The sequence below is a fragment of the Hyperolius riggenbachi genome, chromosome 5 (assembly GCF_040937935.1).
Source record: "Hyperolius riggenbachi isolate aHypRig1 chromosome 5, aHypRig1.pri, whole genome shotgun sequence".
Taxonomy (NCBI): Eukaryota; Metazoa; Chordata; class Amphibia; order Anura; family Hyperoliidae; genus Hyperolius; species Hyperolius riggenbachi.
Window position 1 is genome coordinate 135,041,050 of NC_090650.1, and position 288,358 is coordinate 135,329,407.

General features: G+C 44.4%; 1 long non-coding RNA gene across 1 annotated transcript; it reads right to left on the bottom strand.

Moving 5' to 3' along the window:
* Window positions 1–48,085: 48,085 nt before the first annotated feature.
* On the bottom strand, window positions 48,086–183,721 carry LOC137517512 (uncharacterized). The gene is made up of 3 exons (XR_011020553.1): window positions 183,472–183,721; window positions 147,688–147,772; window positions 48,086–48,129 (listed from the first exon to the last, which is right to left on the bottom strand). It is a non-coding gene; the product is annotated as an uncharacterized lncRNA (long non-coding RNA).
* Window positions 183,722–288,358: the final 104,637 nt, after the last annotated feature.

Sequence of the window (288,358 nt, forward strand, 5' to 3'; positions counted from 1 at the left end):
CAACAGCAAAGCCATGAACATGTAAATTGCATTGCCGGGTTTTTGCTAGTGCAATTGGTATTTTCCAGAATTACCATTGTCGGCCTGCATCTTTTTTTTGTTTTGTTTGCGCTTCTGTGCTTTGTAACTTTTTGGTGAGGATTGGTATGGCTGCGAGGAGGAGGAGGCCATATTTAGAACTTGGGGGTATATTTAAATCATTTAAAATATGCTCCTGAGTTCTACACTGCAGGTTGTAACAATTTGTAATCACCAATCAAATTCTCTCAAGGGCCAGTTCACACTTGGTGTGCTTTTGGTGGGGAGTGTTTCTGCTCTTTGCTGATAGCCAGTATTCAGCAAAGCACTGTGGTAAATCCTTGCAGTGCCTGAAGTGTGCTTATATCGCAAAGGTGCATTGCGTGCAACATTTCAGTGGCAGTTAGAGTGCCGTTCTCATTCTGTGGAATGAGACTGAAAAAACGTAATCACTGCAACATGGAGCCACAATTGCTTGGTAAAAATGCAATCACACTCCATAGGCGATTGCGATTTGCCTTTTGTGATCACAATGTTGAACCAGGCCTAAAGGGAACCAGATGGATCCCAATTATTTATCAGGTGGTCATCGTGTTTCCAGACTTTTCACTTGGGGGTGTAAGAGTGGTACCCATGATGACCACCTATCCCCCTTATCCCTCTTCAAAACCACCATCCCCAATACCTCTCACACTCCCTTCCCCCAACCTGCCCTAAGAGTCTACCTTGCCATGGTGGGCCGGCTTATAAACCTATTGGCCAAAATGTGATTTACTTTTAGCCAATTGGATTAGCCAAAGTACTCTGCCAAAAAAGAATATAATAAACTATCATAGAGGGAGATCAACTAATTAGGGACCTCTTGTATTAGGCATGTTTATATTCAAAAAGTGTATCGTGCACATTTTGCCAATAGCAACAACAAGGCCATGAACATGTAAATTTCATTGCCGGGTTTTTTTCTAGTGCAATTGGTATATTACGATTGTCGGCCTGCATCTTTTTTGTTTTGTTTGCGCTTCTGTGCTTTGTAACTTTTTGGTGAGGATTGGTATGGCTGTGGGGAGGAGGAGGCCATATTTAGAACTTGGGGGTATATTTAAATCATTTTAAATATGCTCCTTAGTTCTACACTGCAGGTTGCAACAATTTGTAATCACCAATCAAATTCTCTCAAGGGCAAGTTCACACTTGGTGTGCTTTTGGTGGGGAGCGTTTCTGCTCTTTGCTGATAGCCAGTATTTAGCAAAGCACTGTGGTAAATCCTTGCAGTGCCTGAAGTGTGCTTATATCGCAAAGGTGCATTGCGTGCAACATTTCAGTGGCAGTTAGAGTGCCGTTCTCATTCTGTGGAATGAGACTGAAAAAACGTAATCACTGCAACATGGAGCCACAATTGCTTGGTAAAAATGCAATCACACTCCATAGGCGATTGCGATTTGCCTTTTGTGATCACAATGTTGAACCAGGCCTAAAGGGAACCAGATGGATTCCAATTATTTATCAGGTGGTCATCGTGTTTCCAGCCTTTTCACTTGGGGGTTTCAGAGTGGTACCCATGATGACCACCTATCCCACTTATTCCTCTTCAAAACCGCCATCCCCAATACCTCTCACACTCCCTTCCCCCAACCTGCCCTAAGAGTCTACCTTGCCATGGTGGGCCGGCTTATAATCCTATTGGCAAAAATGTGATTTACTTTTAGCCAATTGGATTAGCCAAAGTACTCTGCCAAAAAAGAATATGATAAACTATCTTAGAGGGAGATCAACTAATTAGGGACCTCTTGTATTAGGCATGTTTATATTCAAAAAGTGTATCGTGCCCATTTTGCCAATAGCAACCGCAAGGCCATGAACATGTAAATTGCATTGCCGGGTATTTGCTAGTGCAATTGGTATTTTCCAGAATCACGATTTTGTCGGCATGCATCTTTTTTGTTTTGTTTGCGCTTCTGTGCTTTGTAACTTTTTGGAGAGGATTGGTATGGCTGTGGGGAGGAGGAGGCCATATTTAGAACTTGGGGGTATATTTAAATCATTTTAAATATGCTCCTGAGTTCTACACTGCAGGTTGCAACAATTTGTAATCACCAATCAAATTCTCTCAAGGGCCAGTTCACACTTGGTGTGCTTTTGGTGGGGAGCGTTTCTGCTCTTTGCTGATAGCCGGTATTCAGCAAAGCACTGTGGTAAATCCTTGCAGTGCCTGAAATGTGCTTATATCGTAAAGGTGCATTGCGTGCAACATTTCAGTGGCAGTTACAGTGCCATTCTCATTCTGCGGAATGAGACTCGAAAAACGTAATCACTGCAACATGGAGCCACAATTGCTTGGTAAAAATGCAATCACACTCCATAGGCGATTGCGATTTGCATTTTGCAATCCCAATGTTGAACCAGGCCTAAAGGGAACCAGATGGATCCCAATTATTTATCAGGTGGTCATCGTGTTTCCAGACTTTTTACTTAGGGGTGTAAGAGTGGTACCCATGATGACCAGCTATCCCTTTTATCTCTCTTCAAAACCGTCATCCCCAATACCTCTCACACTCTCTTCCCCCAACCCGCCCTAAGAGTCTACCTTGCCATGGTGCGCCGGCTTACAGTCCTATTGGTCAAAATGTGATTTACTTTTAGCCAGTTGGATTAGCCAAAGTATTCTGCCAAAAAATAATATAATAAACTATCTTGGAGGGAGATCAACTAATTAGGGACCTCTTGTATTAGGCATGTTTATATTCAAAAAGTGTATCGTGCACATTTTGCCAATAGCAACAACAAGGCCATGAACATGTAAATTTCATTGCCGGGTTTTTGCTAGTGCAATTGGTAAATTACGATTGTCGGCATGCATCTTTTTTGTTTTGTTTGCACTTCTGTGCTTTGTAACTTTTTGGTGAGGATTGGTATGGCTGTGGGGAGGAGGAGGCCATATTTAGAACTTGGGGGTATATTTAAATCATTTTAAATATGCTCCTGAGTTCTACACTGCAGGTTGCAACAATTTGTAATCACCAATCAAATTCTCTCAAGGGCAAGTTCACACTTGGTGTGCTTTTGGTGGGGAGCGTTTCTGCTCTTTGCTGATAGCCAGTATTCAGCAAAGCACTGTGGTAAATCCTTGCAGTGCCTGAAGTGTGCTTATATCGCAAAGGTGCATTGCGTGCAACATTTCAGTGTCAGTTAGAGTGCCGTTCTCATTCTGTGGAATGAGACTGAAAAAACGTAATCACTGCAACATGGAGCCACAATTGCTTGGTAAAAATGCAATCACACTCCATAGGCGATTGCGATTTGCCTTTTGTGATCACAATGTTGAACCAGGCCTAAAGGGAGACAGATGGATCCCAATTATTTATCAGGTGGTCATCGTGTTTCCAGACTTTTCACTTGGGGGTTTAAGAGTGGTACCCATGATGACCACCTATCCCCCTTATCCCTCTTCAAAACCGCCATCCCCAATACCTCTCACACTCCCTTCCCCCAACCTGCCCTAAGAGTCTACCTTGCCATGGTGGCCGGCTTATAATCCTATTGGCCAAAATGTGATTTACTTTTAGCCAATTGAATTAGCCAAAGTATTCTGCCAAAAAATAATATAATAAACTATCTTGGAGGGAGATCAACTAATTAGGGACCTCTTGTATTAGGCATGTTTATATTCAAAAAGTGTATCGTGCACATTTTGCCAATAGCAACAGCAAGGCCATGAACAAGTAAATTGCATTGCCAGGTTTTTGCTAGTGCAATTGGTATTTTCCAGAATTACGATTGTCGGCCTGCATCTTTCTTGTTTTGTTTGCGCTTCTGTGCTTTGTAACTTTTTGGTGAGGATTGGTATGGCTGTGGGGAGGAGGAGGCCATATTTAGAACTTGGGGGTATATTTAAATCATTTTAAATATGCTCCTGAGTTCTACACTGCAGGTTGCAACAATTTGTAATCACCAATCAAATTCTCTCAAGGGCCAGTTCACACTTGGTGTGCTTTTGGTGGGGAGCGTTTCTGCTCTTTGCTGATAGCCAGTATTCAGCAAAGCACTGTGGTAAATCCTTGCAGTGCCTGAAGTGTGCTTATATCGCAAAGGTGCATTGCGTGCAACATTTCAGTGGCAGTTAGAGTGCCGTTCTCATTCTGTGGAATGAGACTGAAAAAACGTAATCACTGCAACATGGAGCCACAATTGCTTGGTAAAAATGCAATTACACTCCATAGGCGATTGCGATTTGCCTTTTGTGATCACAATGTTGAACCAGGCCTAAAGGGAACCAGATGGATCCCAATTATTTATCAGGTGGTCATCGTGTTTCCTGACTTTTCACTTGGGGGTGTAAGAGTGGTACCCATGATGACAACCTATCCCCCTTATCCCTCTTCAAAACCGCCATCCCCAATACCTCTCACACTCCCTTCCCCCAACCTGCCCTAAGAGTCTACCTTGCCATGGTGGCCGGCTTATAATCCTATTGGCCAAAATGTGATTTACTTTTAGCCAATTGAATTAGCCAAAGTATTCTGCCAAAAAATAATATAATAAACTATCTTGGAGGGAGATCAACTAATTAGGGACCTCTTGTATTAGGCATGTTTATATTAAAAAAGTGTATTGTGCACATTTTGCCAATAGCAACAGCAAAGCCATGAACATGTAAATTGCATTGCCGGGTTTTTGCTAGTGGAATTGGTATTTTCCAGAATTACCATTGTCGGCCTGCATCTTTTTTTGTTTTGTTTGCGCTTCTGTGCTTTGTAACTTTTTGGTGAGGATTGGTATGGCTGTGGGGAGGAGGAGGCCATATTTAGAACTTGGGGGTATATTTAAATCATTTTAAATATGCTCCTGAGTTCTACACTGCAGGTTGTAACAATTTGTAATCACCAATCAAATTCTCTCAAGGGCCAGTTCACACTTGGTGTGCTTTTGGTGGGGAGCGTTTCTGCTCTTTGCTGATAGCCAGTATTCAGCAAATCACTGTGGTAAATCCTTGCAGTGCCTGAAGTGTGCTTATATCGCAAAGGTGCATTGCGTGCAACATTTCAGTGGCAGTTAGAGTGCCGTTCTCATTCTGTGGAATGAGACTGAAAAAACATAATCACTGCAACATGGAGCCACAATTGCTTGGTAAAAATGCAATCACACTCCATAAGCGATTGCGATTTACCTTTTGTGATCACAATGTTGAACCAGGCCTAAAGGGAACCAGATGGATCCCAATTATTTATCAGGTGGTCATCGTGTTTCCAGACTTTTTACTTAGGGGTGTAAGAGTGGTACCCATGATGACCAGCTATCCATTTTATCTCTCTTCAAAACCGCCATCCCCAATTCCTCTCACACTCTCTTCCCCCAACCCGCCCTAAGAGTCTACTTTGCCATGGTGGGCCGGCTTACAATCCTATTGGCCAAAATGTGATTTACTTTTAGCCAATTGGATTAGCCAAAGTATTCTGCCAAAAAATAATATAATAAACTATCTTGGAGGGAGATCAACTAATTAGGGACCTCTTGTATTAGGCATGTTTATATTCAAAAAGTGTATCGTGCCCATTTTGCCAATAGCAACAGCAAGGCCATGAACATGTAAATTGCATTGCCGGGTATTTGCTAGTGCAATTGGTATTTTCCAGAATCACGATTTTGTCGGCCTGCATCTTTTTTGTTTTGTTTGCGCTTCTGTGCTTTGTAACTTTTTGGTGAGGATTGGTATGGCTGTGGGGAGGAGGAGGCCATATTTAGAACTCGGGGGTATATTTAAATCATTTTAAATATGCTCCTGAGTTCTACACTGCAGGTTGTAACAATTTGTAATCACCAATCAAATTCTCTTAAGGGCCAGTTCACACTTGGTGTGCTTTTGGTGGGGAGCGTTTCTGCTCTTTTCTGATAGCCAGTATTCAGCAAAGCACTGTGGTAAATCCTTGCAGTGCCTGAAGTGTGCTTATATCGCAAAGGTGCATTGCGTGCAACGTTTCAGTGGCAGTTAGAGTGCCGTTCTTATTCTGTGGAATGAGACTGAAAAAACGTAATCACTGCAACATGGAGCCACAATTGCTTGGTAAAAATGCAATCACACTCCATAGGCGATTGCGATTTGCCTTTTGTGATCACAATGTTGAACCAGGCCTAAAGGGAACCAGATGGATCCCAATTATTTATCAGGTGGTCATCGTGTTTCCAGACTTTTCACTTGGGGGTGTAAGAGTGGTACCCATGATGACCACCTATCCCCCTTATCCCTCTTCAAAACCGCCATCCCCAATACCTCCCACACTCCCTTCCCCCAACCTGCCCTAAGAGTCTACCTTGCCAGGGTGGGCCGGCTGATAATCCTATTGGCCAAAATGTGATTTACTTTTAGCCAATTGGATTAGCCAAAGTACTCTGCCAAAAAAGAATATAATAAACTATCATAGAGGGAGATAAACTAATTAGGGACCTCTTGTATTAGGCATGTTTATATTCAAAAAGTGTATCGTGCCCATTTTGCCAATAGCAACAGCAAGGCCATGAACATGTAAATTGCATTGCCGGGTATTTGCTAGTGCAATTGGTATTTTCCAGAATCACGATTTTGTCGGCCTGCATCTTTTTTGTTTTGTTTGCGCTTCTGTGCTTTGTAACTTTTTGGTGAGGATTGGTATGGCTGTGGGGTGGAGGAGGCCATATTTAGAACTTGGGGGTATATATAAATCATTTTAAATATGCTCCTGAGTTCTACACTGCAGGTTGCAACAATTTGTAATCACCAATCAAATTCTCTCAAGGGCCAGTTCACACTTGGTGTGCTTTTGGTGGGGAGCGTTTCTGCTCTTTGCTGATAGCCAGTATTCAGCAAAGCACTGTGGTAAATCCTTGCAGTGCCTGAAGTGTGCTTATATCGCAAAGGTGCATTGCTTGCAACATTTCAGTGGCAGTGAGAGTGCCGTTCTCATTCTGTGGAATGAGACTGAAAAAACGTAATCACTGCAACATGGAGCCACAATTGCTTGGTAAAAATGCAATCACACTCCATAGGCGATTGCGATTTGCCTTTTGTGATCGCAATGTTGAACCAGCCCTAAAGGGAACCAGATGGATCCCAATTATTTATCAGGTGGTCATCGTGTTTCCAGACTTTTCACTTGGGGGTGTAAGAGTGGTACCCATGATGACCACCTATCCCCCTTATCCCTCTTCAAAACCGCCATCCCCAATACCTCTCACACTCTCTTCCCCCAACCCGCCCTAAGAGTCTACCTTGCCATGGTGGGCCGGCTTACAATCCTATTGGCCAAAATGTGATTTACTTTTAGCCAATTGGATTAGCCAAAGTATTCTGCCAAAAAATATAATAAACTATCTTAAAGAGGAGCTGTTAGGTATAAGGTCTCAGAGAAAATAAACACATATATCAGTAGCTAAAGATTGGCTGTACTTACATTACATATGCATTTCACTGTCCACGTTTGGATTTCACAGAATTTGTATATAGTATATGCAGAGATAGATGCTCCTGACAGCTCATGGCAGGCTCCATGTTTTTCTGTCAAATGTGTCGTCATGTCCTGCCTGCTTCCTGATCACAGAAAAGCTGGTACTAAATAACACAGTGTGCAGTGAATATTAATGAGCCATGTGGCTAGGAACAATAGCTGACTCCTGCAGTGTACTCTGCCCGAGATTTATCAGTGCTACGCGCTGGACTGATTACACAAGCTGCTGTAACGTCTCATTAGCAGCCGAGGGGAGGGCCCCAGAATGCTTTGCAGTTTAGTATGCGGCTTGCGTCCTTATGGGTCTATAACAGCCTTTAAGATAAGCACACATCAAAGGTAACTGAGATTTTTATCTTCACTAATTGCTTTTGGGCTTCCTTCTAAACTGTTTAACACAGGAGAATAGAGGTTTAAATTAGCTTCTGCAGCCTGACAGTTACTCTTTAACCACCCTGGCGTTCTGATTAAATCGCCAGGGTGGCTGCGGGAGGGTTTTTTTTAAATAAAAAAAAAACTATTTCATGCAGCCAACTGAAAGTTGGCTGCATGAAAGCCCACTAGAGGGCGCTCCGGAGGCGATCTTCCGATCGCCTCCGGCGCCCAGAATAAACAAGGAAGGCCGCAATGAGCGGCCTTCCTTGTTTTGCTTATATCGTCGCCATAGCGACGAGCGGAGTGACGTCATCGACGTCAGCCGACGTCCTGACGTCAGCCGCCTCCGATCCAGCCCTTAGCGCTGGCCGGAACTTTTTGTTCCGGCTACGCTGGGCTCAGGCGGCTGGGGGGACCCTCTTTCGCCGCTGCTTGCGGCGAATCGCCGCAGAGCGGCGGCGATCAGGCAGCACACGCGGCTGGCAAAGTGCCGGCTGCGTGTGCTTCTTTTTATTTCATTAAAATCGGCCCAGCAGGGCCTGAGCGGCAGCCGCTGGCGGTGTTGGACGAGCTGAGCTCGTCCAGACCGCTCAGCTGGTTAAGGTGCCCACTAATGATCCAATATTTTTTGTCCAATCTTACCATTTCTATGTAATATAAGGGGCTGCCTAAAGTATTCATTCAACATCTTCACTCAATTTACCCTTATACTACATAGATTTGGTAAAATTGGACAAAAGGATTGGATCATTAGTGGCCACCATAAGGAATAGTTAGTGTTAGCTTTACTCTAAAGGTGGCCACTAATGATCCAATCTTTTCCATCCAATTTTACCAAATCTATGTAGTAAAAGGGTAAATTGAGTGAATGTATTAAATGGATACTATAGGCAATTCTCTTATATTACATAGAAATGGTAAGATTGGATGAAAAAGATTGGATCGTTAGTGACCACCTTTAGAGGGAGATCAACTAATTAGGGACCTCTTGTATTAGGCATGTTTATATTCAAAAAGTGTATCGTGCACATTTTGCCAATAGCAACAGCAAGGCCATGAACATGTAAATTGCATTGCCCAGTTTTTGCTAGTGCAATTGGTATTTTCCAGAATTACGATTGTCGGCCTGCATCTTTCTTGTTTTGTTTGCGCTTCTGTGCTTTGTAACTTTTTGGTGAGGATTGGTATGGCTGTGGGGAGGAGGAGGCCATATTTAGAACTTGGGGGTATATTTAAATCATTTTAAATATGCTCCTGAGTTCTACACTGCAGGTTGCAACAATTTGTAATCACCAATCAAATTCTCTCAAGGGCCAGTTCACACTTGGTGTGGTTTTGGTGGGGAGCGTTTCTGCTCTTTGCTGATAGCCGATATTCAGCAAAGCACTGTGGTAAATCCTTGCAGTGCCTGAAATGTGCTTATATCGCAAAGGTGCATTGCGTTCAACATTTCAGTGGCAGTTAGAGTGCCGTTCTCATTCTGTGGAATGAGACTGAAAAAACGTAATCACTGCAACATGGAGCCACAATTGCTTGGTAAAAATGCAATCACACTCCATAGGCGATTGCGATTTGCCTTTTGCGATCCCAATGTTGAACCAGGCCTAAGGGAACCAGATGGATCCCAATTATTTATCAGGTGGTCATCGTGTTTCCAGACTTTTTGCTTAGGGGTGTAAGAGTGGTACCCATGATGACCACCTGAAATGTGCTTATATCGTAAAGGTGCACTGCGTGCAACATTTCAGTGGCAGTTACAGTGCCTTTCTCATTCTGTGGAATGAGACTCGAAAAACGTAATCACTGCAACATGGAGCCACAATTGCTTGGTAAAAATGCAATCACACTCCATAGGCGATTGCGATTTGCCTTTTGCGATCCCAATGTTGAACCAGGCCTAAGGGAACCAGATGGATCCCAATTATTTATCAGGTGGTCATCGTGTTTCCAGACTTTTTACTTAGGGGTTTAAGAGTGGTACCCATGATGACCAGCTATCCCTTTTATCTCTCTTCAAAACCGCCATCCCCAATACCTCTCACACTCTCTTCCCCCAACCCGCCCTAAGAGTCTACCTTGCCATGGTGGGCCGGCTTACAATCCTATTGACCAAAATGTGATTTACTTTTAGCCAATTGGATTAGCCAAAGTATTCTGCCAAAAAATAATATAATAAACTATCTTGGAGGGAGATCAACTAATTAGGGACCTCTTGTATTAGGCATGTTTATATTCAAAAAGTGTATCGTGCCCATTTTGCCAATACCAACAGCAAGGCCATAAACATGTAAATTGCATTGCCGGGTTTTTGCTAGTGCAATTGGTATTTTCCAGAATTACCATTGTCGGCCTGCATCTTTTTTTGTTTTGTTTGCGCTTCTGTGCTTTGTAACTTTTTGGTGAGGATTGGTATGGCTGTGGGGTGGAGGAGGCCATATTTAGAACTTGGGGGTATATATAAATCATTTTAAATATGCTCCTGAGCTCTACACTGCAGGTTGCAACAATTTGTAATCACCAATCGAATTCTCTCAAGGGCCACTTCACACTTTGTGTGCTTTTGGTGGGGAGCGTTTCTGCTCTTTGCTGATAGCCGGTATTCAGCAAAGCACTGGTAAATCCTTGCAGTGCCTGAAATGTGCTTATATCGTAAAGGTGCACTGCGTGCAACATTTCAGTGGCAGTTACAGTGCCGTTCTCATTCTGTGGAATGAGACTCGAAAAACGTAATCACTGCAACATGGAGCCACAATTGCTTGGTAAAAATGCAATCACACTCCATAGGCGATTGCGATTTGCCTTTTGCAATCCCAATGTTGAACCAGGCCTAAAGGGAACCAGATGGATTCCAATTATTTATCAGGTGGTCGTCGTGTTTCCAGACTTTTTACTTAGGGGTGTAAGAGTGGTACCCATGATGACCACCTATCCCCCTTATCCCTCTTCAAAACCGCCATCCCCAATACCTCTCACACTCTTTTCCCCCAACCCGCCCTAAGAGTCTACCTTGCCATGGTGGGCCGGCTTACAATCCTATTGGCCAAAATGTGATTTACTTTTAGCCAATTGGATTAGCCAAAGTATTCTGCCAAAAAATAATATAATAAACTATCTTGGAGGGAGATCAACTAATTAGGGACCTCTTGTATTAGGCATGTTTATATTAAAAAAGTGTATCGTGCACATTTTGCCAATAGCAACAGCAAGTCCATAAACATGTAAATTGCATTGCCGGGTTTTTGCTAGTGCAATTGGTATTTTCCAGAATTACGATTGTCGGCCTGCATCTTTTTTGTTTTGTTTGCGCTTCTGTGCTTTGTAACTTTTTGGTGAGGATTGGTATGGCTGTGGGGAGGAGGAGGCCATATTGAGAACTTGGGGGTATATTTAAATCATTTTAAATATGCTCCTGAGTTCTACACTGCAGGTTGCAACAATTTGTAATCACCAATCAAATTCTCTCAAGGGCCAGTTCACACTTGGTGTGCTTTTAGTGGGGAGCGTTTCTGCTCTTTGCTGATAGCCAGTATTCAGCAAAGCACTGTGGTAAATCCTTGCAGTGCCTGAAGTGTGCTTATATCGCAAAGGTGCATTGCGTGCAACATTTCAGTGGCAGTTAGAGTGCCGTTCTCATTCTGTGGATTGAGACTGAAAAAACGTAATCACTGCAACATGGAGCCACAATTGCTTGGTAAAAATGCAATCACACTCCATAGGCGATTGCGATTTGCCTTTTGTGATCACAATGTTGAACCAGGCCTAAAGGGAACCAGATGGATCCCAATTATTTATCAGGTGGTCATCGTATTTCCAGACTTTTTACTTAGGGGTTTAAGAGTGGTACCCATGATGACCAGCTATCCCTTTTATCTCTCTTCAAAACCGCCATCCCGAATACCTCTCACACTCTCTTCCCCCAACCCGCCCTAAGAGTCTACCTTGCCATGGTGGGCCGGCTTACAATCCTATTGGCCAAAATGTGATTTACTTTTAGCCAATTGGATTAGCCAAAGTATTCTGCCAAAAAATATAATAAACTATCTTAGACGGAGATCAACTAATTAGGGACCTCTTGTATTAGGCATGTTTATATTCAAAAAGTGTATCGTGCACATTTTGCCAATAGCAACAGCAAGGCCATGAACATGTAAATTGCATTTCCGGGTTTTTGCTAGTGCAATTGGTATTTTCCAGAATTACGATTGTCGGCCTGCATCTTTCTTGTATTGTTTGCTCTTCTGTGCTTTGTAACTTTTTGGTGAGGATTGGTATGGCTGTGGGGAGGAGGAGGCCATATTTAGAACTTGAGGGTATATTTAAATCATTTTAAATATGCTCCTGAGTTCTACACTGCAGGTTGCAACAATTTGTAATCACCAATCAAATTCTCTCAAGGGCCAGTTCACACTTGTTGTGCTTTTGGTGGGGAGCGTTTCTGCTCTTTGCTGATAGCCAGTATTCAGCAAAGCACTGTGGTAAATCCTTGCAGTGCCTGAAGTGTGCTTATATCGCAAAGGTGCATTGCGTGCAACATTTCAGTGGCAGTTAGCGTGCCGTTCTCATTCTGTGGAATGAGACTGAAAAAAACGTAATCACTGCAACATGGAGCCACAATTGCTTGGTAAAAATGCAATCACACTCCATAGGCGATTGCGATTTGCCTTTTGCGATCCCAATGTTGAACCAGGCCTAAGGGAACCAGATGGATCCCAATTATTTATCAGGTGGTCATCGTGTTTCCAGACTATTTGCTTAGGGGTGTAAGAGTGGTACCCATGATGACCACCTGAAATGTGCTTATATCGTAAAGGTGCACTGCGTGCAACATTTCAGTGGCAGTTACAGTGCCTTTCTCATTCTGTGGAATGAGACTCGAAAAACGTAATCACTGCAACATGGAGCCACAATTGCTTGGTAAAAATGCAATCACACTCCATAGGCGATTGCGATTTGCCTTTTGCGATCCCAATGTTGAACCAGGCCTAAGGGAACCAGATGGATCCCAATTATTTATCAGGTGGTCATCGTGTTTCCAGACTTTTTACTTAGGGGTGTAAGAGTGGTACCCATGATGACCAGCTATCCCTTTTATCTCTCTTCAAAACCGCCATCCCCAATACCTCTCACACTCTCTTCCCCCAACCCGCCCTAAGAGTCTACCTTGCCATGGTGGGCCGGCTTACAATCCTATTGACCAAAATGTGATTTACTTTTAGCCAATTGGATTAGCCAAAGTATTCTGCCAAAAAATAATATAATAAACTATCTTGGAGGGAGATCAACTAATTAGGGACCTCTTGTATTAGGCATGTTTATATTCAAAAAGTGTATCGTGCCCATTTTGCCAATACCAACAGCAAGGCCATAAACATGTAAATTGCATTGCCGGGTTTTTGCTAGTGCAATTGGTATTTTCCAGAATTACCATTGTCGGCCTGCATCTTTTTTTGTTTTGTTTGCGCTTCTGTGCTTTGTAACTTTTTGGTGAGGATTGGTATGGCTGTGGGGTGGAGGAGGCCATATTTAGAACTTGGGGGTATATATAAATCATTTTAAATATGCTCCTGAGCTCTACACTGCAGGTTGCAACAATTTGTAATCACCAATCGAATTCTCTCAAGGGCCACTTCACACTTTGTGTGCTTTTGGTGGGGAGCGTTTCTGCTCTTTGCTGATAGCCGGTATTCAGCAAAGCACTGGTAAATCCTTGCAGTGCCTGAAATGTGCTTATATCGTAAAGGTGCACTGCGTGCAACATTTCAGTGGCAGTTACAGTGCCGTTCTCATTCTGTGGAATGAGACTCGAAAAACGTAATCACTGCAACATGGAGCCACAATTGCTTGGTAAAAATGCAATCACACTCCATAGGCGATTGCGATTTGCCTTTTGCAATCCCAATGTTGAACCAGGCCTAAAGGGAACCAGATGGATCCCAATTATTTATCAGGTGGTCGTCGTGTTTCCAGACTTTTTACTTAGGGGTGTAAGAGTGGTACCCATGATGATCACCTATCCCCCTTATCCCTCTTCAAAACCGCCATCCCCAATACCTCTCACACTCTTTTCCCCCAACCCGCCCCAAGAGTCTACCTTGCCATGGTGGGCCGGCTTACAATCCTATTGGCCAAAATGTGATTTACTTTTAGCCAATTGGATTAGCCAAAGTATTCTGCCAAAAAATAATATAATAAACTATCTTGGAGGGAGATCAACTAATTAGGGACCTCTTGTATTAGGCATGTTTATATTAAAAAAGTGTATCGTGCACATTTTGCCAATAGCAACAGCAAGTCCATAAACATGTAAATTGCATTGCCGGGTTTTTGCTAGTGCAATTGGTATTTTCCAGAATTACGATTGTCGGCCTGCATCTTTTTTGTTTTGTTTGCGCTTCTGTGCTTTGTAACTTTTTGGTGAGGATTGGTATGGCTGTGGGGAGGAGGAGGCCATATTGAGAACTTGGGGGTATATTTAAATCATTTTAAATATGCTCCTGAGTTCTACACTGCAGGTTGCAACAATTTGTAATCACCAATCAAATTCTCTCAAGGGCCAGTTCACACTTGGTGTGCTTTTAGTGGGGAGCGTTTCTGCTCTTTGCTGATAGCCAGTATTCAGCAAAGCACTGTGGTAAATCCTTGCAGTGCCTGAAGTGTGCTTATATCGCAAAGGTGCATTGCGTGCAACATTTCAGTGGCAGTTAGAGTGCCGTTCTCATTCTGTGGATTGAGACTGAAAAAACGTAATCACTGCAACATGGAGCCACAATTGCTTGGTAAAAATGCAATCACACTCCATAGGCGATTGCGATTTGCCTTTTGTGATCACAATGTTGAACCAGGCCTAAAGGGAACCAGATGGATCCCAATTATTTATCAGGTGGTCATCGTATTTCCAGACTTTTTACTTAGGGGTTTAAGAGTGGTACCCATGATGACCAGCTATCCCTTTTATCTCTCTTCAAAACCGCCATCCCGAATACCTCTCACACTCTCTTCCCCCAACCCGCCCTAAGAGTCTACCTTGCCATGGTGGGCCGGCTTACAATCCTATTGGCCAAAATGTGATTTACTTTTAGCCAATTGGATTAGCCAAAGTATTCTGCCAAAAAATATAATAAACTATCTTAGACGGAGATCAACTAATTAGGGACCTCTTGTATTAGGCATGTTTATATTCAAAAAGTGTATCGTGCACATTTTGCCAATAGCAACAGCAAGGCCATGAACATGTAAATTGCATTTCCGGGTTTTTGCTAGTGCAATTGGTATTTTCCAGAATTACGATTGTCGGCCTGCATCTTTCTTGTATTGTTTGCTCTTCTGTGCTTTGTAACTTTTTGGTGAGGATTGGTATGGCTGTGGGGAGGAGGAGGCCATATTTAGAACTTGAGGGTATATTTAAATCATTTTAAATATGCTCCTGAGTTCTACACTGCAGGTTGCAACAATTTGTAATCACCAATCAAATTCTCTCAAGGGCCAGTTCACACTTGTTGTGCTTTTGGTGGGGAGCGTTTCTGCTCTTTGCTGATAGCCAGTATTCAGCAAAGCACTGTGGTAAATCCTTGCAGTGCCTGAAGTGTGCTTATATCGCAAAGGTGCATTGCGTGCAACATTTCAGTGGCAGTTAGCGTGCCGTTCTCATTCTGTGGAATGAGACTGAAAAAAACGTAATCACTGCAACATGGAGCCACAATTGCTTGGTAAAAATGCAATCACACTCCATAGGCAATTGCGATTTGCCTTTTGTGATCACAATGTTGAACCAGGCCTAAAGAGAACCAGATGGATCCCAATTATTTATCAGGTGGTCATCGTGTTTCCAGACTTTTCACTTGGGGGTGTAAGAGTGGTACCCATGATGACCACCTATCCCCCTTATCCCTCTTCAAAACCGCCATCCCCAATACCTCTCACACTCCCTTCCCCCAACCTGCCCTAAGAGTCTACCTTGCCATGGTGGCCGGCTTATAATCCTATTGGCCAAAATGTGATTTACTTTTAGCCAATTGGATTAGCCAAAGTATTCTGCCAAAACATAATAATATACTAAACTATCTTGGAGGGAGATCAACTAATTAGGGACCTCTTGTATTAGGCATGTTTATATTCAAAAAGTGTATTGTGCACATTTTTCCAATAGCAACAGCAAGGCCATGAACATGTAAATTGCATTGCCGGGTATTTGCTAGTGCAATTGGTATTTTCCAGAATCACGATTTTGTCGGCCTGCATCTTTTTTGTTTTGTTTGCGCTTCTGTGCTTTGTAACTTTTTGGTGAGGATTGGTATGGCTGTGGGGAGGAGGAGGCCATATTTAGAACTTGGGGGTATATTTAAATCATTTTAAATATGCTCCTGAGTTCTACACTGCAGGTTGCAACAATTTGTAATCACCAATCAAATTCTCTCAAGGGCCAGTTCACACTTGGTGTGCTTTTGGTGGGGAGCGTTTCTGCTCTTTGCTGATAGCCGATATTCAGCAAAGAACTGTGGTAAATCTTTGCAGTGCCTGAAGTGTGCTTATATCGCAAAGGTGCATTACGTGCAACATTTCAGTGGCAGTTAGAGTGCCGTTCTCATTCTGTGGATTGAGACTGAAAAAACGTAATCACTGCAACATGGAGCCACAATTGCTTGGTAAAATTGCAATCACACTCCATAGGCGATTGCAATTTGCCTTTTGTGATCACAATGTTGAACCAGGCCTAAAGGGAACAAGATGGATCCCAATTATTTATCAGGTGGTCATCGTGTTTCCAGACTTTTCACTTGGGAGTGTAAGAGTGGTACCCATGATGACCACCTGAAATGTGCTTATATCGTAAAGGTGCACTGCGTGCAACATTTCAGTGGCAGTTACAGTGCCGTTCTCATTCTGTGGAATGAGACTCGAAAAACGTAATCACTGCAACATGGAGCCACAATTGCTTGGTTAAAATGCAATCACACTCCATAGGCGATTGCGATTTGCCTTTTGCGATCCCAATGTTGAACCAGGCCTAAAGGGAACCAGATGGATCCCAATTATTTATCAGGTGGTCATCGTGTTTCCAGACTTTTTACTTAGGGGTGTAAGAGTGGTACCCATGATGACCAGCTATCCCTTTTATCTCTCTTCAAAACTGCCATCCCCAATACCTCTCACACTCTCTTCCCCCAACCCGCCCTAAGAGTCTACCTTGCCATGGTGGGCCGGCTTACAATCCTATTGGCGAAAATGTCATTTACTTTTTGCCAATTGGATTAGCCAAAGTATTCTGCCAAAAAATAATATAATAAACTATCTTGGAGGGAGATCAACTAATTAGGGACCTCTTGTATTAGGCATGTTTATATTCAAAAAGTGTATCGTGCACATTTTGCCAATAGCCACAGCAAGGCCATGAACATGTAAATTGCATTGCCGGGTTTTTGCTAGTGCAATTGGTATTTTCCAGAATTACCATTGTCGGCCTGCATCTTTTTTTGTTTTGTTTGCGCTTCTGTGCTTTGTAACTTTTTGGTGAGGATTGGTATGGCTGTGGGGAGGAGGAGGCCATAGTTAGAACTTGGGGGTATATTTAAATCATTTTAAATATGCTCCTGAGTTCTACACTGCAGGTTGCAACAATTTGTAATCACCAATCAAATTCTCTCAAGGGCCAGTTCACACTTGGTGTGCTTTTGGTGGGGAGCGTTTCTGCTCTTTGCTGATAGCCAGTATTCAGCAAAGCACTGTGGTAAATCCTTGCAGTGCCTGAAGTGTGCTTATATCGCAAAGGTGCATTGCGTGCAACATTTCAGTGGCAGTTAGAGTGCCGTTCTCATTCTGTGGATTGAGACTGAAAAAACGTAATCACTGCAACATGGAGCCACAATTGCTTGGTAAAAATGCAATCACACTCCATAGGCGATTGCAATTTGCCTTTTGTGATCACAATGTTGAACCAGGCCTAAAGGGAACCAGATGGATCCCAATTATTTATCAGGTGGTCATCGTGTTTCCAGACTTTTCACTTGGGGGTGTAAGAGTGGTACCCATGATGACCACCTGAAATGTGCTTATATCGTAAAGCTGCACTGCGTGCAACATTTCAGTGGCAGTTACAGTGCCGTTCTCATTCTGTGGAATGAGACTCGAAAAACGTAATCACTGCAACATGGAGCCACAATTGCTTGGTTAAAATGCAATCACACTCCATAGGCGATTGCGATTTGCCTTTTGCGATCCCAATGTTGAACCAGGCCTAAAGGGAACCAGATGGATCCCAATTATTTATCAGGTGGTCATCGTGTTTCCAGACTTTTTACTTAGGGGTGTAAGAGTGGTACCCATGATGACCAGCTATCCCTTTTATCGCTCTTCAAAACCGCCATCCCCAATACCTCTCACACTCTCTTCCCCCAACCCGCCCTAAGAGTCTACCTTGCCATGGTGGGCCGGCTTACAATCCTATTGGCGAAAATGTCATTTACTTTTTGCCAATTGGATTAGCGAAAGTATTCTGCCAAAAAATAATATACTAAACTATCTTGGAGGGAGATCAACTAATTAGGGACCTCTTGTATTAGGCATGTTTATATTCAAAAAGTGTATCGTGCACATTTTGCCAATAGCCACAGCAAGGCCATGAACATGTAAATTGCATTGCCGGGTTTTTGCTAGTGCAATTGGTATTTTCCAGAATTACCATTGTCGGCCTGCATCTTTTTTTGTTTTGTTTGCGCTTCTGTGCTTTGTAACTTTTTGGTGAGGATTGGTATGGCTGTGGGGAGGAGGAGGCCATATTTAGAACTTGGGGGTATATTTAAATCATTTTAAATATGCTCCTGAGTTCTACACTGCAGGTTGCAACAATTTGTAATCACCAATCAAATTCTCTCAAGGGCCAGTTCACACTTGGTGTGCTTTTGGTGGGGAGCGTTTCTGCTCTTTGCTGATAGCCGATATTCAGCAAAGAACTGTGGTAAATCCTTGCAGTGCCTGAAGTGTGCTTATATCTCAAAGGTGCATTACGTGCAACATTTCAGTGGCAGTTAGAGTGCCGTTCTCATTCTGTGGAATGAGACTGAAAAAACGTAATCACTGCAACATGGAGCCACAATTGCTTGGTAAAAATGCAATCACACTCCATAGGCGATTGCGATTTGCCTTTTGCGATCCCAATGTTGAACCAGGCCTAAAGGGAACCAGATGGATCCCAATTATTTATCAGGTGGTCATCGTGTTTCCAGACTTTTTACTTAGGGGTGTAAGAGTGGTACCCATAATGACCAGCTATCCCTTTTATCTCTCTTCAAAACCGCCATCCCCAATACCTCTCACACTCTCTTCCCCCAACCCGCCCTAAGAGTCTACCTTGCCATGGTGGGCCGGCTTACAATCCTATTGGCCAAAATGTGATTTACTTTTAGCCAATTGGATTAGCCAAAGTATTCTGCCAAAAAATAATATAATAAACTATCTTGGAGGGAGATCAACTAATTAGGGACCTCTTGTATTAGGCATGTTTATATTCAAAAAGTGTATCGTGCACATTTTGCCAATAGCAACAGCAAGGCCATGAACATGTAAATTGCATTGCTGGGTTTTTGCTAGTGCAATTGGTATTTTCCAGAATTACGATTGTCGGCCTGCATCTTTTTTGTTTTGTTTGCGCTTCTGTGCTTTGTAACTTTTTGGTGAGGATTGGTATGGCTGTGGGGAGGAGGAGGCCATATTTAGAACTTGGGGGTATATTTAAATCATTTTAAATATGCTCCTGAGTTCTACAATGCAGGTTGCAACAATTTGTAATCACCAATCAAATTCTCTCAAGGGCCAGTTCACACTTGGTGTGCTTTTGGTGGGGAGCGTTTCTGCTCTTTGCTGATAGCCAGTATTCAGCAAAGCACTGTGGTAAATCCTTGCAGTGCCTGAAGTGTGCTTATATCGCAAAGGTGCATTGCGTGCAACATTTCAGTGGCAGTTAGAGTGCCGTTCTCATTCTGTGCAATGAGACTGAAAAAACGTAATCACTGCAACATGGAGCCACAATTGCTTGGTAAAAATGCAATCACACTCCATAGGCGATTGCGATTTGCCTTTTGTGATCACAATGTTGAACCAGGCCTAAAGGGAACCAGATGGATCCCAATTATTTATCAGGTGGTCATCGTGTTTCCAGACTTTTCACTTGGGGGTGTAAGAGTGATACCCATGATGACCACCTATCCCCCTTATCCCTCTTCAAAACCGCCATCCCCAATACCTCTCACACTCCCTTTTCCCAACCTGCCCTAAGAGTCTACCTTGCCATGGTGGCCAGCTTATAATCCTATTGGCCAAAATGTGATTTACTTAATCCAATTGGATTAGCCAAAGTATTCTGCCAAAAAATAATATAATAAACTATCTTGGAGAGAGATCAACTAATTAGGGACCTCTTGTATTAGGCATGTTTATATTCAAAAAGTGTATTGTGCACATTTTGCCAATAGCAAAAGCAAGGCCATGAACATGTAAATTGCATTGCCGGGTATATGCTAGTGCAATTGGTATTTTCCAGAATCACGATTTTGTCGGCCTGCATCTTTTTTGTTTTGTTTGCGCTTCTGTGCTTTGTAACTTTTTGGTAAAGATTGGTATGGCTGTGGGGAGGAGGAGGCCATATTTAGAACTTGGGGGTATATTTAAATCATTTTAAATATGCTCCTGAGTTCTACACTGCAGGTTGCAACAATTTGTAATCACCAATCAAATTCTCTCAAGGGCCACTTCACACTACGTGTGCTTTTGGTGGGGAGCGTTTCTGCTCTTTGCTGATAGCCGGTATTCAGCAAAGCACTGTGGTAAATCCTTGCAGTGCCTGAAATGTGCTTATATCGTAAAGGTGCACTTCGTGCATCATTTCAGTGGCAGTTACAGTGCCGTTCTCCTTCTGTGGAATGAGACTCGAAAAACGTAATCACTGCAACATGGAGCCACAATTGCTTGGTAAAAATGCAATCACACTCCATAGGCGATTGCGATTTGCCTCTTGCAATCCCAATGTTGAACCAGGCCTAAAGGGAACCAGATGGATCCCATTTATTTATCAGGTGGTCATCGTGTTTCCAGACTTTTTACTTAGGGGTGTAAGAGTGGTACCCATGATGACCAGCTATCCCTTTTATCTCTCTTCAAAACCGCCATCCCCAATACCTCTCACACTCTCTTCCCCCAACCCGCCCTAAGAGTCTACCTTGCCATGGTGGGCCGGCTTACAATCCTATTGGCCAAAATGTAATTTACTTTTAGCCAATTGGATTAGCCAAAGTATTCTGCCAAAAAATATAATAAACTATCTTAGAGGGAGATCAACTAATTAGGGACCTCTTGTATTAGGCATGTTTATATTCAAAAAGTGTATCGTGCACATTTTGCCAATAGCAACAACAAGGCCATGAACATGTAAATTGCATTTCCGGGTTTTTGCTAGTGCAATTGGTATTTTCCAGAATTACGATTGTCGGCCTGCATCTTTCTTGTTTTGTTTGCTCTTCTGTGCTTTGTAACTTTTTGGTGAGGATTGGTATGGCTGTGGGGAGGAGGAGGCCATATTTAGAACTTGAGGGTATATTTAAATCATTTTAAATATGCTCCTGAGTTCTACACTGCAGGTTGCAACAATTTGTAATCACCAATCAAATTCTCTCAAGGGCCAGTTCACACTTGGTGTGCTTTTGGTGGGGAGCGTTTCTGCTCTTTGCTGATAGCCAGTATTCAGCAAAGCACTGTGGTAAATCCTTGCAGTGCCTGAAGTGTGCTTATATCGCAAAGGTGCATTGCGTGCAACATTTCAGTGGCAGTTAGCGTGCCGTTCTCATTCTGTGGAATGAGACTGAAAAAACGTAATCACTGCAACATGGAGCCACAATTGCTTGGTAAAAATGCAATCACACTCCATAGGCAATTGCGATTTGCCTTTTGTGATCACAATGTTGAACCAGGCCTAAAGAGAACCAGATGGATCCCAATTATTTATCAGGTGGTCATCGTGTTTCCAGACTTTTCACTTGGGGGTGTAAGAGTGGTACCCATGATGACCACCTATCCCCCTTATCCCTCTTCAAAACCGCCATCCCCAATACCTCTCACACTCCCTTCCCCCAACCTGCCCTAAGAGTCTACCTTGCCATGGTGGCCGGCTTATAATCCTATTGGCCAAAATGTGATTTACTTTTAGCCAATTGGATTAGCCAAAGTATTCTGCCAAAACATAATAATATAATAAACTATCTTGGAGGGAGATCAACTAATTAGGGACCTCTTGTATTAGGCATGTTTATATTCAAAAAGTGTATTGTGCACATTTTGCCAATAGCAACAGCAAGGCCATGAACATGTAAATTGCATTGCCGGGTATTTGCTAGTGCAATTGGTATTTTCCAGAATCACGATTTTGTCGGCCTGCATCTTTTTTGTTTTGTTTGCGCTTCTGTGCTTTGTAACTTTTTGGTGAGGATTGGTATGGCTGTGGGGAGGAGGAGGCCATATTTAGAACTTGGGGGTATATTTAAATCATTTTACATATGCTCCTGAGTTCTACACTGCAGGTTGCAACAATTTGTAATCACCAATCAAATTCTCTCAAGGGCCAGTTCACACTTGGTGTGCTTTTGGTGGGGAGCGTTTCTGCTCTTTGCTGATAGCCGATATTCAGCAAAGAACTGTGGTAAATCCTTGCAGTGCCTGAAGTGTGCGTATATCGCAAAGGTGCATTGCGTGCAACATTTCAGTGGCAGTTAGCGTGCCGTTCTCATTCTGTGGAATGAGACTGAAAAAACGTAATCACTGCAACATGGAGCCACAATTGCTTGGTAAAAATGCAATCACACTCCATAGGCGATTGCGATTTGCCTTTTGTGATCCCAATGTTGAACCAGGCCTAAAGGGAACCAGATGGATCCCAATTATTTATCAGGTGGTCATCGTGTTTCCAAACTTTGTACTTAGGGGTATAAGAGTGGTACCCATGATGACCAGCTATCCCTTTTATCTCTCTTCAAAACCGCCATCCCCAATACCTCTCACACTCTCTTCCCCCAACCCGCCCTAAGAGTCTACCTTGCCATGGTGGGCCGGCTTACAATCCTATTGGCCAAAATGTGATTTACTTTTAGCCAATTGGATTAGCCAAAGTATTCTGCCAAAAAATAATATAATAAACTATCTTGGAGGGAGATCAACTAATTAGGGACCTCTTGTATTAGGCATGTTTATATTCAAAAAGTGTATTGTGCACATTTTGCCAATAGCAACAGCAAGGCCATGAACATGTAAATTGCATTGCCGGGTTTTCGCTAGTGCAATTGGTATTTTCCAGAATCACGATTTTGTCGGCCTGCATCTTTTTTGTTTTGTTTGCGCTTCTGTGCTTTGTAACTTTTTGGTGAGGATTGGTATGGCTGTGGGGAGGAGGAGGCCATATTTAGAACTTGGGGGTATATTTAAATCATTTTAAATATGCTCCTGAGTTCTACACTGCAGGTTGCAACAATTTGTAATCACCAATGAAATTCTCTCAAGGGCCAGTTCACACTTGGTGTGCTTTTGGTGGGGAGCGTTTCTGCTCTTTGCTGATAGCCGATATTCAGCAAAGAACTGTGGTAAATCCTTGCAGTGCCTGAAGTGTGCTTATATCGCAAAGGTGCATTACGTGCAACATTTCAGTGGCAGTTAGAGTGCCGTTCTCATTCTGTGGATTGAGACTGAAAAAACGTAATCACTGCAACATGGAGCCACAATTGCTTGGTAAAATTGCAATCACACTCCATAGGCGATTGCAATTTGCCTTTTGTGATCACAATGTTGAACCAGGCCTAAAGGGAACAAGATGGATCCCAATTATTTATCAGGTGGTCATCGTGTTTCCAGACTTTTCACTTGGGAGTGTAAGAGTGGTACCCATGATGACCACCTGAAATGTGCTTATATCGTAAAGGTGCACTGCGTGCAACATTTCAGTGGCAGTTACAGTGCCGTTCTCATTCTGTGGAATGAGACTCGAAAAACGTAATCACTGCAACATGGAGCCACAATTGCTTGGTTAAAATGCAATCACACTCCATAGGCGATTGCGATTTGCCTTTTGCGATCCCAATGTTGAACCAGGCCTAAAGGGAACCAGATGGATCCCAATTATTTATCAGGTGGTCATCGTGTTTCCAGACTTTTTACTTAGGGGTGTAAGAGTGGTACCCATGATGACCAGCTATCCCTTTTATCTCTCTTCAAAACTGCCATCCCCAATACCTCTCACACTCTCTTCCCCCAACCCGCCCTAAGAGTCTACCTTGCCATGGTGGGCCGGCTTACAATCCTATTGGCGAAAATGTCATTTACTTTTTGCCAATTGGATTAGCCAAAGTATTCTGCCAAAAAAATAATATAATAAACTATCTTGGAGGGAGATCAACTAATTAGGGACCTCTTGTATTAGGCATGTTTATATTCAAAAAGTGTATCGTGCACATTTTGCCAATAGCCACAGCAAGGCCATGAACATGTAAATTGCATTGCCGGGTTTTTGCTAGTGCAATTGGTATTTTCCAGAATTACCATTGTCGGCCTGCATCTTTTTTTGTTTTGTTTGCGCTTCTGTGCTTTGTAACTTTTTGGTGAGGATTGGTATGGCTGTGGGAAAGGAGGAGTACATATTTAGAACTTGGGGGTATATTTAAATCATTTTAAATATGCTCCTGAGTTCTACACTGCAGGTTGCAACAATTTGTAATCACCAATCAAATTCTCTCAAGGGCCAGTTCACACTTGGTGTGCTTTTGGTGGGGAGCGTTTCTGCTCTTTGCTGATAGCCAGTATTCAGCAAAGCACTGTGGTAAATCCTTGCAGTGCCTGAAGTGTGCTTATATCGCAAAGGTGCATTGCGTGCAACATTTCAGTGGCAGTTAGAGTGCCGTTCTCATTCTGTGGATTGAGACTGAAAAAACGTAATCACTGCAACATGGAGCCACAATTGCTTGGTAAAAATGCAATCACACTCCATAGGCGATTGCAATTTGCCTTTTGTGATCACAATGTTGAACCAGGCCTAAAGGGAACCAGATGGATCCCAATTATTTATCAGGTGGTCATCGTGTTTCCAGACTTTTCACTTGGGGGTGTAAGAGTGGTACCCATGATGACCACCTGAAATGTGCTTATATCGTAAAGCTGCACTGCGTGCAACATTTCAGTGGCAGTTACAGTGCCGTTCTCATTCTGTGGAATGAGACTCGAAAAACGTAATCACTGCAACAGGAAGCCACAATTGCTTGGTTAAAATGCAATCACACTCCATAGGCGATTGCGATTTGCCTTTTGCGATCCCAATGTTGAACCAGGCCTAAAGGGAACCAGATGGATCCCAATTATTTATCAGGTGGTCATCGTGTTTCCAGACTTTTTACTTAGGGGTGTAAGAGTGGTACCCATGATGACCAGCTATCCCTTTTATCTCTCTTCAAAACCGCCATCCCCAATACCTCTCACACTCTCTTCCCCCAACCCGCCCTAAGAGTCTACCTTGCCATGGTGGGCCGGCTTACAATCCTATTGGCGAAAATGTCATTTACTTTTTGCCAATTGGATTAGCCAAAGTATTCTGCCAAAAAATAATATACTAAACTATCTTGGAGGGAGATCAACTAATTAGGGACCTCTTGTATTAGGCATGTTTATATTCAAAAAGTGTATCGTGCACATTTTGCCAATAGCCACAGCAAGGCCATGAACATGTAAATTGCATTGCCGGGTTTTTGCTAGTGCAATTGGTATTTTCCAGAATTACCATTGTCGGCCTGCATCTTTTTTTGTTTTGTTTGCGCTTCTGTGCTTTGTAACTTTTTGGTGAGGATTGGTATGGCTGTGGGGAGGAGGAGGCCATATTTAGAACTTGGGGGTATATTTAAATCATTTTAAATATGCTCCTGAGTTCTACACTGCAGGTTGCAACAATTTGTAATCACCAATCAAATTCTCTCAAGGGCCAGTTCACACTTGGTGTGCTTTTGGTGGGGAGCGTTTCTCCTCTTTGCTGATAGCCGATATTCAGCAAAGAACTGTGGTAAATCCTTGCAGTGCCTGAAGTGTGCTTATATCTCAAAGGTGCATTACGTGCAACATTTCAGTGGCAGTTAGAGTGCCGTTCTCATTCTGTGGAATGAGACTGAAAAAACGTAATCACTGCAACATGGAGCCACAATTGCTTGGTAAAAATGCAATCACACTCCATAGGCGATTGCGATTTGCCTTTTGCGATCCCAATGTTGAACCAGGCCTAAAGGGAACCAGATGGATCCCAATTATTTATCAGGTGGTCATCGTGTTTCCAGACTTTTTACTTAGGGGTGTAAGAGTGGTACCCATAATGACCAGCTATCCCTTTTATCTCTCTTCAAAACCGCCATCCCCAATACCTCTCACACTCTCTTCCCCCAACCCGCCCTAAGAGTCTACCTTGCCATGGTGGGCCGGCTTACAATCCTATTGGCCAAAATGTGATTTACTTTTAGCCAATTGGATTAGCCAAAGTATTCTGCCAAAAAATAATATAATAAACTATCTTGGAGGGAGATCAACTAATTAGGGACCTCTTGTATTAGGCATGTTTATATTCAAAAAGTGTATCGTGCACATTTTGCCAATAGCAACAGCAAGGCCATGAACATGTAAATTGCATTGCTGGGTTTTTGCTAGTGCAATTGGTATTTTCCAGAATTACGATTGTCGGCCTGCATCTTTTTTGTTTTGTTTGCGCTTCTGTGCTTTGTAACTTTTTGGTGAGGATTGGTATGGCTGTGGGGAGGAGGAGGCCATATTTAGAACTTGAGGGTATATTTAAATCATTTTAAATATGCTCCTGAGTTCTACACTGCAGGTTGCAACAATTTGTAATCACCAATCAAATTCTCTCAAGGGCCAGTTCACACTTGGTGTGCTTTTGGTGGGGAGCGTTTCTGCTCTTTGCTGATAGCCAGTATTCAGCAAAGCACTGTGGTAAATCCTTGCAGTGCCTGAAGTGTGCTTATATCGCAAAGGTGCATTGCGTGCAACATTTCAGTGGCAGTTAGCGTGCCGTTCTCATTCTGTGGAATGAGACTGAAAAAAACGTAATCACTGCAACATGGAGCCACAATTGCTTGGTAAAAATGCAATCACACTCCATAGGCAATTGCGATTTGCCTTTTGTGATCACAATGTTGAACCAGGCCTAAAGAGAACCAGATGGATCCCAATTATTTATCAGGTGGTCATCGTGTTTCCAGACTTTTCACTTGGGGGTGTAAGAGTGGTACCCATGATGACCACCTATCCCCCTTATCCCTCTTCAAAACCGCCATCCCCAATACCTCTCACACTCCCTTCCCCCAACCTGCCCTAAGAGTCTACCTTGCCATGGTGGCCGGCTTATAATCCTATTGGCCAAAATGTGATTTACTTTTAGCCAATTGGATTAGCCAAAGTATTCTGCCAAAACATAATAATATAATAAACTATCTTGGAGGGAGATCAACTAATTAGGGACCTCTTGTATTAGGCATGTTTATATTCAAAAAGTGTATTGTGCACATTTTGCCAATAGCAACAGCAAGGCCATGAACATGTAAATTGCATTGCCGGGTTTTCGCTAGTGCAATTGGTATTTTCCAGAATCACGATTTTGTCGGCCTGCATCTTTTTTGTTTTGTTTGCGCTTCTGTGCTTTGTAACTTTTTGGTGAGGATTGGTATGGCTGTGGGGAGGAGGAGGCCATATTTAGAACTTGGGGGTATATTTAAATCATTTTAAATATGCTCCTGAGTTCTACACTGCAGGTTGCAACAATTTGTAATCACCAATCAAATTCTCTCAAGGGCCAGTTCACACTTGGTGTGCTTTTGGTGGGGAGCGTTTCTGCTCTTTGCTGATAGCCGATATTCAGCAAAGAACTATGGTAAATCCTTGCAGTGCCTGAAGTGTGCTTATATCGCAAAGGTGCATTACGTGCAACATTTCAGTGGCAGTTAGAGTGCCGTTCTCATTCTGTGGATTGAGACTGAAAAAACGTAATCACTGCAACATGGAGCCACAATTGCTTGGTAAAATTGCAATCACACTCCATAGGCGATTGCAATTTGCCTTTTGTGATCACAATGTTGAACCAGGCCTAAAGGGAACAAGATGGATCCCAATTATTTATCAGGTGGTCATCGTGTTTCCAGACTTTTCACTTGGGAGTGTAAGAGTGGTACCCATGATGACCACCTGAAATGTGCTTATATCGTAAAGGTGCACTGCGTGCAACATTTCAGTGGCAGTTACAGTGCCGTTCTCATTCTGTGGAATGAGACTCGAAAAACGTAATCACTGCAACATGGAGCCACAATTGCTTGGTTAAAATGCAATCACACTCCATAGGCGATTGCGATTTGCCTTTTGCGATCCCAATGTTGAACCAGGCCTAAAGGGAACCAGATGGATCCCAATTATTTATCAGGTGGTCATCGTGTTTCCAGACTTTTTACTTAGGGGTGTAAGAGTGGTACCCCTGATGACCAGCTATCCCTTTTATCTCTCTTCAAAACTGCCATCCCCAATACCTCTCACACTCTCTTCCCCCAACCCGCCCTAAGAGTCTACCTTGCCATGGTGGGCCGGCTTACAATCCTATTGGCGAAAATGTCATTTACTTTTTGCCAATTGGATTAGCCAAAGTATTCTGCCAAAAAATAATATAATAAACTATCTTGGAGGGAGATCAACTAATTAGGGACCTCTTGTATTAGGCATGTTTATATTCAAAAAGTGTATCGTGCACATTTTGCCAATAGCCACAGCAAGGCCATGAACATGTAAATTGCATTGCCGGGTTTTTGCTAGTGCAATTGGTATTTTCCAGAATTACAATTGTCGGCCTGCATCTTTTTTTGTTTTGTTTGCGCTTCTGTGCTTTGTAACTTTTTGGTGAGGATTGGTATGGCTGTGGGAAAGGAGGAGTACATATTTAGAACTTGGGGGTATATTTAAATCATTTTAAATATGCTCCTGAGTTCTACACTGCAGGTTGCAACAATTTGTAATCACCAATCAAATTCTCTCAAGGGCCAGTTCACACTTGGTGTGCTTTTGGTGGGGAGCGTTTCTGCTCTTTGCTGATAGCCAGTATTCAGCAAAGCACTGTGGTAAATCCTTGCAGTGCCTGAAGTGTGCTTATATCGCAAAGGTGCATTGCGTGCAACATTTCAGTGGCAGTTAGCGTGCCGTTCTCATTCTGTGGATTGAGACTGAAAAAACGTAATCACTGCAACATGGAGCCACAATTGCTTGGTAAAAATGCAATCACACTCCATAGGCGATTGCAATTTGCCTTTTGTGATCACAATGTTGAACCAGGCCTAAAGGGAACCAGATGGATCCCAATTATTTATCAGGTGGTCATCGTGTTTCCAGACTTTTCACTTGGGGGTGTAAGAGTGGTACCCATGATGACCACCTGAAATGTGCTTATATCGTAAAGGTGCACTGCGTGCAACATTTCAGTGGCAGTTACAGTGCCGTTCTCATTCTGTGGAATGAGACTCGAAAAACGTAATCACTGCAACAGGAAGCCACAATTGCTTGGTTAAAATGCAATCACACTCCATAGGCGATTGCGATTTGCCTTTTGCGATCCCAATGTTGAACCAGGCCTAAAGGGAACCAGATGGATCCCAATTATTTATCAGGTGGTCATCGTGTTTCCAGACTTTTTACTTAGGGGTGTAAGAGTGGTACCCATGATGACCAGCTATCCCTTTTATCTCTCTTCAAAACTGCCATCCCCAATACCTCTCACACTCTCTTCCCCCAACCCGCCCTAAGAGTCTACCTTGCCATGGTGGGCCGGCTTACAATCCTATTGGCGAAAATGTCATTTACTTTTTGCCAATTGGATTAGCCAAAGTATTCTGCCAAAAAATAATATACTAAACTATCTTGGAGGGAGATCAACTAATTAGGGACCTCTTGTATTAGGCATGTTTATATTCAAAAAGTGTATCGTGCACATTTTGCCAATAGCCACAGCAAGGCCATGAACATGTAAATTGCATTGCCGGGTTTTTGCTAGTGCAATTGGTATTTTCCAGAATTACCATTGTCGGCCTGCATCTTTTTTTGTTTTGTTTGCGCTTCTGTGCTTTGTAACTTTTTGGTGAGGATTGGTATGGCTGTGGGGAGGAGGAGGCCATATTTAGAACTTGGGGGTATATTTAAATCATTTTAAATATGCTCCTGAGTTCTACACTGCAGGTTGCAACAATTTGTAATCACCAATCAAATTCTCTCAAGGGCCAGTTCACACTTGGTGTGCTTTTGGTGGGGAGCGTTTCTGCTCTTTGCTGATAGCCGATATTCAGCAAAGAACTGTGGTAAATCCTTGCAGTGCCTGAAGTGTGCTTATATCTCAAAGGTGCATTACGTGCAACATTTCAGTGGCAGTTAGAGTGCCGTTCTCATTCTGTGGAATGAGACTGAAAAAACGTAATCACTGCAACATGGAGCCACAATTGCTTGGTAAAAATGCAATCACACTCCATAGGCGATTGCGATTTGCCTTTTGCGATCCCAATGTTGAACCAGGCCTAAAGGGAACCAGATGGATCCCAATTATTTATCAGGTGGTCATCGTGTTTCCAGACTTTTTACTTAGGGGTGTAAGAGTGGTACCCATAATGACCAGCTATCCCTTTTATCTCTCTTCAAAACCGCCATCCCCAATACCTCTCACACTCTCTTCCCCCAACCCGCCCTAAGAGTCTACCTTGCCATGGTGGGCCGGCTTACAATCCTATTGGCCAAAATGTGATTTACTTTTAACCAATTGGATTAGCCAAAGTATTCTGCCAAAAAATAATATAATAAACTATCTTGGAGGGAGATCAACTAATTAGGGACCTCTTGTATTAGGCATGTTTATATTCAAAAAGTGTATTGTGCACATTTTGCCAATAGCAACAGCAAGGCCATGAACATGTAAATTGCATTGCTGGGTTTTTGCTAGTGCAATTGGTATTTTCCAGAATTACTATTGTCGGCCTGCATCTTTTTTTGTTTTGTTTGCGCTTCTGTGCTTTGTAACTTTTTGGTGAGGATTGGTATGGCTGTGGGGAGGAGGAGGCCATATTTAGAACTTGGGGGTATATTTAAATCATTTAAAATATGCTCCTGAGTTCTACAATGCAGGTTGCAACAATTTGTAATCACCAATCAAATTCTCTCAAGGGCCAGTTCACACTTGGTGTGCTTTTGGTGGGGAGCGTTTCTGCTCTTTGCTGATAGCCAGTATTCAGCAAAGCACTGTGGTAAATCCTTGCAGTGCCTGAAGTGTGCTTATATTGCAAAGGTGCATTGCGTGCAACATTTCAGTGGCAGTTAGAGTGCCGTTCTCATTCTGTGGAATGAGACTGAAAAAACGTAATCACTGCAACATGGAGCCACAATTACTTGGTAAAAATGCAATCACACTCCATAGGCGATTGCGATTTGCCTTTTGTGATCACAATGTTGAACCAGGCCTAAAGGGAACCAGATGGATCCCAATTATTTATCAGGTGGTCATCGTGTTTCCAGACTTTTCACTTGGGGGTGTAAGAGTGGTACCCATGATGACCAGCTATCCCTTTTATCTCTCTTCAAAACCGCCATCCCCAATACCTCTCACACTCCCTTCCCCCAACCTGCCCTAAGAGTCTACCTTGCCATGGTGGCCATCTTATAATCCTATTGGCCAAAATGTGATTTACTTTTAGCCAATTGGATTAGCCAAAGTATTCTGCCAAAAAATAATATAATAAACTATCTTGGAGGGAGATCAACTATTTAGGGACCTCTTGTATTTGGCATGTTTATATTCAAAAAGTGTATTGTGCACATTTCGCCAATAGCAACAGCAAAGCCATGAACATGTAAATTGCATTGCCGGGATTTCGCTAGTGCAATTGGTATTTTCCAGAATTACCATTGTCGGCCTGCATCTTTTTTTGTTTTGTTTGCGCTTCTGTGCTTTGTAACTTTTTGGTGAGGATTGGTATGGCTGTGGGGAGGAGGAGGCCATATTTAGAACTTGGGGGTATATTTAAATCATTTAAAATATGCTCCTGAGTTCTACAATGCAGGTTGCAACAATTTGTAATCACCAATCAAATTCTCTCAAGGGCCAGTTCACACTTGGTGTGCTTTTGGTGGGGAGCGTTTCTGCTCTTTGCTGATAGCCAGTATTCAGCAAAGCACTGTGGTAAATCCTTGCAGTGCCTGAAGTGTGCTTATATTGCAAAGGTGCATTGCGTGCAACATTTCAGTGGCAGTTAGAGTGCTGTTCTCATTCTGTGGAATGAGACTGAAAAAACGTAATCACTGCAACATGGAGCCACAATTACTTGGTAAAAATGCAATCACACTCCATAGGCGATTGCGATTTGCCTTTTGTGATCACAATGTTGAACCAGGCCTAAAGGGTACCAGATGGATCCCAATTATTTATCAGGTGGTCATCGTGTTTCCAGACTTTTCACTTGGGGGTGTAAGAGTGGTACCCATGATGACCACCTGAAATGTGCTTATATCGTAAAGGTGCACTGCGTGCAACATTTCAGTGGCAGTTAAAGTGCCGTTCTCATTCTGTGGAATGAGACTCGAAAAACGTAATCACTGCAACATGGAGCCACAATTGCTTGGTAAAAATGCAATCACACTCCATAGGCGATTGCGATTTGCCTTTTGCAATCCCAATGTTGAACCAGGCCTAAAGGGAACCAGATGGATCCCAATTATTTATCAGGTGGTCATCGTGTTTCCAGACTTTTTACTTAGGGGTGTAAGAGTGGTACCCATAATGACCAGCTATCCCTTTTATCTCTCTTCAAAACCGCCATCCCCAATACCTCTCACGCTCTCTTCCCCCAACCCGCCCTAAGAGTCTACCTTGCCATGGTGGGCCGGCTTACAATCCTATTGGCCAAAATGTGATTTACTTTTAGCCAATTGGATTAGCCAAAGTATTCTGCCAAAAAATAATATAATAAACTATCTTGGAGGGAGATCAACTAATTAGGGACCTCTTGTATTAGGCATGTTTATATTCAAAAAGTGTATCGTGCACATTTTGCCAATAGCAACAGCAAGGCCATGAACATGTAAATTGCATTGCCGGGTTTTTGCTAGTGCAATTGGTATTTTCCAGAATTACGATTGTCGGCCTGCATCTTTTTTGTTTTGTTTGCGCTTCTGTGCTTTGTAACTTTTTGGTGAGGATTGGTATGGCTGTGGGGAGGAGGAGGCCATATTTAGAACTTGGGGGTATATTTAAATCATTTTAAATATGCTCCTGAGTTCTACAATGCAGGTTGCAACAATTTGTAATCACCAATCAAATTCTCTCAAGGGCCAGTTCACACTTGGTGTGCTTTTGGTGGGGAGCGTTTCTGCTCTTTGCTGATAGCCAGTATTCAGCAAAGCACTGTGGTAAATCCTTGCAGTGCCTGAAGTGTGCTTATATTGCAAAGGTGCATTGCGTGCAACATTTCAGTGGCAGTTAGAGTGCCGTTCTCATTCTGTGGAATGAGACTGAAAAAACGTAATCTTTGCAACATGGAGCCACAATTACTTGGTAAAAATGCAATCACACTCCATAGGTGATTGCGATTTGCCTTTTGTGATCACAATGTTGAACCAGGCCTAAAGGGAACCAGATGGATCCCAATTATTTATCAGGTGGTCATCGTGTTTCCAGACTCTTCACTTGGGGGTGTAAGAGTGGTACCCATGATGACCAGCTATCCCTTTTATCTCTCTTCAAAACCGCCATCCCCAATACCTCTCACACTCCCTTCCCCCAACCTGCCCTAAGAGTCTACCTTGCCATGGTGGCCATCTTATAATCCTATTGGCCAAAATGTGATTTACTTTTAGCCAATTGGATTAGCCAAAGTATTCTGCCAAAAAATAATATAATAAACTATCTTGGAGGGAGATCAACTATTTAGGGACCTCTTGTATTTGGCATGTTTATATTCAAAAAGTGTATTGTGCACATTTCGCCAATAGCAACAGCAAAGCCATGAACATGTAAATTGCATTGCCGGGTTTTCGCTAGTGCAATTGGTATTTTCCAGAATTACCATTGTCGGCCTGCATCTTTTTTTGTTTTGTTTGCACTTCTGTGCTTTGTAACTTTTTGGTGAGGATTGGTATGGCTGTGGGGAGGAGGAGGCCATATTTAGAACTTGGGGGTATATTTAAATCATTTTAAATATGCTCCTGAGTTCTACAATGCAGGTTGCAACAATTTGTAATCACCAATCAAATTCTCTCAAGGGCCAGTTCACACTTGGTGTGCTTTTGGTGGGAAGCGTTTCTGCTCTTTGCTGATAGCCAGTATTCAGCAAAGCACTGTGGTAAATCCTTGCAGTGCCTGAAGTGTGCTTATATCGCAAAGGTGCATTGCGTGCAACATTTCAGTGGCAGTTAGAGTGCCGTTCTCATTCTGTGGAATGAGACTGAAAAAAACGTAATCACTGCAACATGGAGCCACAATTGCTTGGTAAAAATGCAATCACACTCCATAGGCGATTGCGATTTGCCTTTTGTGATCACAATGTTGAACCAGGCCTAAAGGGTACCAGATGGATCCCAATTATTTATCAGGTGGTCATCGTGTTTCCAGACTTTTCACTTGGGGGTGTAAGAGTGGTACCCATGATGACCACCTGAAATGTGCTTATATCGTAAAGGTGCACTGCGTGCAACATTTCAGTGGCAGTTAAAGTGCCGTTCTCATTCTGTGGAATGAGACTCGAAAAACGTAATCACTGCAACATGGAGCCACAATTGCTTGGTAAAAATGCAATCACACTCCATAGGCGATTGCGATTTGCCTTTTGCAATCCCAATGTTGAACCAGGCCTAAAGGGAACCAGATGGATCCCAATTATTTATCAGGTGGTCATCGTGTTTCCAGACTTTTTACTTAGGGGTGTAAGAGTGGTACCCATAATGACCAGCTATCCCTTTTATCTCTCTTCAAAACCGCCATCCCCAATACCTCTCACGCTCTCTTCCCCCAACCCGCCCTAAGAGTCTACCTTGCCATGGTGGGCCGGCTTACAATCCTATTGGCCAAAATGTGATTTACTTTTAGCCAATTGGATTAGCCAAAGTATTCTGCCAAAAAATAATATAATAAACTATCTTGGAGGGAGATCAACTAATTAGGGACCTCTTGTATTAGGCATGTTTATATTCAAAAAGTGTATCGTGCACATTTTGCCAATAGCAACAGCAAGGCCATGAACATGTAAATTGCATTGCCGGGTTTTTGCTAGTGCAATTGGTATTTTCCAGAATTACGATTGTCGGCCTGCATCTTTTTTGTTTTGTTTGCGCTTCTGTGCTTTGTAACTTTTTGGTGAGGATTGGTATGGCTGTGGGGAGGAGGAGGCCATATTTAGAACTTGGGGGTATATTTAAATCATTTTAAATATGCTCCTGAGTTCTACAATGCAGGTTGCAACAATTTGTAATCACCAATCAAATTCTCTCAAGGGCCAGTTCACACTTGGTGTGCTTTTGGTGGGGAGCGTTTCTGCTCTTTGCTGATAGCCAGTATTCAGCAAAGCACTGTGGTAAATCCTTGCAGTGCCTGAAGTGTGCTTATATTGCAAAGGTGCATTGCGTGCAACATTTCAGTGGCAGTTAGAGTGCCGTTCTCATTCTGTGGAATGAGACTGAAAAAACGTAATCACTGCAACATGGAGCCACAATTACTTGGTAAAAATGCAATCACACTCCATAGGCGATTGCGATTTGCCTTTTGTGATCACAATGTTGAACCAGGCCTAAAGGGAACCAGATGGATCCCAATTATTTATCAGGTGGTCATCGTGTTTCCAGACTTTTCACTTGGGGGTGTAAGAGTGGTACCCATGATGACCACCTATCCCCCTTATCCCTCTTCAAAACCGCCATCCCCAATACCTCTCACACTCCCTTCCCCCAACCTGCCCTAAGAGTCTACCTTGCCATGGTGGCCAGCTTATAATCCTATTGGCCAAAATGTGATTTACTTTTAGCCAATTGGATTAGCCAAAGTATTCTGCCAAAAAATAATATAATAAACTATCTTGGAGAGAGATCAACTAATTAGGGACCTCTTGTATTAGGCATGTTTATATTCAAAAAGTGTATTGTGCACATTTTGCCAATAGCAACAGCAAGGCCATGAACATGTAAATTGCATTGCCGGGTTTTTGCTAGTGCAATTGGTATTTTCCAGAATTACGATTGTCGGCCTGCATCTTTTTTGTTTTGTTTGCGCTTCTGTGCTTTGTAACTTTTTGGTGAGGATTGGTATGGCTGTGGGGAGGAGGAGGCCATATTTAGAACTTGGGGGTATATTTAAATCATTTTAAATATGCTCCTGAGTTCTACAATGCAGGTTGCAACAATTTGTAATCACCAATCAAATTCTCTCAAGGGCCAGTTCACACTTGGTGTGCTTTTGGTGGGAAGCGTTTCTGCTCTTTGCTGATAGCCAGTATTCAGCAAAGCACTGTGGTAAATCCTTGCAGTGCCTGAAGTGTGCTTATATCGCAAAGGTGCATTGCGTGCAACATTTCAGTGGCAGTTAGAGTGCCGTTCTCATTCTGTGGAATGAGACTGAAAAAACGTAATCACTGCAACATGGAGCCACAATTGCTTGGTAAAAATGCAATCACACTCCATAGGCGATTGCGATTTGCCTTTTGTGATCACAATGTTGAACCAGGCCTAAAGGCAACCAGATGGATCCCAATTATTTATCAGGTGGTCATCGTGTTTCCAGACTTTTCACTTGGGGGTGTAAGAGTGGTACCCATGATGACCACCTATCCCCTTTATCCCTCTTCAAAACCGCCATCCCCAATACCTCTCACACTCCCTTCCCCCAACCAGCCCTAAGAGTCTACCTTGCCATGGTGGGCCGGCTTATAATCCTATTGGCCAAAATGTGATTTACTTTTAGCCAATTGGATTAGCCAAAGTACTCTGCCAAAAAAGAATATAATAAACTATCATAGAGGGAGATAAACTAATTAGGGACCTCTTGTATTAGGCATGTTTATATTCAAAAAGTGTATCGTGCCCATTTTGCCAATAGCAAAAGCAAGGCCATGAACATGTAAATTGCATTGCCGGGTATTTGCTAGTGCAATTGGTATTTTCCAGAATCACGATTTTGTCGGCCTGCATCTTTTTTGTTTTGTTTGCGCTTCTGTGCTTTGTAACTTTTTGGTGAGGATTGGTATGGCTGTGGGGAGGAGGAGGCCATATTTAGAACTTGGGGGTATATATAAATAATTTTAAATATGCTCCTGAGCTCTACACTGCAGGTTGCAACAATTTGTAATCACCAATCAAATTCTCTCAAGGGCCACTTCACACTTCGTGTGCTTTTGGTGGGGAGCGTTTCTGCTCTTTGCTGATAGCCGGTATTCAGCAAAGCACTGTGGTAAATCCTTGCAGTGCCTAAAATGTGCTTATATCGTAAAGGTGCACTGCGTGCAACATTTCAGTGGCAGTTACAGTGCCGTTCTCATTCTGTGGAATGAGACTCGAAAAACGTAATCACTGCAACATGGAGCCACAATTGCTTGGTAAAAATGCAATCACACTCCATAGGCGATTGCGATTTGCCTCTTGCAATCCCAATGTTGAACCAGGCCTAAAGGGAACCAGATGGATCCCATTTATTTATCAGGTGGTCATCGTGTTTCCAGACTTTTTACTTAGGGGTGTAAGAGTGGTACCCATGATGACCAGCTATCCCTTTTATCTCTCTTCAAAACCGCCATCCCCAATACCTCTCACACTCTCTTCCCCCAACCCGCCCTAAGAGTCTACCTTGCCATGGTGGGCTGGCTTACAATCCTATTGGCCAAAATGTGATTTACTTTTAGCCAATTGGATTAGCCAAAGTATTCTGCCAAAAAATATAATAAACTATCTTAGAGGGAGATCAACTAATTAGGGACCTCTTGTATTAGGCATGTTTATATTCAAAAAGTGTATCGTGCCCATTTTGCCAATAGCAACAGCAAGGCCATGAACATGTAAATTGCATTGCCGGGTATTTGCTAGTGCAATTGGTATTTTCCAGAATTACGATTGTCGGCCTGCATCTTTTTTGTTTTGTTTGCGCTTCTGTGCTTTGTAACTTTTTGGTGAGGATTGGTATGGCTGTGGGGAGGAGGAGGCCATATTTAGAACTTGGGGGTATATTTAAATCATTTTAAATATGCTCCTGAGTTCTACACTGCAGGTTGCAACAATTTGTAATCACCAATCAAATTCTCTCAAGGGCCAGTTCACACTTGGTGTGCTTTTGGTGGGGAGCGTTTCTGCTCTTTGCTGATAGCCGATATTCAGCAAAGAACTGTGGTAAATCCTTGCAGTGCCTGAAGTGTGCTTATATCGCAAAGGTGCATTACGTGCAACATTTCAGTGGCAGTTACAGTGCCGTTCTCATTCTGTGGAATGAGACTGAAAAACCGTAATCACTGCAACATGGAGCCACAATTGCTTGGTAAAAATGCAATCACACTCCATAGGCGATTGCGATTTGCCTTTTGTGATCCCAATGTTGAACCAGGCCTAAAGGGAACCAGATGGATCCCAATTATTTATCAGGTGGTCATCGTGTTTCCAAACTTTTTAATTAGGGGTATAAGAGTGGTACCCATGATGACCAGCTATCCCTTTTATCTCTCTTCAAAACCGCCATCCCCAATACCTCTCACACTCTCTTCCCCCAACCCGCCCTAAGAGTCTACCTTGCCATGGTGGGCCGGCTTACAATCCTATTGGCCAAAATGTGATTTACTTTTAGCCAATTGGATTAGCCAAAGTATTCTGCCAATAAATAATATAATAAACTATCTTGGAGGGAGATCAACTAATTAGGGACCTCTTGTATTAGGCATGTTTATATTCAAAAAGTGTATTGTGCACATTTTGCCAATAGCAACAGCAAGGCCATGAACATGTAAATTGCATTGCCGGGTTTTTGCTAGTGCAATTGGTATTTTCCAGAATTACCATTGTCGGCCTGCATCTTTTTTTGTTTTGTTTGCGCTTCTGTGCTATGTAACTTTTTGGTGAGGATTGGTATGGCTGTGGGGAGGAGGAGGCCATATTCAGAACTTGGGGGTATATTTAAATCATTTTAAATATGCTCCTGAGTTCTACAATGCAGGTTGCAACAATTTGTAATCACCAATCAAATTCTCTCAAGGGCCAGTTCACACTTGGTGTGCTTTTGGTGGGGAGCGTTTCTGCTCTTTGCTGATAGCCAGTATTCAGCAAAGCACTGTGGTAAATCCTTGCAGTGCCTGAAGTGTGCTTATATCGCAAAGGTGCATTGCGTGCAACATTTCAGTGGCAGTTAGAGTGCCGTTCTCATTCTGTGGAATGAGACTGAAAAAACGTAATCACTGCAACATGGAGCCACAATTGCTTGGTAAAAATGCAATCACACTCCATAGGCGATTGCGATTTGCCTTTTGTGATCACAATGTTGAACCAGGCCTAAAGGGAACCAGATAGATCCCAATTATTTATCAGGTGGTCATCGTGTTTCCAGACTTTTCACTTGGGGGTGTAAGAGTGGTACCCATGATGAACACCTATCCCCCTTATACCTCTTCAAAACCGCCATCCCCAATACCTCTCACACTCCCTTCCCCCAACCTGCCCTAAGAGTCTACCTTGCCATGGTGGCCGGCTTATAATCCTATTGGCCAAAATGTGATTTACTTTTAGCCAATTGGATTAGCCAAAGTATTCTGCCAAAAAATAATATAATAAACTATCTTGGAGGGAGATCAACTAATTAGGGACCTCTTGTATTAGGCATGTTTATATTCAAAAAGTGTATCGTGCACATTTTGCCAATAGCAACAACAAGGCCATGAACATGTAAATTGCATTGCCGGGTTTTTGCTAGTGCAATTGGTATTTTCCAGAATTACGATTGTCGGCCTGCATCTTTTTTGTTTTGTTTGCGCTTCTGTGCTTTGTAACTTTTTGGTGAGGATTGGTATGGCTGTGGGGAGGAGGAGGCCATATTTAGAACTTGGGGGTATATTTAAATCATTTTAAATATGCTCCTGAGTTCTACACTGCAGGTTGCAACAATTTGTAATCACCAATCAAATTCTCTCAAGGGCCAGTTCACACTTGGTGTGCTTTTGGTGGGGAGCGTTTCTGCTCTTTGCTGATAGCCAGTATTCAGCAAAGCACTGTGGTAAATCCTTGCAGTGCCTGAAGTGTGCTTATATCGCAAAGGTGCATTGCGAGCAACATTTCAGTGGCAGTTAGAGTGCCGTTCTCATTCTGTGGAATGAGACTGAAAAACGTAATCACTGCAACATGGAGCCACAATTGCTTGGTAAAAATGCAATCACACTCCATAGGCGATTGCGATTTGCCTTTTGTGATCACAATGTTGAACCAGGCCTAAAGGGAACCAGATGGATCCCAATTATTTATCAGGTGGTCATCGTGTTTCCAGACTTTTCACTTGGGGGTGTAAGAGTGGTATTCATGATGACCACCTGAAATGTGCTTATATCGTAAAGGTGCACTGCGTGCAACATTTCAGTGGCAGTTACAGTGCCGTTCTCATTCTGTGGAATGAGACTCGAAAAACGTAATCACTGCAACATGGAGCCACAATTGCTTGGTAAAAATGCAATCACACTCCATAGGCGATTGCGATTTGCCTTTTGCGATCCCAATGTTGAACCAGGCCTAAAGGGAACCAGATGGATCCCAATTATTTATCAGGTGGTCATCGTGTTTCCAGACTTTTTACTTAGGGGTGTAAGAGTGGTACCCATGATGACCAGCTATCCCTTTTACCTCTCTTCAAAACCGCCATCCCCCATACCTCTCACACTCTCTTCCCTCACCCTGCCCTAAGAGTCTACCTTGCCATGGTGGGCCGGCTTACAATCCTATTGGCCAAAATGTGATTTACTTTTAGCCAATTGGATTAGCCAAAGTATTCTGCCAAAAAATAATATAATAAACTATCTTGGAGGGAGATCAACTAATTAGGGACCTCTTGTATTAGGCATGTTTATATTCAAAAAGTGTATCGTGCACATTTTGCCAATAGCAACAGCAAAGCCATAAACATGTAAATTGCATTGCCGGGTTTTTGCTAGTGCAATTGGTATTTTGCAGGATTACGATTGTCGGCCTGCATCTTTTTTTTGTTTTGTTTGCGCTTCTGTGCTGTGTAACTTTTTGGTGAGGTTTGGTATGGCTGTGGGGAGGAGGAGGCCATAAGTAGAACTTGGGGGTATATTTAAATCATTTTAAATATGCCCCTGAGTTCTACACTGCAGGTTGCAACAATTTGTTATCACCAATTAAATTCTCTCAAGGGCCAGTTCACACTTGGTGTGCTTTTGGTGGGGAGCGTTTCTGTTCTTTGCTGATAGCCGGTATTCAGCAGAGCACTGTGGTAAATCCTTGCTGTGCCTGAAGTTTGCTTATATCGCAAAGGTGCACTGCGTGAAACATTTCAGTGGCAGTTAGAGTGCCGTTCTCATTCTGTGGAATGAGACTCGAAAAACGTAATCACTGCAACATGGAGCCACAATTGCTTGGTAAAAATGCAATCACACTCCATAGGTGATTGCGATTTGCCTTTTGCGATCCCAATGTTGAACCAGGCCTAAAGGGAACCAGATGGATCTCAATTATTTATCAGGTGGTCATCGTGTTTCCAGACTTTTCACTTGGGGGTGTAAGATTGGTACCCATGATGACCACCTATCCCCCTTATCCCTCTTCAAAACTGCTATCCCCAATACCTCTCACACTCCCTTCCCCCAACCCGCCCTAAGAGTCTACCTTGCCATGGTGGGCCAGCTTATAATCCTATTGGCAAAAATGTGATTTACTTTTAGCCAATTGGATTAGCCAAAGTACTCTGCCAAAAAAGAATATAATTAACTATCTTAGAGGGAGATCAACTAATTAGGGACCTCTTGTGTTAGGCATGTGTATATTCAAAAAGTGTATCGTGCACATTTTGCCAATAGCAACAGCAAGGCCATGAACATGTAAATTGCATTGCCGGGTTTTTGCTAGTGCAATTGGTATTTTGCAGAATTACGATTGTCGCCCTGCATCTTTTTTTTGTTTTGTTTTGCGCTTCTGTGCTGTGTAACTTTTTGGTGAGGTTTGGTATGGCTGTGGGGAGGAGGAGGCCATAAGTAGAACTTTGGGGTATATTTAAATCATTTTAAATATGCCCCTGAGTTCTACACTGCAGGTTGCAACAATTTGTAATCACCAATCAAATTCTCTCAAGGGCCAGTTCACACTTGGTGTGCTTTTGGTGGGGAGCGTTTCTGTTTTTTGCTGATAGCCGGTATTCAGCAGAGCACTGTGGTAAATCCTTGCTGTGCCTGAAGTGTGCTTATATCGCAAAGATGCACTGCGTCCAATATTTCAGTGGCAGTTAGAGTGCCGTTCTTATTCTGTGGAATGAGAATCGAAAAACGTAATCACTGCAACATGGAGCCACAATTGCTTGGTAAAAATGCAATCACACTCCATAGGCGATTGCGATTTGACTTTTGCGATCCCAATGTTGAACCAGGCCTAAAGGGAACTAGCTAGATCCCAATTATTTATCAGGTGGTCATCGTGATTCCAGACTTTTCACTTGGGGGTGTGAGAGTGGTACCCATGATGACCACCTTTTTATTTTTTCCCTCACCAAAACCGCCATCCCCAATACCTCTCACACCCCCTTCCCCCAACCCGTCCTAAGAGTCTACCTTGCCATGGTGGGCCGGCTTACAATCCTATTGGCCAAAATGGGATTTACTTTTAGCCAATTGGATTAGCCAAAGTACTCTGCCAAAAAAGAATATAATAAACTATCTTAGAGGGAGATCAACTAATTAGGGGCCTCTTGTATTAGGCACCAATCAAATTCTCTCAAGGGCCAGTTCACACTTGGTGTGCTTTTGGTGGGGAGCATTTCTGCTCTTTGCTGATAGCCGGTATTAAGCAAAGCACTGTGGTAAATCCTTGCAGTGCCTGAAGTGTGCTTATATCGCAAAGGTGCACTGCGTGCAACATTTCAGTGGCAGTTAGAGTGCCGTTCTTATTCTGTGGAATGAGACTCGAAAAACGTAATCACTGCAACATGGAGCCACAATTGTTTGGTAAAAATGCAATCACACTCCATAGGCGATTGCGATTTGCCTTTTGCGATCCCAATGTTGAACCAGGCCTAAAGGGAACTAGCTGGATCCCAATTATTTATCAGGTGGTCATCGTGATTCCAGACGATCGTGATTTTCCCTCACCAAAACCATCATCCCCAATACCTCTCACACTCCCTTCCCCCAACCCGCCCTAAGAGTCTACCTTGCCATGGTGGGCCGGCTTACAATCCTATTGGCCAATATGTGATTTACTTTTAGCCAATTGGATTAGCCAAAGTACTCTGCCAAATAGAATATAATAAACTGTCTTAGAGGGTAGAAACAAAGGTTTGGCAGGCACCAATGCTGTAAGTTAAGGCTTCTTTATTGGTCACATCAGACAAGGCAGAGAGTACAACGACAGACCGCTGTTTCGAGCATCTGAGCTCTTTATCAAGTTGTTCAAGACTGCATAAAAACATCATACAAATCATGTGCTTATATAAGACTAAAAACCAATCAGGATGCAGCACTGGTCTCATCCAATTACCAGACACAATGTCATCAGAGGACCTGATGGGGAACTTCAGTGTATCAGAAAAAAACTCCCCTTTTACCAAAAAAGTCCTTATGAGGCTCTATATAGCTTAGATATTACCTCCAAAATATGCACACCATAAAGCGCTACCCATGCTCCAGCATGTAATCGACTCCCCGCCAGATCCGCTGTGGCTATCAAGAAAAATATACAAAAAATAAACTTGGCCAATCGGCATCTAGTACCGCCGCAGGAGCCTCCCAGAAGGCAAACCACACAGATAGGGCGGATGCTCAAAGCTCCACCCTCCTGTCCGGCCGCCGACCACTCAAATGGCCGCAAAATTATGACGCGCAGTCGTGACGCATGCGTACCTACGTACGCATCAAACGTCACGGCGTAAGCGCAAAAAAAGAAATGCCCGCTAAACGCGCATAAACGCATATAAGCACGCATGCAACGTGAAGACGTCCATGACGTGAGCGTAAGAAACTCCCGCTAAACACGCATAAACGCATGTAAACACGCATGCAACGTATAAACGTCCATGCGTACCAAGTGGGCGCGTCCCTTGGTACATGGGAACCACGCCCACCAGGAAAGTAAACATGCGCTCGCTAGATCGTTATGGTAACCATAGCCACAGAACATAGATCTAGCGGTGTTCAATCACCGCATAGCAGAATAGGTAACCATATCAAAAGGGGGGAAAAAAAGAGACATAAAGGACTAGGAGAATCTATTTGTAGTCAACATTTATGGACAATTCCTTAAAAAAGGTGACTTCTTTACCTTAGTTCAAGATTGGATATAGACCAGCACCGCACCCATATCTAAAAAATAAATAAAAACAATGAACATTACTACAGGAGAACCTGCACTCAACCCACAGAAAATGATAAATCATAATCTAAATTGAGACCCCCAATACCTAACGCCCCCAATTTGCGAATCCAAAATGCTTCTCGTCTAGAGAGTTCCCTTTCCCTATCATGCCCCTCCCCCCATCCCAAGGGTACCCCATCAATCACCTGTACTCTAAGTTGCGACAGACTATGTCCCATCTCAGTAAAATGCCTTGCCACCACATGTGAAGTGTCCCGGGTCCTAATAGTCGATTTATGGGCCAAAAGGCGTACCTTAAGGGGTTTTGTAGTCTTACCTATATATGCCAGACCACACGGGCACTTCAACATGTAAATGACAAAGCTAGAATTACAATCAAAATGTTCCTTGATGTGAAAGGCTGTTCCCCTAGAGGGATGTCTAAAGACATCACCCTTAGTGATGAAGTTACAGAGATGACAACTAAGGCATGGATATGTCCCTTTCCTACCCTCTCTGAGTCTACCCATAGGGGGTCTAGTATGGACCAACTTGTCCCTAATAGTGGGAGCTTTCTTAAATGAGAAAAGAGGGGGATAGCGGAATTCAGGAACACGTGGAAATGCTTTCCTTAAAAGATGCCAGTGCTTTTGAATAATCCTACCTATCTGTGGGCTACAGGTGTTGAAGGTGGAGACAAAGGGAAGTTGAGGACCACCACTAGTGGTTCTCCCCGTCCTCCCCCTCTCACATAGCGTGTAGGTCGGGTAGCCTCTAGATCTAAATTTTTTCTTCATATTAATTAATTGGTGATGCTGTTGTTGTTCATCTGAGACAATCCTGGTAATCCTTTAAAATTGGCTAGTTGGTATTGCATTCTTAGTCTGTGGTGGGTGAAAGCTTGAATAATGTAGGACAGAATTCCTGTCAGTGGATTTTACAAAAAGGTTTGTCCCCAACTTCCTCCCATCTTTATATACCATGGTATCCAAGAAGGAGACTCTGTCACTATCTACATGGGCCGTTAATTTAATAGTGGGGAATCGTTCCATCACATCAGAGAGGAACTGGTCTAGGGTCGAACGGGGCCCCGCCCATAAACAAAAAATATCATCAATATAACGCCACCAGCACTTTGCGTGCTGGCGGAAAAGATCATTCAAATAAATAAAAGTTTCCTCAAACAAACCCATAAAAAGGTTTGCATAGGAGGGGGCCACGTTCGACCCCATCGCAGTTCCCCTCTGTTGCACATAGAAGCTCTCTTTAAATCTAAAGTAATTACAATGCAATACAATCTCCAACAGACCAATCAAGAACCCACGTTGCTCTTTCGTGAGATCAAGATGTGTCATCATGTACCAATCCACAGCCTCTACACCTCCATCATGTGGGATGGAGGTGTAGAGGCTCTCAACATCCAAAGTAACCAGCAAAATTTCTTCACCCAGATCATCAATCCTAGATAATTTCTCCAAAAAATTGGACGTGTCTTTTATATAAGAATCTAGCTGAACCACTAAGGGCTGCAATATTCTATCCAGATACTGTGCCAGGGGAACAAATATTGAGTCTACGCCGGACACAATTGGTCTACCCGGCGGGAACTCAAGACTTTTGTGTATCTTGGGCAAAGTATAGAAACTCGGGGTCACCGGATGATCCTTAATCAAAAATTTCGATAACTTTTCATCAATGATACCACTCTCAAATGCTGCTAGAACCAGTGTTTTAATACGTGCCTGTATTGTACAAAGTGGATCACCCTCCACCCTCCTATATACATCTTTTTGACCCAATTGTCCAAGAATCTCCCCCCGTTAATAATCTGCATCCAACACAACTACTGCCCCGCCTTTGTCTGTGGGGCGGATAACAATATCAGTTCTGGATTGAAGATCATGCAAAGCTTTAAGCTCCCTTTTCGTGAGATTAAATCTGACACTATTTGGTGTAAAGTTACTTTCGATGACCTTGATGTCTTTCTCCACATTAGAAATGAACAAGTCCACCACTGCATTATTGGGGGGTGTAAAAGTACTCCTCAGTCGTAAACCTGTGGAAGACAAAGTTAATTTGTCTACACTATCGGAGGATTCCTCCTGCTTGGATATCGGCAATGAGCTGAAAAAATCTTTCAACTTGATGTTTCTGTAGAACCTAAAGAGTTCTTGTTCAAGTAAGAAAAAATTTGGACAATTTGTAGGGCTAAAGGACAGTCCATAATTCAAGACCTGTTCTTCCAACTTTGAAAGATTATATCCAGAGATATTCACCACTAGCTTTTTGGTAAAGTATCCTTCCTCTGGCGTAGGGTCATCTGACTTCAAATTGCGGTGACCTCTTTTGTTGGAGCCTCTGTTGCTGGCGGCGGTACCGTTTGCCGCCCCTACGCCTCCATTTTCTGATGGGAGGGATCCCTCGACCCCGGTAAAAAAATCACTCTCAGAGGAATTAGGGCCCGAATTTCCCGAGCCAGGTTTACCACCCCTTGGCCCTCTTGGTCGTCCCCTGAATCGTCTAGAATTCGCAGGAACCATCCTCTGCCATGAATAAACATATCCAGTCTGATAGTCAGAGACATCACGATTATACTTAGATTGTTTAATTTCCTCCACAGATTTAGTATACTGTTCCATTTTACTCTCCAGAATTTCAGTATAATTTTTATATTCATCCTCAGGTAAAAGAGGTCTCAATTTACCCAGTGTTTCAAAGATCTTTACATCAATAGCTGGAAGTTCATGATGGATCTTATTAATCGTATGTAACATCGCGTCAAAGGAAGCTTTATTGAAAATGCGTTCCCATATGGAACAAAAGTTAGTGTCCTTTGTAAATAATTGTGGGGCCACTTGAGCTCTAATAGAGCGAGGGATCCTTCTGTTGCGACAATATTCGGTCAATGTGCGAGCATGAAGATCCAAATCAATTCTATGTCTTTTCAAGTTTTCCAGTTCCCTTTTTAAAGGTTTCACATCTGGAGTCTGCAGAAATACCATTTCTCCATCGGTAAGTGCAAGTATCCTTGTAGCCTGCTCATCTGTGAACGAGAAGACATCAGAAACGGTGTCTGATCTGCTCTCTCCCATGGTGCTCCAGTCCCGTTGTGGTGTACGTCACTGTAATCCAAGAAATGTGGATGGGACAGCACCCATGTATAGGAGATATTGTGCCCAAGCAATCGGTCTTCCACACCACTGGAACCGTCAAGTGTAGAAACAAAGGTTTGGCAGGCACCAATGCTGTAAGTTAAGGCTTCTTTATTGGTCACATCAGACAAGGCAGAGAGTACAACGACAGACTGCTGTTTCGAGCATCTGAGCTCTTTATCAAGTTGTTCAAGACTGCATAAAAACATCATACAAATCATGTGCTTATATAAGACTAAAAACCAATCAGGATGCAGCACTGGTCTCATCTAATCACCAGACACAATGTCATCAGAGGACCTGATGGGGAACTTCAGTGTATCAGAAAAAACCTCCCCTTTTACCAAAAAAGTCCTTATGAGGCTCTATATAGCTTAGATATTACCTCCAAAATATGCACACCATAAAGGACTAGGAGAATCTATTTGTAGTCAACATTTATGGACAATTCCTTAAAAAAGGTGACTTCTTTACCTTAGTTCAAGATTGGATATAGACCAGCACCGCACCCATATCTAAAAAATAAATAAAAACAATGAACATTACTACAGGAGAACCTGCACTCAACCCACAGAAAATGATAAATCATAATCTAAATTGAGACCCCCAATACCTAACGCCCCCAATTTGCGAATCCAAAATGCTTCTCGTCTAGAGAGTTCCCTTTCCCTATCACGCCCCTCCCCCCATCCCAAGGGTACCCCATCAATCACCTGTACTCTAAGTTGCGACAGACTATGTCCCATCTCAGTAAAATGCCTTGCCACCACATGTGAAGTGTCCCGGGTCCTAATAGTCGATTTATGGGCCGAAAGGCGTACCTTAAGGGGTTTTGTACGCTTACGCCGTGACGTTTGATGCGTACGTAGGTACGCATGCGTCACGACTGCGCGTCATAATTTTGCGGCCATTTGAGTGGTCGGCGGCCGGACAGGAGGGTGGAGCTTTGAGTATCCGCCCTATCTGTGTGGTTTGCCTTCTGGGAGGCTCCTGCGGCGGTACTAGATGCCGATTGGCCAAGTTTATTTTTTGTATATTTTTCTTGATAGCCACAGCGGATCTGGCGGGGAGTCGATTACATGCTGGAGCATGGGTAGCGCTTTATGGTGTGCATATTTTGGAGGTAATATCTAAGCTATATAGAGCATCATAAGGACTTTTTTGGTAAAAGGGGAGGTTTTTTCTGATGACATTGTGTCTGGTGATTGGATGAGACCAGTGCTGCATCCTGATTGGTTTTTAGTCTTATATAAGCACATGATTTGTATGATGTTTTTATGCAGTCTTGAACAACTTGATAAAGAGCTCAGATGCTCGAAACAGCGGTCTGTCGTTGTACTCTCTGCCTTGTCTGATGTGACCAATAAAGAAGCCTTAACTTACAGCATTGGTGCCTGCCAAACCTTTGTTTTTACACTTGACGGTTCCAGTGGTGTGGAAGACCGATTGCTTGGGCACAATATCTCCTATACATGGGTGCTGTCCCATCCACATTTCTTGGATTACACTATCTTAGAGGGAGATCAACTAATTAGGGGCCTCTTGTATTAGGCACCAATCAAATTCTCTCAAGGGCCAGTTCACACTTGGTGTGCTTTTGGTGGGAAGCGTTTCTGCTCTTTGCTGATAGCCGGTATTCAGCAAAGCACTGTGGTAAATCCTTGCAGTGCCTGAAGTGTGCTTATATCGCAAAGGTGCACTGCGTGCAACATTTCAGTGGCAGTTAGAGTGCTGTTCTTATTCTGTGGAATGAGACTCGAAAAACTTAATCACTGCAACATGGAGCCACATTTGCTTGGTAAAAATGCAATCACACTCCATAGGTGATTGCGATTTGCCTTCTCCGATCCCAATGTTGAACCAGGCCTAAAGGGAACCAGATGGATCCCAATTATTTATCAGGTGGTCATCGTGTTTCCAGACTTTTCATTTGGGAGTGTAAGAGTGGTACCCATGATGACCACCTATCCCCCTTATCCCTCTTCAAAACCGCCATCCCCAATACCTCTCACACTCCCTTCCCCAAACCCGCCCTAAGAGTCTACCTTGCCATGGTGGGCCAGCTTACAATCCTATTGGCCAAAATGTGATTTACTTTTAGCCAATTGGATTAGCCAAAGTACTCTGCCAAAAAAGAATATAATAAACTATCTTAGAGGGAGATCAACTAATTAGGGGCCTCTTGTATTAGGCACCAATAAAATTCTCTCAAGGGCCTCTTCACACTTGGTGTGCTTTTGGTGGGGAGCGTTTCTGCTCTTTGCTGATAGCCAGTATTCAGCAAAGCACTGTGGTAAATCCTTGCAGTGCCTGAAATGTGCTTATATCGCAAAGGTGCACTGCGTCCAACATTTCAGTGGCAGTTAGAGTGCCGTTCTCATTCTGTGGAATGAGACTCGAAAAACGTAATCACTGCAACATGGAGCCACAATTGCTTGGTAAAAATGCAAGCACACTCCATAGGCGATTGCGATTTGCCTTCTGCGATCCCAATGTTAACCCAGGCCTAAAGGAAACCAGATGGATCCCAATTATTAGGTGGTCATCGTGTTTCCAGACTTTTCACTTGGGGGTTTAAGAGTGGTACCCATGATGACCACCTATCCCCCTTATCTCTCTTCAAAACCGCCATCCCCAATACCTCTCACACTCCTTTCCCCCAACCCACCCTAAGAGTCTACCTTGCCATGGTGGGCCGGCTTACAATCCTATTGGCCAAAATGTGATTTACTTTTAGCCAATTGGATTAGCCAAAGTACTCTGCCAAAAAAGAATATAATAAACTATCTTAGAGGGAGATCAACTAAATAGGGACCTCTTGTATTAGGCACCAATCAAATTCTCTCAAGGGCCAGTTCACACTTGGTGTGCTATTGGTGGAGAGCATTTCTGCTCTCTGCTGATAGCCGGTATTCAGCAAAGCACTGTGGTAAATTCTTGCAGTGCCTGAAGTGTGCTTATATCGCAAAGGTGCACTGCGTGCAACATTTCAGTGGCAGTTAGAGTGCCGTTCTCATTCTGTGGAATGAAACTCGAAAAACGTAATCACTGCAACATTGAGTCACAATTGCTTGGTAAAAATGCAATCACAGTGCATAGGCGATTGCGATTTACCTTCTGCGATCCCGATGTTGAACCAGGCCTAAAGGGAACCAGATGGATCCCAATTATTTATCAGGTGGTCATCGTGTTTCCAGATTTTTGATTTGGGAGTGTAAGAGTGGTACCCATGATGACCACCTATCCCCCTTATCCCTCTTCAAAACCGCCATCCCCAATACCTCTCACACTCCCTTCCCCAAACCCGCCCTAAGAGTCTACCTTGCCATGGTGGGCCAGCTTACAATCCTATTGGCCAAAATGTGATTTACTTTTAGCCAATTGGATTAGCCAAAGTACTCTGCCAAAAAAGAATATAATAAACTATCTTAGAGGGAGATCAACTAATTAGGGGCCTCTTGTATTAGGCACCAATAAAATTCTCTCAAGGGCCTCTTCACACTTGGTGTGCTTTTGGTGGGGAGCGTTTCTGCTCTTTGCTGATAGCCAGTATTCAGCAAAGCACTGTGGTAAATCCTTGCAGTGCCTGAAATGTGCTTATATCGCAAAGGTGCACTGCGTCCAACATTTCAGTGGCAGTTAGAGTGCCGTTCTCATTCTGTGGAATGAGACTCGAAAAACGTAATCACTGCAACATGGAGCCACAATTGCTTGGTAAAAATGCAAGCACACTCCATAGGCGATTGCGATTTGCCTTCTGCGATCCCAATGTTAACCCAGGCCTAAAGGAAACCAGATGGATCCCAATTATTAGGTGGTCATCGTGTTTCCAGACTTTTCACTTGGGGGTTCAAGAGTGGTACCCATGATGACCACCTATCCCCCTTATCTCTCTTCAAAACCGCCATCCCCAATACCTCTCACACTCCTTTCCCCCAACCCACCCTAAGAGTCTACCTTGCCATGGTGGGCCGGCTTACAATCCTATTGGCCAAAATGTGATTTACTTTTAGCCAATTGGATTAGCCAAAGTACTCTGCCAAAAAAGAATATAATAAACTATCTTAGAGGGAGATCAACTAAATAGGGACCTCTTGTATTAGGCACCAATCAAATTCTCTCAAGGGCCAGTTCACACTTGGTGTGCTATTGGTGGAGAGCATTTCTGCTCTCTGCTGATAGCCGGTATTCAGCAAAGCACTGTGGTAAATTCTTGCAGTGCCTGAAGTGTGCTTATATCGCAAAGGTGCACTGCGTGCAACATTTCAGTGGCAGTTAGAGTGCCGTTCTCATTCTGTGGAATGAAACTCGAAAAACGTAATCACTGCAACATTGAGTCACAATTGCTTGGTAAAAATGCAATCACAGTGCATAGGCGATTGCGATTTACCTTCTGCGATCCCGATGTTGAACCAGGCCTAAAGGGAACCAGATGGATCCCAATTATTTATCAGGTGGTCATCGTGTTTCCAGATTTTTCACTTGGGGGTTTAAGAGTGGTACCCATGATGACCACCAATCCCCCTTATCCCTCCTCAAAACCGCCATCCCCAATACCTCTCACACTCCCTTCCCCCAACCCGCCCTAAGAGTCTACCTTGCCATGGTGGGCCGGCTTACAATCCTATTGGCCAAAATGTGATTTACTTTTAGCCAATTGGATTAGCCAAAGTACTCTGACAAAAAAGAATATAATAAACTATCTTAGAGGGAGATCAACTAATTCGGGGCCTCTTGTATTAGGCACCAATCAAGTTCTCTCAAGGGCCAGTTCACACTTGGTGTGCTATTGGTGGAGAGCATTTCTGCTCTCTGCTGATAGCCGGTATTCAGCAAAGCACTGTGGTAAATTCTTGCAGTGCCTGAAGTGTGCTTATATCGCAAAGGTGCACTGCGTCTAACATTTCAGTGGCAGTTAGAGTGCCGTTCTCATTCTGTGGAATGAGACTCGAAAAACGTAATCACTGCAACATGGAGCCACACTTGCTTGGTAAAAATGCAATCACACTCCATAGGCTATTGCGATTTGCCTTCTGCGATCCCAATGTTGAACCAGGCCTAAAAGAAACCAGATGGATCCCAATTATTACGTGGTCATCGTGTTTCCAGACTTTTCACTTGGGGGTTTAAGAGTGGTACCCATGATGACCACCTATCCCCCTTATCCCTCTTCTAAACCGTCAACCCCAATACCTCTCACACTCCCTTCCCCCAACCCGCCCTAAGAGTCTACCTTGCCATGGTGGGCCGGCTTACAATCCTATTGGCCAAAATGTGATTTACTTTTAGCCAATTGGATTAGCCAAAGTACTTTGACAAAAAAGAATATAATAAACTATCTTAGAGGGAGATCAACTAATTAGGGACCTCTTGTATTAGGAATGTTTATATTCAAAAAGTCTATCGTGCCCATTTTGCCAATAGCAACAGCAAGGCCATGAACATGTAAATTGCATTGCCGGGTTTTTGCTAGTGCAATTGGTATTTTCCAGAATTACGATTGTCGACCTGCATCTGTTTTGTTTTGTTTGCGCTTCTGTGCTTTGTAACTTTTTGGTGAGGATTGGTATGGCTGTGGGCAGGAGGAGGCCATAAGTAGAACTTGGGGGTATATTTAAGTCATTTTAAATAAGCCCCTGAGTTCTACACTGCAGGTTGCAACAATTTGTAATCACCAATCAAATTCTCTCAAGGGCCAGTTCACACTTGGTGTGCTTTTGGTGGGGAGCGTTTCTGCTCTTTGCTGATAGCTGGTATTCAGCAAAGCACTGTGGTAAATCCTTGCAGTGCCTGAAGTGTGCTTATATCGCAAATGTGCACTGCGTACAACATTTCAGTGGCAGTTAGAGTGCCGTTCTCATTCTGTGGAATGAGACTCGAAAAACGTAATCACTGCAACATGGAGCCACAATTGCTTGGTAAAAATGCAATCACACTCCATAGGCGATTGTGATTTGTCTTTTGCGATCCCAATGTTGGATCAGGCCTAAAGGGAACTGGCTGGATCCCAATTATTTATCAGGTGGTCATCGTGATTCCAGACTTTTCACTTGGGGGTGTAAGAGTGGTACCCATGATGACCACCTATCCCCCTTATCCCTCTTCAAAACCGCCATCCCCAATACCTCTCACACTCCCTTCCCCCAACCCGCCCTAAGAGTCTACCTTGCCATGGTGGGCCGGCTTACAATCCTCTTGGCCAAAATGTGATTTACTTTTAGCCAATTGGATTAGCCAAAGTACTCTGCCAAAAAAGAATATAATAAACTATCTTAGAGGGGGGTCAACTAATTAGGGACCTCTTGTATTAGGCACCAATCAAATTCTCTCAAGGGCCAGTTCACACTTGGTGTGCTTTTGGTGGGGAGCGTTTCTGCGCTTTGCTGATAGCCGGTATTCAGCAACGCACTGTGGTAAATCCTTGCAGTGCCTGAAGTGTGCTTATATCGCAAAGGTGCACTGCGTGCAACATTTCAGTGGCAGTTAGAGTGCGGTTCTCATTCTGTGGAATGAGACTCGATTAATGTAATCACTGCAACATGGAGCCACAATTGCTTGGTAAAAATGCAATCACACTCTATAGGCGATTGCGATTTGCCTTTTGCGATCCCAATGTTGAACCAGGCCTAAACGGAACTAGCTGGATCCCAATTATTTATCAGGTGGTTATCGTGTTTCCAGACTTTTCACTTGGGGGTGTGAGAGTGGTACCCATGATGACCACCTATTTATTTTTCCCTCACCAACCTTTGTTTTTACACTTGACGGTTCCAGTGGTGTGGAAGACCGATTGCTTGGGCACAATATCTCCTATATATGGGTGCTGTCCCATCCACATTTCTTGGATTACACTATCTTAGAGGGAGATCAACTAATTAGGGGCCTCTTGTATTAGGCACCAATCAAATTCTCTCAAGGGCCAGTTCACACTTGGTGTGCTTTTGGTGGGAAGCGTTTCTGCTCTTTGCTGATAGCCGGTATTCAGCAAAGCACTGTGGTAAATCCTTGCAGTGCCTGAAGTGTGCTTATATCGCAAAGGTGCACTGCGTGCAACATTTCAGTGGCAGTTAGAGTGCTGTTCTTATTCTGTGGAATGAGACTCGAAAAACTTAATCACTGCAACATGGAGCCACATTTGCTTGGTAAAAATGCAATCACACTCCATAGGTGATTGCGATTTGCCTTCTCCGATCCCAATGTTGAACCAGGCCTAAAGGGAACCAGATGGATCCCAATTATTTATCAGGTGGTCATCGTGTTTCCAGACTTTTCATTTGGGAGTGTAAGAGTGGTACCCATGATGACCACCTATCCCCCTTATCCCTCTTCAAAACCGCCATCCCCAATACCTCTCACACTCCCTTCCCCCAACCCGCCCTAAGAGTCTACCTTGCCATGGTGGGCCAGCTTACAATCCTATTGGCCAAAATGTGATTTACTTTTAGCCAATTGGATTAGCCAAAGTACTCTGCCAAAAAAGAATATAATAAACTATCTTAGAGGGAGATCAACTAATTAGGGGCCTCTTGTATTAGGCACCAATAAAATTCTCTCAAGGGCCTCTTCACACTTGGTGTGCTTTTGGTGGGGAGCGTTTCTGCTCTTTGCTGATAGCCAGTATTCAGCAAAGCACTGTGGTAAATCCTTGCAGTGCCTGAAATGTGCTTATATCGCAAAGGTGCACTGCGTCCAACATTTCAGTGGCAGTTAGAGTGCCGTTCTCATTCTGTGGAATGAGACTCGAAAAACGTAATCACTGCAACATGGAGCCACAATTGCTTGGTAAAAATGCAAGCACACTCCATAGGCGATTGCGATTTGCCTTCTGCGATCCCAATGTTAACCCAGGCCTAAAGGAAACCAGATGGATCCCAATTATTAGGTGGTCATCGTGTTTCCAGACTTTTCACTTGGGGGTTTAAGAGTGGTACCCATGATGACCACCTATCCCCCTTATCTCTCTTCAAAACCGCCATCCCCAATACCTCTCACACTCCTTTCCCCCAACCCACCCTAAGAGTCTACCTTGCCATGGTGGGCCGGCTTACAATCCTATTGGCCAAAATGTGATTTACTTTTAGCCAATTGGATTAGCCAAAGTACTCTGCCAAAAAAGAATATAATAAACTATCTTAGAGGGAGATCAACTAAATAGGGACCTCTTGTATTAGGCACCAATCAAATTCTCTCAAGGGCCAGTTCACACTTGGTGTGCTATTGGTGGAGAGCATTTCTGCTCTCTGCTGATAGCCGGTATTCAGCAAAGCACTGTGGTAAATTCTTGCAGTGCCTGAAGTGTGCTTATATCGCAAAGGTGCACTGCGTGCAACATTTCAGTGGCAGTTAGAGTGCCGTTCTCATTCTGTGGAATGAAACTCGAAAAACGTAATCACTGCAACATTGAGTCACAATTGCTTGGTAAAAATGCAATCACAGTGCATAGGCGATTGCGATTTACCTTCTGCGATCCCGATGTTGAACCAGGCCTAAAGGGAACCAGATGGATCCCAATTATTTATCAGGTGGTCATCGTGTTTCCAGATTTTTCACTTGGGGGTTTAAGAGTGGTACCCATGATGACCACCAATCCCCCTTATCCCTCCTCAAAACCGCCATCCCCAATACCTCTCACACTCCCTTCCCCCAACCCGCCCTAAGAGTCTAAGAGTGATTTACTTTTAGCCAATTGGATTAGCCAAAGTACTCTGCCAAAAAAGAATATAATAAACTATCTGAGGGCTGGTGCACACCGAGTGGCTTTTTCAGCGTTTCTGCAGCCGCTTGCGGATGCGGATATGCTTGGTCAATGTATCTGAATGGGGTGGTTCACACCAGAGCGGGAGGCGTTTTGCAGAAACGCATACTCCCGGGGTGAGGCATATTTTGGATTGTGGGTGCGTTTCTGCCTCCATGTTAAGTATAGGTAAAACGCAACCCGCTCTGAAAAACGCCAGTTCAGAGCGGTTTTGCAGGCGTTTTTGTTACAGAAGCTGTTCAGTAACAGCTTTACTGTAACAATATCTGAAATCTACTACACCAAAAACGCTTCACAAAACCGCAAAATGCTAGCTGAAACGCTACAGAAAAATAACAAAAAGCATTTCAAAATCTGCTAGCATTTTGCGGATCTGCTAGCGGGTTTTGGTGTGCACCAGGCCTTAGAGGGAGATCAACTAATTATGGACTTCTTGTATTTGACACCAATCAAATTTTCTCAAGGGCCAGTTCACACTTGGTTTGCTTTTGGTGGGGAGCGTTTCTGCTCTTTGCTGATAGCCGGTATTCAGCAAAGCACTGTGGTAAATTCTTGCAGTGCCTGAAGTGTGCTTATATCGCAAAGGTGCACTGTGTGCAACATTTCAGTGGCAGTTAGAGTGCCGTTCTCATTCTGTGGAATGATACTCGAAAAACGTAATTACTGCAACATGGAGCCACAATTGCTTGGTAAAAATGCAATCACACTCCATAGGCGATAGCGATTTGCCTTTTGCGATCCCAATGTTGAACCAGGCCTAAAGGGAACCAGATGGATCCCAATTATTTATCAGGTGGTCATCGTGTTTCCAGACTTTTCACTTGGGGGTGTAAGAGTGGTACCCATGATGACCACCTATTTATTTTTTCCCTCACCAAAACCGCCATCCCCAATACCTCTCACACTCCCTTCCCCCAACCCGCCCTAAGAGTCTAAGAGTGATTTACTTTTAGCCAATTGGATTAGCCAAAGTACTCTGCCAAAAAAGAATATAATAAACTATCTGAGGGCTGGTGCACACCGAGCGGCTTTTTCAGCGTTTCTGCAGCCGCTTACGGATGCGGATATGCTTGGTCAATGTATCTGAATGGGGTGGTTCACACCAGAGCGGGAGGCGTTTTGCAGAAACGCATACTCCCGGGGTGAGGCATATTTTGGATTGTGGGTGCGTTTCTGCCTCCATGTTAAGTATAGGTAAAACGCAACCCGCTCTGAAAAACGCCAGTTCAGAGCGGTTTTGCAGGCGTTTTTGTTACAGAAGCTGTTCAGTAACAGCTTTACTGTAACAATATCTGAAATCTACTACACCAAAAACGCTTCACAAAACCGCAAAATTCTAGCTGAAACGCTACAGAAAAATAACAAAAAGCATTTCAAAATCTGCTAGCATTTTGCGGATCTGCTAGCGGGTTTTGGTGTGCACCAGGCCTTAGAGGGAGATCAACTAATTATGGACTTCTTGTATTTGACACCAATCAAATTTTCTCAAGGGCCAGTTCACACTTGGTTTGCTTTTGGTGGGGAGCGTTTCTGCTCTTTGCTGATAGCCGGTATTCAGCAAAGCACTGTGGTAAATTCTTGCAGTGCCTGAAGTGTGCTTATATCGCAAAGGTGCACTGTGTGCAACATTTCAGTGGCAGTTAGAGTGCCGTTCTCATTCTGTGGAATGATACTCGAAAAACGTAATTACTGCAACATGGAGCCACAATTGCTTGGTAAAAATGCAATCACACTCCATAGGCGATAGCGATTTGCCTTTTGCGATCCCAATGTTGAACCAGGCCTAAAGGGAACCAGATGGATCCCAATTATTTATCAGGTGGTCATCGTGTTTCCAGACTTTTCACTTGGGGGTGTAAGAGTGGTACCCATGATGACCACCTATTTATTTTTTCCCTCACCAAAACCGCCATCCCCAATACCTCTTACACTCCCTTCCCCCAACCCGCCCTAAGAGTCTACCTTGCCATGGTGGGCCGGCTTACAATCCTATTTGCCAAAATGTGATTTACTTTTAGCCAATTGGATTAGCCAAAGTACTCTGCCAAAAAAGAATATAAGAAACTATCTTAGAGGGAGAGCAACTAATTAGGGACCTCTTGTATTAGGCACCAATTAAATTCTCTCAAAGGCCAGTTCACATTTGGTGTGCTTGTGGTGGGGAGCGTTTCTGCTCTTTGCTGATAGCCGGTATTCAGCAAAGCACTGTGGTAAATCCTTGCAGTGCCTAAAGTGTGCTTATATCGCAAAGGCGCACTGCGTGCAACATTTCAGTGGCAGTTAGAGTGCCGTTCTCATTCTATGGAATGAGACTCGAAAAACGTAATCACTGCAACATGGAGCCAGAATTGCTTGGTAAAAGTTCAATCACACTCCTTAGGCGATTGCGATTTGCCTTTTACGATCCTAATGTTGAACCAGGCCTAAAGGGAACCAGATGGATCCCAATTATTTATCAGGTGGTCATCGTGTTTCCAGACTTTTCACTTGGGGGTGTAAGAGTGGTACCCATGTTGACCACCTATCCCCCTTATCCCTCTTCAAAACCGCCATCCCCAATACCTCTCACACTCCCTTCCCCCAACCCACCCTAAGAGTCTACCTTGCCATGGCAAAGACTGAAGGGTGCCCACAGGAGCCTGTCTGGATGGCTTATTCCTGGCACAAACTGTACAGTTTAAGACAAACTCTCTACAATCTAGGACCAGTGATGGCCACCACACACACCTAGACAATAGATCCTGCGTTCTGGCCACCCCAGGATGCCCTGCATTTTTATGTGCATGAAACAACTGTAAAATTGTAGACGAAAATGAAGTGGCACAAATAGAACTCCGTAAGGTTTCCCCTCGGGAATATCCTGCTGATAGCGCCCCAAAGCAAGCGTCCAGTCCTCCCAGGACTCGGTGGCTGCAACGACAACTTTTTCGGGCAGTATGTTTTCGGGAGTTGGCGGCTGTACTGTCTCGAGCTCAAAACATCTAGACAAGGCATCTGTCTTAACATTTTTACTCCCTGGCTTATACGTGATGATAAATCTGAATCTCGAAAAGAATAATGACCAGCGGGCCTGTCGAGGACTAAGCCTTTTGGCCCCTTCGATATATTCCAAATTTTTGTGGTCAGTATAGACTGTAATCATATGTTCTGCCCCCTCGAGCCAATGACGCCATTCCTCAAACGCGAGTTTAATGGCCAACAGCTCTCGGTTACCGATATCGTAATTTCTCTCTGCGGGAGAGAATTTACGCGAGAAGAAGGCACATGGATGCAATCTGCCCTGGAAACCCGAGTGTTGAGACAGCACAGCCCCGACCCCAATCTCTGATGCATCCACCTCAACTATAAAGGGACAAGTGACATCGACATGTCGCAAAATAGGGGCGGAGCAAAACAAGTTCTTTAAAGATGAAAAAGCAGAATGTGCTTCAGGTGACCAATTATAAGTGTCAGCTCCTTTTTTGGTGAGGTTAGTGAGAGGTGATACTACAGAAGAAAATCCCTTGATAAACTTTCTATAATAATTGGCAAAACCAAGAAATCTTTAGAGTGCCTTCAGCCCCATGGGCTGTGGCCACTCCAAAATGGCAGATACTTTTTTGGGGTCCATGGAGAGTCCTGAGGTTGAAATGATATACCCCAAGAAAGGAACTTCCGACACCTCAAAAAGACATTTCTCAATTTTTGCATATAAAGAATTCTGTCTCAGCTTTTTCAGGACAAACTTCACATGTTCCCTGTATTTAGCTAGACTGGGTGAGAAAATCAGTATGTCGTCCAGATATACCGAGACGAATTGTCCCAGGACCTCTCGGAAAATGTCATTGACCAACTCCTGGAAGACGGCAGGAGCGTTCCACAACCCGAAAGGCGTAACAAGGTACTCGTAGTGCCCGTCAGGTGTGTTAAATGCCGTCTTCCATTCGTCACCCTCCCTTATGCGTACCAGGTTGTATGCCCCTCTTAGATCGAGTTTAGAAAAGACACATGCATCGGTAACCTGGGAGAACAAGTCGTCAATTAACGGGAGTGGGTAACGATTCTTTATGGTAATTTTATTCAGTTCTCGATTATGCAGGGGCGAAGCCCACCGTCCTTTTTCTGCACAAAAAAGAACCCTGCTCCGGCTGGAGACTTAGAAGGACGGATAAAACCTTTGGCAAGGTTTTCTTTAATGTAGTCCTGCATAGCGAGTTTTTCAGGAGCGGACAGATTATACAAATGACCTCTTGGAGGCATACAACCAGGCCTTTATTCAATGGGGCAGTCAAAACTTCTGTGTGGATGAAGTTTTTCCGCCGACTTAGGACAAAAAACATCAGCAAATTCTGCATATTGTGCAGGTAACCCTTCCACCTGAATCCTGGTGGTGCAAACAGCAACTTTCTCCATACAATGATGATGGCAAAAGGAGGACCAGCTAAGCAACTGGCCGGAGCTCCAATCTATCTGAGGAGAATGCTTTTGCAGCCACGGCATCCTAAGGATTACAGTGGAAGTGACCATTTTAAGCACAAAAAATTGTATTTGTTCTCTTTGCAATACCCCCACATGACATAATAAACCCGGCGTTTGAGACAGAGGCTGACTCCCTTGAAGTGGAGAGTCATCCACTGCAGTGAGAACAATCTGTCTGTCTAAGGGGAGAAGTGGAATCCCCAATTTGTTAACAAAATCGCAATCTATAAAATTGGCAGCTGACCCCAAATCTATAAATGCCTGGGTAGACCGGACTTGATCTTCCCAGGAAATAGAACAAGGGAGTAGTAACCGATTATCAAGTAGAGGTAACACTGGCTCGCCTAGGGTAGTACCTCTAGCTACTCCTAGGCGGCAGAGTTTTCCGCCTTCTTAGGACAGTTCTGTACTATATGGCCTTTTTCTGTGCAATATAGACAGAGCCCCTCTGACCGTCTCCGATTTTTCTCGACCTCTGACAATTTCGAATGTCCAATCTGGAACAACTCATCCTGAGGAAGAGAAGGGGTAGAAGAGGTGACGGAAACAGACCTCACCGAGTGTCTACCACGAGCTTGCCTTTGATAACGAATACGGCGATCTATTCTTGCTGCTAGTGAGATTTCAAGGGTGTTTATTGAAAGTTCACAAGTAAAATATAACAATAAAATTAAACAGTGTTCCTCACATATGAGGATATTCACATGAAAAAGAAAAACAAGTAAATTTAACAAACTGTTGGAAAAAGTTGACCGTATAATACAGTATAATCATGGAAATTAAGGGGGGGAAAAAACCCCATGAATTAGTCAAAATTATTTTTTTAGTCTTTTACAAAATTAAAATGGAAAGGTGATAATAGGATAGAAATGGAATGGAAAGGAATTTGGATAGGGAAAAAGGAAATAGGATACTATAGGAAGTGCCATGAGTGGAATATCCACAACATGCCAATGGCAAATCCAATAATAGATGGGGAAAGGGAAAAAAAATAAGTGGATATTAAGTAGAATAAAAAGAAAAGAACAAAAAGAGATGGTTAAACTATTTAGATGGATCAATAAACAATTTAGATTCAAGATAAGTACATAACATCAGCACATGAAGGCATAAGGCTAAAAATATTCAGAAAGAATGTAAAACATATGACAATCCTTGATTGGACTGCCACTTAATCCATGGATCCTCAACCTTGAAAAAGTATCCATATTGTTCCAAATTTTTGCCTTAATATGCTCTGAAGTCATGGTTTTATTCAATTTATAAAATACCATGTTAACTGAAAGAAAAGACTGCTTCCATTGAGACGCTAGATAACATTTGGCTTGAGAAACAATAAATTGGAGAAGTTTGTGCTTAGCATATGGAAGATTTTGAGGTCTATTACCCAAAATAATAACTGTGGGGTCTAAAACTAATTGTAAATTAACCACTTGAGGACCTAGGGCTTTCTACCCCTTAAAGGGAACCAGAGAGGAACGGGCTGAAAAAAAAAGAACAAGCTTTTATACATACCGGGGGCTTCTTCCAGCCCCATAAGCCTGGATCGCTCCCACGCCGCCATCCTCCGCTTCCTGGAACCGCCGTTACCGGGCCCGTCACTTCCGGCGGACGCGGCCAATTGTCCGCATCACAGGGGCTCCCTCCATACATGTACGCATGCGGCTGCACAGCAGGCAGCCACATGCGTACTTGTATAGAAGGAGCTCCGTGTGATGCGGCGAATCGGCCGCGTCCGCCGGCCGACTGGCCGACTAGCGGCAATGACGGGACCCGGTACCGGCGGATCCAGGCAGCAGAGAACGGCGGCGTGGGAGCGATCCGTGCCTATGGGGCTGGAGGAAGCCCCAGGTATGTATTAAAGCTTCCCCCCAACCTCTCTGGTTCCCTTTATGGACCGGCCACTTTTTTTCCATTCAGACCACTGCAGCTTTCACGGTTTATTGCTCGCTCATACAACCTACCACCTAAATGAATTTTGGCTCCTTTTCTTTTCACTAATAAAGCTTTCTTTTGGTGCTATTTGATTGCTCCTGCGATTTTTACTTTTTATTATATTCATCAAAAAAGACATGAATTTTGGCAAAAAAATGATTTTTTTAACTTTCTGTGCTGACATTTTTCAAATAAAGTAAAATTTCTGTATACATGCAGCGCGAAAAATGTGGACAAACATGTTTTTGATAAAAAAAAACCCATTCAGTGTATATTTATTGGTTTGGGTAAAAGTTATAGCGTTTACAAACTATGGTGCAAAAAGTGAATTTTCCCATTTTCAAGCATCTCTGACTTTTCTGACCCCCTGTCATGTTTCATGAGGGGCTAGAATTCCAGGATAGTATAAATACCCCCCAAATGACCCCATTTTGGAAAGAAGACATCCCAAAGTATTCACTGAGAGGCATAGTGAGTTCATAGAAGATATTATTTTTTGTCACAAGTAAGCGGAAAATGACACTTTGTGAGAAAAAAAAAATTTCCATTTTTTCTAACTTGCGACAAAAAAAAATGAAATCTGCCACGGACTCACCATGCCCCTCTCTGAATACCTTGAAGGGTCTACTTTCCAAAATGGGGTCATTTGTGGGGTGTGTTTACTGTCCTGACATTTTGGGGGGTGCTAAATTGTAAGCACCCCTGTAAAGCCTAAAGGTGCTCATTGGACTTTGGACCCCTTAGCGCAGTTAGGCTGCAAAAAAGTGCCACACATGTGGTATTGCCGTACTCAGGAGAAGTAGTATAATGTGTTTTGGGGTGTATTTTTACACATACCCATGCTGGGTGGGAGAAATATCTCTGTAAATGACAATTTGTTAATTTTTTTTACACACAATTGTCCATTTACAGAGATATTTCTCCCACTCAGCATGGGTATGTGTAAAAATACACCACAAAACACATTATACTACTTCTCCTGAGTACGGCGATACCACATGTGTGGCACTTTTTTGCACCCTAACTGCGCTAAAGGGCCCAAAGTCCAATGAGTACCTTTAGGATTTCAGAGGTCATTTTGAGAAATTTCGTTTCAAGACTACTCCTCACGGTTTAGGGCCCCTAAAATGCCAGGGCAGTATAGGAACCCCACAAATGACCCTATTTTAGAAAGAAGACACCCCAAGGTATTCCGTTAGGAGTATGGTGAGTTCATAGAAGATTTTATTTTTTGTCAAAAGTTAGCGGAAAATGACACTTTGTGAAAAAACACAATTAAAATCAATTTCCGCTAACTTTTGACAAAAAATAAAATCTTCTATGAACTCACCATACTCCTAACGCAATACCTTGGGGTGTCTTCTTTCTAAAATGGGGTCATTTGTGGGGTTCCTATACTGCCCTGGCATTTTAGGGGCCCTAAACCGTGAGGAGTAGTCTTGAAACGAAATTTCTCAAAATGACCTGTGAAATCCTAAAGGTACTCATTGGACTTTGGGCCCTTTAGCGCAGTTAGGGTGCAAAAATGTGCCACACATGTGGTATCGCCATACTCGGGAGAAGTAGTACAATGTGTTTTGGGGTGTATTTTTACACATACCCATGCTGGGTGGGAGAAATACCTCTGTAAATGGACAATTGTGTGTAAAAAAATCAAAAGATTGTCATTTTGTTTCAAGAGTACTCCTCACGGTTTAGGGCCCCTAAAATGCCAGGGCAGTATAGGAACCCCACAAATGACCCCATTTTAGAAAGAAGACACCCCAAGGTATTCCGTTAGGAGTATGGTGAGTTCATAGAAGTTTTTATTTTTTTGTCACAAGTTAGCGGAAATTGATTTTAATAGTTTTTTTTCACAAAGTGTCATTTTCCGCTAACTTGTGACAAAAAATAAAATCTTCTAGGAACTCACCATACTCCGTACGGAATACCTTTGGGTGTCTTCTTTCTAGAATGGGGTCATTTGTGGGGTTCCTATACTGCCCTGGCATTTTAGGGGCCCTAAACCGTGAGGAGTAGTCTTGAAACCAAATGTCGCAAAATGACCTGTGAAATCCTAAAGGTACTCATTGGACTTTGGGCCCCTTAGCGTACTTAGGGTGTAAAAAAGTGCCACACATGTGGTACCGCCGTACTCAGGAGAAGTAGTATAATGCGTTTTGGGGTGTATTTTTACACATACCCATGCTAAGTGGGAGAAATATCTCTGTAAATGACAATTGTTTGATTTTTTTTACACACAATTGTCCATTTACATAGAAATTTCTCCCACCCAGCATGGGTATGTGTAAAAATACACCCCAAAACACATTATACTACTTTTCCTGAGTACGGCGGTACCACATGTGTGACACTTTTTTGCAGCCTAGGTGCGCTAAGGGGCCCAACGTCCTATTCACAGGTCATTTTGAAGCATTTGTTTTCTAGACTACTCCTCACGGTTTAGGGCCCCTAAAATGCCAGGGCAGTATAGGAACCCCACAAGTGACCCCATTTTAGAAAGAAGACACCCCAAGGTATTCCGTTAGGTGTATGGCGAGTTCATAGAAGATTTTATTTTTTGTCACAAGTTAGTGAAAAATGACACTTTGTGAAAAAAAACCAATAAAAAGTAATTTCCGCTAACTTTTGACAAAAAATAAAATCTTCTATGAACTCGTCATACACCTAACAGAATACCTTGGGGTGTCTTTTTTTCTAAAATGGGGTCACTTGTGGGGTTCCTATACCGCCCTGGCATTTTACAGGCCCAAAACCGTGAGTAGTCTGGAAACCAAATGTCTCAAAATGACTGTTCAGGGGTATAAGCATCTGCAAATTTTGATGACAGGTGGTCTATGAGGGGGCGAATTTTGTGGAACCGGTCATAAGCAGGGTGGCCTTTTAGATGACAGGTTGTATTGGGCCTGATCTGATGGATAGGAGTGCTAGGGGGGTGACAGGAGGTGATTGATGGGTGTCTCAGGGGGTGGTTAGAGGGGAAAATAGATGCAATCAATGCACTGGGGAGGTGATCGGAAGGGGGTCTGAGGGGGATCTGAGGGTTTGGCCGAGTGATCAGGAGCCCACACGGGGCAAATTGGGGCCTGATCTGATGGGTAGGTGTGCTAGGGGGTGACAGGAGGTGATTGATGGGTGTCTCAAGGTGTGATTAGAGGGGGGAATAGATGCAAGCAATGCACTGGCGAGGTGATCAGGGCTGGGGTCTGAGGGCATTCTGAGGGTGTGGGCGGGTGATTGAGTGCCCTAGGGGCAGATAGGGGTCTAATCTGATAGGTAGCAGTGACAGGGGGTGATTGATGGGTAATTAGTGGGTGTTTAGGGTAGAGAATAGATGGAAACACTGCGCTTGGGTGGTGATCTGATGTCGGATCTGCGGGCGATCTATTGGTGTGGGTGGGTGATCAGTTTGCCCTCAAGGGGCAGGTTAGGGGCTGATTGATGGGTGGCAGTGACAGCGGGTGATTGATGGGTGGCAGTGACAGGGGGTGATTGATGGGTGGCAGTGACAGGGGGTGATTGATGGGTGATTGATAGGTGATTGACAGGTAATCAGTGGGTTATTACAGGGGAGAACAGATGTAAATATTGCACTGGCGAATTGATAAGGGGGGGGTCTGAGGGCAATCTGAGCATGTAGGCGGTCGATTGGGTGCCCGCAAGGGGCAGATTAGGGTCTGATCTGATGGGTAACAGTGACAGGTGGTGATAGGGGGTGATTGATGGGTGATTGATGGGTAATTAGTGGGTGTTTAGAGGAGAGAATAGATGGAAACACTGCGCTTGGGTGGTGATCTGATGTCGGATCTGCGGGCGATCTATTGGTGTGGGTGGGTGATCAGTTTGCCCGCAAGGGGCAGGTTAGGGGCTGATTGTTGGGTGGCAGTGACAGGGGGTGATTGATGGGTGATAGGTGATTGGCAGGTGATTGACAGGTGATCAGTGGGTTATTACAGGGAAGGACAGATGTAATTAATGCACTGGCGAATTGATAAGGGGGGGGGGTCTGAGGGCAATCTGAGCGTGTGGGCGGGTGATTGGGTGCCCGCAAGGGGCAGATTAGGGTCTGATCTGATAGGTAACAGTGACAGGTGGTGATAGGGGGTGATTGATGGGTGATTGATGGGTAATTAGTGGGTGTTTAGAGAAGATAACAGATGTAAACGATACATTTGGGAGGTAATCTGACGGCGGGTTTGCGGGCGATCTAATGGTGTGGGTGGGTGATCAGATTGCCCGCAAGGGGCAGGTTAGGGGCTGATTGATGGGTGGCAGTGACAGGGGGTGACAGGGGGTGATTGATGGGTGATAGGTGATTGGCAGGTGATTGACAGGTGATCAGTGGGTTATTACAGGGAAGAACAGATGTAATTAATGCACTGGTGAATTGATAAGGGGGGTCAGAGGGCAATCTGAGCGTGTGGGCGGGTGATTGGGTGCCCGCAAGGGGCAGATTAGGGTCTGATCTGATAGGTAAAAGTGACAGGTGGTGATAGGGGGTGATTGAGGGGTAATTAGTGGGTGTTTAGAGGAGAGAATAGATGTAAACAATGGATTTGGGAGGTGATCTGATGTCGGATCTGCGGGCGATCTATTGGTGTGGGGGGGGTGATCAGATTGCCCGCAAGGGGCAGGTTAGGGGCTGATTGATGGGTGGCAGTGACAGGGGGTGATTGATGGGTGGCAGTGACAGGGGGTGATTGATGGGTGATTGACGGGTGATTGACGGGTGATTGACAGGTGATTGACAGGTGATTGACAGGTGATCAGGGGGATAGATGCATACAGTAAACAGGGGGGGGTGGTCTGGGGGGGGGGGTATGGGGAGAATCTGAGGGGTGGGGGGTGATCAGGAGGGGGCAGGGAGCAGGGGGGGGATAAAAAAAAATAGCGTTGACAGATAGTGACAGGGAGTGATTGATGGGTGATTAGGGGGGTGATTGGGTGCAAACAGGGGTCTGGGGGGTGGGCAGGGGGGGGTCTGATGGGTGCTGTGGGCGATCTGGGGCAGGGGGGGGAGAAATCAGTGTGCTTGGGTGCAGACTAGAGTGGCTGCAGCCTGCCCTGGTGGTCCCTCGGACACTGGGACCACCAGGGCAGGAGGCAGCCTGTATAATACACTTTGTAAACATTACAAAGTGTATTATACACTTTGTATGCGGCGATCGCGGGATTAACATCCCGCCGGCGCTTCCGTATAGCCGGCGGGATGTTGCGGCGGGCGAGCGGTGACAGTAGCTGGCGGAGGATCGCGTCACGGATGACGCGATCGCTCCGCCCATGCCCTTAGAAGGACCGCCGCCTCTGTGGGTGAGCCGGTCCTTCAGGGCTCCACTTCCCGGCCGCCTCTGTGCGTTAGGCGGTCGGGAAGTGGTTAAGAATAAGCTTAATTTTATTCCAAATTGCTTTCCAAAATGATTGTGCTAATGGACATGTCCACCAAATATGCCATATATCTCCAATTTGAGCACAATTTCTAAAGCAAAATTTAGAATTTGAAGGATTAATTAGATGTAGTTTAGCTGGAGTAAAGTACGTTCTATGAAGTAGCTTAATAGACGTCTCAATGGAAGAATAAAATGACGAACCTCTAGTTAATGTGGTACAGCAATGTGCCCATTTACTTACAGAGATAGAGGTATTGCAGTCTCGTTCCCAGTCCAATTGTGACTTCAATTTGCTAATTAATTAATTTTGGTTCAGCATGACATATAATTCAGAAATAAAACCTTTTTCGTTTGGACTATTTTTGCACCTAATCTCAAACGGAGAATACGTTAAAATAGCTTTCTGTGGTACTATTGATTTTTAAAAGGCAAATATTTGTTGAATTCTAGATTTTTCTTCTACTGGCACTCTATTATTTATAAAAAATTGACTAGGAGTAGATAGTTTAAATGTGTGAGGAAACGCGGAAAAGCCGCCGCGTGTACTCAGAACACAGAATCAGATTCTGTGTTATATCTCTGTTATACTTCAGACTAGTTCCAGGGTGTTGATGATCTCGGACCTCACACCCAGATTAGGGACTTGTGTTATATCTCTGTTATACTTCAGACTAGTTCCAGGGTGTTGATGATCACGGACCTCACACCCAGATTAGGGACTTGTGTTATATCTCTGTTATACTTCAGACTAGTTCCAGGGTGTTAATGATCACGGACCTCACACCCAGATTAGGGACTTGTGTTATATCTCTGTTATACTTCAGACTAGTTCCAGGGTGTTGATGATCAAGGAGCTCACACCCAGATTAGGGACTTGTGTTGCCAACCTGTTATACATCAGACTAGTTCCAGGGTGTTGATGATCACGGAGCTCACACCGAGACTAGGCATTGTATATTATCTGTTATGACCTTCTGCTTTCCTGACCATCCCTCTGCTTTCTGATTCGGTACCACGCAAATCTGATATCACGTTGCCAAACCCTGCCTGTCTTGGATACCGAATCAGCCTTTTGTATTTGTACCATATCTGTCTGTCTGTTGCCGACCTGGCTAGTCCGACCTCGAGAACTATCTCCTCTGTTTAGAGATAGTTCACAGATCTGTCAGTGACACCCCACCCTTGGTGTCACTCACACACTGGTCCTTCCTTCACTCAGCCTGACTCCCCCCCTTTGGGAGCCTCAGGTCGAGGAAGGAGCCTGTCCTTCAGGCAGTATCCCATACTGCCTTGTATCTCCTTTACGGGGACCCTCCTCAAAGTATTACTGTTGCACCAAACACTCATATTACTCAGGTGTCCAGAGGTTAGAGATATATCTGATTATCGGTGATACTGCAGATCATCAATAATCGGGTATATATCTGTATTCTCGGTGATACTGCAGATCACCGGTAATCAGATCCTCTCTGTGTTACACCGATCGTTACAAAATGCAACTAAAAATTTGCCTGTGATGATCGCTGCTGCAGCAGCTGTTGCTGGAAGTAGTAGTGCTGCAGCTCAGGCAGTTCTGATCTATTTCCATGCAAGCTGCATAGCTTTGTCTGTCTTTCCCTGCTGTCAGCTTGTGACTGATTATCATTCACCTGTGTGGGAATCTGCATGTCTGCTCCCATTGGATGACCTCAGTATAAAGATCTGCTTCCTGCAGGGTTTCCTTGGGTTTTCATAGCTTCAGCTTAAGCCTGCCTTGCTGTCGCTTTAGCCCCCGATCGTGTTTCTTGTTATAAAGATACTTTGCTGGTCTTTGCATCATATATTGGTTCATTGCCAATATATATGCATACCAGCACGTTTATTATTTTCCTTGTATTTGTGTTACGTTGATACATCAGTGTCGCTGATGTATACGTACACGAACTGTTTATATCCTGTGTGCAGTTAATCAGCTTTCCAGCACGTTTTGGTAGGTTGCGCGTACCGTGACCACCCGTGCTGAGGTAGTTACCCTGCTCCTGGTTCTGTTTGTGGATTGCGTTCATCTCTGCGAAGAGATAACGAATCCTTCTGAATCCTGTTCTGTTACTGTTTGTGGATTGCGTTCATCTCTGCGAAGAGATAACAAATCCTTCTGAATCCTGTTCTGTTACTGGTTGTGGATTGCGTTCATCTCTGCGAAGAGATAACGAATCCTTCTGAGTCCTGTTCTGTTGCCGTTTGTGGATTGCGTTCATCTCTGCGAAGAGATAGCGAATCCTTCTGAGTCCTGTTCCCTGTGTTACTCCATTCCTAGTCAGCGTTCCTGCTTATGTCATATATCGGTTCATTGCCGATATATACATATGTTAGTCAGACGTTACAAATAGTTTCATTGATAGCTGTAATTGTAATACGCTAGGAAAACATACTTATTGTATATTTATCTGTGTTACGTTCATCTATCTTAATCCTGCTATTTTCTGACTATCCTGTCCTGTCTTTGTGAGGCACGCCATCGCCGCATCGCATTGGCTGCCTCATTCCAGTCTGTCTGGTTTTGGACGCTTGCTGTCGCTAAGTAGCCGCTAGCTAGCAAGCGTTCATTCTGTCTACCTGTCCTGATCTCCTCAGTTCTGGTTTATGCGCTCAGCGCTACTTTGCGCTGAGACGTTATAACGAAAGCATTGTTTGTGGCTGTCAGATCTGCACCGGCTCTGTGCGCCACAATCTCCTATTGGAGTCAGTCCTCCCCTCCACTATACTAGGGATAGCCTGTTTCCTTGTGCTAGTGTGTGTACCTTCTCCACGCCAGCTCATGCGTTGCATGCTGACTGTGGAGAATACACCACCAAGCCTTACATTATGAAAACCCCATTACCAATCCCCATTGTGGGGGGGATTCCCAGAAAGTATGACACTGTTAATTATGGTTCCTGTTCCTTTAAGAAATTTGAAGAACTTAGCTCTGAAACAGAAAATGAGTTTTTCTCTGAATGTGCCAGGTTCCTGACCAATCCTGATCTCCAAGCGACTCCTGTTTCAACCTGGGCACTCCAACTAAGTTATATTTTGTTTAAAGGGGAATTATTCCAGTGGGCATTTGATGTTCTCAATCATTCCGATTTGAAAGAGAGACCGCTGGAATTTCTAGCGTTTGTGATCCATAACTGGTTGCGCATAGATCCATTGCCTTTTCCTCTTAATGAACTCCTGTCAGCAGGTCAATCAGCTACTCCTTCAATTGCTTGCAAAAATGTTCAGCAAGCAGAAAGTGTTACTGATAATTTCCCTGCAGCCTTGAATAAATCACCAAGAACAGCAGGGAAAACAGCAGGGTCTAAGGCCAAACGCAAACGTTCTAAGAAACGTGTCCGATCTGCAGAGTCGTTATCCTTAGCGACTGAGACCTATAATGAGATTCTGCCATTAACTGATAATGAAATGCAATTGTCTTTCAGGGGAGTTAAATGGACTTATGAAACTACTAATGAACTTTCCTCCCTGGCTAGGGAAAATAAAGATTTTTGTTTAAAAGAATTATCTGAGTATGATTATGAGGAGATATTACAGAGTATTGAACAAATCAACTTATTTGTGAAGCAAGGAAAGTTTGCATACACTACAGTTCAACACTTGCTACAGGTATTGGAGATTCTTAAGAATAAGGAATCTGCCAATCACCTGCTAATTAACCCTATACATGTGCCTGCCACAATCATATCTGCAGACTGTGATCAGCCTAAATGTTTCGCTGTTAAGTATGCATGGGATCCTCCATTCGAGAGGGGAGAGATGGAAGCCCTGGTCTGTGAATGGAAGAATGATTCAAGTTCATTTTGTCAATTTTACAGTGCAAAAAGTGAAATGGTATTGAACGCATGCATTAAGTCAGCCTATAACCTAATAGAGGCTGGTGTGTGTAGGTATGACTGTGTGGCTCCTTTGATTGATGTGTGGGAACTGATTTTGGATGATTTTTATGTGACTCCGAATTCGCAAATTTGGCGTTCTGACCCGCCTACTTCAGCACCTTTGGCTGATTCAGCAGGTGATTCGGAGCTCTTTTTGTGTGAAATTGAAGTTCCTGCAATTCCACCCTGTACCATGGATAACTCAGTGTTACTTCCCAGTAAAACAGAAGCCACTGATACATTCTTAACCTTGCCCTGCGCAAATTTCTCAGCAGAGAATCCAGAGGTCCTGCTGACTTCCGAGTCCAGCCTAGCCAGTACTCATGACTCTTTGTTTAGTGAAACAGACACCAGAAAAATCTTGCCTGTCTCTGCAAATACTTCTGCAGAAATTACCTGTGTTAATAAAGTTCAACTCCTGTCTGATCCAGCAGATGCCAATAGATGCACTACATCAGTTTCCGAGTCCCAGCAATCCTGTCTAGTAACCTCAGAACCCCAGCATCTGAATTTTCCAATTTTACAAATGAATGGTGATTCAGATGCGCAAACATTGTGTCTTGATTTTCCTGTTTCTACACGTCGCTCTAGGTTCGTGAATAGCTCAGAGCATCTGCTCTGTGAACCTGAAATCGCAGAATTATTACCTTGTTCAGAAAATGTTCCAATAAATTTGCCCTGTACCATGAATTGTGCAGTAGATCTCTCCAATGAAACTCAGGTCACAGAATCATTATGCTGTCCAGCAGGTGCTTCCATGGTTTTGCCCTGCAATATGGACTGTTCAGTGATCCTGTTCAGTGAAGCTGTGGTCGCAGAGTCTTATGCTTCACCCAGTACTTTGGATATTTCAAACCCTCTAGCAGAAGGGTCTGAGGCACTGCTTACCTCAGTTGGTGTTGCAGTAATATTCACTTGTCTAGCAGCTGTTTTGGAATTACAGTCTGCTCTAATAAAACTTGATGAATTTCTGCCCAGCAAAGCAGAAGCCATTGAAATATTGTCCTCGTCAGCAAGTGTGTCAGATACCTTGCCCTGTACACAGTCTGATTTAACCAATGTTGTTGAGTCCCTCTCCAGTGTTGTAACAGCCGAGGAACTCCAGCCCTGTCCTCTGCATGTTTCAGAAGTCTTGCCCTGTAACATGGATAATTCTGATTCTCTGGTCAAAATAACAGAAGTCTCAGAATTTCAGTCTGATTTAGTAAGCATTCCTGAAACCCTGCCTTGTATCCTGAAAGATTCTGGTTCTCTGGCCGCTGTGGCAGAGGTTCCAGAGTCCCCTTCCTGTCCAGGGAATTCCTCAGTTTTGCCTAGTCCAGTGGGGGCTGCTGCAATACTGACTTGTTCTGCAGCGCCTCATGAGCTCCAATCCAGTGTATTAAATGAGTCTCTGTCCAGTCCAGAGGTAGTTGTGGAGTCCCTATCTGGTTCAGTGCATACATCAGAAGATTTGTCCTGTCTTGTTAGTGCCCCTGAATCTGATTTGTTACTGACTTTGCTGGAATCAGCGACATCTAAGTCTGATCCTGCATTCTCGTGTAAAAATCCAGTAGTTGCGAAGTCTAGTCATGATGATTTTTTTTTGGCCGGTCCTGGTTTTGGTCCCGTCTTGGCTGACCCTGAGGCTCACAGTTCCTTGACGTGCCCAGAGGTTTCTCTTGTGCCAGTGTGCCCAGATGTTCTTTGTGTGCCAGAATGCCCAAGTGTGTCTAAGGTGTTAGCGTGCTCTGATGCTTCCTTAGTGGGAACATGTTCTGATGTTGCCAGTCTGCCTGCATGCCCAGAGATGGTTCTGGTCCCTGAAAGCCCTGATATTGATGTTTGTCCTTGTGGCCCTGACTCGGGAATTGCCCTAGGTTCCATAGGGGTTCTTGATGGTTCTCCATGTGAGCCTAAGGGGCATTCTGACCTATGGGGATCTCTTTGGAGCTTCAAGGTGTTCTGGGAGGTCTCTGAGAAAACTTGTCCTGGTGCCTTGGACTGGTTCAACAGTGGGTTTTGTGTTGGTAAAGACAGTACCGGTGGGCATTGCAAAGGCTTTGGCGTTTCTGAACGGTTCCTGGAAGGCGGTGGGTATCGCTCAGGGAGTTTCGGAGGGCTTTCTTCTGGAAATCATGGTTCTGATGGGTGTCACACTGGGGCTTGTAGTACTGATGGGCATGGTTCTGTAGGTTCTGGTTCTGATGGGTCCAGTCTTGTGGGGACTGATTCTGGAATTCGGTCTTGCCGGGCTGTCCCGGTCATCATGAATTATCAGTCAGACTGTTTTGTTGGGAATTTCAGTTTTGAAAAGCGTCTGGAATCCGCTTTTAAGGGCGGGGGTACTGTGATGATCGCTGCTGCAGCAGCTGTTGCTGGAAGTAGTAGTGCTGCAGCTCAGGCAGTTCTGATCTATTTCCATGCAAGCTGCATAGCTTTGTCTGTCTTTCCCTGCTGTCAGCTTGTGACTGATTATCATTCACCTGTGTGGGAATCTGCATGTCTGCTCCCATTGGATGACCTCAGTATAAAGATCTGCTTCCTGCAGGGTTTCCTTGGGTTTTCATAGCTTCAGCTTAAGCCTGCCTTGCTGTCGCTTTAGCCCCCGATCGTGTTTCTTGTTATAAAGATACTTTGCTGGTCTTTGCATCATATATTGGTTCATTGCCAATATATATGCATACCAGCACGTTTATTATTTTCCTTGTATTTGTGTTACGTTGATACATCAGTGTCGCTGATGTATACGTACACGAACTGTTTATATCCTGTGTGCAGTTAATCAGCTTTCCAGCACGTTTTGGTAGGTTGCGCGTACCGTGACCACCCGTGCTGAGGTAGTTACCCTGCTCCTGGTTCTGTTTGTGGATTGCGTTCATCTCTGCGAAGAGATAACGAATCCTTCTGAATCCTGTTCTGTTACTGTTTGTGGATTGCGTTCATCTCTGCGAAGAGATAACAAATCCTTCTGAATCCTGTTCTGTTACTGGTTGTGGATTGCGTTCATCTCTGCGAAGAGATAACGAATCCTTCTGAGTCCTGTTCTGTTGCCGTTTGTGGATTGCGTTCATCTCTGCGAAGAGATAGCGAATCCTTCTGAGTCCTGTTCCCTGTGTTACTCCATTCCTAGTCAGCGTTCCTGCTTATGTCATATATCGGTTCATTGCCGATATATACATATGTTAGTCAGACGTTACAAATAGTTTTATTGATAGCTGTAATTGTAATACGCTAGGAAAACATACTTATTGTATATTTATCTGTGTTACGTTCATCTATCTTAATCCTGCTATTTTCTGACTATCCTGTCCTGTCTTTGTGAGGCACGCCATCGCCGCATCGCATTGGCTGCCTCATTCCAGTCTGTCTGGTTTTGGACGCTTGCTGTCGCTAAGTAGCCGCTAGCTAGCAAGCGTTCATTCTGTCTACCTGTCCTGATCTCCTCAGTTCTGGTTTATGCGCTCAGCGCTACTTTGCGCTGAGACGTTATAACGAAAGCATTGTTTGTGGCTGTCAGATCTGCACCGGCTCTGTGCGCCACAATCTCCTATTGGAGTCAGTCCTCCCCTCCACTATACTAGGGATAGCCTGTTTCCTTGTGCTAGTGTGTGTACCTTCTCCACGCCAGCTCATGCGTTGCATGCTGACTGTGGAGAATACACCACCAAGCCTTACATTGCCTAAGTAAATAAAATTATTCTCAATCCTCCAACTAAAAGAATGTAAATTATAACCAGCTGGAAAATCTGGATTATTGAGAATAGAAGTCATACATGAAGGATTGGATTTGAAATTAAAAAGAAAACGAGATTTGGACCACAAATTCAGAGCAAAAGCAGAAACTGGAGATTTTTTTTTATTTTATTTATAGGAATCTTTAGAGCCCACATTGCTCCAGATAAAGAAAGTGGAGATATTAATTGAGACTCAATTTCAACCCAAATAGGAACAATTTGAGGATTGGCATTTACAACTGCTAATTGGGAGAGCCTGGCTGCCTTGTAATAATTAAAAAGTACAGGAGCATTAACCCTCCTGGCGGTCTAATTAATTTCGCCAGGAGGGAGCGCAGCAGGTTTTTTTTTTTTGTTAAATCATGTAGCGAGCCCAGGGCTCGCTACATGATAGCTGCTGCTCAGCGGCATTCCCCCGCCCGCTTCGACCGCCTTTGGCGATCTCCGATCAGGAAATCCCGTTCAAAGAACGGGATTTCCTGAAGGGCTTCCCTCGTCGCCATGGCGACTGGGCGGGATGACATCAGCGACGTCGTGACGTCATTGGGAGTCCCGATCCACCCCTCAGCGCTGCCTGGCACTGATTGGCCAGGCAGTGCACGGGGTCTAAGGGGGGGGGTGCGCGGTGTGACGGATAGCGGCGATCGAGCGCGGGGCGGCGGCGATCGGTGTGCTAGCTGCGTGCAGCAAAAAAAAGTAAGTAAATCGGCCCAGCAGGGCCTGAGAAAAACCTCCTGCGCGGCTTACCCCGAACTACGTTCGGGGTTACCGCCAGGAAGGTTAAAGGGAACCTTAAGGCTGATAAAAAAATGACTTTTACTCACCCGAGGCTCCCCTCAGCCTCCTGCAGCTGAACGGTGCCATCGCCGTGTCCCTCCGATACACCTGGACTCGCCGGCGGCCACTTCCGGTTTGGCCGTCACCGGCCGACAGGCTGGGAACGCGGCTAATTATCCGCGTTCCCGGCCGCAATAGCATTATAGAGGGCGCTATTGCGGCCGGGGACGCGGATAATCAGCAGTGGTCTAGCCAGTGTAGTGTATTTTATGCGAGCCTTCCTCTTTCTCCATATACATTTCTGGATTAATGTTTGAAGATGCTGAATTGGGCCTTTTTTAATCTGAATTGGCAAGGTTCTAAATAAGTTAAGGAGTCTTAGGAGCCAGGTCATTCTCACTGAAGATGTTCTTCCAAGCATAGAGATAGGGAAATCATTCCAGGTTTCAAGGTCTTTTGCCAATTTAGTGAGCATTGAAGGGTAATTGAAATCAAAAAGCTTATTGGGATCCAGTGTTAGATTTATACCTAAATATTTAATAAATTTAGGCTGGAATTGAAGACCAAGTGAGGTTGCTAAATTTGAACTCTGAGCAGTAGATAAGTGAGTGACCATCATTTCCGATTTATCTAGGTTCAATTTAAAGCCTGAAAGAGGTGAAAAATGTTTAATTACATCTAGAAGTTTCGGAATTGAAGTTTGTGAAGAAGTCAATGTTAGCAAAATGTTGTCAGCAAAGAGCGACATTTTATTTTCTTTATCGGCAATTTGTACACCTTTTATTTCTGGGGTATTACGTATTTTTTCTGCAAGGGTTTCTATAACCAGGGCAAATATAGCTGGAGAAAGAAGGCAGCCCTGTCTTGTGCCTCTTTGAATTTTGAAAAATTTAGAGTGAGTGGCAGCATTTTTAAAGAAGCAGATGGATTAGAATAAAGAGCTTCAATAGCATGAAGATAATTACCGTTAAACATCAAACACGTATGGCCATTTTATCAGATCAAATGCCTTTTCCATATCCAATGACAATATGGCCATACATGTATCTTTGTTTCTACAATAATATTGGACATTAACAATTTTTCTGATGTTGTCAGGTGCTTGTCTGAAAAGGATGAACCCCACTTGGTCTTAATGTATAAGTGCAGGCAATATTCTATTCAACCTATTTGCTAAAATGGCTGTAAACAATTTATAATCTACTCCTAACAATGAAATGGGACGATACTTTTTAGTTATTAGTGGATCCCTATCTGGTTTAGGAATTACTACTATTGAGGATAAAAGAAACTCAGGAGGAGGAGAATTACCTTTCATTATACGGTTCAAAAATTTAAGAAGATAAGGGGCAAGAAAGGATTGGTATTTTTTATAATAAAGGGCCGTGAGACTGTCAGGACCTGGGGCCTTAGCTCTTTTAGTTTGCTTTATTACTTGATGAAGCTCATCAAGAGATATATCAGCATTAAGTTGTTTCACTGAATCATTTGTTAAGACTTTTTTGACATTTTGTGTAAGGAATTCTATTCTATCCAATGAATTTTGATTTGGATTGTCATCACTATAAAGGGACTTATAAAAGGCAGAAAAAATATCATAAATTTTATTAGGGTCAGAAGTAATTTGTCCATTATGATCTTTAATTCTAATAATTCTGTTTATTGTTTGTTGAGCACGTAATTTTTTAGCAAGCCATTTTTTAGGCTTATTAATTTGGTCATAATAATGAGCTGACATCCATCTTAAGGCTTTTTTCACTATCTGCATTCAAAATGGTATCCACTTGAAGTTGGAGGTCTTTAATTTGTTTCAATAAGAAACAATTTGGCTGATTTTGGTTAGCTACTGTATGTGAAGCATACTAATTTTATGTTCTAAATTTGAGATGATTAAACCTTTTTCACGTTTATGCTTAGAGGAGATTTTAATCAATTCGCCTCTGATAACTGCTTTGTGTGCCAACCACAAAGTAGATGGAGATATTTCAGGTGTATTATTGTTTGTAAAGTAGTCTAAAAGGGATTTTTCAATTTTTTCATTCTTATCAGAATTATATAACAAAGATTAGTTTAATCGCCAAGGCCCCTTTTGAGTTTTGTACACAAGTGAAGAAAAAGAAGATACCACTGGGTCATGATCTGACCAGGGGCATGATAAAATTCTAGAGTAGATTTATGAAGCAAGCAAATTTGCAGAATTTAAAACCAAATCAATTCTTGAGTAAGAATTATGGGAGGCTGAATGAAAAGTTAAGCCCTTCTTACCTCCATTATACTCCCTCCAGGAATCTACCAGAAAATGAGACTTAAGAATGGAATAAAAAAGAAGTTTATCCTTTTTAAAATCAGACGGTCGAAGGGGATGAGTTCTATCTAAGGTATTATTAGAGGTTAAATTAAAGTCACCTAGCCATAATAGAGAGTCATGTTTATAGTTGATCAAAATGTCAGAGATTTTGGTGATAACTTTATGAGCAATATCAGGAGCATGCATATATTTACTATGCATAAAGTCTTATTTTGGTAATTACCCAATAAAATGTTATAAGTACCATCAGAGTCAGATAATTGTTGTGTAAGTTCAAAAGAGAAAGAGTTGGAAAGTAAAGTAATAACACCTCTTTGTTTTTTAGTAAAATTTGAAAGGAAAGCCCTTCTGTAATTTTTATGAAAAAACTTAGGACAGGATTTATCTGTAAAATGGGTTCCCTGTAAACAAACAATGTCAGGGGAATGTTTAACATATTCTCTTAATGCTTTATTGCATTTCTGAGGTGAATTTAGTCCCCTGACATTGTGCGACAGGATATTAAATGGTTTAGTAGCCATAATGTTAAAGAGGAACTGTAACAACAAAACGTCCCCTGGGGGGTACTTACCTCGGGTGGGGGAAGCCTCCGGATCCTAATCAGGCTTCCCACGCCGTCCTCCATCCGTCAGGGGTCTCGCTGCAGCCCTCCGTGCAGCGGTGACGTAATATTTACCTTCCTGGCTCCTGCGCAGGCGCTCTGACGGCGGTCGGCTCCGAAGTAGGCGGAAATACCCGATCGCCGTCGGGTCTGCTCTACTGCGCAGGCGCAAGTTTCTGGCGCCTGCGCAGTAGAGCGGACCCGACGGAGATCGGGTATTTCCATCTATTTCCGTGCCGAAAGCCGCCACAGCGCCCCCGCTGGAGCCAGCAAAGGTAAATATTGAAGCTACAGTCGGCTCTGTCGCCGGCTGTTCGGAGGGCTGCAGCAAGACCCCCGTGGGACAGAGGACGGTGTGGGAAGCCTCATTAGGATCCGGAGGCTTCCCCCACCCGAGGTGAGTACCCCCCAGGGGAGGTTTTTGTTGTTACAGAGTCTCTTTAATTGATGGCATTAACAGAAGCTATAATGAAAAATTTAAGTGAAGATAGCAAATATATGACAACATGTGCAACAGAGTAAATTAAATATCTTGAATCAAATAGTGAAAAAAGCACGTCTCTTAAAAAGGGGGAATATAAAATAAACACTAAATAAACTAGTAAAGGGAAGGAAGCACAAAAGTGCAATAATAATGTATGGATGTGAACCTACACAAAAAGTATGAAGTCACAGCCAAACATCATGAGGATGGGAGGCAACATTAGGAGCAACCTGAAAATCCCAAATATTAAACAGAGAAATATTAATCTTATGTATTTGTGAGAAAGCATAGAGGAGCCGCCGCCATGAGCCAGCGGCAGGCGGCTCCTTCCGCGCATAGTGAGCCTGCACACGGAGAGGCAGCCGCCTCCTCTCGGTATGAGGCGGCTGTCTCCGTGCAGGGCTCAGCGGAGCGCGGAGAAACCGCCGCGTTGGACGCGGCGGTTAGCGCGCATACCCCCGCTGCGGAGACGCCGCAGAGCGGGGCTGCTGTGGCTGGGACTCGTAGTCCCTCTAGTGTTAGAGTGACGCGCGCGCGCACTCAGGCAGGGATTTTATGGCAGCCAGAAAGAAGTCAGCTGACCAGGCTGGTCAGCTGACTCTGGCTCCACTCATCATTGGCCCAGCACTTAGGGAGGTGCTGGGGGGATACCTGTGTATATATACCACAGGTTGTTCACTTGCCTATTGTCTGGCGTTGCGATCACATATGTGGGATCATCCAGATCCGTAGTCAGATACGCAAGTGTGCCGGGACCAGCTGGAGCTGTAATCCTACACTTAGCTAGATTCTGTTGATAGCTAAAGTACTAGTTTGATTGTGATTATCTGTTATGACTTTTTGCCTGCCTGACTATCCTCCTGAACTCTGACCTTGTACCTCGATATTTCTGATACTCTGTTGCCAAACCCCGGCTCGTCCTTAGACTCTGTTTCTGCCTCCTGATCTTGTACCTCGATATTTCTGATACCCTGTTGCCAAACCCTGCCTGTACCTAGACTCCGCCTCTGCCTTCTGAATCTGTACTTCATCTGTCCGTGTGTGTACGACCTGGCTTGTCCGACCTCGAGAACCGACCTTACCCTTGGAGGCGGTTCCTCGTCCTGTCAGTGACATCTCCTCCTGAGTGTCACTTTCAGACAATCCTTCCTACTGTCAGTCTGACTCCTCCCGTCTTGGAGAGCTCAGGTCTTCGGAAGGAATCTGTGCAGTACTCCTTGCTGCACTGAGGCCTAGGCCTCTAAGTGTTACTGTTACACTAAACACTACACTCTACTCAGGTGAACAGAGGTTAGCTAGTATATCGGATTATCGGTGATACTGCAGATCACTTATAATCTGGTATACATCTGTTTTCCCAGTGATACTGCAGATCACCGGTAATCAGATCCTCTCTGCGCTTCACCGATCGTTACAGTATTATATTAGAACCAGGCATAGTGTAGAATAGACTTTGAACTATATAATCTAAAATGTTTGATATAGAACAAAAATCATAAAAATGAACTGAGTATCAAATAAAAAATGTATAAGCAAAACAGATAAGAAGCTGTAACTTAGCAGTTATCATAAAAATAAGTTCCGAAGGAAAAAAATTAAATAATAATAATAATAATTAAAAAATACATATACCATTAGAACCAACATCATAAAGGGATCCAATGGAATATTTTTATTAAACAGGAAACTATTGCAGAATGATAATGCAAGCTCTGCAAAGTTTAGAGCTTATAAAAAAAGTAGATAAAGTTATCTTCAATATTTAAATTTCAGGTATTCTGAGAAGTGCTCATATCCACAGTTTTTTGACGAGCTTTCGATCCGCGGGTAGTGTACCATCTTCTAGCAGGTCGAGGTTGTCGAGGAGGCTTAAAAGTTTGATGGTCTTGTGACGATAGTACAATTAAGATGTTTGCTTCTGATAAGGCAGATGCTGTTTCTTCTGGAAGACTAAATTGTAGAACTTATTACCAATCTTGAAAGATAATGCAAAGGGGAATCCCCACTTGTAACGTACTCCAGCTTTCTGGAGAGCCTGCGTGTATGGACGCATCTCTCTGCATTTGACAATCGTGATCGGTGATAAATCTGCATAAAGGTGAACAGAGGTGGGAGCTCCAGGTAAAGATGACAAGTCTCTGGCAGCAAATAGAATTTTGTCCCTTAGATCTTCAGACACAAGTTTGGCAAGTTTTGATTGCGGGGCTTATTCAATGCGTGATGTATACGCACAATCTTTAACACAGGAGGTTGTATTTGAGGAATAAGTGCACTGAACAAGTTAATTGCCACAGAATCTAAATCTTAAAATGACTCAGGCAGACCACGTATGCGAATGTTAGCACGGCGGCTCCTATTCTCAAGGTCCTCTAATTTTTCCTCAACGGTATCTAAACGTGTATCATGTTCATCAATTTGGGCTCTATCTTCATTAATGGCAACAGTTAAATCATCAGCCTGAGTCTCAAGTGTATTTACACGTTGTCCTACCGTATGTCCGCAATCTGCTGTGAAAGCTCAGATACAGCATCGCGCAATTCTGCACGGAATATCTGCTTCATGGTGGATAATAAATCCTCTGCGGACATACCTGTCAGGACTGCTGTCTGTTGTGATGAAGAGTTTTGTGAAGATGTACCCGGTTGGGAAGAATCTAAATCTAATCTAATCTTACTGCTAGTGAGATCGCATCATCAACCGTCTTTGGTTCTGGATGACTTAGCATTACATTTACAATAGGGTCGGATAATCCTGATAAGAAACTATCTAATAAGGCAAACTGTCCCCACCTAGCTGATACTGCCCACCGTCTAAACTCTGCAGCATAGGTCTCAGCGGTGTTATGTCCTTGCCTGAGAATTTTAAGTTTCCTCTCAGCAGTGACTGCGATATCTGGATCATCGTATATGATATCCATTGATTTGAAAAAATTCTGAACAGAAGTTAATGCCTCATAACCACTAGGAAGACTGTAAGCTCATGTCTGTGAATCCCCTGATAAAAGTGTTTTAATAAAGGTTACCCTCTGACTCTCAGTCCCTGATGAAGCCGGTCTCATCTCAAAGTAAGAAAGGCAGCGGTTTCTGAAATTCTGAAAATCAGATGTGTGCCCTGAAAACTTTCCCGGCATGGGCATTCTAGGCTCTATAACTGGAGGGGACTGCACTGGTATGGTTGCAGTCTGGAGGGTGCGGACCACCCCAGACAGCTGGGTGATCTGAGTCTGTTGGGTATTGACCAATACGGTTAAATTGTCCACCGCTGTGGTCAAGGCCCCAACCTGGTTACACAGTGCGTCCATAGACATTTTGGTCTGCTGTTCTGTAACGATTTGTGTCAGCAAGGAACAGAATTCTGATTATTAGGTGATCTGCAGTATCACCTCTAATGCAGAGATATACCTGATTATATGGTGATCTGCAGAATCATCTATAATACTGGTATATCAGAAGCTGATGTGACAACAAATAGCAATGAGTGATTTGTGCAACAGTAGTACTGATAGGTTTGGCAATACCTCACCAGAGGAGCTGGTGGGTACTAACAGTACAGTGCCTCTCACCAGAGTCAAGGGCCCTCTGGTGAGAGTAGAGTGGTTTGTGCAACAGTAGTACTGATAGGTTTGACAATACCTCACCAGAGGAGCTGGTGGGTACTAACAGTACAGTGACTCTCACCAGAGTCAAGGGCCCTCTGGTGAGAGTAGAATGGTCAGACAGATCCGGTTGGCAACAGACAGACAGATGCAGTACAAAATCGGAAGGCAGAGAGTCGAGACAGAAAGGTATAAACAGGCAGAGTTGGCAGCAAGATCAGATGGGCAGCGGTATACAGTCACTGAGCAGCAGAGTAGTCAGAACGAGCCAGAGTCATACACAGATAATAACACAGTAATGAATAATCTTTAAGGCTATCAAACAATTCCTATCTTGTGTGAAATTCCTGGTTTCCTCCCGGATCAAAGCACACCGGAACTATCTAAGGGTCTGAGCGCTAACACCAAGTATTCGCAGCAGACGACAAGTTGCGAGTGATTCAGCTAGGCTTATGAAGCAGAGGAGACCCCTCTGGCACGCCCCCTCCTATCAGCCAATGAGGAGCGGCGAGCGTCTCCTCTGACGTCAGCCGACCGGCCGGTCAGCTGCTGCACCTCCTCCCCGCATAAAGGTCCTGTCTGTGCTAGACGCCTGAGGCACGGATATATTGCTAGACAGGGAGCTGGAGGCAGCCGCGGAGGTAGCGCTGTTCACCGCGGCTGCCTCTTCCATGTTTGTTACACTTTGCTTATTAGTAGGAAGGCTTTTCGGGCTCTTTTATCCCCCTATACATTCCTAGTGGTTTGGGTCACCCTGAGCTGCTTGGTTACTCTGTTCTCAGTTTTACTAATTCCAGTTTAAAATAAAAAGTGCTACTGTAGATAAAAAGCATAACTGCCCCTCAGAGGATTCACAATCTAATCCCTACCATAGTCATGTGTCTATGTATGTATCGTGTACTCCATGTATCATAGTCTACAGCCAATTTAGGGAGAAGCCAATTAACTTATCTGTATGTTTTTGGGATATGTAGGGAAACCGGAGTGTCAGGAGGAAACCAATGCAGACAGCGGGAGAACATACAAACATACAGATGGTGCTCTGACTAGGATTCGAACCAGGGACCCAGAACTGCAAGAGCACTAATCACTAAGCCATTGTGCTTGTGAGTGTCTTTAAAGTGGACCTGAACTCAGAACTCCTATCTGCTCTAAAAGATACACAACAGCATAATAACCTTTAAACAAAAAGCATGCTTTTGTTACAGCTGATCCTAAAATAAATCCTAAAATAAATCTGCACAGTTTATACTTCCTGATTCATGGAAGCAGACATATTGTTTACAGCCTGTACTTTCAAATGGGCTGTGACACAGGGGGGGGGGGGGAGAGATCAGATTATAACTAGTGATTAGACACAAATGAGGGGGAATTGCACAGGCTAAATGCATTTCTGTTATGTTTTCCTTGTGTCCTGTGCAAGAGTTATGGTCCACTTTAAAGGACAACTGTAGCATAAGGTGTGTGGATGATGCCATATTTATTTCCTTTTAAGCAATACCAGTTGCCTGGCTGAAAGTATTAGAGGCAGAAGATCAGCTAGGCAACTGGTATTGTTTAACCATTTCAGCCCGCTGGGATTTTTCACCTTATGCACCAGAGCAATTTTCATTCGCTAATAACTTTATCACTACTTAACACAATTTATTGATCTATATCTTGTTTTTTCCGCCACTAATTAGGCTTTTTTTCCGCCACTAATTAGGCTTTCTTTGGGTGGTACATTTTGCTAAGAATTATTTTTTTATAAATGCAATTTAACAGGATTAATAAGAAAAAATGGAACAAATTCATTATTTCTCAGTTTTCGTCCATTATAGCTTTAAACTAATCCACACTACCATAATTTAAACCTATGTATTTTATTTGCCCATTTGTCTCGGTTATGATACCATTTACATTTTGTCCCTATCACAATGTATGGCACCAATATTTTATTTGGAAATAAAAGTGCATTTTTTCCGTTTTGCGTCCATCACTATTTACAAGCTTATAATTTAAAAAATGTTCGTAGTATACCCCCTTCAAATGCATATTTAAAAAGTTCAGACCCTTAGTGTAACGAACGGTGGAGCACAGAGAGGATCTGATTACCGGTGATCTGCAGTATCACTCGGAATACAGATGTATACCAGATTATAAGTGATCTGCAGTATCACCGATAATCCGATATACCAGCTAACCTCTGTACTAGAGTAGAGTGTAGTGTTTGGTGTAACAGTAACACTAAGAGGACTAAGCCTCAGTGCAGTGGTGAGTACTGCACGGCTTCCTTCCGAAGACCTGAACTCTCCAAGGCGGGAGGAGTCAGGCTGCGAGTAGGAAGGTAAGTCTGAGAGTGAGACTCAGGAGAAAGTGTCACTAACAGGACAGGGAACCGCCTCCAATAGTGAGGTTGGTTCTCGAGGTCAGACAAGCCAGGTCGTAACACACGGACAGATAAAGTACAGATTCAGAAGGCAGAGGCGGAGTCTAGGTACAGGCAGAGTGCGGCAACAGGGTATCAGAAATATCGAGGTACAAGATCAAGAGGCAGAAGCAGAGTCTAAGGACGAGCCGGGGTTCGGCAACAGAGTATCAGAATAGCAAGGTACAAGATCAGAATACAAGAGGATGGTCAGGCAGGCAGAAGGTCATAACAGATAATCATAATCAAGCTAGTACTTTAAACTATCAACAGAATCTAGCTAAGTGTAGGATTACAGCTCCAGCTGGTCCCGGCACACTTAAGGATCTGACTACGGGTCTGAGTGCTCCCACGTATGTGTTCGCAACGCCAGACAAAGAGCAAGTGAACAGCCAGCAGTATATATACACAAGGACCTCTCCAGGACCTCCCTAATTGCTGGACCAGCCACACCAGTACTGTTTTGCAATGTATCCAGTGAACCGAGTGCGGGAGCCGCCTCCAATGCGGATTCCGCCGTTACCAATGCGGATTCCGCCGTTCTGCCTATGCGGCATGCGGCGTCTTTTCCGCGTTGTGACACCATGCTGGACGCGGAAACAGCCGCCTCACCTTGAGAGGCAGCGGCTTTTCCGCGTTTCATCACAGTACCCCCCCCCCCCCCCCGAGGAGTGGACTCCGGACAACTCCTACCAGGTTTCTCGGGGTGTAAGGCATGAAACTCTTTCCTCAATTCATCCGCATGCATGCGAGTCCCCGGTACCCATTGTCTCTCCTCAATGCCATACCTCTTCCAGTGTACCAGATACTGTACTGAGTTCTGGACAATGCGTGAGTCCAAAATTTTCTCTATTTCGAACTCAGGTTGACAATCTACCAGGACAGGAGGAGGAGGAGTAGGGCCCATATGGACTGCAGGTTTGAGCAGGGATACGTGAAGTGACCTTACCCCACGCATGCTGGTGGAAAGATCAACGGTATAGGTAACGTTGTTAATCTTTTTCACTATCGGAAACGGACCGACAAACTTGGGGCCCAATTTGTCTGAGGGCTGTTTCAGGGTCAAATGACGTGTGGATACCCACACCAAGTCTCCTGGCTGGAAGCTCCACTCTACCGAACGTCTTTTATCAGCTTGACCCTTCTGATTCAAAAACGCCTTTTGCAAACTGTCTCTCACCGTGCGCCAAATGTTTTTAAAAGACTTTTGCCAGGCCTCCAGTGCTGGAAACGGGGTGGAGGCCACTGGCAATGGTGAGAATTTGGGCAATCTTCCAGACACTACCTGGAACGGAGAAAATCCGGTGGAAGAGCTTCTCAAATTATTTTGCGCGAACTCCGCGAAAGGCAGAAATATGACCCAGTCGTTCTGCGCCTCTGCAACGTAGCACCTCAAAAATTGCTCTAAAGACTGATTGGTTCTCTCCATTTGACCATTGGTCTGTGGGTGGTAGCCCGATGAAAACGACAGCTTCATGCCCATTTGTTGGCAAAATGCCCTCCAAAATCTAGCTCACCTACAAAATCCATGGACAAGTGAGTCCATGGTTCACTCGGGGTGGGCAAAGGCTGCAGGGTACCCACAGGTGCCAGCCGGGAGGGTTTACTTTTTGCGCATACAGCACACTCCCTAACGAACTCCCTGCAGTCTGCTGCCAGAGAAGGCCACCAAGCACACCTGGATACCAGATCCTGAGTTCTGGCTGCCCCCGGGTGTCCTGCATTCTTGTGGGAATGAAACATCTGTAAAATGCGGAGACGAAAGGGTAAGGGCACAAACATAACCCCTTCCGGTTTCCCCTCAGGGACATCCTGCTGGAAGGGACTCAGGGTCTCTGTCCAGTCCTCCCAAGTCTCAGTTGCCGCTAGCACTAACCTCTGTGGGATAATGGATTCTGGGTCAGAGGGCTGGGCTGTCTCCAGCTCAAAACATCTGGACAGGGCATCTGCCTTGATGTTCTTGCTGCCCGGGGTGTACGTAATATTGAACCTGAACCTCGAAAAGAACAATGACCATCGAACCTGTCAGGGACTTAACCTCTTAGCCCCCTCGATGTACTCCAGGTTCTTGTGATCAGTGTACACTGTAATGGTATGCTCTGCTCCTTCCAGCCAGTGACGCCATTCTTCAAAGGAAAGTTTAATGGCCAGGAGCTCTCTGTTGCCGATATCGTAGTTTCTCTCCGCCGGGGAGAACCTACGAGAGAAATAAGCACAAGGATGTAATCTTCCCTGTAACCCTGACCGCTGAGACAGCACAGCCCCCACCCCGACCTCCGAGGCGTCCACCTCGACAATAAAGGGGTAAGAGGTGTCGACATGCCTCAGGATGGGTGCTGAACAAAACAAGGTTTTCAGGGTAGAGAACGCTTGTAGGGCTTCTGGGGTCCAGTGGTTAGTATCTGCCCCCTTTTTTGTGAGACTAGTGAGGGGTGAGATAACAGTGGAGTACCCCTTTATGAACCTCCGATAGTAGTAAGCAAAGCCTAAGAATCTCTGCAAAGACTTTAACCCCACGGGTTGGGGCCACTCTATCACAGCAGAGACCTTGGCAGGATCCATTGACAGACCCGAAGTGGAAATAATGTGCCCCAAAAAAGAAACAGATGTCACCTCGAAAATACATTTTTCCAACTTTGCATAAAGCGAGTTCTGCCTCAGTTTGTCCAGTACAATTCGGACATGTGTTCTGTGCTCAGAGAGGTTGTTGGAAAAGATAAGTATATCGTCCAGGTATACTAACACGAACCTGCCCAACACCTCTCTGAATACCTCATTAATCAATTCCTTAAAGACAGCCGGGGCGTTACACAACCCGAAGGGCATCACCAAGTACTCATAGTGCCCGTCGGGTATGTTAAAGGCCGTCTTCCATTCATCGCCCTTTCTGATCCTCACCAGGTTGTATGCGCCCCGCAAGTCTAATTTTGAAAAGACTTTAGCGTTGGTAACTTGAGTGAAAAGGTCATCTATTAGGGGCAAGGGGTAACGATTTTTTATCGTTATTTTATTCAGGCCCCGGTAATCTATGCACGGTCGCAGACTCCCGTCTTTTTTCTTAACAAAGAAAAACCCTGCACCTGCGGGCGACCGGGATGGTCGAATGAACCCCTTAGCTAAATTCTCACGAATATACTCTTGCATGGCCAGTTTCTCTGGCCCGGACAAATTGTAAAGATGACCCCTAGGGGGCATACAACCAGTTTGGAGATCAATGGGGCAATCAAATGGGCGATGCGGCGGTAACTTATCAGCGGCCTTAGGACAGAACACATCGGCATACTCAGAATACTGTACTGGAACCCCTTCCAACTGAACCCTGGTCTGGCCCAATGTCACCTTCCCTAAACACTGCTGGCGACAATGATCGGACCAGCTGGTTACCTGACCCGTAGCCCAGTCTATTTGTGGTGAATGGACTTGTAACCACGGCATGCCTAGGATGATAGTGGAGGTTGACATATGTAATACGAAAAACTGTAGTTGTTCCCCATGTAGTACCCCTATTGTGACCTTCACCTCCGGGGTCTGTGACAGGGAATGATTCCGTTGCAGAGGGGAATCTACTGCCGTGACCTGAATGGGGGGTCTCACTGGAGTGAGAGGAATACCCATCTCCTGAGCAAATTCAAAGTTCATAAAATTAGCCGCTGAGCCAGAATCAATAAAAGCCTCAGTGGCTACAGACGTATTATCCCATGTAATCGTACAAGGGAGAAGCAATTTTTTCTCTTTATGGGGTGAGAATTGTGTGCCTAGGGTGTCACCCCCCACTACTCCTAGGCAGACTCGTTTCCCGGCTTGTTAGGGCAGTTTCGCAGTCTATGCCCTGCTTCTGCACAGTACAGGCACAGTTGTTTAGTCATTCTCCGCCTTCGTTCCACCTGGGTCAGTTTTGATCGACCAATCTGCATTGGCTCGGGTGGAGGCAAGGCCGGAGAGGGTGAGATAGGCGGAGATGGCGTTACTAGGGGTGCAGCGGAAGGTGCCGCGTAAGATGCCACCCTGACACGGTGACTGCCCCTAGTCTGTCTCTGATGGCGTAGCCTACGGTCGACTCGAATGGCCGATGAGATGGCCTCATCCACTGTTTTGGGCTCGGGCAAACTTAACATTAGATCGGAGACCTCCTCCGACAACCCAGACAGGAAGTAATCCATCAGGGCATAGGTGTCAGATTTGGCGGTAACGGACCACCTACGAAATTCGGCCGCGTACTCTTCGACTGGACCCTTGCCTTGCCGTAAAAGCTTGAGCTTCCGCTCAGAGGTCGCAGCAAGATCTGGGTCGTCGTAAATTACGGCCATGGCCTTAAAGAATTCCTCTACTGAGGTCAGAGCTGTGTCTCTAGGGGACAGGTTATATGCCCAGGTCTGAGAATCACCGACCAGTAGAGTTTTGATAAATGTGACTCTCTGGGCCTCAGTACCAGAGGAACGGGGTCTTAATTCAAAATATGATAACACTCTACTCCTAAAATTGCGGAAGTCAGATCTGTGGCCAGAGAACCGTTCTGGAACGGGCATGCGTATGTCTGCGCTAGAAGGGGATCACACTTCATCCACTGACGTCTGGAGGGTTTGGACGGACCCTGTCAGGGCCTCAATCAATGCTTTGTGTTCACCCAGCACTCGATTGACATTATCCACTGAGGTGGCAAGTTCACCCAGAGGACCAGTGCGTGCGTCCATTTTGTCTTTGGTCTGGCGTTCTGTAACGAACGGTGGAGCACAGAGAGGATCTGATTACCGGTGATCTGCAGTATCACTGGAAATACAGATGTATACCAGATTATAAGTGATCTGCAGTATCACCGATAATCCGATATACCAGCTAACCTCTGTACTAGAGTAGAGTGTAGTGTTTGGTGTAACAGTAACACTAAGAGGACTAAGCCTCAGTGCAGTGGTGAGTACTGCACGGCTTCCTTCCGAAGACCTGAACTCTCCAAGGCGGGAGGAGTCAGGCTGCGAGTAGGAAGGTAAGTCTGAGAGTGAGACTCAGGAGAAAGTGTCACTAACAGGACGGGGAACCGCCTCCAATAGTGAGGTTGGTTCTCGAGGTCAGACAAGCCAGGTCGTAACACACGGACAGATAAAGTACAGATTCAGAAGGCAGAGGCGGAGTCTAGGTACAGGCAGAGTGCGGCAACAGGGTATCAGAAATATCGAGGTACAAGATCAAGAGGCAGAAGCAGAGTCTAAGGACGAGCCGGGGTTCGGCAACAGAGTATCAGAATAGCAAGGTACAAGATCAGAATACAAGAGGATGGTCAGGCAGGCAGAAGGTCATAACAGATAATCATAATCAAGCTAGTACTTTAAACTATCAACAGAATCTAGCTAAGTGTAGGATTACAGCTCCAGCTGGTCCCGGCACACTTGTAGATCTGACTACGGGTCTGAGTGCTCCCACGTATGTGTTCGCAATGCCAGACAAAGAGCAAGTGAACAGCCAGCAGTATATATACACAAGGACCTCTCCAGGACCTCCCTAATTGCTGGACCAATGAGAGTAGTGGAAAATGTCAGCTGACCGGCCTGGTCAGCTGACTCCCTTCTGGCTGTTATTTAAGCTCTGCTTCTGTGCGCGCGCGCGTGTCACTCTGAATCTAGGGGGACTATCAGTCCCAGCCACACCAGTACTGTTTTGCAATGTATCCAGTGAACCGAGTGCGGGAGCCGCCTCCAATGCGGATTCCGCCGTTACCAATGCGGATTCCGGCGTTCTGCCTATGCGGCATGCGGCGTCTTTTCCGCGTTGTGACGCCATGCTGGACGCGGAAACAGCCGCCTCACCTTGAGAGGCAGCGGCTTTTCCGCGTTTCATCACACTTAGGTAACTATTTATGTTGTTTCTTTTTTTTTTCTTGAATTGTAATTTTTCTTTCTTTCCATTAAAAATTTTATTTGGGTAATATTTTTGGTGTGCGAAATAAACAGTTAATTTTTAATGTTATTATATGTGTAAATTGTAATGTAAAAAATATATAGATATAGTTTTACTATTTGGCCACAAGATGGCCACCTTGAGTTTATTTTTTTCTCCTTGGGCTTCTCGATCACCGGAAGCACAAGGTGGAAGGGGAAACTTTTTTTTTTTTGCAGAAAGACTGAAGCCTCTAGTTAGAGCTCTTCAGTTCTTCTGCTGGGGATACGGATCGGTGATCGGGAACCATGTTCCCGTTCACTGATCCCAGGGCTACCAGGGAAAAGCACGGGGCGCACCCGCAATTGCGCGCCGAAGCGCGGCACCGCAGCAGAGCAGCCGCCTGGACGTGAGGATCACATCCGGGTGGCAGAAATGGTTAAAAGGAAATAAATATGACAGCAATTTTTCATCTTTTATTTAGAATAACTTTTCAGCAATTTGCTATTGAAAAAGTACCAAAAAGTAGGTGGAAAGGTGTTATCAAAACTATTTTAAGTATTTCCTTGCTTGCTGGTGATTTAAAATGCATTATATTGACAAGTTTGAAATGATCACTTAGGAGAAAACTCAGGAGAAAAAAGTTAATTGCATATTGGCCCAGGTACGCTGTATAGGGGAGGGAGGGGGGAACCACTAGAAACCAGGTACGCTGTATGGGGGAGGGAGGATCACTAGACCACCAGAAAAATGATATGGAGATAGGAATGTTAAAAGTAGCAGTTTGTGTTTCTACTATAGGTTTATACTTGGGTAGGTCAGATGACAGTTTACAAATCATTAACCTCTTGAGGACCACAGCCCCCCCAATGACCAGGCTATTTTTTACAATTCAGTGCTCTGCAGCTTTAAAAGCTTGCTACAGAGCATTACAATTTAGCACACAAATGATTCCCTTCCCCCTTTTCTTCCCCCCCTCCCCCCTTTACAGAAAGCTCTGTTGATGGGCTCTGATCGCTACTGCAGGGCTTTGTTTATTTTTTATTAATGTATTTATTTCAATAAATGTTGCAATTTTTTAAAATTATTTTTATAAATCCCCTCCTTCCCTCCCAGCCAATCACCAGCCTATGAGCCGATCGCTCTGTGACCCTCTCCAGGGGACAGCCGAGTGTCAGGCTGTCCCCAGTACAGCGCTGCTATAGATCGCAGTGCTGTACAATGCAAATAGACGGCGGTTTTGCCATCTAACAATCTTATAGCGATGGGGGCGCGGCTAGCCATGAGAGAGTGAGGACGCATCTGAGGGCAGCACCGCCGGCCTAACCCGAAACCAGAGGCACCCACCGGATGAATTTTTTGCAGCTAACCTGCAGCAGCCTTTCGCTGACATTCCTCCCTACCAGCCCATACAAAAAAACGGGACCGACAGAGCTGACGTCGCTCCGTCCCAGCAATCTGAGACAACAGCCAAGGATCACAGGTCCTGTTCGCCGGTTTCTGATACTGACACAGAAGAGGATCTCATAAGCACCCGCACAAGAAGAGGGCAAACTGTAAGTAAGAACACTGGTCCTAAAGCACAGCGGGCAGATCGAAGCAAAGGAAGGGGAAACACACACAGACAACAAACATGGAGGAATCTGACAAAGAGGAAGGGGAACCCACTCGTGCAGATTTACTAGAGGCCATCAAGTCCTTACAAGCCAGCTTAACATCTAGATTAGACACTGTGCAATCAGACTTATCTCTGGTCAAAGCTGCGTGATAGGGCAGCAGAATCTGACAAACGCATTAGTGAGCTGGAGGACACAGTCAAACCTTTGCAGAAAGCACAGACAATAACTTTAAGCCACAGAGCAGAATACCTTAAAACTGGATGATCTTGAGAACAGATCCAGACCTTCCAATCTAAGATTTGTTAGTTTCCCGGAGAAATCAGAAAGTAACTCACCTGAATGCTTTTTGGAAACGTGGCTGAAACAAGCAATACCTAATATGGAACTTTCACACACCTTCTCTATAGAACGTGCACATCACATTCCTGGAGGTCCTTCAAAGCCAGGCAGAGCTCCCAGTAGTTGCAAAACTACTGAACTATAGAGACAAGGTGGAAATTCTGCTGAAAGCCACTTGAATTCACTGGGGCCAAAATATCCTTATATCAGGACTTTTCTTTAGAAGTTCAAAAACAATATATCTCATTTATAGCAGTTAAAGCTGGCCTCAGAGCCAGATTCCGTATACTATGATGTTTCCAGCAAAGCTACAAGTACAATTCCAGGATGAAGTGATGTTTTTTGCAACTCCTGGTGAGGCAGTAGGGTATTCATATCCCTGTACTGCAAGACACACGGAAGAAACAAATACCTCAATAGCACCACTTATGCTACCACATGTCTGACAGAACTGTCTTTTTCCCCCCTATAATATGTTCTTTATAAGCTGATTGCATACTGGAACTACTTAATGGAAATATTTCTCGTGCAAGATGACTCTGACTACCTATACATATATCTATGCCAACAAGCTTTACTTATGCATCTTAGCTGTTGCATCATCAACAACTTTTCCGCTCTCATTCTCACAGGTTATGGTTATTGATGAACATCATAATCTCTACCTATCCTGGTTATGATCATGATTCCCCTGAACTCGGAATAGCTTAACCCTTAGTGGCAGAATCCACTACATAGTATAATTTGCAAGCAAGGTTATATGTCTCCGAGCACTGACATTGTAAATCTCACCCTCCTTTTTTTCTGCAGGTGTTATTACTATGTTTAACTTAGGTTACTATTGTTTGTGCCTTGCTTTAACCGATGGTTATGAAGATGCCTGTGTACCCCTACATACATGATCAGTGTTATTTGCTTAGTACTTGGTTGCTCAGGGATGCACTATTTTTTGCTTTCACTGTACACAGCTAAACACCACCTAAAGGGTGAAAAATTATATCATGTCGGGCAAGATGACGTTTAGTGGATTTTGTCAGACTCAGTATCACTACAAGATTATACTGGCATACTGTGCCAACAGCTTATTTAACTATTCTAAGATGACAGCCTGTTTAGACATTCAATGTTATTACTATTTTCAACTTAGGTTACTATTGTTTGTGCCTTCCTTTAACCGATGGTTATGAAGATGCCTGTGTACCGCTACATACATGACCAGTGTTATTTGCTTAGTACTTGGTTGCTCAGGGATGCACTATTTTTTGCTTTCACTGTACACAGCTAAACACCACACAAAGGGTGAAAAATGATATCATGTCGGACATGGCGACCAAATTTAGTCTCCTTTCTAAGCATTAAAGTTTAGGGTACAAGACTCTCTGTAGTTGTAAACGGGGTAGGGTGGGCAGGAACTGATTGGGTTTTTTAAGTTTTATGTTTGTTTCTTTCATTTTTTTTTATTGTTCTGTCTGGAAAACTGACCATTTTATTGCAAACCTTGAGCAGAGGAATAGTGAGCAGATCTGGCTATATAGTCCTACAAAATTAATATTAACATGACCATAATTAAACTTTTGTCCTGGAATGCCCGTGGAATGAACAATGTAATTAAAAGGAAGCTAGTATTTGAGCATATCCGCAAGCTATCACCACAAATCGTATGCCTACGAGAAACGCATCTGTTGGGAGCTAAAGGGTTGACCTTAAAGAAACGCTGGATTGCGAATTACTATCTAGCCCACTATTCCTCTTTCTCCGGAGGCACAGCAATTTTAATTGCCAAGTCATTTAAAGGAACAGTTACAGATATCAGGGTGGATAGTAAATGGAACTATGTCAGTAAGATGGGAAACCATTAATTGTTGTGTCTGTAAATGTTCCCCCAGGGGCGTAGCTATGGAGCTATGGGCCCTGGTGCAAGTTTTACATTGCCCCCCCCCCCCCCCCCAGCACTCTATATGTAACACAGCGCAACAAAACCTGCCAAGGTTATCCACAATATTAGAGGAGCAAGAAGGGGATGGGGAACAGTTTGTTATTGATTTCTACTATTCAAAGCATCTATAGAAGTGATTATTACCATCACAGGACCAATAAACAGCTAATACTTTGGTTGAGGAAGGGCCCCATGGGGCCCCTCTTGCCCAAGGGCCCGATGCGGCCGCTACCTCTGCAACCCCTATTGCTATGCCACTGTGTGCCCCCCCCATTAATGTGAATGTACTGATTGATCTCATGGGAAAGCTACACCCGCTGTTAGACGGTCCCCTGATAATAATGGGAGATTTCAATGCTATACTTGATACGACATTAGAAAGACTTAAATTGGGAGGGAGAACCTACCCAGCTTTTCTCTACTGGAGGGACAGGTATGCTTTACAGGACATATGGAGGTGGACATTACCTACCACAAAAATATTCTCATGTTTTTCTGACTCCTATAGGACTATGTCCAGAATAGATATGTGTTTTGGTTCAGCAGATTTACTGCCTTTGGTAGACGCTGTTGGATATCTCTCGCATGGAATCTCTGATCAGGGCCCCACTAATATGTCAGTTGCACCTCCCTAGTGTCACCTCATCTGCCTTGTGGCGTATGAACCCCTGCTGGCTTGAGGATGAAGTAGTTCTCAAAGAATGCCAGAAAAGTGTGGCACAATACTGGTCAATAAATTAAGGTGCTACCGGGCGACGTGTGTTGGGATGCAGGCAAGGAATTCACCAAAGGCTCTTTTAGAGCTGCCTTATCTATTATAAGACAAAATGAGGTAGCATCACAAGCGTACCATGAGAAGGAAACTGCAGAGGCTCAAGCCCAATTACTTTCACAACCCTCTGATGCCCACTATGCTGTGTGGCAAACAGCACGCCGCAAAATTAGAACTTAAAATATTGGAAAGAACTAAAAGAAAAGACATTATCCAATCTCAAAGATTCTTTGAGTATGAAAATAAATGCAGTAAACTACTCACATATTTGTTAAACTCTTCTTCTGGCTCCTCTACCATCCCACATATTGTGTCGCCCTCTAAAGCTACCTGCCACACCTCACCTGAAATGGCCAATGCCTTTACAGAATTCTATACAGAACTATACTCTACTAAATTAGGCCCAGTAGATGACAAAATCACAGACTTTCATAAGGACCTGGATCTGCTGATACTGTCACCAGAGGAAATTGCTGAACTAGATGCCCCAATCACTGCACATGAAATAATAAATGCGATAACTACTCTCAAACGCAACAAAGCCCCGGGACCTGATGGTATGCCCATTGAGTGGTATATAAAAAATAAATCATTAATTGTCCCTCATCTGGTTACCCTATTCAATCATATATTTCAAACTAAATCACTCCCTGAATCCATGTATGAAGCTCTCATAACTCTTATATTAAAACCTAACAAAGACCCTTCCTCTTGTGATTCATATCACCCAATATCTCTCATTAACACAGACGCCAAAATACTTACCAAAATTCTTGCTTCCCGGCTTAACGAACATATCACTTCTATAGTACACCCTGATCAGACAGGTTTTATTCCTGGGCGGGCGCTCTACCAGGCTTAATGTCAGGAGATTATACTCAAATCTACAATAACCACACAAAAATGCTGGAACGAGAGTTATATTGTCACTTGATGCGAACAAGGCATTTGATTCAACTGAATGGCCTTATGTGGCAACAGTCCTGAAACACTCCGGTTTTGTAGAATCCTTCTAGCGATGGTTCTACCGGCGTACCTACCGGGGATGTGACCCCCTCAGCCACAGGGGTGCCCGGGGCTGCTCTGGGGCCCACTCACTGTGCGCGGGGGGAGCGCTGCTATGGACCCCCCAGCAAGGTGCTCAACTGGCCCCAGCGTCTGATAGACGCTGCGCCAGTTCATTCCCCGCAGCCCCGCTCCAGCAGCCTGCATAGTCTCCGGCAGGCAGAGCAGGGCTACGGCAAGATGGCCGCCGAAGCCCTGTACCGGAGACTATTTGTGTCTCCAGTACAGGGCTTCGGCAGCCATCTTGCCGTAGCCCTGCACAGTGCCTGTCAGCGCTGGAGATGTGCTGCAGTGCACAGGAGGATCGTCAGGGAGCTGAGAGGCCTGGAGAGACTCCTGACAGGTAAGGAATGTTTTTTTACAGGGGCATTTTTTTTCTGGTGTCTGCTGCCCACATTACGATATTCTGGTGACTGACTGCTGCCCACATTAGGATTTTCTGGTGTCTGCTGCCCACATTAGGGTTTTCTGGTGACTGCTGCCCACATTACGATTTTCTGGTGTCTGCTGCCCACATTACGATTTTCTGGTGTCTGCTGCCCACATTACGATTTTCTGGTGTCTGCTGCCCACATTACGATATTCTGGTGACTGACTGCCCACATTGCGATTTTCTGGTGACTGCTGCCCACATTGCGATTTTCTGGTGACTGCTGCCCACATTACGATCTTCTGGTGACTGACTGCCCACATTGTGATTTTCTGGTGACTGCTGCCCACATTGCGATTTTCTGGTGACTGCTGCCCACATTAGGATTTTCTGGTGACTGCTGCCCACATTAGGATTTTCTGGTGTCTGCTGCCCACATTACGATATTCTGGTGACTGACTGCTGCCCACATTAGGATTTTCTGGTGACTGCTGCCCACATTACGATATTCTGGTGACTGCTGCCCACATTAGGATTTTCTGGTGACTGCTGCCCACATGGCGATTTTCTGGTGAACTCTGCCCACATTACGATTTTCTGGCCCACATTACGATTTTCTGGTGAACACTGCCCACGTTACGATTGTCTGGTGAATGCTGTCCACGTTACGATTTTCTGGTGAACGCTGCCCACATTACGATTTTCTGGCCCACATTACGATTTTCTGGTGAACACTGCCCACATTACGATTGTCTGGTGAATGCTGTCCACGTTACGATTTTCTGGTGAACTCTGTCCACATTACGATTTTCTGGCCCACATTATGATATTCTGGTGAACGCAGTGCCCACATTACGATTGTCTGGTGAATGCTGTCCACGTTACAATTTTCTGGTGACTGGTGTCCACGTTACAATTATCTGGTGACTGCTGCCCACGTTACAATTTTCTGGTGACTGCTGCCCACGTTACAATTTTCTGGTAACTGCTGCCCACATTACGATTTTCTGGTGAACTCTGCCCACATTATGATTTTCTGGCCCACATTACGATTTTCTGGTGAACTCTGCCCACATTATGATTTTCTGGCCCACATTACGATTTTCTGGTGAACTCTGCCCACATTACGATTGTCTGGTAAAATGCTGCCCACTTTACAATTAATTTACAGTGAAACGCTGCCCCATTACGATTATTTGGCACCTATGGGGGGGGGGCCCATCCAAATATTCGCAGGGGGGCCCAGTGATTTCTAGTTACGCCCCTGGATGGTTCCAAATATTATATTTGATAAATCCAGAGCTAAACTTAGAATTTATTCCCTGATTTCATCCACTTGCCCAAGCTATCTGCCTTGACCCTGACATATAAGGACTTGAAACAAATAGTATAGAAGCGCGCATATCACTTTACGCGGATGATATGTTGATTTTCCTGGCAGACCTGGGTCCTTCAGATCTATGATACTTTCCATAAAATATCTGAATCATCTATAAATTGGTCTAAATTAGTTCTTCTCCCACTAGACTCTTTTTACAATCAACTCATAACTAAAAAATCAAAATTACAAATTGTTGATAACTATAAATACCTGGGAATAAAAATTACCCATCCCATGACATCTTTTATATACAGTAAAGTTATCCCAACTATTGAAGCAGTGGAAACAAAACTAAAGAAATAGATCACTCTCCCTTTCAATGTGGTAGGGTATGTATTATAAAAATGGTAATTGCCCCCAAACTGTTATATTTACTGCAGATGTCCCCAGACTGGATTCCTCGCTTCATATTCAAACATATAGGGCTTGATTCACAAAGCGGTGCAAACTGTTTAGTACGGGTGTGCTAAACAGTTAGCACGTGAAGTGCCGTTCGCGGAGTTTTGTGCTCACAAAGTGCCGTGATTCGCGCGATCGCGGACTTTTGCGTGCGCAATTTGCCACGAATAGCGGCAAATTGCGCGATTAAAAGTCTGCGATCGTGCGAATCGCGGCACTTTGCGCGCGCAAAAGTCCGCGAACGGTACTTCACGTGCTAACTGTTTAGCACACCCGTACTAAACAGTTTGCACCGCTTTGTGAATCAGGCCCATAGTGTCAATGTTAATCTCATTTATTTGGTCAGGTTCAACACATAGTTACATAGTTATTTTGGTTGAAAAAAGACATACGTCCATCAAGTTCAATCAGTACACAGTACAACTCCAGCCTGCTCCCTCACATATCCCTGTTGGTCCAGAGGAAGGCGAAAAAACCCTTACAAGGCATGGTCCAATTAGCCCCAAAAGGGAAAAATTCCTTCCCGACTCCAGATGGCAATCAGATAAAATCCCTGGATCAACATCATTAGGCATTACTTAGTAATTGTAGCCATGGATGTCTTTCAACGCAAGGAAAGCATCTAAGCCCCCTTTAAATGCAGGTATAGAGTTTGCCATAACGACTTCCTGTGGCAATGCATTCCACATCTTAATCATTCTTACTGTAAAGAACCCTTTCCTAAATAAATGGCTAAAATGTTTTTCCTCCATGCGCAGATCATGTCCTCTAGTCCTTTGAGAAGGCCTAGGGACAAAAAGCTCATCCGCCAAGCTATTATATTGCCCTCTGATGTATTTATACATGTTAATTAGATCTCCTCTAAGGCGTCTTTTCTCTAGACTAAATAAACCCAGTTTATCTAACCTTTCTTGGTAAGCGAGACCTTCCATCCCACGTATCAATTTTGTTGCTCGTCTCTGCACCTGCTCTAAAACTGCAATATCTTTTTTGTAATGTGGTGCCCAGAACTGAATTCCATATTCCAGATGTGGCCTTACTAGAGAGTTAAACAGTTAACAGTAAGATGCTAGCAATATTATGCTAGCATCTCGAGTTTTTATTTCCCTTTTAATGCATCCCAAAATTTTGTTAGCTTTAGCTGCAGCGGCATGGCATTGAGTAAGATTATTTAACTTGTTGTCGATGAGTACTCCTAAGTCCTTCTCCAAGTTTGATGTCCCCAACTGTATCCCATTTATTTTGTATGGTGCTAGACCATTGGTACGACCAAAATGCATGACTTTACATTTTTCAACATTGAATTTCATCTGCCATTTATGTGCCCATATAGCCATCCTATCCAGATCCTGTTGCAATAAGACACTATCTTATGAGAGTTGATGATTCTGCACAATTTTGTATCATCTGCAAAAATAGCAACATTGCTCACAACTGCATCTACTAGGTCATTAATAAATAAATTGAAGAGCACTGGACCCAGTACAGACCCCTGTGGGACCCCACTGCTAACAGTCTCCCATTTTGAGTATGATCCATTGACCACACCTCTTTGTTTTCCGTCCATTAGCCAGTTACCTATCCATGCACTCAGACTCTTCCCCAGTCCTTTTGCACCAGACTTTTGTGGGGAACAGTGTCGAAGGCCTTAGCAAAGTCCAAGTATATCACATCTACAGCATTCCCAATATCCATATTAGTATTCACTACCTCATAAAAGCTGAGCATGTTAGTCAAACAGGACCTGTCTTTAGTAAACCCATGTGATGCTGAGAAATAAGATTATTTTCTACTATGAAGTCATGTATAGTATCTCTTAGTAACCCCTCATATAGTTTGCATACAAGTGATGTTAAGCTTACAGGTCTATAATTTCCTGGCTCTGATTTTTTTGCCCTTCTTAAATAATGGGAAAACGTGGGCTGTACGCCAATCCACTGGGACTCTGCCAGTTGAAAGAGAGTCACAAAAGATAAGATAAAAGGGTTTATCTATAACTGAACTCAATTCCCCTAGGACCCGAGGATGCATGCCATCCGGGCCAGGTGCCTTGTCTATTTTTAATTTATTTAGTCTTGCCTTCACTTCTTCCTGCGTTAAGTATTTAATATTACAGTTAGAAGATTGAGACTCTTCTGCCTCTGTAATTTGCAACAGTGCTGTTTCCTTTGTGAAGACAGAAGCAAAGAAAGCATTTAATAACTCTGCCTTACCTTGGTCATCCACCATTGAGTTCCCACCCTCATCCTTTAGGAGTCCTATACAGTCAACCTTTCTTTTTTTAGAGTTGATGTACTTGTAAAACTTTTTTGGGTTAAATTTGATATCCCTAGCGATTTGATTTTCAGCTTCGATCTTTGCCAGCCTAATTTCTTTTTTTACAATTTTTATTGCACTCCTTATAATTGCTTAGTGCAGCCTCGGTACCCTCCTGTTTTAGGACCTTATAGGCATTCGTTTTCCTCTTCATTTTATCCCTAACGTTTCTATTGACCCATAGAGGCCTTTTTTTATTCCTAGACATTTTGTTTCCATATGGGATATACATACTACAATATTGATTGAGAATAAGTTTAAAAGCTTGCCATTTCCCTTCAGTGTCCTCCCCTTGTAGTACATTATCCCAGTTCACCAAACTTAGTGCCTGCCTAATTTGATTGAACTTTGCTTTTCTAAAATTCATAGTTTTAGTGGTCCCGCTGCCCCGTGGCCTATCAGTCACCAGATCAAATGTTATCATGTTGTGATCACTATTTCCCAAATGTTCTTGAACCTGCACATTTGATACATTATCTGGTCTATTAGAAATGATCAGATCCAGTAACGCATTCCCCCTAGTTGGTTCCATTACCATTTGAGTCAAGTAATTGTCTTGTAGTGCTGCCAGAAATCTGCTGCTTTTACCAGAATGGGTAGCCTCAATACCCCAGTCAATGTCTGGAAAGTTGAAGTCGCCCATAACTATGACCTCATTTTTACTTGCAGCTTTTTCATTTTGCTGTAGTAATCGCAGTTCTGCAGCTTCATTAATATGAGGTGGTCTGTAGCATACCCCAATAAGCAATTGGCAACATTTATTTCCACCATGAATATTTACCCAAACGAACTCCACATCTTCGCAATCTTCCTCCATCTCATCGTTGAGGACAGCTGTAAAAGAATTCTTAACAAAGAGACAAACCCCTCCACCTTTTTTCCCTGTTCTATCCCTCCTAAACACATTGTATCCTTATAAATTATCTATCCAGTCATGGCTTTCATCCATCCATGTCTCGGTTATTCCCACAATGTCATAGCCTTTGTCATTCAGAATGAACTCTAGTTCGTCTATTTTATTTGCAAGGCTCCGAGCATTGGTTACCATGCACTTTATATTTTTACCACCACATTTACCAATTTTGTTTACCTGAAATGGGCTACTTGAAGTTTTACCAACCTCCTTAATCTTTACACTGTCCCCACCTCCCTCTCCACCCCCCATAATGTTAGGCTCCCACTGTCTTTTTACCTTATCTTGTCTACATATTGAGACTTTATCCTCCCGCCTCCCCCCAGATCCTAGTTTAAAATCTCCTCCAACCGTTTACCCATCTTCTCCCCCAATGCAGATGCACCCTCCATATTAAGGTGCAGCCCATTCCTGCTGTAGAACCTGTAGCCGACTGCAAAGTCTGCCCAGTTCTCCAGGAACCCAAACCCTTCCTTCCTACACCAATTTCTCATCCACTTATTTAACTCCCTAAGCTCCCTCTGTCTCTCAGATGTAGCACGTGGCACTGGCAGTATTTCAGAGAAAACCACCTTGGAGGTCCTTGCTTTAAGTTTATCTCCAAGTACCTGAAAATCATTTTTGAGGACCTTCCATCTCCCACTAACTTTGTCATTGGTGCCAATGTGTACCATGACAGCCGGGTCTTCCCCAGCCCCACCCAATAATCTGTCAATTATTTCCGCTACATGCCGAACCCGAGCACCCGGGAGGCAACAGACTGTACGGCATTCACGGTTTCTTCGACAGATTACCCTATCTGTGCGCCTAATAATTGAATCCCCTACCACCAGTACCTGTCTACCTCGTATCGCACTTTCTACATTGCAACTTTCTACGAATTATAGAGGCCTGGCAGTCCCACACTTTTTTAAATATTATTTGGCGTCACAACTAATACCTATACAAAGCTGGTTGGGTGGAGATAGGCAGCATTCCAGTCTGGCAGCAGAAGCAGATATTGCAGGTTCATATGAATCTTTATGTGGGGCTATATATAGATATAAAGTATCAAATGGCCCTGAAGGTACTAACCTCATTCAAACTACCATTAAAATATATAAAAAGACCTGCAAGCTTCTTGGAGAACCCATCCGGTACGTTTCACAAAATTCATCATTATGGGGCAACCCTAATCTTCCAGAACTACAATCCATTCCAGATATAACCTTCTAGCATGCCCATGATGTTAAATACATTTCACAACTCTTCACAGATGGCTCATTTAAGGATTTTAACCACTTGAGGACCACAGTGGTAAACCCCCCTAAAGACCAGGCTTTTTTTTTCATAATTAGCCACTGCAGCTTTAAGGCCAAGCTGCAGGGCCGCACAACACAGCACAGGAGTGATTCCCCCCCCCTTTTCTCCCCACCAACAGAGCTTTCTGTTGGTGGGGTCTAATCGCCCCCCCTTGTGTTTATTTATTTTTTTTTTTATAAATATTTGTTCATTTTTTTAATATTTTTTATTTCTGTTTTTTTCCCCCCAATCCCCTTGCTCCCCCCCCAGCCTGCCAATCACGCGATCAGCTGTCATAGGCTTCTGCCTATGAGAGCCGATCGCTCTCTTGTCTCCCAGGGGCTGCCCCCAGTACAGCGCTGCTGCTGATTGCAGCGCTGTACAGTATAAATAGACGGCGTTCCCGCCGTAGCAGTCTCCCGAGTGGCAATAGCCGCTCGGAGACTGTAGACGGGGCTCTGCTCCGCTCCGCAAGAAGGAGTTGCGCGCGCACCCTGCGGTAGCCGGCCCCAGGACCTGACGCCAGTCGGCGTTAGGCGGTCCTGGGGCTGCCGCTGTGGCAACGCCCATTGGCGGGAGCGGTCTTAGAGTAGTTAATACCCTAAGATCTGAATTTAGCCTACCTAGACATGCCTTATTCAGGTACTTCCAATTGAGACATGCCATTAAGACACAACTTGGGACAGCTGATGTTTCACTGGCACCCTTACATTTGGAAAGACTACTGTTAAATCAGGAAAAATCTAAACAGATAACAACCCTGTACACACTCCTCATGACCCAGGGCAATGATCAAAAAACACAAAATGTTAGGGAAAATGGCAAAAGGCTGATCCCTCTTTGACACAAGAGAACTGGAAAGAACTAGTGGATATTTTGCCCAAAGTAGTTATATCATCCAATCACAGGCTTATCAATATAAAGTGGCTCCATCAAGCATACCTCTTACCAGTAAGATTGACCAAAATGAGCCCATCACATGATGAATGTTGCTTCAAGTGTAAAGCTTTTAATGCAGATGTCTTGCATTGTGTCTGGCATTGTTCAATGGTTAATAAACACTGGAAGTCAGGGATACACTTTCTTAGAGGCAAACTCTCTTTACCAGGATCTCAGCCCTGCCACAGGGTCTTTAGCTTCCGTTCAGCGGTGGAAGCAACATCCGGATCATCATATATAATGGCCATGACCTTAAAAAATTCCTGAACTGATGATAACGCCTTATGTCCTGCAGGAAGACTATATGCCCATGTTTGTGAATCACCTGAAAATAGGGTCTTTATAAATGTAATTCTCTGAGACTCAGTCCCTGAGAGGGTAGGCCTCAACTCAAAATATGATAGCACTCGATTTCTGAAGTTCTGAAAGTCAGTTGTATGTCCAGAGAACTTTTCAGGTACAGACATGCGAAGGTCTGTAACTGGAGGGGATCGCACTGTATTCACAGCCGTTTGAAGGACCTGTATTTACCCAGATAATTGGGTGATCTGAGTCTATTGGGCATCAAGCACCCTTATGAGGTTATCCACCGAAGTGGCTATTCCTTCAACCTGGCTGCGCAGTGCGTCCATAATGTTTTGGTCTGCTGTTCTGTAAGGATTGGTGTCAGCTAACAGATGTCTGATTATTGGTGATCTGCAGTATCACCAATAATACAGATGCTATACCCGATTATGTGTGATCTGCAGAATCACCAATAATACCGGTATAGCCAGGCACAGGACTACCAATGTGTTAGTGCTTGGTGCAACAGTAAATGAGAGAAAAAGAAGTCTCCCGAGGAGCGGGAGAATTCAGGCAGTACTGCAGCCAAGGACCACCTGAGGAGCAGGCTAGTCCGGCTGTGCTATACTTAAAGAGCACCTGCTGCGCAGGTGACATAAGACAGTACTGCAGCCAGTGAACACCTGAGGTGCAGGTGTGACAGACAGTGCTGCAAGAGAGCTAAACTATATGATACTTGATACAGACAATACTGCAGCCAGTGTATGCCTGAGGTGCAGGCGTAAGAACCAGGGCTGCGATTAAGGTTCACTAGAAGAAACCGATCTCAGACTATACTGCAGCCAGTGGACACCTGAGGTGCAGGTGAAACAGGCAGGGCTGCATTATAGATTCACTAGATGAACCTGTGATAACAGACTATACTGCAGCCAGTGGACACCTGAGGTGCAGGTGTAACAGACAGGGCTGCAATATAGGGTCACCTGAGGAGCAGGTGAATACTAGGAACCCTCACCAGTGGGAAGCCCACTAGCAAGGCCAGAAAGGTCAGACTAGCCGTGTTGGCAATGTACGGACATATCAGGTACAAAGACAGAAGGCTGATTCGGTATCCGGGCACAGGCAGAGTCGGCAACAGTAATCAGATAGGCAGAAGTACCGAATCAGTAACCAAGAGAGTAGTCAGGAGAGCCAAAGATCATAACAGATAAACAGTATAAATACAATGTCCTAGTCTAGGTGTGAAGTCCTTGGTTTCAACACCTGGGAACTAGACTAATAGATGTACAATAGCAATACCCTAGTCTAGGTGTGAAGTCCTTGGTTTCAACACCTGGGAACTAGACTAAAGGCAGCGATAAGAGTAATCAATACAATAGTATTATAAGCTATCAACGGAATCTGACTAAGTGTGAATTCCCAGCTCCAGCTGGTTCTAACACACCGTGCGCTCACACGTAAGCATTCGCAACAGCAGACAACTTGCAAGTGTCATGCAAGCCCTATAAATACCCAGAGAGCTCTACAGCGCCGCCCCAGTCACTCAGCCAATCCGGAGTATAGCTGGAGTCAGCTGACCAGCCAGATCAACTGACTCCCCTTCTACTGGCATAAAGGTCCTGTCGCCTGGCGCACGCGCGTAGCTCTTAATCTGTGTGCACTGGAAGGACCAGGCGAACCAGCAGCATGTAGCTGCGCGGCAGAAGCCGCTGGCTGGAACGCGGAGATGGCCGCCATGCTGCTTGCCCATGCGGCGGCATCTCCACTATTCTTTACAGGCCACTTCACATGTATCTGTATTATTTGTCCATTGTGGTTCCAAATGAACAATCCAAACTGGTACAGCTTTTTTTTTTTTCAAACAGCTATTCATCCAGTAAATGACTTGCTACCACTCTGGAGTGCCAGGGGACCCTGCAATTAACTACAATGCATCCTTGAGGTGGAAAAGGGCACCTGTACAATACAGAAGTGAAAGCGCTCTGCCTTAGTGTTCACCAAGCATCAATCAGTAACTGAGGCACAAAATATTCAACTATTCTCTTTGTTGAGTAGTTTTGATGTCAAGCAATACTTCAAGATCGGCCACTTCAGCCCTAGATCATCGTGTTGTGATATGTAGTAATACAGTTATTTGCAAATAAAAGGGAGGAGTGCTGACAGGTGAAAATTGCACTGGTCTGCTAGGGTAAAACCCCCTTGGGGGTGAAGTGGTTAATATAAAGCTCTAACCCAGAGATGCAAGAATCAGAGGCCAACAGCGGAGTGCCCTGAAACTCCTCGGCCTCAGAGCCTAGAGGTTCGATTTTTAAAAAGAAGTAAAAATTATGACAATAAGTAGTGGTTGTCTAATTTCAGCAGGAGACCAGTGGCGTCCCTACCATGGGGCGCAGAGGGGCGGGGCGCCCCGGGTGACTGACACCCAGGGGGGGTGTCGTCACGACCCCGATGGAAGAGCAGCGCTAGAAGGAGGGGGGGGACAGATCCTCCCCCTCCCTCACCTGGGTCCCCTCCTTCTGCCTCTCTCCCCCGCCACTGCCCGCCCGCGCCCAGTTTATCTCCCCGCAGCCCCATGCGGGGACTGCCTCCCGGAGGCAGAGCAGGGCTACGGCAAGATGGCTGCCGAAGCCCTGCACTGGAGACTATTTGTATCTCCAGTACAGGGCTTCGGGCGCCATCTTGCCGTAGCCCTGCACTCTGCCTGACTGTCAGCGCGGGAGATTTGGCTGGCTGCTGGAGGATCATCGGGAGCTGCCTGCGCATGTGAGGTGAGTGAAATTTTTTTTTTTACAGGATTGTCTGGTGAATGCTCCCTTCATAACGAATATCTTCTGGTGAATGCTCCCTGCATAACGATTATTTTCTGGTGATTGCGCCCTGCATAATGATTATTGTCTGGTGATTGCTCCCTGCATAACGATTATCTTCTGGTAAATGCTCCCTGCATAACGATTATTTTCTGGTGAATGTTCCCCGCATAACGATTATTTTCTGGTGATTGCTCCCCAGATAGCGATTATTTTCTGGTGAATGCTCCCTGCATAACGATTATTTTCTGGTGATTGCTCCCCACATAGCGATTATTTTCTGGTGAATGCTCCCTGCATAACGATTATCTTCTGGTGAATGCTCCCTGCATAACGATTATCTTCTGGTGAATGCTCCTGCATAACGATTATTTTCTGGTGATTGCGCCCAGCATAACGATTATCTTATGGTGAATGCTCCTGCATAACGATTATTTTCTGGTGATTGCGCCCTGCATAACGATTATCTTCTGGTGAATGCTCCCTGCATAACGATTATTTTCTGGTGAATGCTTCCCGCATAATGATTATTTTCTGGTGATTGCTCCCCACATAGCGATTATTTTCTGGTGAATGCTCCCTGCATAACGATTATCTTCTTGTGAATGCTCCCTGCATAACGATTATTTTCTGGTGATTGCTCCCTGCATAACGATTATCTTCTGGTGAATGCTCCCTGCATAAGGATTATTTTCTGGTGAATGCTGCTCCTGCATAACAATTATTTTCTGGTGAATGCTCCTGCATAACGATTTTTTTCTGGTGAATGCTCCCTGCATAACAATCATTTTCTGGTGAATGCTCCCTGCATAACGATTATTTTCTGGTGAATGCTGCGCACATAACAATTATTTTCTGGTGAATGCTGCGCGCATAACAATTATTTTCTTGTGAATGCTGCGCACATAACGATTATTTTCTGGTGAATGCTGTGCACATAACGATTATTTTCTGGTGAATGCTGCGCACATAACGATTATTTTCTGGTGAATGCTGCACACATAACTATTATTTTCTGGTGACTGTTGCGCACATAACGATTATTTTCTGGTGAATGCTGCGCACATAACGATTATTTTCTGGTGAATGCTGCCCACATAACGATTATTTTCTGGTGAATGCTGCGCACATAACGATTATTTTCTGGTGAATGCTGCGCACATAACGATTATTTTCTGGTGAATTCTGCGCACATAACGATTATTTTCTGGTGAATGCTGCGTACATAACGATTATTTTCTGGTGAATGCTTACCACATAGCGATTATTTTCTGGTGAATGCTGCCCACATAACGATTATTTGCTGGTGAAATGCTGCCCACTTTACGATTTCTGGTGAAATACTGCTCTCTTTATGATTATTTTATGGTGAAATGCTACTCTCTTTGCGATTATTTTATGGTGAAATGTTGCCCACTTTACGATTATTTTCTGGTGAAATGCTGCCCACTTTACGATTATATTATGGTGAAATGCTTCTCTCTTTACGATTATTTTCTGGTGAAATGCTGTCCACTTTACGATTTCTGGTGAAATGCTGCCCACTTTACTATACAGGGAGCACCTATAACCCACCGGTTAGTATGCCACACTCGTTTTTTGGGGGGGGGGAGTGAGAGGGGGGTGTCTTTTAATAACTAGCACCGGGTGTCAAACACCCTAGGTATGCCACTGAGGAGACCTCTTCATCTCTTCTTCTATTCTTTCCTCTGATTCTCTTATTTCAGTCCTTTCTGTTCTTTCCACTTCCTTCTGTTCTCCCACCTTGATAACACTTGATCTCTCATTCTCTCTATATGCAGGGCTGGTTAATTGCCCGATCTGTAAACTGGAAGCTATACTGATAATTACAACAAGGTTTCATGGTTTATGTTTTTATGTGTTTTTGTTTTTTGTTGTTTTTCTTTTAACCACTTCACAACTGAGGGGTTTTACCCCTTGAGCACCAGAGCAATTTTCACCTTTCAGCACTCCTTCCATTAATTCGTCTATAACTTTATCATTACTTATCGCCAGGGCCCCCCTGCAGAATTTCATTGCGGGCCCCCCCTCCTCCCTGGGGCCCGCTCGGGGTGGTTTTGTGGGGGCTAGAGGGGTGGCATCATGAGGGGAAGGCTTGGCCACAGTCGGCGTTGAGAGGGGAAGTTCCCCCCCCCTCTCCCTCACCTCGGGGCTCTCCCCTCTGCGCTCCCCTCCAGCTAGTTACAGTGTGGGCAGCGGGCAGATAAATACCTTCTTCCTTGCGTTCCACCGCATACTCCTCGCTCTAGCAGTTGACGTCACTTCCGGAAGTGACGTCAGCCGCTAGAACGAGGAGTATGCGGTGGAACGCAAGGAAGAAGGTATGTATCTTGCCGCCACTGCCCGCTGCCCAAACTGTAACTAGCTGGAGGGGAGCGCAGAGGGGAGAGCCCCGAGGTGAGGGAGAGGGGGGAAACTTCCCCTCTCCCTGCCGACTGTGGCCAAGGCTTTCCCCTCATACTGCCACCCCTCCATCCCCCACAAAACGGCCCCGAGCGGGCCCCCTTTTCCCCCCCACGGCAGCAGGGGCTGCAGGACCTATTGTTATGCCTATGCTTATCGCAATGAAATTAACAATATCTTGTTTTTTTTGCCACCAATTAGGCCTTCTTTAGGTGGGACATTATGCCAAGAATTATTTTATTCTAAATGTGTTTTAATGGGAAAATAGGAAAAAATGTGGGAAAAAAATCATTATTTTTCAGTTTTCAGCTATTATAGTTTTTAAATAATGCATGCTACCGTACCATTGTGACTCATTTTTTCATTGTATTGTTATGATGTTTCGTGTTAGAAAATTCAAAAAAATACTAAAAAAATAAAAAAATGTTGCACAATTCACTTTAGGATATTAGAGGCAGAGAGACACAGACAACTTGCATAGTTTATTAGAGAAATAGCTGAATTTGGTTCTTGTTGGCTTTGCCACTCTTTCTAACCTTGACACACAGTCACCCAATGACTAGGTTTGTAAGGTTTGGTGTCCTTGGCATCAATCATTTACATTTTCCCATTGAAATGAAAGCAATCTGATACGCAGTTTGAGGCCCCAGCCCCTTCTCTGAATTGAAACACCATTCACCAAGTGACTGACTGTACCAGGCTTAAGGCTTCTGCCATTAACAGTGTAAGAATGGCAGCAATTTAAATATTCCCCTTTAAAATCAATAGGTGAATTTTGATTGGCTTATGTAGGCTCAACCCTGTTTGTAACCTTGACATTCAGTCACTCAATGACCAAGTTTGTGAGCGTTCAGATTCCTGGAATCAAAAATGGAAGCAGTTTATCCACCAATGAAATCTGATTGGCTGTTTGTGGCTCTGCCCCTTTAGTGAATTTAAACCCCAGTCACCCAATGACCGACTGGTGCAAGTTTGAAGCCTCTGCCATTAACAGTGTAAGAATGGCAGCAGTTTAAATATTTTAAATATTACCTTTGAAAATCAATAGGTGAATTGTTTTGGCTGTTGTAGGCTCCACCTACACCTATTTTTCCAAAATCTTAATCTCATTTACCCAGTGACCAAGTGTACCAAGTTTGAAAACCCTGCGATTAACACTCTGAATGGCTGCAGTTTACGTTTTCCCATTGAAGATAAATGGCTGAAATTTGATTGGATGTTTTATGCTCCACCCACTTTTCCTGGATTTGTAACCTCGGTCACCAAGTGACCAACTGTGCCAAGTTTTGGGACTCTGGCTTGATTATTGTGAGAATGGCAGCCTTTTCCATTTTTTCCATTGACATGAACAGGTGAATCTGGTTTGCTGTTTGTAGCTCTGCTCAGGTGTGCAGGGGGGATGTGAGACCCCCAGAACATATCATCCCAGGTAGTAAGGGATCTGTATACCAAGTTAGGTTGAAATCGGTCAAGGCATTTTCAAGTGATCGCGGCTCATACACACACATACATACACACATAGATCCGATTTTATATATATATAAAGAAAATACACAATATGAGAGGAAAAATGATTAAAAATAGAAAAATAATAAGTAATAATCTTAATGAATAGAGTCAAATAGCAAATATATATATAGTATACTAGGGTGTCATCTGGTGGTCAAGGGGCAGGTGCTAAACATACTATTGAGCCTAATATAATATACAAAAAGTGAGGTAAGAGGACATCTAGTGGTGGACATAGTAAGAGCAAGTAGATATTGTAATAAATACCATGAAGTGAGTACATACAGGAACATTTCATATAATATGAAAAAACAATGAATACCAATGTATCTAAAGATATATATATATATGTGTGTGTGTGTGTATATATATATATATATATATATATATATATATATATATATATATATCATGAAAAGAGCACAAGCGCTAGCTCCCGTCACTGTACACAGTAGGCCCCGGCGATCAGTCTGCCAGCTGCTGATCAGCGCTGGTAAGCTGTTTTTTTAAGGATTTAAATAGAAAAGTATTTATATAGCGCTGACATCTTACGTGGCGCTGTACAGTTTTGTCACTTAACTGCCCCTCGGAGGGGATTACAATCTAATCCCTATCGTAGAGCTTATGTCTATGTATGTATAGTGTAGTGTATGTATCGTGTAGGGCCAATTTGTGGGGATGGGAGAATTAAAAAAATGTTTTTGCAAAAATGTCTTTTTTATTAATAAAAAACTAAAAGAAGCAGCAATCAAATACCACCAAAAGAAAGCTCTAGCTCTATTTGTGAGAAGAAAAGGAGGTAAAATTCATTTGGGTGCTAAATTGTATGACCAATCAATAACATGTTAAAGTTGTGAAGTGCCAAATTGTAAAAAATGGCCTGGTCACTAGGGGGGTATAAACCTCTGGTCCTCAAGAGGTTAAAGCATTGTTCCCTAATAACTTTAAATGTGCTGTCACCTCTGCTGTGTAGGTCCACAATTTCTTCACATCCTGGCTGCATCAGTGTGGAGGCAGGATGCTTTGTGTGGTGTTCTGCTTGGGGATTGAGGCCAGAACAGGTGTAAAAAATGGCAATCCTTTTACTTAGTAAATCAGACTCACCATATCAGCAGTGAATATGTGTTGAAAGCTAGTAAATAAACACATCTGTAGCAATGACAGTGGTAGCCACATGGTGGTGCTAGATAATAACAAAAATAAAAAAGAAAGCTTTCTGTGGAAAGCTACAGTATGTAACGTTTTATCAGAGGTTCACACTTGGCTGTTTTCCTGCATCTTTTTTTGCATAGGAAAACACATTTAAACTAACAAACCTATATTAATCAATGGGCTAGTTTATAAACACTCAGGCCCCTTTCACACTTCATTGTCTCCATTGCGATATGATTGTTGTTCAATGGCACCGCAATAGTGCGCCACACCCTAACGGTATGGCTTACAGTGCCACAAATGTATGTCTCACTTATGTGGTAAACACACATGTCGTACTGTTGATAACACAATGCATGCAGTGCGTTACTGCATTGGGACCCGAAACAACGCATTCAATATGACAGGCCCATAGACATACATTTAAAAATGGCGCAGGCAAATTTGGGCGCGGGTAAAGATGGCTCACCATGCTGCAGCCAAAGTTCTGCCCATACTAAATACTATTACCCCTGAGTTGTAGCAACTGGTGTGTAAGGGGGGGGGGGGGGGTACGGGGAGGAGGGGTTGTAATTCTCTCTCTTTCTAGCGTCGTGACCCCAGAGGTCACAAAAGTAAAAGCGAGCCCTAGCAGGCCAACAGAGTGGCAAGGTCGGCAGGGATGGTGGCTACCTGATTCGCCAAGCCCCCCGGAGCAGATAGCCTATTTTTCTTTTATAACCCTACCTCAGGCTCTCTTTAACCACTTGCCGACCGTCTTAAGCTGATGGGCGGCGGCAAGGGCTGGGCCCAAACGACCGCAATACGCCCTTCGGCGGGGGTGGTTATGCGGCGATTGCGTCATTCGTGACGCGATCAGCCGCCGGCGACAGGCTCCGCCCACCTCGCGCTGTAACCCGCCGGCCGTTCGAAAGCGCCGGCGGGTTACTAGCACCCGGATCGCCGCATGTAATAGGTATAATAGGCTTTGTAATGTATACAAAGCCTATTATACAGGCTGCCTCCTGCCCTGGTGGTCCCAGTGTCCGAGGGACCACCAGGGCAGGCTGCAGCCACCCTGGTCTGCACCCAAGCACACTGATCCCCCCCCCTGCCCCCTGATCACCCACAGCACCCCTCAGGCCCCCCCTTGCCCACCCCCCAGACCACTGTTTACACCCAATCACCCCCCTAATCACCCATCAATCACTCCCTGTCACTATCTGATCTGTCAACGCTATTTTTTTTTAACCCTAAACTGCCCCCTGCTCCCTCCTGATCACCCCTCACCCCTCAGATTCTACCCAGACCCCCCCCAGAACCCCCCCCCTGTGTACTGTATGCCTCTATCCCCCCTATAATAACCCACTGATCACCTGTCAATCACCCATCAATCACCCCCTGTCACTGCCACCCATCAATCAGCCCCTAACCTGCCCCTTGCGGGCAGTCTGATCACCCACACCATCAGATCGCCCGCAAATCTGACATCAGATCACCTCCCAAGTGCATTGTTTACATCTATTCTCTCCTCTAAACACCCACTAATTACCCATCAATCACCCATCAATCACACCCTATCACCACCTGTCACTGTTACCCATCAGATTAGACCCTAATCTGCCCCTTGCGGGTACCCAATCACCCGCCCACACGCTCAGATTGCCCTCAGACCCCCCCCCTTATCAATTCGCCAGTGCATTATTTACATCTGTTCTTCCCTGTAATAACCCACTGATCACCTGTCAATCACCTGTCAATCACCTATCAATCACCCATCAATCACCCCCTGTCACTGTGGTGAGTTCATAGAAGATTTGATTTTTTGTCACAAGTTAGTGGAAAATGACACTTTGTGAAAAAAAAACAATTAAAATCAATTTCCGCTAACTTGTGACAAAAAAAAAAAAATCTTCTATGAACTCACCATCCTCCTAACGGAATACCTTGGGGTGTATTCTTTCTAAAATAGGGTCATTTGTGGGGTTCCTATACTGCCCTGGCATTTTAGGGGCCCTAAACCGTGAGGAGTAGTCTTGAAACCAAATGTCGCAAAATGACCTGTGAAATCCTAAAGGTACTAATTGGAATTTGGGCCCCTTAGCGCACTTAGGGTGCAAAAAAGTGCCACACATGTGGTATCACCGTACTCAGGAGAAGTAGTATAATGTGTTTTGGGGTGTATTTTTACACATACCCATGCTGAGTGGGAGAAATATCTCTGTAAATAGACAATTGTGTGTAAAAAAAATCAAAAAATTGTCATTTACAGAGATATTTCTCCCACCCAGCATGGGTATGTGTAAAAATACACCCCAAAATGCATTATACTACTTCTCCTGAGTACGGCAATACCACATGTGTGGCACTTTTTTGCAGCCTAACTACGCTAAGGGGCCCAAAGTCCAATGAGCATCTTTAGGCTTTACAGGGGTGCTTACAAGTAGGCACCCCCCAAAATGCCAGGACAGTGAACACACCCCACAAATGACCCCATTTTGGAAAGTAGACACTTCAAGGTGTTCAGAGAGGAGCATAGTGAGTCCGTGGCAGATTTCATTTTTTTTTTTGTCGCAAGTTAGAAGAAATGGAAACCATGCCTCTCAGTGAATACTTTGGGATGTCTTCTTTCCAAAATGGGGTCATTTGGGGGTATTTATACTATCTTGGAATTTTAGCACCTCATGAAACATGACAGGTGGTCAGAAAAGTCAGAGATGCTTCAAAATGGGAAAATTCACTTTTGGCACCATAGTTTGTAAACACTATAACGTTTACCCAATCCAATAAATATACACTGAATGTTTTTTTTTTTTTATCAAAGACATGTAGCAGAATAACTTTCGCCCTCAAATATATAGGAAATTTTACTTTATTTGAAAAATGTCAGCACAGAAAGTTAAAAAAGTCATTTTTTTGACAAAATTGATGTCTTTTTTGATGAATATAATAAAAACTAAAACTCGCAGCAGCAATCAAATAGCACCAAAAGAAAGCTGTATTAGTGACAAGAAAAGGAGGTAAAATTCACTTAGGTGGTAGGTTGTATGACCGAGCAATAAACCGTGAAAGCTGCAGTGGTCTGAATGGAGAAAAAGGCTCTGGTCCTTAACCCCCCTGGCGGTCTATTAAAAACCGCTAGGGGGCAGCAGAGCAGTTTTTTTTTTTTTTTTAAATCATGTAGCGAGCCCAGGGCTCGCTACATGATAGCCGCTGGGCAGCGGCATCCCCCCGCTCTCTTCGATCGCCTCCGGCAATCTCCGATCAGGAAATCCTGTTCAAAGAATGGGATTTCCTGGAGGGCTTCCCCCATCGCCATGGCGACGGGCGGCATGACATCACTGACGTCATCGACGTCGTGACATCATTGGGAGTCCTGATCCACCCATCAGCGCTGCCTGGCACTGATTGGCCAGGCAGCACACGGAGTCTGGGGGGGGGGGGGGGGCCCGGCGCAGCGAGTGGCGGTGGCTAATCGGCCGGTAGCGGCGGCGATCAGAATGCACACGCAGCTAGAAAAGTGCTAGCTGCGTGTTGCGAAAAAAAATCATGCAAATTGGCCCAGCAGGGCCTGAGAAATCCTCCTGCGCGGCATAGCCCGTGCTCAGCACGGGCTTACCGCCAGGGAGGTTAAGGGGCGAAAAGACTGTGTGTCCTCAATGGTTAACATATGTCAGTAAATGTCAATTCACAAAGATTAAATCATTTGCTTCATCAAGTGAAAGTGTTTGGTATTTATCTCCAGCTCTGACCATTCGGTTACTTACGATCTCCATGGATTGAAGTTGCAACAACAAATTATAAAGCTGCGCTTCCAAGTCCTTATACCACTCCTAATACGGACAACCCTTAGAAGTGTGTGTATAAAGCACAGAGGCGCTGTGCTTTATACACACACTTCTAAGCATTGTCCGTGTCTGGAGTGGTATCAGGACTTGGAAGCGCAGCTGTGAAGAAATGCGGAAAAGCCGCCGCATGGACGCAGGATGAGGCGGCTGTTTCCGCGGCTGGCATAGCGGAACGCGGAGAAACCGCCGCGTCTGACGCGGCGGTTTGCGCGCACAGGCCTGCTACTGACAGTCTGACCAGGCGCGGGGAGACCACCGCATGTGCAGATAGCGGTGCGTCTCACCCCGCGTGCAGGCCAGCAGAGACATTGCAAAGCGTGACTGGTGTGGCTGGGACTGATAGTCCACACAGGTTTAGAATGACGTGCGCGCGCGCTGAGAGGCAGAGTTTATATGACAGCCAGAAGAAGGTCAGCTGACCAAGCTGGTCAGCTGACATTTCCACCACTTTTCATTGGTCCAGCACTTAAGGGTGGCGCTGAGAGCGCTATAGTATATATACTGGGTGCTGGTCATTTCTCTGGTGTCTGGCGTTGCGATCACTAAGTGGTAGCACTCAGGCCTTGTCTGTTTCTGTGTTCTAGCATAGTTCCCAAAGGTGTTGACATCAAGGAGCTCACACCTTAGCATTAGGAATATTGAATTGTATTATTTGTTATGACCTTCTGCCTACCTGACTATTCCTCTGAACTCTGATCCTGTACCTTGCTTTTTCTGATATCCTGTTGCCAATCTCTGCTCGTTCCTGGACTCTGTACCTGCCTCCTGATTCTGTACCTCGTTATTCTGATTCTCCGTTGCCTGACCCTGCCTGTTATTGGATTCCGTATCTGCCTTCTGATTCTGTACTTTATCTGTCTGTGTGTTGACGACATGGCTTGGCCGACCCCGAGAACTAGCCTTACTGTTAGAGGCAGTTCCCAGATCTGTTAGTGACACCCGCTCGTTGGTGCCACTCACGCTCTGTCCTTCCCACTTTCTGCTTAGCTCCTCCCCCGGGAGAGTCTGGGCTTACGGAAGGAGCATACTTCGGTGCAGTATCCCTTACTGCCTCTGTACCTACTCCTTAGGTACAGTCCACTTGTGTTACTGTTACACCCAAACACTCACTTCTCTCTCAGGTGTCCAGAGGTTTGTAGATATATCTGATTATCGGTGATACTGCAGATCATCAATAATCAGGTATATTCTGTATTCTCGGTGATACTGCAGTTCACCGGTAATCAGACCCTCTCTGTGTTACACCGATCGTTACAGCAGCATTATAATTTGTTGTTGCAAGTTTGGGAGTAAGGTGACTCTTAATCTTCTGCGATCCCCTGGTTGGTAATCATTGTCTGTGGAGCGCAATTTTCCTTGTATTGGCTCATGGAGTGAAGTTGACAGATGTAGCAGACAGCCAATAGGGTGAGCCACACAGTTATCACCCCCATTCGATCCAATGCAATGGTGGATGGGGGCTTCAGAATGACAGAGCAGAAAAAGGAAACATTAAAAAAGGCTTTTCTGTATCCCTTTAGATGTGTATATCGTTATTCAGGTACACAGAAGAGCACCCTCTAGTTAGCATGTATACATATCTTATTGCATGATGAGAAGATCCGAATGCTATACATTGTATACAATGCATTTTGCTCTGCTCATCATGCAGTAAGACTTTATGCACTTGTAGAGTCCCATGTCTGATCTCCAGTAGAACGCTACCGGCATGGGGATTTTTATTTCCAACTGGTGCAGGACTTTGGTAAGCCCATCAGAATCTAGTCTTAAGGTGGCCACACACCATACAATTTTTTAAATATCTGTTCAATTTAAGAATTGCAATCAATTTTTCTGACTGATTGTAACATTTCAAAAATATGACCAATGTACCACACACCTATGTTAAATTTTTTCCTCAATTATGATAAAAATAATTGGAAACTCAGAGAAAATTGCTAGGGTGTGTATATTAATTAATTGACAATCCAACACACACCATACAATCTTTAGTGGTAATTGAAGAGAAATATCTGGCATTCCGGATTGATTTAAATTGAAAAAAAACGGAAAATCCGATCGGATTTTTCAGTCGAATGAAAAAAAAAGCTTTTGTTTTTTTCAAGAGATACGATCGTTTTTATTGAATTACTGTAAAATCGAAACATTTTATTGTATCGTGTGTGGCCACCTTAAATACCTTTACCCACTTCAGGACCGTGGTCTTAAACCCCCTAGTGACAAGGCCATTTTTTACAATATAGGCCACTGCAGCTTTGAGGCCTCGCTACAGGGCCTTATAACTCAGCACACAAGTGATTCCCCTCTTTTCTGCCCACCAACAGAGCTCTCTGTTGGTGGGCTGTTATGGCTCCCAGGATGTTTGTTTATTTTTTTTATAAATATTTTTCTGTTTTATTTAGTAATATATATTACTTTTTTTTTTTTTAATTTTCATAACCCTTCCTCCCCTGCCAGCCAATCAGCGTGATCGGCTGTCATAGGCTTCAGCCAATGACAGTGGATCACTTTTGTGCCGCCCAGGGGGACAGCTGTGTTATAGGCTGTCCCCAGTACAGCGCTGCCATAGATCGCCGCGCTGCACATAGTAAATAGACAGCGGTCTCCGAGCAGCGATCACTGCTGGGAGACTGATGGCATAGCGGAGCTCCGTTCTTCATGTGGAGATGCGCGCATCGGCGCGTGTGCGCCATCATTCATGTGGAGATGCGCGCACGATCTCCTGCAGTCTCCACCCCAAGCCATTCACACCAATGGGCGTGGATCGGTCCTGGGGCTGCCGCGCTGCTCACGCCAATTGGCTTGGAGCAGTCATTTTGAGGTTAAGAAGTCCGATTTATCTGAAGCAATGCAAGGTGAACTGGAGCAGAATTGGTGGGAAAACATGGAACAGATACCAGATTAATCATTCTAATTGAAATTTCAACAGAGCAATAGCGCCCCCAAAACAGACAGACTAACCCAGACGGATGGTGTTGAAATCCACATGTCCTCTGTGTGTACAAACAGTTCACAGTAACCCAGTGGAGATAAGCTAAGCATGCTGGTGTTCAATAAATGCAAAGGTGCACCAACATCATAAATTCAAAGGGGCCGACCAGCCGATAACAGACGAAATGATAAGGTTGTCAGAAAGCATAGTTCGCTGGACCAGGCTCTCTCTCTTAATGGAACTGAAACTGGCAGCGGTAGTTAGGATCATTTCCACCTCCACATATCAATCACAAATGATAAATAATGGAATCCTCTGTCTCATACCGGGTTATAAACTCTGTGCACTTTTTTGAATAAGTAGACAGAGCCCATCTAGATATAGACTGCTTTAATAGTAAACTTCCAGCATTACAATGAATAAAAACAATTTACATTCAGGGACCAGGTCTCAGCATAGGGCACCCCACTAATAGAATGCGCACAATGAACAAATATCAGGGTGTGTTGGTTTCCAACCTAACTATGCTAACACTTAGGGTGCATACACACATCAGACCATAGTCTTTGGAAAGTGAAAGATCACAGACCAATTTTACCCCATTCCATGTAGTATGAGAGCCATACCTACACAGTCTATTCTATGGAGCTGAACTCCCCATCAGAAAAAAATCTTTGCAAGATGCTGCAGTGCACACAAACATACTGTACAGACACAAAAGATCAGTATCTACAAAAGATCTGTTCCTGCAAAAGATCCATTCCTGCAAATTGCATTCATAGTCTATGGGATCTGCAGATCATCATACACACCTTGTTTAACTGACATTTATCTGCAGTTCAGACAATCATCTGCAGATCTGAAAATCCATCCTGGCGGATCTGATCTGCAGAGGATCTGCAGATGATCTGCAGATGATTGTCTGTTAAACAAGGTGTGTATGGTGATCTGCAGATCCCATAGACCAGGGGTCGGCAACCCGCGGCTCCGGAGCCGCAAGCGGCTCTTTTTCCCCTTTGCCGCGGCTCAGTCCCGGCTCCGGTGCTGCAGGGCTGCCCATTCTGACACTACACCGGTAGTGGGTGACTGGGTGTCAGTGGTTGCGGCGCGCGTGTGACGTTTGCACGTGTGACGTCACGTGTGCTGCCGCTGGCCGGCAGCCTATCAGAGAGGCCGCCGGACCAGTGCAGGGCTTCGGGCGGCCATTTTCCCGTAGCCCTGCAGTGTAGTGCAGGCAGGACGTTACGTCGGGAAGGAAGAGGAGCCGACGGAGTTGCGCGCCACAAGGAGGTCGGGACCGGAGGTCGGGACAGGAGGAGATCGTGACAGGAGGTCTTCTTACTAGGTGAGTAAATGAGGTTTTCTTTTCAGATCTGCTGAAGGATTTGTGCATATTGGGGTAATTTCTGCTGAAGGATTTGTGCATATTGGGGTCATTTCTGCTGAAGGATTTGTGCATATTGGGGTCATATTTGTTAATGAATTGTGCATATTGGGGTCATATTTGCTAATGAATTGTGCATATTGGGGTCATATCTGCTAACGATTTGTGCATATTGGGGGTCATTTCTGCATATTGGGGACATATCTGCTAACGATTTGTGCATATTGAGGGTCATTTCTGCATATTGGGGACATATCTGCTAACGATTTGTGCATATTAGGGGTCATTTCTGCATATTGGGGACATATCTGCTAATGATTTGTGCATATTGGGGGTCATTTCTGCATATTGGGGTCATATCTGCTAACGATTTGTGCATATTGGGGACATATCTGCTAACGATTTGTGCATATTGGGGACATATCTGCTAACGATTTGTGCTTATTGGGGTTATATCTGTATATTGGGGACATATCTGCTAACGATTTGTGCATATTGGGGTCATATCTGCATATTGGGGTCATATCTGCTAACGATTTGTGCATATTGGGGACATATCTGCTAACGATTTGTGCTTATTGGGGTTATATCTGCATATTGGGGACATATCTGCTAATGATTTGTGCATATTGGGGTCATATCTGCTAACGATTTGTGCATATTGGGGACATATCTGCTAACGATTTGTGCATATTGGGGACATATCTGCTAACGATTTGTGCTTATTGGGGTTATATCTGCATATTGGGGACATATCTGCTAACGATTTGTGCATATTGAGGACATATCTGCTAACGATTTGTGCTTATTGGGGTTATATCTGCATATTGGGGACATATCTGCTAACGATTTGTGCATATTGGGGTCATATCTGCTAACGATTTGTGCATATTGGGGTCATATCTGCTAACGATTTGTGCATATTGGGGACATATCTGTTTTATAATGGTTTTGCGGCTCCCAGTTTTTTTTCTCTTTTCGGAAACGGGTCCAAGTGGCTCTTTCATAGAGATGAGCGTAATGGAGTAATTACGATTTCACGAAATTTCACGTAATTAGTGTAATTACGTTTATGGCCGTAAGTACATAATCGTAATGAAGAAGAATTTCGCGAAGTTTCGCGTAAGTGTAATTTTCGCGTAATTTTCGCATTGCAACTTGTATTACGAAATTAATGCGTATGGTCATGCTCCCGAAGCGGAAAAGTTGACGCATGTATCAATGTTAGGTAGTCGCCGACTTTAAGGGTTAATAGCAAAGCCCCCTTAAATGCTAAGAGCCTCAAATTTGGAGAATATATTAAGGAGATCAGGAGGAATAAGAGGAAATTTTTTTTTTCAAAAAGACCTTATAGTTTTTGAGAAAATCGATGTTAAAGTTTCAAAGGAAAAATGTAAACATTTAAAAATCCGCCGACTTTAACGGTTAATAGCAAAGCCTGCTTAAAGTTTAGGAACACCAAATTCCCAGGGTATATTAAGGGGATCAGTGGGAATAAGAGGAAAATTTTTTTTTTTCAAAAAGACCTTATAGTTTTTGAGAAAATCGATTTTTAAGTTTCAAGGGCGAAAATGTCTTTTAAATGCAGAAAATGTCAGTTTTTTTTGCACAGGTAACAATAGTGTATTATTTTCATAGATTCCCCCAAGTGGGAAGAGTTTTACTTACTTCGTTCTGAGTGTGGGAAATATAAAAAAAAAACGACGTGGGGTCCCCCCTCCCAGACCTCTTTAACCCCTTGTCCCCCATGCAGGCTGGGATAGCCAGAATGCGGAGCTCCGGCCGCGTGGGGCTCCGCACCCTGACTATACCAGCCCGCATGGTCCATGGATTGGGGGGTCTCGGAAGGGGAGGGGCAGCCAAGCTTTCCCCTCCCCCTCCGAGCCCTTGTCCAATCCAAGGACAAGGGGCTCTTCTCCACCTCCGATGGGCGGTGGAGGTGGAGGCCGCGATTTCCTGGGGGGGGAGGTTCATGGTGGAATCTGGGAGTCCCCTTTAAAAAGGGGTCCCCCAGATGCCCACCCCCCCTCCCAGGAGAAATGAGTATAGAGGTACTTGTACCCCTTACCCATTTCCTTTAAGAGTTAAAAGTAAATAAACACACAAACACTTAGAAAAAGTATTTTAATTGAACAAAAAACATAACCATGAAAAAAGTCCTTTAATATTCTTAATTAACCATTAATACTTACCGGTCCCTTTAAATAAATGATCCCTCGAAATAGCCTCGGAAATGTTCTATCAGTTACAATGTAACAAAGTTATTACAATGTAACAACTTTGTTACATTGTAACTACAGCGAAAAAAAGGTGTGCAGGTTGGCACTGCAGCAGGTGTACAATCTTGAGTGGGGAGCTGGCAGGACCACTATGCTTCAAACAGCATGGTTGCAATTGCATGCTCTGGTATAGGAAATAGTAATGCTGTACAACAAGAGGAGAGAGAGGAGAGGAGACCGGCACTGCAATCGACTTATTTATTCCATGCTGTAAAAGGTGCATACAAAGAGTCACATACTCAGTGCAAAATAGTCAGTGCAAAATAGTAAACATACCAGGTGGATGAAGCAATGTAGGTGACGGTGGGTGCTGGGCACTGTGGGCCTGACGGCCGTTTCGCGCAGACGTGCGCTTCAACGGAGGCTCTAGTGCGGGCTGGGTGCTCGCCGGGGATTAAATACATACCGGGGTCAGCATTCGGCGTGTCCACGCCGATAGAAACCGCCCACTTCCTCCTGCAGTCTCCAATCCCATGCTGGAATGCATCTGCACTCCAGCCGGGACTTCCTGGAGGGCGGCACTTCCCCTCTACGGTTGCCTGAGCAGTCCACACTTATTAGGTGGCTGCTGAATGCTATTGCATATACACGGCAATCCGAGAGCGGATGTGCGCCATCTTGTGGCCAATGTTGAGAAGGCAGTGCAAAATAAGAAAATTGGATAAAACATGATCCAACATAGGGTGATTAAGGGCAGGAATCTGCCTATGTGACACTGAACTCATACGTGAATAACATATTATAGCAGCTTAGTGACTAAAGTGTAAGAATAACGTTATCAGGTGCACGTAAACAGTTAAATATATTGCAAACTGTGTACTCATTAATGGCGTGTCAAGTGGAGGTAGTGGCTAAAAATAAGGACAGCGACAAGCTGCGCTTACTATGATAAAAAGTTGGGAGAGGTAGAATGAGAGAGGGAACTCCTGGACAGAGGGACAGTATAAATATTATTATAAATACTGGTACAGTGGCACTATGTTAAAAACACAAGAGGATAAACAAGCACAAAAAAAAAAAAAAACAATAAGTATCCACATTGGAGACATAGCCCATTAGCCTTCAGTGTTCCTGTGTACTGAATTCGATCCACCAACTCCTGGTAATGGAGTATAACGGCTTCTATTTCCTTGACCGTTTCGGCATGTTTCTTTCCAGATCGACCTAAGACAGTGTCCTGGGGTCCTGTCGCATGCTCTAGAAAGGCCATTTTCCACCTCTTAACGAATTCCTCGTCCTCTTGATGTTCAGATGGTTCAACGTGCCGTCTGAAACCTCTTGCTGTTATCTGGTCGTCCTTATATTGTTGTGATGCCATTACAATCCAGAAAAAAAAAAAATTTTTTGTCTCCCTCTCGCTCGATCTCTCCAAACTGGTCTCTGCAACCCTAGCACCCACCGTTTATTGGATAGTGATGATGATGAAGAGCTCTAAAAGAAGCTCTTGACGTCTTTCCTGCCAGTTGCTACTGCAGCCGCTCCCAATTCATCTCCACTGTCCGAACTTACAGTATCAGATTCTGAGTGGATGTCGCAGTCTTAAGCAGCACTCATAGACAAGCTGCGTGCTCTAACCTATTTATGTAGTTAGGAAGTTGTAGCGAAAAAAAGGTGTGCAGGTTGGCACTGCAGCAGGTGTACAATCTTGAGTGGGGAGCTGGCAGGACCACTATGCTTCAAACAGCATGGTTGCAATTGCGTGCTCTGGTATAGGAAATAGTAATGCTGTACAACAAGAGGAGAGAGAGGAGAGGAGACCGGCACTGCAATCGACTTATTTATTCCATGCTGTAAAAGGTGCATACAAAGAGTCACATACTCAGTGCAAAATAGTAAACATACCAGGTGGATGAAGCAATGTAGGTGACGGTGGGTGCTGGGCACTGTGGGCCTGACGGCCGTTTCGCGCAGACGTGCGCTTCAACGGAGGCTCTAGTGCGGGCTGGGTGCTCGCCGGGGATTAAATACATACCGGGGTCAGCATTCGGCGTGTCCACGCCGATAGAAACCGCCCACTTCCTCCTGCAGTCTCCAATCCCATGCTGGAATGCATCTGCACTCCAGCCGGGACTTCCTGGAGGGCGGCACTTCCCCTCTACGGTTGCCTGAGCAGTCCACACTTATTAGGTGGCTGCTGAATGCTATTGCATATACACGGCAATCCGAGAGCGGATGTGCGCCATCTTGTGGCCAATGTTGAGAAGGCAGTGCAAAATAAGAAAATTGGATAAAACATGATCCAACATAGGGTGATTAAGGGCAGGAATCTGCCTATGTGACACTGAACTCATACGTGAATAACATATTATAGCAGCTTAGTGACTAAAGTGTAAGAATAACGTTATCAGGTGCACGTAAACAGTTAAATGTGGATCCTATGTTGGATCATGTTTTATCCAATTTTCTTATTTTGCACTGCCTTCTCAACATTGGCCACAAGATGGCGCACATCCGCTCTCGGATTGCCGTGTATATGCAATAGCATTCAGCAGCCACCTAATAAGTGTGGACTGCTCAGGCAACCGTAGAGGGGAAGTGCCGCCCTCCAGGAAGTCCCGGCTGGAGTGCAGATGCATTCCAGCATGGGATTGGAGACTGCAGGAGGAAGTGGGCGGTTTCTATCGGCGTGGACACGCCGAATGCTGACCCCGGTATGTATTTAATCCCCGGCGAGCACCCAGCCCGCACTAGAGCCTCCGTTGAAGCGCACGTCTGCGCGAAACGGCCGTCAGGCCCACAGTGCCCAGCACCCACCGTCACCTACATTGCTTCATCCACCTGGTATGTTTACTATTTTGCACTGAGTATGTGACTCTTTGTATGCACCTTTTACAGCATGGAATAAATAAGTCGATTGCAGTGCCGGTCTCCTCTCCTCTCTCTCCTCTTGTTGTACAGCATTACTATTTCCTATACCAGAGCACGCAATTGCAACCATGCTGTTTGAAGCATAGTGGTCCTGCCAGCTCCCCACTCAAGATTGTACACCTGCTGCAGTGCCAACCTGCACACCTTTTTTTCGCTACAACTTCCTAACTACATAAATAGGTTAGAGCACGCAGCTTGTCTATGAGTGCTGCTTAAGACTGCGACATCCACTCAGAATCTGATACTGTAAGTTCGGACAGTGGAGATGAATTGGGAGCGGCTGCAGTAGCAACTGGCAGGAAAGACGTCAAGAGCTTCTTTTAGAGCTCTTCATCATCATCACTATCCAATAAACGGTGGGTGCTAGGGTTGCAGAGACCAGTTTGGAGAGATCGAGCGAGAGGGAGACAAAAAATTTTTTTTTTTTTTTCTGGATTGTAATGGCATCACAACAATATAAGGACGACCAGATAACAGCAAGAGGTTTCAGACGGCACGTTGAACCATCTGAACATCAAGAGGACGAGGAATTCGTTAAGAGGTGGAAAATGGCCTTTCTAGAGCATGCGACAGGACCCCAGGACACTGTCTTAGGTCGATCTGGAAAGAAACATGCCGAAACGGTCAAGGAAATAGAAGCCGTTATACTCCATTACCAGGAGTTGGTGGATCGAATTCAGTACACAGGAACACTGAAGGCTAATGGGCTATGTCTCCAATGTGGATACTTATTGTTTTTTTTTTTTTTTTGTGCTTGTTTATCCTCTTGTGTTTTTAACATAGTGCCACTGTACCAGTATTTATAATAATATTTATACTGTCCCTCTGTCCAGGAGTTCCCTCTCTCATTCTACCTCTCCCAACTTTTTATCATAGTAAGCGCAGCTTGTCGCTGTCCTTATTTTTAGCCACTACCTCCACTTGACACGCCATTAATGAGTACACAGTTTGCAATATATTTAACTGTTTACGTGCACCTGATAACGTTATTCTTACACTTTAGTCACTAAGCTGCTATAATATGTTATTCACGTATGAGTTCAGTGTCACATAGGCAGATTCCTGCCCTTAATCACCCTATGTTGGATCATGTTTTATCCAATTTTCTTATTTTGCACTGCCTTCTCAACATTGGCCACAAGATGGCGCACATCCGCTCTCGGATTGCCGTGTATATGCAATAGCATTCAGCAGCCACCTAATAAGTGTGGACTGCTCAGGCAACCGTAGAGGGGAAGTGCCGCCCTCCAGGAAGTCCCGGCTGGAGTGCAGATGCATTCCAGCATGGGATTGGAGACTGCAGGAGGAAGTGGGCGGTTTCTATCGGCGTGGACACGCCGAATGCTGACCCCGGTATGTATTTAATCCCCGGCGAGCACCCAGCCCGCACTAGAGCCTCCGTTGAAGCGCACGTCTGCGCGAAACGGCCGTCAGGCCCACAGTGCCCAGCACCCACCGTCACCTACATTGCTTCATCCACCTGGTATGTTTACTATTTTGCACTGAGTATGTGACTCTTTGTATGCACCTTTTACAGCATGGAATAAATAAGTCGATTGCAGTGCCGGTCTCCTCTCCTCTCTCTCCTCTTGTTGTACAGCATTACTATTTCCTGTACCAGAGCACGCAATTGCAACAATGCTGTTTGAAGCATAGTGGTCCTGCCAGCTCCCCACTCAAGATTGTACACCTGCTGCAGTGCCAACCTGCACACCTTTTTTTCGCTACAACTTCCTAACTACATAAATAGGTTAGAGCACGCAGCTTGTCTATGAGTGCTGCTTAAGACTGCGACATCCACTCAGAATCTGATACTGTAAGTTCGGACAGTGGAGATGAATTGGGAGCGGCTGCAGTAGCAACTGGCAGGAAAGACGTCAAGAGCTTCTTTTAGAGCTCTTCATCATCATCACTATCCAATAAACGGTGGGTGCTAGGGTTGCAGAGACCAGTTTGGAGAGATCGAGCGAGAGGGAGACAAAATTTTTTTTTTTTTCTGGATTGTAATGGCATCACAACAATATAAGGACGACCAGATAACAGCAAGAGGTTTCAGACGGCACGTTGAACCATCTGAACATCAAGAGGACGAGGAATTCGTTAAGAGGTGGAAAATGGCCTTTCTAGAGCATGCGACAGGACCCCAGGACACTGTCTTAGGTCGATCTGGAAAGAAACATGCCGAAACGGTCAAGGAAATAGAAGCCGTTATACTCCATTACCAGGAGTTGGTGGATCGAATTCAGTACACAGGAACACTGAAGGCTAATGGGCTATGTCTCCAATGTGGATACTTATTGTTTTTTTTTTTTTTTTTTGTGCTTGTTTATCCTCTTGTGTTTTTAACATAGTGCCACTGTACCAGTATTTATAATAATATTTATACTGTCCCTCTGTCCAGGAGTTCCCTCTCTCATTCTACCTCTCCCAACTTTTTATCATAGTAAGCGCAGCTTGTCGCTGTCCTTATTTTTAGCCACTACCTCCACTTGACACGCCATTAATGAGTACACAGTTTGCAATATATTTAACTGTTTACGTGCACCTGATAACGTTATTCTTACACTTTAGTCACTAAGCTGCTATAATATGTTATTCACGTATGAGTTCAGTGTCACATAGGCAGATTCCTGCCCTTAATCACCCTATGTTGGATCATGTTTTATCCAATTTTCTTATTTTGCACTGCCTTCTCAACATTGGCCACAAGATGGCGCACATCCGCTCTCGGATTGCCGTGTATATGCAATAGCATTCAGCAGCCACCTAATAAGTGTGGACTGCTCAGGCAACCGTAGAGGGGAAGTGCCGCCCTCCAGGAAGTCCCGGCTGGAGTGCAGATGCATTCCAGCATGGGATTGGAGACTGCAGGAGGAAGTGGGCGGTTTCTATCGGCGTGGACACGCCGAATGCTGACCCCGGTATGTATTTAATCCCCGGCGAGCACCCAGCCCGCACTAGAGCCTCCGTTGAAGCGCACGTCTGCGCGAAACGGCCGTCAGGCCCACAGTGCCCAGCACCCACCGTCACCTACATTGCTTCATCCACCTGGTATGTTTACTATTTTGCACTGAGTATGTGACTCTTTGTATGCACCTTTTACTACATTGTAACTACGCCGCACCCGACGTCACTCGCCGCTCAGCCGCCGCAGCAAAAGTCCCCGCAGCTCCCGCTGTCCACCCCGCCCACATCTGTCACCCACATGTCACCCACATGTGGGTGACATGTGGGAGAGGCGGGGAGGGCAGCGGAGCCGGCGGGGACTTAGCGTCCTGCACGGACCCGACAGAGCTCTGAGCTATATAGCTCAGAGCTCTGAGAAGCATCTTTGTATTTGGGCTCCAAGGAGCCCCATTGGTCCTTAGCAGACCAATGGGGTTCCTTTTGATTTGAAGGAACCCCATTGGTCTGCTAAGGACGAATGGGGCTCCTTGGAGCCAAAATACAAAGATGCTTCTCAGAGCTCTGAGCTATATAGCTCAGAGCTCTGTCGGGAATCTGTGCAGCGCAGACGCGTATGCGGCTGCGGCGAGTGACGTCGGGTGCGGCGTAGTTACAATGTAACAAAGTTGTTACATTGTAATAACTTTGTTACATTGTAACTGATAGAACATTTCCGAGGCTATTTCGAGGAATCATTTATTTAAAGGGACAGGTAAGTATTAATGGTTAATTAAGAATATTAAAGGACTTTTTTCGTGGTTATGTTTTTTGTTCAATTAAAATACTTTTTCTAAGTGTTTGTGTGTTTATTTACTTTTAACTCTTAAAGGAAATGGGTAAGGGGTACAAGTACCTCTATACTCATTTCTCCTGGGAGGGGGGTGGGCATCTGGGGGAGCCCTTTTTAAAGGGGACTCCCAGATTCCACCATGAACCTCCCCCCCAGGAAATCGCGGCCTCCACCTCCACCGCCCATCGGAGGTGGAGAAGAGCCCCTTGTCCTTGGATTGGACAAGGGCTCGGAGGGGGAGGGGAAAGCTTGGCTGCCCCTCCCCTTCCGAGACCCCCCAATCCATGGACCATGCGGGCTGGTATAGTCAGGGTGCGGAGCCCCACGCGGCCGGAGCTCCGCATTCTGGCTATCCCAGCCTGCATGGGGGACAAGGGGTTAAAGAGGTCTGGGAGGGGGGACCCCACGTCGTTTTTTTTTTATATTTCCCACACTCAGCACGAAGTAAGTAAAACTCTTCCCACTTGGGGGAATCTATGAAAATAATACACTATTGTTACCTGTGCAAAAAAAAAACTGACATTTTCTGCATTTAAAAGACATTTTCGCCCTTGAAACTTAAAAATCGATTTTCTCAAAAACTATAAGGTCTTTTTGAAAAAAAATTTTTCCTCTTATTCCCACTGATCCCCTTAATATACCCTGGGAATTTGGTGTTCCTAAACTTTAAGCAGGCTTTGCTATTAACCGTTAAAGTCGGCGGGTTTTTAAATGTTTACATTTTTCCTTTGAAACTTTAACATCGATTTTCTCAAAAACTATAAGGTCTTTTTGAAAAAAAAAATTTTCCTCTTATTACTCCTGATCTCCTTAATATATTCTCCAAATTTGAGGCTCTTAGCATTTAAGGGGGCTTTGCTATTAACCTTTAAAGTCGGCGGCTTTTTTATATTATACGGAGCGTTACAGTTTAACGCGAAATTACGGTAGCGTTTAATGCGAAATTACGGCATGAACGAAACGCGAAATTACGCGTTGAAAATTACGCTTACGGTATTTTCAATTACAATTTTAATGGCAATTACGCTACTGTAATTTTGCATCGTAATCGCAAATTTCGCATGCGTAATTTTAGTAATGCGAAATTACGAAAATTTCAGCTCAACTCTACTCTTTTATTCTTAAAGGTTGCAGACCCCTGCCATAGACTATGAATGCAATTTGCAGGAACGGATCATCTCACTGGAGCTGGTTGTGGTGCCTAATGTTCAGAGAGATGGGAGAATCCACAGTCCACTACAAACTTTGGCAGCTTTATGGTCTGGGAAGAGTGTAGGGGCCTTCCACTCAGTGGTTGCGTTCTCTGCTTCGTATTAAGCTGAAGGATTGCAAACTGGGATCCTTTGGGATAGTAATCAGGTCTCTTGGGTAACTGAATTTACCAGCATCTGCCTATGTGGAAAATATAATTAAGATGGTGCTCAGTGAATTTGTCAGAAACCTTCAGGTTTTTATCCACTGCAGCACGTTCTACTATCACAGTCTCTGTAATAAATCAACTTATCTCTCTCTTGTCAGACTTGTCAGCCTGTGTCTGGAAGGCTGCCAAGTTCTTCAGTGTTGTGGTTCTGTGATGCATCTCCCCCTTCCAGGCCCCTCTATGCACACTGCCTGTGTGTTATTTACATTAGAGCTGCTTCTCTCTGCTCTATTATCTTTTACAAGCTGGATAAATCCTCCTCTGAGCTGGCTGGGCTTTCACATACTGAGGAATTACATACAGGCAGAGCTGTCTGCACTCTGCAGGAAGAAACAGCCTGACACTTCAGTGGAAGATAGCTGCAGGGGGAAAGAAACACACAAATGATCTCTTGAGATTCAAAAGGAAGGGTGTATACAGCCTGCTTGTGTATGAATGTATTTTCTATGTGTGGACATACTGTACATCAACCTACTTCCTGTTTTGGTGGCCATTTTGTTTGTTTATAAACAAACTTTTTAAAACTGTTTTTAACCACTTTTAATGCGGCGAGGAGCGGCGAAATTGTGACAGAGGGTAATAGGAGATGTCCCCTAACGCACTGGTATGTTTACTTTTGTGCGATTTTAACAATACAGATTCTCTTTAAAGTGCAAAACTCAAAGACTAAGGTCCCTTTCACACTGGCACACTGCGTCACACTGCAGTACTCTTTCCCCCAGCTTCCCCGCTGCAAGGGCCATGCAAGTTTATGGAGACTTGCACAGTTCACACAATGTGACAGGGCGTGACGGAAGTATCCAAATCGCCACGATGCAGACATAAAATCCGCAATGCGTTCCACGTGATGTAGTAATTGAAGTGATGCAAGTCAATGGGCAACACAGGCTGTGTGTACGACGAGAGTGCGGACCAATGGGAATCCAAGTGACGTACTTCCTTTCTAGCAGGGAGTGGGACATTAGCTGGGGGAAGGCATATGCATGTGACCCTGTTCCTCCACCATGGTGCAGGTTTATATGAAGCCTCATATATGTGGTGCTTACACAGCATTGCACAAATCCACTGAAAAACTGACCTAAAGGTTTTGAAATGTATATGAGGCCTCTGACTCAATGTGACCATGTTTGAGTACAGGGGTCAGTTACTGGGACATAACATGTTTTAATAAGGGGGAATGAGGCCAATCTGCATATTACAGGGAACAGGAGGAGCTAATATGCATGGGAAGCTAGAAATGAGCAGCAGATACATAGAGAACACTCAGTAATGTAACCTGGTCATGAATTCTCTGTGTGTGCATTACCTTGCTGGTATGTTTTTAAAGAGAACCCGAGGTGGGTTCTAAGAATGCTATCAGCACTAGAGTTGGGGCGAACGGTTCGCCGGCGAACGTGGTTTGCGCGAACGTAGGTGGTTCGCGTGCGGGTACCACACGCGAACCTTTTGCGGAAGAAGTTCGGTTCGCCCCATAATGCACTGAGGGTCAACTTTGACCCTCTACATCACAGTCAGCAGGCCCAGTGTAGCCAATTAGGCTACACTAGCCCCTGGAGCCCCACCCCCCCTTATATAAGGCAGGCAGCGGCGGCCATTACGGCCACTCGTGTGCCTGCATTAGTGAGAGTAGGGCGAGCTGCTGCAGTCTCTCATATAGGGAAAGATTAGTTAGGCTTAACTTCTTCCTGGCTGCATACCTGTTCTGTTCAGTGAGCCCTCAGCCCACTGCATACCTGTACTGTGATCCTGCCACTGCATACCTGTTCAGTGATCCTGCCACTGCATACCTGTTCTGTTCAGTGAGCCCTCAGCCCACTGCATACCTGTACTGTGATCCTGCCACTCCATACCTGTTCAGTGATCCTGCCACTGCATACCTGTTCTGTTCAGTGAGCCCTCAGCCCACTGCATACCTGTACTGTGATCCTGCCACTCCATACCTGTTCAGTGATCCTGCCACTGCATACCTGTTCAGTGATCCTGCCACTGCATACCTGTTCTGTGAACCCGCCACTGTATACCTGTTCTGTTCAGTGGACCCGCCACTGTATACCTGTTCTGTGAACCCGCCACTGTATACCTGTTCTGTTCAGTGGACCCGCCACTGTATATCTGTTCTGTTCAGTGGACCCGCCACTGTATACCTGTTCTGTTCAGTGGACCCGCCACTGTATACCTGTTCAGTGAACCCGCCACTGCATACCTGTTGTGTTCAGTGAACCTGCCACTGCATACCTGTTCTGTGAACCCGCCACTGTATACCTGTTCTGTTCAGTGGACCCGCCACTGTATACCTGTTCAGTGAACCCGCCACTGTATACCTGTTCTGTTCAGTGGACCCGCCACTGTATACCTGTTTAGTGAACACGCCACTGCATACCTATTGTGTTCAGTGATCCTGCCACTGCATACCTGTTCTGTGAACCCGCCACTGTATACCTGTTCTGTTCAGTGGACCCGCCACTGTATACCTGTTCTGTGAACCCGCCACTGTATACCTGTTCTGTTCAGTGGACCCACCACTGTATACCTGTTCTGTTCAGTGGACCCGCCACTGTATACCTGTTCTGTTCAGTGGACCCGCCACTGTATACCTGTTTAGTGAACACGCCACTGCATACCTATTGTGTTCAGTGATCCTGCCACTGCATACCTGTTCTGTGAACCCGCCACTGTATACCTGTTCTGTTCAGTGGACCCGCCACTGTATACCTGTTCTGTTCAGTGGACCCGCCACTGTATACCTGTTCTGTTCAGTGGACCCGCCACTGTATACCTGTTCTGTTCAGTGGACCCGCCACTGTATACCTGTTTAGTGAACACGCCACTGCATACCTATTGTGTTCAGTGATCCTGCCACTGCATACCTGTTCTGTGAACCCGCCACTGTATACCTGTTCTGTTCAGTGGACCCGCCACTGTATACCTGTTCTGTGAACCCGCCACTGTATACCTGTTCTGTTCAGTGGACCCGCCACTGTATACCTGTTCTGTTCAGTGGACCCGCCACTGTATACCTGTTCTGTTCAGTGGACCCGCCACTGTATACCTGTTCAGTGAACCCGCCACTGCATACCTGTTGTGTTCAGTGAACCTGCCACTGCATACCTGTTCTGTGAACCCGCCACTGTATACCTGTTCTGTTCAGTGGACCCGCCACTGTATACCTGTTCTGTTCAGTGGACCCGCCACTGTATACCTGTTCTGTTCAGTGGACCCGCCACTGTATACCTGTTCAGTGAACCCGCCACTGCATACCTGTTGTGTTCAGTGAACCTGCCACTGCATACCTGTTCTGTGAACCCGCCACTGTATACCTGTTCTGTTCAGTGGACCCGCCACTGTATACCTGTTCAGTGAACCCGCCACTGTATACCTGTTCTGTTCAGTGGACCCGCCACTGTATACCTGTTTAGTGAACTCGCCACTGCATACCTATTGTGTTCAGTGATCCTGCCACTGCATACCTGTTCTGTGAACCCGCCACTGTATACCTGTTCTGTTCAGTGGACCCGCCACTGTATACCTGTTCTGTGAACCCGCCACTGTATACCTGTTCTGTTCAGTGGACCCGCCACTGTATACCTGTTCTGTTCAGTGGACCCGCCACTGTATACCTGTTCTGTTCAGTGGACCCGCCACTGTATACCTGTTTAGTGAACACGCCACTGCATACCTATTGTGTTCAGTGATCCTGCCACTGCATACCTGTTCTGTGAACCCGCCACTGTATACCTGTTCTGTTCAGTGGACCCGCCACTGTATACCTGTTCTGTTCAGTGGACCCGCCACTGTATACCTGTTCTGTTCAGTGGACCCGCCACTGTATACCTGTTCTGTTCAGTGGACCCGCCACTGTATACCTGTTTAGTGAACACGCCACTGCATACCTATTGTGTTCAGTGATCCTGCCACTGCATACCTGTTCTGTGAACCCGCCACTGTATACCTGTTCTGTTCAGTGGACCCGCCACTGTATACCTGTTCAGTGAACCCGCCACTGCATACCTGTTGTGTTCAGTGAACCTGCCACTGTATACCTGTACTGTTCAGTGAACCCACCGCATCAGTGCGCATACCTGTGCAGTTAAGTGAACCCACCTACCTACGTGAGTGCACGCAGTGTGATATACCACTCCGTGCATACCCGATATGGACAAAACAGGTAGAGGAAGAGGAAGTGGCAGAGGCAGAGGAAGGCCACCCGGCAGGTCTGCGCGAGGTCGTGTAAATGTAATTTCATGTGGACCTGGCCCACAGTACAGTGCTCGGAAGAAGGCACGTCCCATCACCTCCCAAGATTGTCAGGACGTGGTTGAGTATTTAGCGACACAGAACACCTCATCTTGCTCAGCCACCAGCGCTACTACTAGCACCACTTCCGCTGCATTTGACACTTCGCAAGAATTATTTAGTGTTGAAATCACTGATGCACAGCCATTGTTGTTACAGCCAGATGAATTTTCACCAGCTAATATGTCTGAGTTACGCGGCAACACTATGGATGTAACGTGTCAGGAGGATGAAGGACCTACTGATGGTGCAAGTTTGGATTTGTCTGAGGCAAGCGAAGCTGGGCAGGATGACTACGATGATGACGGTAATAGGGATCCTCTGTATGTTCCCAATAGAGGAGATGAAGAGGGGGACAGTTCAGAGGGGGAGTCAGAGAGTAGTAGGAGGAGAGAAGTTGCTGAAAGAAGCTGGGGCAGCTCTTCGTCAGAAACAGCTGGTGGCAGAGTCCGGCACCATGTATCGCCACCTATGTACAGCCAGCCAACTTGCCCTTCAGCATCAGCTGCTGAGGTCCCCATAGTGCCCACATCCCAGGGTGGCTCAGCGGTGTGGAAATTTTTTAATGTGTGTGCCTCAGATCGGACCAAAGCCATCTGTTCGCTCTGCCAACAAAAATTGAGCCGTGGAAAGGCCAACACTCACGTAGGGACAAGTGCCTTACGAAGGCACCTGGAGAAAAGGCACAAACAGCAATGGGATGGCCACCTGAGCAAAAGCAGCAGCAGCACACAAAAGAAAAGTCACCCTCCTTCTCCTCTTCCTCCTTCAGGTGCATCATCTGCTTCTGCCGCTTTCTCCCTTGCACCTTCACAGGCACCCTCCTCCACTCCGCCTCTGCCCTTGAGCGGTTCCTGCTCCTCTGCCCACAGCAGCAGTCAGGTGTCCGTGAAGGAAATGTTTGAGCGGAAGAAGCCACTTTTGGCCAGTCACCCCCTTGCCCGGCGTCTGACAGCTGGCGTGGCGGAACTGTTAGCTCGCCAGCTGTTACCATACCGGCTGGTGGACTCTGAGGCCTTCCGTAAATTTGTGGCCATCGGAACACCGCAGTGGAAGATGCCAGGCCGCACTTATTTTTCGAGAAAGGCCATACCCCAACTGCACCGTGAAGTTGAGAGGCAAGTGGTGTCATCTCTTGCGAAGAGCGTTGGGTCAAGGGTACACCTGACCACGGATGGCTGGTCTGCCAAGCACGGGCAGGGCCGCTACATTACCTACACAGCCCATTGGGTGAACCTGGTGGTGAACGATGGCAAGCAGAAAGCGGCGGACCAAATTGTGACACCTCCACGGCTTGCAGGCAGGCCTCCTGCCACCTCCTCTCCTCCTGCTACATGCTCTTCGCTGTCCTCCTCCTCCTCCTTGGCTGAGTGGCAGTTCTCCTCTCCAGCTACACAGCCCCAGCTCCGCAGGGCCTATGCTGCATGCCAGGTACGACGGTGTCACGCCATCTTAGACATGGCTTGTCTCAAAGCGGAGAGTCACACTGGAGCAGCTCTCCTGGCTGCTCTTAAGAAACAGGTGGATGAGTGGCTGACCCCGCACCACCTGGAGATAGGCAACGTGGTGTGCGACAACGGCAGCAATCTGCTTGCCGCTTTGCATATGGGGAAGCTGACACACATACCCTGCATGGCACATGTCATGAATCTAGTGGTTCAAAGATTTGTGGCAAAGTACCCTGGCTTAGCGGATGTCCTGAAGCAGGCCAGGAAGTTCTGTGGGCATTTGAGGCGCTCTTACACAGCCATGGCACGATTTGCAGAAATTCAGCGTAAAAACAACATGCCGGTGAGACGCCTCATTTGCGATAGCCCCACTCGCTGGAACTCGACCCTGCTCATGTTCTCCCGCCTGCTAGAACAGAAGAAAGCCGTCACCCAGTACCTCTACAACTGGAGTAGAACGAAACAGTCTGGGAAGATGGGGATGTTCTGGCCCGACAACTGGACACTGATGAAAAATGCATGCAGGCTCATGCGGCCGTTTGAGGAGGTGACCAACCTGGTGAGCCGCAGTGAGGGCACCATCAGCGACTTAATTCCCTACGCGTACTTCTTGGAGCGTGCTGTGCGTAGAGTGGCGGATGAAGCTGCGAATGAGCGTGACCAGGAACCGTTAAGGCAGGAACAGGCATGGGACCAATTTTCATCAGACCCAGCTGTTTCCTCAACACCTGCGGCAGCACAGAGGGGGGAGGAGGAGGAAGAAGAGAGGTTGTGTGCAGAAGACGAGTCAGACTCAGAGGATGATGAGCAAGGTGTTTCTTTGGGGGAGGAGGAGGAGGAGGAGGAGGGGACAGCTGCAGGAGAACAACCGCAGCAGGCGTCGCAGGGGGCTTGTGCTGCTCAACCTTCCCGTGGTATTGTTCGCGGCTGGGGGGAGGAGGTTGACTTACCTGACGTCACTGAGGAAGAGCAAGAGGAGATGGAGGGTACTGGATCCGACTTTGTGCAGATGTCGTCTTTTATGCTGTCCTGCCTGTTGAGGGACCCCCGTATAAAAAACCTCAAGGGGAATGAGCTGTACTGGGTGGCCACACTACTAGACCCTCGGTACAGGCACAAAGTGGCGGACCTGTTACCAACTCACCGGAAGGTGGAAAGGATGCAGCACATGCAGAACCAGCTGTCAACTATGCTTTACAATGCCTTTAAGGGTGATGTGACAGCACACCGCCAGCAAGGTACCACTGCCACTAATCCTCCTCCCGTGTCCACGCAGTCAAAGACAGGACGCTCCAGCGATCTCATGGTGATGTCGGACATGCGGACGTTCTTTAGTCCAACGCCTCGCCGTAGCCCTTCCGGATCCACCCTCCACCAACGCCTCGACCGGCAGGTAGCCGACTACCTGGCCTTAAGTGTGGATGTAGACACTGCTGTGAACAGCGATGAGGAACCCTTGAACTACTGGGTGCGCAGGCTTGACCTGTGGCCAGAGCTGTCCCAATTTGCCATCCAACTTCTCTCCTGCCCTGCCGCAAGCGTCCTCTCAGAAAGGACCTTCAGCGCAGCTGGAGGCATTGTCACAGAGAAGAGAAGTCGCCTAAGTCACAAAAGTGTTAAGTACCTCACCTTTATCAAAATGAATGAGGCATGGATCCCGGAGGGCTGCTGCCCGCCCCAAGACTAAGTCAGTCCCCGCACACACAGCATCTCTGCCTGCACGCCGTGTGACTGGCTGCCTGGCCTGCCCCAAAAAGACTAAGTCGCTCCCAGTCCCTCCACACAGCATGTCTGCCTGCAGGCCGCTTCACTACCTTCTCCGCCACCACCAACAGGGTCCGGGACTCCAGGCGGATTGCTGAATTTTTTAGGCCGCTGCTAGCAGCGGCCGCTGTAATAATTTTTATGGTGCGTGTACATGACTGCCTAATTTTTCTGGCTGCACTGAGGGCAGCTGCAACAACAAAAGAAAAGGCATGTACATGCGCCCATTCCCCTTCGTGATCATTACCTTGCCGTGGTGAAGGGGCTTGCGTATCACAATGAAGCAATGACCGGCGCCTAGATGAGTGTCTCGGGGGGCACACAAAAGATAATAAGGTCGTTGCTTCATTGTGGTCAGACCAAATTTGATCAGCTGGACAGTCACTGTTCTGTCATTCAGCTACATCAGCCAGGCCGACCATATGGGCTGTAAAGCCACCAAAACCTGCACTCTCGCCATGGTGCGCACCAGTCCAGCACGGCCGTCACTAGTACAAACAGCTGTTTGCGGTGCGTTACACGGTGAGTTTGGTGTGTCAGTGTGAAGCAGTACCTTAATTACACTACCTGATTGATGTATACACATGCAAGATGTTTTAAAGCACTTTAGGCCTGTCATTTAGCATTCAATGTGATTTCTGCCCTTAAAACGCTGCTTTGCGTCAAATCCAGATTTTTCCCGGGGACTTTTGGCGTGTATCCCACTCCGCCATGCCCCCCTCCAGGTGTTAGACCCCTTGAAACATCTTTTCCATCACTTTTGTGGCCAGCATAATTATTTTTTTTTTCAAAGTTCGCATCCCCATTGAAGTCTATTGCGGTTCGCGAACTTTAACGCGAACCGAACGTCCCGCGAAAGTTCGCGAACCCGGTTCGCGAACCTAAAATCGGAGGTTCGGCCCAACTCTAATCAGCACACAGAGGCCCGGGCCTGCATATCCTTACCAGCCTTTGTTGCTTTACATTTCCCCCCACAGGCCCCCGTGCACTCTGCTTGCCCCCCATAAATCACATGCCGAGCTAGCGACACACAGCATGTCGCAGCCGGCTGTTTACCTCTTGATGTGTCACTCTCGCTGCTCCCCTACCTTCTCCATAGCGCCGGTCCCCGCACGCCTCCCTTCCCTCCAATAGCAGTTAGACTTAGGGCCCATTTCCACTATCGCGAATTCGCATGCGTTTTTCGCATGCAAATTCGCATAGCAATACAAGTGAATGGGACTGTTTCCACTTGTCAGGATTCCTTTGCGTTTTTCTGTGCAGAAAAAATTTGCATGGCAGAGCCATCAGAATTAGCATATCGCATACCGCTATGCGAATCGCATACAATGTATTTAATAGGAAATTTGCATGAGTTTTGGGTATGCTAATTTTCATGCGAATTCGCATGAAAATTCGCATAGAAACAATGGAAAAGCACACCAGCACTGCCATGGTTAAATTCGCATACATCGTCATCCAGCATGCGAATTTTTGCATAGACCCGCATGCGAATTTTTGCCGCGGCGATTCGCACCGCACAAGTGGAAATGCAGCCTTAAAGAGACACTGAAGCGAAAAAAAATATATGATATAATGAATTGGTTGTGTACTATGAATAATTACTAGAAGATTAGCAGCAAAGAAAATATTCTCATATTTTTATTTTCAGGTATATAGTGTTTTTTCTAACATTGCATCACTCTATAATATGTCCAGATTACACAACACTCAGCATTCAAAATGAGTCTTTAGGCCCGTTCACACTGCACGCGTTTCCAGCCGCGTTTTGGAAACGCGTGCAGGTGGCCGATACGCACGACATCAGACATAGCATAGAGTGCAATGTCTGATGTTCACACTGCATGCGTTCCGGACCTGTGCGGTCCGGGAACGCATGCTGCACGCAGATTTTGCTAAAACGCGTGGCTGTCCCATTCACTTTTCAGTGATGGGATCAGCCACGCAACGCACACAAACGCGGATGGCCATGCGTTCGTACGCGTTGCGGTCCGCACGCGTTCCGCACGCATGGCCATCCGCATTTGTGATCTGAACGGGCCCTTACAGAGCAGTCTGTGAAGTAATGAACTCTCCTCTAGCAGAGGAAAAGTAAACAGTTCAATTACAGTTGAGATAATAAAAGTCAGATAACAGCCCTCTCCATGACTAAGTTGGTCGGAGAGCTTATTAGCTTTTTTGCATAGAGATAACAACTGGAGTTTCTCAACTCTTCCTGCACTGGAAACAATTAGACTGATGTATCTGATCTTAATGTTTTTTTTCTTAGCTGTACTACACATACAAATCATAATATCATCATTTTTTTTTCGCTTCAGTGTCTCTTTAAAGTAAAGGTGGCCACACATGATACAATAAAATGATCCGATTTTACAGTAATTCGATAAAAACGATCGTATCTCTCGAAAAAATTGAAAGCTTTTTTTTCATTTGACTGAAAAATCCGATCAGATTTCCCGTTTTTTCGATTTAAATCGATCCAGAATGCCAGATATTTCTCTTCAATTTCTACTAAAGATTGTATGGTGTGTGTTGGATTGCTAATTTATTAATATACACACCCTAGCAATTTTTTCTGAGTTTCCAATCATTATCATCATAATTGAGGAAAAAATTTAACATAGGTGTGTGGTACATTGGTCAGATTTTTGAAATGTTACAATCAGTCAGAAAAATTGATTGCAATTCTTAAATTGAACAGATATTTAAAAAATTGTATGGTGTGTGGCCACCTTTAGAGTGATTAAGATGTGGAATGCATTGCCACAGGAAGTCGTTATGGCAAACTCTATACCTGCATTTAAAGGGGGCTTAGATGCTTTCCTTGCGTTGAAAGACATCCATGGCTACAATTACTAGGTAATGCCTAATGATGTTGATCCAGGGATTTTATCTGATTGCCATCTGGAGTCGGGAAGGAATTTTTTTCCCTTTTGGGGCTAATTGGACCATGCCTTGTGGGGGTTTTTTCGCCTTCCTCTGGATCGACAGGGATATTTCAGGGAGCAGGCTGGTGTTCAAATTCATGTGTATCCAATACACTGTTGCCATTTGGTTGTGAGCTGTGCTGTGAGCTGTGCTGTGAGCTGTGCTGTGATCTGTGCTGTATACACTGATCTTCCTACCGATTTGTGTACCGACCTCTGCCTGGATTTTTGACTACCCTTTTTGCCTTCTGATTCTGCCTGTTATTGGATTTCTGTGTACCGACCTCTGCCTGGATTTGACCTACGTTTTTCGCCTGCTGATTCTGCCTGTTATTGGATTTCTGTGTTCCGACCTCTGCCTGGATTTTGACCTACGTTTTCCGCCTGCTGATTCTGCCTGTTATTGGATTTCTGTGTACCGACCTCTGCCTGGATTACTACGCTCTTTTCCTGTCACCTGCTATGGCGTCATCCTCGAAGCGTCTCACAGCGGAATCGCTGATGCAGTTCGAGGACAGCCATCCGGATTTGCAGTCACTGGAGGACTCCAGTGACAGTGATGCGCCTGGCAACCTGTCGTCTGATTCTGACAGCGACTCCATCACCAGCGAGTTTAGTGACGCACGCGTTTGGTGCCCAGTCAACACCACTCAGGCCCCACCACCGCCCCCCCGTTTCCCTTTTACTGGAGAGCCCGGCTTGAAGGTTGAATGTGATCACTGCCCCCTGGCCTACCTGCAGCTGTTCTTCAGTGACGCTGTTATTGATAAAATCGTGGTGGAGACGAACCGCTACGCCGCGCAAGAAATTGCTGCTCCACGAGGTCCCTTTTCCAGGAGCAGGATGTGGGAGCCTATCACCAAGGAGGACTTGTGGCTGTTCCTTGGACTAATTATTCTGCAGGGGGTGGTGGGGAAGCCCCTGCAGAAATGGTACTGGTCGACGAACAAAATAATCGCTACCCCCTTCTTTGGCACGGTAATGTCGGAGTACAGTTTTGGACTCATCATGAAGTTTCTACACTTCGCAGACAACTCCGCCTTCGATGAGTCAACCCACCCAGCGCCAAAGTTGAAAAAGATCTGGGAAGTTTTTCAGCTGGTGATGGAAAACTTCCGCAACACTTATGTGCCCCAGAGGGACATAAGTGTGGATGAAAGCTTGATGGCGTACAAAGGCCGACTGTCCTGGATACAATACATCGCGTCCAAGAGGGCCCGGTTTGGAGTGAAGTCCTACATGTTATGCGAGGCATCAACGGGCTACATCTGGAACAGCATACTGTACACCGGGAAAGGGACACAATTTAACCCTGCTTTCAGCAGCTACGGGGTGGCGACTTCATCCGTGCTATCTTTGGTGGAGCCCTTGTTGAATAAGGGGTACTGTGTGATCACAGATAATTTTTACAGTTCACCTGAACTTTTTGAAATACTCATCAGGAACAAAACTGATGCCTACGGCACCGTTCGTCCTAACCGGCGAGAAATGCCTACTGCCTTCGCCAAGCAAAAGCTAAAATCTGGGGACATTGTGGCTTGGCAGAAGGGAAAAATGTTGGCACTCCGCTGGCGTGACAAGAAGGACGTGTGTACGCTCAGCACTGTCCATGATGCTTCATCTGCCACCACCACAACGCGAGGAGGGAAAGTCCTGGACAAGCCACAAGTCATCCTGGACTACAACCATACAATGGGTGGGGTGGACCGAGCTGACCAGGCGATGACATACTACCCCGCAGTCCGCAAACAACAAAAAAAATACTACAAAATTTTTTTTCGGCATCTGCTGGAACAATCTCTGTGGAATGCGTTCATTTTGTATAAGCAACGCAGTGACAGGCCAGGAACACATTCCGACTTTATATGGAAAATGTGCGAAATCATATGTCTGAAGTACCAGACTTCATCAGCAGATGTGCGAATTGGGCGCCGTGCATCATATGCTTCATATGCTGTCAACCCTGAGCGCCTCACTGGCCGCCACTTTTCAGACTATATTCCATTCACTCCAAAAAAAGCTGCTCCAACTAGGATGTGCGTTGTTTGCTGCAGCAAGACAGATAGCAAGGGTAAGAAAGTCCGCAAAGAAACCCGTCTCTACTGCCCGGACTGTAATGTCGCCCTGTGTGCTGTTCCATGTTTTAAAATCTACCACACACGGGAGGTGTATTAGTACTGCATGTACATACTGTATATATAATCTGCTGCTTCTTTGTACAGTTTTGCTATTATTTCAGTTTATTGATAAATTTAATTTTTTCAGCAAATTTGTGTTACAGTCTTTTATTTATATGCAGGATATCTTACAGGCCTTTATTCTGATATATTTTGGTGAGTTAGGACTTAATTGGATGCCTAAAATTCTTGAAAAAAATGTACTGCTTTTGACTCATAATTCCAGACAGAAATGAACCGCCAGGAGGGTTAAGACAGATTGTGTATTTCTTAAAGCACGCCTGAAATGAGAGCCATATGGAGGCTCAGTGTTCTCCCCAGGCTCTTTTGGCCACATTCTCCACCCATCTAATTTTGGTGAGCACCCAGCTAACATCAGCTTGTTTCCTCCTCCTATGCTGTGAGTAGAGTTGCGTCAGCCCTGCATTCGGAGCAGTGCTTTTCAGCGCTGCTAGATTTGGGCGCAGCCAGCGCCGCCATAGACTATAATGGCAATCAGTCTATAGCGGCGCTCAGTGAGTAACGTCGGCTCCGTCAGAAGACGGAGACAAAGTTGCTTAAAAAAACACAATAATTGGGCTTAAGCCGAATTATTTCATTACCCCACTATCCATGTCGGCCTGAAGGGGGAATAGTAATTAAAACGGCCCGGACTTGTGCAAGAAGCAGGATCAGCCATATACCGCTGTATCCTGCGCCCAAGTCTACCGGAACCAATTTCAAATGTACTCCCTGCATTCCCCCGGTTGTGCCCCACCCGGCTACTTTTTCATGCCACCCGGCTGGAAAAAATTTCTGGGGAGAACACTGCAATAGGATTGTAAGCCGGCCCACCATGGCAAGGTAGACTCTTAGTGCGGGTTGGGGGAAGGGAGTGTGAGAGGTATAGGGGATGGCGGTTTTGAAGAGAGATAAGGAGAATAGGTGGTCATCATGGGTACCACTCTTACACCCCCAAGTGAAAAGTCTGGAAACACGATGACCACCTGATAAATAATTGGGATCCATCTGGTTTCCTTTAGGCCTGGTTCAACATTGGGATCACAAAAGGCAAATCGCAATCGCCTATGGAGTGTGATTGCATTTTTACCAAGCAATTGTGGCTCCATGTTGCAATGGCCATTACCCATAACAGCTTTCTGGTCAGCACCCAGTTAAACTGTAACATCACCAACTTGAGCCATAGGGAAACATAGACATTACTTGGCACAGCAGTTGTCCTCTCAGCTATAACTGACAGCAACTGATAAATAACTGACAGCAACTGATATATTTCAGATCTGACAAAATATTGTCAGAACTGGAAGGGATCATTGTCAGAAGAAAATGGTGAGCTTCTGAGAGGAACTGATGGCAAGGTAACTATGTAATGTTCATTTGTTACACAAGTTCACAAGTTACCTCATGTGTTTATTTTAAATATTTTGACTCAGTACAGGTTCTCTTTAAGTACTTTGAGTCCGCCAGGAGAAAAGAGTAATGTAAATATTCTGTGCCTTGTCTCTGTGTTTGTATTGGGGGTACGGTAAGTAGTCGGGGGTCCCTACAGCTTTAGGCCCTCCTTCCGTTGCAGTGACTGCTCCCCTTAAAGAGAACCTGAACTGAAAATGAAAAGTCAAAATAACCATACACAGGTCATACTTACATCCTGTGTAGTCTACTTCTCAATCTCTTTCTCCTCCCCTGTGTCCTGTTTGTCCAATGTGATCAATGGAAATATCTGTCCTCCATTTTAAAAATGGCCATTACCCCATAACAGCTTCCTGGTCAGCACACTTTTAAACTGTAATATCACCCACTTGAGCCATAGGGAAACATGGACATTACCTTGCACATTCAGTTGTAACTGACAGCTGCTGATACAGTATATAACTGACAGCAACTGGTAAGAGATCACTGTAAGAAGAAAATAGTGAGCTTCTGAGAGGAACTGGTGGTGAGGTTAGTATGTAATATTCATTTGCAGCTACGTCATGTGTTTATTTTAAATCATTTTACTTGCTTCGGTTCCCACTTATGATCCAACCTTTGTCATGCAATCTTACCATTTCTATGTAATATAAGAGAACTGCCTTAATTATCCATTCAATATATTCACTCAATTTACCCTTATACTACATAGATTTGGTAAAATTGGATGAAAAGGATTGGATCATTAGTGGCCATCTTTATCCTTTTCGGGACCGCCTCTATGAGATCCTACGCCGCACTTGTGGCTGTTCTAGCCTGATGCGGCGTAGGATCTACGCCGGCCCGCAGTTTCCGCTCCCGACGCAATCGTGCGCACCCGGAGGGTGACAGCCGACATCTCCCCCGAGTGATCAGCAGCCATCGCGTATGGCTGCTGATCACATGATCACTATGATCGCCGTCGGATCGTAGTGATCAGTTTGACAGCTGCGGCGGCAGGGGGGGAAAAAAGAGGATCCACTCACCTCCCTGCCGTTCCAGCGACGATCGGCGCCCCCCTCCGCTCTGGCCGGCATCTCCGCTCCGTCTGACGTCAGCGCCGGGTCCCGGCTTGATGACATCATCAAGCCGCGACCTGGAACTGATCGTCAGACAGAACGGAGATGCCGGCTTGAGAAGAGGGTTCCGTGCGGCTCATCGCTGGAGCCTGGAAGGTAAGTGAAGGCTGCTGGCTGAAGGGGGGGCCCAGGCCACCATGGGGGGACACAAATCCAGGCAGCCACAGACGGGATCCGGCCGCCTGACCCCCCCAAACGCGCGCACCCCCTTCCCGCGCAAAATGCCTGTTCCTTAGGTGGCCGGTCTCGAAAAGGTTAAAGTAATACCACTATGTGTGGCAAGTGGGATGTGTGCATTTGAGCTTAGCTATTTTAATTGAACTTTAAAGAGAAACTCCAACCAAGAATTGAACTTTATCCCAATCAGTAGCTGATACCCCCTTTTACATGAGAAATATATTGCTTTTCACAAACCGACCATCAGGGGGCGCTGTAAGACTGATTTTGTGCTGAAACCCTTCCCACAAGAAGCTCTGGGACCGCGGTACTTTTGGCAGTTTGTTACAATGTAACAAGGTTCACAGACAGGAATTAGCTGTTTACAGCTGTCTCTAACAGCCAAAACAGCTAGCAGCAGCTACATAACCTGCCCACAGTAAAAATGTCACCATGCAATAAATGTCAGAATGTAAATCGGGGAGAGGAAAGATTTTACAATGAGCAAACACTGACTAAATCATTTATACATAATTATTGTAAAAATGAAGCAATTTTTATTGCATTATTTTCACTGGAGTTCCTCTTTAAGATGCTTTTATGGCAAATATAAAAGGGTATCAAACCACAAAAACTGTCATACCAGTATAGTGGCATTTTCTTCAGAGATGTTGACAGGCTTAAAATCTCAGTATGATTACTTCTACGTTGAAGGTCAGCTGTGGCAACTAAACTAGAGGAAAATGTACAGTCAGATAAAATGGGTCAACAAGTAGAAACACAGCAATAGTCACAGATCACTAAAGTAATGTTGAGGACAAGGCCAGATTTACAATTTTTCTGCACCTTAGCCCACTTTCTTGTGACTCCCCTTCCATGTGTAACATCCATGCACAGCAGCCCCCCTCTTTCATGTAAAGCTCTCTTGGGTAGCAGCTTCCCTCTTCCATGTGTTGCGCTACAATTTTAAATATAGGTAGTCCCTCCTCTTCTATGTCTGACTGGCCCTTGTACAAAAGCCACCCCAGGTCTTGGACTATGTGGGCCGTACAAAATCTGATCCTGGTTAATGAATGCCATACTGACATTTTGGAAATGCTTAAAACTTGGCCTGATCTTGCCTGGGTAAAGCCTTTTTCCCCCTCAGGTGCTTCTTTTCCCCCCTCGGGTACTTTTTATGGATTAGTTCAGTATAAGTCAGTATTAGGGTCAGTGTAAATTTAGCTTGAGTTACACTTATTTTCAAGGGTTATTTAAAGTTTTAGACAGATATCCTAACATGCAGTTATCTTAACCTAGGCAGTGCAAGAAATTGAACCTACTGTAAAGTCAGCAGAGGGCAGTTGATTAAAGTAAAGTACAACTGCAGTGAGAGCGATATGGAGGCTGACATATTTACTTCCTTTCAGTGGCGGCTCCAGGAATTTTTTTAGGGGGTGCTATGCAGGTGCTGGACCAATTTCCGGGGGAGCTGACGTCCGGCAAAAAATGGGTGTGGCTACGAAAAAATGGGCGTGGTCATGACCGGATGAGGGCGGGGCTAACTGTAATTTGAAGTGAACCCAGGGTAAGAGTGATATGGAGGCTGCCATATTTATTTCCTTTTAAAGAGGAACTGTAACGGCAAAACGTCCCCTGGGGGGTACTCACCTCGGGTAGGGGAAGCCTCCGGATCCTAATGAGGCTTGCCACGCCGTCCTGCGTCCCTCGGGGGTCTCGCTGCAGCCCTCCATACAGCCGTGACGTAATATTTACCTTCCTGGCTCCTGCGCAGGCGCTCTGACGGCTGTTGGCTCCGAAGTAGGCGGAAATACCCGATCGCCGTCGGGTCCGCTCTACTGCGCAGGCGCAAGTCTCCTGTCCATTTCCGAGCCGAATGCAGCCACAGCGCCCCCACTGGAGCCAGCAAAGGTAAATATTGAAATTACAGTCGGGCCTGTCGCCGGCTGTTCAGAGGGCTGCAGCGAGACCCCCGTGGGACGCAGGACGGCGTGGGAAGCCTCATTAGGATCCGGAGGCTTCCCCCACCCGAGGTGAGTACCCCCCAGGGGATCTTTTTAAAGTTACAGAGTCTCTTTAAACAATTCTAGTTGCCTGGCAGCCCTGCTGATCTATTTGGCTGTAGTAGTGAACTGAATTACACCAGAAACAAGCATGCAGCTAATCTTGTCAGTTCTCACAATATTGTCAGAAACCCCTGACCTGCTGCATGCTTGTTCAGGGTCTATGGTTGAAAGAATTAGAGGCAGAGGACCAACACGGCAGCCAGGCAGCTGGTATTACTTAAAAGGAGATAAATATGGCAGCCTCAATATTATTCTCACCTTGGGTTCCCTTTAAAAGTGCAACGCAAAGACAGAGGGCCCAAGTTTTGGTGACCCTTTCCCCAGAAAATTCACATAATTGTGCAGGTTTTCTCAAGAAAATACACATAATGTGAGCAGATTTGAACAAAAAACATGTTCAATAATCCCAATATGCACAATCGGTAGCAGATATGCCCCCAATATGCACAATCGGTAGCAGATATGACCCCAATATGCACAATCGGTAGCAGATATGACCCCAATATGCACAATCGGTAGCAGATATGGCCCCAATATGCACAATCGGTAACAGATATGGCCCCAATATGCACAATCTGTAGCAGATATGGCCCCAATATGCACAATCGGTAGCAGATATGGCACCAATATGCACAATCGGTAGCAGATATGACCCCAATATGCACAATCGGTAGCAGATATGACCCCAATATGAATAATCGGTAGCAGATATGACCCCAATATGCACAATCGGTAGCAGAAATGACCCCCAATATGCACAATCGGTAGCAGAAATGACCCCCAATATGCACAATCGGTAGCAGAAATGACCCCCAATATGCACAATCGGTAGCAGATATGACCCCAATATGAACAATCGGTAGCAGAAATGACCCCCAATATGCACAATCGGTAGCAGATATGACCCCAATATGCACAATCGGTAGCAGATATGGCCCCAATATGCACAATCGGTAACAGATATGACCCCAATATGCACAATCTGTAGCAGATATGGCCCCAATATGCACAATGGGTAGCAGATATGACCCCAATATGCACAATCGGCAGCAGATATGACCTCAATATGAATAATCGGTAGCAGATATGACCCTATTATGCACAATCGGTAGCAGAAATGACCCCCAATATGCACAATCGGTAGCAGAAATGACCCCCAATATGCACAATCGGTAGCAGAAATGACCCCCAATATGCACAATCGGTAGCAGATATGACCCTAATATGAACAATCGGTAGCAGAAATTACCCCCAATATGCACAATCGGTAGCAGAAATGACCCCAATATGCACAATCGGTAGCAAAAATGACCCCAATATGCACAATCGGTAGCAGAAATGACCCCAATATGCACAATCGGTATCAGAAATGACCCCAATATGCACAATCGTTAGCAGAAATGACCCCAATATGCACAATCGGTAGCAAAAATGACCCCAATATGCACAATCGGTAGCAGATATGACCCCAATATGCACAATCGGTAGCAGATATGACCCCAATATGCACAATCCGTAGCAGATATGACCCCAATATGCATAATCGGTAGCAGAAATGACCCCAAAATGCACAATCCGTAGCAGATATGACCCCAATATGCACAATCTGTAGCAGATATGACCCAAATATGCACAATCCGTAGCAGATATGACCCCAATATGCACAATCCTTCCTCAGCAGTTTTTACCACAATCAGCACCACCTGAAAAAGGAAAAGAAAAACCCATTTACTCACCTACAGCCATAAGACCTTCTTTCCCGAGTCCCAACCTCCTGTCCCGACCTCCTTGTGGCGCGCAGCGCCCGCGCGCCCACGATCCTCTTCCTTCCCGACGTCACGAGACTTCCTGCCTGCATGCTGAGAGCAGGGCTATGGGAAAATGGCCGCCCGAAGCCATGCACTGCAGACTCGAAGTCTGCAGAACAGGGCTTCGGGCGGCCATCTTACCGTAGCCCTGCCTGCTGCTCCGGGCTGCCGCTGTGTGAACTGACTTGGCGTCTTTTAGACGCCTGAAGTCAGTTCACTTCAGGAGGTGCTTTGGGGGTGCTTGGACAATTCTAGGGGGTGCTCGAGCACCCCCAAGCACCCCCCTGGCGCCGCCCCTGCTTCCTTTTAAACAATACCAGTTGCCTGGGATCCTGTTGATCTTTCAAGCATCAGTAGTTTCTGAATCACCCACCTGAAGGACTATGACTAAAAGTATTAGAGGCAGAGAATAAGCAGGCCACTTTAGCACTTGTGCTCTGTGGGGAGTGTGGATGCAAAATTCAAGAGGGTCCTGGGCAGCGGTTGAGTTCTCCAGTTCGCTCTGTTCCCCGGAAACCTTAGGTAATTTTGGCCAGTTGCAGTCATGTTCATTGCATGCGTGGCCCGGGCTGCAACGTTCCTATATCGCGCTACCATGTAGAATACAATGCACGCAACCGGCCACGAATGCCCAGAAAAGCACGATTGGCCAGGACTGTCCAAACTACGGGGGTGACCAAGGGATATCAGAGCGGACAAGGATGATGGCGCGGGAGTCAATTAACCACATAGGGCTGGAGGAAGCCCCAGGTAAGCATAAATGCTGCACTATCTACCATCTCAGGCTTCCTTTAAAACGGACCTGAACTCACAATGTCCTCTTTGCTCTAAAAGATAAGCAACAGCATAATAACCTTTAAACAAAAACATTTCTTTGTTACAGCTGATACAAATCCTAAAAAAAATCTGCATGGTTTCTCCTTCCCGATTCACGGAAGCAGATATATTGTTAACATCCTGTGCTTTCCAATGAGCTTATCTGTCATCTCTGCCATGGCAGTCATGTGACACGGGGGAGAGATCAAATTAGAACTTTGATTAGACACAAATGAGGGGGAATTAAACAGGCTAAACTCTCTAAATACATACAGGGAGAATTTCTGTATGTTTTCCTTTTGTCCTGTGCAAGATTTCAGGTTCACTTTAAGCAATTGTCTACTAGAGGCTTTGGGATTAGCTAAATTCAAACCTCATCCTGGGTTTGGAGTAAATTTTCACAATAGGAGAATTTTTACTTGTCTCTACTGAGGACTATAGAGCTACAGACTAACGCCACACTCGCAGGTTTAGACTACATTCAATCAATCTAAAAAAACAACAACAAAAATAAAACACTGCATTTCCTGCGCTTGGCCCTAAGCATGACAGAAGTGAAATGTGATTAAAAACGTAACCTACAGCATAAACATAATTCACTGTGTACAGCTTATTTAACTTCCATCCTAAAATTGATGTACACTGTATTCCTTCTTTCTCCATTAATGTATTGTAAAAATCTATTCACATTGAGCTGTAAGACAGGTACATCTGTTTTCTGTACATGTTAGAGCAGGGGTCTCAAACTCAATTTACCTGGGGGGCCGCAGGAGGCAAAGTCAGGATGAGGCTGGGCCGCATAAGGAATTTCACAATCGCGGCGCATCGCCGCCTCTGCCCGCCCCTCTCACTCTTCCTTCACAGAGAGGGGCGGGGAGAGGCGGCAATCTATGCGGCGATTGACGTCAGGAGGGGCAGAGCTGAAGCTGAAAGCTCTGCCCCTTCCAGGAAATTCTGGCGGATTGCCCCCGGGCGATTTGGGCTCTCTGCAGCCCTCGTTTAGCAGGGGGGATGTGGCGGATTACTTGGGAGCACTGAAGCGAACTATAAGGAAGCTTTCGCCAGCGAGGGCCACAAAATATTGTATCGAGGGACGCAAATGCGGCCGTGCTCACCGCCACGCTGCTCCTCCAGGTGTCGATCGCTGCTGAGGCCTGCTTCATCACACCACGTGCTGGCTGATCTGCTGCTAGTGCTGCACTGCCCGATGGACTGCTGTTGTGCCTCCCGACCTCCACCACACTTCTCCTGGTCCCACTGCTGGTCATCACCACTGCTTCTCCATCACCACTGACCCTCAACCGAAGGACCAAAGGACGCTGCGATACAGGGTGAGGATTATATACACTGCTTGCTCATCTCCAGCTGAATGCATCCCTGTGCGTCCCTACGCTGTGTTGAACTGCTCTGAACTTGTGTCCCTGTGCTGCACTGCATCTTAGGCACCCCTGTGCTGTCGGACTGTTCTGCTTTTACCTGCTCATCCCAGCTCTACCTTGCTACCCCAGCCGAACTGCTGTTCCATGGGGGCATCCCTGTGCTGTGCTGAACTGCTTAGATCTGTACCCCTGTGTTGTGCTGTGCTGAACTGCATTAGAACTGTATTCCTGTGCTGTGCTTAACCGATCTGAACTGCATTAGAACTGTATCCCTGTATAGTTGGATTTGTTCGGGGCACCCCTGTCTGGTTTTGGTCACATGTCTTCTGGGGCACCCCTGGGCTGTATTTTGCATCATGTTCTCCCAGCCATAGCTCTCAGGCTTAGCTAGCACCTCCCCGGTAAAAGCTGCACATGGCCATGCTGTCCAGAGTGGAGCTCCTAAAATGGGACCCCCTCACCAAGGATCCCTCCCTTGCCAGGCACCCCCCTTCAGACTCTCCCCTGTGGAAGGTAGTCAGCGCCCACATCATACACCTGGTCAGCGCCACTGAACTCCCCCACAGCAAATGGCGCCACAGAGGGAGAAGAGCGGGAGTCCGCGTGAGACTCAAGAGGAAAGGCCTACGCTCTCCCATCCCTTCTATCCTGCTGGGGAACGTGTGCTCACTCCCTAACAAGGTCGACGAACTGCTCCTACTGCTTGGCAACAAGCCCTCGATCAGCAGCTGCACCCCGGTTCTTTGCTTTACTGAGACCTGGTTGAACGACTGTGTTCCTGACAACTCCATCGCTGTCCCAGGCTACGAGCTCCTTCGCGCAGTCCGTGACCAAACACTTTCCGGGAAGAAAAGAGGAGGCGGCATATGCTTCTACGTTAACACCACCTGGTGCGCCGACACCACCATCCTCAGTAAAACCTGTTCCCCTGATGTGGAGCTCATAGCCATCAACTGCAGGCCACAGTATTCCCCCAGGGAGTTCACCTCCATCGTTCTCATTGGGGTCTACATTCCCCCCGATGCAAATACTAAGAATGCCCTGAGTGTACTCAGCGACAGCATCCTCAAGTGGGAAACTGCCTACCCGGAGGCTTTCTTCGTCATCCTCGGAGACTTCAACAGCGCAAATCTGCGACAGGAGATGCCCCGCTACAAGCAACACATCTCCTGCCCCACCAGGAAACGCAACACCCTGGATCATTGTTACACGGCCCTCAAGAACGCATACCAGGCCACTCAAGGTGCAGCACTGGGGAACTTTGACCACAGCCTAATCCACCTGATCCCCACCTACAGAAGGCAACTTGAAACTACAAAGCCTGCTGTGAAGTCTGTCAAAAGGTGGACGGCCAAGGCAAAGTTGGAACTACAGGCCTGCTTCGACTGCACCGACTGGTCAGTCCTAGATGCACCCTCCCTGGAGGAATGGGCAGAGAACATCACCTCCTACATCGGCTTTTGCGAGGAGATGTGCGTTCCATCAAAGTCCTTCAAGATATTCCCAAATAACAAGCTGTGGTTCAATAGTAAGCTGCGCCACCTCCGAAAGATCAAGGAGACAGCGCACAAACACGGTACCCCAGATGAGTTTAGGGAGGCAAAGAACACCCTCAATCATGAACTGCGTGCTGCAAAAAGGGCCTACTCTGACAAGCTGGGGCACTGCCTCCAGTCAAACAACCCACGTGAGGTGTGGAAAGGCCTCAGAGCAGCCACGAACTTCAAACCATCCCCTCAGCTTACGACCCCCAGCACCACACTGGCAGAGGAACTAAATAAGTTCTACTGTAGGTTCGAGCACAATTCCACGCAGCCTTCTGACCCAGCACCTTCGACAAAGCCCCCTCCGAAGGCCCGCGCCGACCTAGTGCCAGTAGCGGTCCGTGAACCCGATGTTCTCCGTCACCTCTGCAGACTCAATGCTAGGAAAGCAGCCGGCCCGGACGGTGTGTCACCAACTTGCCTGAGAACCTGCGCGGACCAACTGGCCCCCATGCTCACCTCCCAATTCAATAGATCCCTGACGGAAGGCAAGGTCCCCTCCTGCCTAAAAATCTATTAACCCTTCGCACACTCACATGCAAATGTTCACACAATTGCATTCACAGATTCACTCATCCAGGCACAACTGTTATCCCTACAGCTAAATTAAAAGCCAGGGTTTTAGTTCACAGAAGAATGCATTCTTATGCTTAATCACCTATACTGCGCAGAAGTACCCAGGTAAACATAGGTGTCCTAACTCTGGCCCTGTAACATGCATAGTGCAGACATGCAAACACATTCATTGCATCAAACCTATCAATGGATTAGGAGCACACATCCTAACTTCCTCTCCTGGGAAAGACAGTGCATCTTACCAATCGCACAAGGGAGCTAATGTTATGTGTCCATGTGCACAATGCGCATACACCAGCATAAGCTGTCTGCATGCTGACAAACATACAGGGGAAGGGGGAGTGCACCGAATTGGACCCTAGCCACAGGGGTCAATGATAAGAATAAACATACATATATCCAGGCACATCGCCTCTAGTTAGGACATTAAATAAATTATTAGGGAAAGGGAGGTGCTGAAGGGGGTGTGGCTAGAAAACAGCAAAAATCTATTAACCCTTCGCACACTCACATGCAAATGTTCACACAATTGCATTCACAGATTCACTCATCCAGGCACAACTGTTATCCCTACAGCTAAATTAAAAGCCAGGGTTTTAGTTCACAGAAGAATGCATTCTTATGCTTAATCACCTATACTGCGCAGAAGTACCCAGGTAAACATAGGTGTCCTAACTCTGGCCCTGTAACATGCATAGTGCAGACATGCAAACACATTCATTGCATCAAACCTATCAATGGATTAGGAGCACACATCCTAACTTCCTCTCCTGGGAAAGACAGTGCATCTTACCAATCGCACAAGGGAGCTAATGTTATGTGTCCATGTGCACAATGCGCATACACCAGCATAAGCTGTCTGCATGCTGACAAACATACAGGGGAAGGGGGAGTGCACCGAATTGGACCCTAGCCACAGGGGTCAATGATAAGAATAAACATACATATATCCAGGCACATCGCCTCTAGTTAGGACATTAAATAAATTATTAGGGAAAGGGAGGTGCTGAAGGGGGTGTGGCTAGAAAACAGCAAAAATCTATTAACCCTTCGCACACTCACATGCAAATGTTCACACAATTGCATTCACAGATTCACTCATCCAGGCACAACTGTTATCCCTACAGCTAAATTAAAAGCCAGGATTTTAGTTCACAGAAGAATGCATTCTTATGCTTAATCACCTATACTGCGCAGAAGTACCCAGGTAAACATAGGTGTCCTAACTCTGGCCCTGTAACATGCATAGTGCAGACATGCAAACACATTCATTGCATCAAACCTATCAATGGATTAGGAGCACACATCCTAACTTCCTCTAATAATTTATTTAATGTCCTAACTAGAGGCGATGTGCCTGGATATATGTATGTTTATTCTTATCATTGACCCCTGTGGCTAGGGTCCAATTCGGTGCACTCCCCCTTCCCCTGTATGTTTGTCAGCATGCAGACAGCTTATGCTGGTGTATGCGCATTGTGCACATGGACACATAACATTAGCTCCCTTGTGCGATTGGTAAGATGCACTGTCTTTCCCAGGAGAGGAAGTTAGGATGTGTGCTCCTAATCCATTGATAGGTTTGATGCAATGAATGTGTTTGCATGTCTGCACTATGCATGTTACAGGGCCAGAGTTAGGACACCTATGTTTACCTGGGTACTTCTGCGCAGTATAGGTGATTAAGCATAAGAATGCATTCTTCTGTGAACTAAAACCCTGGCTTTTAATTTAGCTGTAGGGATAACAGTTGTGCCTGGATGAGTGAATCTGTGAATGCAATTGTGTGAACATTTGCATGTGAGTGTGCGAAGGGTTAATAGATTTTTGCTGTTTTCTAGCCACACCCCCTTCAGCACCTCCCTTTCCCTAATAATTTATTTAATGTCCTAACTAGAGGCGATGTGCCTGGATATATGTATGTTTATTCTTATCATTGACCCCTGTGGCTAGGGTCCAATTCGGTGCACTCCCCCTTCCCCTGTATGTTTGTCAGCATGCAGACAGCTTATGCTGGTGTATGCGCATTGTGCACATGGACACATAACATTAGCTCCCTTGTGCGATTGGTAAGATGCACTGTCTTTCCCAGGAGAGGAAGTTAGGATGTGTGCTCCTAATCCATTGATAGGTTTGATGCAATGAATGTGTTTGCATGTCTGCACTATGCATGTTACAGGGCCAGAGTTAGGACACCTATGTTTACCTGGGTACTTCTGCGCAGTATAGGTGATTAAGCATAAGAATGCATTCTTCTGTGAACTAAAACCCTGGCTTTTAATTTAGCTGTAGGGATAACAGTTGTGCCTGGATGAGTGAATCTGTGAATGCAATTGTGTGAACATTTGCATGTGAGTGTGCGAAGGGTTAATAGATTTTTGCTGTTTTCTAGCCACACCCCCTTCAGCACCTCCCTTTCCCTAATAATTTATTTAATGTCCTAACTAGAGGCGATGTGCCTGGATATATGTATGTTTATTCTTATCATTGACCCCTGTGGCTAGGGTCCAATTCGGTGCACTCCCCCTTCCCCTGTATGTTTGTCAGCATGCAGACAGCTTATGCTGGTGTATGCGCATTGTGCACATGGACACATAACATTAGCTCCCTTGTGCGATTGGTAAGATGCACTGTCTTTCCCAGGAGAGGAAGTTAGGATGTGTGCTCCTAATCCATTGATAGGTTTGATGCAATGAATGTGTTTGCATGTCTGCACTATGCATGTTACAGGGCCAGAGTTAGGACACCTATGTTTACCTGGGTACTTCTGCGCAGTATAGGTGATTAAGCATAAGAATGCATTCTTCTGTGAACTAAAACCCTGGCTTTTAATTTAGCTGTAGGGATAACAGTTGTGCCTGGATGAGTGAATCTGTGAATGCAATTGTGTGAACATTTGCATGTGAGTGTGCGAAGGGTTAATAGATTTTTGCTGTTTTCTAGCCACACCCCCTTCAGCACCTCCCTTTCCCTAATAATTTATTTAATGTCCTAACTAGAGGCGATGTGCCTGGATATATGTATGTTTATTCTTATCATTGACCCCTGTGGCTAGGGTCCAATTCGGTGCACTCCCCCTTCCCCTGTATGTTTGTCAGCATGCAGACAGCTTATGCTGGTGTATGCGCATTGTGCACATGGACACATAACATTAGCTCCCTTGTGCGATTGGTAAGATGCACTGTCTTTCCCAGGAGAGGAAGTTAGGATGTGTGCTCCTAATCCATTGATAGGTTTGATGCAATGAATGTGTTTGCATGTCTGCACTATGCATGTTACAGGGCCAGAGTTAGGACACCTATGTTTACCTGGGTACTTCTGCGCAGTATAGGTGATTAAGCATAAGAATGCATTCTTCTGTGAACTAAAACCCTGGCTTTTAATTTAGCTGTAGGGATAACAGTTGTGCCTGGATGAGTGAATCTGTGAATGCAATTGTGTGAACATTTGCATGTGAGTGTGCGAAGGGTTAATAGATTTTTGCTGTTTTCTAGCCACACCCCCTTCAGCACCTCCCTTTCCCTAATAATTTATTTAATGTCCTAACTAGAGGCGATGTGCCTGGATATATGTATGTTTATTCTTATCATTGACCCCTGTGGCTAGGGTCCAATTCGGTGCACTCCCCCTTCCCCTGTATGTTTGTCAGCATGCAGACAGCTTATGCTGGTGTATGCGCATTGTGCACATGGACACATAACATTAGCTCCCTTGTGCGATTGGTAAGATGCACTGTCTTTCCCAGGAGAGGAAGTTAGGATGTGTGCTCCTAATCCATTGATAGGTTTGATGCAATGAATGTGTTTGCATGTCTGCACTATGCATGTTACAGGGCCAGAGTTAGGACACCTATGTTTACCTGGGTACTTCTGCGCAGTATAGGTGATTAAGCATAAGAATGCATTCTTCTGTGAACTAAAACCCTGGCTTTTAATTTAGCTGTAGGGATAACAGTTGTGCCTGGATGAGTGAATCTGTGAATGCAATTGTGTGAACATTTGCATGTGAGTGTGCGAAGGGTTAATAGATTTTTGCTGTTTTCTAGCCACACCCCCTTCAGCACCTCCCTTTCCCTAATAATTTATTTAATGTCCTAACTAGAGGCGATGTGCCTGGATATATGTATGTTTATTCTTATCATTGACCCCTGTGGCTAGGGTCCAATTCGGTGCACTCCCCCTTCCCCTGTATGTTTGTCAGCATGCAGACAGCTTATGCTGGTGTATGCGCATTGTGCACATGGACACATAACATTAGCTCCCTTGTGCGATTGGTAAGATGCACTGTCTTTCCCAGGAGAGGAAGTTAGGATGTGTGCTCCTAATCCATTGATAGGTTTGATGCAATGAATGTGTTTGCATGTCTGCACTATGCATGTTACAGGGCCAGAGTTAGGACACCTATGTTTACCTGGGTACTTCTGCGCAGTATAGGTGATTAAGCATAAGAATGCATTCTTCTGTGAACTAAAACCCTGGCTTTTAATTTAGCTGTAGGGATAACAGTTGTGCCTGGATGAGTGAATCTGTGAATGCAATTGTGTGAACATTTGCATGTGAGTGTGCGAAGGGTTAATAGATTTTTGCTGTTTTCTAGCCACACCCCCTTCAGCACCTCCCTTTCCCTAATAATTTATTTAATGTCCTAACTAGAGGCGATGTGCCTGGATATATGTATGTTTATTCTTATCATTGACCCCTGTGGCTAGGGTCCAATTCGGTGCACTCCCCCTTCCCCTGTATGTTTGTCAGCATGCAGACAGCTTATGCTGGTGTATGCGCATTGTGCACATGGACACATAACATTAGCTCCCTTGTGCGATTGGTAAGATGCACTGTCTTTCCCAGGAGAGGAAGTTAGGATGTGTGCTCCTAATCCATTGATAGGTTTGATGCAATGAATGTGTTTGCATGTCTGCACTATGCATGTTACAGGGCCAGAGTTAGGACACCTATGTTTACCTGGGTACTTCTGCGCAGTATAGGTGATTAAGCATAAGAATGCATTCTTCTGTGAACTAAAACCCTGGCTTTTAATTTAGCTGTAGGGATAACAGTTGTGCCTGGATGAGTGAATCTGTGAATGCAATTGTGTGAACATTTGCATGTGAGTGTGCGAAGGGTTAATAGATTTTTGCTGTTTTCTAGCCACACCCCCTTCAGCACCTCCCTTTCCCTAATAATTTATTTAATGTCCTAACTAGAGGCGATGTGCCTGGATATATGTATGTTTATTCTTATCATTGACCCCTGTGGCTAGGGTCCAATTCGGTGCACTCCCCCTTCCCCTGTATGTTTGTCAGCATGCAGACAGCTTATGCTGGTGTATGCGCATTGTGCACATGGACACATAACATTAGCTCCCTTGTGCGATTGGTAAGATGCACTGTCTTTCCCAGGAGAGGAAGTTAGGATGTGTGCTCCTAATCCATTGATAGGTTTGATGCAATGAATGTGTTTGCATGTCTGCACTATGCATGTTACAGGGCCAGAGTTAGGACACCTATGTTTACCTGGGTACTTCTGCGCAGTATAGGTGATTAAGCATAAGAATGCATTCTTCTGTGAACTAAAACCCTGGCTTTTAATTTAGCTGTAGGGATAACAGTTGTGCCTGGATGAGTGAATCTGTGAATGCAATTGTGTGAACATTTGCATGTGAGTGTGCGAAGGGTTAATAGATTTTTGCTGTTTTCTAGCCACACCCCCTTCAGCACCTCCCTTTCCCTAATAATTTATTTAATGTCCTAACTAGAGGCGATGTGCCTGGATATATGTATGTTTATTCTTATCATTGACCCCTGTGGCTAGGGTCCAATTCGGTGCACTCCCCCTTCCCCTGTATGTTTGTCAGCATGCAGACAGCTTATGCTGGTGTATGCGCATTGTGCACATGGACACATAACATTAGCTCCCTTGTGCGATTGGTAAGATGCACTGTCTTTCCCAGGAGAGGAAGTTAGGATGTGTGCTCCTAATCCATTGATAGGTTTGATGCAATGAATGTGTTTGCATGTCTGCACTATGCATGTTACAGGGCCAGAGTTAGGACACCTATGTTTACCTGGGTACTTCTGCGCAGTATAGGTGATTAAGCATAAGAATGCATTCTTCTGTGAACTAAAACCCTGGCTTTTAATTTAGCTGTAGGGATAACAGTTGTGCCTGGATGAGTGAATCTGTGAATGCAATTGTGTGAACATTTGCATGTGAGTGTGCGAAGGGTTAATAGATTTTTGCTGTTTTCTAGCCACACCCCCTTCAGCACCTCCCTTTCCCTAATAATTTATTTAATGTCCTAACTAGAGGCGATGTGCCTGGATATATGTATGTTTATTCTTATCATTGACCCCTGTGGCTAGGGTCCAATTCGGTGCACTCCCCCTTCCCCTGTATGTTTGTCAGCATGCAGACAGCTTATGCTGGTGTATGCGCATTGTGCACATGGACACATAACATTAGCTCCCTTGTGCGATTGGTAAGATGCACTGTCTTTCCCAGGAGAGGAAGTTAGGATGTGTGCTCCTAATCCATTGATAGGTTTGATGCAATGAATGTGTTTGCATGTCTGCACTATGCATGTTACAGGGCCAGAGTTAGGACACCTATGTTTACCTGGGTACTTCTGCGCAGTATAGGTGATTAAGCATAAGAATGCATTCTTCTGTGAACTAAAACCCTGGCTTTTAATTTAGCTGTAGGGATAACAGTTGTGCCTGGATGAGTGAATCTGTGAATGCAATTGTGTGAACATTTGCATGTGAGTGTGCGAAGGGTTAATAGATTTTTGCTGTTTTCTAGCCACACCCCCTTCAGCACCTCCCTTTCCCTAATAATTTATTTAATGTCCTAACTAGAGGCGATGTGCCTGGATATATGTATGTTTATTCTTATCATTGACCCCTGTGGCTAGGGTCCAATTCGGTGCACTCCCCCTTCCCCTGTATGTTTGTCAGCATGCAGACAGCTTATGCTGGTGTATGCGCATTGTGCACATGGACACATAACATTAGCTCCCTTGTGCGATTGGTAAGATGCACTGTCTTTCCCAGGAGAGGAAGTTAGGATGTGTGCTCCTAATCCATTGATAGGTTTGATGCAATGAATGTGTTTGCATGTCTGCACTATGCATGTTACAGGGCCAGAGTTAGGACACCTATGTTTACCTGGGTACTTCTGCGCAGTATAGGTGATTAAGCATAAGAATGCATTCTTCTGTGAACTAAAACCCTGGCTTTTAATTTAGCTGTAGGGATAACAGTTGTGCCTGGATGAGTGAATCTGTGAATGCAATTGTGTGAACATTTGCATGTGAGTGTGCGAAGGGTTAATAGATTTTTGCTGTTTTCTAGCCACACCCCCTTCAGCACCTCCCTTTCCCTAATAATTTATTTAATGTCCTAACTAGAGGCGATGTGCCTGGATATATGTATGTTTATTCTTATCATTGACCCCTGTGGCTAGGGTCCAATTCGGTGCACTCCCCCTTCCCCTGTATGTTTGTCAGCATGCAGACAGCTTATGCTGGTGTATGCGCATTGTGCACATGGACACATAACATTAGCTCCCTTGTGCGATTGGTAAGATGCACTGTCTTTCCCAGGAGAGGAAGTTAGGATGTGTGCTCCTAATCCATTGATAGGTTTGATGCAATGAATGTGTTTGCATGTCTGCACTATGCATGTTACAGGGCCAGGGCCAAAAGACGCCTTAGAGGAGATCTAATTAACATGTATAAATACATCAGAGGGCAATATAATAGCTTGGCGGATGAGCTTTTTGTCCCTAGGCCTTCTCAAAGGACTAGAGGACATGATCTGCGCATGGAGGAAAAACGTTTTAGCCATTTATTTAGGAAAGGGTTCTTTACAGTAAGAGTGATTAAGATGTGGAATGCATTGCCACAGGAAGTCGTTATGGCAAACTCTATACCTGCATTTAAAGGGGGCTTAGATGCTTTCCTTGCGTTGAATGACATCCATGGCTACAATTACTAGGTAATGCCAATGATGTTGATCCAGGGATTTTATCTGATTGCCATCTGGAGTCGGGAAGGAATTTTTACCTTGTAAGGGTTTTTTCGCCTTCCTCTGGATCAACAGGGATATGTGAGGGAGCGGGGTGGAGTTGTGCTTTGTACTGGTTGAACTCGATGGACGTATGTCTTTTTTCAACCAAAGTAACTAAGTAACTATGTAACTATGTAAGAGTTAGGACACCTATGTTTACCTGGGTACTTCTGCGCAGTATAGGTGATTAAGCATAAGAATGCATTCTTCTGTGAACTAAAACCCTGGCTTTTAATTTAGCTGTAGGGATAACAGTTGTGCCTGGATGAGTGAATCTGTGAATGCAATTGTGTGAACATTTGCATGTGAGTGTGCGAAGGGTTAATAGATTTTTGCTGTTTTCTAGCCACACCCCCTTCAGCACCTCCCTTTCCCTAATAATTTATTTAATGTCCTAACTAGAGGCGATGTGCCTGGATATATGTATGTTTATTCTTATCATTGACCCCTGTGGCTAGGGTCCAATTCGGTGCACTCCCCCTTCCCCTGTATGTTTGTCAGCATGCAGACAGCTTATGCTGGTGTATGCGCATTGTGCACATGGACACATAACATTAGCTCCCTTGTGCGATTGGTAAGATGCACTGTCTTTCCCAGGAGAGGAAGTTAGGATGTGTGCTCCTAATCCATTGATAGGTTTGATGCAATGAATGTGTTTGCATGTCTGCACTATGCATGTTACAGGGCCAGAGTTAGGACACCTATGTTTACCTGGGTACTTCTGCGCAGTATAGGTGATTAAGCATAAGAATGCATTCTTCTGTGAACTAAAACCCTGGCTTTTAATTTAGCTGTAGGGATAACAGTTGTGCCTGGATGAGTGAATCTGTGAATGCAATTGTGTGAACATTTGCATGTGAGTGTGCGAAGGGTTAATAGATTTTTGCTGTTTTCTAGCCACACCCCCTTCAGCACCTCCCTTTCCCTAATAATTTATTTAATGTCCTAACTAGAGGCGATGTGCCTGGATATATGTATGTTTACTCCTGCCTAAAAAGGTCCACAATCATTCCGGTCCCAAAAAAGCCGGGCAACACAGAACACAATAATTTCAGACCTGTGGCCCTCACCCCCATTGTCATGAAGATTTTCGAACGACTGGTTCTTGCCCACCTGAAGCATCTCACCAACTCCCTCCTCGATCCACATCAGTTTGCATACAGAGCAAATAGATCCGTGGACGACGCCATCAACATCAGCCTGGCGCACATCACCGAACACCTCGAAAGACCAGGCTCCTATGTCAGGATCCTTTTTCTGGACTTTAGCTCTGCGTTCAATACGATCTGCCCAAACATCCTAACTGACAACCTGGCACATCTCGGTGTGGATTCCACACTCTGTGCATGGGTAAAGGACTTCCTCTCAAACAGGACGCAACAGGTGAAGCTTGGCAACTGCTTCTCCAGTGTGAGCACTACCAACACAGGAGCACCGCAGGGGTGTGTTCTATCCCCTCTCCTGTTCTCACTGTACACCAACAGCTGTACTTCCTCTGCCGACTCCGTAAAAGTCATCAAATTTGCGGATGACACGACCATCATCGGGCTCATTGGCAGGGAGGGGGAACACGATTATCGCAGCGAGATCGAGAGAATCTGCGGATGGTGCGTGGCCAACAAGCTCGTCCTTAACGCAGCAAAAACAGTGGAACTGATCTTGGACTTCAGGAGACCCCCCCACACACACCAACCTGTACTCATCAACGAGATCGAAGCCTCCAGGGTATCTAGTGTTAGGTTCCTGGGCACAACCCTAACTAGCGACCTTAGGTGGGGACAGAACACCTCCAAAATCCAGAAGAAAGCTCAGCAGAGAGTATTCTTCCTGCGCCAATTGAAAAAAATTGGTATGACACAGGAGCTACTGTACAGCTTTTACACTGCCACTATTGAAGCTACCCTCTGCTCCGCCATCATCGTGTGGTATGCAAGGGCAAGCGCCAAAGATAAGTACAAGCTCCAACGAGTTATCAGCTCAGCGGAAAGGATTATTGGCTCTCCACTGCCACCTCTAGACCTCCTCTACACCTCTAGAAGTGAGGGCAAGGGCTAACAGGATTTCCCAGGACCCTTCCCACCCAGGCTGTCGTTTCTTCAAGCTCCTTCCATCGGGCCGACGCTACAGGACTATCCGCCCAAGAACCAACAGGCGCAGAGACACCTTCTTTCCCCAAGCAGCCATCCTGCTGAACTCCAGGCCATCAGGGGCGCTCTAGCCCCACTCAGTCGAGATATGCCTGGTCGACGCACACTAGCCGGTGGCCGACATATAACCCAGCTGTCACCCTGGTGCACTTACAGGAAGTTCATGACTCTAGGTGCAAGTGCTGTTACTTTACTACCAGAGTGGCACAAACCCACACCTGGGTGGCGGCTCATGACTCAAGACTTGCTTACGAGCCAATCGAAAATTTAAACTGTGTTGCTGCCTGTCTGTTGTTTTTTTTTTGGTTTTTTTTTTTGTACTGCTTGTATCTGTTAATGTCTTGTTTCTGTCTTGCTCTATTGCCACTGCCATGTGAACCACAACCAATTCCGGGTACGACTTGATCGCACTTGGCGAAATAAAGATTCTGATTCTGATTCTGAAATGGCCCGCGGGCCGCGAGTTTGAGACCCCTGTGTTAGAGCTTACAAAAGTCTATAGAGTAAACAGAGTGGAGAAAACCCTAATCAAGTTATATGAAAATCATTTTTCTTTTCTATGGTCTGTCCATACCCTACAGTATCAAAAGATGTTTTCTAAATAGATTTCTCCCTCTGTTTCAAAATGTAATCAGACATTGCTTTAGAGATTTCATTCAACAGAATATATCATACAACAATGAAAACTGCATGGAAAAAAAGAAAAGGGTAGCTGTTAACTTAATATTTTATTGCACAAACATTAGAGGCAAGTGGTGCAAACAAGTCAATCCTTTAGCTCTCAATGGGCCTGATGCATGAACCCACAGTATGGGTACTAACGCTATCAGAGTACTATGTGTTGCACAATTAGTATTAGGCCCCGTTCACGCTTTAAAAAAAGTTCCATTCCCGGAACGGATCCTAACAGATTCTAATGGATCCAATGTTAACCTATGGATCCACATACGTGGGTTCAAACGGATCCGTTCCGCGCGATGCGCTGAATGGAACGCAAGTTTCTTGCAGCACCAAATTTTCCAGACCGATGAGCCCAGCAGAAGGGAAACATAAGCTTTAGTGCTGCATTAGGGGCAATGAGAAAACAAGACCATTATAAATAGAAAAATACACTTTGGGGGTGGGGTCTGGTGGGGATGTGGGGCAGCTGAACGGCAGCAGCGGAATGGAAATGGAGTGGCAACGGAGTGAAAAAAGATCCGATCGACCGGTGATCAGTTCCGTTTTCATGGATTAATTTGCAATTCCAATGCAAGTGTGAGCCGGGCCTTAGCCACATTACTTGGGTACCTTGTTTAACGTGTTTTATCACAGCAATGATCACGCTACTCATGTACTGTGGGTCACACTAATTGCGCAATGTTTGGTACTCTGCTGGTGTTAGTACTGGTAATATTGCTGTGTGTAGGCAATGCATGATAATTTTACCATAGGTTCATGCATTAGGTCCAATGAGGTTTATTCACAAATGGTGATTAAAATTTGTATGCACAGACAGCACATGTCAATTTTACAGAGAGCTACACACTTAAGCAATTTGTATAACTTGTGTTATACACACACTACACCCGACACATGCATTGCTTATGTAGTGTGCGTTACACTCAGGGGCATAACAATAGGGAATGCTCAGGGCCTTTTTGGGGGCAGGAGGGGTCGCAACATAAAAGGAGAGTGTGGCAGATCAGCGGGGAGGGGGGACAATCCCCCCCCCCTCCCTCACCTCGGTCTTTCCTCTTAGTGCGCCCCCTCCTGCAATCATTAGTGGCAGCGGGTTGCGGTGGCTGGCTGGATACATACCTCCATTGCGTTGGAGGTTCCCATCAGTAAGTGCTTCATGTTACTTCCTGTGTAATGATTGCAGGAGGGCGAGCGCTAATAGGAGAGACCGAGGTGAGGGAGGGGGGGGAGGAATGTCCCCCCTCCCCGCTGATCTGCCAAACTTTTTTTTTTGCAGGGGGGCCCAGGGATTTCTAGTTACGCCCCTGGTTACACTGTTTGTAAAATGTAAGTTACACAAGCAGCACACATGTGTGTATAATGTGATTCGCGCAAACTACATAATGCCCTTGACATAGTTTTAGTAACATTCAGTAAAATCTACATACACTGTCTGGGCACTCAAATGTACTACTCACTAGTGAATAGACTTCAATGAGACTTCTACACCTGTCAGATAGTCTTGCCACTTTCCACTCAAAAATAAATAGTATGTATAGGCAACCCAGTGATAATTTAACTTTGTTTCTGTCTGGTAGTCCAGTCAAGAATGATTATGCAGTGGATCTCATTTAGACCTTTCCCTGCCAGCTGATTTGTCTTAACCACTTGCCGACCAGGGCTTTTGGGAATGATCTGTGCTGCGTAGGCTCTCCAGCCCGCAGCACAGATCAGGTTTTAGCCAGGGCGATCAGACTTACCCCCTTTTTTCCCCACTAGGGGAATGTCCTGCTGGGGGGGTCTGATCGCCGCCGTCTCTCTGCGCTTTGCGGGGGGGGCTCTTCACAGCCCCCCTCCGCAGCGTTTTCAGCGCTCCGTCCCTCTCCCTCCCTCTCCCTTCCCCTCTGAGCTGTGCAGGATGGATACAATGGCGCATTGTAGGATAGGCTTCAGCCTATCAAATGACGGCGATCATCGCCGATCTGCATGTATGATGTAAACAGCGGGGATTTCTTCCCTGCGTGTTTACATTTTGCCGGCGAGCCGCGATCGGCGGCTCTCCGGCTGTTCACGGAGACAGCCTCCGTGAACGGACATGGAAAGGCGTTTCCATGGAAACTTGCAGACGACCAGTTTACGCCAATCGGCGTTAGCTGGTCGTCAAGAGGTTAAACACAAACGTGTACTGCCAAGCAGTTTTTAGACATTTTGCAATCATTAGGTTTACTACATAAAATAGGACATATTATATATTTTTTCTGTAATGAATTGGGCTTGAACACTGCAACAAAGTTTCATACTTTTTCTGGAGAAATTTGTTAAAAAAATATCTGGAATGAAATATGTAAAAAATAAAAAAATAAAAAAGTGAAATAAAAAATAAAATGTTTTTTTGTTTTTTCCCAAAGAAAAAGTACATATACTGACAAAAATGTTACTCTTTGCAAAAGCCCTGATTCTGCTGAATCCAATAATATAAGATACAGTATGTATAGGTAGTCAGGTTAGGTATAGGTGCCGACAGTACAGGAAGCCTGATATAGGTGCAGCCAGTATAGGTAGCCTGGAATAGGTGCTTTCAGTATAGGTAGCCAGATTTAAGTGCAGCCAGAATAGGTAGCCTGGAATAGGTGCAGCCAGCCAGTACAGGTAGCCAGGTATAGGTGCAGCCAATATAGGTAGCCAGGAATAGATGCAACCAGTAGCCAGGTATAGGTACAACCAGTATAAGTAGCCAGGTATAGGTGCCTCCAGTACAGGTAGTCAGATATAGGTGCTGTGCCCCCCTGACGATCTGAAGCAGAGGTGCAGTGTGTAATAAACTCACCCGATCGCTCACTCCATGCAATGTGTCCCCACTGGCAGCCGTCTCCTCACTGGCCGCCCAATCTCTGCATGACCCGCGAAATTACGCGTCTTGCAGGGAAACAGGAAGAAGAGAGAAGACGGCTGCTGGAGGGGGACAGATGGCATGGAGCGAGTGATCAGGTGAGTTAATTACATGCTGCACTACTGCTACAGCTCTGCAGGGGGTAACAGGAGGGGGACTCATGGAGAGTAAGGGAGGAAAGATGTCTGCAAAGGATCTATGCAAAAATGGCAGCCAGCCAGTGCACTCTGTGGGTGACCAAGTTATTAGATCCCACTGAAATGAGGTTGAGGGAGGGGTAATGCAGTAGCAACAAATCCTTCAGGTATCCAGGGCCTCTGAACTCACTTCACCACTATAGAAAAAGGCACTCCACAGGCTTCAAACTTGCGTTTGTGATTTATTGAGCAAGACACACACCTCTGAACTCACTTATTGATTGAGCTGACATAATCGCCTCTACGTAAAAACAGGCACTAATATTTATTTACAATGATGGCATGGTGCATATGTGTTTAACCACTTTACCCCCGCGCGTACGTATTTCTCCGCCCCTTTTTCCATCCTTTAAAAACCAGGGACGGAGAAACACGTACTTTCCGCGTTCCCGACGCTGTCCGCGCTCCCGCTCGTAAACACGCCGCCCGCCGCTAGTAAAACCGCCGCCGCCCGCTCGCCCGGAGATCAATGAACGGGAAAATCCATTCCCGTTCGTTGATCTAAGCCCCACAATGACCCGCTGCTCTCCTATGGGCAGCGCGATCATTGTGAGTCTTTGTGAGAAGAAACTCACGTGTCCAGCCTCCTTATTCTTCCTCCAAGCTTCCGGAAGGAGGCTTGGAGGTCGCAATAAAGCAAAAAGTTACTGTGGCCATCTTGTGGCCAAATAGTAAACTACACCCTACACATTTTTCACATACAAATAAATGACTTTTACACAAAAAATTAACTCATTACCTCCCACACTCCCCATTTTTTTTTTTTTTGTAATTAAAAAAAAATTCAAAAATTTACAATTAAAAAAAATACATAATTAGTTACCTTAGGGACTGAACTTTTTAGATATTTAAGTCAAGAGGGTATAACACTGTTACTTTATAAACTATGGGCTTGTAATTAGGGATGGACGCAAAACTGAAAAAAATGCACCTTTATTTCCAAATGAAATACTGGCGCCAAACATTGTGATAGGGACATAATTTAAACGGTTTTATAACCGGGACAAAAGGGCACATAAATTTCATGGGTTTTAATTACAGTAGCATGCATTATTTAAAAAGTATAATGGCCGAAAACTGAAAAATAATTTTTTTTTTCCCCACATTTTTCCTATTTTCCCATTAAAACACATTTAGAAAAAAATAATTCTTGGCATAATGTCCCACCTAAAGAAAGCCTAATTGGTGGCGGAAAAAACAAGATATAGTTCATTTCATTGCGATAAGTAATGATAAAGTTATAGACGAATGAATGGAAGGAGCGCTGAAAGGTGAAAATTGCTCTGGTGGTCAGGGGGTAAAACCCCTCAGTGGTGAAGTGGTTAAAACAAACATCAACAATGATCTATGAAGATAGTACTAGACAATACAACACATTAAATGTGGGGCAAAGAGGCAAAGTGCAAGCCATGCCAATGTAGTAATGCTGTGCGGCATAATAGCTAAGCTAAAGCTGGCTCATGCACCATAAACATGTACATTCCCCCTACTGCTTCGCTTCAATTGTCAGGGATTATGCAGAGACACTTAGCAAGTTCCATAATGCAGGTCTCAGGGTCCAGCAAACTGTCAATCCATGCATAACCCACTTCCAAAGTGGTCACATCAAACACCAGGCCACGTGCATAGCGTGCAGCGTGTATAGGTGCGATGCCCTGCCCACCTATGCATTTCCAGTTCTGCTAGAACGATTTATCAGGGTGTTTAACAAGCTTGCCTTGCAAGTCTCAGACTTCAATCTGCTTGAAGTTTGAGTGTGTTTGTGTGGGTTTCCTCCGGGCACTTTGTTTTTCCCCCACAACCTCCAAAACACGCTGATTTGTTAACAGGCTACCCCCCAAACTGGCCTTAGATTATGGGAAGGACATTAGACTATGCTGGTAGGGATTAGATTGTGAACTTCTCTGAGAGTTAGTTAGTGATATGAATTAGAACTCTACACAGCTCTGCAGAATTTGTCAGCACTATATGAATGAATAATTATAATTTACATCTATGTAAATATAGAGTTTCTTACTTTAACAATTATTGCAGCAACCACATAAGCTTGCCAAAGCAATCCCTTGTGAAATCAGTCTACATTATATGGGTTGGGAAAAAATTGCTGGGACGTTGCTAACTTGCGGAGTGCCATACACTGTCTAAAGATAAACTGATAGGGAGTGACAAAACACAGTTCTTGCAGGTGATTCACTGAGGTTGCTTACAAGGGATCTTACTTTTTGATCAAACATGCTTTTCTTTACACGCAGCTGGTAATTAGGCTTTGTAACACTGTCAAAGCTAGGCTGAATATTGAGAATAATGTCATTAAAATTCTCTTGTATAAATGAAAGTGCAAGTACAGAATAGGCCAAAGAAGATAAATTATAAGTGCATCACGCCAGGTCCAAATCTAATCAGTGTTGCAGAACTACTGTGTAATGTAATAATTAATAGTGAAAGTGAAAGTTCCGTTTTTTGATAAAGTATTTGCCCTGTTGCTGCCACTGAATCTGGAACACTGTTAAGAACTTGCTACGGAATATTATCTGTGTAGTACTTTTGGACCGGACAGTATTTAAAGTGTACCCGAGGTGAACCTTTGGATACTGTACAGGCTCGTCGGATTTTAAGCATACGGCCGTGCTCCACTTCAAGCATAAGCACAGCCGTACAGGGCCTGCACGAGCATGGCTATCTCTGGACAGGTGTAGCCGTGCTCATGCAGGTGCAGCAGGGCCACTTCTACATGAAGTAGAGCGTGGTGGAGATGTGCAGGAGGGTCCTGGGCGGAAGCAGGAGATTTGGGCGCATGAGACAAGTGGACAAAAAGGGCGCCCCATTCACTCCCATTATAAATATCGTTTAATGGGCGCCGAACAGGGAAAAAAAGGCGCCGGAGATTATTAACGTTTTACAAACGGCGCCCGGAGATTTTTAAGGTTTTAACACTATGTTTTTGATGATTTAACTTTACAAAATGAGCCCGTGACGAATAACGTTTATAAAGATACTAAATCACTATTTCTAAAACATATCTAAAACATTATTATCCACCCAAAAAAATTATTTACATTTTTTTATTTACATTTTTTATTTATTAATGTTTGTAAAACATTATTATCCATAGGGGGTCTTAGGTTTAGGCACCAGCAGGGGGGGGTCTTATGTTTAGGCACCACCAGGGTTGTCTTAGGTTTAGGCACCAACAGGGGGGTCTTAGGTTTAGGCACCAACAGGGGGGTCTTAGGTTTAGGCACCAACAGGGGGGTCTTAGGTTTAGGCACCACCAGGGGGGCCTTAGGTTTAGGCACCACCAGGGGGGTCTTAGGTTTACGCACCAACAGGGGGGTCTTAGGTTTAGGCACCAACAGGGGGGTCTTAGGTTTAGGCACCAACAGGGGGGTCTTAGGTTTAGGCACCAACAGGGGGTCTAGGGGTTAGGGTTAGGTACAGGGAGGGTTTTTAATAAACGTAAATATAAGTTTCAGTTTAGAAACAGGGAAGATTAACGTTTTAAGAATTGCCGATCTCATACACATTCTTTAATTATTTATAATTTCTTAAAACACTATTTGTAAACAAAATTCTACACAATATTTCTATAAACGATAATACTGCTTATCGTTTACACCACGCGCCCTTTTTTCCCGACGCCCTTTTTTGATGTACGCGTCCTGGGCAGCCGCATTGGTCCAGAGGATAGTGTGGGAAGGAGGGTCCAGAGGCTTCCCCTAAGTATTTCCCCTCTGGTTCATTTTAAGGCTAAAAAAGCTCCCTTTTTAAATAGAATGGAATCGTAGCACTTTTGGGTTTGTTTTCACTCCTATCTGTATTCCCACTATGGGGACTTTTTTCTGCCTTGTTTCTGGGAACTCTGCAGGTGTATGGATGCCTATTGCTTTTATGTGAGCCTTGGTGGTAATGGTGACAAGAAATGATAGACAAATAAAAACTTGACAGTAGCTCCAAATTAACCATTTTTAACAAAGAAAAAACTTGCCTCATTCCTCTTTGGAGAGATGTATTTCCTGTCAGGACAGGGCAGAGAGTGATGGCTATTACTCTAGATAAAGATGTAGTAAGTAGTAAAACTCCCATAATAACTTCCTCCATGACTGCTGTTGCAGCTCTTTGCTTGGACCTTTTATGTTCTCTGTCTACACTCACAGACTTGGTAAATTCAAATATATTGGATTTCAGTATCATTTTTGTGCAGAAGACTCACACGTCTGTCTCTCAATGCCCAGCATTTAGTGATGGTCCAAACAGTTCCCTGGAGAACAGTTCCCGACGAACTTCCGATGTTCACATTTAATGCAAGCTTTTTGTCAAAAGTTGTGTTCGCATTTAACATAAAAATCAATCGCCACTGATGTTAGCGGTTTATGACAAAGTCCCCCGTATGTGCTAGAAACACCAAATTTGCAGGGTATGTTAAAGGGAAGGTTCAGGGAGGGGATTAAAAAAATAAAAATAATTTTCCACTTACCTGGGGCTTCCTCCAGCCCGTGGCAGGCAGGAGGTGCCCTCGCCGCCGCTCCGCAGGCTCCCGGTGGTCTCCGGTGCCCGACCCGACCTGGCCAGGCCGGCTGCCAGGTCGGGCTCTTCTGCGCTCCATTTCCTGGCACTTCTGCATCCCACGCCGGCGCACTGACGTCATCGGACGTCCGCCAGGCTGTACTGCGCAGGCGCGGTAGTTCTGCGCATGCGCAGTACAGCCCGGCGGACGTCCGATGACGTCAGCGCGCCGGCGTGGGATGCAGAAGTGCCAGGAAATGGAGCGCAGAAGAGCCCGACCTGGCAGCCGGCCTGGCCAGGTCGGGTCGGGCACCGAAGACCACCGGGAGCCTGCGGAGCGGCGGCGAGGGCACCTCCTGCCTGCCACGGGCTGGAGGAAGCCCCAGGTAAGTGGAAATTTATTTTTATTTTTTAATCCCCTCCCTGAACCTTCCCTTTAAGGAGGACAGCGAGAACAAGAGGAAAAACATTTTTTCAAAAGACCTTGTAGTTTTGGAGTAAATGGATATTAAAGTTACGATAGGAAAAGTATATATTTAAATGCAGTTAAATAACATATAGTGTGTCAACCTATCGGTAGTATAAATTTTCTTATATATCAAAAAAAAGAACAGTGAATTTTATGACGGGGTTTCAAGTGGAAACCTCATGGAAATTTGGCAATGCTTTGGCCAGGGATCGCTATACAATATGGCTGTATAAGGATCCCTGGAATCTTTACCTATTTTCTGGACCATTACATTTTTTTTTGTTCAGAGTGTGGGAAATTAAAAAAAAAATGACTTGGGGTCCCCTCTCACGAGAATTTTTAGCCCCTTGTCCCAAATGCAGGCTGGGATAGCCAGAATGCAGAGCCACGGCGGTGTGGGGCTTCGCACCCTGAGCTATACCAGCCCGCATGTTCCATGGTATGGGGGGCTCTGGAGGAGAGAGGCAGCCAATCCTCCCCCTCTCCCACAGAGCCCTTTGCTCAATCCATGAACAAGGGGCTTTTCCCAACCTCCGGTGCCCCAGAAAGAGGTGGGGGCTGACAACGCCCAGGGGGGAGGGGGGGTTCATGGTGGCATCTGGAAGTCCCCTTCAAGAAGAGGACTGCCAGGTGCAAGCCTCCTCCCCAAGTGAAATGATTATTTCCACAAAGGATATTGGCATGGGATTTTGGTGTTCGGCCATCACTACCATGATTTTTACTCCACCCTCTTGAGTCTATGACTGTCTATCAACTGTTTCTTCCTTCATGTCTTCCTTACTCCTCACATGAGTAAAACAGAACTCACCCTCTTTCCACCATCTCTCTCTGCTCCACTATTAGAATTACTGTAAATGCACAACACCCCAATAAAACCAAAAACCAAGCAAATCAAGCGATTAATGTCTATATATATATATATATATATATATATATATATATATATATATATATACATATATATATATATTTTTATATATATATAGTGTGTGTGTGTGTGTGTGTGTGTGTGTGTGTGTGTGTGTGTGTGTGTGTGTGTGTGTGTGTGTGTGTGTGTCTTGAACCTAACCCTTTCTCATGCATGATGCTACTAAAATGCTTGTGTATGCTCTCCTTGTTTCCTGATGGAACTAAGGGACTGCACACCTAGATTTGGAATTATTTTGCTAGAGGAGGATGTGACTGTAACGATCGGTGTCAGCACACAGAGAGAATCTGATTATTGGTGATCTGCAGTATCACCAACAATACAAATATATACCCGATTATTGATGATCTGCAGAATCACCAATAATACAAGTATAACTAACCTCTGGACACCTGATAAAGTGTAAGTGTTTTGGTGCAAAAGTAGGCTGTCTCCCGTGGGGCGGGAGATGCAGATAACAATGAGCATGGACCACCTGAGGAGCAGGTGGCCCTTGGCTGTGTGAGGACTATCTCCTAGCAAAGGAGATGGAGATAACCTGAGAGGCAGTGATTCCCTGCAATACCTGGAATCAGACTATACTGCAGCCAAAGGACTCCTAAGGGATAGAGCCCCTGACTGGACTGCAGAGAGGCCCCTCTGAGGAACAGGGAGTCTCTGCAGCTACCTGACACTTAGCAGGGTAGTGTCACAGGTAGTATAGACAGACTGAGCACTCAAGGAATGAGTGACAGCCAGAAGGGTCGGCCAGGCCAGGTTGGCAACACACGAGCAGATATGGTACAGAGACAGAAGGCTGATTCGGTAACCAGGTACAGGCAGGGTTTGGCAACAGGTAGGCAGATATGCAAAGGTACCGAATCAGAAAGCAGGAGAGAGGTCAAGATAGCAATTGGTCATAACAGGTATAAAGCAGAGGCCTAGTCTAGAGTGTGAGGTCCGTGGTCTGAACACCCAGGAACTGGTCTAAAGAATAACACAGCACTGACACAGTTTCCCTAAGCTTGAGTGTGAGGTCCTTGGTCACAACACCCTGGAACTGGTCTAAAGTATAACACAGCAACGACATAGTATTCCTAAGCTTGTGTGTGAGGTCCTTGGTTACAACACCCTGGAACTGGTCTAAAGTATAACAGCAATGACACAGTATTCCTAAGCTTTGGTGTGAGGTCCTTGATCACAACACCCTGGAACTGGTGTAAAGTATAACACAAGCGTAATCTGGCTAAGTGTGAATTCCCAGGTCCACCTGGTTCTAACACACTGTGGGATCTGACTATGGTCTGAGTGCTCACACGTATGTATTCGCAACGGCAGACAACCTGAGACTGACCAGCGAGATCTATATATAGTGCAGCACTCCTCAGCGCCACCCAGCGCTACTCAGCCAATGACAATCTGCGCTGGGATCAGCTGACCAACCTGATCAGCTGATCCCTCTCCTCTTGGCATAAAGGTCCTACCTCCCAGCGCGCGCGCGTAGCTCTCCATCTGTGTGCACTAGAAGGCTCAGACACACCAGACGCATGCTGCTGTGCGGAAACCGCCGGTCTGAACGCGGAGACAGCCGCCCCGCCGTCAGACCGCGCGGCGGCATCTCCGCAATCCTTTACAGCCGTTGCGAATACATACGTGTGAGCACTCAGACCATAGTAAGATCCCACAGTGTGTTAGAATCAGGTGGAACTGGGAATTCACACTTAGCCAGATTACGCTTGTGTTATACTTTAGACCAGTTCCAGGGGGTTGTGACCAAGGACCACACACCCAAGCTTAGGAATACTATGTTATTGCTGTGTTATACTTTAGACCAGTTCCAGGGTGTTGTGACCAAGGACCACACACCCAAGCTTAGGAATACTATGTTATTGCTGTTATACTTTAGACCAGTTCCAGGGTGTTGTGATCAAGGACCTCGCACCCAAGCTTAGGGACACTGTGTCAGTGCTGTGTTATTCTTTAGACCAGTTCCTGGGTGTTGAGACCACGGACCTCACACTCTAGACTAGGCCTCTGCTTTATACCTGTTATGACCAATTGCTCTCTTGACCTCCCTCTTGCTTTCTGATTCGGTACCTATGCATATCTGACTACCTGTTGCCAAACCCTGCCTGTACCTGGTTACCGAATCAGCCTTTTGTCTCTGTACCTTATCTGCTCGTGTGTTGCCGACCTGGCCTGGCCGACCCTTCTGGCTGTCACTCATTCCTTGAGTGTTCAGTCTGTCTGTACTACCTGTGACACCGCCCTTTTAGGTGTCAGGTAGCTGCAGAGACTCCCTGTTCCTCAGAGGGGCCTCTCTGCAGTCCAGTCAGGGGCTCTATCCCTTAGGAGTCCTTTGGCTGCAGTATAGTCTGATTCCCAGCATTACAGGGAATCACTGGCTCTCAGGTTATCTCCATTCCCGTTGCTAGGAGATAGTCCTCATACAGCCAAGGGCCACCTGCTCCTCAGGTGGTCCATGCTCATTGTTATCTGCGCCTCTCGCCCCACGGGAAAGAGCCTACTGTTGCACCAAAACACTTACACTTTATCAGGTGTTCAGAGGTTAGTTATACTTGTATTATTGGTGATTCTGCAGATCATCAATAATCGGGTATATATCTGTATTGTTGGTGATACTGCAGATCACCAATAATTAGATTCTCTCTGTGTGCTGACACCGATCGTTACAGCACCACTCCTAGTGGAAACGGGCCCTAAAAGAGGAACTCCAGTGAAAATAATGTAATAAAAAAGTGCTTCATTTTTAAAATATTTATGTATAAATGATTTAGTCAGTGTTTGCCCATTGCAAAATATTTTAAATCCCTGATTCACATTCTGACATTTATCACATGGTGACATTTTTACTGTTGGCCGGTGATGTAGCTGCTGCATGCTTTTTTGGCAGTTGGAAACAGCTGTAAACAGCTATTTCCCACAATGCAACAAGGTTCACAGACAGGAAACTGCCAGGAGTAAAGGTTCACAGACAGGAAACTGCCAGTTGTACCACGGTACTTAGAGATCCTTGTGGGAGAGGTTTCACCACAATATCAGTCATACAGCGCCCCCTGATGGTCTGTTTGTGAAAATAAATAGATTTCTCATGTAAAAGGGGTATCAGTTACTAATTGGGATAAAGTTCAATTCTTGGTCTGAGTTTCTTTTTAACGCATTTTAACTGAAATCTTTTTCACAATGCACTGCTATGGAAAAACGCGTACTAACGCACACCAACTGATTAAGTGTAAATGGACCCTTAGATAAAGTGGGTGCAGCCAACACCAGCCAAATACATACCCGGGCAACGCCGGGTCATCAGTAGATGAAGACAAATTTCACTGGGAAAATGTAAACTACAGCCATTCTTACACTGTTAATGGAAGGGTTCTCAAACTTTGCCCAGTTGGTCACCGAGTGACTGGCATTAATATTCAAAAAAGTGGGTGGAGCCTACAAAAGCTAATCAAAATTCACCTAATGATTTTCAAGGGGAATACAGGTAGTCCCCGACTTACGAACGCCCTACTTATGAACAACCTGCCGATACGAACAGCATGGATTCTGTGTTTCCATTGGAACAAGTTAAAAAAAAAATTCAAATTGGACTTGTAGTTTTTGAGAAAATCAATTTTAAAAAATTCAAAGACTGGCTTATAAACTTGTACAAGCAGGCAAAGAGGACAGAGGTGACACAGAGGGGGACACTGGAAGCACAGGAGGCACAGAGGAGGTACAAGGGACAGAAATGGCACAACGTTCCGACTTAAGAACAGATTCAGGTTAAGAACAAACCTGCAATCCGTATATCGTTCCTTAAAGGGGAACTGAAGAGAGAGGTATATGGAGGCTGCCATGTTTATTTCCTTTTAAGCAATACCAGTTGCCTGGCAGCCGGAAGCAGTGTGTGTATCAGCGTATGCGGAGAACAGAAGACCAGCGGCGACTGAGCGGCGATGGGAACGCAGGGAGGTGAGTCGTTTAGTACAGGCTTCCCTGCACATTGCTCTATGTCAAGTCTGGAGGGGGGAGCACGGAGACCAGCCCTGGGAGAGGGAGGGAGGGAGAGGTCGGGCTGCCCTCCCCGCGGCTGCGGTTCTCCCCTCCATACAGCGCACCCCCTCTAGGGCGGCTGGCCCGGCGGCATCACGGTGAGTGGCACGTGGCAGCAGAACTGACGTGCGGTGCACTGCACAGCTTAGTTGGGGGTGGGTCCCAGGCAGAACACAGTCCGGGCGGCCGGGTCAATGACTCACGGTGTGTGCAGGCACGGAGGCGTCACAGCCAGGACTTCACTGCAGAGTCTGCACTGCAGCCTGCAGGCAAATTGAGGAAGCAGCCAATCAACCAGCACTCGCTCTCCCATACCTCCCAACTTTTTGAGATGAGAAAGAGGGACACTTAAGCCATGCCCCTGCCACACACCCTGATCACACCCTCGTCACACCCCAAGTCACGTATACCATAAAGATTGGTCCTTTCTATCCTGGTTAATTTTCCTTCATATTAACATTTTAAAATCAGCAATATATCAATTTAAAGGATGGGAATAAAGTTTAGTCAATTGAACACTTTTTTTTAGTAGAGAAATATATATATTTACATAGAAAGAGTGACAAAGTCCTGAAAAAGGGACAAATGAGGAGGAAAGAGGGAATGAGGGACAGGGCTCTCAAAGAGGGACTGTCCCTCCAAAAGAGGCTGTTGGGAGCTATGTATAAGAGAAAGGAAGATTAGAAAAAGAGCAAAAGAGGGGACAATTATTGCAAACAAGGGGGGGGGGGGGGAGAGTAAGAGAAGGAAAGAATGAGGACACAGAGCAGAGGAAAGAAGAGAGATTGGTAGAGAAGAAGAGGGGGACAGAGCAGTGGTGTAGCTAAGGAGCTGTGGGCCCCGATGCAAGTTTTACAATGGGGCCCCCCAAGCACTCTATATGTAACAATTGATACAGCGCAATAAAACCTGCCAATGGCAAATACAGTGTCAGAAGTGCTAGGAGAGGATGGGGAACAGTTTGTTAATGATTACTATCAATAAAGGCACCTATAGAAGTGATTATTACCAGCATAGGACCAATAGAGAGCTAATTCAGTGGTTGAGGGTGGGCCCCATGGGGCCCCTCTGGCCCAAGGGCCCCGATGCGGTCGCTACCTCTGCACCCCCTATTGCTACGCCCCTGGGACAGAGAGTGAGATATCAGTGCAGTTTATCAGGTTTCCTTCTCCTCAAAATTGAGAGGAAAGGGGAGTGAGAGGAGCAATAGAGAAGCAAAGGATAGAGATGGGGAGGAAGGGAAAGCCGAAGAGAAAAAACAAGATAGGATAAGGAAACAGTGAGAGAGTGAAGGAAAGTGAAAAGAGTGAAGGAGGAAATAGGACGTTTTTATTGAGGCAATAAATCAGGCAGGCTGAGAGTGGGACAAAGCACACAGCTGCCCTGCAAAGTTATCTTATCTGCAGACAGTATATATTGCATCTGTTTGCTTCCTCGTCCCAGCTCCGTCATCTGAAGCAAAACCTCCGTGTGAAACCTCCGTTCTGCTTCATCCCCTCCCCAGAGACACTGCTTGATACACAGGTAAACTAGTCCAGCAATAAGCCGGGAGAGAACGGCAAGCAGCATTTCCATTTGAGAGGAGTAAGTATTGATGTTCCCGCACTGTGCGAGGGGGCGGAGTGTGAATTGTACACACGCACACACAGTAGGGGGAGGAATGAAGCTCCTGCTTGCCGTAATGGAGCTGCTGGCTCCGTGATCATTTTTTTTTTCGCCTCCAACTCTGCCAAGCCACCGGGACAGAAGGGGGGGTTCCCGGGATTGCGGGAGAGCCCCCCCAAATAGAGACAGCCCCGCAGAATGCTCCTCCCCAGGCAGTCAGACTAGAAGGCGGCAAGGACCAGGCGCAGTTACTTCCTGTTATGCCTGATGCCGCCCCTCCACATCTTGCTGCCTGAGGAACCCGCCTCACCCCGCCTCATGGGCGGGCCAGCCCTGATGTTAGCCCATATAGAGAATGTAGCACGTAAGCCCATGTAAAAAGTGCAGTCCATATATAAAATGCAGCACGTTAGACCATACGGAAAATGCAGCACATTAGCCTATATAGAAAATAAGTAGGTTAGCCCAAAAATAAAATGAGCATGTTAGCCCATATAGAAAATGCAGCCCATATAGAAAAAGAAGCATGTTAGCCCTTATATAAAATGCAGCATCGTAAACCATGTACAAAATGCAGCACATTAGCCCACATAGAAAATGCAGCATCTTAAACCATATATAAAATGCAGCACACTAGCCCATACAGAAAATGCAGTATGGTAGCCCAAATACAAATTACAGCACGCTAGCCCATATACAAAATACAGCACGTTAGCCCAAAATGCAGCCCATATATAAAATTAGCCCTGATATAAAATGCAGCATCTTAGCCAATATACAAAATGGATCATTTTGGTCCATATATAAAATGCAGCATGTTAGCCAATGTACAAAATGCAGCATGTTAGCCCATATGGAAAAATAAGCAAGTTAGCTCTGATATATGGAAAAAGCAGCACGTTACCTCTGATATACAAAATGCAGCATGTTAGCCCATATACAAAATGTAGCATATTGGTCCATATATAAAATGCAGCATGTTAGCCAATATACAAAATGCAGCATGTTAGCCCATATGGAAAAATAAGCAAGTTAGCTCTGATATATGGAAAAAGCAGCACGTTACCTCTGATATACAAAATGCAGCACGTTAGCCAATATACAAAATGCAGCACATTGCACGTTAAACCATATGGAAAAGCAGCATTTTAGACCATGTACAAAATGCAGCAACGTTAGTCCTGAAATAAAATGCAGCATTTTAACCAATAAACAAAATGCAGCATATTTACCCATATATAAAATGCAGCACGTTAGCCAATATACAAGATGCAGCACGTTATCCCATATGGAAAATGCAGCAATGTTACATGTGGCACTTGCGCCACGGTTTCCAGATTGAAAGTTTCAGGATGGAGGGGTGGAGCACAGCACCACAGCAGCAAATAGCAGGAGCATGTCAAGAGCATTACATCTCTGACACCCAACACAGAAAGCAGCAAGGAGGCATGACAGCCAGGTGGACTGGTACAGATGTGGGGGCGGAGCTAAACGAGTGGTCGCGGTGTTATAGCTGCATTTTCTATTGCATCAGTGCAGCCGGCCCAGGGTGAAATGTCCCCCCTTTGCTAGCTAAACACTTCAGGGGGACCGCCATGGGTCTCCATGAGGCTCGCAGCACACCCCCCTATCGCCGGAAAAGAGAATAGGGCACCATAGCATACACTATGGCTCCTATTGTGATTCCTATGCCACTTGTGCTGGAGGAGGGAGAACTCAGTGTGAGTGCTGGGAAGAGGGAGAGGTCAGGATGGGTGCTGGGGGGGGGGGGGGTCAGTGTGGGTGCCAGGGGAGGGAGAGGTCAGTGTGGTCATCGGGGAAAGGAGAGGTCAGTGTGTGTGTATGGGGGGGGGGGGGGGAGTGGATGAGGGAGATATTACTGTGGGTGCTGGGGGTGTTGGTGTGTGTAATTGGGTGATTGGGGGAGGGAGAGGTCAGTGTGAGTGTGTGGATGAGGGAGAAGTTACTGTGGGTGCCGGGGGGAAGGATCAGTGTGGGTGATTGGGGGAGGGAGAGGTCAATGTGGGTGTGTGGATGAGGGAGAAGTTACTGTGGGTGCCGGGGGGAGGGGTCAGTGTGCGTGATTGGGGGAGGGAGAGGTCAATGTGGGTGTGTGGATGAGGGAGAAGTTACTGTGGGTGCCGGGGGAGGGGTCAGTGTGCATGATTGGGGGAGGGAGAGGTCAATGTGGGTGTGTGGATGAGGGAGAAGTTACTGTGGGTGCCGGGGGGAGGGGTCAGTGTGGGTGATTGGGGGAGGGAGAGGTCAATGTGGGTGTGTGGATGAGGGAGAAGTTACTGTGGGTGCCGGGGGGAGGGGTCAGTGTGCGTGATTGGGGGAGGGAGAGGTCAATGTGGGTGTGTGGATGAGGGAGAAGTTACTGTGGGTGCCGGGGGGGGGGGGGGGTCAGTGTGGGTGATTGGGGGAGGGAGAGGTCAATGTGGGTGTGTGGATGAGGGAGAAGTTACTGTGGGTGGCGGGGGGAGGGGTCAGTGTGGGTGATTGGGGGAGGGAGAGGTCAATGTGGGTGTGTGGATGAGGAAGAAGTTACTGTGGGTGCCGGGGGGAGGGGTCAGTGTGGGTGATTGGGGGAGGGAGAGGTCAATGTGGGTGTGTGGATGAGGGAGAAGTTACTGTGGGTGCCGGGGGAGGGGTCAGTGTGGGTGATTGCTATGTGTGTGTGTGTGTTTGGGGATCAGTGAGGGTGCTGTTATCGGGGATGCACATTCTCACCTGCTCCCAAATTCCTGTCAGGGCTGCCTCTCCAAAGTGTCCTGAGTGGGGGGCGGAGCTTCTCGCGGCTAGGGGCGGGGCTTCTCGCGGCTGGGGGCGTGGCTTATTGCGGACAACAGGGGGCCTTTGTTGTACATAAACAAAGGCATGTGAGGTGTGGGGAACGGAGGGTGGTGCCAGAGCCCCTCCCCTCTGCACGTGACCCTCTACGGTGAGTCACAGCTGAGCCTTCAGTTCCGACAGCTCAGGGGTCACGTGACAGACTCTGTGCTTTTTCGGTCACACTTCACTCCTCATAGCTCCGCTTCACCGCCCCCTGGAGGCCCCGATTAGCATTACAGGTGTCTGCCAGAGACCCCTCCTCCACCCCCAGCAACGAACTCCCCTCTCAGCCCCGCAATCTTCTCCCAAACAGCTGTCTCCCCGCCGCTAGCGCCGTGACCGCCAGGGGGAGCCCATGGATCGAGGGATTACCATATGAAAGCGGCGGCATTCCTCCGGGATTCCTGTTCGGGTCTTCGGGGGGAAGTCCGGAGATGGAGACATGCGGGTGGTCCCGGATTTGGGGGTCGCCGATCGCCTGAAAACCCCGCGAAAAGGCGGGAGAAGAAGCACAAGTCTGACGCAGCGGCGCGCGGGGGCTGTGTCTGTTCTCAACGTGGTCCGCCTGTGCCTTTCTAAGAAAGCTCCGCTGCGGGAGCGAGGCACTCGCCTGGAGACCGCCGAGCCGAGTGGGGCTCCTCTGCCGCTGATCGCAGCTCCGATGCCACAACAACCGAAGACTGAAGGAATGTATTAGTAATTATTGTTTTTTTTTTTATTATTTAAACAATAATCATAGAGTCACCTAAGGATTTCAATACAGCAATTACGGTAATGAAGCGGTATATATATATATATATATATATATATATATATATATATATATATATATATATATATATATATATATATATATGTTAGCCAGAAAAAAAAATAATGTAAACTGATATATCAAATAATATCAGAAATTATGGCTAAATATACCTGTCATATAGCTAAAAAATATCATAGAGTCACATATATATATATTTTTTTTTTTGCTTCAATGTTTCATTATATACAAAAATGCCAACAAACCTCACACAGGGAGCATTACATTAGTGTGAATTATGAAAAGAAGTAAATATAATCACATCCCTAGTACAGAATAGATTATCAATTACATGCATACAGTCCTGACATGCTGTAAATTGTCTTTTAAGATGAAAACTGTTACAGCTGTTTTTTTCCCACCTGATGACCTCACAATACTCAGCTGGGTATAGAGGATGCTTGGATTACCTGATGACCTCACAATACTCAGCTGGGTATAGAGGATGCTAGGATTACCTGATGACCTCACAATACTCAGCTGGGTATAGAGGATGCTGGGATTACCTGATGACCTCACAGTACTCAGCTGGGTATAGAGGATGCTGGGATTACCTGATGACCTCACAGTACTCAGCTGGTTATACACAGAGGATGCATAATGGAAGAATAAGTATATGGAATCGAGAACATACAGGCTAGGTGCACACTTAGCAGAAACGCTATCGTTGCAGAACAAACGCAAAAATCATATAAAACGCATATGCGTTTTTAAACATGCGTTTTTCAAATGCAGGTTTTGTTGCATAATATTCAAAAACGCACATAATAAAAGTCAATTGTATGCGGTTTTTATGCGTTTTCCAAGCGTTTTGTATGCGGTTTTATTTTTTAAAAAATTCTGATGTATTTCCGCTTCCTGTTGTCTTCCTAGTGATTAGCATAAAACGCAATTGAAAAGAGCATACAAAACGCATATGGGTTTTGTATATGTGAAACACAAACACATAAAGACGTACACAAAACGCTTGAAAAACAGATCTGCAAGGAAAAAAGGCAAACGTACTAAAAATGCACACAAAAAAACCCACACATGACAGAAAACGCAACCTTTCACGCTCTGTTATGTGTGCACCCAGCCTCAGTCAGTTTTAAACACTGAAGGGGCCCATAAACTGAGGCGATTAGCGGGCAATCAATCGATTGATCGCAAATCGATTGACCGATCGATCGATTTGTGGCCGATTTTGATCGATTTCAATCGATCTGACATGCTGGAAAATCTAGGTCGATCTGTTGAGATTGCTTATTTTGCATTGGACCTAATGGAAATCTTATGGCAAAAAAAAGCCATCAGATCGATTTTCAATAGATTTCATACTGAAATCTGTTCCTAGTAAAAAATGTTCCTAAACACATCAGATAGATCGGAAATCTATCTGATGATCTATCTGCTGCTAATCTAACGAGTATATGGCCAACTTAAGTATGAGCTGAGTGTAAAGGTGGCCATACACTTATAGATTTGCAGCAGATTTGACCATCAGATAGATTTCTGGCAGATGCCTGTCAAGTCCAATCTGACAGGAATCTATCTGATGTGTGCCACACACTAGGAACAGATTTCCAATAGATTTCAGAGTGAAATCTATTGGAAATCAATCTAAATGCATTATTGGACCTTTAGATCCAATGCAACTCTATGGGCCATCGATCTGCTGCCAGCTGCAGATCGACCTAGATTTTCCATCCTGTCAGATAGATCAAATCGAATGAAATCAGCTTCAAATCGATTGAATGGGGAATTTCATAGAATCGATTTCTGATCGATCCTATAGAATCGATCAAATCGATCGATGTCTGAAATCGACCAGTGTATGGGCCCCTTAAATGCATTATTGGACCATTAGAGCCAATGCAACTCTGGGCCATCGATCTGCTGCCAGCAGCAGATCGACCAAGATTTTCCATCCTGCCAGATGCATCAAATCGATCGAAATCGGCTGCAAATTGTTTGAATGGGGAATTTGATAGAATCAATTTCTGATCAATCAATTCTATAGAATCGATCAATCGATGGCTGAAATCGACCAGTGTATCAGCCCCTTAAAGGGAACCTTAACCGTGGATAAAAAAAAGTTTCACTTACTTGGGGCTTTCCCAAGCCTCCTGCAGCCGTCCTGTGCCCGTGCAGCTCCTCCAGTGTCCTCCGGTCCCCCGCCGTGGCTTAGTTTCGTTTTCGGCCAACTGCCAGTCGTCCTCCTGCAACACGTCCTATTCTTCCGCATTCCCAGACGTAAAGTGCCGTAAAGCACGTCATTCGGACGTGCTTTACGTCGCTTTTAGGGTGGAGAATGCATTCCATGGACGCGCTTTACGGTGCTTTACGTCGGGGAATGCGGAAGAATAGGACGTGTTGCAGGAGGACGACTGGCAGTTGGCCGAAAAAGAAACTAAGCCGTGGCGGGGGACTGGAGGACACTAGAGGAGCTGCGCTGGTACAGGGCGGCTGCAGGAGGCTTGGAAAAGCCCCAGGTAAGTGAACTTTTTTTTTTATCCACGGTTAAGGTTCCCTTTAAGTGCATTAGTAACCATAACTGTGAATTCATTATTGGCCAGCTTGGTGTTAGTAGTTTTCAGATCATCAAATCATTATATTTGTGATCTGTACACAGAAACTATGGTAATTAGTAGCAAAATAGAAAGTTATAAAAACAGATCACAAATATAATGATTTGATGATCTGAAAACTACTAACACCAAGCGGGCCAATCATGGCAAAACGATGGAACGTTTGACATGTTTAGTACAAGAACAAGAGTTCGGGTTCCGGAATATCTGGGGCTACTGGGATATCAGCTATGAACCCACCTAACGGAGTAGGCATGAGCTACCACTAGAATGAAGGACTAGTTTCTTAAGCCGGGTACACACTTTCAATTATGATTGGCCAATAACTGACCAATTATACCACCTATGGCTAGGTCCACACTTGTCCGTTCAGGATCAAATCCGTTTTAAACTGATCTTTTATTTATTTTTTTCTAAACAAAACGGAGGCTAAGATGTAGCCACAGGGGACGTTTCCAGTCCGTGGAAACGTCAGCGGGGTGGTGGGTTGTTCTCCCCCTCAACTGGGTCCCCCGCTCTCCCTCCAGCTAGTTTCAAAAATTGAAATCATTTAAAATGAATCTAATGTAGCAAGCGGCATGCAGGGAACTTACCAGGGCTGTGGAGTCGGAGTCGAGGAGTCGGGGCAATTTTGGGCACCCGGAGTCGGAGTTGTGGTTTCATAAACTGAGGAGTCGGAGTCGGGAGTCAGAGTCGGATGGTTTTTGTAGAAAATCCACAGCCCTGTTAAGTATTAGACTAAGGAGTCGAGGAGTCGGAGTCGGGGCCATTTTAGGTACCCGGAGTTGGAGTCGTGTTTTTATAAACTGAGGAGTCGGAGTTGGAGTCGGAAGATTTTTGTACCGACTCCACAGCCCTGGAACTTACCTCCTTGCGTTCCACTGCTGCCGCGTCACTTCCTGTAATGCCGTTCTCTGTTGTTCCTTGGATGGCATTACAGGAAGTGAAGCGGCAGCGGTGGGACGCAAGGAAGTAAGTTCCGTGCTCGCGCTTGCTACATATACATTTTTGAAACTAGCTGGAGGGAGAGCGGGGGTGGGGGTCCCAGGTGAGGGGGGGGGGAGTGCTGCCCATTGCCACCCCATCATGGCTGCTTCCCCCTCTAGCATGATGGCCCCCTCTCACCCACAGACTGTGACACAAAAACGGATCAGTTTCTGTGTCCAAAACTGCCTGTGTAGCGGGGGATCCGGTTTCTTATTAATTTTCACTACCCCTCCGTGTATTCGGGGTCCTTGAAAATGTTGCAAATCCAGACCATTCGTTCAGGTTTTAAAAACGGGCCCCCCTGAACGCAGACAGGTCCGTTTTTTTATGGGTGAAGAGAGCTGCTATCTTTAACACTGGTATCCGTGGCTACAGTTTTGATCTGGCCAGAAAACTGAGCCACAGATACGTTAACAGACCAAGGGCCTGATTCACAAAGCGGTGCAAACACTTTGCACGCCTGTGAAAAGCCCTTTATCACGCCTAAACTTAGTTTAGGCGTGATCTGAAGGAATTCGCGCGAACTCCCGCGCGCAAGGTTTTGCGCGCGTAGCGGAGGCGCGCTACGCGCGCAGCGCACCGTGCTTCGCGCGAAGTGCCCATTAAGCCCTATAGGACTTTGCGTGCACGCGCAAATCTTTGCGCGCGGGAGCTTCGCGCGAGTTAGAGCACAAAGCGGTGATAACTTTGCTAGTGCAAAGGTTATCACGCCTAAAGTCTTTTAGGCGTGATAACTGAGTTATCACCGCTTTGTGAATCAGGCCCCTAGTGTGAACCTAGCCTACAGTGTTCTCCCCAGAAAAATTTTCCAGCCGGGTGGCATGAAAAAGTAGCAGGGTGGGGTGATATGACAGAATGCAGGGTCGGCGCTTCTCTGCTTACAGTAGAGGAGGAGATGAGCAGATGACAGTCGGGTGCTCACCAAAACTAGCCGGGTGGAGCACCCGGCTAAAAGAGCCTGGGGAGAACACTGGCCTATATGTAGGATGATTGTTTACCTACACAATCTGCTCATTAAATCCAATATCTGTTGGCTCACATAGTGCATGGAGTCAGTAAGGTTAGGTAGTGATTGGCCAAAGATAATTGAAAGTGTGTAGCAGGATTTACTCACTGGGAAGACCACATCCTATAGGTGTTATGTCTGGGGCACACCATGCAATTTCCTACAGATAGACGGATCAAAACGATAATTTCCAATAGGTCCGATCTGATTTCAGATCGTTTTCCAATCGACTTTCCAAAAACTTCTACAAAAAATGCATCAGAAAAATGATGAGAAATCAGATTGGACCTGTCAGAAATCATCGATTGGACCCGTCTATCTGACGGGAAATTGCATGGTGTGTATGTACCAGGCATAACAACTAGCTGGAAGCATCTGAGTCATTATCTGATCAAGTATGATATGTGTGAAAGTGGAGATTCCATTCTACAATGTTTTATACAGTTTTATTTACATAGTTGTGTCCTATTTTGTTCCATCTTATATCTGCTTATTAATGTTCCTTTTTCTTTATGTTTATGATTGTCTCACAAGGTTATATTCTCTACATCAGGCTTATTAACTCCTTCCATAGAGTCAGGATCAGGCTCGTTTTGTAGGGCCGTGCAGCCGCACCTAACCTCTGAGGGAGGGGAGGTCGCAGTGATGGAGGGGGAGCTGCAGCTACGGGGAGAGCGGCCTGACCTCTCCCTCCCTTCTTCTCCCGTGCCGCCCTCCGTGCTCCCCTTCCGATGCAGAGTAAATCGCAGCAGGAAGCAATGTACAGAGCAACTCACCTGCCTGCGTTCCAATCGCCGGTCACTAGCCGCTGGTCTCCTCCTCTGCATAGCCGCTTATACACACTATACTTCCTGTTTGGGGGTACCTGTTTAGCAGGAAGTATAGTGTGTATAAGCGGCTATGCAGAGGAGGAGCTAGTGACCGGCGATTAGAATGCAGGCAGGTGAGTTGCTTTTTACATTGCTTCCTGCTGCGCTTTACTCTGCATCAGAGGGGGAGCACGGAGGGCGGCCGGGGAGAGGAAGGGAGAGGTCGGGTCGCTCTCCCCTCGGCTGACTCCCCCCCTCCATTATGGGGGGAGGAAGGTACCTACCTATCTAGCCGATACTGGGGGCAGCTACCTATCTAACCTATACTGGGGGTACCTACCTATCTAACCTATACTGGGGCACCTACCTATCTAGCCTATACTGGGGGTACCTACCTATCTAACCTATATGGGGAGAACCTACCTATCTAGGCTATATGGGGGCAGCTACCTATCTAGCCTATACTGGGGACACCTACCTATCTAGCCTATACTGGGGGCATCTACCTATCTAACCACACTGGGGGCACCTACCTATCTAGCCTATACTGGGGTACCTACCTATCTAACCTATACTGGGGGCACCTACCTATCTAACCTATACTGGGGGAACCTACCTATCTCACCTATACTGGAGGCACCTACCTATCTAGCCTATACTGGGGGAACATACCTATCTAACCTATACTGGGGTACCTACCTATCTAACCTAAACTGGGGGCACCTACCTATCTAGCATATACTGGGGGTACCTACCTATCTAACCTGTATTGGTGGCACCTACCTATCTAGCCTATACTGGGGGTACCTACCTATCTAGCCTATACTGGGGTACCTACCTATCTCGCCTATACTGGGGGTACCTACCTAACTAGCCTATACTGGGAGGCACCTACCTATCTAACCTACACTACGAGCACCTACCTATCTAACCCTAACCTATACTGGGGTCAGCTACCTATCTAGCCTATATTGAAGGTACCTACCTGTGTGAAGAAACCCGACGCCGGGTGAAACGCGCCATGTGAGGCTGCGATCTTGTGACGGATCACTGTGTATGGCCTCGCTCTCTCTCCTCAGTGTCCTGGGTCCTGCTTCAAAACGCCCGAACGGCAGAAGTAGCCGGTGCACATAAACGGACGGCGGCAGAGAGTGGCACGCAAGGGAACCTGGCATATGGACTTTGCTAATGCCGGAAGTACCCGCCATTATAGCGTAATACGCTTATACAAAAGGACAGGTGAGTCCCGGCGAGTGCCGGTCTGCTTAGAAAAATTGCTGGGTATGCTCTGCATATAAAAAGGGGAGTTAAAGTAAGAGGCTGAAGTCTGTTCATCATACATTATCCGTGACATATGGCACATGACCCGGATACCTATAGAGGATTAATAGCATCCTGAGTTTACATAAAGGGGGCCCGAAGGAATATGCTATTGGTAACTGTTGCTTATGCTTGAATAATAGGAGTGCACTCCAAATTTATCTAGTGCTAGGCCTACCATCCTCTATGGGAACTGCAGCCATTTTTATGGCATTAAATGGGGTGGGGGGTTTGTTCACACTATGCTTTTGGAATAATAAATATTTTTGATACGTTGTATATGAGGCTCCCGACTAAACTTTTTGTCATACCTACCTATCTAACCTATACGGTGGCAGCTACCTATCTAACCTGTACTGGGGGCTCCTACCTATCTAACCTATACTGGGGACACCTACCAATCTAACTTATACTGGGGGAACCTACCTATCTAACCTGTACTGGGGGCACCTACTGTACCTATCTAGCCTATACTGGGGGCACCTACCTATCTAACCTATATTGGGGCAGCTACCTATCTAACAGACTGGTGGCACCTACCTATCTAGCCTATACTGTGGGCACCTACCTAGCTAACCTATGCTGGGGGCACCTACTTAGCTAGCCTATACGGGGGGCAACTATTCTGGCTACCTTTTTTCGACGCACCCACCTAGCTAACCTGTACTGGGGGCACCTACCTATCTAACCTATACTGGGGGCATCTACCTATCTAACCTATATTGCTGGTACCTACCTATCTAACCTATATTGGGGGCAGCTACCTATCTAACCTATATTGGGGGCAGCTACCTATCTAACCTATATTGGGGCAGCTACCTATCTAACCTATACTGCGGGCACCTAGCCTATACTGGGGGCAACTCTTCTGGCTACCTATATTGGAGGCACCCACCTAGCTAACCTATATGGGGGTTACCTACCTATCTAACCTATAGCAGGGACACCGGCCTATCTAACCTATACTAGGGCAATTATACTGCATAGCTATACTGGAGGCACCTACCTGGCTAACCTATACTGAGGGGACCTATAACTGGCTAACCTATACTGAGGGCACCTATGCCTGGCTACCTATACTGAGGCACCTATGCCTGGCTACCTATACTGGGGGCACCTATGCCTGGCTACCTATACTGGGGGGATTTATAGCTGGCTACCTATACTGAGTGCAACTAGACCTGGCTAAACTCTGCAGTACTGGAGGCTGGGTACAGGATTCTGCAGAGAGTACATCCTGTAAGACAGTCCTGCAGCTCTACAAATGGGAGAGGTACCCAAAAGTCATTTCTCACCACCATTTACAACTGACTGACAGAGCATGACTTTGATGAACAGAGGCGCCAGCAGAATAAAAACAATAATTAAAAGTTTTAAAATATGCTGGGGAGGCTGTGGTGGACTTACCTCCGAAAGCAGACTAGACTACTTGTCTGACATAAATAAACACTTTATTAGTACCCCAATAGATGCAACGCGTTTCGCAGGACCAAGCCCGCTTCATCAGGCAATAAAACGGGACAAAACAGTAGCTCTCAGGTAGCACATATAGCGCCTTCTTGACTGACAGAGCATGACTGTATACGGCCCTGAAACATGGTCACACTTGATAGTAATCTGGTGTTACAATTTATAGGATGACAGGGTGGCAATAATTCTCCAGTTATTTTATGCAACAGCTATGAATTGCTGCTATGAATTATTACTCTGTGCTAGTATATGGTCCTGAAAAAGCATCACACTTGATAGATATTAATTTTCCAACAAGCATACACACTCCAACTTAGGCCACTCCCACATCAGCCTCTGGCCAAGTTGTGCTCCTCACTTGGAAACCTAAAAACACATCACCTCTTGGTATACATGTTGTTTACTACCCCATCCCCCCAATTCCCATAGATTGTAAGCTCACAAGGAGAAGGCTCTGTCACCATTTTGTGTCTTGAAATGTGTTATACATTTTTTTCATCATGTAACATTTGTCACTGTAATTATTTTGTCTACCAAGTCTGTATTTTGAGCCAGTGTGTTTATTTGGTGTATACATTTTTCTGTATTACAATACACCCCATGTTTTTACTTACTTTGTACCGCACACAGTAATTTGTTGGTGCTTGGCGTGCTTTTGGTGGGGAGTGTTTCTGCTCTTTGCTGATAGCCGGTATTCAGCAAAGCACTGTGGTAAATCTTTGCAGTGCCTGCGATGTACTTATATCGCAAAGGTGCACTGCGTGCAACATTTTAGTGGCAGTTAGAATGCCATTCTCATTCTCAAGAGTGGTACCCATTATGACCACCTATCCCTCTCATCCCTCTACAAACTGCCATCCCCAATACCTCTCTCAATCCCTTCCCCCAACCCGCCCTAAGAGTCTACCTTGCCATGGTGGGTCGGCTTACAGTCCTATTGGCCAAAATGTGATTTACTTTTAGCCAATTAGATTAGCCAAAGTACTCTGCCAAAAAAAGAATATAATAAACTATCTTAGAGAAAGCTTAACTAATTAGGGCCCTTTTGTATTAACAAGTTTTGATTAAAAATGGTATCGTTCCCATTTTGCCAATAGCAACAGCACGGCGGTGAACATGTAAATTGCATTTTCGGGTTTTTGCTAGTGCAATTGGTATTTTCCAGAATTACAATTGTTGGCCTGCATCTTTTTTTTTTTTTTTTTTTTTTTTTTTTTTTTTTGCGCTTCTATGCTTTTTACCTTTTTGGTGAGGATTGGTATGGCTGTGGAGAAGAGGAGGCCATAACTAGAACTTGGGGGTATATTTAAATCATTTTAAGTATGCCCCAGAATTCTACACTGCAGGTTGCAACAATTTGTAATCACCAATCAAATTCTCTCAAGGGCCAGTTCACACTTGGTGTGCTTTTGGTGGGGAGCGTTTCCGCTCTTTGCTGATAGCCGGTTTTAAGCGATCCCCCTTATCCCTCTTCAAAACCGCCATCCCCAATACCTCTAACACTCCCTTCCCCCAACCCACCCTAAGAGTCTACCATGCCATGGTGGGCCGGCTTACAATCCTATTGGCCAAAATGTGATTTACTTTTAGCCAATTGGATTAGCCAAAGTACTCTGCCAAAAAAGAATATAGTAAACTATCTTAGAGGGAGATCAACTAATTAGGGACCTCTTTCTTGTATTAGGCACCAATCAAATCCTCTCAAGGGCCTATTCACACTTGGTGTGCTTTTGGTGGGGAGCATTTCTGCTCTTTGCTGATAGCTGGTATTCAGCAAAGCACTGTGGTAAATCCTTGCGGTGCCTGAAGTGTGCTTATATCTCAAAGGTGCACTGCGTGCAACATTTCTGTGGCAGTTAGAGTGCCGTTCTCATTCTGTGGAATGAGAATCGAAAAACGTAATCACTGCAACATGGAGCCACAATTGTTTGGTGAAAATGCAATCACACTCCATAGGCGATTTGCCTTCTGCGATCCAATGTTGAACCAGGCCTAAAGGGAACCAGATGGATCCCAATTATTTATCAGGTGGTCATCGTGTTTCCAGACTTTTTACTTGGGGGTGTGAGAGTGGTACCCATGATGACCACCTATTTATTGTATCCCTCACCAAAACCGCTATCCCCAATACCTCTCACACTCCCTTCCCCCAACCCACCCTAAGAGTCTACCTTGCCATGGTGGGCCGGCTTACAATCCTATTGGCCAATATGTGATTTACTTTTAGCCAATTGGATTAGCCAAAGTACTCTGCCAAAAAAGAACATAATAAACTATCTTAGAGGTAGGGACGGATCTAGGGGGGGGGGGGGGGGGGGGCAAGCGGGTATCTTGCCCCAGGCGCAGTTTGTTGAATTCTTAAAAAGGCGGCAAAATTTGGATGGGGAATGGCAGTTTAGGCGCCAAAATCTGACCTTGCCCCAGGCGCAACTTGGTCTAGATCTGTTCCTGCTTAGAGGGAGATCAACTAATTAGGGACCTCTTGTATTAGGCATGTTTATATTCAAAAAGTGTATCGTGCCCATTTTGCCAATAGCAACAGCAAGGCCATGAACATGTAAATTGCATTGCCAGGTTTTTGCTAGTGCAATTGGTATTTTCCAGAATTACGATTGTCGGCCTGCATCTTTTTTGTTTTGTTTGCGCTTCTTCTTAGAGGGAGATCAACTAATTAGGGACCTCTTATATTAGGCACAAATCAAATTCTCTCACGGGCCAGTTCACATTTGGTGTGCTTTTGGTGGGGAGCGTTTCTGCTCTTTGCTGATAGCCGGTATTCAGCAAAGCACTGTGTTAAATCCTTGCAGTGCCTGAAGTGTGCTTATATTGCAAAGGTGCATTGCGTGCAACATTTCAGTGGCAGTTACAGTGCCGTTCTCATTCTGTGGAATGAGACTCAAAAAACGTAATCACTGCAACATGGAGCCACAATTGCTTGGTAAAAATGCAATCACACTCCATAGGCGATTGCGATTTGCCTTCTGCGATCCCAATGTTGAACCAGGCTTCAAGGGAACCAGATGGATCCCAATTATTTATCAGGTGGTCATCGTGTTTCCAGAATTTTCACTTGGGGGTGTAAGAGTGGTACCCATGATGACCACCTATCCCCCTTATCCCTCTTCAAAACCGCCATCCCCAATACCTCTCACACTCTCTTCCCCCAACCCGCCCTAAGAGTCTACCTTGCCATGGTGGGCCGGCTTACAACCCTATTGGACAAAATGTGATTTACTTTTAGCCAATTGGATTAGCCAAAGTATTCTGCCAAAAAATAATATAATAAACTATCTTGGAGGGAGATCAACTAATTAGGGACCTCTTGTATTAGGCATGTTTATATTCAAAAAGTGTATCGTGCACATTTTGCCAATAGCAACAGCAAAGCCATGAACATGTAAATTGCATTGCCGGGTTTTTGCTAGTGCAATTGGTATTTTCCAGAATTACGATTGTCGGCCTGCATCTTTTTTGTTTTGTTTGCGCTTCTGTGCTTTGTAACTTTTTGGTGAGGATTGGTATGGCTGTGGGGAGGAGGAGGCCATATTTAGAACTTGGGGGTATATTTAAATCATTTTAAATATGCTCCTGAGTTCTACACTGCAGGTTGCAACAATTTGTAATCACCAATCAAATTCTCTCAAGGGCCAGTTCACACTTGGTGTGCTTTTGGTGGGGAGCGTTTCTGCTCTTTGCTGATAGCCAGTATTCAGCAAAGCACTGTGGTAAATCCTTGCAGTGCCTGAAGTGTGCTTATATCGCAAAGGTGCATTGCGTGCAACATTTCAGTGGCAGTTAGAGTGCCGTTCTCATTCTGTGGAATGAAACTGAAAAAACGTAATCACTGCAACATGGAGCCACAATTGCTTGGTAAAAATGCAATCACACTCCATAGGCGATTGCGATTTGCCTTTTGCAATCCCAATGTTGAACCAGGCCTAAAGGGAACCAGATGGATCCCAATTATTTATCAGGTGGTCATCGTGTTTCCAGACTTTTTACTTAGGGGTGTAAGAGTGGTACCCATAATGACCACCTATCCCCCTTATCCCTCTTCAAAACCGCCATCCCCAATACCTCTCACACTCCCTTCCCCCAACCTGCCCTAAGAGTCTACCTTGCCATGGTGGGCCGGCTTATAGTCCTATTGGCCAAAATGTGATTTACTTTTAGCCAATTGGATTAGCCAAAGTACTCTGCCAAAAAAGAATATAATAAACTATCTTAGAGGGAGATCAACTAATTAGGGACCTCTTGTATTAGGCATGTTTATATTCAAAAAGTGTATTGTGCCCATTTTGCCAATAGCAAAAGCAAGGCCATGAACATGTAAATTGCATTGCCGGGTATTTGCTAGTGCAATTGGTATTTTCCAGAATCACGATTTTGTCGGCCTGCATCTTTTTTGTTTTGTTTGCGCTTCTGTGCTTTGTAACTTTTTGATGAGGATTGGTATGGCTGTGGGGAGGAGGAGGCCATATTTAGAACTTGGGGGTATATTTAAATCATTTTAAATATGCTCCTGAGTTCTACACTGCAGGTTGTAACAATTTGTAATCACCAATCAAATTCTCTCAAGGGCCACTTCACACTTCGTGTGCTTTTGGTGGGGAGCGTTTCTGCTCTTTGCTGATAGCCGGTATTCAGCAAAGCACTGTGGTAAATCCTTGCAGTGCCTGAAATGTGCTTATATCGTAAAGGTGCACTGCGTGCAACATTTCAGTGGCAGTTACAGTGCCGTTCTCATTCTGTGGAATGAGACTCAAAAAACGTAATCACTGCAACATGGAGCCACAATTGCTTGGTAAAAATGCAATCACACTCCATAGGCGATTGCGATTTGCCTTTTGCAATCCCAATGTTGAACCAGGCTTCAAGGGAACCAGATGGATCCCAATTATTTATCAGGTGGTCATCGTGTTTCCAGAATTTTCACTTGGGGGTGTAAGAGTGGTACCCATGATGACCACCTATCCCCCTTATCCCTCTTCAAAACCGCCATCCCCAATACCTCTCACACTCTCTTCCCCCAACCCGCCCTAAGAGTCTACCTTGCCATGGTGGGCCGGCTTACAGTCCTATTGGCCAAAATGTGATTTACTTTTAGCCAATTGGATTAGCCAAAGTATTCTGCCAAAAAATAATATAATAAACTATCTTGGAGGGAGATCAACTAATTAGGGACCTCTTGTATTAGGCATGTTTATATTCAAAAAGTGTATCGTGCACATTTTGCCAATAGCAACAACAAGGCCATGAACATGTAAATTTCATTGCCGGGTTTTTGCTAGTGCAATTGGTATATTACGATTGTCGGCCTGCATCTTTTTTGTTTTGTTTGCGCTTCTGTGCTTTGTAACTTTTTGGTGAGGATTGGTATGGCTGTGGGGAGGAGGAGGCCATATTTAGAACTTGGGGGTATATTTAAATCATTTTAAATATGCTCCTGAGTTCTACACTGCAGGTTGTAACAATTTGTAATCACCAATCAAATTCTCTCAAGGGCCACTTCACACTTCGTGTGCTTTTGGTGGGGAGCGTTTCTGCTCTTTGCTGATAGCCGGTATTCAGCAAAGCACTGTGGTAAATCCTTGCAGTGCCTGAAATGTGCTTATATCGTAAAGGTGCACTGCGTGCAACATTTCAGTGGCAGTTACAGTGCCGTTCTCATTCTGTGGAATGAGACTCGAAAAACGTAATCACTGCAACATGGAGCCACAATTGCTTGGTAAAAATGCAATCACACTCCATAGGCGATTGCGATTTGCCTTTTGCAATCCCAATGTTGAACCAGGCCTAAAGGGAACCAGATGGATCCCAATTATTTATCAGGTGGTCATCGTGTTTCCAGACTTTTTACTTAGGGGTGTAAGAGTGGTACCCATGATGACCAGCTATCCCTTTTATCTCTCTTCAAAACCGCCATCCCCAATACCTCTCACACTCTCTTCCCCCAACCCGCCCTAAGAGTCTACCTTGCCATGGTGGGCCGGCTTACAGTCCTATTGGCCAAAATGTGATTTACTTTTAGCCAATTGGATTAGCCAAAGTATTCTGCCAAAAAATAATATAATAAACTATCTTGGAGGGAGATCAACTAATTAGGGACCTCTTGTATTAGGCATGTTTATATTCAAAAAGTGTATCGTGCCCATTTTGCCAATAGCAACAACAAGGCCATGAACATGTAAATTTCATTGCCGGGTTTTTGCTAGTGCAATTGGTATATTACGATTGTCGGCCTGCATCTTTTTTGTTTTGTTTGCGCTTCTGTGCTTTTTAACTTTTTGGTGAGGATTGGTATGGCTGTGGGGAGGAGGAGGCCATATTTAGAACTTGGGGGTATATTTAAATCATTTTAAATATGCTCCTTAGTTCTACACTGCAGGTTGCAACAATTTGTAATCACCAATCAAATTCTCTCAAGGGCAAGTTCACACTTGGTGTGCTTTTGGTGGGGAGCGTTTCTGCTCTTTGCTGATAGCCAGTATTCAGCAAAGCACTGTGGTAAATCCTTGCAGTGCCTGAAGTGTGCTTATATCGCAAAGGTGCATTGCGTGCAACATTTCAGTGGCAGTTAGAGTGCCGTTCTCATTCTGTGGAATGAGACTCGAAAAAACGTAATCACTGCAACATGGAGCCACAATTGCTTGGTAAAATTGCAATCACTCTCCATAGGCGATTGCGATTTGCCTTTTGTGATCACAATGTTGAACCAGGCCTAAAGGGAACCAGATGGATCCCAATTATTTATCAGGTGGTCAACGTGTTTCCAGACTTTTCACTTGGGGGTGTAAGAGTGGTACCCATGATGACCACCTATCCCCCTTATCCCTCTTCAAAACCGCCATCCCCAATACCTCTCACACTCCCTTCCCCCAACCTGCCCTAAGAGTCTACCTTGCCATGGTGGGCCGGCTTATAATCCTATTGGCCAAAATGTGATTTACTTTTAGCCAATTGAATTAGCCAAAGTATTCTGCCAAAAAATAATATAATAAACTATCTTGGAGGGAGATCAACTAATTAGGGACCTCTTGTATTAGGCATGTTTATATTCAAAAAGTGTATTGTGCACATTTTGCCAATAGCAACAGCAAAGCCATGAACATGTAAATTGCATTGCCGGGTTTTTGCTAGTGCAATTGGTATTTTCCAGAATTACCATTGTCGGCCTGCATCTTTTTTTGTTTTGTTTGCGCTTCTATGCTTTGTAACTTTTTGGTGAGGATTGGTATGGCTGTGGGGAGGAGGAGGCCATATTTAGAACTTGGGGGTATATTTAAATCATTTTAAATATGCTCCTGAGTTCTACACTGCAGGTTGTAACAATTTGTAATCACCAATCAAATTCTCTTAAGGGCCAGTTCACACTTGGTGTGCTTTTGGTGGGGAGCGTTTCTGCTCTTTGCTGATAGCCAGTATTTAGCAAAGCACTGTGGTAAATCCTTGCAGTGCCTGAAGTGTGCTTATATCGCAAAGGTGCATTGCGTGCAACATTTCAGTGGCAGTTAGAGTGCCATTCTCATTCTGTGGAATGAGACTGAAAAAACGTAATCACTGCAACATGGAGCCACAATTGCTTGGTAAAAATGCAATCACACTCCATAGGCGATTGCGATTTGCCTTTTGTGATCACAATGTTGAACCAGGCCTAAAGGGAACCAGATGGATCCCAATTATTTATCAGGTGGTCATCGTGTTTCCAGACTTTTCACTTGGGGTTGTAAGAGTGGTACCCATGATGACCACCTATCCCCCTTATCCCTCTTCAAAACCGCCATCCCCAATACCTCTCACACTCCCTTCCCCCAACCTGCCCTAAGAGTCTACCTTGCCATGGTGGGCCGGCTTATAATCCTATTGGCCAAAATGTGATTTACTTTTAGCCAATTGGATTAGCCAAAGTACTCTGCCAAAAAAGAATATGATAAACTATCTTAGAGGGAGATCAACTAATTAGGGACCTCTTGTATTAGGCATGTTTATATTCAAAAAGTGTATCGTGCACATTTTGCCAATAGCAACAACAAGGCCATGAACATGTAAATTTCATTGCCGGGTTTTTGCTAGTGCAATTGGTAAATTACGATTGTCGGCCTGCATCTTTTTTGTTTTGTTTGCGCGTCTGTGCTTTGTAACTTTTTGGTGAGGATTGGTATGGCTGTGGGGAGGAGGAGGCCATATTTAGAACTTGGGGGTATATTTAAATCATTTTAAATATGCTCCTGAGTTCTACACTGCAGGTTGCAACAATTTGTAATCACCAATCAAATTCTCTCAAGGGCAAGTTCACACTTGGTGTGCTCTTGGTGGGGAGCATTTCTGCTCTTTGCTGATAGCCAGTATTCAGCAAAGCACTGTGGTAAATCCTTGCAGTGCCTGAAGTGTGCTTATATCGCAAAGGTGCATTGCGTGCAACATTTCAGTGGCAGTTAGAGTGCCGTTCTCATTCTGTGGAATGAGACTCGAAAAAACGTAATCACTGCAACATGGAGCCACAATTGCTTGGTAAAAATGCAATCACTCTCCATAGGCGATTGCGATTTGCCTTTTGTGATCACAATGTTGAACCAGGCCTAAAGGGAACCAGATGGATCCCAATTATTTATCAGGTGGTCATCGTGTTTCCAGACTTTTCACTTGGGGGTGTAAGAGTGGTACCCATGATGACCACCTATCCCCCTTATCCCTCTTCAAAACCGCCATCCCCAATACCTCTCACACTCCCTTCCCCCAACCTGCCCTAAGAGTCTACCTTGCCATGGTGGGCCGGCTTATAATCCTATTGGCCAAAATGTGATTTACTTTTAGCCAATTGGATTAGCCAAAGTACTCTGCCAAAAAAGAATATGATAAACTATCATAGAGGGAGATCAACTAATTAGGGACCTCTTGTATTAGGCATGTTTATATTCAAAAAGTGTATCGTGCACATTTTGCCAATAGCAACAACAAGGCCATGAACATGTAAATTTCATTGCCAGGTTTTTGCTAGTGCAATTGGTAAATTACGATTGTCGGCCTGCATCTTTTTTGTTTTGTTTGCGCTTCTGTGCTTTGTAACTTTTTGGTGAGGATTGGTATGGCTGTGGGGAGGAGGAGGCCATATTTAGAACTTGGGGGTATATTTAAATCATTTTAAATATGCTCCTGAGTTCTACACTGCAGGTTGCAACAATTTGTAATCACCAATCAAATTCTCTCAAGGGCAAGTTCACACTTGGTGTGCTTTTGGTGGGGAGCGTTTCTGCTCTTTGCTGATAGCCAGTATTCAGCAAAGCACTGTGGTAAATCCTTGCAGTGCCTGAAGTGTGCTTATATCGCAAAGGTGCATTGCGTGCAACATTTCAGTGGCAGTTAGAGTGCCGTTCTCATTCTGTGGAATGAGACTGAAAAAACGTAATCACTGCAACATGGAGCCACAATTGCTTGGTAAAAATGCAATCACACTCCATAGGCGATTGTGATTTGCCTTTTGCAATCCCAGTGTTGAACCAGGCCTAAAGGGAACCAGATGGATCCCAATTATTTATCAGGTGGTCATCGTGTTTCCAGACTTTTTACTTAGGGGTGTAAGAGTGGTACCCATGATGACCAGCTATCCCTTTTATCTCTCTTCAAAACCGCCATCCCCAATACCTCTCACACTCTCTTCCCCCAACCCGCCCTAAGAGTCTACCTTGCCATTGTGGGCCGGCTTACAGTCCTATTGGCCAAAATGTGATTTACTTTTAGCCAATTGGATTAGCCAAAGTATTCTGCCAAAAAATAATATAATAAACTATCTTGGAGGGAGATCAACTAATTAGGGACCTCTTGTATTAGGCATGTTTATATTCAAAAAGTGTATCGTGCACATTTTGCCAATAGCAACAACACGGCCATGAACATGTAAATTTCATTGCCGGGTTTTTGCTAGTGCAATTGGTATATTACGATTGTCGGCCTGCATCTTTTTTGTTTTGTTTGCGCTTCTGTGCTTTGTAACTTTTTGGTGAGGATTGGTATGGCTGTGAGGAGGAGGAGGCCATATTTAGAACTTGGGGGTATATTTAAATAATTTTAAATATGCTCCTTAGTTCTACACTGCAGGTTGCAACAATTTGTAATCACCAATCAAATTCTCTCAAGGGCAAGTTCACACTTGGTGTGCTTTTGGTGGGGAGCGTTTCTGCTCTTTGCTGATAGCCAGTATTTAGCAAAGCACTGTGGTAAATCCTTGCAGTGCCTGAAGTGTGCTTATATCGCAAAGGTGCATTGCGTGCAACATTTCAGTGGCAGTTAGAGTGCCGTTCTCATTCTGTGGAATGAGACTGAAAAAACGTAATCACTGCAACATGGAGCCACAATTGCTTGGTAAAAATGCAATCACACTCCATAGGCGATTGCGATTTGCCTTTTGTGATCACAATGTTGAACCAGGCCTAAAGGGAACCAGATGGATCCCAATTATTTATCAGGTGATCATCGTGTTTCCAGACTTTTCACTTGGGGGTTTCAGAGTGGTACCCATGATGACCACCTATCCCCCTTATTCCTCTTCAAAACCGCCATCCCCAATACCTCTCACACTCCCTTCCCCCAACCTGCCCTAAGAGTCTACCTTGCCATGGTGGGCCGGCTTATAATCCTATTGGCAAAAATGTGATTTACTTTTAGCCAATTGGATTAGCCAAAGTACTCTGCCAAAAAAGAATATGATAAACTATCTTAGAGGGAGATCAACTAATTAGGGACCTCTTGTATTAGGCATGTTTATATTCAAAAAGTGTATCGTGCCCATTTTGCCAATAGCAACAGCAAGGCCATGAACATGTAAATTGCATTGCCGGGTATTTGCTAGTGCAATTGGTATTTTCCAGAATCACGACTTTGTCGGCCTGCATCTTTTTTGTTTTGTTTGCGCTTCTGTGCTTTGTAAATTTTGGTGAGGATTGGTATGGCTGTGGGGAGGAGGAGGCCATATTTAGAACTTGGGGGTATATTTAAATCATTTTAAATATGCTCCTGAGTTCTACACTGCAGGTTGCAACAATTTGTAATCACCAATCAAATTCTCTCAAGGGCCAGTTCACACTTGGTGTGCTTTTGGTGGGGAGCATTTCTGCTCTTTGCTGATAGCCGTTATTCAGCAAAGCACTGTGGTAAATCCTTGCAGTGCCTGAAATGTGCTTATATCGTAAAGGTGCATTGCGTGCAACATTTCAGTGGCAGTTACAGTGCCATTCTCATTCTGCGGAATGAGACTCGAAAAACGTAATCACTGCAACATGGAGCCACAATTGCTTGGTAAAAATGCAATCACACTCCATAGGCGATTGCGATTTGCCTTTTGCAATCCCAATGTTGAACCAGGCCTAAAGGGAACCAGATGTATCCCAATTATTTATCAGGTGGTCATCGTGTTTCCAGACTTTTTACTTAGGGGTGTAAGAGTGGTACCCATGATGACCAGCTATCCCTTTTATCTCTCTTCAAAACCGTCATCCCCAATACCTCTCACACTCTCTTCCCCCAACCCGCCCTAAGAGTCTACCTTGCCATGGTGGGCCGGCTTACAGTCCTATTGGCCAAAATGTGATTTACTTTTAGCCAGTTGGATTAGCCAAAGTATTCTGCCAAAAAATAATATAACAAACTATCTTGGAGGGAGATCAACTAATTAGGGACCTCTTGTATTAGGCATGTTTATATTCAAAAAGTGTATTGTGCACATTTTGCCAATAGCAACAGCAAAGCCATGAACATGTAAATTGCATTGCCGGGTTTTTGCTAGTGCAATTGGTATTTTCCAGAATTACCATTGTCGGCCTGCATCTTTTTTTGTTTTGTTTGCGCTTCTGTGCTTTGTAACTTTTTGGTGAGGATTGGTATGGCTGTGGGGAGGAGGAGGCCATTTTTAGAACTTGGGGGTATATTTAAATCATTTTAAATATGCTCCTGAGTTCTACACTGCAGGTTGCAACAATTTGTAATCACCAATCAAAATTCTCTCAAGGGCCACTTCACACTTTGTGTGCTTTTGGTGGGGAGCGTTTCTGCTCTTTGCTGATAGCCAGTATTCAGCAAAGCACTGTGGTAAATCCTTGCAGTGCCTGAAATGTGCTTATATCGTAAAGGTGAACTGCGTGCAACATTTCAGTGGCAGTTACAGTGCCGTTCTCATTCTGTGGAATGAGACTCGAAAAACGTAATCACTGCAACATGGAGCCACAATTGCTTGGTAAAAATGCAATCACACTCCATAGGCGATTGCGATTTGCCTTTTGCAATCCCAATGTTGAACCAGGCCTAAAGGGAACCAGATGGATCCCAATTATTTATCAGGTGGTCATCGTGTTTCCAGACTTTTTACTTAGGGGTGTAAGAGTGGTACCCATGATGACCACCTATCCCCCTTATCCCTCTTCAAATCCGCCATCCCCAATACCTCTCACACTCCCTTCCCCCAACCTGCCCTAAGAGTCTACCTTGCCATGGAGGCCGGCTTATAATCCTATTGGCCAAAATGTGATTTACTTTTAGCCAATTGGATTAGCCAAAGTACTCTGCCAAAAAAGAATATGATAAACTATCTTAGAGGGAGATCAACTAATTAGGGACATCTTGTATTAGGCATGTTTATATTCAAAAAGTGTATCGTGCCCATTTTGCCAATAGCAACAGCAAGGCCATGAACATGTAAATTGCATTGCCGGGTATTTGCTAGTGCAATTGGTATTTTCCAGAATCACGATTTTGTTGGCATGCATCTTTTTTGTTTTGTTAGCGCTTCTGTGCTTTGTAACTTTTTGGTGAGGATTGGCATGGCTGTGGGGTGGAGGAGGCCATATTTAGAACTTGGGGGTATATATAAATCATTTTAAATATGCTCCTGAGCTCTACACTGCAGGTTGCAACAATTTGTAATCACCAATCAAAATTCTCTCAAGGGCCACTTCACACTTCGTGTGCTTTTGGTGGGGAGTGTTTCTGCTCTTTGCTGATAGCCAGTATTCAGCAAAGCACTGTGGTAAATCCTTGCAGTGCCTGAAATGTGCTTATATCGTAAAGGTGCACTGCGTGCAACATTTCAGTGGCAGTTACAGTGCCGTTCTCATTCTGTGGAATGAGACTCGAAAAACGTAATCACTGCAACATGGAGCCACAATTGCTTGGTAAAAATGCAATCACACTCCACAGGCGATTGCGATTAGCCTTTTGCAATCCCAATGTTGAACCAGGCCTAAAGGGAACCAGATGGATCCCAATTATTTATCAGGTGGTCATCGTGTTTCCAGACTTTTTACTTAGGGGTGTAAGAGTGGTACCCATGATGACCAGCTATCCCTTTTATCTCTCTTCAAAACCGCCATCCCCAATACCTCTCACACTCTCTTCCCCCAACCCGCCCTAAGAGTCTACCTTGCCATGGTGGGCCGGCTTACAGTCCTATTGGCCAAAATGTGATTTACTTTTAGCCAATTGGATTAGCCAAAGTATTCTGCCAAAAAATAATATAATAAACTATCTTGGAGGGAGATCAACTAATTAGGGACCTCTTGTATTAGGCATGTTTATATTCAAAAAGTGTATCGTGCACATTTTGCCAATAGCAACAACAAGGCCATGAACATGTAAATTTCATTGCCGGGTTTTTGCTAGTGCAATTGGTATATTACGATTGTCGGCCTGCATCTTTTTTGTTTTGTTTGCGCTTCTGTACTTTGTAACTTTTTGGTGAGGATTGGTATGGCTGTGGGGAGGAGGAGGCCATATTTAGAACTTGGGGGTATATTTAAATCATTTTAAATATGCTCCTTAGTTCTACACTGCAGGTTGCAACAATTTGTAATCACCAATCAAATTCTCTCAAGGGCATGTTCACACTTGGTGTGCTTTTGGTGGGGAGCGTTTCTGCTCTTTGCTGATAGCCAGTATTTAGCAAAGCACTGTGGTAAATCCTTGCAGTGCCTGAAGTGTGCTTATATCGCAAAGGTGCATTGCGTGCAACATTTCAGTGGCAGTTAGAGTGCCGTTCTCATTCTGTGGAATGAGACTGAAAAAACGTAATCACTGCAACATGGAGCCACAATTGCTTGGTAAAAATGCAATCACACTCCATAGGCGATTGCGATTTGCCTTTTGTGATCACAATGTTGAACCAGGCCTAAAGGGAACCAGATGGATCCCAATTATTTATCAGGTAGTCATCGTGTTTCCAGACTTTTCACTAGGGGGTTTAAGAGTGGTACCCATGATGACCACTTATCCCTCTTCAAAACCGCCATCCCCAATACCTCTCACACTCCCTTCCCCCAACCTGCCCTAAGAGTCTACCTTGCCATGGTGGCCGGCTTATAATCCTATTGGCCAAAATGTAATTTACTTTTAGCCAATTGAATTAGCCAAAGTATTCTGCCAAAAAATAATATAATAAACTATCTTGGAGGGAGATCAACTAATTAGGGATCTCTTGTATTAGGCATGTTTATATTCAAAAAGTGTATTGTGCACATTTTGCCAATAGCAACAGCAAAGCCATGAACATGTAAATTGCATTGCCGGGTTTTTGCTAGTGCAATTGGTATTTTCCAGAATTACCATTGTCGGCCTGCATCTTTTTTTTGTTTTGTTTGCGCTTCTGTGCTTTGTAACTTTTTGGTGAGGATTGGTATGGCTGCGGGGAGGAGGAGGCCATATTTAGAACTTGGGGGTATATTTAAATCATTTTAAATATGCTCCTGAGTTCTACACTGCAGGTTGTAACAATTTGTAATCACCAATCAAATTCTCTCAAGGGCCAGTTCACACTTGGTGTGCTTTTGGTGGGGAGCGTTTCTGCTCTTTGCTGATAGCCAGTATTCAGCAAAGCACTGTGGTAAATCCTTGCAGTGCCTGAAGTGTGCTTATATCGCAAAGGTGCATTGCGTGCAACATTTCAGTGGCAGTTAGAGTGCCGTTCTCATTCTGTGGAATGAGACTGAAAAAACGTAATCACTGCAACATGGAGCCACAATTGCTTGGTGAAAATGCAATCACACTCCATAGGCGATTGCGATTTGCCTTTTGTGATCACAATGTTGAACCAGGCCTAAAGGGAACCAGATGGATCTCAATTATTTATCAGGTGGTCATCGTGTTTCCAGACTTTTCACTTAGGGGTGTAAGAGTGGTACCCATGATGACCACCTATCCCCCTTATCCCTCTTCAAATCCGCCATCCCCAATACCTCTCACACTCCCTTCCCCCAACCTGCCCTAAGAGTCTACCTTGCCATGGTGGCCGGCTTATAATCCTATTGGCCAAAATGTGATTTACTTTTAGCCAATTGGATTAGCCAAAGTACTCTGCCAAAAAAGAATATGATAAACTATCTTAGAGGGAGATCAACTAATTAGGGACCTCTTGTATTAGGCATGTTTATATTCAAAAAGTGTATCGTGCCCATTTTGCCAATAGCAACAGCAAGGCCATGAACATGTAAATTGCATTGCCGGGTATTTGCTAGTGCAATTGGTATTTTCCAGAATCACGATTTTGTTGGCCTGCATCTTTTTTGTTTTGTTAGCGCTTCTGTGCTTTGTAACTTTTTGGTGAGGATTGGCATGGCTGTGGGGTGGAGGAGGCCATATTTAGAACTTGGGGGGTATATATAAATCATTTTAAATATGCTCCTGAGCTCTACACTGCAGGTTGCAACAATTTGTAATCACCAATCAAAATTCTCTCAAGGGCCACTTCACACTTCGTGTGCTTTTGGTGGGGAGCGTTTCTGCTCTTTGCTGATAGCCAGTATTTAGCAAAGCACTGTGGTAAATCCTTGCAGTGCCTGAAATGTGCTTATATCGTAAAGGTGCACTGCGTGCAACATTTCAGTGGCAGTTACAGTGCCGTTCTCATTCTGTGGAATGAGACTCGAAAAACGTAATCACTGCAACATGGAGCCACAATTGCTTGGTAAAAATGCAATCACACTCCATAGGCGATTGCGATTTGCCTTTTGCAATCCCAATGTTGAACCAGGCTTAAAGGGAACCAGATGGATCCCAATTATTTATCAGGTGGTCATCGTGTTTCCAGACTTTTTACTTAGGGGTGTAAGAGTGGTACCCATGATGACCAGCTATCCCTTTTATCTCTCTTCAAAACCGCCATCCCCAATACCTCTCACACTCTCTTCCCCCAACCCGCCCTAAGAGTCTACCTTGCCATGGTTGGCCGGCTTACAGTCCTATTGGCCAAAATGTGATTTACTTTTAGCCAATTGGATTAGCCAAAGTATTCTGCCAAAAAATAATATAATAAACTATCTTGGAGGGAGATAAACTAATTAGGGACCTCTTGTATTAGGCATGTTTATATTCAAAAAGTGTATCGTGCACATTTTGCCAATAGCAACAACAAGGCCATGAACATGTAAATTTCATTGCCGGGTTTTTGCTAGTGCAATTGGTATATTACGATTGTCGGCCTGCATCTTTTTTGTTTTGTTTGCGCTTCTGTACTTTGTAACTTTTTGGTGAGGATTGGTATGGCTGTGGGGAGGAGGAGGCCATATTTAGAACTTGGGGGTATATTTAAATCATTTTAAATATGCTCCTTAGTTCTACACTGCAGGTTGCAACAATTTGTAATCACCAATCAAATTCTCTCAAGGGCATGTTCACACTTGGTGTGCTTTTGGTGGGGAGCGTTTCTGCTCTTTGCTGATAGCCAGTATTTAGCAAAGCACTGTGGTAAATCCTTGCAGTGCCTGAAGTGTGCTTATATCGCAAAGGTGCATTGCGTGCAACATTTCAGTGGCAGTTAGAGTGCCGTTCTCATTCTGTGGAATGAGACTGAAAAAACGTAATCACTGCAACATGGAGCCACAATTGCTTGGTAAAAATGCAATCACACTCCATAGGCGATTGCGATTTGCCTTTTGTGATCACAATGTTGAACCAGGCCTAAAGGGAACCAGATGGATCCCAATTATTTATCAGGTGGTCATCGTGTTTCCAGACTTTTCACTAGGGGGTTTAAGAGTGGTACCCATGATGACCACTTATCCCTCTTCAAAACCGCCATCCCCAATACCTCTCACACTCCCTTCCCCCAACCTGCCCTAAGAGTCTACCTTGCCATGGTGGCCGGCTTATAATCCTATTGGCCAAAATGTAATTTACTTTTAGCCAATTGAATTAGCCAAAGTATTCTGCCAAAAAATAATATAATAAACTATCTTGGAGGGAGATCAACTAATTAGGGATCTCTTGTATTAGGCATGTTTATATTCAAAAAGTGTATTGTGCACATTTTGCCAATAGCAACAGCAAAGCCATGAACATGTAAATTGCATTGCCGGGTTTTTGCTAGTGCAATTGGTATTTTCCAGAATTACCATTGTCGGCCTGCATCTTTTTTTTGTTTTGTTTGCGCTTCTGTGCTTTGTAACTTTTTGGTGAGGATTGGTATGGCTGCGGGGAGGAGGAGGCCATATTTAGAACTTGGGGGTATATTTAAATCATTTTAAATATGCTCCTGAGTTCTACACTGCAGGTTGTAACAATTTGTAATCACCAATCAAATTCTCTCAAGGGCCAGTTCACACTTGGTGTGCTTTTGGTGGGGAGCATTTCTGCTCTTTGCTTATAGCCAGTATTCAGCAAAGCACTGTGGTAAATCCTTGCAGTGCCTGAAGTGTGCTTATATCGCAAAGGTGCATTGCGTGCAACATTTCAGTGGCAGTTAGAGTGCCGTTCTCATTCTGTGGAATGAGACTGAAAAAACGTAATCACTGCAACATGGAGCCACAATTGCTTGGTAAAAATGCAATCACACTCCATAGGCGATTGCGATTTGCCTTTTGTGATCACAATGTTGAACCAGGCCTAAAGGGAACCAGATGGATCCCAATTATTTATCAGGTGGTCATCGTGTTTCCAGACTTTTCACTTAGGGGTGTAAGAGTGGTACCCATGATGACCACCTATCCCCCTTATCCCTCTTCAAATCCGCCATCCCCAATACCTCTCACACTCCCTTCCCCCAACCTGCCCTAAGAGTCTACCTTGCCATGGTGGGCCGGCTTATAATCCTATTGGCAAAAATGTGATTTACTTTTAGCCAATTGGATTAGCCAAAGTACTCTGCCAAAAAAGAATATGATAAACTATCTTAGAGGGAGATCAACTAATTAGGGACCTCTTGTATTAGGCATGTTTATATTCAAAAAGTGTATCGTGCCCATTTTGCCAATAGCAACAGCAAGGCCATGAACATTTAAATTGCATTGCCGGGTATTTGCTAGTGCAATTGGTATTTTCCAGAATCACGACTTTGTCGGCCTGCATCTTTTTTGTTTTGTTTGCGCTTCTGTGCTTTGTAACTTTTTGGTGAGGATTGGTATGGCTGTGGGGAGGAGGAGGCCATATTTAGAACTTGGGGGTATATTTAAATCATTTTAAATATGCTCCTGAGTTCTACACTGCAGGTTGCAACAATTTGTAATCACCAATCAAATTCTCTCAAGGGCCAGTTCACACTTGGTGTGCTTTTGGTGGGGAGCATTTCTGCTCTTTGCTGATAGCCGTTATTCAGCAAAGCACTGTGGTAAATCCTTGCAGTGCCTGAAATGTGCTTATATCGTAAAGGTGCATTGCGTGCAACATTTCAGTGGCAGTTACAGTGCCATTCTCATTCTGCGGAATGAGACTCGAAAAACGTAATCACTGCAACATGGAGCCACAATTGCTTGGTAAAAATGCAATCACACTCCATAGGCGATTGCGATTTGCCTTTTGCAATCCCAATGTTGAACCAGGCCTAAAGGGAACCAGATGTATCCCAATTATTTATCAGGTGGTCATCGTGTTTCCAGACTTTTTACTTAGGGGTGTAAGAGTGGTACCCATGATGACCAGCTATCCCTTTTATCTCTCTTCAAAACCGTCATCCCCAATACCTCTCACACTCTCTTCCCCCAACCCGCCCTAAGAGTCTACCTTGCCATGGTGGGCCGGCTTACAGTCCTATTGGCCAAAATGTGATTTACTTTTAGCCAGTTGGATTAGCCAAAGTATTCTGCCAAAAAATAATATAACAAACTATCTTGGAGGGAGATCAACTAATTAGGGACCTCTTGTATTAGGCATGTTTATATTCAAAAAGTGTATTGTGCACATTTTGCCAATAGCAACAGCAAAGCCATGAACATGTAAATTGCATTGCCGGGTTTTTGCTAGTGCAATTGGTATTTTCCAGAATTACCATTGTCGGCCTGCATCTTTTTTTGTTTTGTTTGCGCTTCTGTGCTTTGTAACTTTTTGGTGAGGATTGGTATGGCTGTGGGGAGGAGGAGGCCATTTTTAGAACTTGGGGGTATATTTAAATCATTTTAAATATGCTCCTGAGTTCTACACTGCAGGTTGCAACAATTTGTAATCACCAATCAAAATTCTCTCAAGGGCCACTTCACACTTTGTGTGCTTTTGGTGGGGAGCGTTTCTGCTCTTTGCTGATAGCCAGTATTCAGCAAAGCACTGTGGTAAATCCTTGCAGTGCCTGAAATGTGCTTATATCGTAAAGGTGAACTGCGTGCAACATTTCAGTGGCAGTTACAGTGCCGTTCTCATTCTGTGGAATGAGACTCGAAAAACGTAATCACTGCAACATGGAGCGACAATTGCTTGGTAAAAATGCAATCACACTCCATAGGCGATTGCGATTTGCCTTTTGCAATCCCAATGTTGAACCAGGCCTAAAGGGAACCAGATGGATCCCAATTATTTATCAGGTGGTCATCGTGTTTCCAGACTTTTTACTTAGGGGTGTAAGAGTGGTACCCATGATGACCACCTATCCCCCTTATCCCTCTTCAAATCCGCCATCCCCAATACCTCTCACACTCCCTTCCCCCAACCTGCCCTAAGAGTCTACCTTGCCATGGAGGCCGGCTTATAATCCTATTGGCCAAAATGTGATTTACTTTTAGCCAATTGGATTAGCCAAAGTACTCTGCCAAAAAAGAATATGATAAACTATCTTAGAGGGAGATCAACTAATTAGGGACCTCTTGTATTAGGCATGTTTATATTCAAAAAGTGTATCGTGCCCATTTTGCCAATAGCAACAGCAAGGCCATGAACATGTAAATTGCATTGCCGGGTATTTGCTAGTGCAATTGGTATTTTCCAGAATCACGATTTTGTTGGCATGCATCTTTTTTGTTTTGTTAGCGCTTCTGTGCTTTGTAACTTTTTGGTGAGGATTGGCATGGCTGTGGGGTGGAGGAGGCCATATTTAGAACTTGGGGGTATATATAAATCATTTTAAATATGCTCCTGAGCTCTACACTGCAGGTTGCAACAATTTGTAATCACCAATCAAAATTCTCTCAAGGGCCACTTCACACTTCGTGTGCTTTTGGTGGGGAGCGTTTCTGCTCTTTGCTGATAGCCAGTATTCAGCAAAGCACTGTGGTAAATCCTTGCAGTGCCTGAAATGTGCTTATATCGTAAAGGTGCACTGCGTGCAACATTTCAGTGGCAGTTACAGTGCCGTTCTCATTCTGTGGAATGAGACTCGAAAAACGTAATCACTGCAACATGGAGCCACAATTGCTTGGTAAAAATGCAATCACACTCCACAGGCGATTGCGATTAGCCTTTTGCAATCCCAATGTTGAACCAGGCCTAAAGGGAACCAGATGGATCCCAATTATTTATCAGGTGGTCATCGTGTTTCCAGACTTTTTACTTAGGGGTGTAAGAGTGGTACCCATGATGACCAGCTATCCCTTTTATCTCTCTTCAAAACCGCCATCCCCAATACCTCTCACACTCTCTTCCCCCAACCCGCCCTAAGAGTCTACCTTGCCATGGTGGGCCGGCTTACAGTCCTATTGGCCAAAATGTGATTTACTTTTAGCCAATTGGATTAGCCAAAGTATTCTGCCAAAAAATAATATAATAAACTATCTTGGAGGGAGATCAACTAATTAGGGACCTCTTGTATTAGGCATGTTTATATTCAAAAAGTGTATCGTGCACATTTTGCCAATAGCAACAACAAGGCCATGAACATGTAAATTTCATTGCCGGGTTTTTGCTAGTGCAATTGGTATATTACGATTGTCGGCCTGCATCTTTTTTGTTTTGTTTGCGCTTCTGTACTTTGTAACTTTTTGGTGAGGATTGGTATGGCTGTGGGGAGGAGGAGGCCATATTTAGAACTTGGGGGTATATTTAAATCATTTTAAATATGCTCCTTAGTTCTACACTGCAGGTTGCAACAATTTGTAATCACCAATCAAATTCTCTCAAGGGCATGTTCACACTTGGTGTGCTTTTGGTGGGGAGCGTTTCTGCTCTTTGCTGATAGCCAGTATTTAGCAAAGCACTGTGGTAAATCCTTGCAGTGCCTGAAGTGTGCTTATATCGCAAAGGTGCATTGCGTGCAACATTTCAGTGGCAGTTAGAGTGCCGTTCTCATTCTGTGGAATGAGACTGAAAAAACGTAATCACTGCAACATGGAGCCACAATTGCTTGGTAAAAATGCAATCACACTCCATAGGCGATTGCGATTTGCCTTTTGTGATCACAATGTTGAACCAGGCCTAAAGGGAACCAGATGGATCCCAATTATTTATCAGGTGGTCATCGTGTTTCCAGACTTTTCACTAGGGGGTTTAAGAGTGGTACCCATGATGACCACTTATCCCTCTTCAAAACCGCCATCCCCAATACCTCTCACACTCCCTTCCCCCAACCTGCCCTAAGAGTCTACCTTGCCATGGTGGCCGGCTTATAATCCTATTGGCCAAAATGTAATTTACTTTTAGCCAATTGAATTAGCCAAAGTATTCTGCCAAAAAATAATATAATAAACTATCTTGAAGGGAGATCAACTAATTAGGGATCTCTTGTATTAGGCATGTTTATATTCAAAAAGTGTATTGTGCACATTTTGCCAATAGCAACAGCAAAGCCATGAACATGTAAATTGCATTGCCGGGTTTTTGCTAGTGCAATTGGTATTTTCCAGAATTACCATTGTCGGCTTGCATCTTTTTTTTGTTTTGTTTGCGCTTCTGTGCTTTGTAACTTTTTGGTGAGGATTGGTATGGCTGCGGGGAGGAGGAGGCCATATTTAGAACTTGGGGGTATATTTAAATCATTTTAAATATGCTCCTGAGTTCTACACTGCAGGTTGTAACAATTTGTAATCACCAATCAAATTCTCTCAAGGGCCAGTTCACACTTGGTGTGCTTTTGGTGGGGAGCGTTTCTGCTCTTTGCTGATAGCCAGTATTCAGCAAAGCACTGTGGTAAATCCTTGCAGTGCCTGAAGTGTGCTTATATCGCAAAGGTGCATTGCGTGCAACATTTCAGTGGCAGTTAGAGTGCCTTTCTCATTCTGTGGAATGAGACTGAAAAAACGTAATCACTGCAACATGGAGCCACAATTGCTTGGTAAAAATGCAATCACACTCCATAGGCGATTGCGATTTGCCTTTTGTGATCACAATGTTGAACCAGGCCTAAAGGGAACCAGATGGATCCCAATTATTTATCAGGTGGTCATCGTGTTTCCAGACTTTTCACTTAGGGGTGTAAGAGTGGTACCCATGATGACCACCTATCCCCCTTATCCCTCTTCAAATCCGCCATCCCCAATACCTCTCACACTCCCTTCCCCCAACCTGCCCTAAGAGTCTACCTTGCCATGGTGGGCCGGCTTATAATCCTATTGGCAAAAATGTGATTTACTTTTAGCCAATTGGATTAGCCAAAGTACTCTGCCAAAAAAGAATATGATAAACTATCTTAGAGGGAGATCAACTAATTAGGGACCTCTTGTATTAGGCATGTTTATATTCAAAAAGTGTATCGTGCCCATTTTGCCAATAGCAACAGCAAGGCCATGAACATGTAAATTGCATTGCCGGGTATTTGCTAGTGCAATTGGTATTTTCCAGAATCACGATTTTGTTGGCATGCATCTTTTTTGTTTTGTTAGCGCTTCTGTGCTTTGTAACTTTTTGGTGAGGATTGGCATGGCTGTGGGGTGGAGGAGGCCATATTTAGAACTTGGGGGTATATATAAATCATTTTAAATATGCTCCTGAGCTCTACACTGCAGGTTGCAACAATTTGTAATCACCAATCAAAATTCTCTCAAGGGCCACTTCACACTTCGTGTGCTTTTGGTGGGGAGCGTTTCTGCTCTTTGCTGATAGCCAGTATTCAGCAAAGCACTGTGGTAAATCCTTGCAGTGCCTGAAATGTGCTTATATCGTAAAGGTGCACTGCGTGCAACATTTCAGTGGCAGTTACAGTGCCGTTCTCATTCTGTGGAATGAGACTCGAAAAACGTAATCACTGCAACATGGAGCCACAATTGCTTGGTAAAAATGCAATCACACTCCACAGGCGATTGCGATTAGCCTTTTGCAATCCCAATGTTGAACCAGGCCTAAAGGGAACCAGATGGATCCCAATTATTTATCAGGTGGTCATCGTGTTTCCAGACTTTTTACTTAGGGGTGTAAGAGTGGTACCCATGATGACCAGCTATCCCTTTTATCTCTCTTCAAAACCGCCATCCCCAATACCTCTCACACTCTCTTCCCCCAACCCGCCCTAAGAGTCTACCTTGCCATGGTGGGCCGGCTTACAGTCCTATTGGCCAAAATGTGATTTACTTTTAGCCAATTGGATTAGCCAAAGTATTCTGCCAAAAAATAATATAATAAACTATCTTGGAGGGAGATCAACTAATTAGGGACCTCTTGTATTAGGCATGTTTATATTCAAAAAGTGTATCGTGCACATTTTGCCAATAGCAACAACAAGGCCATGAACATGTAAATTTCATTGCCGGGTTTTTGCTAGTGCAATTGGTATATTACGATTGTCGGCCTGCATCTTTTTTGTTTTGTTTGCGCTTCTGTACTTTGTAACTTTTTGGTGAGGATTGGTATGGCTGTGGGGAGGAGGAGGCCATATTTAGAACTTGGGGGTATATTTAAATCATTTTAAATATGCTCCTTAGTTCTACACTGCAGGTTGCAACAATTTGTAATCACCAATCAAATTCTCTCAAGGGCATGTTCACACTTGGTGTGCTTTTGGTGGGGAGCGTTTCTGCTCTTTGCTGATAGCCAGTATTTAGCAAAGCACTGTGGTAAATCCTTGCAGTGCCTGAAGTGTGCTTATATCGCAAAGGTGCATTGCGTGCAACATTTCAGTGGCAGTTAGAGTGCCGTTCTCATTCTGTGGAATGAGACTGAAAAAACGTAATCACTGCAACATGGAGCCACAATTGCTTGGTAAAAATGCAATCACACTCCATAGGCGATTGCGATTTGCCTTTTGTGATCACAATGTTGAACCAGGCCTAAAGGGAACCAGATGGATCCCAATTATTTATCAGGTGGTCATCGTGTTTCCAGACTTTTCACTAGGGGGTTTAAGAGTGGTACCCATGATGACCACTTATCCCTCTTCAAAACCGCCATCCCCAATACCTCTCACACTCCCTTCCCCCAACCTGCCCTAAGAGTCTACCTTGCCATGGTGGCCGGCTTATAATCCTATTGGCCAAAATGTAATTTACTTTTAGCCAATTGAATTAGCCAAAGTATTCTGCCAAAAAATAATATAATAAACTATCTTGGAGGGAGATCAACTAATTAGGGATCTCTTGTATTAGGCATGTTTATATTCAAAAAGTGTATTGTGCACATTTTGCCAATAGCAACAGCAAAGCCATGAACATGTAAATTGCATTGCCGGGTTTTTGCTAGTGCAATTGGTATTTTCCAGAATTACCATTGTCGGCCTGCATCTTTTTTTTGTTTTGTTTGCGCTTCTGTGCTTTGTAACTTTTTGGTGAGGATTGGTATGGCTGCGGGGAGGAGGAGGCCATATTTAGAACTTGGGGGTATATTTAAATCATTTTAAATATGCTCCTGAGTTCTACACTGCAGGTTGTAACAATTTGTAATCACCAATCAAATTCTCTCAAGGGCCAGTTCACACTTGGTGTGCTTTTGGTGGGGAGCGTTTCTGCTCTTTGCTGATAGCCAGTATTCAGCAAAGCACTGTGGTAAATCCTTGCAGTGCCTGAAGTGTGCTTATATCGCAAAGGTGCATTGCGTGCAACATTTCAGTGGCAGTTAGAGTGCCTTTCTCATTCTGTGGAATGAGACTGAAAAAACGTAATCACTGCAACATGGAGCCACAATTGCTTGGTAAAAATGCAATCACACTCCATAGGCGATTGCGATTTGCCTTTTGTGATCACAATGTTGAACCAGGCCTAAAGGGAACCAGATGGATCCCAATTATTTATCAGGTGGTCATCGTGTTTCCAGACTTTTCACTTAGGGGTGTAAGAGTGGTACCCATGATGACCACCTATCCCCCTTATCCCTCTTCAAATCCGCCATCCCCAATACCTCTCACACTCCCTTCCCCCAACCTGCCCTAAGAGTCTACCTTGCCATGGTGGGCCGGCTTATAATCCTATTGGCAAAAATGTGATTTACTTTTAGCCAATTGGATTAGCCAAAGTACTCTGCCAAAAAAGAATATGATAAACTATCTTAGAGGGAGATCAACTAATTAGGGACCTCTTGTATTAGGCATGTTTATATTCAAAAAGTGTATCGTGCCCATTTTGCCAATAGCAACAGCAAGGCCATGAACATGTAAATTGCATTGCCGGGTATTTGCTAGTGCAATTGGTATTTTCCAGAATCACGATTTTGTTGGCATGCATCTTTTTTGTTTTGTTAGCGCTTCTGTGCTTTGTAACTTTTTGGTGAGGATTGGCATGGCTGTGGGGTGGAGGAGGCCATATTTAGAACTTGGGGGTATATATAAATCATTTTAAATATGCTCCTGAGCTCTACACTGCAGGTTGCAACAATTTGTAATCACCAATCAAAATTCTCTCAAGGGCCACTTCACACTTCGTGTGCTTTTGGTGGGGAGCGTTTCTGCTCTTTGCTGATAGCCAGTATTCAGCAAAGCACTGTGGTAAATCCTTGCAGTGCCTGAAATGTGCTTATATCGTAAAGGTGCACTGCGTGCAACATTTCAGTGGCAGTTACAGTGCCGTTCTCATTCTGTGGAATGAGACTCGAAAAACGTAATCACTGCAACATGGAGCCACAATTGCTTGGTAAAAATGCAATCACACTCCACAGGCGATTGCGATTAGCCTTTTGCAATCCCAATGTTGAACCAGGCCTAAAGGGAACCAGATGGATCCCAATTATTTATCAGGTGGTCATCGTGTTTCCAGACTTTTTACTTAGGGGTGTAAGAGTGGTACCCATGATGACCAGCTATCCCTTTTATCTCTCTTCAAAACCGCCATCCCCAATACCTCTCACACTCTCTTCCCCCAACCCGCCCTAAGAGTCTACCTTGCCATGGTGGGCCGGCTTACAGTCCTATTGGCCAAAATGTGATTTACTTTTAGCCAATTGGATTAGCCAAAGTATTCTGCCAAAAAATAATATAATAAACTATCTTGGAGGGAGATCAACTAATTAGGGACCTCTTGTATTAGGCATGTTTATATTCAAAAAGTGTATCGTGCACATTTTGCCAATAGCAACAACAAGGCCATGAACATGTAAATTTCATTGCCGGGTTTTTGCTAGTGCAATTGGTATATTACGATTGTCGGCCTGCATCTTTTTTGTTTTGTTTGCGCTTCTGTACTTTGTAACTTTTTGGTGAGGATTGGTATGGCTGTGGGGAGGAGGAGGCCATATTTAGAACTTGGGGGTATATTTAAATCATTTTAAATATGCTCCTTAGTTCTACACTGCAGGTTGCAACAATTTGTAATCACCAATCAAATTCTCTCAAGGGCATGTTCACACTTGGTGTGCTTTTGGTGGGGAGCGTTTCTGCTCTTTGCTGATAGCCAGTATTTAGCAAAGCACTGTGGTAAATCCTTGCAGTGCCTGAAGTGTGCTTATATCGCAAAGGTGCATTGCGTGCAACATTTCAGTGGCAGTTAGAGTGCCGTTCTCATTCTGTGGAATGAGACTGAAAAAACGTAATCACTGCAACATGGAGCCACAATTGCTTGGTAAAAATGCAATCACACTCCATAGGCGATTGCGATTTGCCTTTTGTGATCACAATGTTGAACCAGGCCTAAAGGGAACCAGATGGATCCCAATTATTTATCAGGTGGTCATCGTGTTTCCAGACTTTTCACTAGGGGGTTTAAGAGTGGTACCCATGATGACCACTTATCCCTCTTCAAAACCGCCATCCCCAATACCTCTCACACTCCCTTCCCCCAACCTGCCCTAAGAGTCTACCTTGCCATGGTGGCCGGCTTATAATCCTATTGGCCAAAATGTAATTTACTTTTAGCCAATTGAATTAGCCAAAGTATTCTGCCAAAAAATAATATAATAAACTATCTTGGAGGGAGATCAACTAATTAGGGATCTCTTGTATTAGGCATGTTTATATTCAAAAAGTGTATTGTGCACATTTTGCCAATAGCAACAGCAAAGCCATGAACATGTAAATTGCATTGCCGGGTTTTTGCTAGTGCAATTGGTATTTTCCAGAATTACCATTGTCGGCCTGCATCTTTTTTTTGTTTTGTTTGCGCTTCTGTGCTTTGTAACTTTTTGGTGAGGATTGGTATGGCTGCGGGGAGGAGGAGGCCATATTTAGAACTTGGGGGTATATTTAAATCATTTTAAATATGCTCCTGAGTTCTACACTGCAGGTTGTAACAATTTGTAATCACCAATCAAATTCTCTCAAGGGCCAGTTCACACTTGGTGTGCTTTTGGTGGGGAGCGTTTCTGCTCTTTGCTGATAGCCAGTATTCAGCAAAGCACTGTGGTAAATCCTTGCAGTGCCTGAAGTGTGCTTATATCGCAAAGGTGCATTGCGTGCAACATTTCAGTGGCAGTTAGAGTGCCGTTCTCATTCTGTGGAATGAGACTGAAAAAACGTAATCACTGCAACATGGAGCCACAATTGCTTGGTAAAAATGCAATCACACTCCATAGGCGATTGCGATTTGCCTTTTGTGATCACAATGTTGAACCAGGCCTAAAGGGAACCAGATGGATCCCAATTATTTATCAGGTGGTCATCGTGTTTCCAGACTTTTCACTTAGGGGTGTAAGAGTGGTACCCATGATGACCACCTATCCCCCTTATCCCTCTTCAAATCCGCCATCCCCAATACCTCTCACACTCCCTTCCCCCAACCTGCCCTAAGAGTCTACCTTGCCATGGTGGCCGGCTTATAATCCTATTGGCCAAAATGTGATTTACTTTTAGCCAATTGGATTAGCCAAAGTACTCTGCCAAAAAAGAATATGATAAACTATCTTAGAGGGAGATCAACTAATTAGGGACCTCTTGTATTAGGCATGTTTATATTCAAAAAGTGTATCGTGCCCATTTTGCCAATAGCAACAGCAAGGCCATGAACATGTAAATTGCATTGCCGGGTATTTGCTAGTGCAATTGGTATTTTCCAGAATCACGATTTTGTTGGCCTGCATCTTTTTCGTTTTGTTAGCGCTTCTGTGCTTTGTAACTTTTTGGTGAGGATTGGCATGGCTGTGTGGGTGGAGGAGGCCATATTTAGAACTTGGGGGGTATATATAAATCATTTTAAATATGCTCCTGAGCTCTACACTGCAGGTTGCAACAATTTGTAATCACCAATCAAAATTCTCTCAAGGGCCACTTCACACTTCGTGTGCTTTTGGTGGGGAGCGTTTCTGCTCTTTGCTGATAGCCAGTATTTAGCAAAGCACTGTGGTAAATCCTTGCAGTGCCTGAAATGTGCTTATATCGTAAAGGTGCACTGCGTGCAACATTTCAGTGGCAGTTACAGTGCCGTTCTCATTCTGTGGAATGAGACTCGAAAAACGTAATCACTGCAACATGGAGCCACAATTGCTTGGTAAAAATGCAATCACACTCCATAGGCGATTGCGATTTGCCTTTTGCAATCCCAATGTTGAACCAGGCTTAAAGGGAACCAGATGGATCCCAATTATTTATCAGGTGGTCATCGTGTTTCCAGACTTTTTACTTAGGGGTGTAAGAGTGGTACCCATGATGACCAGCTATCCCTTTTATCTCTCTTCAAAACCGCCATCCCCAATACCTCTCACACTCTCTTCCCCCAACCCGCCCTAAGAGTCTACCTTGCCATGGTTGGCCGGCTTACAGTCCTATTGGCCAAAATGTGATTTACTTTTAGCCAATTGGATTAGCCAAAGTATTCTGCCAAAAAATAATATAATAAACTATCTTGGAGGGAGATCAACTAATTAGGGACCTCTTGTATTAGGCATGTTTATATTCAAAAAGTGTATCGTGCACATTTTGCCAATAGCAACAACAAGGCCATGAACATGTAAATTTCATTGCCGGGTTTTTGCTAGTGCAATTGGTATATTACGATTGTCGGCCTGCATCTTTTTTGTTTTGTTTGCGCTTCTGTACTTTGTAACTTTTTGGTGAGGATTGGTATGGCTGTGGGGAGGAGGAGGCCATATTTAGAACTTGGGGGTATATTTAAATCATTTTAAATATGCTCCTTAGTTCTACACTGCAGGTTGCAACAATTTGTAATCACCAATCAAATTCTCTCAAGGGCATGTTCACACTTGGTGTGCTTTTGGTGGGGAGCGTTTCTGCTCTTTGCTGATAGCCAGTATTTAGCAAAGCACTGTGGTAAATCCTTGCAGTGCCTGAAGTGTGCTTATATCGCAAAGGTGCATTGCGTGCAACATTTCAGTGGCAGTTAGAGTGCCGTTCTCATTCTGTGGAATGAGACTGAAAAAACGTAATCACTGCAACATGGAGCCACAATTGCTTGGTAAAAATGCAATCACACTCCATAGGCGATTGCGATTTGCCTTTTGTGATCACAATGTTGAACCAGGCCTAAAGGGAACCAGATGGATCCCAATTATTTATCAGGTGGTCATCGTGTTTCCAGACTTTTCACTAGGGGGTTTAAGAGTGGTACCCATGATGACCACTTATCCCTCTTCAAAACCGCCATCCCCAATACCTCTCACACTCCCTTCCCCCAACCTGCCCTAAGAGTCTACCTTGCCATGGTGGCCGGCTTATAATCCTATTGGCCAAAATGTGATTTACTTTTAGCCAATTGAATTAGCCAAAGTATTCTGCCAAAAAATAATATAATAAACTATCTTGGAGGGAGATCAACTAATTAGGGATCTCTTGTATTAGGCATGTTTATATTCAAAAAGTGTATTGTGCACATTTTGCCAATAGCAACAGCAAAGCCATGAACATGTAAATTGCATTGCCGGGTTTTTGCTAGTGCAATTGGTATTTTCCAGAATTACCATTGTCGGCCTGCATCTTTTTTTTGTTTTGTTTGCGCTTCTGTGCTTTGTAACTTTTTGGTGAGGATTGGTATGGCTGTGGGGAGGAGGAGGCCATATTTAGAACTTGGGGGTATATTTAAATCATTTTAAATATGCTCCTTAGTTCTACACTGCAGGTTGCAACAATTTGTAATCACCAATCAAATTCTCTCAAGGGCATGTTCACACTTGGTGTGCTTTTGGTGGGGAGCGTTTCTGCTCTTTGCTGATAGCCAGTATTTAGCAAAGCACTGTGGTAAATCCTTGCAGTGCCTGAAGTGTGCTTATATCGCAAAGGTGCATTGCGTGCAACATTTCAGTGGCAGTTAGAGTGCCATTCTCATTCTGTGGAATGAGACTGAAAAAACGTAATCACTGCAACATGGAGCCACAATTGCTTGGTAAAAATGCAATCACACTCCATAGGCGATTGCGATTTGCTTTTTGTGATCACAATGTTGAACCAGGCCTAAAGGGAACCAGATGGATCCCAATTATTTATCAGGTGGTCATCGTGTTTCCAGACTTTTCACTTGGGGGTTTAAGAGTGGTACCCATGATGACCACCTATCCCCCTTATCCCTCTTCAAAACCGCCATCCCCAATACCTCTCACACTCCCTTCCCCCAACCTGCCCTAAGAGTCTACCTTGCCATGGTGGGCCGGCTTATAATCCTATTGGCCAAAATGTGATTTACTTTTAGCCAATTGGATTAGCCAAAGTACTCTGCCAAAAAAGAATATGATAAACTATCTTAGAGGGAGATCAACTAATTAGGGACCTCTTGTATTAGGCATGTTTATATTCAAAAAGTGTATCGTGCACATTTTGCCAATAGCAACAACAAGGCCATGAACATGTCAATTTCATTGCCGGGTTTTTGCTAGTGCAATTGGTAAATTACGATTGCCGGCCTGCATCTTTTTTGTTTTGTTTGCGCTTCTGTGCTTTGTAACTTTTTGGTGAGGATTGGTATGGCTGTGGGGAGGAGGAGGCCATATTTAGAACTTGGGGGTATATTTAAATCATTTTAAATATGCTCCTGAGTTCTACACTGCAGGTTGCAACAATTTGTAATCACCAATCAAATTCTCTCAAGGGCAAGTTCACACTTGGTGTGCTTTTGGTGGGGAGCGTTTCTGCTCTTTGCTGATAGCCAGTATTCAGCAAAGCACTGTGGTAAATCCTTGCAGTGCCTGAAGAGTGCTTATATCGCAAAGGTGCATTGCGTGCAACATTTCAGTGGCAGTTAGAGTGCCGTTCTCATTCTGTGGAATGAGACTCGAAAAACCGTAATCACTGCAACATGGAGCCACAATTGCTTGGTAAAAATGCAATCACTCTCCATAGGCGATTGCGATTTGCCTTTTGTGATCACAATGTTGAACCAGGCCTAAAGGGAACCAGATGGATCCCAAATATTTATCAGGTGGTCATCGTGTTTCCAGACTTTTCACTTGGGGGTGTAAGAGTGGTACCCATGATGACCACCTATCCCCCTTATCCCTCTTCAAAACCGCCATCCCCAATACCTCTCACACTCCCTTCCCCCAACCTGCCCTAAGAGTCTACCTTGCCATGGTGGGCCGGCTTATAATCCTATTGGCCAAAATGTGATTTACTTTTAGCCAATTGGATTAGCCAAAGTACTCTGCCAAAAAAGAATATGATAAACTATCATAGAGGGAGATCAACTAATTAGGGACCTCTTGTATTAGGCATGTTTATATTCAAAAAGTGTATCGTGCACATTTTGCCAATAGCAACAACAAGGCCATGAACATGTAAATTTCATTGCCGGGTTTTTGCTAGTGCAATTGGTAAATTACGATTGTCGGCCTGCATCTTTTTTGTTTTGTTTGCGCTTCTGTGCTTTGTAACTTTTTGGTGAGGATTGGTATGGCTGTGGGGAGGAGGAGGCCATATTTAGAACTTGGGGGTATATTTAAATCATTTTAAATATGCTCCTGAGTTCTACACTGCAGGTTGCAACAATTTGTAATCACCAATCAAATTCTCTCAAGGGCAAGTTCACACTTGGTGTGCTTTTGGTGGGGAGCGTTTCTGCTCTTTGCTGATAGCCAGTATTCAGCAAAGCACTGTGGTAAATCCTTGCAGTGCCTGAAGTGTGCTTATATCGTAAAGGTGCATTGCGTGCAACATTTCAGTGGCAGTTAGAGTGCCGATCTCATTCTGTGGAATGAGACTCGAAAAACGTAATCACTGCAACATGGAGCCACAATTGCTTGGTAAAAATGCAATCACACTCCATAGGCGATTGCGATTTGCCTTTTGCAATCCCAATGTTGAACCAGGCCTAAAGGGAACCAGATGGATCCCAATTATTTATCAGGTGGTCATCGTGTTTCCAGACTTTTTACTTAGGGGTGTAAGAGTGGTACCCATGATGACCAGCTATCCCTTTTATCTCTCTTCAAAACCGCCATCCCCAATACCTCTCACACTCTCTTCCCCCAACCCGCCCTAAGAGTCTACCTTGCCATGGTGGGCCGGCTTACAGTCCTATTGGCCAAAATGTGATTTACTTTTAGTCAATTGGATTAGCCAAAGTACTCTGCCAAAAAAGAATATGATAAACAATCTTAGAGGGAGATCAACTAATTAGGGACCTCTTGTATTAGGCATGTTTATATTCAAAAAGTGTATCGTGCACATTTTGCCAATAGCAACAACAAGGCCATGAACATGTAAATTTCATTGCCGGGTTTTTGCTAGTGCAATTGGTAAATTACGATTGTCGGCCTGCATCTTTTTTGTTTTGTTTGCGCGTCTGTGCTTTGTAACTTTTTGGTGAGGATTGGTATGGCTGTGGGGAGGAGGAGGCCATATTTAGAACTTGGGGGTATATTTAAATCATTTTAAATATGCTCCTGAGTTCTACACTGCAGGTTGCAACAATTTGTAATCACCAATCAAATTATCTCAAGGGCAAGTTCACACTTGGTGTGCTTTTGGTGGGGAGCGTTTCTGCTCTTTGCTGATAGCCAGTATTCAGCAAAGCACTGTGGTAAATCCTTGCAGTGCCTGAAGTGTGCTTATATCGCAAAGGTGCATTGCGTGCAACATTTCAGTGGCAGTTAGTGTGCCATTCTCATTCTGTGGAATGAGACTGAAAAAACGTAATCACTGCAACATGGAGCCACAATTGCTTGGTAAAAATGCAATCACACTCCATAGGCGATTGCGATTTGCCTTTTGTGATCACAATGTTGAACCAGGCCTAAAGGGAACCAGATGGATCCCAATTATTTATCAGGTGGTCATCGTGTTTCCAGACTTTTCACTTGGGGGTGTAAGAGTGGTACCCATGATGACCACCTATCCCCCTTATCCCTCTTCAAAACCGCCATCCCCAATACCTCTCACACTCCCTTCCCCCAACCTGCCCTAAGAGTCTACCTTGCCATGGTGGGCCGGCTTATAATCCTATTGGCCAAAATGTGATTTACTTTTAGCCAATTGGATTAGCCAAAGTACTCTGCCAAAAAAGAATATGATAAACTATCTTAGAGGGAGATCAACTAATTAGGGACCTCTTGTATTAGGCATGTTTATATTCAAAAAGTGTATCGTGCACATTTTGCCAATAGCAACAACAAGGCCATGAACATGTAAATTTTATTGCCGGGTTTTTGCTAGTGCAATTGGTAAATTACGATTGTCGGCCTGCATCTTTTTTGTTTTGTTTGCGCTTCTGTGCTTTGTAACTTTTTGGTGAGGATTGGTATGGCTGTGGAAAGGAGGAGGCCATATTTAGAACTTGGGGGTATATTTAAATCATTTTAAATATGCTCCTGAGTTCTACACTGCAGGTTGCAACAATTTGTAATCACCAATCAAATTCTCTCAAGGGCAAGTTCACACTTGGTGTGCTTTTGGTGGGGAGCGTTTCTGCTCTTTGCTGATAGTCAGTATTCAGCAAAGCACTGTGGTAAATCCTTGCAGTGCCTGAAGTGTGCTTATATCGCAAAGGTGCATTGCGTGCAACATTTCAGTGGCAGTTAGAGTGCCGTTCTCATTCTGTGGAATGAGACTGAAAAAACGTAATCACTGCAACATGGAGCCACAATTGCTTGGTAAAAATACAATCACACTCCATAGGCGATTGCGATTTGCCTTTTGTGATCACAATGTTGAACCAGGCCTAAAGGGAACCAGATGGATCCCGATTATTTATCAGGTGGTCATCGTGTTTCCAGACTTTTCACTTGGGGATGTAAGAGTGGTACCCATGATGACCACCTATCCCCCTTATCCCTCTTCAAAACCGCCATCCCCAATACCTCTCACACTCCCTTCCCCCAACCTGCCCTAAGAGTCTACCTTGCCATGGTGGCCGGCTTATAATCCTATTGGCCAAAATGTGATTTACTTTTAGCCAATTGGATTAGCCAAAGTACTCTGCCAAAAAAGAATATGATAAACTATCTTAGAGGGAGATCAACTAATTAGGGACCTCTTGTATTAGGCATGTTTATATTCAAAAAGTGTATCGTGCCCATTTTGCCAATAGCAACAGCAAGGCCATGAACATGTAAATTGCATTGCCGGGTATTTGCTAGTGCAATTGGTATTTTCCAGAATCACGATTTTGTCGGCCTGCATCTTTTTTGTTTTGTTTGCGCTTCTGTGCTTTGTAACTTTTTGGTGAGGATTGGTATGGCTGTGGGGTGGAGGAGGCCATATTTAGAACTTGGGGGTATATATAAATCATTTTAAATATGCTCCTGAGCTCTACACTGCAGGTTGCAACAATTTGTAATCACCAATCAAAATTCTCTCAAGGGCCACTTCACACTTCGTGTGCTTTTGGTGGGGAGCGTTTCTGCTCTTTGCTGATAGCCAGTATTCAGCAAAGCACTGTGGTAAATCCTTGCAGTGCCTGAAATGTGCTTATATCGTAAAGGTGCACTGCGTGCAACATTTCAGTGGCAGTTACAGTGCCGTTCTCATTCTGCGGAATGAGACTCGAAAAACGTAATCACTGCAACATGGAGCCACAATTGCTTGGTAAAAATGCAATCACACTCCATAGGCGATTGTGATTTGCCTTTTGCAATCCCAATGTTGAACCAGGCCTAAAGGGAACCAGATGGATCCCAATTATTTATCAGGTGGTCATCGTGTTTCCAGACTTTTTACTTAGGGGTGTAAGAGTGGTACCCATGATGACCAGCTATCCCTTTTATCTCTCTTCAAAACCGCCATCCCCAATACCTCTCACACTCTCTTCCCCCAACCCGCCCTAAGAGTCTACCTTGCCATGGTGGGCCGGCTTACAGTCCTATTGGCCAAAATGTGATTTACTTTTAGCCAATTAGATTAGCCAAAGTATTCTGCCAAAAAATAATATAATAAACTATCTTGGAGGGAGATCAACTAATTAGGGACCTCTTGTATTAGGCATGTTTATATTCAAAAAGTGTATCGTGCACATTTTGCCAATAGCAACAACAAGGCCATGAACATGTAAATTTCATTGCCGGGTTTTTGCTAGTGCAATTGGTATATTACGATTGTCGGCCTGCATCTTTTTTGTTTTGTTTGCGCTTCGGTGCTTTGTAACTTTTTGGTGAGGATTGGTATGGCTGTGGGGAGGAGGAGGCCATATTTAGAACTTAGGGGTATATTTAAATCATTTTAAATATGCTCCTTAGTTCTACACTGCAGGTTGCAACAATTTGTAATCACCAATCAAATTCTCTCAAGGGCATTTTCATACTTGGTGTGCTTTTGGTCGGGAGCGTTTCTGCTCTTTGCTGATAGCCAGTATTTAGCAAAGCACTGTGGTAAATCCTTGCAGTGCCTGAAGTGTGCTTATATCGCAAAGGTGCATTGCGTGCAACATTTCAGTGGCAGTTAGAGTGCCGTTCTCATTCTGTGAAATGAGACTGAAAAAACGTAATCACTGCAACATGGAGCCACAATTGCTTGGTAAAAATGCAATCACACTCCATAGGCGATTGCGATTTGCCTTTTGTGATCACAATGTTGAATCAGGCCTAAAGGGAACCAGATGGATCCCAATTATTTATCAGGTGGTCATCGTGTTTCCAGACTTTTCACTTGGGGGTTTAAGAGTGGTACCCATGATGACCACCTATCCCCCTTATCCCTCTTCAAAACCGCCATCCCCAATACCTCTCACACTCCCTTCCCCCAACCTGCCCTAAGAGTCTACCTTGCCATGGTGGGCCGGCTTATAATCCTATTGGCCAAAATGTGATTTACTTTTAGCCAATTGGATTAGCCAAAGTACTCTGCCAAAAAAGAATATGATAAACTATCTTAGAGGGAGATCAATTAATTAGGGACCTCTTGTATTAGGCATGTTTATATTCAAAAAGTGTATCGTGCCCATTTTGCCAATAGCAACAGCAAGGCCATGAACATGTAAATTGCATTGCCGGGTATTTGCTAGTGCAATTGGTATTTTCCAGAATCACGATTTTGTCGGCCTGCATCTTTTTTGTTTTGTTTGCGCTTCTGTGCTTTGTAACTTTTTGGTGAGGATTGGTATGGCTGTGGGGTGGAGGAGGCCATATTTAGAACTTGGGGGTATATATAAATCATTTTAAATATGCTCCTGAGCTCTACACTGCAGGTTGCAACAATTTGTAATCACCAATCAAAATTCTCTCAAGGGCCACTTCACACTTCGTGTGCTTTTGGTGGGGAGCGTTTCTGCTCTTTGCTGATAGCCAGTATTCAGCAAAGCACTGTGGTAAATCCTTGCAGTGCCTGAAATGTGCTTATATCGTAAAGGTGCACTGCGTGCAACATTTCAGTGGCAGTTACAGTGCCGTTCTCATTCTGCGGAATGAGACTCGAAAAACATAATCACTGCAACATGGAGCCACAATTGCTTGGTAAAAATGCAATCACACTCCATAGGCGATTGCGATTTGCCTTTTGCAATCCCAATGTTGAACCAGGCCTAAAGGGAACCAGATGGATCCCAATTATTTATCAGGTGGTCATCGTGTTTCCAGACTTTTTACTTAGGGGTGTAAGAGTGGTACCCATGATGACCAGCTATCCCTTTTATCTCTCTTCAAAACCGCCATCCCCAATACCTCTCACACTCTCTTCCCCCAACCCGCCCTAAGAGTCTACCTTGCCATGGTGGGCCGGCTTACAGTCCTATTGGCCAAAATGTGATTTACTTTTAGCCAATTGGATTAGCCAAAGTACTCTGCCAAAAAAGAATATGATAAACTATCTTAGAGGGAGATCAACTAATTAGGGACCTCTTGTATTAGGCATGTTTATATTCAAAAAGTGTATCGTGCACATTTTGCCAATAGCAACAACAAGGCCATGAACATGTAAATTTCATTGCCGGGATTTTGCTAGTGCAATTGGTAAATTACGATTGTCGGCCTGCATCTTTTTTGTTTTGTTTGCGCTTCTGTGCTTTGTAACTTTTTGGTGAGGATTGGTATGGCTGTGGGGAGGAGGAGGCCATATTTAGAACTTGGGGGTATATTTAAATCATTTTAAATATGCTCCTTAGTTCTACACTGCAGGTTGCAACAATTTGTAATCACCAATCAAATTCTCTCAAGGGCATGTTCATACTTGGTGTGCTTTTGGTCGGGAGCGTTTCTGCTCTTTGCTGATAGCCAGTATTTAGCAAAGCACTGTGGTAAATCCTTGCAGTGCCTGAAGTCTGCTTATATCGCAAAGGTGCATTGCGTGCAACATTTCAGTGGCAGTTAGAGTGCCGTTCTCATTCTGTGAAATGAGACTGAAAAAACGTAATCACTGCAACATGGAGCCACAATTGCTTGGTAAAAATGCAATCACACTCCATAGGCAATTGCGATTTGCCTTTTGTGATCACAATGTTGAACCAGGCCTAAAGGGAACCAGATGGATCCCAATTATTTATCAGGTGGTCATCGTGTTTCCAGACTTTTCACTTGGGGGTTTAAGAGTGGTACCCATGATGACCACCTATCCCCCTTATCCCTCTTCAAAACCGCCATCCCCAATACCTCTCACACTCCCTTCCCTCAACCTGCCCTAAGAGTCTACCTTGCCATGGTGGGCCGGCTTATAATCCTATTGGCCAAAATGTGATTTACTTTTAGCCAATTGGATTAGCCAAAGTACTCTGCCAAAAAAGAATATGATAAACTATCTTAGAGGGAGATCAATTAATTAGGGACCTCTTGTATTAGGCATGTTTATATTCAAAAAGTGTATCGTGCCCATTTTGCCAATAGCAACAGCAAGGCCATGAACATGTAAATTGCATTGCCGGGTATTTGCTAGTGCAATTGGTATTTTCCAGAATCACGATTTTGTCGGCCTGCATCTTTTTTGTTTTGTTTGCGCTTCTGTGCTTTGTAACTTTTTGGTGAGGATTGGTATGGCTGTGGGGTGGAGGAGGCCATATTTAGAACTTGGGGGTATATATAAATCATTTTAAATATGCTCCTGAGCTCTACACTGCAGGTTGCAACAATTTGTAATCACCAATCAAAATTCTCTCAAGGGCCACTTCACACTTCGTGTGCTTTTGGTGGGGAGCGTTTCTGCTCTTTGCTGATAGCCAGTATTCAGCAAAGCACTGTGGTAAATCCTTGCAGTGCCTGAAATGTGCTTATATCGTAAAGGTGCACTGCGTGCAACATTTCAGTGGCAGTTACAGTGCCGTTCTCATTCTGCGGAATGAGACTCGAAAAACGTAATCACTGCAACATGGAGCCACAATTGCTTGGTAAAAATGCAATCACACTCCATAGGCGATTGCGATTAGCCTTTTGCAATCCCAATGTTGAACCAGGCCTAAAGGGAACCAGATGGATCCCAATTATTTATCAGGTGGTCATCGTGTTTCCAGACTTTTTACTTAGGGGTGTAAGAGTGGTACCCATGATGACCACCTATCCCCCTTATCCCTCTTCAAAACCGCCATCCCCAATACCTCTCACACTCCCTTCCCCCAACCTGCCCTAAGAGTCTACCTTGCCATGGTGGGCAGGCCTATAATCCTATTGGCCAAAATGTGATTTACTTTTAGCCAATTGGATTAGCCAAAGTACTCTGCCAAAAAAGAATATGATAAACTATCTTAGAGGGAGATCAACTAATTAGGGACCTCTTGTATTAGGCATGTTTATATTCCAAAAGTGTATTGTGCACATTTTGCCAATAGCAACAACAAGGCCATGAACATGTAAATTTCATTGCCGGGTTTTTGCTAGTGCAATTGGTAAATTACGATTGTCGGCCTGCATCTTTTTTGTTTTGTTTGCGCTTCTGTGCTTTGTAACTTTTTGGTGAGGATTGGTATGGCTGTGGGGAGGAGAAGGCCATATTTAGAACTTGGGGGTATATTTAAATCATTTTAAATATGCTCCTGAGTTCTACACTGCAGGTTGCAACAATTTGTAATCACCAATCAAAATTCTCTCAAGGGCCACTTCACACTTCGTGTGCTTTTGGTGGGGAGCGTTTCTGCTCTTTGCTGATAGCCAGTATTCAGCAAAGCACTGTGGTAAATCCTTGCAGTGCCTGAAATGTGCTTATATCGTAAAGGTGCACTGCGTGCAACATTTCAGTGGCAGTTACAGTGCCGTTCTCATTCTGTGGAATGAGACTCGAAAAACGTAATCACTGCAACATGGAGCCACAATTGCTTGGTAAAAATGCAACCACACTCCATAGGCGATTGCGATTTGCCTTTTGCAATCCCAATGTTGAACCAGGCCTAAAGGGAACCAGATGGATCCCAATTATTTATCAGGTGGTCATCGTGTTTCCAGACTTTTTACTTAGGGGTGTAAGAGTGGTACCCATCATGACCAGCTATCCCTTTTATCTCTCTTTAAAACCGCCATCCCCAATACCTCTCACACTCTCTTCCCCCAACCCGCCCTAAGAGTCTACCTTGCCATGGTGGGCCGGCTTACAGTCCTATTGGCCAAAATGTGATTTACTTTTAGCCAATTGGATTAGCCAAAGTATTCTGCCAAAAATAATATAATAAACTATCTTGGAGGGAGATCAACTAATTATAGACCTCTTGTATTAGGCATGTTTATATTCAAAAAGTGTATCGTGCACATTTTGCCAATAGCAACAACAAGGCCATGAACATGTAAATTTCATTGCCGGGTTTTTGCTAGTGCAATTGGTATATTACGATTGTCGGCCTGCATCTTTTTTGTTTTGTTTGCGCTTCTGTGCTTTGTAACTTTTTGGTGAGGATTGGTATGGCTGTGGGGAGGAGGAGGCCATATTTAGAACTTGGGGGTATATTTAAATCATTTTAAATATGCTCCTTAGTTCTACACTGCAGGTTGCAACAATTTGTAATCACCAATCAAATTCTCTCAAGGGCAAGTTCACACTTGGTGTGCTTTTGGTGGGGAGCGTTTCTGCTCTTTGCTGATAGCCAGTATTTAGCAAAGCACTGTGGTAAATCCTTGCAGTGCCTGAAGTGTGCTTATATCGCAAAGGTGCATTGCGTGCAACATTTCAGTGGCAGTTAGAGTGCCGTTCTCATTCTGTGGAATGAGACTGAAAAAACGTAATCACTGCAACATGGAGCCACGATTGCTTGGTAAAAATGCAATCACACTCCATAGGCGATTGCGATTTGCCTTTTGTGATCACAATGTTGAACCAGGCCTAAAGGGAACCAGATGGATCCCAATTATTTATCAGGTGGTCTTCGTGTTTCCAGACTTTTCACTTGGGGGTTTAAGAGTGGTACCCATGATGACCACCTATCCCCCTTATCCCTCTTCAAAACCGCCATCCCCAATACCTCTCACACTCCCTTCCCCCAACCTGCCCTAAGAGTCTACCTTGCCATGGTGTCCGGCTTATAATCCTATTGGCCAAAATGTGATTTACTTTTAGCCAATTGAATTAGCCAAAGTATTCTGCCAAAAAATAATATAATAAACTATCTTGGAGGGAGATCAACTAATTAGGGACCTCTTGTTGTTATGATCGCTTCTGCAGCGTTTACTGCTGACTGCACTGGTATTGCAAACCAAGCAGTTCTAATGTCATTACATGCATTTGCTTGCATAGTTTGGTTTGCACTTAAACTAGTTGCTGATTCCATCTGCAGTCGCTCTGAAGTTTATGACAGTTTAATATGCTTTTGTGTAAACAAACATTGTCTGCTGCAGTGGAGGGGCGGTCCCTTTCCTGCAGGCTGCATATCATTGTCTGCCTTTTCCTGCTATCAGCCTGTGATTAATTACCATTCACTTGTGTGGGAATCTGCAGGTCTGCTCCCATTGGATGACCTCAGTATAAAGAACTGCTTCCTGCAATGCCTCATGGGCTATCATAGTTTCAGACTCTATCTGTTACTCTGCTCGTGCCCCACCTCGTTCCTGGTCCGTGTGGACTGCGCTGACTCCTGCGAAGGGGTCAGCGAGTCCTCCTAGTTCTGCTCTTGTTCTAGAAGTTGCTACTTGCTTGTCTTGTGTCATATATTGGTTCATCGCCAATATATACGCATACTTGCGCATTTTGTTATTTTCCTTGTATTCGTGTTACGTTAATATATCAGTGTCGCTGATATATACGTACACGAACTGTTTATTTCCTGTGTTCAGCTAGTCAGTTTTCCAGCACGTTTTGGTAGTTTGCGCGTATCGTGAACACCCGTGCTGAGCTAGTTATCCTGTTCCTGGTCCTGTTTGTGGATTGCGTTCATCTCTGCGAAGAGATAACGAATCCTTCTGAATCCTGTTCCTGGTCCTGTTTGTGGATTGCGTTCATCTCTGCGAAGAGATAGCGAATCCTTCTGAGTCCTGTTCCCTGTATTACTTCAGTCTTAGTCAGAGTTCCTGCTTATGTCATATATCGGTTCATTGCCAATATATACATACGTTAGTCAGACGTTACGAATAGTTTCATTGATAGCTGTAATTGTAATACGCTAGGAAAACATACTTATTGTATATTTATCTGTGTTACGTTCATCTATCTCGATCCTGCTATTTCCTGTCTCTCCTGTCCTGTCTTTGTGAGGCACGCCATCGCCGCAACGCATTGGCTGCCTCATTCCAGTCTGTCTGGTTTTGGACGCTTGCTGTCGCTAAGTAATCGCTAGCTAGCAAGCGTTCATTCTGTCTACCTGTCCTGATCTCCTCAGTCCTGGTTTATGCGCTCAGCGCTACTTTGCGCTGAGACGTTATTACGAAAGTGTTTGTGGCTGTTCAGATCTGCACCGGCTCTGTGCACCACAATCTCCTATTGGAGTCAGTCCTCTCCTCCACTAAACTGGGGATATCCTGATCCCTTGTGCTGGTGTGTGTACCTCCTTCACGTCAGTTTATGTGTTGTATGCTGACTGTGGAGATTACACCCCCAAGCTTAACATTATGATAGCCCCATTACCAATCCCTATTGTGGGGGGGGGTTCCCAGCAAAAATGACACTGTTTGTTTTGGTTCCTGTTCCTTTAAGAAATTTGAGAAGCTCAATTCTGAAACAGAAAATGAGTTTTTTTCTGAATGTGCCAGGTTCCTGGCCAATCCTGAGCTCCAGGCTACTCCTGTTTCAACGTGGGCCCCCCAGCTAGTTTATGTTTTATTTAAGGGAAGATTGTTTCAGTGGGCCTACGATGTCTTGGATCATACCAATTTAAAAGAAAGACCACTGGAATTTCTAGCGTTTGTGATCCATAACTGGCTGCGCAAAACCGATTTGCCTAGCCCTTTTGATAAGCTCCTGGCAGCTTGTCAATCAGCTGCTCCTTCTACTGCCTACAAAAATAATCAGCAAGCAGATAATTGTTCTGATAACTTTTCTTCTGCTAAGGCAGCAGGGTCTAAAGCCAAACGTAAACGCTCCAAAAGAAAAGCGTTACAATCAGCGGAGTCGTTGCCCTTGGCGACTGCGCATCAGATCTGTAACGAGACTCCACCATTAGCAGATAATGAAATTCAGTCACCATTCAGGGGAGTCAAATGGACCTATGAAACTACTAATGAACTTTCATTGCTAGCCAGGGAAAATAAAGGTTCTTGTTTAAATGAATTATCTGAATATGATTATGAAGATATATTACAGAGTATTGAACAGATCAATTTATTCGTGCAGCAAGGGAAATTTGCATACACTACAGTTCAATACTTGCTACAGGTATTGGAGATCCTTAGGAATAAGAAATCGGCCAATCACCTGCTAAATAACCCAATGTATGTTTCTGCCACTAACACATTTGCAAACTATGATCAGCCGGAATGCTCAGCTGTTAAATATGCATGGGATCCTCCATTTGAGAAAGGAGAGATGGAAGCTCTGGTCTATGAATGGAAGAAAGATGCAAGTTCATTTTGTCAGTTTTACAGTGCAAAAAGTGAATTAGTATTGAATGCATGCATTAAGTCTGCTTATAACCTAATAAAAACTGGTGTGTGTGGGTATGACTTTGTGGCTCCATTGATCGATGTGTGGAGAATGATTCTGGACGATTTTTATGCAATTCAATCAGTTGATACCAGGGAAGACACACTGTCAAGTGGAGATTGTTCCACTTCCTCAGTTCCTGAGGACTCGCCTGCTTCAGCACCTTTGGCTGATTCAGCGAGTGATTCTGAGCTCCTTTTGTGTGAAATTGAAGTTCCTGTAATTCCACCCTGTACCATGGATAACTCAGTGTTACTTCCCAGTAAGACAGAAATTACTAATACTTCCTTAATCTTGCCCTGCACAAATTTCTCAGCAGAGGACCCAGAGGTCCTGCTGACTTTCGAGTCCAGCCTAGCCAGTACTCATGACTCTTTGTTTAGTGAAACAGACACCAGAAAAATCTTGCCTGTCTCTGCAAACACTTCTGCAGAAATTACCTGTGTTAATAAAGTTCAACTCCTGTCTGATCCAGCAGATGCCAATAGATGCACTACATCAGTTTCCGAGTCCCAGCAATCCTGTCTAGTAAACTCAGAACCCCAGCATCTGAATTTTCCAATTTTACAAATGAATGGTGATTCAGATGCGCAAACATTGTGTCTTGATCTTCCTGTTTCTACACCTCGCTCTAGTTTCGTGAATAGCTCAGAGCATCTGCTATGTGAACCTGAAATCGCAGAATTATTACCTTGTTCAGAAAATTTTCCAATAAATTTGCCCTGTACCATGAATTGTGCAGTAGATCTCTCCAATGAAACTCAGGTCACAGAATCATTATGCTGTCCAGCAGGTGCTTCCATGGTTTTGCCCTGCAATATGGACTGTTCAGTGATCCTGTCCAGTGAAGCTGTGGTCGCAGAGTCTTATGCTTCACCCAGTACTTTGGATACTTTAAACCCTTTAGCAGAGGAGGCTGAAGCACTGCTTACCTCAGTTGGTGTTGCAGTAATATTCACTTGTCTAGCAGCTGTTTTGGAATTACAGTCTGCTCTAATAAAACTTGATGAATTTCTGCCCAGCGAAGCAGAAGCCATTGAAATATTGTCCTCGTCAGCAAGTGTGTTAGATACCTTGCCCTGTACACAGTCTGATTTAACCAATGTTGTTGAGTCCCTCTCCAGTGTTGTAACAGCCGAGGAACTCCAGCCCTGTCCTCTGAATGTTTCAAAAGTCTTGCCCTGTAACATGGATAATTCTGACTCGCTGGAAAAAATAATAGAAATCTCAGAATTTCAGTCCGGGTTAATGAGTGTTTCTGAAACCCAGCCCTGTATCCTGGAAAATTCTGGTTCTCTGGCCGGTGTGGCAGAAGTTCCAGAGCCCCCTTCCTGTCCAGTGAGTTACTCAGTTTTGCCTAGTTCAGTGGGGATTGCTGCAATATTGACTTGTTTTGCAGCCCTTCATGAGCTCCAGTCCAGTGTATTTGATGAGTCTCTGTCTAGTCCAGAAGAAGCTATGGGAACCCTGTCTAGTTCAGTGCATACATCAGAAGATTTGCCCTGTCTTGTAAATGCCCCTGAACATGATTTGTTAATAACCCTGCTGGAATCAGCGACATCTAAGTCTGATCCTGCAGTTTTTAGTGAGAATCCAGTAACTATGAAGTCTAGTCATGATGAATTTTTTTTGCCCAGTTCTGGTTTCGGTCCTGTCTTGACTGACTTTGAGGTTCGCAGTTCCTTGACATGCCCAGAGGTTTCTCTTGTGCCGGTGTGCCCAGATGTGCTTCGTATGCCAGACTGCCCAGATGTGTCTGTGTTAGCGTGCTCACGTGCTTCCCTAGTGGAGACATGTTCTGATGTTGCCGGTTGGCCTGCATGCCCGGAGATGGTTCTGGTCCCTAAAAGCCCTGATCTTGATGTTTGTCCTTGTGACCCTGACTCTGGAGTTGCCCTGGGTTCCATAGGGGTTCTTGATAGTTCTCCATGTGAGCCTAAGGGGCGTTCTGACCTGTGGGGATCTCTTTGGAGCTTCCAAGTGTTCTGGGAGATCTCTGAGGAAACTTGTCCTGGTACCTTGGACTGGTTCAACGGTGGGTTTTGTGTTGGTAGGGACAGTTCCGGTGGGCATTGCAAAGGCTTTGGCGTTTTTGGACAGTCCTTGGAAGGCGGTGGGTATCGCGCAGAGAGTTTCTTGGGGTTGTTTTCTGGAAGTCGTGGTTCTGATGGGTGTCACACTGAGGCTTGTAGTGCTGACGGGCATGGTTCGGTAGGTTCTGGTTCCAATTGGTCTAGTTTTGGTGAGACTGATTCGGGAATTTGGTTTTGTCGGACGGATCCAACCTTCATGAATTTTCAGTCAGATCAGTTTGCTGGATTTCCCACTTCTGATTTTTTGGTTTGGGTGGTTCAGGAGAAATATGTCAGTTTTCATAGGCGTCCAGAGGCCGCGTTTAAGGGAGGGGGTACTGTTATGATCGCTTCTGCAGCGTTTACTGCTGACTGCACTGGTATTGCAAACCAAGCAGTTCTAATGTCATTACATGCATTTGCTTGCATAGTTTGGTTTGCACTTAAACTAGTTGCTGATTCCATCTGCAGTCGCTCTGAAGTTTATGACAGTTTAATATGCTTTTGTGTAAACAAACATTGTCTGCTGCAGTGGAGGGGCGGTCCCTTTCCTGCAGGCTGCATATCATTGTCTGCCTTTTCCTGCTATCAGCCTGTGATTAATTACCATTCACTTGTGTGGGAATCTGCAGGTCTGCTCCCATTGGATGACCTCAGTATAAAGAACTGCTTCCTGCAATGCCTCATGGGCTATCATAGTTTCAGACTCTATCTGTTACTCTGCTCGTGCCCCACCTCGTTCCTGGTCCGTGTGGACTGCGCTGACTCCTGCGAAGGGGTCAGCGAGTCCTCCTAGTTCTGCTCTTGTTCTAGAAGTTGCTACTTGCTTGTCTTGTGTCATATATTGGTTCATCGCCAATATATACGCATACTTGCGCATTTTGTTATTTTCCTTGTATTCGTGTTACGTTAATATATCAGTGTCGCTGATATATACGTACACGAACTGTTTATTTCCTGTGTTCAGCTAGTCAGTTTTCCAGCACGTTTTGGTAGTTTGCGCGTATCGTGAACACCCGTGCTGAGCTAGTTATCCTGTTCCTGGTCCTGTTTGTGGATTGCGTTCATCTCTGCGAAGAGATAACGAATCCTTCTGAATCCTGTTCCTGGTCCTGTTTGTGGATTGCGTTCATCTCTGCGAAGAGATAGCGAATCCTTCTGAGTCCTGTTCCCTGTATTACTTCAGTCTTAGTCAGAGTTCCTGCTTATGTCATATATCGGTTCATTGCCAATATATACATACGTTAGTCAGACGTTACGAATAGTTTCATTGATAGCTGTAATTGTAATACGCTAGGAAAACATACTTATTGTATATTTATCTGTGTTACGTTCATCTATCTCGATCCTGCTATTTCCTGTCTCTCCTGTCCTGTCTTTGTGAGGCACGCCATCGCCGCAACGCATTGGCTGCCTCATTCCAGTCTGTCTGGTTTTGGACGCTTGCTGTCGCTAAGTAATCGCTAGCTAGCAAGCGTTCATTCTGTCTACCTGTCCTGATCTCCTCAGTCCTGGTTTATGCGCTCAGCGCTACTTTGCGCTGAGACGTTATTACGAAAGTGTTTGTGGCTGTTCAGATCTGCACCGGCTCTGTGCACCACAATCTCCTATTGGAGTCAGTCCTCTCCTCCACTAAACTGGGGATATCCTGATCCCTTGTGCTGGTGTGTGTACCTCCTTCACGTCAGTTTATGTGTTGTATGCTGACTGTGGAGATTACACCCCCAGCTTAACACTTGTATTAGGCATGTTTATATTCAAAAAGTGTATTGTGCACATTTTGCCAATAGCAACAGCAAAGCCATGAACATGTAAATTGCATTGCCGGGTTTTTGCTAGTGCAATTGGTATTTTCCAGAATTACCATTGTCGGCCTGCATCTTTTTTTGTTTTGTTTGCGCTTCTGTGCTTTGTAACTTTTTGGTGAGGATTGGTATGGCTGTGGGGAGGAGGAGGCCATATTTAGAACTTGGGGGTATGTTTAAATCATTTTAAATATGCTCCTGAGTTCTACACTGCAGGTTGCAACAATTTGTAATCACCAATCAAATTCTCTCAAGGGCCAGTTCACACTTGGTGTGCTTTTGGTGGGGAGCGTTTCTGCTCTTTGCTGATAGCCAGTATTCAGCAAAGCACTGTGGTAAATCCTTGCAGTGCCTGAAGTGTGCTTATATCGCAAAGGTGCATTGCGTGCAACATTTCAGTGGCAGTTAGAGTGCCATTCTCATTCTGTGGAACGAGACTGAAAAAACGTAATCACTGCAACATGGAGCCACAATTGCTTGGTAAAAATGCAATCACACTCCATAGGCGATTGCGATTTGCCTTTTGTGATCACAATGTTGAACCAGGCCTAAAGGGAACCAGATGGATCCCAATTATTTATCAGGTGGTCATCGTGTTTCCAGACTTTTCACTTGGGCGTGTAAGAGTGGTACCCATGATGACCACCTATCCCCCTTATCCCTCTTCAAAACCGCCATCCCCAATACCTCTCACACTCCCTTCCCCCAACCTGCCCTAAGAGTCTACCTTGCCATGGTGGGCCGGCTTATAATCCTATTGGCCAAAATGTGATTTACTTTTAGCCAATTGGATTAGCCAAAGTACTCTGCCAAAAAAGAATATGATAAACTATCTTAGAGGGAGATCAACTAATTAGGGACCTCTTGTATTAGGCATGTTTATATTCAAAAAGTGTATCGTGCACATTTTGCCAATAGCAACAACAAGGCCATGAACATGTAAATTTCATTGCCGGGTTTTTGCTAGTGCAATTGGTAAATTACGATTGTCGGCCTGCATCTTTTTTGTTTTGTTTGCGCTTCTGTGCTTTGTAACTTTTTGGTGAGGATTGGTATGGCTGTGGAAAGGAGGAGGCCATATTTAGAACTTGGGGGTATATTTAAATCATTTTAAATATGCTCCTGAGTTCTACACTGCAGGTTGCAACAATTTGTAATCACCAATCAAATTCTCTCAAGGGCAAGTTCACACTTGGTGTGCTTTTGGTGGGGAGCGTTTCTGCTCTTTGCTGATAGCCAGTATTCAGCAAAGCACTGTGGTAAATCCTTGCAGTGCCTGAAGTGTGCTTATATCGCAAAGGTGCATTGCGTGCAACATTTCAGTGGCAGTTAGAGTGCCGTTCTCATTCTGTGGAATGAGACTGAAAAAACGTAATCACTGCAACATGGAGCCACAATTGCTTGGTAAAAATGCAATCACACTCCATAGGCGATTGCGATTTGCCTTTTGTGATCACAATGTTGAACCAGGCCTAAAGGGAACCAGATGGATCCCGATTATTTATCAGGTGGTCATCGTGTTTCCAGACTTTTCACTTGGGGATGTAAGAGTGGTACCCATGATGACCACCTATCCCCCTTATCCCTCTTCAAATCCGCCATCCCCAATACCTCTCACACTCCCTTCCCCCAACCTGCCCTAAGAGTCTACCTTGCCATGGTGGCCGGCTTATAATCCTATTGGCCAAAATGTGATTTACTTTTAGCCAATTGGATTAGCCAAAGTACTCTGCCAAAAAAGAATATGATAAACTATCTTAGAGGGAGATCAACTAATTTGGGACCTCTTGTATTAGGCATGTTTATATTCAAAAAGTGTATCGTGCCCATTTTGCCAATAGCAACAGCAAGGCCATGAACATGTAAATTGCATTGCCGGGTATTTGCTAGTGCAATTGGTATTTTCCAGAATCACGATTTTGTCGGCCTGCATCTTTTTTGTTTTGTTTGCGCTTCTGTGCTTTGTAACTTTTTGGTGAGGATTGGTATGGCTGTGGGGTGGAGGAGGCCATATTTAGAACTTGGGGGTGTATATAAATCATTTTAAATATGCTCCTGAGCTCTACACTGCAGGTTGCAACAATTTGTAATCACCAATCAAAATTCTCTCAAGGGCCACTTCACACTTGGTGTGCTTTTGGTGGGGAGCGTTTCTGCTCTTTGCTGATAGCCAGTATTCAGCAAAGCACTGTGGTAAATCCTTGCAGTGCCTCATGTGTGCTTATATCGCAAAGGTGCATTGCATGCAACATTTCAGTGGCAGTTAGAGTGCCGTTCTCATTTTGTGGAATGAGACTGAAAAAACGTAATCACTGCAACATGGAGCCACAATTGCTTGGTAAAAATGCAATCACACTCCACAGGCGATTGCGATTTGCCTTTTGCAATCCCAATGTTGAACCAGGCCTAAAGGGAACCAGATGGATCCCAATTATTTATCAGGTGGTCATCGTGTTTCCAGACTTTTTACTTAGGGGTGTAAGAGTGGTACCCATGATGACCAGCTATCCCTTTTATCTCTCTTCAAAACCGCCATCCCCAATACCTCTCACACTCTCTTCCCCCAACCCGCCCTAAGAGTCTACCTTGCCATGGTGGGCAGGCTTACAGTCCTATTGGCCAAAATGTGATTTACTTTTAGCCAATTGGATTAGCCAAAGTATTCTGCCAAAAAATAATATAATAAACTATCTTGGAGGGAGATCAACTAATTAGGGACCTCTTGTATTAGGCATGTTTATATTCAAAAAGTGTATCGTGCACATTCTGCCAATAGCAACAACACGGCCATGAACATGTAAATTTCATTGCCGGGTTTTTGCTAGTGCAATTGGTATATTACGATTGTCGGCCTGCATCTTTTTTGTTTTGTTTGCGCTTCTGTGCTTTGTAACTTTTTGGTGAGGATTGGTATGGCTGTGGGGAGGAGGAGGCCATATTTAGAACTTGGGGGTATATTTAAATCATTTTAAATATGCTCCTTAGTTCTACACTGCAGGTTGCAACAATTTGTAATCACCAATCAAATTCTCTCAAGGGCAAGTTCACACTTGGTGTGCTTTTGGTGGGGAGCGTTTCTGCTCTTTGCTGATAGCCAGTATTTAGCAAAGCACTGTGGTAAATCCTTGCAGTGCCTGAAGTGTGCTTATATCGCAAAGGTGCATTGCGTGCAACATTTCAGTGGCAGTTAGAGTGCCGTTCTCATTCTGTGGAATGAGACTGAAAAAACGTAATCACTGCAACATGGAGCCACAATTGCTTGGTAAAAATGCAATCACACTCCATAGGCGATTGCGATTTGCCTTTTGCAATCCCAATGTTGGACCAGGCCTAAAGGGAACCAGATGGATCCCAATTATTTATCAGGTGGTCATCGTGTTTCCAGACTTTTTACTTAGGGGTGTAAGAGTGGTACCCATGATGACCAGCTATCCCTTTTATCTCTCTTCAAAACCGCCATCCCCAATACCTCTCACACTCTCTTCCCCCAACCCGCCCTAAGAGTCTACCTTGCCATGGTGGGCCGGCTTACAGTCCTATTGGCCAAAATGTGATTTACTTTTAGCCAATTGGATTAGCCAAAGTATTCTGCCAAAAAATAATATAATAAACTATCTTGGAGGGAGATCAACTAATTAGGGACCTCTTGTATTAGGCATGTTTATATTCAAAAAGTGTATCGTGCACATTTTGCCAATAGCAACAACAAGGCCATGAACATGTAAATTTCATTGCCGGGTTTTTGCTAGTGCAATTGGTATATTACGATTGTCGGCCTGCATCTTTTTTGTTTTGTTTGCGCTTCTGTACTTTGTAACTTTTTGGTGAGGATTGGTATGGCTGTGGGGAGGAGGAGGCCATATTTAGAACTTGGGGGTATATTTAAATCATTTTAAATATGCTCCTTAGTTCTACACTGTAGGTTGCAACAATTTGTAATCACCAATCAAATTCTCTCAAGGGCCAGTTCACACTTGGTGTGCTTTTGGTGGGGAGCGTTTCTGCTCTTTGCTGATAGCCAGTATTCAGCAAAGCACTGTGGTAAATCCTTGCAGTGCCTGAAGTGTGCTTATATCGCAAAGGTGCATTGCGTGCAACATTTCAGTGGCAGTTAGAGTGCCGTTCTCATTCTGTGGAATGAGACTGAAAAAACGTAATCACTGCAACATGGAGCCACGATTGCTTGGTAAAAATGCAATCACACTCCATAGGCGATTGCGATTTGCCTTTTGTGATCACAATGTTGAACCAGGCCTAAAGGGAACCAGATGGATCCCAATTATTTATCAGGTGGTCATCGTGTTTCCAGACTTTTCACTTGGGGGTTTAAGAGTGGTACCCATGATGACCACCTATCCCCCTTATCCCTCTTCAAATCCGCCATCCCCAATACCTCTCACACTCCCTTCCCCCAACCTGCCCTAAGAGTCTACCTTGCCATGGTGGCCGGCTTATAATCCTATTGGCCAAAATGTGATTTACTTTTAGCCAATTGGATTAGCCAAAGTACTCTGCCAAAAAAGAATATGATAAACTATCTTAGAGGGAGATCAACTAATTAGGGACCTCTTGTATTAGGCATGTTTATATTCAAAAAGTGTATCGTGCCCATTTTGCCAATAGCAACAGCAAGGCCATGAACATGTAAATTGCATTGCCGGGTATTTGCTAGTGCAATTGGTATTTTCCAGAATCACGATTTTGTCGGCCTGCATCTTTTTTGTTTTGTTTGCGCTTCTGTGCTTTGTAACTTTTTGGTGAGGATTGGTATGGCTGTGGGGTGGAGGAGGCCATATTTAGAACTTGGGGTGTATATAAATCATTTTAAATATGCTCCTGAGCTCTACACTGCAGGTTGCAACAATTTGTAATCACCAATCAAAATTCTCTCAAGGGCCACTTCACACTTGGTGTGCTTTTGGTGGGGAGCGTTTCTGCTCTTTGCTGATAGCCAGTATTCAGCAAAGCACTGTGGTAAATCCTTGCAGTGCCTCATGTGTGCTTATATCGCAAAGGTGCATTGCATGCAACATTTCAGTGGCAGTTAGAGTGCCGTTCTCATTTTGTGGAATGAGACTGAAAAAACGTAATCACTGCAACATGGAGCCACAATTGCTTGGTAAAAATGCAATCACACTCCATAGGCGATTGTGATTTGCCTTTTGCAATCCCAATGTTGAACCAGGCCTAAAGGGAACCAGATGGATCCCAATTATTTATCAGGTGGTCATCGTGTTTCCAGACTTTTTACTTAGGGGTGTAAGAGTGGTACCCATGATGACCAGCTATCCCTTTTATCTCTCTTCAAAACCGCCATCCCCAATACCTCTCACACTCTCTTCCCCCAACCCGCCCTAAGAGTCTACCTTGCCATGGTGGGCCGGCTTACAGTCCTATTGGCCAAAATGTGATTTACTTTTAGACAATTGGATTAGCCAAAGTATTCTGCCAAAAAATAATATAATAAACTATCTTGGAGGGAGATCAACTAATTAGGGACCTCTTGTATTAGGCATGTTTATATTCAAAAAGTGTATCGTGCACATTTTGCCAATAGCAACAACACGGCCATGAACATGTAAATTTCATTGCCGGGTTTTTGCTAGTGCAATTGGTATATTACGATTGTCGGCCTGCATCTTTTTTGTTTTGTTTGCGCTTCTGTGCTTTGTAACTTTTTGGTGAGGATTGGTATGGCTGTGGGGAGGAGGAGGCCATATTTAGAACTTGGGGGTATATTTAAATCATTTTAAATATGCTCCTTAGTTCTACACTGCAGGTTGCAACAATTTGTAATCACCAATCAAATTCTCTCAAGGGCCAGTTCACACTTGGTGTGCTTTTGGTGGGGAGCGTTTCTGCTCTTTGCTGATAGCCAGTATTTAGCAAAGCACTGTGGTAAATCCTTGCAGTGCCTGAAGTGTGCTTATATCGCAAAGGTGCATTGCGTGCAACATTTCAGTGGCAGTTAGAGTGCCGTTCTCATTCTGTGGAATGAGACTGAAAAAACGTAATCACTGCAACATGGAGCCACAATTGCTTAATAAAAATGCAATCACACTCCATAGGCGATTGCGATTTGCCTTTTGTGATCACAATGTTGAACCAGGCCTAAAGGGAACCAGATGGATCCCAATTATTTATCAGGTGGTCATCGTGTTTCCAGACTTTTCACTTGGGGGTTTAAGAGTGGTACCCATGATGACCACCTATCCCCCTTATCCCTCTTCAAAACCGCCATCCCCAATACCTCTCACACTCCCTTCCCCCAACCTGCCCTAAGAGTCTACCTTGCCATGGTGGGCCGGCTTATAATCCTATTGGCCAAAATGTGATTTACTTTTAGCCAATTGGATTAGCCAAAGTACTCTGCCAAAAAAGAATATGATAAACTATCTTAGAGGGAGATCAACTAATTAGGGACCTCTTGTATTAGGCATGTTTATATTCAAAAAGTGTATCGTGCACATTTTGCCAATAGCAACAACAAGGCTATGAACATGTAAATTTCATTGCCGGGTTTTTGCTAGTGCAATTGGTAAATTACGATTGTCGGCCTGCATCTTTTTTGTTTTGTTTGCGCTTCTGTGCTTTGTAACTTTTTGGTGAGGATTGGTATGGCTGTGGGGAGGAGGAGGCCATATTTAGAACTTGGGGGTATATTTAAATCATTTTAAATATGCTCCTGAGTTCTACACTGCAGGTTGCAACAATTTGTAATCACCAATCAAATTCTCTCAAGGGCAAGTTCACACTTGGTGTGCTTTTGGTGGGGAGCGTTTCTGCTCTTTGCTGATAGCCAGTATTCAGCAAAGCACTGTGGTAAATCCTTGCAGTGCCTGAAGCGTGCTTATATCGCAAAGGTGCATTGCGTGCAACATTTCAGTGGCAGTTAGAGTGCCGTTCTCATTCTGTGGAATGAGACTGAAAAAACGTAATCACTGCAACATGGAGCCACAATTGCTTGGTAAAAATGCAATCACACTTCATAGGCGATTGCGATTTGCCTTTTGTGATCACAATGTTGAACCAGGCCTAAAGGGAACCAGATGGATCCCAATTATTTATCAGGTGGTCATCGTGTTTCCAGACTTTTCACTTGGGGGTTTAAGAGTGGTACCCATGATGACCACCTATCCCCCTTATCCCTCTTCAAAACCGCCATCCCCAATACCTCTCACACTCCCTTCCCCCAACCTGCCCTAAGAGTCTACCTTGCCATGGTGGCCGGCTTATAATCCTATTGGCCAAAATGTGATTTACTTTTAGCCAATTGAATTAGCCAAAGTATTCTGCCGAAAAAATAATATAATAAACTATCATAGAGGGAGATCAACTAATTAGGGACCTCTTGTATTAGGCATGTTTATATTCAAAAAGTGTATTGTGCACATTTTGCCAATAGCAACAGCAAAGCCATGAACATGTAAATTGCATTGCCGGGTTTTTGCTAGTGCAATTGGTATTTTCCAGAATTACCATTGTCGGCCTGCATCTTTTTTTGTTTTGTTTGCGCTTCTGTGCTTTGTAACTTTTTGGTGAGGATTGGTATGGCTGTGGGGAGGAGGAGGCCATATTTAGAACTTGGGGGTATATTTAAATCATTTTAAATATGCTCCTTAGTTCTACACTGCAGGTTGCAACAATTTGTAATCACCAATCAAATTCTCTCAAGGGCAAGTTCACACTTGGTGTGCTTTTGGTGGGGAGCGTTTCTGCTCTTTGCTGATAGCCAGTATTTAGCAAAGCACTGTGGTAAATCCTTGCAGTGCCTGAAGTGTGCTTATATCGCAAAGGTGCGTAATATACGATCTTAGAGGGAGATCAACTAATTAGGGACCTCTTGTATTAGGCATGTTTATATTCAAAAAGTGTATCGTGCTCATTTTGCCAATAGCAACAGCAAGGCCATGAACATGTAAATTGCATTGCCGGGTATTTGCTAGTGCAAGTGGTATTTTCCAGAATCACGATTTTGTCGGCCTGCATCTTTTTTGTTTTGTTTGCGCTTCTGTGCTTTGTAACTTTTTGGTGAGGATTGGTATGGCTGTGGGGAGGAGGAGGCCATATTTAGAACTTGGGGATATATTTAAATCATTTTAAATATGCTCCTGAGTTCTACACTGCAGGTTGCAACAATTTGTAATCACCAATCAAATTCTCTCAAGGGCAAGTTCACACTTGGTGTGCTTTTGGTGGGGAGCGTTTCTGCTCTTTGCTGATAGCCAGTATTCAGCAAAGCACTGTGGTAAATCCTTGCAGTGCCTGAAGTGTGCTTATATCGCAAAGGTGCATTGCGTGCCACATTTCAGTGGCAGTTAGAGTGCCGTTCTCATTCTGTGGAATGAGACTGAAAAAACGTAATCACTGCAACATGGAGCCACAATTGCTTGGTAAAAATGCAATCACACTCCATAGGCGATTGCGATTTGCCTTTTGTGATCACAATGTTGAACCAGGCCTAAAGGGAACCAGATGGATCCCAATTATTTATCAGGTGGTCATCGTGTTTCCAGACTTTTCACTTGGGGGTTTAAGAGTGGTACCCATGATGACCACCTATCCCCCTTATCCCTCTTCAAAACCGCCATCCCCAATACCTCTCACACTCCCTTCCCCCAACCTGCCCTAAGAGTCTACCTTGCCATGGTGGCCGGCTTATAATCCTATTGGCCAAAATGTGATTTACTTTTAGCCAATTGAATTAGCCAAAGTATTCTGCCAAAAAATAATATAATAAACTATCTTGGAGGGAGATCAACTAATTAGGGATCTCTTGTATTAGGCATGTTTATATTCAAAAAGTGTATTGTGCACATTTTGCCAATAGCAACAGCAAAGCCATGAACATGTAAATTGCATTGCCGGGTTTTTGCTAGTGCAATTGGTATTTTCCAGAATTGCCATTGTCGGCCTGCATCTTTTTTTTGTTTTGTTTGCGCTTCTGTGCTTTGTAACTTTTTGGTGAGGATTGGTATGGCTGCGAGGAGGAGGAGGCCATATTTAGAACTTGGGGGTATATTTAAATCATTTTAAATATGCTCCTGAGTTCTACACTGCAGGTTGTAACAATTTGTAATCACCAATCAAATTCTCTCAAGGGCCAGTTCACACTTGGTGTGCTTTTGGTGGGGAGCGTTTCTGCTCTTTGCTGATAGCCAGTATTCAGCAAAGCACTGTGGTAAATCCTTGCAGTGCCTCATGTGTACTTATATCGCAAAGGTGCATTGCGTGCAACATTTCAGTGGCAGTTAGAGTGCCGTTCTCATTTTGTGGAATGAGACTGAAAAAACGTAATCACTGCAACATGGAGCCACAATTGCTTGGTAAAAATGCAATCACACTCCATAGGCGATTGCGATTTGCCTTTTGTGATCACAATGTTGAACCAGGCCTAAAGGGAACCAGATGGATCCCAATTATTTATCAGGTGGTCATCGTGTTTCCAGACTTTTCACTTGGGGGTTTCAGAGTGGTACCCATGATGACCACCTATCCCACTTATTCCTCTTCAAAACCGCCATCCCCAATACCTCTCACACTCCCTTCCCCCAACCTGCCCTAAGAGTCTACCTTGCCATGGTGGGCCGGCTTATAATCCTATTGGCAAAAATGTGATTTACTTTTAGCCAATTGGATTAGCCAAAGTACTCTGCCAAAAAAGAATATGATAAACTATCTTAGAGGGAGATCAACTAATTAGGGACCTCTTGTATTAGGCATGTTTATATTCAAAAAGTGTATCGTGCCCATTTTGCCAATAGCAACAGCAAGGCCATGAACATGTAAATTGCATTGCCGGGTATTTGCTAGTGCAATTGGTATTTTCCAGAATCACGATTTTGTCGGCCTTCATCTTTTTTGTTTTGTTTGCGCTTCTGTGCTTTGTAACTTTTTGGTGAGGATTGGTATGGCTGTGGGGAGGAGGAGGCCATATTTAGAACTTGGGGGTATATTTAAATCATTTTAAATATGCTCCTGAGTTCTACACTGCAGGTTGCAACAAGTTGTAATCACCAATCAAATTCTCTCAAGGGCTAGTTCACACTTGGTGTGCTTTTGGTGGGGAGCGTTTCTGCTCTTTGCTGATAGCCGGTATTCAGCAAAGCACTGTGGTAAATCCTTGCAGTGCCTGAAATGTGCTTATATCGTAAAGGTGCATTGCGTGCAACATTTCAGTGGCAGTTACAGTGCCATTCTCATTCTGCGGAATGAGACTCGAAAAACGTAATCACTGCAACATGGAGCCACAATTGCTTGGTAAAAATGCAATCACACTCCATAGGCGATTGCGATTTGCCTTTTGCAATCCCAATGTTGAACCAGGCCTAAAGGGAACCAGATGGATCCCAATTATTTATCAGGTGGTCATCGTGTTTCCAGACTTTTTACTTAGGGGTGTAAGAGTGGTACCCATGATGACCAGCTATCCCTTTTATCTCTCTTCAAAACCGCCATCCCCAATACCTCTCACACTCTCTTCCCCCAACCCGCCCTAAGAGTCTGCCTTGCCATGGTGCGCCGGCTTACAGTCCTATTGGCCAAAATGTGATTTACTTTTAGCTAGTTGGATTAGCCAAAGTATTCTGCCAAAAAATAATATAATAAACTATCTTGGAGGGAGATCAACTAATTAGGGATCTCTTGTATTAGGCATGTTTATATTCAAAAAGTGTATTGTGCACATTTTGCCAATAGCAACAGCAAAGCCATGAACATGTAAATTGCATTGCCGGGTTTTTGCTAGTGCAATTGGTATTTTCCAGAATTACCATTGTCGGCCTGCATCTTTTTTTTGTTTTGTTTGCGCTTCTGTGCTTTGTAACTTTTTGGTGAGGATTGGTATGGCTGCGAGGAGGAGGAGGCCATATTTAGAACTTGGGGGTATATTTAAATCATTTTAAATATGCTCCTGAGTTCTACACTGCAGGTTGTAACAATTTGTAATCACCAATCAAATTCTCTCAAGGGCTAGTTCACACTTGGTGTGCTTTTGGTGGGGAGCGTTTCTGCTCTTTGCTGATAGCCAGTATTTAGCAAAGCACTGTGGTAAATCCTTGCAGTGCCTGAAGTGTGCTTATATCGCAAAGGTGCATTGCGTGCAACATTTCAGTGGCAGTTAGAGTGCCGTTCTCATTCTGTGGAATGAGACTGAAAAAACGTAATCACTGCAACATGGAGCCACAATTGCTTGGTAAAAATGCAATCACACTCCATAGGCGATTGCGATTTGCCTTTTGTGATCACAATGTTGAACCAGGCCTAAAGGGAACCAGATGGATCCCAATTATTTATCAGGTGGTCATTGTGTTTCCAGACTTTTCACTTGGGGGTTTAAGAGTGGTACCCATGATGACCACCTATCCCCCTTATCCCTCTTCAAAACCGCCATCCCCAATACCTCTCACACTCCCTTCCCCCAACCTGCCCTAAGAGTCTACCATGCCATGGTGGGCCGGCTTATAATCCTATTGGCCAAAATGTGATTTACTTTTAGCCAATTGGATTAGCCAAAGTACTCTGCCAAAAAAGAATATGATAAACTATCTTAGAGGGAGATCAACTAATTAGGGACCTCTTGTATTAGGCATGTTTATATTCAAAAAGTGTATCGTGCCCATTTTGCCAATAGCAACAGCAAGGCCATGAACATGTAAATTGCATTGCCGGGTATTTGCTAGTGCAATTGGTATTTTCCAGAATCACGATTTTGTCGGCCTTCATCTTTTTTGTTTTGTTTGCGCTTCTGTGCTTTGTAACTTTTTGGTGAGGATTGGTATGGCTGTGGGGAGGAGGAGGCCATATTTAGAACTTGGGGGTATATTTAAATCATTTTAAATATGCTCCTGAGTTCTACACTGCAGGTTGCAACAAGTTGTAATCACCAATCAAATTCTCTCAAGGGCTAGTTCACACTTGGTGTGCTTTTGGTGGGGAGCGTTTCTGCTCTTTGCTGATAGCCGGTATTCAGCAAAGCACTGTGGTAAATCCTTGCAGTGCCTGAAATGTGCTTATATCGTAAAGGTGCATTGCGTGCAACATTTCAGTGGCAGTTACAGTGCCATTCTCATTCTGCGGAATGAGACTCGAAAAACGTAATCACTGCAACATGGAGCCACAATTGCTTGGTAAAAATGCAATCACACTCCATAGGCGATTGCGATTTGCCTTTTGCAATCCCAATGTTGAACCAGGCCTAAAGGGAACCAGATGGATCCCAATTATTTATCAGGTGGTCATCGTGTTTCCAGACTTTTTACTTAGGGGTGTAAGAGTGGTACCCATGATGACCAGCTATCCCTTTTATCTCTCTTCAAAACCGCCATCCCCAATACCTCTCACACTCTCTTCCCCCAACCCGCCCTAAGAGTCTGCCTTGCCATGGTGCGCCGGCTTACAGTCCTATTGGCCAAAATGTGATTTACTTTTAGCTAGTTGGATTAGCCAAAGTATTCTGCCAAAAAATAATATAATAAACTATCTTGGAGGGAGATCAACTAATTAGGGATCTCTTGTATTAGGCATGTTTATATTCAAAAAGTGTATTGTGCACATTTTGCCAATAGCAACAGCAAAGCCATGAACATGTAAATTGCATTGCCGGGTTTTTGCTAGTGCAATTGGTATTTTCCAGAATTACCATTGTCGGCCTGCATCTTTTTTTTGTTTTGTTTGCGCTTCTGTGCTTTGTAACTTTTTGGTGAGGATTGGTATGGCTGCGAGGAGGAGGAGGCCATATTTAGAACTTGGGGGTATATTTAAATCATTTTAAATATGCTCCTGAGTTCTACACTGCAGGTTGTAACAATTTGTAATCACCAATCAAATTCTCTCAAGGGCCAGTTCACACTTGGTGTGCTTTTGGTGGGGAGCGTTTCTGCTCTTTGCTGATAGCCAGTATTCAGCAAAGCACTGTGGTAAATCCTTGCAGTGCCTGAAGTGTGCTTATATCGCAAAGGTGCATTGCGTGCAACATTTCAGTGGCAGTTAGAGTGCCGTTCTCATTCTGTGGAATGAGACTGAAAAAACGTAATCACTGCAACATGGAGCCACAATTGCTTGGTAAAAATGCAATCACACTCCATAGGCGATTGCGATTTGCCTTTTGTGATCACAATGTTGAACCAGGCCTAAAGGGAACCAGATGGATCCCAATTATTTATCAGGTGGTCATCGTGTTTCCAGACTTTTCACTTGGGGGTTTAAGAGTGGTACCCATGATGACCACCTATCCCGCTTATCCCTCTTCAAAACCGCCATCCCCAATACCTCTCACACTCCCTTCCCCCAACCTGCCCTAAGAGTCTACCTTGCCATGGTGGCCGGCTTATAATCCTATTGGCCAAAATGTGATTTACTTTTAGCCAATTGAATTAGCCAAAGTATTCTGCCAAAAAATAATATAATAAACTATCTTGGAGGGAGATCAACTAATTAGGGATCTCTTGTATTAGGCATGTTTATATTCAAAAAGTGTATTGTGCACATTTTGCCAATAGCAACAGCAAAGCCATGAACATGTAAATTGCATTGCCGGGTTTTTGCTAGTGCAATTGGTATTTTCCAGAATTACCATTGTCGGCCTGCATCTTTTTTTTGTTTTGTTTGCGCTTCTGTGCTTTGTAACTTTTTGGTGAGGATTAGTATGGCTGTGGGGAGGAGGAGGAGGCCATATTTAGAACTTGGGGGTATATTTAAATCATTTTAAATATGCTCCTGAGTTCTACACTGCAGGTTGTAACAATTTGTAATCACCAATCAAATTCTCTCAAGGGCTAGTTCACACTTGGTGTGCTTTTGGTGGGGAGCGTTTCTGCTCTTTGCTGATAGCCAGTATTTAGCAAAGCACTGTGGTAAATCCTTGCAGTGCCTGAAGTGTGCTTATATCGCAAAGGTGCATTGCGTGCAACATTTCAGTGGCAGTTAGAGTGCCGTTCTCATTCTGTGGAATGAGACTGAAAAAACGTAATCACTGCAACATGGAGCCACAATTGCTTGGTAAAAATGCAATCACACTCCATAGGCGATTGCGATTTGCCTTTTGTGATCACAATGTTGAACCAGGCCTAAAGGGAACCAGATGGATCCCAATTATTTATCAGGTGGTCATTGTGTTTCCAGACTTTTCACTTGGGGGTTTAAGAGTGGTACCCATGATGACCACCTATCCCCCTTATCCCTCTTCAAATCCGCCATCCCCAATACCTCTCACACTCCCTTCCCCCAACCTGCCCTAAGAGTCTACCTTGCCATGGTGGGCCGGCTTATAATCCTATTGGCAAAAATGTGATTTACTTTTAGCCAATTGGATTAGCCAAAGTACTCTGCCAAAAAAGAATATGATAAACTATCTTAGAGGGAGATCAACTAATTAGGGACCTCTTGTATTAGGCATGTTTATATTCAAAAAGTGTATCGTGCCCATTTTGCCAATAGCAACAGCAAGGCCATGAACATTTAAATTGCATTGCCGGGTATTTGCTAGTGCAATTGGTATTTTCCAGAATCACGACTTTGTCGGCCTGCATCTTTTTTGTTTTGTTTGCGCTTCTGTGCTTTGTAACTTTTTGGTGAGGATTGGTATGGCTGTGGGGAGGAGGAGGCCATATTTAGAACTTGGGGGTATATTTAAATCATTTTAAATATGCTCCTGAGTTCTACACTGCAGGTTGCAACAATTTGTAATCACCAATCAAATTCTCTCAAGGGCCAGTTCACACTTGGTGTGCTTTTGGTGGGGAGCATTTCTGCTCTTTGCTGATAGCCGTTATTCAGCAAAGCACTGTGGTAAATCCTTGCAGTGCCTGAAATGTGCTTATATCGTAAAGGTGCATTGCGTGCAACATTTCAGTGGCAGTTACAGTGCCATTCTCATTCTGCGGAATGAGACTCGAAAAACGTAATCACTGCAACATGGAGCCACAATTGCTTGGTAAAAATGCAATCACACTCCATAGGCGATTGCGATTTGCCTTTTGCAATCCCAATGTTGAACCAGGCCTAAAGGGAACCAGATGTATCCCAATTATTTATCAGGTGGTCATCGTGTTTCCAGACTTTTTACTTAGGGGTGTAAGAGTGGTACCCATGATGACCAGCTATCCCTTTTATCTCTCTTCAAAACCGTCATCCCCAATACCTCTCACACTCTCTTCCCCCAACCCGCCCTAAGAGTCTACCTTGCCATGGTGGGCCGGCTTACAGTCCTATTGGCCAAAATGTGATTTACTTTTAGCCAGTTGGATTAGCCAAAGTATTCTGCCAAAAAATAATATAACAAACTATCTTGGAGGGAGATCAACTAATTAGGGACCTCTTGTATTAGGCATGTTTATATTCAAAAAGTGTATTGTGCACATTTTGCCAATAGCAACAGCAAAGCCATGAACATGTAAATTGCATTGCCGGGTTTTTGCTAGTGCAATTGGTATTTTCCAGAATTACCATTGTCGGCCTGCATCTTTTTTTGTTTTGTTTGCGCTTCTGTGCTTTGTAACTTTTTGGTGAGGATTGGTATGGCTGTGGGGAGGAGGAGGCCATTTTTAGAACTTGGGGGTATATTTAAATCATTTTAAATATGCTCCTGAGTTCTACACTGCAGGTTGCAACAATTTGTAATCACCAATCAAAATTCTCTCAAGGGCCACTTCACACTTTGTGTGCTTTTGGTGGGGAGCGTTTCTGCTCTTTGCTGATAGCCAGTATTCAGCAAAGCACTGTGGTAAATCCTTGCAGTGCCTGAAATGTGCTTATATCGTAAAGGTGAACTGCGTGCAACATTTCAGTGGCAGTTACAGTGCCGTTCTCATTCTGTGGAATGAGACTCGAAAAACGTAATCACTGCAACATGGAGCGACAATTGCTTGGTAAAAATGCAATCACACTCCATAGGCGATTGCGATTTGCCTTTTGCAATCCCAATGTTGAACCAGGCCTAAAGGGAACCAGATGGATCCCAATTATTTATCAGGTGGTCATCGTGTTTCCAGACTTTTTACTTAGGGGTGTAAGAGTGGTACCCATGATGACCACCTATCCCCCTTATCCCTCTTCAAATCCGCCATCCCCAATACCTCTCACACTCCCTTCCCCCAACCTGCCCTAAGAGTCTACCTTGCCATGGAGGCCGGCTTATAATCCTATTGGCCAAAATGTGATTTACTTTTAGCCAATTGGATTAGCCAAAGTACTCTGCCAAAAAAGAATATGATAAACTATCTTAGAGGGAGATCAACTAATTAGGGACCTCTTGTATTAGGCATGTTTATATTCAAAAAGTGTATCGTGCCCATTTTGCCAATAGCAACAGCAAGGCCATGAACATGTAAATTGCATTGCCGGGTATTTGCTAGTGCAATTGGTATTTTCCAGAATCACGATTTTGTTGGCATGCATCTTTTTTGTTTTGTTAGCGCTTCTGTGCTTTGTAACTTTTTGGTGAGGATTGGCATGGCTGTGGGGTGGAGGAGGCCATATTTAGAACTTGGGGGTATATATAAATCATTTTAAATATGCTCCTGAGCTCTACACTGCAGGTTGCAACAATTTGTAATCACCAATCAAAATTCTCTCAAGGGCCACTTCACACTTCGTGTGCTTTTGGTGGGGAGCGTTTCTGCTCTTTGCTGATAGCCAGTATTCAGCAAAGCACTGTGGTAAATCCTTGCAGTGCCTGAAATGTGCTTATATCGTAAAGGTGCACTGCGTGCAACATTTCAGTGGCAGTTACAGTGCCGTTCTCATTCTGTGGAATGAGACTCGAAAAACGTAATCACTGCAACATGGAGCCACAATTGCTTGGTAAAAATGCAATCACACTCCACAGGCGATTGCGATTAGCCTTTTGCAATCCCAATGTTGAACCAGGCCTAAAGGGAACCAGATGGATCCCAATTATTTATCAGGTGGTCATCGTGTTTCCAGACTTTTTACTTAGGGGTGTAAGAGTGGTACCCATGATGACCAGCTATCCCTTTTATCTCTCTTCAAAACCGCCATCCCCAATACCTCTCACACTCTCTTCCCCCAACCCGCCCTAAGAGTCTACCTTGCCATGGTGGGCCGGCTTACAGTCCTATTGGCCAAAATGTGATTTACTTTTAGCCAATTGGATTAGCCAAAGTATTCTGCCAAAAAATAATATAATAAACTATCTTGGAGGGAGATCAACTAATTAGGGACCTCTTGTATTAGGCATGTTTATATTCAAAAAGTGTATCGTGCACATTTTGCCAATAGCAACAACAAGGCCATGAACATGTAAATTTCATTGCCGGGTTTTTGCTAGTGCAATTGGTATATTACGATTGTCGGCCTGCATCTTTTTTGTTTTGTTTGCGCTTCTGTACTTTGTAACTTTTTGGTGAGGATTGGTATGGCTGTGGGGAGGAGGAGGCCATATTTAGAACTTGGGGGTATATTTAAATCATTTTAAATATGCTCCTTAGTTCTACACTGCAGGTTGCAACAATTTGTAATCACCAATCAAATTCTCTCAAGGGCATGTTCACACTTGGTGTGCTTTTGGTGGGGAGCGTTTCTGCTCTTTGCTGATAGCCAGTATTTAGCAAAGCACTGTGGTAAATCCTTGCAGTGCCTGAAGTGTGCTTATATCGCAAAGGTGCATTGCGTGCAACATTTCAGTGGCAGTTAGAGTGCCGTTCTCATTCTGTGGAATGAGACTGAAAAAACGTAATCACTGCAACATGGAGCCACAATTGCTTGGTAAAAATGCAATCACACTCCATAGGCGATTGCGATTTGCCTTTTGTGATCACAATGTTGAACCAGGCCTAAAGGGAACCAGATGGATCCCAATTATTTATCAGGTGGTCATCGTGTTTCCAGACTTTTCACTAGGGGGTTTAAGAGTGGTACCCATGATGACCACTTATCCCTCTTCAAAACCGCCATCCCCAATACCTCTCACACTCCCTTCCCCCAACCTGCCCTAAGAGTCTACCTTGCCATGGTGGCCGGCTTATAATCCTATTGGCCAAAATGTAATTTACTTTTAGCCAATTGAATTAGCCAAAGTATTCTGCCAAAAAATAATATAATAAACTATCTTGAAGGGAGATCAACTAATTAGGGATCTCTTGTATTAGGCATGTTTATATTCAAAAAGTGTATTGTGCACATTTTGCCAATAGCAACAGCAAAGCCATGAACATGTAAATTGCATTGCCGGGTTTTTGCTAGTGCAATTGGTATTTTCCAGAATTACCATTGTCGGCCTGCATCTTTTTTTTGTTTTGTTTGCGCTTCTGTGCTTTGTAACTTTTTGGTGAGGATTGGTATGGCTGCGGGGAGGAGGAGGCCATATTTAGAACGTGGGGGTATATTTAAATCATTTTAAATATGCTCCTGAGTTCTACACTGCAGGTTGTAACAATTTGTAATCACCAATCAAATTCTCTCAAGGGCCAGTTCACACTTGGTGTGCTTTTGGTGGGGAGCGTTTCTGCTCTTTGCTGATAGCCAGTATTCAGCAAAGCACTGTGGTAAATCCTTGCAGTGCCTGAAGTGTGCTTATATCGCAAAGGTGCATTGCGTGCAACATTTCAGTGGCAGTTAGAGTGCCTTTCTCATTCTGTGGAATGAGACTGAAAAAACGTAATCACTGCAACATGGAGCCACAATTGCTTGGTAAAAATGCAATCACACTCCATAGGCGATTGCGATTTGCCTTTTGTGATCACAATGTTGAACCAGGCCTAAAGGGAACCAGATGGATCCCAATTATTTATCAGGTGGTCATCGTGTTTCCAGACTTTTCACTTAGGGGTGTAAGAGTGGTACCCATGATGACCACCTATCCCCCTTATCCCTCTTCAAATCCGCCATCCCCAATACCTCTCACACTCCCTTCCCCCAACCTGCCCTAAGAGTCTACCTTGCCATGGTGGGCCGGCTTATAATCCTATTGGCAAAAATGTGATTTACTTTTAGCCAATTGGATTAGCCAAAGTACTCTGCCAAAAAAGAATATGATAAACTATCTTAGAGGGAGATCAACTAATTAGGGACCTCTTGTATTAGGCATGTTTATATTCAAAAAGTGTATCGTGCCCATTTTGCCAATAGCAACAGCAAGGCCATGAACATGTAAATTGCATTGCCGGGTATTTGCTAGTGCAATTGGTATTTTCCAGAATCACGATTTTGTTGGCATGCATCTTTTTTGTTTTGTTAGCGCTTCTGTGCTTTGTAACTTTTTGGTGAGGATTGGCATGGCTGTGGGGTGGAGGAGGCCATATTTAGAACTTGGGGGTATATATAAATCATTTTAAATATGCTCCTGAGCTCTACACTGCAGGTTGCAACAATTTGTAATCACCAATCAAAATTCTCTCAAGGGCCACTTCACACTTCGTGTGCTTTTGGTGGGGAGCGTTTCTGCTCTTTGCTGATAGCCAGTATTCAGCAAAGCACTGTGGTAAATCCTTGCAGTGCCTGAAATGTGCTTATATCGTAAAGGTGCACTGCGTGCAACATTTCAGTGGCAGTTACAGTGCCGTTCTCATTCTGTGGAATGAGACTCGAAAAACGTAATCACTGCAACATGGAGCCACAATTGCTTGGTAAAAATGCAATCACACTCCACAGGCGATTGCGATTAGCCTTTTGCAATCCCAATGTTGAACCAGGCCTAAAGGGAACCAGATGGATCCCAATTATTTATCAGGTGGTCATCGTGTTTCCAGACTTTTTACTTAGGGGTGTAAGAGTGGTACCCATGATGACCAGCTATCCCTTTTATCTCTCTTCAAAACCGCCATCCCCAATACCTCTCACACTCTCTTCCCCCAACCCGCCCTAAGAGTCTACCTTGCCATGGTGGGCCGGCTTACAGTCCTATTGGCCAAAATGTGATTTACTTTTAGCCAATTGGATTAGCCAAAGTATTCTGCCAAAAAATAATATAATAAACTATCTTGGAGGGAGATCAACTAATTAGGGACCTCTTGTATTAGGCATGTTTATATTCAAAAAGTGTATCGTGCACATTTTGCCAATAGCAACAACAAGGCCATGAACATGTAAATTTCATTGCCGGGTTTTTGCTAGTGCAATTGGTATATTACGATTGTCGGCCTGCATCTTTTTTGTTTTGTTTGCGCTTCTGTACTTTGTAACTTTTTGGTGAGGATTGGTATGGCTGTGGGGAGGAGGAGGCCATATTTAGAACTTGGGGGTATATTTAAATCATTTTAAATATGCTCCTTAGTTCTACACTGCAGGTTGCAACAATTTGTAATCACCAATCAAATTCTCTCAAGGGCATGTTCACACTTGGTGTGCTTTTGGTGGGGAGCGTTTCTGCTCTTTGCTGATAGCCAGTATTTAGCAAAGCACTGTGGTAAATCCTTGCAGTGCCTGAAGTGTGCTTATATCGCAAAGGTGCATTGCGTGCAACATTTCAGTGGCAGTTAGAGTGCCGTTCTCATTCTGTGGAATGAGACTGAAAAAACGTAATCACTGCAACATGGAGCCACAATTGCTTGGTAAAAATGCAATCACACTCCATAGGCGATTGCGATTTGCCTTTTGTGATCACAATGTTGAACCAGGCCTAAAGGGAACCAGATGGATCCCAATTATTTATCAGGTGGTCATCGTGTTTCCAGACTTTTCACTAGGGGGTTTAAGAGTGGTACCCATGATGACCACTTATCCCTCTTCAAAACCGCCATCCCCAATACCTCTCACACTCCCTTCCCCCAACCTGCCCTAAGAGTCTACCTTGCCATGGTGGCCGGCTTATAATCCTATTGGCCAAAATGTAATTTACTTTTAGCCAATTGAATTAGCCAAAGTATTCTGCCAAAAAATAATATAATAAACTATCTTGGAGGGAGATCAACTAATTAGGGATCTCTTGTATTAGGCATGTTTATATTCAAAAAGTGTATTGTGCACATTTTGCCAATAGCAACAGCAAAGCCATGAACATGTAAATTGCATTGCCGGGTTTTTGCTAGTGCAATTGGTATTTTCCAGAATTACCATTGTCGGCCTGCATCTTTTTTTGTTTTGTTTGCGCTTCTGTGCTTTGTAACTTTTTGGTGAGGATTGGTATGGCTGCGGGGAGGAGGAGGCCATATTTAGAACTTGGGGGTATATTTAAATCATTTTAAATATGCTCCTGAGTTCTACACTGCAGGTTGTAACAATTTGTAATCACCAATCAAATTCTCTCAAGGGCCAGTTCACACTTGGTGTGCTTTTGGTGGGGAGCGTTTCTGCTCTTTGCTGATAGCCAGTATTCAGCAAAGCACTGTGGTAAATCCTTGCAGTGCCTGAAGTGTGCTTATATCGCAAAGGTGCATTGCGTGCAACATTTCAGTGGCAGTTAGAGTGCCGTTCTCATTCTGTGGAATGAGACTGAAAAAACGTAATCACTGCAACATGGAGCCACAATTGCTTGGTAAAAATGCAATCACACTCCATAGGCGATTGCGATTTGCCTTTTGTGATCACAATGTTGAACCAGGCCTAAAGGGAACCAGATGGATCCCAATTATTTATCAGGTGGTCATCGTGTTTCCAGACTTTTCACTTAGGGGTGTAAGAGTGGTACCCATGATGACCACCTATCCCCCTTATCCCTCTTCAAATCCGCCATCCCCAATACCTCTCACACTCCCTTCCCCCAACCTGCCCTAAGAGTCTACCTTGCCATGGTGGCCGGCTTATAATCCTATTGGCCAAAATGTGATTTACTTTTAGCCAATTGGATTAGCCAAAGTACTCTGCCAAAAAAGAATATGATAAACTATCTTAGAGGGAGATCAACTAATTAGGGACCTCTTGTATTAGGCATGTTTATATTCAAAAAGTGTATCGTGCCCATTTTGCCAATAGCAACAGCAAGGCCATGAACATGTAAATTGCATTGCCGGGTATTTGCTAGTGCAATTGGTATTTTCCAGAATCACGATTTTGTTGGCCTGCATCTTTTTCGTTTTGTTAGCGCTTCTGTGCTTTGTAACTTTTTGGTGAGGATTGGCATGGCTGTGTGGGTGGAGGAGGCCATATTTAGAACTTGGGGGGTATATATAAATCATTTTAAATATGCTCCTGAGCTCTACACTGCAGGTTGCAACAATTTGTAATCACCAATCAAAATTCTCTCAAGGGCCACTTCACACTTCGTGTGCTTTTGGTGGGGAGCGTTTCTGCTCTTTGCTGATAGCCAGTATTTAGCAAAGCACTGTGGTAAATCCTTGCAGTGCCTGAAATGTGCTTATATCGTAAAGGTGCACTGCGTGCAACATTTCAGTGGCAGTTACAGTGCCGTTCTCATTCTGTAGAATGAGACTCGAAAAACGTAATCACTGCAACATGGAGCCACAATTGCTTGGTAAAAATGCAATCACACTCCATAGGCGATTGCGATTTGCCTTTTGCAATCCCAATGTTGAACCAGGCTTAAAGGGAACCAGATGGATCCCAATTATTTATCAGGTGGTCATCGTGTTTCCAGACTTTTTACTTAGGGGTGTAAGAGTGGTACCCATGATGACCAGCTATCCCTTTTATCTCTCTTCAAAACCGCCATCCCCAATACCTCTCACACTCTCTTCCCCCAACCCGCCCTAAGAGTCTACCTTGCCATGGTTGGCCGGCTTACAGTCCTATTGGCCAAAATGTGATTTACTTTTAGCCAATTGGATTAGCCAAAGTATTCTGCCAAAAAATAATATAATAAACTATCTTGGAGGGAGATCAACTAATTAGGGACCTCTTGTATTAGGCATGTTTATATTCAAAAAGTGTATCGTGCACATTTTGCCAATAGCAACAACAAGGCCATGAACATGTAAATTTCATTGCCGGGTTTTTGCTAGTGCAATTGGTATATTACGATTGTCGGCCTGCATCTTTTTTGTTTTGTTTGCGCTTCTGTACTTTGTAACTTTTTGGTGAGGATTGGTATGGCTGTGGGGAGGAGGAGGCCATATTTAGAACTTGGGGGTATATTTAAATCATTTTAAATATGCTCCTTAGTTCTACACTGCAGGTTGCAACAATTTGTAATCACCAATCAAATTCTCTCAAGGGCATGTTCACACTTGGTGTGCTTTTGGTGGGGAGCGTTTCTGCTCTTTGCTGATAGCCAGTATTTAGCAAAGCACTGTGGTAAATCCTTGCAGTGCCTGAAGTGTGCTTATATCGCAAAGGTGCATTGCGTGCAACATTTCAGTGGCAGTTAGAGTGCCGTTCTCATTCTGTGGAATGAGACTGAAAAAACGTAATCACTGCAACATGGAGCCACAATTGCTTGGTAAAAATGCAATCACACTCCATAGGCGATTGCGATTTGCCTTTTGTGATCACAATGTTGAACCAGGCCTAAAGGGAACCAGATGGATCCCAATTATTTATCAGGTGGTCATCGTGTTTCCAGACTTTTCACTAGGGGGTTTAAGAGTGGTACCCATGATGACCACTTATCCCTCTTCAAAACCGCCATCCCCAATACCTCTCACACTCCCTTCCCCCAACCTGCCCTAAGAGTCTACCTTGCCATGGTGGCCGGCTTATAATCCTATTGGCCAAAATGTGATTTACTTTTAGCCAATTGAATTAGCCAAAGTATTCTGCCAAAAAATAATATAATAAACTATCTTGGAGGGAGATCAACTAATTAGGGATCTCTTGTATTAGGCATGTTTATATTCAAAAAGTGTATTGTGCACATTTTGCCAATAGCAACAGCAAAGCCATGAACATGTAAATTGCATTGCCGGGTTTTTGCTAGTGCAATTGGTATTTTCCAGAATTACCATTGTCGGCCTGCATCTTTTTTTTGTTTTGTTTGCGCTTCTGTGCTTTGTAACTTTTTGGTGAGGATTGGTATGGCTGTGGGGAGGAGGAGGCCATATTTAGAACTTGGGGGTATATTTAAATCATTTTAAATATGCTCCTTAGTTCTACACTGCAGGTTGCAACAATTTGTAATCACCAATCAAATTCTCTCAAGGGCATGTTCACACTTGGTGTGCTTTTGGTGGGGAGCGTTTCTGCTCTTTGCTGATAGCCAGTATTTAGCAAAGCACTGTGGTAAATCCTTGCAGTGCCTGAAGTGTGCTTATATCGCAAAGGTGCATTGCGTGCAACATTTCAGTGGCAGTTAGAGTGCCATTCTCATTCTGTGGAATGAGACTGAAAAAACGTAATCACTGCAACATGGAGCCACAATTGCTTGGTAAAAATGCAATCACACTCCATAGGCGATTGCGATTTGCTTTTTGTGATCACAATGTTGAACCAGGCCTAAAGGGAACCAGATGGATCCCAATTATTTATCAGGTGGTCATCGTGTTTCCAGACTTTTCACTTGGGGGTTTAAGAGTGGTACCCATGATGACCACCTATCCCCCTTATCCCTCTTCAAAACCGCCATCCCCAATACCTCTCACACTCCCTTCCCCCAACCTGCCCTAAGAGTCTACCTTGCCATGGTGGGCCGGCTTATAATCCTATTGGCCAAAATGTGATTTACTTTTAGCCAATTGGATTAGCCAAAGTACTCTGCCAAAAAAGAATATGATAAACTATCTTAGAGGGAGATCAACTAATTAGGGACCTCTTGTATTAGGCATGTTTATATTCAAAAAGTGTATCGTGCACATTTTGCCAATAGCAACAACAAGGCCATGAACATGTCAATTTCATTGCCGGGTTTTTGCTAGTGCAATTGGTAAATTACGATTGCCGGCCTGCATCTTTTTTGTTTTGTTTGCGCTTCTGTGCTTTGTAACTTTTTGGTGAGGATTGGTATGGCTGTGGGGAGGAGGAGGCCATATTTAGAACTTGGGGGTATATTTAAATCATTTTAAATATGCTCCTGAGTTCTACACTGCAGGTTGCAACAATTTGTAATCACCAATCAAATTCTCTCAAGGGCAAGTTCACACTTGGTGTGCTTTTGGTGGGGAGCGTTTCTGCTCTTTGCTGATAGCCAGTATTCAGCAAAGCACTGTGGTAAATCCTTGCAGTGCCTGAAGAGTGCTTATATCGCAAAGGTGCATTGCGTGCAACATTTCAGTGGCAGTTAGAGTGCCGTTCTCATTCTGTGGAATGAGACTCGAAAAACCGTAATCACTGCAACATGGAGCCACAATTGCTTGGTAAAAATGCAATCACTCTCCATAGGCGATTGCGATTTGCCTTTTGTGATCACAATGTTGAACCAGGCCTAAAGGGAACCAGATGGATCCCAAATATTTATCAGGTGGTCATCGTGTTTCCAGACTTTTCACTTGGGGGTGTAAGAGTGGTACCCATGATGACCACCTATCCCCCTTATCCCTCTTCAAAACCGCCATCCCCAATACCTCTCACACTCCCTTCCCCCAACCTGCCCTAAGAGTCTACCTTGCCATGGTGGGCCGGCTTATAATCCTATTGGCCAAAATGTGATTTACTTTTAGCCAATTGGATTAGCCAAAGTACTCTGCCAAAAAAGAATATGATAAACTATCATAGAGGGAGATCAACTAATTAGGGACCTCTTGTATTAGGCATGTTTATATTCAAAAAGTGTATCGTGCACATTTTGCCAATAGCAACAACAAGGCCATGAACATGTAAATTTCATTGCCGGGTTTTTGCTAGTGCAATTGGTAAATTACGATTGTCGGCCTGCATCTTTTTTGTTTTGTTTGCGCTTCTGTGCTTTGTAACTTTTTGGTGAGGATTGGTATGGCTGTGGGGAGGAGGAGGCCATATTTAGAACTTGGGGGTATATTTAAATCATTTTAAATATGCTCCTGAGTTCTACACTGCAGGTTGCAACAATTTGTAATCACCAATCAAATTCTCTCAAGGGCAAGTTCACACTTGGTGTGCTTTTGGTGGGGAGCGTTTCTGCTCTTTGCTGATAGCCAGTATTCAGCAAAGCACTGTGGTAAATCCTTGCAGTGCCTGAAGTGTGCTTATATCGTAAAGGTGCATTGCGTGCAACATTTCAGTGGCAGTTAGAGTGCCGTTCTCATTCTGTGGAATGAGACTCGAAAAACGTAATCACTGCAACATGGAGCCACAATTGCTTGGTAAAAATGCAATCACACTCCATAGGCGATTGCGATTTGCCTTTTGCAATCCCAATGTTGAACCAGGCCTAAAGGGAACCAGATGGATCCCAATTATTTATCAGGTGGTCATCGTGTTTCCAGACTTTTTACTTAGGGGTGTAAGAGTGGTACCCATGATGACCAGCTATCCCTTTTATCTCTCTTCAAAACCGCCATCCCCAATACCTCTCACACTCTCTTCCCCCAACCCGCCCTAAGAGTCTACCTTGCCATGGTGGGCCGGCTTACAGTCCTATTGGCCAAAATGTGATTTACTTTTAGCCAATTGGATTAGCCAAAGTACTCTGCCAAAAAAGAATATGATAAACAATCTTAGAGGGAGATCAACTAATTAGGGACCTCTTGTATTAGGCATGTTTATATTCAAAAAGTGTATCGTGCACATTTTGCCAATAGCAACAACAAGGCCATGAACATGTAAATTTCATTGCCGGGTTTTTGCTAGTGCAATTGGTAAATTACGATTGTCGGCCTGCATCTTTTTTGTTTTGTTTGCGCGTCTGTGCTTTGTAACTTTTTGGTGAGGATTGGTATGGCTGTGGGGAGGAGGAGGCCATATTTAGAACTTGGGGGTATATTTAAATCATTTTAAATATGCTCCTGAGTTCTACACTGCAGGTTGCAACAATTTGTAATCACCAATCAAATTATCTCAAGGGCAAGTTCACACTTGGTGTGCTTTTGGTGGGGAGCGTTTCTGCTCTTTGCTGATAGCCAGTATTCAGCAAAGCACTGTGGTAAATCCTTGCAGTGCCTGAAGTGTGCTTATATCGCAAAGGTGCATTGCGTGCAACATTTCAGTGGCAGTTAGTGTGCCATTCTCATTCTGTGGAATGAGACTGAAAAAACGTAATCACTGCAACATGGAGCCACAATTGCTTGGTAAAAATGCAATCACACTCCATAGGCGATTGCGATTTGCCTTTTGTGATCACAATGTTGAACCAGGCCTAAAGGGAACCAGATGGATCCCAATTATTTATCAGGTGGTCATCGTGTTTCCAGACTTTTCACTTGGGGGTGTAAGAGTGGTACCCATGATGACCACCTATCCCCCTTATCCCTCTTCAAAACCGCCATCCCCAATACCTCTCACACTCCCTTCCCCCAACCTGCCCTAAGAGTCTACCTTGCCATGGTGGGCCGGCTTATAATCCTATTGGCCAAAATGTGATTTACTTTTAGCCAATTGGATTAGCCAAAGTACTCTGCCAAAAAAGAATATGATAAACTATCTTAGAGGGAGATCAACTAATTAGGGACCTCTTGTATTAGGCATGTTTATATTCAAAAAGTGTATCGTGCACATTTTGCCAATAGCAACAACAAGGCCATGAACATGTAAATTTTATTGCCGGGTTTTTGCTAGTGCAATTGGTAAATTACGATTGTCGGCCTGCATCTTTTTTGTTTTGTTTGCGCTTCTGTGCTTTGTAACTTTTTGGTGAGGATTGGTATGGCTGTGGAAAGGAGGAGGCCATATTTAGAACTTGGGGGTATATTTAAATCATTTTAAATATGCTCCTGAGTTCTACACTGCAGGTTGCAACAATTTGTAATCACCAATCAAATTCTCTCAAGGGCAAGTTCACACTTGGTGTGCTTTTGGTGGGGAGCGTTTCTGCTCTTTGCTGATAGTCAGTATTCAGCAAAGCACTGTGGTAAATCCTTGCAGTGCCTGAAGTGTGCTTATATCGCAAAGGTGCATTGCGTGCAACATTTCAGTGGCAGTTAGAGTGCCGTTCTCATTCTGTGGAATGAGACTGAAAAAACGTAATCACTGCAACATGGAGCCACAATTGCTTGGTAAAAATACAATCACACTCCATAGGCGATTGCGATTTGCCTTTTGTGATCACAATGTTGAACCAGGCCTAAAGGGAACCAGATGGATCCCGATTATTTATCAGGTGGTCATCGTGTTTCCAGACTTTTCACTTGGGGATGTAAGAGTGGTACCCATGATGACCACCTATCCCCCTTATCCCTCTTCAAAACCGCCATCCCCAATACCTCTCACACTCCCTTCCCCCAACCTGCCCTAAGAGTCTACCTTGCCATGGTGGCCGGCTTATAATCCTATTGGCCAAAATGTGATTTACTTTTAGCCAATTGGATTAGCCAAAGTACTCTGCCAAAAAAGAATATGATAAACTATCTTAGAGGGAGATCAACTAATTAGGGACCTCTTGTATTAGGCATGTTTATATTCAAAAAGTGTATCGTGCCCATTTTGCCAATAGCAACAGCAAGGCCATGAACATGTAAATTGCATTGCCGGGTATTTGCTAGTGCAATTGGTATTTTCCAGAATCACGATTTTGTCGGCCTGCATCTTTTTTGTTTTGTTTGCGCTTCTGTGCTTTGTAACTTTTTGGTGAGGATTGGTATGGCTGTGGGGTGGAGGAGGCCATATTTAGAACTTGGGGGTATATATAAATCATTTTAAATATGCTCCTGAGCTCTACACTGCAGGTTGCAACAATTTGTAATCACCAATCAAAATTCTCTCAAGGGCCACTTCACACTTCGTGTGCTTTTGGTGGGGAGCGTTTCTGCTCTTTGCTGATAGCCAGTATTCAGCAAAGCACTGTGGTAAATCCTTGCAGTGCCTGAAATGTGCTTATATCGTAAAGGTGCACTGCGTGCAACATTTCAGTGGCAGTTACAGTGCCGTTCTCATTCTGCGGAATGAGACTCGAAAAACGTAATCACTGCAACATGGAGCCACAATTGCTTGGTAAAAATGCAATCACACTCCATAGGCGATTGCGATTTGCCTTTTGCAATCCCAATGTTGAACCAGGCCTAAAGGGAACCAGATGGATCCCAATTATTTATCAGGTGGTCATCGTGTTTCCAGACTTTTTACTTAGGGGTGTAAGAGTGGTACCCATAATGACCAGCTATCCCTTTTATCTCTCTTCAAAACCGCCATCCCCAATACCTCTCACACTCTCTTCCCCCAACCCGCCCTAAGAGTCTACCTTGCCATGGTGGGCCGGCTTACAGTCCTATTGGCCAAAATGTGATTTACTTTTAGCCAATTAGATTAGCCAAAGTATTCTGCCAAAAAATAATATAATTAACTATCTTGGAGGGAGATCAACTAATTAGGGACCTCTTGTATTAGGCATGTTTATATTCAAAAAGTGTATCGTGCACATTTTGCCAATAGCAACAACAAGGCCATGAACATGTAAATTTCATTGCCGGGTTTTTGCTAGTGCAATTGGTATATTACGATTGTCGGCCTGCATCTTTTTTGTTTTGTTTGCGCTTCTGTGCTTTGTAACTTTTTGGTGAGGATTGGTATGGCTGTGGGGAGGAGGAGGCCATATTTAGAACTTAGGGGTATATTTAAATCATTTTAAATATGCTCCTTAGTTCTACACTGCAGGTTGCAACAATTTGTAATCACCAATCAAATTCTCTCAAGGGCATTTTCATACTTGGTGTGCTTTTGGTCGGGAGCGTTTCTGCTCTTTGCTGATAGCCAGTATTTAGCAAAGCACTGTGGTAAATCCTTGCAGTGCCTGAAGTGTGCTTATATCGCAAAGGTGCATTGCGTGCAACATTTCAGTGGCAGTTAGAGTGCCGTTCTCATTCTGTGAAATGAGACTGAAAAAACGTAATCACTGCAACATGGAGCCACAATTGCTTGGTAAAAATGCAATCACACTCCATAGGCGATTGCGATTTGCCTTTTGTGATCACAATGTTGAATCAGGCCTAAAGGGAACCAGATGGATCCCAATTATTTATCAGGTGGTCATCGTGTTTCCAGACTTTTCACTTGGGGGTTTAAGAGTGGTACCCATGATGACCACCTATCCCCCTTATCCCTCTTCAAAACCGCCATCCCCAATACCTCTCACACTCCCTTCCCCCAACCTGCCCTAAGAGTCTACCTTGCCATGGTGGGCCGGCTTATAATCCTATTGGCCAAAATGTGATTTACTTTTAGCCAATTGGATTAGCCAAAGTACTCTGCCAAAAAAGAATATGATAAACTATCTTAGAGGGAGATCAATTAATTAGGGACCTCTTGTATTAGGCATGTTTATATTCAAAAAGTGTATCGTGCCCATTTTGCCAATAGCAACAGCAAGGCCATGAACATGTAAATTGCATTGCCGGGTATTTGCTAGTGCAATTGGTATTTTCCAGAATCACGATTTTGTCGGCCTGCATCTTTTTTGTTTTGTTTGCGCTTCTGTGCTTTGTAACTTTTTGGTGAGGATTGGTATGGCTGTGGGGTGGAGGAGGCCATATTTAGAACTTGGGGGTATATATAAATCATTTTAAATATGCTCCTGAGCTCTACACTGCAGGTTGCAACAATTTGTAATCACCAATCAAAATTCTCTCAAGGGCCACTTCACACTTCGTGTGCTTTTGGTGGGGAGCGTTTCTGCTCTTTGCTGATAGCCAGTATTCAGCAAAGCACTGTGGTAAATCCTTGCAGTGCCTGAAATGTGCTTATATCGTAAAGGTGCACTGCGTGCAACATTTCAGTGGCAGTTACAGTGCCGTTCTCATTCTGCGGAATGAGACTCGAAAAACGTAATCACTGCAACATGGAGCCACAATTGCTTGGTAAAAATGCAATCACACTCCATAGGCGATTGCGATTTGCCTTTTGCAATCCCAATGTTGAACCAGGCCTAAAGGGAACCAGATGGATCCCAATTATTTATCAGGTGGTCATCGTGTTTCCAGACTTTTTACTTAGGGGTGTAAGAGTGGTACCCATGATGACCAGCTATCCCTTTTATCTCTCTTCAAAACCGCCATCCCCAATACCTCTCACACTCTCTTCCCCCAACCCGCCCTAAGAGTCTACCTTGCCATGGTGGGCCGGCTTACAGTCCTATTGGCCAAAATGTGATTTACTTTTAGCCAATTGGATTAGCCAAAGTACTCTGCCAAAAAAGAATATGATAAACTATCTTAGAGGGAGATCAACTAATTAGGGACCTCTTGTATTAGGCATGTTTATATTCAAAAAGTGTATCGTGCACATTTTGCCAATAGCAACAACAAGGCCATGAACATGTAAATTTCATTGCCGGGATTTTGCTAGTGCAATTGGTAAATTACGATTGTCGGCCTGCATCTTTTTTGTTTTGTTTGCGCTTCTGTGCTTTGTAACTTTTTGGTGAGGATTGGTATGGCTGTGGGGAGGAGGAGGCCATATTTAGAACTTGGGGGTATATTTAAATCATTTTAAATATGCTCCTTAGTTCTACACTGCAGGTTGCAACAATTTGTAATCACCAATCAAATTCTCTCAAGGGCATGTTCATACTTGGTGTGCTTTTGGTCGGGAGCGTTTCTGCTCTTTGCTGATAGCCAGTATTTAGCAAAGCACTGTGGTAAATCCTTGCAGTGCCTGAAGTCTGCTTATATCGCAAAGGTGCATTGCGTGCAACATTTCAGTGGCAGTTAGAGTGCCGTTCTCATTCTGTGAAATGAGACTGAAAAAACGTAATCACTGCAACATGGAGCCACAATTGCTTGGTAAAAATGCAATCACACTCCATAGGCAATTGCGATTTGCCTTTTGTGATCACAATGTTGAACCAGGCCTAAAGGGAACCAGATGGATCCCAATTATTTATCAGGTGGTCATCGTGTTTCCAGACTTTTCACTTGGGGGTTTAAGAGTGGTACCCATGATGACCACCTATCCCCCTTATCCCTCTTCAAAACCGCCATCCCCAATACCTCTCACACTCCCTTCCCTCAACCTGCCCTAAGAGTCTACCTTGCCATGGTGGGCCGGCTTATAATCCTATTGGCCAAAATGTGATTTACTTTTAGCCAATTGGATTAGCCAAAGTACTCTGCCAAAAAAGAATATGATAAACTATCTTAGAGGGAGATCAATTAATTAGGGACCTCTTGTATTAGGCATGTTTATATTCAAAAAGTGTATCGTGCCCATTTTGCCAATAGCAACAGCAAGGCCATGAACATGTAAATTGCATTGCCGGGTATTTGCTAGTGCAATTGGTATTTTCCAGAATCACGATTTTGTCGGCCTGCATCTTTTTTGTTTTGTTTGCGCTTCTGTGCTTTGTAACTTTTTGGTGAGGATTGGTATGGCTGTGGGGTGGAGGAGGCCATATTTAGAACTTGGGGGTATATATAAATCATTTTAAATATGCTCCTGAGCTCTACACTGCAGGTTGCAACAATTTGTAATCACCAATCAAAATTCTCTCAAGGGCCACTTCACACTTCGTGTGCTTTTGGTGGGGAGCGTTTCTGCTCTTTGCTGATAGCCAGTATTCAGCAAAGCACTGTGGTAAATCCTTGCAGTGCCTGAAATGTGCTTATATCGTAAAGGTGCACTGCGTGCAACATTTCAGTGGCAGTTACAGTGCCGTTCTCATTCTGCGGAATGAGACTCGAAAAACGTAATCACTGCAACATGGAGCCACAATTGCTTGGTAAAAATGCAATCACACTCCATAGGCGATTGCGATTAGCCTTTTGCAATCCCAATGTTGAACCAGGCCTAAAGGGAACCAGATGGATCCCAATTATTTATCAGGTGGTCATCGTGTTTCCAGACTTTTTACTTAGGGGTGTAAGAGTGGTACCCATGATGACCACCTATCCCCCTTATCCCTCTTCAAAACCGCCATCCCCAATACCTCTCACACTCCCTTCCCCCAACCTGCCCTAAGAGTCTACCTTGCCATGGTGGGCAGGCCTATAATCCTATTGGCCAAAATGTGATTTACTTTTAGCCAATTGGATTAGCCAAAGTACTCTGCCAAAAAAGAATATGATAAACTATCTTAGAGGGAGATCAACTAATTAGGGACCTCTTGTATTAGGCATGTTTATATTCCAAAAGTGTATCGTGCACATTTTGCCAATAGCAACAACAAGGCCATGAACATGTAAATTTCATTGCCGGGTTTTTGCTAGTGCAATTGGTAAATTACGATTGTCGGCCTGCATCTTTTTTGTTTTGTTTGCGCTTCTGTGCTTTGTAACTTTTTGGTGAGGATTGGTATGGCTGTGGGGAGGAGAAGGCCATATTTAGAACTTGGGGGTATATTTAAATCATTTTAAATATGCTCCTGAGTTCTACACTGCAGGTTGCAACAATTTGTAATCACCAATCAAAATTCTCTCAAGGGCCACTTCACACTTCGTGTGCTTTTGGTGGGGAGCGTTTCTGCTCTTTGCTGATAGCCAGTATTCAGCAAAGCACTGTGGTAAATCCTTGCAGTGCCTGAAATGTGCTTATATCGTAAAGGTGCACTGCGTGCAACATTTCAGTGGCAGTTACAGTGCCGTTCTCATTCTGTGGAATGAGACTCGAAAAACGTAATCACTGCAACATGGAGCCACAATTGCTTGGTAAAAATGCAACCACACTCCATAGGCGATTGCGATTTGCCTTTTGCAATCCCAATGTTGAACCAGGCCTAAAGGGAACCAGATGGATCCCAATTATTTATCAGGTGGTCATCGTGTTTCCAGACTTTTTACTTAGGGGTGTAAGAGTGGTACCCATCATGACCAGCTATCCCTTTTATCTCTCTTTAAAACCGCCATCCCCAATACCTCTCACACTCTCTTCCCCCAACCCGCCCTAAGAGTCTACCTTGCCATGGTGGGCCGGCTTACAGTCCTATTGGCCAAAATGTGATTTACTTTTAGCCAATTGGATTAGCCAAAGTATTCTGCCAAAAATAATATAATAAACTATCTTGGAGGGAGATCAACTAATTATAGACCTCTTGTATTAGGCATGTTTATATTCAAAAAGTGTATCGTGCACATTTTGCCAATAGCAACAACAAGGCCATGAACATGTAAATTTCATTGCCGGGTTTTTGCTAGTGCAATTGGTATATTACGATTGTCGGCCTGCATCTTTTTTGTTTTGTTTGCGCTTCTGTGCTTTGTAACTTTTTGGTGAGGATTGGTATGGCTGTGGGGAGGAGGAGGCCATATTTAGAACTTGGGGGTATATTTAAATCATTTTAAATATGCTCCTTAGTTCTACACTGCAGGTTGCAACAATTTGTAATCACCAATCAAATTCTCTCAAGGGCAAGTTCACACTTGGTGTGCTTTTGGTGGGGAGCGTTTCTGCTCTTTGCTGATAGCCAGTATTTAGCAAAGCACTGTGGTAAATCCTTGCAGTGCCTGAAGTGTGCTTATATCGCAAAGGTGCATTGCGTGCAACATTTCAGTGGCAGTTAGAGTGCCGTTCTCATTCTGTGGAATGAGACTGAAAAAACGTAATCACTGCAACATGGAGCCACGATTGCTTGGTAAAAATGCAATCACACTCCATAGGCGATTGCGATTTGCCTTTTGTGATCACAATGTTGAACCAGGCCTAAAGGGAACCAGATGGATCCCAATTATTTATCAGGTGGTCTTCGTGTTTCCAGACTTTTCACTTGGGGGTTTAAGAGTGGTACCCATGATGACCACCTATCCCCCTTATCCCTCTTCAAAACCGCCATCCCCAATACCTCTCACACTCCCTTCCCCCAACCTGCCCTAAGAGTCTACCTTGCCATGGTGGCCGGCTTATAATCCTATTGGCCAAAATGTGATTTACTTTTAGCCAATTGAATTAGCCAAAGTATTCTGCCAAAAAATAATATAATAAACTATCTTGGAGGGAGATCAACTAATTAGGGACCTCTTGTTGTTATGATCGCTTCTGCAGCGTTTACTGCTGACTGCACTGGTATTGCAAACCAAGCAGTTCTAATGTCATTACATGCATTTGCTTGCATAGTTTGGTTTGCACTTAAACTAGTTGCTGATTCCATCTGCAGTCGCTCTGAAGTTTATGACAGTTTAATATGCTTTTGTGTAAACAAACATTGTCTGCTGCAGTGGAGGGGCGGTCCCTTTCCTGCAGGCTGCATATCATTGTCTGCCTTTTCCTGCTATCAGCCTGTGATTAATTACCATTCACTTGTGTGGGAATCTGCAGGTCTGCTCCCATTGGATGACCTCAGTATAAAGAACTGCTTCCTGCAATGCCTCATGGGCTATCATAGTTTCAGACTCTATCTGTTACTCTGCTCGTGCCCCACCTCGTTCCTGGTCCGTGTGGACTGCGCTGACTCCTGCGAAGGGGTCAGCGAGTCCTCCTAGTTCTGCTCTTGTTCTAGAAGTTGCTACTTGCTTGTCTTGTGTCATATATTGGTTCATCGCCAATATATACGCATACTTGCGCATTTTGTTATTTTCCTTGTATTCGTGTTACGTTAATATATCAGTGTCGCTGATATATACGTACACGAACTGTTTATTTCCTGTGTTCAGCTAGTCAGTTTTCCAGCACGTTTTGGTAGTTTGCGCGTATCGTGAACACCCGTGCTGAGCTAGTTATCCTGTTCCTGGTCCTGTTTGTGGATTGCGTTCATCTCTGCGAAGAGATAACGAATCCTTCTGAATCCTGTTCCTGGTCCTGTTTGTGGATTGCGTTCATCTCTGCGAAGAGATAGCGAATCCTTCTGAGTCCTGTTCCCTGTATTACTTCAGTCTTAGTCAGAGTTCCTGCTTATGTCATATATCGGTTCATTGCCAATATATACATACGTTAGTCAGACGTTACGAATAGTTTCATTGATAGCTGTAATTGTAATACGCTAGGAAAACATACTTATTGTATATTTATCTGTGTTACGTTCATCTATCTCGATCCTGCTATTTCCTGTCTCTCCTGTCCTGTCTTTGTGAGGCACGCCATCGCCGCAACGCATTGGCTGCCTCATTCCAGTCTGTCTGGTTTTGGACGCTTGCTGTCGCTAAGTAATCGCTAGCTAGCAAGCGTTCATTCTGTCTACCTGTCCTGATCTCCTCAGTCCTGGTTTATGCGCTCAGCGCTACTTTGCGCTGAGACGTTATTACGAAAGTGTTTGTGGCTGTTCAGATCTGCACCGGCTCTGTGCACCACAATCTCCTATTGGAGTCAGTCCTCTCCTCCACTAAACTGGGGATATCCTGATCCCTTGTGCTGGTGTGTGTACCTCCTTCACGTCAGTTTATGTGTTGTATGCTGACTGTGGAGATTACACCCCCAAGCTTAACATTATGATAGCCCCATTACCAATCCCTATTGTGGGGGGGGTTCCCAGCAAAAATGACACTGTTTGTTTTGGTTCCTGTTCCTTTAAGAAATTTGAGAAGCTCAATTCTGAAACAGAAAATGAGTTTTTTTCTGAATGTGCCAGGTTCCTGGCCAATCCTGAGCTCCAGGCTACTCCTGTTTCAACGTGGGCCCCCCAGCTAGTTTATGTTTTATTTAAGGGAAGATTGTTTCAGTGGGCCTACGATGTCTTGGATCATACCAATTTAAAAGAAAGACCACTGGAATTTCTAGCGTTTGTGATCCATAACTGGCTGCGCAAAACCGATTTGCCTAGCCCTTTTGATAAGCTCCTGGCAGCTTGTCAATCAGCTGCTCCTTCTACTGCCTACAAAAATAATCAGCAAGCAGATAATTGTTCTGATAACTTTTCTTCTGCTAAGGCAGCAGGGTCTAAAGCCAAACGTAAACGCTCCAAAAGAAAAGCGTTACAATCAGCGGAGTCGTTGCCCTTGGCGACTGCGCATCAGATCTGTAACGAGACTCCACCATTAGCAGATAATGAAATTCAGTCACCATTCAGGGGAGTCAAATGGACCTATGAAACTACTAATGAACTTTCATTGCTAGCCAGGGAAAATAAAGGTTCTTGTTTAAATGAATTATCTGAATATGATTATGAAGATATATTACAGAGTATTGAACAGATCAATTTATTCGTGCAGCAAGGGAAATTTGCATACACTACAGTTCAATACTTGCTACAGGTATTGGAGATCCTTAGGAATAAGAAATCGGCCAATCACCTGCTAAATAACCCAATGTATGTTTCTGCCACTAACACATTTGCAAACTATGATCAGCCGGAATGCTCAGCTGTTAAATATGCATGGGATCCTCCATTTGAGAAAGGAGAGATGGAAGCTCTGGTCTATGAATGGAAGAAAGATGCAAGTTCATTTTGTCAGTTTTACAGTGCAAAAAGTGAATTAGTATTGAATGCATGCATTAAGTCTGCTTATAACCTAATAAAAACTGGTGTGTGTGGGTATGACTTTGTGGCTCCATTGATCGATGTGTGGAGAATGATTCTGGACGATTTTTATGCAATTCAATCAGTTGATACCAGGGAAGACACACTGTCAAGTGGAGATTGTTCCACTTCCTCAGTTCCTGAGGACTCGCCTGCTTCAGCACCTTTGGCTGATTCAGCGAGTGATTCTGAGCTCCTTTTGTGTGAAATTGAAGTTCCTGTAATTCCACCCTGTACCATGGATAACTCAGTGTTACTTCCCAGTAAGACAGAAATTACTAATACTTCCTTAATCTTGCCCTGCACAAATTTCTCAGCAGAGGACCCAGAGGTCCTGCTGACTTTCGAGTCCAGCCTAGCCAGTACTCATGACTCTTTGTTTAGTGAAACAGACACCAGAAAAATCTTGCCTGTCTCTGCAAACACTTCTGCAGAAATTACCTGTGTTAATAAAGTTCAACTCCTGTCTGATCCAGCAGATGCCAATAGATGCACTACATCAGTTTCCGAGTCCCAGCAATCCTGTCTAGTAAACTCAGAACCCCAGCATCTGAATTTTCCAATTTTACAAATGAATGGTGATTCAGATGCGCAAACATTGTGTCTTGATCTTCCTGTTTCTACACCTCGCTCTAGTTTCGTGAATAGCTCAGAGCATCTGCTATGTGAACCTGAAATCGCAGAATTATTACCTTGTTCAGAAAATTTTCCAATAAATTTGCCCTGTACCATGAATTGTGCAGTAGATCTCTCCAATGAAACTCAGGTCACAGAATCATTATGCTGTCCAGCAGGTGCTTCCATGGTTTTGCCCTGCAATATGGACTGTTCAGTGATCCTGTCCAGTGAAGCTGTGGTCGCAGAGTCTTATGCTTCACCCAGTACTTTGGATACTTTAAACCCTTTAGCAGAGGAGGCTGAAGCACTGCTTACCTCAGTTGGTGTTGCAGTAATATTCACTTGTCTAGCAGCTGTTTTGGAATTACAGTCTGCTCTAATAAAACTTGATGAATTTCTGCCCAGCGAAGCAGAAGCCATTGAAATATTGTCCTCGTCAGCAAGTGTGTTAGATACCTTGCCCTGTACACAGTCTGATTTAACCAATGTTGTTGAGTCCCTCTCCAGTGTTGTAACAGCCGAGGAACTCCAGCCCTGTCCTCTGAATGTTTCAAAAGTCTTGCCCTGTAACATGGATAATTCTGACTCGCTGGAAAAAATAATAGAAATCTCAGAATTTCAGTCCGGGTTAATGAGTGTTTCTGAAACCCAGCCCTGTATCCTGGAAAATTCTGGTTCTCTGGCCGGTGTGGCAGAAGTTCCAGAGCCCCCTTCCTGTCCAGTGAGTTACTCAGTTTTGCCTAGTTCAGTGGGGATTGCTGCAATATTGACTTGTTTTGCAGCCCTTCATGAGCTCCAGTCCAGTGTATTTGATGAGTCTCTGTCTAGTCCAGAAGAAGCTATGGGAACCCTGTCTAGTTCAGTGCATACATCAGAAGATTTGCCCTGTCTTGTAAATGCCCCTGAACATGATTTGTTAATAACCCTGCTGGAATCAGCGACATCTAAGTCTGATCCTGCAGTTTTTAGTGAGAATCCAGTAACTATGAAGTCTAGTCATGATGAATTTTTTTTGCCCAGTTCTGGTTTCGGTCCTGTCTTGACTGACTTTGAGGTTCGCAGTTCCTTGACATGCCCAGAGGTTTCTCTTGTGCCGGTGTGCCCAGATGTGCTTCGTATGCCAGACTGCCCAGATGTGTCTGTGTTAGCGTGCTCACGTGCTTCCCTAGTGGAGACATGTTCTGATGTTGCCGGTTGGCCTGCATGCCCGGAGATGGTTCTGGTCCCTAAAAGCCCTGATCTTGATGTTTGTCCTTGTGACCCTGACTCTGGAGTTGCCCTGGGTTCCATAGGGGTTCTTGATAGTTCTCCATGTGAGCCTAAGGGGCGTTCTGACCTGTGGGGATCTCTTTGGAGCTTCCAAGTGTTCTGGGAGATCTCTGAGGAAACTTGTCCTGGTACCTTGGACTGGTTCAACGGTGGGTTTTGTGTTGGTAGGGACAGTTCCGGTGGGCATTGCAAAGGCTTTGGCGTTTTTGGACAGTCCTTGGAAGGCGGTGGGTATCGCGCAGAGAGTTTCTTGGGGTTGTTTTCTGGAAGTCGTGGTTCTGATGGGTGTCACACTGATGCTTGTAGTGCTGACGGGCATGGTTCGGTAGGTTCTGGTTCCAATTGGTCTAGTTTTGGTGAGACTGATTCGGGAATTTGGTTTTGTCGGACGGATCCAACCTTCATGAATTTTCAGTCAGATCAGTTTGCTGGATTTCCCACTTCTGATTTTTTGGTTTGGGTGGTTCAGGAGAAATATGTCAGTTTTCATAGGCGTCCAGAGGCCGCGTTTAAGGGAGGGGGTACTGTTATGATCGCTTCTGCAGCGTTTACTGCTGACTGCACTGGTATTGCAAACCAAGCAGTTCTAATGTCATTACATGCATTTGCTTGCATAGTTTGGTTTGCACTTAAACTAGTTGCTGATTCCATCTGCAGTCGCTCTGAAGTTTATGACAGTTTAATATGCTTTTGTGTAAACAAACATTGTCTGCTGCAGTGGAGGGGCGGTCCCTTTCCTGCAGGCTGCATATCATTGTCTGCCTTTTCCTGCTATCAGCCTGTGATTAATTACCATTCACTTGTGTGGGAATCTGCAGGTCTGCTCCCATTGGATGACCTCAGTATAAAGAACTGCTTCCTGCAATGCCTCATGGGCTATCATAGTTTCAGACTCTATCTGTTACTCTGCTCGTGCCCCACCTCGTTCCTGGTCCGTGTGGACTGCGCTGACTCCTGCGAAGGGGTCAGCGAGTCCTCCTAGTTCTGCTCTTGTTCTAGAAGTTGCTACTTGCTTGTCTTGTGTCATATATTGGTTCATCGCCAATATATACGCATACTTGCGCATTTTGTTATTTTCCTTGTATTCGTGTTACGTTAATATATCAGTGTCGCTGATATATACGTACACTAACTGTTTATTTCCTGTGTTCAGCTAGTCAGTTTTCCAGCACGTTTTGGTAGTTTGCGCGTATCGTGAACACCCGTGCTGAGCTAGTTATCCTGTTCCTGGTCCTGTTTGTGGATTGCGTTCATCTCTGCGAAGAGATAACGAATCCTTCTGAATCCTGTTCCTGGTCCTGTTTGTGGATTGCGTTCATCTCTGCGAAGAGATAGCGAATCCTTCTGAGTCCTGTTCCCTGTATTACTTCAGTCTTAGTCAGAGTTCCTGCTTATGTCATATATCGGTTCATTGCCAATATATACATACGTTAGTCAGACGTTACGAATAGTTTCATTGATAGCTGTAATTGTAATACGCTAGGAAAACATACTTATTGTATATTTATCTGTGTTACGTTCATCTATCTCGATCCTGCTATTTCCTGTCTCTCCTGTCCTGTCTTTGTGAGGCACGCCATCGCCGCAACGCATTGGCTGCCTCATTCCAGTCTGTCTGGTTTTGGACGCTTGCTGTCGCTAAGTAATCGCTAGCTAGCAAGCGTTCATTCTGTCTACCTGTCCTGATCTCCTCAGTCCTGGTTTATGCGCTCAGCGCTACTTTGCGCTGAGACGTTATTACGAAAGTGTTTGTGGCTGTTCAGATCTGCACCGGCTCTGTGCACCACAATCTCCTATTGGAGTCAGTCCTCTCCTCCACTAAACTGGGGATATCCTGATCCCTTGTGCTGGTGTGTGTACCTCCTTCACGTCAGTTTATGTGTTGTATGCTGACTGTGGAGATTACACCCCCAAGCTTAACACTTGTATTAGGCATGTTTATATTCAAAAAGTGTATTGTGCACATTTTGCCAATAGCAACAGCAAAGCCATGAACATGTAAATTGCATTGCCGGGTTTTTGCTAGTGCAATTGGTATTTTCCAGAATTACCATTGTCGGCCTGCATCTTTTTTTGTTTTGTTTGCGCTTCTGTGCTTTGTAACTTTTTGGTGAGGATTGGTATGGCTGTGGGGAGGAGGAGGCCATATTTAGAACTTGGGGGTATGTTTAAATCATTTTAAATATGCTCCTGAGTTCTACACTGCAGGTTGCAACAATTTGTAATCACCAATCAAATTCTCTCAAGGGCCAGTTCACACTTGGTGTGCTTTTGGTGGGGAGCGTTTCTGCTCTTTGCTGATAGCCAGTATTCAGCAAAGCACTGTGGTAAATCCTTGCAGTGCCTGAAGTGTGCTTATATCGCAAAGGTGCATTGCGTGCAACATTTCAGTGGCAGTTAGAGTGCCATTCTCATTCTGTGGAACGAGACTGAAAAAACGTAATCACTGCAACATGGAGCCACAATTGCTTGGTAAAAATGCAATCACACTCCATAGGCGATTGCGATTTGCCTTTTGTGATCACAATGTTGAACCAGGCCTAAAGGGAACCAGATGGATCCCAATTATTTATCAGGTGGTCATCGTGTTTCCAGACTTTTCACTTGGGCGTGTAAGAGTGGTACCCATGATGACCACCTATCCCCCTTATCCCTCTTCAAAACCGCCATCCCCAATACCTCTCACACTCCCTTCCCCCAACCTGCCCTAAGAGTCTACCTTGCCATGGTGGGCCGGCTTATAATCCTATTGGCCAAAATGTGATTTACTTTTAGCCAATTGGATTAGCCAAAGTACTCTGCCAAAAAAGAATATGATAAACTATCTTAGAGGGAGATCAACTAATTAGGGACCTCTTGTATTAGGCATGTTTATATTCAAAAAGTGTATCGTGCACATTTTGCCAATAGCAACAACAAGGCCATGAACATGTAAATTTCATTGCCGGGTTTTTGCTAGTGCAATTGGTAAATTACGATTGTCGGCCTGCATCTTTTTTGTTTTGTTTGCGCTTCTGTGCTTTGTAACTTTTTGGTGAGGATTGGTATGGCTGTGGAAAGGAGGAGGCCATATTTAGAACTTGGGGGTATATTTAAATCATTTTAAATATGCTCCTGAGTTCTACACTGCAGGTTGCAACAATTTGTAATCACCAATCAAATTCTCTCAAGGGCAAGTTCACACTTGGTGTGCTTTTGGTGGGGAGCGTTTCTGCTCTTTGCTGATAGCCAGTATTCAGCAAAGCACTGTGGTAAATCCTTGCAGTGCCTGAAGTGTGCTTATATCGCAAAGGTGCATTGCGTGCAACATTTCAGTGGCAGTTAGAGTGCCGTTCTCATTCTGTGGAATGAGACTGAAAAAACGTAATCACTGCAACATGGAGCCACAATTGCTTGGTAAAAATGCAATCACACTCCATAGGCGATTGCGATTTGCCTTTTGTGATCACAATGTTGAACCAGGCCTAAAGGGAACCAGATGGATCCCGATTATTTATCAGGTGGTCATCGTGTTTCCAGACTTTTCACTTGGGGATGTAAGAGTGGTACCCATGATGACCACCTATCCCCCTTATCCCTCTTCAAATCCGCCATCCCCAATACCTCTCACACTCCCTTCCCCCAACCTGCCCTAAGAGTCTACCTTGCCATGGTGGCCGGCTTATAATCCTATTGGCCAAAATGTGATTTACTTTTAGCCAATTGGATTAGCCAAAGTACTCTGCCAAAAAAGAATATGATAAACTATCTTAGAGGGAGATCAACTAATTTGGGACCTCTTGTATTAGGCATGTTTATATTCAAAAAGTGTATCGTGCCCATTTTGCCAATAGCAACAGCAAGGCCATGAACATGTAAATTGCATTGCCGGGTATTTGCTAGTGCAATTGGTATTTTCCAGAATCACGATTTTGTCGGCCTGCATCTTTTTTGTTTTGTTTGCGCTTCTGTGCTTTGTAACTTTTTGGTGAGGATTGGTATGGCTGTGGGGTGGAGGAGGCCATATTTAGAACTTGGGGGTGTATATAAATCATTTTAAATATGCTCCTGAGCTCTACACTGCAGGTTGCAACAATTTGTAATCACCAATCAAAATTCTCTCAAGGGCCACTTCACACTTGGTGTGCTTTTGGTGGGGAGCGTTTCTGCTCTTTGCTGATAGCCAGTATTCAGCAAAGCACTGTGGTAAATCCTTGCAGTGCCTCATGTGTGCTTATATCGCAAAGGTGCATTGCATGCAACATTTCAGTGGCAGTTAGAGTGCCGTTCTCATTTTGTGGAATGAGACTGAAAAAACGTAATCACTGCAACATGGAGCCACAATTGCTTGGTAAAAATGCAATCACACTCCACAGGCGATTGCGATTTGCCTTTTGCAATCCCAATGTTGAACCAGGCCTAAAGGGAACCAGATGGATCCCAATTATTTATCAGGTGGTCATCGTGTTTCCAGACTTTTTACTTAGGGGTGTAAGAGTGGTACCCATGATGACCAGCTATCCCTTTTATCTCTCTTCAAAACCGCCATCCCCAATACCTCTCACACTCTCTTCCCCCAACCCGCCCTAAGAGTCTACCTTGCCATGGTGGGCAGGCTTACAGTCCTATTGGCCAAAATGTGATTTACTTTTAGCCAATTGGATTAGCCAAAGTATTCTGCCAAAAAATAATATAATAAACTATCTTGGAGGGAGATCAACTAATTAGGGACCTCTTGTATTAGGCATGTTTATATTCAAAAAGTGTATCGTGCACATTCTGCCAATAGCAACAACACGGCCATGAACATGTAAATTTCATTGCCGGGTTTTTGCTAGTGCAATTGGTATATTACGATTGTCGGCCTGCATCTTTTTTGTTTTGTTTGCGCTTCTGTGCTTTGTAACTTTTTGGTGAGGATTGGTATGGCTGTGGGGAGGAGGAGGCCATATTTAGAACTTGGGGGTATATTTAAATCATTTTAAATATGCTCCTTAGTTCTACACTGCAGGTTGCAACAATTTGTAATCACCAATCAAATTCTCTCAAGGGCAAGTTCACACTTGGTGTGCTTTTGGTGGGGAGCGTTTCTGCTCTTTGCTGATAGCCAGTATTTAGCAAAGCACTGTGGTAAATCCTTGCAGTGCCTGAAGTGTGCTTATATCGCAAAGGTGCATTGCGTGCAACATTTCAGTGGCAGTTAGAGTGCCGTTCTCATTCTGTGGAATGAGACTGAAAAAACGTAATCACTGCAACATGGAGCCACAATTGCTTGGTAAAAATGCAATCACACTCCATAGGCGATTGCGATTTGCCTTTTGCAATCCCAATGTTGGACCAGGCCTAAAGGGAACCAGATGGATCCCAATTATTTATCAGGTGGTCATCGTGTTTCCAGACTTTTTACTTAGGGGTGTAAGAGTGGTACCCATGATGACCAGCTATCCCTTTTATCTCTCTTCAAAACCGCCATCCCCAATACCTCTCACACTCTCTTCCCCCAACCCGCCCTAAGAGTCTACCTTGCCATGGTGGGCCGGCTTACAGTCCTATTGGCCAAAATGTGATTTACTTTTAGCCAATTGGATTAGCCAAAGTATTCTGCCAAAAAATAATATAATAAACTATCTTGGAGGGAGATCAACTAATTAGGGACCTCTTGTATTAGGCATGTTTATATTCAAAAAGTGTATCGTGCACATTTTGCCAATAGCAACAACAAGGCCATGAACATGTAAATTTCATTGCCGGGTTTTTGCTAGTGCAATTGGTATATTACGATTGTCGGCCTGCATCTTTTTTGTTTTGTTTGCGCTTCTGTACTTTGTAACTTTTTGGTGAGGATTGGTATGGCTGTGGGGAGGAGGAGGCCATATTTAGAACTTGGGGGTATATTTAAATCATTTTAAATATGCTCCTTAGTTCTACACTGTAGGTTGCAACAATTTGTAATCACCAATCAAATTCTCTCAAGGGCCAGTTCACACTTGGTGTGCTTTTGGTGGGGAGCGTTTCTGCTCTTTGCTGATAGCCAGTATTCAGCAAAGCACTGTGGTAAATCCTTGCAGTGCCTGAAGTGTGCTTATATCGCAAAGGTGCATTGCGTGCAACATTTCAGTGGCAGTTAGAGTGCCGTTCTCATTCTGTGGAATGAGACTGAAAAAACGTAATCACTGCAACATGGAGCCACGATTGCTTGGTAAAAATGCAATCACACTCCATAGGCGATTGCGATTTGCCTTTTGTGATCACAATGTTGAACCAGGCCTAAAGGGAACCAGATGGATCCCAATTATTTATCAGGTGGTCATCGTGTTTCCAGACTTTTCACTTGGGGGTTTAAGAGTGGTACCCATGATGACCACCTATCCCCCTTATCCCTCTTCAAATCCGCCATCCCCAATACCTCTCACACTCCCTTCCCCCGACCTGCCCTAAGAGTCTACCTTGCCATGGTGGCCGGCTTATAATCCTATTGGCCAAAATGTGATTTACTTTTAGCCAATTGGATTAGCCAAAGTACTCTGCCAAAAAAGAATATGATAAACTATCTTAGAGGGAGATCAACTAATTAGGGACCTCTTGTATTAGGCATGTTTATATTCAAAAAGTGTATCGTGCCCATTTTGCCAATAGCAACAGCAAGGCCATGAACATGTAAATTGCATTGCCGGGTATTTGCTAGTGCAATTGGTATTTTCCAGAATCACGATTTTGTCGGCCTGCATCTTTTTTGTTTTGTTTGCGCTTCTGTGCTTTGTAACTTTTTGGTGAGGATTGGTATGGCTGTGGGGTGGAGGAGGCCATATTTAGAACTTGGGGTGTATATAAATCATTTTAAATATGCTCCTGAGCTCTACACTGCAGGTTGCAACAATTTGTAATCACCAATCAAAATTCTCTCAAGGGCCACTTCACACTTGGTGTGCTTTTGGTGGGGAGCGTTTCTGCTCTTTGCTGATAGCCAGTATTCAGCAAAGCACTGTGGTAAATCCTTGCAGTGCCTCATGTGTGCTTATATCGCAAAGGTGCATTGCATGCAACATTTCAGTGGCAGTTAGAGTGCCGTTCTCATTTTGTGGAATGAGACTGAAAAAACGTAATCACTGCAACATGGAGCCACAATTGCTTGGTAAAAATGCAATCACACTCCATAGGCGATTGTGATTTGCCTTTTGCAATCCCAATGTTGAACCAGGCCTAAAGGGAACCAGATGGATCCCAATTATTTATCAGGTGGTCATCGTGTTTCCAGACTTTTTACTTAGGGGTGTAAGAGTGGTACCCATGATGACCAGCTATCCCTTTTATCTCTCTTCAAAACCGCCATCCCCAATACCTCTCACACTCTCTTCCCCCAACCCGCCCTAAGAGTCTACCTTGCCATGGTGGGCCGGCTTACAGTCCTATTGGCCAAAATGTGATTTACTTTTAGACAATTGGATTAGCCAAAGTATTCTGCCAAAAAATAATATAATAAACTATCTTGGAGGGAGATCAACTAATTAGGGACCTCTTGTATTAGGCATGTTTATATTCAAAAAGTGTATCGTGCACATTTTGCCAATAGCAACAACACGGCCATGAACATGTAAATTTCATTGCCGGGTTTTTGCTAGTGCAATTGGTATATTACGATTGTCGGCCTGCATCTTTTTTGTTTTGTTTGCGCTTCTGTGCTTTGTAACTTTTTGGTGAGGATTGGTATGGCTGTGGGGAGGAGGAGGCCATATTTAGAACTTGGGGGTATATTTAAATCATTTTAAATATGCTCCTTAGTTCTACACTGCAGGTTGCAACAATTTGTAATCACCAATCAAATTCTCTCAAGGGCCAGTTCACACTTGGTGTGCTTTTGGTGGGGAGCGTTTCTGCTCTTTGCTGATAGCCAGTATTTAGCAAAGCACTGTGGTAAATCCTTGCAGTGCCTGAAGTGTGCTTATATCGCAAAGGTGCATTGCGTGCAACATTTCAGTGGCAGTTAGAGTGCCGTTCTCATTCTGTGGAATGAGACTGAAAAAACGTAATCACTGCAACATGGAGCCACAATTGCTTAATAAAAATGCAATCACACTCCATAGGCGATTGCGATTTGCCTTTTGTGATCACAATGTTGAACCAGGCCTAAAGGGAACCAGATGGATCCCAATTATTTATCAGGTGGTCATCGTGTTTCCAGACTTTTCACTTGGGGGTTTAAGAGTGGTACCCATGATGACCACCTATCCCCCTTATCCCTCTTCAAAACCGCCATCCCCAATACCTCTCACACTCCCTTCCCCCAACCTGCCCTAAGAGTCTACCTTGCCATGGTGGGCCGGCTTATAATCCTATTGGCCAAAATGTGATTTACTTTTAGCCAATTGGATTAGCCAAAGTACTCTGCCAAAAAAGAATATGATAAACTATCTTAGAGGGAGATCAACTAATTAGGGACCTCTTGTATTAGGCATGTTTATATTCAAAAAGTGTATCGTGCACATTTTGCCAATAGCAACAACAAGGCTATGAACATGTAAATTTCATTGCCGGGTTTTTGCTAGTGCAATTGGTAAATTACGATTGTCGGCCTGCATCTTTTTTGTTTTGTTTGCGCTTCTGTGCTTTGTAACTTTTTGGTGAGGATTGGTATGGCTGTGGGGAGGAGGAGGCCATATTTAGAACTTGGGGGTATATTTAAATCATTTTAAATATGCTCCTGAGTTCTACACTGCAGGTTGCAACAATTTGTAATCACCAATCAAATTCTCTCAAGGGCAAGTTCACACTTGGTGTGCTTTTGGTGGGGAGCGTTTCTGCTCTTTGCTGATAGCCAGTATTCAGCAAAGCACTGTGGTAAATCCTTGCAGTGCCTGAAGCGTGCTTATATCGCAAAGGTGCATTGCGTGCAACATTTCAGTGGCAGTTAGAGTGCCGTTCTCATTCTGTGGAATGAGACTGAAAAAACGTAATCACTGCAACATGGAGCCACAATTGCTTGGTAAAAATGCAATCACACTTCATAGGCGATTGCGATTTGCCTTTTGTGATCACAATGTTG